Source organism: Pseudophryne corroboree, chromosome 3, assembly GCF_028390025.1.
Source record: "Pseudophryne corroboree isolate aPseCor3 chromosome 3, aPseCor3.hap2, whole genome shotgun sequence".
NCBI lineage: Eukaryota > Metazoa > Chordata > Amphibia > Anura > Myobatrachidae > Pseudophryne > Pseudophryne corroboree.
In genome coordinates this window covers 613,550,087-613,838,444 of record NC_086446.1, presented here as the reverse complement: position 1 = coordinate 613,838,444, position 288,358 = coordinate 613,550,087, and the positions used below count along the sequence as shown (strand labels likewise).

General features: G+C 44.6%; 1 protein-coding gene across 14 annotated transcripts; it reads right to left on the bottom strand.

Annotated features, from left to right (window-relative positions):
- Nucleotides 1–80,408: 80,408 nt before the first annotated feature.
- LOC135056444 (ATP-dependent translocase ABCB1-like) lies at nucleotides 80,409–274,771 on the bottom strand. Of its 14 annotated transcripts, none has more exons than XM_063961625.1 (30): nucleotides 274,719–274,734; nucleotides 207,375–207,568; nucleotides 180,410–180,462; nucleotides 166,357–166,447; nucleotides 151,204–151,261; nucleotides 149,595–149,739; nucleotides 147,507–147,591; nucleotides 143,874–144,065; nucleotides 143,443–143,614; nucleotides 140,386–140,510; nucleotides 131,870–132,047; nucleotides 122,840–122,953; nucleotides 121,162–121,272; nucleotides 119,695–119,820; nucleotides 119,372–119,575; nucleotides 118,773–118,943; nucleotides 118,474–118,635; nucleotides 115,879–116,118; nucleotides 115,265–115,417; nucleotides 115,084–115,188; nucleotides 106,553–106,630; nucleotides 104,139–104,222; nucleotides 102,536–102,739; nucleotides 97,443–97,543; nucleotides 95,810–95,950; nucleotides 94,170–94,326; nucleotides 90,117–90,314; nucleotides 87,334–87,540; nucleotides 83,368–83,514; nucleotides 80,409–81,611 (listed from the first exon to the last, which is right to left on the bottom strand). In XM_063961625.1, exons 3-30 carry the CDS (start codon nucleotides 180,453–180,455, stop codon nucleotides 81,414–81,416), a joined length of 3,993 nt encoding a protein of 1,330 aa, XP_063817695.1. In that variant the 5' UTR covers nucleotides 180,456–180,462; nucleotides 207,375–207,568; nucleotides 274,719–274,734; the 3' UTR covers nucleotides 80,409–81,413. The 14 variants fall into 14 exon arrangements, with proteins under 14 accessions (XP_063817695.1, XP_063817692.1, XP_063817698.1 ...); XM_063961622.1 differs by lacking the exon at nucleotides 274,719–274,734 and adding an exon at nucleotides 270,788–270,880; XM_063961628.1 differs by lacking the exons at nucleotides 207,375–207,568; nucleotides 274,719–274,734 and adding exons at nucleotides 223,680–223,813; nucleotides 270,788–270,872.
- Between the last annotated feature and the right edge of the window lie 13,587 nt (nucleotides 274,772–288,358).

Here is a 288,358-nt window from a genome sequence, read left to right as displayed (position 1 = left end):
TAACACTAACACTACACTACACTTGCGCTGGAGATGCTGTGGAAGAGCCGCCCGAAAAGAGTATCTGGTCTCTGCTGGGGGAAGCAGCACAGGACTAACGGTAGGGAAGCTCCTCTCTGCTCCATTTTCGAGCTGGGCTGGCCGGGTGAGGCACTGATTGCCTCGTGAGTCACTCACACTGCAGGAGGAGAAGGGAAGTGGGGGGGCTTTAACAAATGATGCTTGCCAGGTGAGCCCTCTGTAACCCGGTATCCTGGGGAAGGGGAGGAGGGGGAGAAAGCAGCATTTATGATAAGCTGCCTCTATGATAAACTATGGTGGCTTATTTACTTTAATCCATTTTTATGTGAAAGAGGTGTGTGTAGATTATATATATATTTATATACTATGTTACTGTATGTGTTTGTGGTTGTGTCAGCAGTGTGTATGCATACTGTGTGTGTGTCGTCTGTGTGCATGTATGCTGCATGTTTGTGTAAGTATGGTGTGTGTGCAGGGCCGTAACTACGTGTGTGCCTGGCACACAGCGCAGTTGCCCTGAGAGCGCAATGGCCAGCGGCATGTAATGAGTCAAATTGACTCATTACATGCCGCCTCTGCTGTGTGTGCTGCGCTGGGAAGGAGAGCAGCAGCGCCGGAGGCAGCAGAGAAGGAGGAGGAGGGAGGGGGACTGGAGCCGCATGTAATTGGTAGTGGTACAACTGCAGCAGTCCCCTCTCCTTCCGTATTGGCTGCCCGGTGCTGCTGTGAATGCTGGGATGCGGTTCCTTCATCCCAGCATTCACAGCAGCGCCGGGCATCCAATACGGAAGGAGAGGGGACTGCTGCAGCAGTGCCACTACCAATTACATAGCGCTGCTGTGGCTCCAGTCCCCCTCCCTCCTCCTCCTTCTCTGCTGCCTGCACCAAGGGATCTACCAGCATGAGGAGCCTGACTGCCAGTGGGGAGAGATGGTAAGTATCTCTATCTCTCTCTCCCTCTCTCTCTCTCTCTCTCTCTCTATTTCCCTATCTATTCTGTCAGCCACAATGTGTAAAAAGGGGGACTGTCTGCCATAATGTGTAAAAAGGGGACGCTGTCTGCCATAATGTGTAAAAAGGGGGACGCTGTCTGCCGTAATGTGTAAAAAGGGGACGCTGTCTGCCATAATGTGTAAAAAGGGGGACGCTGTCTGCCGTAATGTGTAAAAAAAGGGAACGCTGTCTGCCGTAATGTGTAAAAAGGGGATGCTGTCTGCAGTAATGTGTAAAAAGGGGACTCTGTCTGATGTAATGTGTAAAAAGGGGGACGCTGTCTGCCGTAATGTGTAAAAAAGGGGACGCTGTCTGACGTAATGTGTAAAAAGGGGACTCTGTCTACCGTAATGTGTAAAAAAGGGACGCTGTCTGCCGTAATGTGTAAAAAGGGGGACGCTGTCTGCCATAATGTTTAAAAAGGGGACGCTGTCTGCCGTAATGTGTAAAAAGGGGGACGCTGTCTGCCGTAATGTGTAAAAAGGAAACTGTCTGCCGTAATGTGTATAAAAGGGGACGCTGTCTGCCGTAATGTGTAAAAAGGGGATGCTGTCTGCCGTAATGTGTAAAAAGGGGGACGCTGTCTGCCGTAATGTGTAAAAAAGGGGACGCTGTCTGCTGTAATGTGTAAAAAGGGGACTCTGTCTGCCGTAATGTGTAAAAAAAGTGGACGCTATCTGCCGTAATGTGTAAAAAGGGGGACGCTGTCTGCCGTAATGTGTAAAAAGGGGGACGCTGTCTGCCGTAATGTGTAAAAAGGGGGATGCTGTCTGTCATAATGTGTAAAAAGGGGGACTGTCTGCCGTAATGTGTAAAAAGGGGGACTCTCTGCTGTAATGTGTAAAAGGGGCTCTACCTGGTGTAGTGGTGCTACTGTGCAACGTAATTTGAATAATGGAGACTACTGTGCACCGTAGTATGAATTGGTATTATTTTGTGGCCACGCCCCTTCCCCAAGAAGCCATGCCCCTATATATTTTTTGTTCACCTGCGGCGCGCACTGCCCCTATCTTGCATGGGGGGCACCAATGCCGTTTCTTGCACACATCGCTAAAATGTCTAGTTATGGCACTGTTTCAACGTGTCACTTGATGCATGTTGTGCACATTGTGCATGTTTTGGGTATGGTTATGATGCGATGCTCGGCCCCGTGGGTCAAATGTCGCATCCTCTGATCATATGTGCAGTCAATATTATCCATCGTAATTGTATGCACATCGTACCATGTTTTATGCACTTAGGATGGAACATTCGATCAGCGTCATTTGAGTGGTATTTCCCTGGACACTTCCACCCGCCATTTTGCAGCTCCGCTGATGGCAGGAGAAGAGCGTACACACCACTGATTCAAGCCCGGAATCAAGCAGGGATTATACAGCATCTGCCAGAAAAGACTTGTTTAATTTATATATATACTGTATATATATATATATATATATATATATAAAACAAAGGGGCGTGCTAAGCCCCGAAACGTTGGTTACCCATATCGTGATTGCCAAACACTGAATTTGTTTTCAAGACCACTGGAGTGCCGCTGCCAATTTTTTTCTGTATCCACCTCAAACGAAGGGCACCCATGGCGGTTGTACATACGGAGGGGTGCTGGACATGAATATTCATATATATATATATATATATATATATGTTATATGGTTTGGTGGGTGAGTGCGGCACTCATGGCATTGAAGAAAAGAAGGTCAGGAGACCACCACAGTCTGTAGTCAATGTTTCAATCGTACACAATTGTCATCAGGATACAACGCATAAAACAAACCCGCTCACCTTTTAGCCTCATCCCTTCACCATGTGCGGCAGCCTCTGGCGCGGGAACTAGCTCAGGCCGGCACTGCTGTATGACGTCAAGGCGCATCCGCGCGATGCATGTCCACCCGGCAAGTGTGAAGGTAACCATGGAGATAACAACAATAATAATGAGGCGCTGGCAGGAGTGCTCCAAATCACTGCGGTCACATGATCATAGCCATCTCATAGTATCTCTCATAATAATACCGATATGGGTAGTAACCCATATACCCTGAGCAGTGTATCCAATGCTGCAAAATACCAATGGAGAGAAGACAAACTCTATATATAAATAAACCCAACTGATAATATCAACAGGTTATAATACAAGGCTAATCAGTCATGTGACCACAAATATCACGGGTCGCTACTCTGCGTGAACGAGACAGCCTAGTCAGGCAATTAAAAAACCAAACCAGCAATCCAATCCCATAAATTTAAAATAAATAAATAAATAAAGATAAAAAGTGATGAATAAAAATAAAGAACAAAAAGTATATAGAGTCTGTAAGTATAGTGGCATGATAAGTCAAAATTATATCACCGGGACTGAAGCTGGATGCCTCAAAATTTCCATTTATGCTTATAGCAAAGAAGACAGGGATAATTTGTAATTTAATCCCCTGGGTGAGATCACATCAGCCAAATGATCCATTCAGTCTCTCTTTTGATGAGCAGATTGTTCCTATCACCATCCCTATTAAGGGGGGCGATGTGGTCTATCAGCAGATATCTCAAACTTCAAAGATTATGGCGAGCTTCTAAGAAGTGACGTGCCACTGGCTGGTCACCGTGGCCCCTCTGTATTGCTAGTTTTATCAAAGAACGGTGTGCCACCATCCTTTCTTTGAATTTACATTGTGTCTTTCCAATGTATGAAAGTCCACATAGACATATACTGTAATCTGGTAGATAATGAAAGAACTTTTGCAGGTCAGATGGTGTTGAATGACATATCTTTTTCCACTTTGTTGGTGATGGAAAGTATCCCCACTTATCAGATATCTACAGGTGGTACATGTATACCTTGTACATCCCCTAATGTTACGGGGTACAATTTGTTTCTGACTGCTCATCTCCATACAAGAAATATCAATTTTTCATGAGAATGTCCTTTAAGTTTCTTGATCTGGTATAACACGGCATCAATTTAGTGTCCTTCAAATGTGACCTTCCATATCCCCTAGCCATAAACTTTTCAATCAATTTGTCAATCTGTTTTTCTCCTTGTATGGGATCACTGTTGATCCTCTTGACCCTCAACATTTACGAATATGGTATCCCCAATTTTAAACTTCTAGGATGACAGCTGTTATTGCGTGACAGCGTGTTTCTATCCGTACTCTTAGTATACACCGTAGTGGTTAGGTTACCGCTAAATATTCCATTGGTTACATCAAGAAAAGGTAAGGAGTCTTTACTCAAATTTATCGTCAATTTGACCAGTGATAGAGACTGGTTATGGAGCTCAATTAATTCATGAAGGAGGAAGTGGTAGGATTAATGAAGAAAAACTGTTCCTCCACTGCAAACATGTAGAGGTTGGCATAGGTTGGTGCCACAGAAGATCCCATGGCACAGCCCCCGATTTGCAAATAATAAACATTGTCAAACAAAAAAAAACAATTTGTAATAAAAATAAACTCCAATAAATTGCAAATCACTTCAACTTGTTACATTGTGGTATATCCACCATCTTCACACAAATAATGTTTGGCGGCGGCCAGTCCCTCATCTTTGGGAATCACGGTGTATAAACTGGTTACGTCCATTGAGACCAGCCAAGCACTTTCTGGTATTACACTGACATGCCCCAATTTATTGAGAAGTGAAGTCATGTCCAATAAAAAGTTTTTGTGCTTTTAGACGATAGGCTGTAGTAATGAATCTAAAAAGATGACAGTGGGTTGAAACAAGGAGTTGCGAGAGGAAATTATCAGTCATCCTACTGGTGGATTTAAACCTTTGTGCAATTTGGGGAGGCTGTATAGGATCGGAATTTTCAGAAATTCTGGTAATAGGATGGTTGCTGTCTCGTCATTAATTAAATGTACAGTACATCCACTGCTTTATTCACCAACACTCAATTCTTCCTTGTATACAGATGTTGGATCACCTTTAAGCCTCCTGTACACATGGTCATCTGCTAGCTGGTGCATAATTTCTCTATTATAAACATCCCTGTCTTGCAAGACTACACAACCTCCTTTGTCTACAGCCCGTATAATCAAACTGGGGTTCCTCGACAGACCCCGTAGAGCCTCTCTCTCTGCCGTAGTCGTATTAGGATGTGTCCCAGATGATGTTTTAACATATTCTGCCACTTCTTCCTCCAACAGTCTTCTTTTGGACAAATATATATATATATATATACTGTGTGTGCAGACTGACAAAGTTACACTGTGGACATTGCCACTTTTGAATAAACTGATTAAAATGGTTACGTAATGGCCTGGTCCACCCCTGCACTTTGAAGTAAGATGCTGCTTTGCTAAAAGGGGTAGAAGTGCTTGGCTCTGCCTCAGTGGCAGCGCAGTAGCCGGAGTCTGGCTGACTCTGCAAAGCACAGCAGCCCTCCTTGCAGAGCGGTGGCCATATTTGTTAGGGGTAGAGCCGTCGCCGCTAGAACACCCAGACTGCCCTTTAGAGGCGCCATCTGCAATGCAGCCGGTACACTCTACACCTGCCCCAGTGCTACAGCAGGCGGCTCTGCAAGAGCAGAGCCGCTGGCAGCACCGAAGAGCGGGTGCCCCACAAACCACCAATGGCATCTAGGCCTGCCCCTAGGCGAAGGCAGATGCCCTAGGCAATTGCCTATTCAACCTATGCCTGGGGCCGGCTCTACTGATGTGGTGCAAATGTGGTTTTGCTGTGCTGGCATTTTTCAAATGTGATTTAACTACTGCACCCCAAATGAATATTACCTGCTAGTGTCTTCTCGTGTTATTTCTATGTGGATTTTTCCCAAATGTGATTTTGCTACTGCAGCCCAAATGCGTATTCCTTGCTAGTGTCTTCTCATGTGGTTTTCCTATGCAGATGTGGTTCAAAGGTGATTTTTCAGATACTGCACCCCAAATCCATATTTACCGCAAGTGTGTTCACATTTGTTTTTTTGTATGCTGATGTTTTTCAAATGTGATTTTGCTAGTGCACTTCAAATGCATATTCCCTGCAAGTGTCCTCTCATGTGTTATTTCTAGAGATGAGCGGGTTCAGTTCCCTGAGAACTGAACACCCCTGAACTTGACGCTCCGAGCACAGCTTGGGACTTCCCACCAGACTCGGAAACAAGAACGAGGCAAAATGTCATTATCCCGCTGTCAGATTCTCACGGGATTTAGATCCCATATAAACAGCCATGCGTCACTGCCATTTTCACTCCGGACTTGGAGAGGGAGGGAGACAGACCTCTGTCTCTCTCTGTGGGTGGTGGCGTCGGGTGGGTTAGTGTGGGCACTGTAGGGGTGCTGCTGCAGTCACTGTGGTGTAACTTCTGTGTTAGGGGTGCTGTCCTTGCTGTCACTGGCTGTCACTAGTGTTTCATGTGCTGCAGCTGTACATGGGTGTTGCTGTCCTGGCTGTCACTGTGTTGTACAGGGTGCAGGTGCACTGTCCTCCTGTATGCTGGAAAATATAGGGGTGCTGCTGGCCCTGTATGTTGTAAAAATTCAGGGGTGCCGTCGTTAAAATTTAAAAGCACACTTCTCCTGTATTCTCTAAAATACAGGGGTGCTGCTGGCCCTGTATGTGGTAAAAATTCAGAGGTGCCGTTGTTAAAAATGAAAAGCACACTGCTGTATGCTGCAAAATATAGGGGTGTTGCTGTTCAAATAACATTACACTGGCCCTGTATGCTATAAAAATTCAGGGGTGCAGTTGTTAAAATGTAAAAGCACACTGCTCCTGTATGCTTTAAAATATAGGGGTGCTGCTGGCCCTGTATGTTGTAAAAAATCTGAGGTGCAGTTGTTAAAAATTAAAAGCACACTGCTGTATGCTGTAAAATACAGGGGTGTTGCTGTTTAAATAACATTACACTGGCCCTGTATGCTATAAAATTCAGGGGTGCAGTTATTAAAAATTAAAAGCACACTGCTCCTGTATGCTGTAAATACAGGGGTGTGGCTGATCAAATAACATTACACTGGCCCTGTATGCTATAAAAATTCAGGGGTGCAGTTGTTAAAATGTAAAAGAACACTGCTCCTGTATGCTGTTAAATATAAGGGTGCTTCAGTTCAAATAACATTACACTTGCCCTGTATGTTGTAAAAATTCAGGGGTTTAGTTTTAAAAAATTAAAAGCACACTACTGTATGCTGCAAAATATAGGGGTGTTGCTGTTCAAATAATATTACACTGGCCCTGTATGCTACAAAAATTCAGGGGTGCAGTTGTTAAAATGTAAAAGCACATTGCTGTATGCTGTAAAATATAGGGGTGTTGCTGTTCAAATAACATTACACTGGCCCTGTCTGCTACAAAAATTCTGGGGTGCAGTTGTTAAAATATAAAAGCACACTGCTCCTGTATGCTTTAAAATATAGGGGTGCTGCTGGCCCTGTATGTTATAAAAATTCAGAGGTGCCATTGTTAAAATGTAAAAGCACACTGCTCCTGTATGCTTTAAAATATAGGGGTGCTGCTGGCCCTGTATGTTGTAAAAAATCTGAGGTGCAGTTGTTAAAAATTAAAAGCACACTGCTGTATGCTGTAAAATACAGGGGTGTTGCTGTTTAAATAACATTACACTGGCCCTGTATGCTATAAAATTCAGGGGTGCAGTTATTAAAAATTAAAAGCACACTGCTCCTGTATGCTGTAAATACAGGGGTGTGGCTGATCAAATAACATTACACTGGCCCTGTATGCTATAAAAATTCAGGGGTGCAGTTGTTAAAATGTAAAAGAACACTGCTCCTGTATGCTGTTAAATATAAGGGTGCTTCAGTTCAAATAACATTACACTTGCCCTGTATGTTGTAAAAATTCAGGGGTTTAGTTTTAAAAAATTAAAAGCACACTACTGTATGCTGCAAAATATAGGGGTGTTGCTGTTCAAATAATATTACACTGGCCCTGTATGCTACAAAAATTCAGGGGTGCAGTTGTTAAAATGTAAAAGCACATTGCTGTATGCTGTAAAATATAGGGGTGTTGCTGTTCAAATAACATTATACTGGCCCTGTATGTTGTAAAAATTCAGGGATACATTTGTTAAAATTTAAAAACACACTGCTGTATGCTGTAAAATATAGGGGTATTGCTGTTCATGTAACGTTACAGTGGCCCTGTATGCTATAAAAATTCAGGGGTGCAGTTGTTAAAAATTAAAAGCACACTGCTCCTGTATGCTTTAAAATATAGGGGTGCTGCTGCCCTGTATGTTGTAAAAATTCAAAGGTGCAGTTATTAAAAATTAAAAGCACACTGCTGTATGCTATAAAATATAGTGATGTTGCTGTTCAAATACCATTACATTAGCCCTTTATGCTATAAAAATTCAGGCGTGCAGTTGTTAAAAATTAAAAGCACACTGCTGTATGCTGTAAAATGTAGGGGTGCTGCTGTGCAAATAACATTCCGCTCCCCCTGTATGCTATAAAAATTCAGGGGTGCAGTTGTTAAAAATTAAAAGCACAATTCTGTATGCTGTAAAATATAGGGATGTTACTGTTCAAATAACATTACACTAGCCCTGTATGCTATAAAAATTATGGGGTGCAGTTGTTAAAATTTAAAAGCACACTGCTCCTGTATGCTTTAAAATATAGGGGTGCTGCTGCCCTGTATGTTGTAAAAATTCAAAGGTGCAGTTATTAAAAATTAAAAGCACACTGCTGTATGCTATAAAATAAAGGGATGTTGCTGTTCAAATACCATTACACTGGCCCTGTTTGCTATAAAAATTCAGGCGTGCAGTTGTTAAAAATTAAAAGCACACTGCTGTATGCTGTAAAATGTAGGGGTGTTGCTGTTCAAATAACATTACACTGGCCTTGTATACTATAAAAATCAGGGGTGCAGTTATTAGAATTTAAAAGCACACCGCTCCTGTATGCTTTAAAATATAGGGGTGCTGCTGGCCCTGTATGTTGTAAAAATTCAGAGGTGCAGTTGTTAAAAATTAAAAGCACACTTCTGTATGCTGTAAAATATAGGGGTGCTGCTGTGCAAATAACATTACGCTCCCCCTGCATGCTATAAAAATTCAGGGGTGCAGTTGTTAAAAATTAAAAGCACACTTCTGTATGCTGTAAAATATAGGGGTGTTGCTGTTCAAATAACATTACACTAGCCCTGTATGCTATAAAAATTCTTGGGTGCAGTTGTTAAAATGTAAAAGCACACTGCTGTATGCTGTAAAATATAAGTATGCTGCAGTTCAAATAACATTACACTTGCCCTGTATGTTGTAAAAATTCAGGGGTGCAGTTGTTAAAAATTAAAAGCACATTGCTGTATGCTGTAAGATATAGGGGTGTTGCTGTTCAAATAACATTACACTGGCCCTGTATACTGTAAACATTCAGGGGTGCCGTTGTTCAAATTTAAAAGCACACTGCTGTATGCTTTCAAATATAGGGGTGTTGCTTTTCAAATAACATTACACTGGCCCTGTATGTTGTAAAAATTCAGGGGTGCAGTGAAAATCAATGTACACTGGCCCTGTCTTGTATGCTGTAATAATTCTAGGGTGCAGTGAAAATCAATGTACACTGGCCCTGTCTTGTATGCTGTAATTATTCTAGGGTGCAGTGAAAATCAATGGACACTGGCCCTGTCTTGTATGCTGTAATTATTCTAGGGTGCAGTGAAAATCAATGTATACTGGCCCTGTCTTGTATGTTGTAAAATTACAGGTGTGTTGTTAAAATACAGCGGTGCTGGCACTGTCTGCGGTTGCGATGTCTAGGCCTGACCTTCACAACACTGTATGGGAAGAGGAGGCTCCTGCCACCATTTGTACGCCCCATGCAAGTGCTGGTGGGGGCACCGCCAGTCCAGTTGCCGATATTGAGATTGAGGATGTCACTCTAGAAGTACACCAGGATGAGGAGGATATGGGTGTAGCTGGCGCAGCGGAGGAAGTTGATGATGAGGATTCTGATGGTGATGTGGTTTGTTTAAATAAGACACCAGTGGAGACAGTTGTTGGCCATGGGATGAAAAAGCCCATTGTCATGCCTGGTCAAATTACCAAAAAAGCCACCTCTTCGGTGTGGAATTATTTCTCCACAAATCCGGACAACAGGTGTCAAGTCATGTGTTGCCTTTGTCAATCTGTAATAAGTAGGGGTAAGGACGTTAACCACCTAGAAACATCCTCCTTTATACGTCACCTGCAGCGCATTCATCAGTAGTCATTGTCAAGTGACAATTAAATTAAATTAAAGTAAAGTACATTGTCAAGTACTGTATGTGCTCTTTGGGGCCTAGTTTTTAAAACTGCCATCCTGTCTGACACTTCAGTGCCACTCCTAGATGGACCAAGTGTTTGTGCCACCCACTTGTGTCGCTTAGCTTAGTCATCCAGTGACCTCAGTGCACCTCTTTTTTTCTTTGCAATATGTGTTCTTTGGGGCCTAGTTTTTAAAATTGCCATCCTGTCTGACACTGCAATGCCACTCCTAGATGGGCCAGGTGTTTGTGCCGCCCACTTGGGTCGATTAGCTTAGTCATCCAGCTACCTTGTTGCATCTCTTTTTTTTCTTTGCATTATTTTCTCTTTGGGGCCTAATTTTTAAAACTGCCATCATGTCTGACACTGCAGTGCCACTCCTACATGGGCCAGGTGTTTGTGCCGCCCACTTGTGTCGCTTAGCTTAGTCATCCAGCAACCTCGGTGCACCTCTTTTTTTTCTTTGCATTATGTGCTATTTGGTGCCTAGTTTTTAAAATTGCCATCATGTCTGACACCGCAGTGCCACTCCTAGATGGGCCAGGCGTTTGTGCCGCCCAGTTGTGTCGCTTAGCTTAGTCATCCTGCTACCTCGGTGCAACCTTTTGGCCTACAAACAGTATTGTGAGATGTGAGGTGTTTAGAATAGACTGGAAATTAATGTTATTGAAGATAATAATACTGTAGGATCAAAATTACCCCCAAATTCTTTGATTTTAGCTGTTTTTGTGGGTTTTTTTCCAAAAATCATCCAGATCCAAAACCAAAACCCAAAGGGATGGTTTTGGCAAAACCAATACAGATCCATAACACAAGCGGGGATCCAGATCCAAAACCAAAACACAAAAAGTGCCCGCTGCATATCTCTAGTTCTTTCTACGTTGATGTTTTTCAAAGGTTATTTTGCTACAGCACCCCAAATGCACATTAAACAATTGTGTCTTCTCGTGTGGTTTGGATGTGCTGATGTTTTCAAATGTTATTTTTCTACTACACCTCAAATGCATATTACACACTAGGGCTTTCTCATGGGAGCCATTTGATGCATCCCTGCGCTCACCATATATTCGCCGGGGTCCTTACAGCCAGCATACTGACAACTATTCTCCCTCTTGGTGTGTCCACGACACCCCTGAAGGGAGAATGAATAGCGTGGTGCGAGTAGTGCGCCACTGTGCCCGCAAGGGGCTCTTCTGCGCTTACCCTGCTGCCTGCATGTCGGTGGTCGTGATCCTGGCACCGGTATGCCGGGCACTGGGATACCAAGCGCCGGAATAACGTACTAGACCCCTTCTCATGTATTATTTGTATGTTGATGTTTTTCAAATGTGATTTTGCTACTGCACCCCAAATGCATATTACACACTAGTGTCTTCTCATGTGGTATTTCTATGCTGATGTGGTGCAAAGGTGATTTTGCTGCTGTACCCCAAACTAGTCATGTACATATATGTTCACTATATGCCATTAAAGTACCAAATATCGATTTAATTCACACAAAGGACACTGCTTGTTAATTTTTATTTAACATTTTTAATTTTATTTTTAAAAAGATGTCCTTTGTGTCAGTCAAATTTGTTTTGACACTCCTATAGAGAGACAATCATATACATTTACAATAATTGACACGTGTGACCATTACAACTTTATTTACAACAATGAAACTGGTGGACATTTTAAATTTGGTCAAGTAAGGCTCCCATTATTTGGAGGCTACAATTGTCTAATGCTCAGGACACCTTCACTGTTGGGGGTGGCCAGAATAATGTCCATGCAATAAAATGTCTCTCTTTTCTTTCTCGATATGTCTCTGAATCAGGAGAAAGGTTTTATCTCCGGATTTATCGACCTCTATAATACCGCTTTCAGATCGCAAATGCCGGGTCACACCCGTGAATTAGAAACGGATGCTTCCCAGGTGCGACAAGGCATTGCACCCTTTCTACTGGCTGCCCGACCCGGCAATATACCGGGTCGGGTTGCCATTGGGGGTGGGGTCATGGAGGCATGGGGGGCGGGTGCATAGGCGGTGCTGGGACATGAGATCCCCTCCGCGCCGCCTCTCTCTAAGCTGTGAACGGGTCCCAGGTAGCATCGACCAAGGTGACCCGTTCACACTGCACCTGACCCGGTAATAACCCAGGAATAACCCTTCTTTATTCCCAGGTTGAATTACCGGGTCAGGCAACCCGGGATTTCTGGATTGACCCTTTCACACCGCACAGCGATCCGTGTCAACCTGGCAATATACCAAGTCGATACTAGCAGGGATAGACTAAGGCCAAAACCGGCCCTGGCATGCGCACACATGACAGAGGTGCGCGGACACTAGTGACAGGGGCGTGCCACAAATCAAGGGGACATGCAGCCTTCCCTTTTCTCTGAATGACAGGACTGGCCCACCAGCCCATTGGCCCTTCTGGCATTTGCCAGAAGTGCCAGTTGGGCAGTCTGGCCCTGAATATCTGCTTTTTTGTGCGGTGTGAAAGGGGTATTAATCAATCTCATGAGTGCCTGTGGCTTGTGAAGTCACAGGAGTATGCAAACAAGATTAAAAGAAACCATGCCTACGAGGAGGTCGCCACTTACAGCAAGCCTTTTCCTGATCTTGTGGGTTCGGAAGAAAATCCAAAATCTCAACACTGTGTTCCTGAAGGAATATAAAAATATTGAAGAGTCCAAGAGGTCAGGAGCTGGGACTGAGGACATCTATCACACCAACCTTTGGTACTACTAACAACTATTGTTCACAGTCCAGCAGGAACCAGTCTGGAGACCTGTGTTCCTCATGGCCGAGGCTGAAGAGGGCGGTGCTGAGGAAGAGGATCTGGTTGAATCACCTGAAGCCTCATCAGTAAGTAGAGTCCCAGCAATCGCAAATGTCAAAAAATGACAATTGTTCCACAGTCCCCTCTACTTCCCCTTTACTTCATCATATGTTCTCCTCCTGCCACGGCACTGCACCATCTCCATTGAACTAGGCCATATATTCCTCTCTGACCTTTTTTGGCCAGAGCAGTCCCGGTTTCAGCCACTGGTGGTACTGCCACTGAGAGGAACTGAGCAACCTCTTCCGGATAGTCTGGGTCTTTCATCACAGCTGTGCCTACTGTTCTTTGATGGGTGGCTTTCTTGTGTAAAAAGATGTGCAGGTCACAGCATGCAGTGAAGACCCAGTCAATCTTCTCCACCTTCAAATGAATTGCTGTTGAAAGATATGGAAACGGTTACTCAGATCCCAAAGGGTTTCTCTACAATATGCCTCGCCCGAGACAGCCAGTAATTGAAGACCTGCTTTTCTTTATTGAGGGCCCATTTGCAGGAATGGCTTCATGACATGCTCGTGAAGGGCAAAGACCTCGTTGGCAACAAACACAAAGTTTTGATGCCTCTTTAGACTGCAAGTTCAGCATCTTGGTGGTGTGCCGGTTGTAGAATGCTGTGTTCTTAAATGAGCCACCGTCAAAAGCATGGCCATTCTTCCCCACATCTATGAACAAAAACTCATAGTTGGCGTTCACCATTAGAACCACGCTGAAGCACCCATTGTAATTATAGTAGAATGACCCACTATTGGCAGGTGGGGTAATACAGATATCTTTGTCATCAATAGCTACTCTGCAACGGCCAATGGCTCTGAAATTCATACCCAATGGCTATCCACTCTACCATGCTTGTAGGGAACTGTAAAAGAAACAAAAAAGGATAGATATTAATGCATGCATTTGTTTTTTTTCTTTTTTAACAGATACCTATCATTCCCAGCACCCCAGAGTTAAGCCCCTGTACAAGTCTCACCACCCCTCTGCCAAAAAAACTGCCCAAAAAAAGCAGCGCCCAAAAAAGCAGCACGCCAGGGGATAGGACCCTTTATTAAAACAGGTAAAGGATGCTTTATAGAAGCCACAGGATGACAGTGACTCATTTGCAACACATGTCGGAAATGCGCATCGAGCCATGGACACTGAACAAAGATTGTTATTTGAATGATTGAAGTCCAAGCTAATTTTTAAAGGCAACAACTGTCTCCTGACCATAGAGATAAGCTTACCATCTGACCCCGTTGATCCTCCCCCAGCTCCACTCCCCACCCATCACCCCCCTACTATTCCATGCAACCAAACCCCCAGACATACTTTGCACCAACGCCCGACTGCACCCCCCCTCCTCCTACCAACCTGGTCTCCAAATAAACTACCCCCTAGCAATGTGCTCCAACACCAACCTCCTCCTGCCAAACTGGTCTCCAAACAACCACCTCCCCAACCAGCCCCATCTTACCAACCACCTCCCCAACCAGCCCCCTCTTACCAACCACCTCCCCAACCAGCCCCCTCCAACCAACCTGCTGCTGCACCACCCACCTCTTCCAACCAATCTGCTCCACCACCCTCCCACCCCAGAGTATTTTCTGCTCTGCTGGAACCTGAGAAGAACAGTCTGGAATTGTTTGACCTGTGGGGCTGGGGCCATTGAGTTTGCCCTTGCTGCATGTGTTTTGGTTGTCCATCCTGAAATCTGTGTCAAAACCACCGAGCAGCATACTGCCCTATATTTATCAGGGATTGGGATACTTGTACATGCTATTTGCAGATCAAAAACGTTTCTTACAAAACCAGAAATGTGTCCAGTGGGCAAAGATTTACAAATTATTCATATTTTAATAATGTAACATATTTATATTCGATTTAATGAAACTTTTTCACTGAGGTTAAGATAAAAAAAAATTAATAAAACATTTTTGTGGTTTCACTATAAAACAGTGTGGTGTGTGTTTTTTTTTACTTACCTTATGATAACGGAACTGAGCTCTATAGCGACAGGGATCCATCACCACAGAGTGCAGGATAGAGCACAGGAAATACAGCAGTATAAAGCACTGTAATGTCAGGCAGAACAAAGCAATGCACAGTAGCTAGCAATATGGTGGGTAAAAAGCAAGCCTCACTAGACATAGGGGCCAATTCAGACCTGATCACTGCTGTGCGTTTTCGCACAGTGGGCGATCAGGTCTGACCTGCTCATGCACAAGCACTGCAGTGCACCGGTGAATGCCAGAGATGCGATCGGCATCTCTGCCCAGTGATCGCCTCTGCCTAATTGACAGGCAGAGGCGTTCGCTGGGTGGGAAGGGGCGGGCCAGCGGTGTTGGGCCGCCATTTTAGGGGTGCGATCCAGGCAATGCAGGCGTGGCCGGATTGTGCGCTGGGTGGGCCGCGGCGGCTGCGTGATGTCACGAGCAGCCGCTGTGACCCAGAGTGCGACAGGAAGTTCCCTGCCAGCGTGCAGGAGCTGCGCTGGTAGGGAGCTACTCTTCAGGTACAAAAGCATTGCCGCCGTGCAATGCTTTTGTACCTCTGCGGCAGGGGGAGGGCCAGACATGCCCTGTGCTGGGTGTACCCTCACATGTCAGGGTGGCTGATCGTAGCTGTGCAAAATTTAGCACAGCTACGATCAGGTCTGAATAAAACAGAAGTGCACAGAGCTAAAATGACGCCTGCTTTATATACCCTCTAGTCAAGGACAGCCCTCTATGTAAATTTGGCCCACATCTGTCAGATGGTTGTGTGTTTTTTGTGATGCATATGATGGGTCGTGAGTCGATCCATCATATGGGAGCATACAGGGCCGGCACCACTATTAGGCAGCTTTAGGCAGCTGCCTATGGGCACTGGCCACTGGAGGGCGGTGCTGCATGCTGCCGATGAATGATTCCTTCATTATTCTTTTAGCAGTGCTCCCCCTCTTCCTTAATAGACGAGGAGCAAGGATGCCATGGCCACCCATCACCTATCAGCTTTCACTCTTCCCTCTGCAATCCTCTTCGAGTCTCTACCCCTCCCCAATAGATACAGCATATTTTCCCACCCCGTACCACAATAGCACCCTGGTATATTCAGCCTCTTGCTATTTCATCCCACGTTACCGATCCCCCACCAGCTTCGAATGCATCCTGCATATTACACCTCTCTCTCTCCCTGCATTCGCATACCCTGCACTCCCCCACACTACCCTTCATGATATCACCCCCCCCCTCTCTCTCTCCACGGGTCGGATCTGAACTCTATTAATGATCAGATCCATGGTACAGAGCTCCTGGCTTCCCACTGATAGGAACTGACAACTCTCGGCATTGCAGAGCAGCGATGGGCTGCTGCTGCCTAGTAATGGACCTGCTGTCCAATAATGAGTTACGCTGCCTGCAGCCTGCGGCTCTGTGACTGGCTGGGCGTGCAGGCTGCAGGGAAGAAGGAGGCAGGATCCCTGTCAGCCTCCTAAGGTTGTGTGTTCGCCGTTCGAGGACAGTTAGAGAGGAAAGTGCAGGCTATCTCTCTCCTGATGTGTTATCACAGCCTGTCTGCCATTAGCAAAGCAAAAGTAAGACAGTCTGTGTTGTTGTTGTTGTTGTTGTTATTATTACTATTTTTTCTGTTACCAGTTAAATTTGAATTTTACGCTTTGGGGTTTATGTAGTTATATATATATATATATATATATATATATATATATACACACACACAAATAGAAAACCACAGCACTCACCACCCCAGAAGCGGGGTACAGCAATGCACTTACCACCCATAGGGTGGGGTGCACGTAACACAGCACTCGCCACCCCAGAAGTGGGTTACACAGCTGCGCTTACCACCCACAGGGTGGGGTGCATGTAGCCCATGACCACATCACTCTAATACATACAAACAGTGTGATGTTAGTGTATTAGAATGCTTAATATTTGTAGACACTCCATTACTGATCTGTGTAAGCCTGAATCTTCAGTGATGGTCCCTGGGACCAGGGGGATGCTGGGAAGTGGGTGGTCCAGTGTGCAGTGTGCCTAGAGTTGGAGGGAATAAACAGCACAGCAGTGAACTCACATGTCTCTGTGTCCTGATGACTGGATTTACAAACGTATGAACAAAACAAACAGAAAATTCAGCACTCTCCAAAGTAAGCTCTCTTATCCTCAACAATTCAATAAATAAATGATGGGGGTTTAGTTAGTGGATTGGCCAATACACAGAAGCCTGCAAACCGATCGCCAAGGTACCCCACCTTCACTTTGGTGAGTGCTGGGTTTTCTGTTTCTAGATAGATAGATAGATAGATAGATAGATAGATAGATAGATAGATAGATAGATAGATAGATAGATAGATATGGGAGGGTCGCACTCACATCGGATCAATGTCCAATGTTCCGTATATAGAAATAGAAAAAGTGCACTCACCAAAACTCAAACGTACAGTGAAAAAAGAAAATAAAAGGATGATCTTTGTTACTCAATAAGATGAACGGTCCCCGGTTGTGTCCTAAAGCGATCAGGAAACACTGGCCGATTGTCAGCACAGACCCAGTGGTCGGGAAACATTGTGCTGAACCAGCAATGATGGCATACAGATGAGGAAAAAATTTGAAATAACTCCTCATGCATCCGAACAGGACCAGAAAGGTGTCAGATATGACCTGGCTTTTGACACAAAAACCAGTTTGCTTTAAGTGCACAGGCTGTGCCACATGTCAACATATGGTGTCTGGGCCAAGTTTCCCACATCCTCAAAATGGTGATCCTATTCAAATCCGTTATAAGTTACATTGTCTTTCGGACTTTGTTTTTTACCTGCTTACTTGTCCGTGCGGACTCTCTTATGTTGGGATGACTACCTGTAAATTCAGGGAGAGGATGGCTAACCATCACATGTCGATTCGGCAAGCGCTCTCCTCTGGAGCTACTGACAAACCTGTAGCACTACATTTCCTGAAGTTGGGCCATCAACTATCGACCCTTAGATGCCGCATTTTTGACTGGGTGCCGGCCCCGGTCCACGGAGGAGATCGGACATTGCTATTGAGGAAGCTTGAGGCGCGTTGGATCTTCCACCTTGGGACAGTGGCCCCACATGGCCTTAATGAATGCAATCCGCTTAATATTTTTTTGCGATAAGATCAACATATTTTACAGGCAGTCTAGTATTTTTACGGTATGCCATTATATAGCACCGTATTGGTTGAAGTGGGGACATGCCAACAATGATATCTCCTCTTCAGTTTTTTATGGATCAACACACTCAGACTTTTTTGCTTTTTTGCTTTTTGGTTATTTAATATATGTGCACGGTTATATATGTGTTTTCTCTTATTCATTCATTGTATGTAGATTGATAATGGTTTCCTGTGCCTGTCTATTTTGGACGTGGCACAATATGTATATTAGGTTAAATCTAAAAATTTTTTTGCTTTGACCTATATGCTCTCTCTGCCTGACAGGCTCTGTTTTACCAGCCTAGAGTCCTTATATTTAATACATCTTATATATGATTCGTTCATTGTTTAGAGTTTATTTATCTTGGTGCACTATATGTGGCTAATTGGCCTTAAGTTCTATTTGACCATAATGGCTATTACTAGAGGATACGTAGTGGCCAGGACCGTGGTGCGCTCCACTTGTTTCATGTGGAGTGCACTCGCGATAATGGTTGCTAGGGACGCTCCATTAGCGGGCGGCGGAAGTAACGCAATGCGTTCCACCGGTGTTTGGTGGAACGCATGTTGGCGGACCTCGCTGTTGGCTGCACGAGTGCATTCCATTTGCTTGACTTGGAGCGCACTTGTGTTCATGTTGCTATGGACGTTCTTTTCCCGGAAGCGGAAGTGATGCCATGCGTTCCACCTGTGCTCGGTGGTACACGCGCTGATGGCTCCCGTTTTCTTCTCTATGATCGTTTTTTGGATATGTGACATAAACGATCTAAGCTACAGTATTTTACTTGACCTGTTGATTAATCTTATTGGGCACTATGATTCTATAGTCTTTATTGGCCTAAGTCTCTATTTATAACTTTGTTGTTTCAGGAAGTGATGTAAATTTCATTCTGTACACTGATTGGCTGATTTGAATTTGCCGCTCTTTTTGGGACTTCCTGGGGGTATTTTAGGGGCCTGTCAGGCAGTATTTGGTTGCTGCTGGTCTGGTTTGGACTGTGACAATATGTCGTGACGGATGTTGTTGTGTCTATCCTGATGAAGGTCCGGAGTGGACCGAAACGTTGAGATCACCAACCATGATGTTTACGTGAGGAATAAAAATTATTTTTATGAATATTCTCTGGTGAGTGCACTTTTTCTATTTTTATATATATATATATATATATATATATATATATTTACATATAGTTATATATATAGCTATACGTACGTACATATATATATATATGTATAACTAGATATATCTATATATATATTATATCTATCTATATATAGATAGGTATCTATCTATCTATCTATCTATCTATATATATATATACACATACCCCTACTACTGTCACAATCCAGGGATGTTTTATTGATTACACCTCATTCTTAAGAATTCTGTCCATTTTGTAAATTCAGTATTGTGGGGCAGTCACTAAAATGCTATCAATATTGTATGGCGGTCACAGTAATGCTCTCCATATTGTCTGGTGTTTACTTAACAGCTTTCTTTGTTGTCTGTCGGTCACTAAAATGCTCTCCATTTTGTCTGGTGGTCACTAAAATGCTCCTCATAATGTCTAGGTGTCACTGAAATGCTCTCCGTATTGTCTGACATTCACTAAAATGCTCTCTGTATTGTCTGGCAATCACTAAAATGCTCTCTGTATTGTTTGATGGTCACTAAAATGCTCTCCGTATAGTCTGTTGATCATTAAAATGCTCTCCATATTGTCTGGCGGTAACTAAAATGCTCTTAGTATTATATGGTGGCCCTGCAGACAGTGTTTTTATTACTTTTTATAGTGTTATTATTTTTATATTTATGTTGTTCATAAATCTAAAAATTAATATAATATTTAAAGAAGTCAATTATGTATGCGAGTGGCTGGGTGGAGGGTATTGGGGGGAGCGGAGGCGGTATTGTGTAGCTTTGCCTAGGGTGTCTAGAAGCCTTGCACCGGCCCTGGAAGCATACAGTGGGTTGTAAGATCGTATGCACATCAAATGTACATTATGTGTCAAAAAAAATAAAATAATCGTTTGTCCAGAAGTTGCAGGGAGGTGGAAGGGAAATCGTGTTACGAATTGCATTGGATGAGGGTCGTCCTGATTTATGGCCAAAATTAGACTAGAAAAAGAAGGTCATGAGTATTCAGTGACACAGACTCAAGTAATATTCACTATATATTTATAACAGACGATAAAATGACTCTTTCAGGAGGTCTCAGTTGCCTGTTATGATAACAATGAGGCACAGAACTCTGTAAACTGTACTTCTGTAGAGGAGACTTGACTAGGGACTTGATCCATATGACAACAACATAAGCCTCCTTTGGCATCAACAGAATACATTAAGGGACCGAACCTCGAAATAAAATTTTCCTGGTAGTAATTTTCTTCTTGTTAATCTTGTGCTCACACTTCCTGACTAACATCAAATTTTCTTGTTGAAGTTTGATATATATTTTCCATTTACTTTATATGATCTCAAGTTCCTCCTAAGAAGCATCTGTGCTGGTGTTTGCCATGTGGTAGCATGTTCAATACTTCTACATACTGTACAAAGAAATTGTCAATTATGTGTTGTAGAGTAGTTTGCTTATGACTCAAGGCTTTGAATGTTTGAACAAATCTTTCAGTTAAGGCCCTGCTGGCTAGGTGGTGCTGAAGTGAAGTCTTTTATGTTATTACTTTTCGAGAATCTCTTTAATCCTACTGAAACTAACTGACATCCTTTATCATTACAATTGTATTTCAGGGGCTGGATGTCGGCTGAACTCGAATTTTTTTTTTAAAGGGGCAATCGCTTACAAGGCATAGTTTTGCCTTGTAAGTGATTGCCCCCTTAAAAAAAATGTCCGAGTTCGGCCAGCATCCCACATGGCTGCTGAACTCGGGCCGCATTACGTCCGGCCCTAAGTCTGAAGAATATCACTCTCAAAATAGCAATAATTTTCAGAAGACATCATTAGTCATCATGCCACTTGGAATGTGCACCCACTGTAATCAGAAACATTATACATGACTGGACCTGCATAGTTCATTTTTTAACCATAATGTTACCTCAAACCCTATTTGATTCTTATTTCTTTGTAAGGATATCCTTATGTCTATCCCATGCATGTTTAAATTGCTCTACTGTCTTAGCCTAAATCACCTCTGCTGGAGGCTATTCCACTTGTCCACTTCACCCTTTCTGTGAAGTAATTTTTCCTCAAGTTTCCCCTAGACTTATTTCCTTCCAGTTTCAGTACATGCTCTCCTGCGCCCATCGCAGAAACAGGCCCTTTGTCAGTGAGGGTGTGTGGGCTGCAAGTACTACTGTGACACTAGTTCTGTGGCTGTGTCAGACTGTGAAGGGCTGTTGGGTGCAGCACTAAAGACTGTGGGCCTGATTCAGAGATGGACAGAATTGCAGAGCCACACACAAGCAGCTCTGCAATTAAAAATGCAGCAGGAGGTGTCTATATGAAATAGACATTGCATTTGTGATCCGAGTGCAGCGTCTGTAGATGCGTCATCAGATCACCACCGTGACCATCGGTTGCGATGGTTGCAGGTTTGGCCAGGCTAAATAAGCAGAGACCCTGGCCTCATCCTCCCCAAAAAATGGGGCATCACGCCTCCTGTTTCTGGGAACGCTGGCCTGGAACGAGCCCTCTCCACCTCCCAAATGCCGTAGCTTGTCAATCAAGCTGTGGCTGGAAGACACTGTGAACGGACACGCAGATGGTAGGGCTGCACATGCACAGAACACATCCTGTGCATGCGCAGTCCTCCCATCATCGGAGATGTGCACTACCCATCGGGTTAGCATACATCTCTGAATCAAGCCCAGTGTCAGTGAAGGGCTGTGGGGTGGAAGCCTTACTGCTGTGGCTGTGTAAGACTGTGAAGAGCTGTGGGCTGCAGCACTGTGAGGAACTGTGTTGTTCAGTGCAGGCACCATGTGAAAAAAACAAAAATGAAACCATCAAAAAAATAAAGTGCCAGTGTGCCACCATTACTTGAAGTGCAGTGAGTCGCAGCAGTGTGTAAAAAAAAAAAAATCTGGATTAGTCTATAAAAGAGCAAGAGCACTAACCCCGTACTAGTACTGCGGCAGCTGCTAGTCATGATAGTACCTCAACATCTACTAAAGGTGATCCAGGGGACACAAAGTTTAAAAAAGTGCACCTGAAATCTAAATGTTTCACAATATTAAAGAAAACATAACCTCTAATAATAAAGAGAATGTTTACTGTTAAAAATTTTTAAAATTGCCAACATGCCATACAACACATGCAGTTTCAAGGAAAGGCTCAGGTCATTGCATTTTTTTGCAAGTTGTGGTCCTGCTAGTACAACTGGTGTTTCACGCACTAGAACAATGCCTATTGCGGAGACCGGGCCAAACACCATCTGGCATCTTTTTCTGTAACGTCATATGATGATGATGCAACACTTTCTCGCTCTGAGTCTAATAGAGGTCTAACCTTTAAACAGACAAATCATCAATATAAAAAAAAAGAACACTATGGCTGAAGAACAAACTGTATGTTTAAAAATCCCTGAGAAGAGTCTAAGGGTGTCTATGTTAACTATGTTGATTCTGATTTTTCTGACATTGTGCTCATAGAGAAGCCCCTTCCACCATTTCTGCACTTTCTGCAAATGTGGGGATGAGCAGTACAAGTAAAGATTGGGGCATAGAAATTGAGGATGCTACTGTGAATGTGCAACAGAATGAGGGAGATAATTGTATACTACTGTATCTGATGCTAATGAGGATGTTGATGATGAGCATGTTGTTGGTGTCAAAGTACTTCATCCACCAGTGGCAGCAGTTCTTGCTTGTGATACCAACAAGGCTATTGTCATGCCTGGGCATAAGACCAAAAGAGTCACCTCCTGTGTGTGGAATAATTTATACCCAAATCCTTATAACATTTGTGAAGGCATCTGCACCATTTGTGAGGCCAAAGTTAATTAAGGTAGGGATGTTAGCCATCTAGGCACCTCCTCCTTGTAACAGTGAGTTCATGCAAGTACTTTATAAAAAAAAAATCATAATTTCTAAAATAATAACAAGCAGTCCACTACCAGCTACCAGCAGGTTGGACCTGCACATGCAATCTCTACCGCCAACACCCTTACCATTAACCTCATTAATGATCAGAGGTTGGTCTTCCAAATAATTTTTTTGTGGCAGTCTCTGTTACTGAAGGGCATGGTTTGTTAACTCTACATGTCCTTTTTAAACTAATATATGGGGGGGAGGGTGGAGAGGGGCAACTCTTCCCTGCTCCACTTGTGGACTAGATTAAGGAGGAAAAATATGGTATTATCCCTCATACACTGACTCTCTGGGGCACATCATAAATATACTACAAGGAAGGAGGGGGGGGGGGGGGGGGGTTGTATGGCCAGCAGAATTGCCTCTTAAAATACAGTATGTTAGTGTAAGTATTCATTTTCTTAGCTTCTCTTTCAACTCTTGTGGAATATGCCTATTAACATTGTAGTCTTTTATGGTCTTTTCTTGTTTGTGGTTTGCTTTATTTACATTTATTTCATTTTACAAATTAACCTATTAATTGTTTGTTTTTTCAATCAATTTTAATCAATCAATCTATGCTTTACCTGCCTGTCGCTATATACTTCCCCTCCATTTCCCTGTACTGCCCTAGGGCCTCTTCATTTGAAAACAGTCTGTATACGGGGCCATACAGTTTATTGACCACTTAATGGTGATGATTTATTTAGCTAAAAACCGCTCCGAAATTGTCATTTTTTTAATGAGTGAATTAGGTGAAGAACATGAATTTAACCCTATCCCAAATGATTTTAGTTAAAAAAAAAGAACATTTTTTTTGTATTTTTTCAATAATTTCCAAACATCGAAACATCGACTGGGAACATTGCAACCATCGGAACATCGGGAACATCGCGGCCATTGCAGCTTTCATTTTGAAAGCCGGGACAGCCTCCAGGTATACAGGGGGGATGTGGGTGTGGCTTGGTAGGGTTAATTTACACTCCCCAGCGGCTGCCATTGTCTGCAGCCACTGGAGGGGGGGATCCTGCCGTGCTGACCGATCAGCAGTGATCAGCAGCACGGCAATCAGTAGGGGAGAGCGCAGGAAGGCAGAGGGACCACTGCCGCTGCTAACACTCTCTATCTGACTAGTCGCATTCTGTGCGACCAGGTCAGATAGAGCACTTGCAGGCATGGTCGCATCTGATGCGACCATGCGAGACAATTGGTTAAACTGCCATCCAGTCTGCCACTGCTGTGCCGTTATGTTTCATAGATGTGCTATATTCTTAAAGTAACTGCCGTGTGTTTGTACTGCTGCTCTTGGCCTATAATGGTGAACAATATTGTGAACTGTGAGGTGGTCAAAATTACCTGGAAATGACTGGAAATGAATGTTAATGAGGTTAATAATGCTGTAGGAACACAAACAGGCCCAAATTGCATGATTTTAGCATTTTTTATTTCCTTCAGAAACCCAGATCCAAAGCCAAAACATGTGAGGGTGGTTTTGCCAAAACCAGAACACAAAAGCAAAGCACCAAAGGGGGCAGTTTTAGCAAAACCAAAACATGGGGGTTGGCACGCATCTGTAAAGTATATGTCCACTTTAACACTGTGCTTATAGGTAGGCTGACCATACTAGTCCTTTAAACTGGGACGCTCATGAATTACACAGGTTCTGTGGGTGGCTGACTTCAAACCTGCATGTCACCTGGTTTTAATCAGCCACAGAACCTGTGTAATTCATGAGTGTCCCAGTTTAAAGGGCTAGTATGGTCAGCCTACTTATAGGTACAGTATGCTTTCACAGTCTCCCTAAAATGCTTTTTCAAAAGTAGGCAAGTCTGGTTGTATCCTCTCCCCAGGGGTACTCTTGTGCACAGAAAATACCCCCTGCACTATGAACCTCGGGCACTGTCGTACCTGTAATAGGTGCAGCATAACTCCCAACATGACCCTCTCCAGGAGGGACAACATGCTCTGCTTCTGGACTTTTCTCTTAATTTATGATTGCTGAAACCTGCTTTGAACAGGTTAATGGATAAGAAAGGTGTTCCAGCACATGTGATGGCAATCATACATTAAGAGGGAAGTCCAGGAGCAGAGCATTCTGTCCCTCCTGGAGAGGGTCATGTTGGGAGGTATGGGTGCAGTGTGTGCAGTGCACACAGACCCCTGAGTCCCACACTGCACATGCTACACCCATTTTTTTTATTACTAACTCCTCCAGAGTCCCATGCCAACGTCCACAGCACTGTTAAGTCACTATAAAAATAGCGCAGCTGCCATTTTCATGGAGTTCTGCGCATGTGCAGTAGATAAATCACTGGGAAAATGGCCGCTGCGTCATTTTCCCGGAGATCTGCGCATGCTCAGCAAAGTTTGAGCCCTCTAGCGCTTAGACTCTCAGCACTGCCGGCAGAGAGAAAGAGGCCCAAATGGAGGAGGATGCACACGGGCCTCCCCTACTCTTAAAGCGCCCCTGACCTCAGGGAATATGTCTGTCCCCGTCAGGTATTTTCTTTTTTTCCCCTAAGCTTTAACTAGTTCTCCGGCGTTACCAGTCTGCACTGCACCTGGAGTAAACAGCCCAGAGAACCCTAATTACAGATGCAGCTGATGACTGTGACATTGCTGAAACTCTCTCCAACCTTATTCACTGCTCTGCACGTACGGGAAAGTAGACATTTGTGCATATTTGTACACAGGCTTTATTCTCTTTATGATTATGGGAAACAATAATTAGCAAAAATAATTATCTGCCATTATCTTTTGATTACCTTTGTGCTACATGGTGCATTTTTTAATTTGAATGCCGTTATCTTTTTTCATGCTATCACTCACATAAATGTATTCCGCCTAGCACACCTTTTCACCTTCATGGAACACAAAATTATTATTTTTTATTTTATATTTCTTCTCATTATTTTTTTCTTTATTCTATAAGGTTATATGTAATACCTGTTTTTCATTGTGATAAATACTTTGATTTCAAGAATTGATGTATTTTGTCACATACTTTATATATTGGGTAATTTGAACCTTTAGACAATCTATATACCTTGACTCCAATAACACAGTGAGCAAAAAGGTGAACTATGGGGGGTGATTCCGAGTTGATCGCTAAATTTTTCGTTCGCACAACATATTAGCAAAATTGCGAATACGTTGCACAATAGCGAATATCCGCCCCCAACGTATTTTTGCAATTTCGTACGCAGTAGTACACAAAGTAGGCGTATGCCAAATGACATTGCACTAATGCGAACCCATCGCAATACCACAAACCTCATCGTAAAAATCCTAACTTCTCGTAGATTTACACATTCCTCTTAAAATTGCACACGTTTTTGCTAAAAAAACGCACAGCAATGGGTTTTTTTTCTTTTAAGTTAAATAAGGCTCCACAAGCCTTCCTCAATTACGAATCCAATTAGTGTAATGATTGTTAATGGTCATGACCAATTAAGTCTTCAAATAATACCTGAAGAACACTTTGTATGCATAATTGGCCATCCACATTAAAAATAAGTAATTTAAAATATAGATGTGGTAAATGGTTTTTTTTTTTAGTGTAGAGGTGTAGTGTGTGAATAAATGTGTTAACATGTTTTTTTAATCAATAAGCTCCTAACTATTTTGTTTTTTTATTTTCGGTTTTCATTTTAAATTCAATTCTTAAGTTACATGTCTGAAATGTTTAAGCTAACCAATTTCTGCTAGCCAATCTGCAGTTCCTTTATTGCATAAATAAACACAACACCCGATTAACTTGAAACAAAAATATTTATTTGTAGTTTTTTAATAATTTTTATTTTTTTTTATAATAGAAAAAAAAAATGTAAACAAATTTTTGCAGCAAATCAACATTTTCCAGCAAATTTATAAGTTGCTGGCGCATGTTTGCCAGAATTCCTGCCAAACTTATGGGATCTCCAACCGCAACATCTGAAATTAAGATGCAAAATAAACATTACTAACTTCCTCACATTACCTATTATACAAACAAGGCACAAAGCACACTTTAATGCAGGCATGTCCAAACTGCGGCCCTCCAGCTGTCTGGAAAATACATATACCAGCATGCCTTGACCCAGTTTTGCTGTCAGAGAATGCAGAAGCTGTGTCTGGCCATGCTGGGATGTGTAGTTTCTCAACAGCTGGAGGTCCGTAGTTTGGGCAGGCCTGCTTTAATGGCCAAGTAACTACATCATGGATGTTTTAATGAGAAAACTTTAGCAGAACAACACACAAGCCTGCTCAGCAAGGTTTTGGTTTTTTTTTTTTAAACAAAGTGTACAACACCATGGGGTACATACAGTAATAGGGGAGTTATATTTTAGATGGGACGTTACCCATAGCAACCAATCAAATTCAACATATTATCTTGTAGAAGGTGCAAAATAAATGAAAAGTATGATCTGCTTGGTTGCTATGGGCAACATCCCAACTTAAATAGTAATACCATCTTAGTAAATGTAGCCTCATGCAGGGATTCATTCACATCTGGAGTGAAAACTAAAAGCATATAACATATAAAAATATATCACAAGGAAACGCATATATATATTGTGTTTGATTAAAAAATTATTACGTTTTTTATTTAATTATAAATTTTCTTAATAATGCACAGCATAATATATAAACTTTAAAATACACCAAATACTGCAGTACAAAAGTCCAGTAAACTGTGACGTTATTAGTATTACCGTCCAAGTAACCATATACCGCTGGAGCTCCAATAAGGATATTCTTTAAGCACACATAGTGCTATTTATGTAACTCCCCGGTGAAGGACTGGTTGATTTGTAATATAATACGTTGTTACTTTGTATCCATAAGCCAGAGGAATATACTTTGTAGGAACTACAAGCGTTCACAATGTGCCTGCATACAAATACCTGCAGGCGGTCCGGAACCCCTCTATGCCAGAGGACACCTCGGAGGAATCACCTGAAATCAGCTTTGAGAGTGTGCTCGCTCTCCCCGTGGACGCTGCTGTTACCGCCGCTCCCGCCTGAGAACTTCGGCACTAGCCGTTCAAGATCTAGCCGCATTGAGGCTCCAACATACGGCTGTGGTGAGCATTAATCATTGGCGGTGGGAGAGAAGGGGACACTAGCTGTTGTGCGGCAGGCACATTGTGAACGCTTGTAGTTCCTACAAAGTATGTTCCTCTGGCTTATGGATACAAAGTAACAACGTATTATATTACAAATCAACCAGTCCTTCACCGGGGAGTTACATAAATAGCACTATGTGTGCTTAAATAATATCCTTATTGGAGCTCCAGCGGTATATGGTTACTTGGACGGTAATACTAATAACGTCACAGTTTACTGGACTTTTGTACTGCAGTATTTGGTGTGTTTTAAAGTTTATATATTATGCTGTGCATTATTAAGAAAATTTATAATTAAATAAAAAACGTAATAATTTTTTAATCAAACACAATATATATATGCGCTTCCTTGTGATATATTTTTATATGTTATATGCTTTTAGTGTTTATTTTTGAGTACGGTAGAATACTCTATTGGGAGCTGCAAATATGATATAAAATTGGTACCAATCTGAGGAAAGTTAGTTCTAGTGCGCTTGATTTCTACACAGGTTTTACAGTTGAAACCATTAGTGGCTAAACAGTCAAAACTGTGTGGTTTTGGGTTTTTTTTACATCTGGAGTGAAGCAGTCTTTTCTTTGTTGTTTTTAGTCCTGCATCATCACACTGCATATCCACATCTTCAGAAGGACCACATATCCTAGCATGCCCACCCTCCATAAAAGCCTACCTTACAACATAAGGTCTAACAGCTTTCATAAAGTAAAATGCCTAAATAGTAGGAGTGTAACTTTCAAAACGCAAATCACTGTGTCCTTAGCCTGTCTAACAAAGTGACTCCTGCGACTTTAATGTGCAAATATTGCAATAACCAGGCACAATTGTAAAAGTAAAGCCACACAAAAAGTACCACTCAGGTCTAAATGTTTGGCATATAATGTTTCACATACAAACTAGAGATGAGCGCCGGAAATTTTTCGGGTTTTGTGTTTTGGTTTTGGGTTCGGTTCCGCGGCCGTGTTTTGGGTTCGACCGCGTTTTGGCAAAACCTCACCGAATTTTTTTTGTCGGATTCGGGTGTGTTTTGGATTCGGGTGTTTTTTTCAAAAAACCCTAAAAAACAGCTTAAATCATAGAATTTGGGGGTAATTTTGATCTCAAAGTATTATTAACCTCAAAAAACATAATTTACACTCATTTTCAGCCTATTCTGAACACATCACACCTCACAATATTATTATTAGTCCTAAAATTTGCACCGAGGTCGCTGTGTGAGTAAGATAAGCGACCCTAGTGGCCGACACAAACACCGGGCCCATCTAGGAGTGGCACTGCAGTGTCACGCAGGATGTCCCTTCCAAAAAACCCTCCCCAAACAGCACATGACGCAAAGAAAAAAAGAGGCGCAATGAGGTAGCTGTGTGAGTAAGATTAGCGACCCTAGTGGCCGACACAAACACCGGGCCCATCTAGGAGTGGCACTGCAGTGTCACGCAGGATGTCCCTTCCAAAAAACCCTCCCCAAACAGCACATGACGCAAAGAAAAAAAGAGGCGCAATGAGGTAGCTGACTGTGTGAGAAAGATAAGCGACCCTAGTGGCCGACACAAACACCGGGCCCATCTAGGAGTGGCACTGCAGTGTCACGCAGGATGTCCCTTCCAAAAAACCCTCCCCAAACAGCACATGACGCAAAGAAAAAAAGAGGCGCAATGAGGTAGCTGACTGTGTGAGAAAGATAAGCGACCCTAGTGGCCGACACAAACACCGGGCCCATCTAGGAGTGGCACTGCAGTGTCACGCAGGATGTCCCTTCCAAAAAACCCTCCCCAAACAGCACATGACGCAAAGAAAAAAAGAGGCGCAATGAGGTAGCTGTGTGAGAAAGATAAGCGACCCTAGTGGCCGACACAAACACCGGGCCCATCTAGGAGTGGCACTGCAGTGTCACGCAGGATGTCCCTTCCAAAAAACCCTCCCCAAACAGCACATGACGCAAAGAAAAAAAGAGGCGCAATGAGGTAGCTGTGTGAGAAAGATAAGCGACCCTAGTGGCCGACACAAACACCGGGCCCATCTAGGAGTGGCACTGCAGTGTCACGCAGGATGTCCCTTCCAAAAAACCCTCCCCAAACAGCACATGACGCAAAGAAAAAAAGAGGCGCAATGAGGTAGCTGTGTGAGTAAGATTAGCGACCCTAGTGGCCGACACAAACACCGGGCCCATCTAGGAGTGGCACTGCAGTGTCACGCAGGATGGCCCTTCCAAAAAACCCTCCCCAAACAGCACATGACGCAAAGAAAAAAAGAGGCGCAATGAGGTAGCTGACTGTGTGAGTAAGATTAGCGACCCTAGTGGCCGACACAAACACCGGGCACATCTAGGAGTGGCACTGCAGTGTCACGCAGGATGTCCCTTCCAAAAAACCCTCCCCAAACAGCACATGACGCAAAGAAAAAAAGAGGCGCAATGAGGTAGCTGTGTGAGTAAGATTAGCGACCCTAGTGGCCGACACAAACACCGGGCCCATCTAGGAGTGGCACTGCAGTGTCACGCAGGATGTCCCTTCCAAAAAACCCTCCCCAATCAGCACATGATGCAAAGAAAAAGAAAAGAAAAAAGAGGTGCAAGATGGAATTATCCTTGGGCCCTCCCACCCACCCTTATGTTGTATAAACAAAACAGGACATGCACACTTTAACCAACCCATCATTTCAGTGACAGGGTCTGCCACACGACTGTGACTGATATGACGGGTTGGTTTGGACCCCCCCCAAAAAAGAAGCAATTAATCTCTCCTTGCACAAACTGGCTCTACAGAGGCAAGATGTCCACCTCATCTTCACCCTCCGATATATCACCGTGTACATCCCCCTCCTCACAGATTATCAATTCGTCCCCACTGGAATCCACCATCTCAGCTCCCTGTGTACTTTGTGGAGGCAATTGCTGCTGGTCAATGTCTCCGCGGAGGAATTGATTATAATTCATTTTAATGAACATCATCTTCTCCACATTTTCTGGATGTAACCTCGTACGCCGATTGCTGACAAGGTGAGCGGCGGCACTAAACACTCTTTCGGAGTACACACTTGTGGGAGGGCAACTTAGGTAGAATAAAGCCAGTTTGTGCAAGGGCCTCCAAATTGCCTCTTTTTCCTGCCAGTATAAGTACGGACTGTGTGACGTGCCTACTTGGATGCGGTCACTCATATAATCCTCCACCATTCTATCAATGTTGAGAGAATCATATGCAGTGACAGTAGACGACATGTCCGTAATCGTTGTCAGGTCCTTCAGTCCGGACCAGATGTCAGCATCAGCAGTCGCTCCAGACTGCCCTGCATCACCGCCAGCGGGTGGGCTCGGAATTCTGAGCCTTTTCCTCGCACCCCCAGTTGCGGGAGAATGTGAAGGAGGAGATGTTGACAGGTCGCGTTCCGCTTGACTTGACAATTTTGTCACCAGCAGGTCTTTCAACCCCAGCAGACCTGTGTCTGCCGGAAAGAGAGATCCAAGGTAGGCTTTAAATCTAGGATCGAGCACGGTGGCCAAAATGTAGTGCTCTGATTTCAACAGATTGACCACCCGTGAATCCTTGTTAAGCGAATTAAGGGCTGCATCCACAAGTCCCACATGCCTAGCGGAATCGCTCCGTGTTAGCTCCTTCTTCAATGCCTCCAGCTTCTTCTGCAAAAGCCTGATGAGGGGAATGACCTGACTCAGGCTGGCAGTGTCTGAACTGACTTCACGTGTGGCAAGTTCAAAGGGCATCAGAACCTTGCACAACGTTGAAATCATTCTCCACTGCACTTGAGACAGGTGCATTCCATCTCCTATATCGTGCTCAATTGTATAGGCTTGAATGGCCTTTTGCTGCTCCTCCAACCTCTGAAGCATATAGAGGGTTGAATTCCACCTCGTTACCACTTCTTGCTTCAGATGATGGCAGGGCAGGTTCAGTAGTTTTTGGTGGTGCTCCAGTCTTCTGTACGTGGTGCCTGTACGCCGAAAGTGTCCCGCAATTTTTCTGGCCACCGACAGCATCTCTTGCACGCCCCTGTCGTTTTTAAAAAAATTCTGCACCACCAAATTCAAGGTATGTGCAAAACATGGGACGTGCTGGAATTTGCCCATATTTAATGCACACACAATATTGCTGGCGTTGTCCGATGCCACAAATCCACAGGAGAGTCCAATTGGGGTAAGCCATTCCGCGATGATCTTCCTCAGTTGCCGTAAGAGGTTTTCAGCTGTGTGCGTATTCTGGAAAGCGGTGATACAAAGCGTAGCCTGCCTAGGAAAGAGTTGGCGTTTGCGAGATGCTGCTACTGGTGCCGCCGCTGCTGTTCTTGCGGCGGGAGTCCATACATCTACCCAGTGGGCTGTCACAGTCATATAGTCCTGACCCTGCCCTGCTCCACTTGTCCACATGTCCGTGGTTAAGTGGACATTGGGTACAACTGCATTTTTTAGGACACTGGTGAGTCTTTTTCTGACGTCCGTGTACATTCTCGGTATCGCCTGCCTAGAGAAGTGGAACCTAGATGGTATTTGGTAACGGGGGCACACTGCCTCAATAAATTGTCTAGTTCCCTGTGAACTAACGGCGGATACCGGACGCACGTCTAACACCAACATAGTTGTCAAGGACTCAGTTATCCGCTTTGCAGTAGGATGACTGCTGTGATATTTCATCTTCCTCGCAAAGGACTGTTGAACAGTCAATTGCTTACTGGAAGTAGTACAAGTGGGCTTACGACTTCCCCTCTGGGATGACCATCGACTCCCAGCGGCAACAACAGCAGCGCCAGCAGCAGTAGGCGTTACACGCAAGGATGCATCGGAGGAATCCCAGGCAGGAGAGGACTCGTCAGACTTGCCAGTGACATGGCCTGCAGGACTATTGGCATTCCTGGGGAAGGAGGAAATTGACACTGAGGGAGTTGGTGGGGTGGTTTGCGTGAGCTTGGTTACAAGAGGAAGGGATTTACTGGTCAGTGGACTGCTTCCGCTGTCACCCAAAGTTTTTGAACTTGTCACTGACTTATTATGAATGCGCTGCAGGTGACGTATAAGGGAGGATGTTCCGAGGTGGTTAACGTCCTTACCCCTACTTATTACAGCTTGACAAAGGGAACACAAGGCTTGACACCTGTTGTCCGCATTTCTGGTGAAATACCTCCACACCGAAGAGCTGATTTTTTTGGTATTTTCACCTGGCATGTCAACGGCCATATTCCTCCCACGGACAACAGGTGTCTCCCCGGGTGCCTGACTTAAACAAACCACCTCACCATCAGAATCCTCCTGGTCAATTTCCTCCCCAGCGCCAGCAACACCCATATCCTCCTCATCCTGGTGTACTTCAACACTGACATCTTCAATCTGACTATCAGGAACTGGACTGCGGGTGCTCCTTCCAGCACTTGCAGGGGGCATGCAAATAGTGGAAGGCGCATGCTCTTCACGTCCAGTGTTGGGAAGGTCAGGCATCGCAAACGACACAATTGGACTCTCCTTGTGGATTTGGGATTTCAAAGAACGCACAGTTCTTTGCGGTGCTTTTGCCAGCTTGAGTCTTTTCAGTTTTCTAGCGAGAGGCTGAGTGCTTCCATCCTCATGTGAAGCTGAACCACTAGCCATGAACATAGGCCAGGGCCTCAGCCGTTCCTTGCCACTCCGTGTGGTAAATGGCATATTGGCAAGTTTACGCTTCTCCTCCGACAATTTTATTTTAGGTTTTGGAGTCCTTTTTTTTCTGATATTTGGTGTTTTGGATTTGACATGCTCTGTACTATGACATTGGGCATCGGCCTTGGCAGACGACGTTTCTGGCATTTCATCGTCTCGGCCATGACTAGTGGCAGCAGCTTCAGCACGAGGTGGAAGTGGATCTTGATCTTTCCCTAATTTTGGAACCTCAACTTTTTTGTTCTCCATATTTTATAGGCAGAACTAAAAGGCACCTCAGGTAAACAATGGAGATGGATGGATTGGATACTAGTATACAATTATGGACGGACTGCCACGGTTAGGTGGTATAAAAAAACCACGGTTAGGTGGTATATATTATAATAATAATACAATTATGGATGGACGGACTGCCTGCCGACTGCCGACACAGAGGTAGCCACAGCCGTGAACTACCGCACTGTACACTGGTTGATAAAGAGATAGTAGTATACTCGTAACAACTAGTATGACACTATGACGACGGTATAAAGAAAGAAAAAAAAATACCACAGTTAGGTGGTATATATTATAATAATAATACAATTATGGATGGACGGACTGCCTGCCGACTGCCGACACAGAGGTAGCCACAGCCGTGAACTACCGCACTGTACACTGGTTGATAAAGAGATAGTAGTATACTCGTAACAACTAGTATGACACTATGACGACGGTATAAAGAATGAAAAAAAAACCACGGTTAGGTGGTATATATTATAATAATAATACAATTATGGATGGACGGACTGCCTGCCGACTGCCGACACAGAGGTAGCCACAGCCGTGAACTACCGCACTGTACACTGGTTGATAAAGAGATAGTAGTATACTCGTAACAACTAGTATGACACTATGACGACGGTATAAAGAAAGAAAAAAAAATACCACAGTTAGGTGGTATATATTATAATAATAATACAATTATGGATGGACGGACTGCCTGCCGACTGCCGACACAGAGGTAGCCACAGCCGTGAACTACCGCACTGTACACTGGTTGATAAAGAGATAGTAGTATACTCGTAACAACTAGTATGACACTATGACGACGGTATAAAGAATGAAAAAAAAACCACGGTTAGGTGGTATATATTATAATAATAATACAATTATGGATGGACGGACTGCCTGCCGACTGCCGACACAGAGGTAGCCACAGCCGTGAACTACCGCACTGTACACTGGTTGATAAAGAGATAGTAGTATACTCGTAACAACTAGTATGACACTATGACGACGGTATAAAGAAAGAAAAAAAAATACCACAGTTAGGTGGTATATATTATAATAATAATACAATTATGGATGGACGGACTGCCTGCCGACTGCCGACACAGAGGTAGCCACAGCCGTGAACTACCGCACTGTACACTGGTTGATAAAGAGATAGTAGTATACTCGTAACAACTAGTATGACACTATGACGACGGTATAAAGAATGAAAAAAAAACCACGGTTAGGTGGTATATATTATAATAATAATACAATTATGGATGGACGGACTGCCTGCCGACTGCCGACACAGAGGTAGCCACAGCCGTGAACTACCGCACTGTACACTGGTTGATAAAGAGATAGTAGTATACTCGTAACAACTAGTATGACACTATGACGACGGTATAAAGAATGAAAAAAAAACCACGGTTAGGTGGTATATATTATAATAATAATACAATTATGGATGGACGGACTGCCTGCCGACTGCCGACACAGAGGTAGCCACAGCCGTGAACTACCGCACTGTACACTGGTTGATAAAGAGATAGTAGTATACTCGTAACAACTAGTATGACACTATGACGACGGTATAAAGAAAGAAAAAAAAATACCACAGTTAGGTGGTATATATTATAATAATAATACAATTATGGATGGACGGACTGCCTGCCGACTGCCGACACAGAGGTAGCCACAGCCGTGAACTACCGCACTGTACACTGGTTGATAAAGAGATAGTAGTATACTCGTAACAACTAGTATGACACTATGACGGTATAAAGAATGAAAAAAAAAACCACGGTTAGGTGGTATATATTATAATAATAATACAATTATGGATGGACGGACTGCCTGCCGACTGCCGACACAGAGGTAGCCACAGCCGTGAACTACCGCACTGTACACTGGTTGATAAAGAGATAGTAGTATACTCGTAACAACTAGTATGACACTATGACGACGGTATAAAGAAAGAAAAAAAAATACCACGGTTAGGTGGTATATATTGTAATACAATTATGGATGGACGGACTGCCTGCCGAGTTCCGACTGCCGACACAGAGGTAGCCACAGCCGTGAACTACCGCACTGTACTGTGTCTGCTACTAATATAGACTGGTTGATAAAGAGATAGTATACAATACATACAACAATATACTACTATACTGGTGGTCAGGCACTGGTCACCACTAGTCACACTGGCAGTGGCACTCCTGCAGCAAAAGTGTGCACTGTTTAATTTTAAATTAATATAATATTATGTACTCCTGGGGGCTCCTGCTATAACAACCTGCAGTGCTCCCCAGTCTCCCCCACAATTATTATAAGCTTTGCCTTTTATACATTGATGTGCAGCACACTGGGCTGAGCTGAGTGCACACAGACTGAGTCACACTGTGTGACTGGCTGCTGCTGTGTATCGTTTTTTTTCAGGCAGAGAACGGATATAGCAGAGAACGGATATATTATATTAAAATAAATAAAAGTTAACTAACAACAACTGCACTGGTCACTGTGGTAAACTCTGTCTGACTCTGCACAATCTCTCTCTCTCTTCTAATCTAATTTCTAATGGAGAGGACGCCAGCCACGTCCTCTCCCTATCAATCTCAATGCACGTGTGAAAATGGCGGCGACGCGCGGCTCCTTATATAGAATCCGAGTCTCGCGAGAATCCGACAGCGTCATGATGACGTTCGGGCGCGCTCGGGTTAACCGAGCAAGGCGGGAGGATCCGAGTCTGCTCGGACCCGTGAAAAAAACATGAAGTTCGTGCGGGTTCGGTTTCAGAGAAACCGAACCCGCTCATCTCTAATACAAACCCTGTTGTGCAGGCAAACCTGTCGACATAGTGATTGGCGACCCAGAGTGGGCATCCTCAACATTGCAGATGTAGACACTGTACATATAATGTTCCTCACACAAATGTAAATGCATCATCCATACCATGATGAAGAAGACAAGCATTTAACCTTGACAAAAGATTGGCCACAGTACAACACTGCATTTATTTGAATGTGTCGTAAAATACTTTAAAAAAAATAAAAACAATGTGTGTGAACTTACTCTCCTCTGCCACTTGCCCACCTCCCTCAAGTGGCTCTGGGGCCTCTACTGCCCATTCTGATGGCGGCGAAGGTGGCTGGCTGGGGGATGGAGACTGGATGGGTGAGGTTGGCTGGATGGGAGATGGAGGCTGGATGGGGGAAGGAGGCAGGATGGGGGAAGGAGGGTCGATTTGTGAAAGAGGATGGAAGGGGGAGGACCTTACAGAGGGTGGTTGAGATTGATAGGGTGAGGGTGGTGGAGAGGTGGTTTGGGACACAGACGGGGAGGGGGGCAGAGCGGGGAACTGGGAAAGAGAGGGGTATTGGGCTGGAGAGGGCGATTGGGCCGGAGAGGGGGATTGGGAAAGAGAGGGGGATTGGGCCGGAGAGGGGGATTGGGAAAGAGAGGGGGAGTGGGCCGGAGAGGGGGAGTGGGCCGGAGAGGGGGAGGTGGCCGGAGAGGGGGAGTGGGCTGGAGAGGGGGAGGGGGCCTGAGAATGGGCCTAGGAAGAAGAGGGGGATGGGGAGACAGAAGGGGAGGGGGCCTGAGAAGGGGCCTGGGAAGAAGAGGGGGATGGGGCAACAGAAGGAGAGGGGGCCTGAGAAGGGGCCTGGGAAGAAGAGGGGGATGGGGCAACAGAAGGGGAGGGGGCCTGAGAAGGGGCCTGGGAAGGAGAGGCAGATGAGGATACAGAAGGGGAGGGGGCCTGAGAAGGGGACTGATGTGGGCTCCCAGCAGCAGCAGCTTGCCGTTGTGCTCGCCCTAGAATGACATATGTAATATTTAGGTTGTAGCATATAAATTTATAACATCAGCATATTCCCATTACTGTGTTCTGTCCCATGTTAAAGAGACAGGAGTAACATTAATAAGTTTTTTTAATGTTAAAACTGGTGATGTTGCCCATAGCAACCAATCAGATTATATGTAACATTTATTAAGCTGCTTCTATCAGATAATGTATAGAATCTGATTGTTTGATATAGGCAACATCACCAGTTCAAAAAACCTCCCACATTATAAAATTAAACCCACTGAGCAAGTTATTGGGTTAAGTTGACAGGCTGTGTAGCAACTCTGCACAACAACATTCACTTTTGCAGAAGCACCTTGCTACACAGTCAGTACTGCTTGCCCTACCCACACACACTATGTCATGTTTATTCTACAATAGTTTATTGTAATTGTGCAAATTTTCACACTCTCACTTAGTGAAAGTAGGCAAAGTTTATACTAAAATTCTCAGTGTTATTTACTGTAATATTTTACTTACTGCGCCTACGTATGTCACGGATTTGTTGGCGGAGCTCCGCCAACAGGTCCAGCGTGCGCCTGCGGAGGTCGCTCCAGCGCCTCTCCAATTGAATGATGGTCCTCCTGCTGCGGGTGCGGGTTCTCAGTAAGCGGCGGACCTCCGCGTAGGCCTCGCGCTTTACCCTATTTGGGATAAAGGGCCCTGCGCGGCCTACGCGACGGTCCATTACTGCTACCAGAACGCGCAGCTCGCGGCGGGTAAAAGCTGCTGCACGCATGATGGCAATGGCGTTTTCCATATATGGGCTTATATTTATAGTGTGTGGTGGCATGTGATTGGTTGTAATTGCATGGTATCATCTGTAATATACTTTATTGATATGTGTACATTAATGTGCAGGACAGTTTGTACAGTTCTCATGGGCGGATATTCGCACCCGCGGACACACACACACACACACACACACACACACACACACACATCGGAGATTCGCACCCGCGGACGCACACACACACACATCATTGAGATATGGCTTCAAATCATACACATATTAGTCTTCACACATATATATACATATATATTTTATTAAAAAAACACACACACATTGTTTTTGCCCTATTTTTGTCCTTAGAAAAAACACAACTAAGTGTAACAATCTGTTTACTCACCACATTTTGCAGGAACAAACAGCTACACAAAGTCACAAATTTGTGTTTTTTTAGGATCAGATGGTGTGGAATTTTTATGGTAAACAGATGCACAAGCCTTACAGAAAATTACACAAAAATAAAAATAAATTGTTGTTTACATTCAAAACTACAAAAGTCATTTTTAATAAAAAAAAATAAAAAAACATTGTATACAACAATCTTACACAACATACATGAAAAGGAGAACATTACATAGAAAAACTGTACTGAAACAATATAAAATACTCGCAAAACTCACTCAGAAATGTGCTCACTCAGAAATGTCCACCTTGCTTCAGTAATTTTCAGCATACACCCACACACACACAGTCTGCATGCAGGGCGTTTATATAGCCAGTGCAACAATTACTGGCCCAATTTGCATAATATAAACCTGCGCGGATTTCCGCACCAGAAACCACACGCAGCTATAAATAGCTAAACACTCGTGCATACACACATGCCACCAGCAACATGGCTACTCGTGAGCAGATGTCAGCAGAGATGGACGAGGTGCAGCAGCAGATGGCAGCTTTAGCACATAGACGCAAAGCACTGCGGAGGCAGATGCTTGACTTTGGCAATGCTGAGTTAGAAATAGCAGGACCCAGTACTAGACAAACTCCATCTTCTGATACCCAGGAGTTAGGAGTGAATCCCCTGCCAGACATAGCTAGTGGGGAAACTGAGGGTGATTCCGGACTAGCAGCTCAAACACAAACTACACAAGCAGCTAGTGAAGAGGAAGATGGTGAGGAAGGTGAGGACGACAGCTCACAGGCTACTTCCAAAAAAAGAAAAGACAGCCCGCCTTTACTAAGAGGGAGTTACGGGTTTTGGTCACACAGGCCATGCAAAAAATACATCGAGGACCCAAAAACATGGGTGCTGCAACCAAAGACAGAATTTGGAGGGACATCACTGATTCTGTTAATGAAGTCGGCTCAATGGTCCGTACCTCGCAGGAAGTTCGAAGACGGTAAGTGTATATTGCCAGTCCATTTTCTGTGCCAAGTATTCTTAAAAAGTTACTTAGATGTGATGTTGCCTATAGCAACCAAATGCATAACATGTGTACTATATATTAAAGCAGGTTTTCATAATTTAACACTACCTTGCCCCTATTTTTCACCACATATGTAGTTGGGCCGACTTCAAATCCCGCCTGAAGGGCAAGAGGTCTGCAGAGTGGAATGCCTCGAGGGCAACAGGGGGAGGTCCTGTTGCCACTGTGGAAAACACAGATCTTGAGGAGATGGCGATGGACTGTGTGAGCTACGAGGAGGGGGTTGGGGTGTCTCATATGGACACGGACTGCCTGAAATACTCCATGCACATGACTTGCCAGGTAAGTTTACACACATATTTGTAATGTAAATTTTTTTGGGATCCAAAAGTCTCATATTGTTTTTTTCTACTCTTTTTTCACTCATTCTCCTATTTGCTTTGAACATAACACAGCACAGGTGGGTGAGCAGGTATAGTCACAGGAGGGTTATGTGGCTGAGGCTGAGGTGGAGGAACCTAGTGTCTCTGGCACTGTGAAACCACAAATCCCACCCATCAAGAGTCCAACTGCCCCCCCCCCCCCCCCACCCAACCCTCTGCTATCCCGGAAATCCTGACTGAAATAGCCAGGTATGGTGAGAGCCTGAATGCTTTTCAGGACAGGATGCTCCGGGAGGTAAGCCAGATACCTACAGAAAACAAATGTGAATGGAACAAAGAATAGCGCTTGGTGGAGACTGAAGCAGCCTGGGTGTATTCTGGTGACTCCCAATCACCTAAATGGCTAATGGACAACAGATATTTGCTGAGTACACCGTTGGCGCTCCCACCCTTTGAACAAAAGTCACATCGAAATCTTGATAAATAGTCCCAAAATAAGTCCTATGTTTCACTTGTAGGATTCTTCTTTCTAAATGTTCTTCTCCAGAAATTAATTCAAGATTTTTCTTGTATGAAGATATTCGTCATAGAGAGAAGAAATACCACATATAGTGTAGTAATTTGAATAAAAAGTGGGTTTATTAAAGTGCATAAAATTCTCATATCCAATAAAAGTGGCAAATTCACATTATAATAAAATTGGAACCGTACCGTGTCGGGTTCCCAGCATGGAGCAATGAAAAGAGTAAAATTGGAAGGTTCCGGAATTCTTCCCTCCTCCCTTCACGCAAAACACCGGCCGCAGGACCTGGTAGGGTTCTCCTATTATTCAAAATGCAGGTAGATGGATCATTCAGTGCCGCCAACGCGTTTTGAGTTGTATGTAACTCTTCCTCAGGGCAGAATGATCCCTACCTGCACATGTCCTCTTTTTATACTGCATTTGACCTGGAAGTAAAAGCATACTTCCTGTTGATTACCAATCAATTGCTAATTAAAAATTGCTCTCATCACTTATTTCTTATTTCTTAATGCCTACAACATTTAAAATGCAGTGCTCCCATTATAAAATAAACATGTCAATAAAAAATGAGTCCCCATCTACTTCCTGTGTAATATCAATTCAGTCATATATTCTTTTTAAAACACAATACTTAATATGGTGATTGTCACATCCATTAATAAACAAGTAGTGGATTCACCAACTAAACAGTTTAAAAATGAGAAAAGGTCTTTATCTATGAAATATTTCGTTAGGAACGCTTTGCGTTCCATTTACGGCCGCACCCGGAAGTGCCATGCATTCCACCGCCGCCGGAAATGCATACGCACTTCCGGGAGCGGCGCGAGTGGTCTGCATTTCAGCTCTCTGTGTTACAGAGATATGGGTCAGCTTCCTGTTGCCTAGAATTGGCTCCCTGGTGTAGCGGCCATACCACAATAGGATCCTACCAATGTATATATCCACATTTAAAGTGCACATATGTATAACAATAAATATATGTGTAACAATAAAACATATTGAGAAACCAGCAGATGTAGATACAAAAAAGGTCATATATCCACATTTAAGTAAATACATATGCATAATAATAAATATATGTATAACAATAAAACATATTATTGTTATACATATATTTATTATTATGCATATGTATTTACTTAAATGTGGATATATGACCTTTTTTGTATCTACATCTGCTGGTTTCTCAATATGTTTTATTGTTACACATATATTTATTGTTATACATATGTGCACTTTAAATGTGGATATATACATTGGTAGGATCCTATTGTGGTATGGCCGCATGGCACTTCCGGGTGCGGCCGTAAATGGAACGCAAAGCGTTCCTAACGAAATATTTCATAGATAAAGACCTTTTCTCATTTTTAAACTGTTTAGTTGGTGAATCCACTACTTGTTTATTAATGGATGTGACAATCACCATATTAAGTATTGTGTTTTAAAAAGAATATATGACTGAATTGATATTACACAGGAAGTAGATGGGGACTCATTTTTTATTGACATGTTTATTTTATAATGGGAGCACTGCATTTTAAATGTTGTAGGCATTAAGAAATAAGAAATAAGTGATGAGAGCAATTTTTAATTAGCAATTGATTGGTAATCAACAGGAAGTATGCTTTTACTTCCAGGTCAAATGCAGTATAAAAAGAGGACATGTGCAGGTAGGGATCATTCTGCCCTGAGGAAGAGTTACATACAACTCGAAACGCGTTGGCGGCACTGAATGATCCATCTACCTGCATTTTGAATAATAGGAGAACCCTACCAGGTCCTGCGGCCGGTGTTTTGCGTGAAGGGAGGAGGGAAGAATTCCGGAACCTTCCAATTTTACTCTTTTCATTGCTCCATGCTGGGAGCCCGACACGGTACGGTTCCAATTTTATTATAATGTGAATTTGCCACTTTTATTGGATACGAGAATTTTATGCACTTTAATAAACCCACTTTTTATTCAAATTACTACACTATATGTGGTATTTCTTCTCTCTATGACGAATATCTCCATACAAGAAAAATCTTGAATTAATTTCTGGAGAAGAACATTTAGAAAGAAGAATCCTACAAGTGAAACATAGGACTTATTTTGGGACTATTTATCAAGATTTCGACGTGACTTTTGTTCAAAGGGTGGGAGCGCCAACGGTGTACTCAGCAAATATCTGTTGTCCGTAAGCCAGATACCTGTCCGGCTCACTGAGCACAGAACCAGTGTGGAGCAAGGTGTAGCTCAACTCTGCCAAGGTCTGGCAGAGATCAGGCAGGGCCAAGATCAACTCGCCTCCTCCTTCCAAGAACTTGGCAATTCGATTCGGCAAGGGCTCCAGGACATCGCTGTCTCCCTTGCCCACAGTGGCAGAGAGCCAGCCACATCGGCTCCCTCCCCTCCCCCTGCCCAGGAAGAACATCCCACTGGGAAGGGCCCTCGAAGGTCGCTCCGCAGACCAAGCCAAGAAGAACTACATCAGGCGGGGAAAAAAAAGAGAAAGTGATGTCTCTCCAGATGGGCAGCACCCATGTTTTACATGTTGCCTCGATGTATTTTTTTATTTTGGCTTGTGTGGCCAGAATGTAGAACTCCCTCAAAGTGAAAGGTTTTCTTTAAATTGTAGCCTGTGAGTTATTTGGGCCTACACCTGAGCCATCTTCCTCTTCCTAGCGTGCTGTGTATGTTTGTGTTTGTGTGTTGGTTCCGGAATCTACCTCAGTTCCCCTAAAAGTTTAGTCTAGCTGGGGGTTCACTTACTTAATTTAAAACATCATATTTTGTCAGAAGATGGGGTTACCATAGTACTGGGTTCTGCTATGTGCATTTTGCCACTGCCATCTGCTTGCTGCTATGTCCATCTCTCTATGTGATGCTCATTTGTAGCCATGTTGTGTTGGTGATTTTGTTCTTTTTTTGAAGTAAAAAAAAATTACTTTACAATTATTTGTGTGTTTTATTAAAGGTTATGCACTCAGGAAAACTGTGCACTGTAAACTTGAACATGGCATATTGACATTTGTGGAACAAGGGAACAATCAGAATATTAAGACAAACATTGCATAGTGTAATTTAAAATCTGTATGCCTTGCACAACACTTAATTGGCCATATAAAAAAAAAAGGAACTTGGGTTACTAGGGGCAACATGCCATAGTATTAGATAAGGACACATATTCCCCCCAAAAAACTAACACAAACATATTAAGTCACATTAAATGTAGGCTGCATTATGGTGCTCATGTTATTTGGTATGTACAAAGGAATATGTCTATGTCGAGAAGATTTAGCTGATGTAGTTTATATGTTTGTTTAGTCACATTTGAGATTATTAAACAAATAATTAAAACATGCATTTAACATCAGTTAATTTTTATTTGTCCAAAAAATACAGTGCATTATTTGTGAGTGTGTCAGATTTATTTGTGGTAACAATACAAATATTAAGTGGCCATATAATTGCTGCTTGTATTATTTTGTAAGAGCAGTGTTTGGCGAGTAATTGCTCAACTGGTGAATTCAGTTGCTAATTAATTGCTAATTAGAGCAGACACACACTTGTAACAGTACTTCGCAAGTGCTGAGTAGCTGCAGACTTACTCTTCGGCTGCGTCAAGATAGCGAACATTTGTTATGTACTTTTACCATAGGATACGCATTTTTGCCAAAAACACGCCTACTGCTGGATGCATACTCCCACACTAGCCGCCCACTTTCACGCCCATTTCGTAGGATTGCGAAGCCGTGCCTCTGCCACGCCTCCGTCACTCCCTGTTTTCGTTTGTGTATTACGAGCAGATTTTCGTATAGGAATTCTGCACAAGTGTCGTATCACTAGCTTTGCGCATGCGTATTTCCGCTTTTGCGCATGCGCAGTTTGAGATTTTTTTGCCGTTTGCGATGCGATGATCTGCTGCGAACAACTCGGAATGAGGGCCCATATACTTAATTGCTCATGTTCTTATCTCATAGTTGTCTACCCTCCTGCATTCTGCAGGAGACTCCCTGAAATAGCAGCAATCTCCCTGACTCCCTGAAAAGTCCATCAATCTCCCTTATTGCACCTTACCCCATTATATAGCTGTTACATTCTTGGGGGGAAAAATAAATAAGAGTTACATACATCCAAATGGGATCATCAGTGCCATTTCCCTGTATTCGTTATAAGGCACAATGGTACAGATGTATTAACCTGGAGAAGACATAAGGAAGTGATAAACCAGTAAAATGTGCAGGGTGATAAAGGCACCAGCCAATCAGACCATAACTGTAAATTTACATATTGGAACTGATTGGCTGGGGCATTTATCACCTTACACATATCACTGGTTTATCACTTCCTTATGCCTTCAATAGGTTAATACATCTGCCCCAATGATCCCTATGGCTACATGACTTTTAAATAAGGTTTTTCATGGCCACTTACAGTATATGGAACCTCTTGTAAAACACAATACATGGACAGGACGCTGTTAATTTCCGGAATGTCGGGATCCCGGTGTTCAAAATACCAACGCCGGAATCCCAACACCTGTTGCAATGTCCCAACACCCGATGAAAGGACGCCGGAATCCCACCACCCGAGGGGGAATAGATTAGTGTGGCGACCAAAGGGTCCACTGGACCCATAGTGCGTGGAGCACAGCAAGCCCGCAAGGGGACACTGTGCTTGAGGTCAGGATTCCGGCATTGGTATTTCGACCATCTGGATCAATATAGTTTGGATTTCATATCGAATACACACGAACAAATCCTGAAAAATATCAGTGTCTTTTCTTCATCAAGTAGATCTTACTAACATTGGGGTCATTTACATTTGGATGTAAGTCATTTTTATGACACGCCTCTCCAGGGCCAGTGCAAGGTTTCTCGGCACCCTAGGCAAATCTTAAACCTACCCCCCCCCCCTAATTCAGGTTATGTCACACAGTAGTGCCCCTTATTCACAGTAGAGACCACTTACGCTAAACCACACAGTAGAGCCCATTCACATTCTGGTAGAGCCCATTCATGTCTTGACACACAGTGGGGCTGCCCCTTATAACATTATATGTTGTACAGTAATGCCCTTATAACATTTTGCCACACAATAGTAATGCCCTTATGCAAGAGGGTGAAGGCGGTGCGTGTAGTGCCTGCTGCCGTGCAGGTGTAGGTTCACCACTTACCAGGCGCCGCACTCTCTCACCTTCAGGTACCGGTACCTTCAACGGACCTGGAATCCTTCAGTCGGACCCGGACACGATGACCTAGGAGGAAGGAGATTGCTGAGTGCCGTCCTCCTGACTGTGGACCGAAACGCCCTCCGGAACCGAGAAAAATAACGCTTTCGGGCTAGGTGAGGGTCATCCCAGGCGTACGCCTCAGAGCCCGAATTTCACCTATTGGCACTCTCGCACCAGGTGGAATTTCTACCTTGCACCGGCGTGCAAGGCTCACCGTTCGCCCTGAAGGAAGGGAGACAGATAGGGACAAACACAGAAGGAACACACAGACAGATGTTACTCACCGTCCTACGTCTTGTACTCCGATCTTCTCCACTTACAGGTCCCTGTAAGGAGGCAAAGAGAGAAACAGCCGTGCAGGGCCTAACTCTAACCTAGTGTGCATCCGCTACACTGGCTACATAAACAAAGCCCTCAAACTGGCTCAAGTGTGTGTGGTGCAACACAAACTATGCACAAACTCTAAAACAACATTTTGCCCTGCACGGTAACTACACACATATCAGAGTACAACATCAAACGGTGCTGTTCCTTTAAATCCATACCTGCACTCTGGGGGGTGGATGCCGCACGGCCTACCCACCTCCTGTACCCTCCCTTATGTGGGGCTCAGGCCAAGCGAGCCTGCCTATCTATACACCTTGATGTGGCCTGGGCCTAGCGCCCAGTGCCACCTTTATTCACCTTGGGGGCGCTTATTTACTGGGCCTAGCGCCCCTAAATACACAAGCCAGAGGCCTGACTTTATCCCTCGGGCCTAGCGCCCGCGTAACTGGTCGCCCGTTGGGTGACCTGGGCCTAATGCCCTGGGTCACGTTATATCCCTAACCTTCAAAATACACTAGGGCCTAATGCCCTCTAATGTCCCACAGGCCTATTGCCTGAATTGCCCCTCGGGCCTAATGCCCGCCTATCTTGCACCCCAGGCCTGTGGCCTGACTATTCCTATGGGCCTAGTGCCCAAACTGCGCCCTCAGGCCTAGTGCCTGCCTATCAGGGCCACGGGCTTAGTGCCCGGTTGACAGGGCCATGGGCCGGGGGGGCCCGACTACATGTGCCCACGGGCCAGGAGGGCCTGACTAAACGTTCCCATGGGCCAGGAGGGCCCGACTAAGTGCCCACAGGCCGGAAGGGCCTGACTGTGCCCACGGGCCTAATGCCCGAACAGCCGGTGGTCTAGGGAGGAGCGGGTACAGGGGCACCTGAGAAGGGCCTACCTGACCCGCTGGGAGAGGCACCAGGGGGGAGCTTCGTCAGCTCTCCTCCTTTCCACCCCTGGTGACCTCTCCGGCGCTCCTTTTTCAATCTTCGGCCGCTGGCCCATCCTGGCCAGAGGCGCCTCCGTCGCCTCGCCGCATCCAGCCGCCGCTGGACATCTTCTTTCCGGAGCCTGGAGTCTTCTGGCCTCTTCCGCGGCCACCCGAGCTCATCAGCGCTCTTCAGCGCGCCCTCCGTCTTCGGCTCCCCCCCGGCGTCTGACGTCAGATGCCGGAGGCGGGGCCGATTGGCTCGCCACGACCGCCTCTGATTGGCCGGTGCCCCGCGAGCCGCGATTTGCTCGCGGACGGCGCCGGGTTTGAAAAGACGCTGGCGGCGCTTCTCATTGGCGGCCCCAGTGGCGCCAAGTTTGAAACACCGCCGCCCGTCGCCGCCGACAGTACGGTGCAGGGAAATATCTGGTCCCTGCACCGGACACCCGCCGCTGCAGCACTCCCAGCGCTGGGGACAGACAAGCTGCCCCAGGCTGTCCACAGCAAGAAACTGCAGGGGACGCAGATCCCCTGCACACTGTTGTGGTGATGGGCCCTGGGACACAGGGCACATCTCCACACTTACACATTATGCCACATCAAAATTGTCTGCCGGTCCGTGAGCTCCGATTGGCCCGCGGATGGCTCCAGATTCAAAATGAAGGAGTCACTGTCTCTCACATGGCTGAGAGGCCGTATGCCAGCTGTAATCATCTCTACAGAAGTCCGCAATGGACAAACAGCAGTAGATCAGCACACCACCTCTTAGAGAAGTAGAAAAAAAGAGCATTCTTTAATTTGCAACGGTGCAATAACCGAAACGGGCTGTAGGGATGGCCATCTGCCAATATGCTGACTGCATCCATGATATTCGGATGAGTATAAATGCTGCTATGTTTTTTTGAAGGCCTGAAGCTATTTACAAATTAAAGAATGTTATTTTTTTCTACTTTTCTAATGGGCCCTACACACTGCGTGATCCACCACCGAGCTGCCCGACAGTGGATACAGCTGACGGGCGACCCGGCGGCGGGGGGGCAGTGAAGTTTCTTCACTCCCCCCGTCACCCGGCTCCATAGCAGTGCAGGCAAATATGCCCGAGATCGTCCATATTGGCCTGCATGCACAGCCGACGGGGCACCAGCGATGAACGAGCGCGGGGCCGCGCATCATTCATCGCTGGTGACTCCACACTGAAAGATATGAACGGTATCTTGTTCATTAATGAACGAGATCGTTCATATCTTTCATTAATATTGCGCAGTGTGTAGGGCCCATAAGAGGTGGTGTGCTGGTCTACTGCTGTTTGTCTATTGCAGACTTCTGTAGAGATGATTACTGGATGTATTTGACTGAGCACCCAAGGATTCATTCACCCTAAGTGGGTGCGAACTTGTACTTTATATAAATACACCATTATTTCACATATTTTCAAGTATCCAGAGTGCTGCCTTATTACAAAATGGATATATACAGTGGTCGAAGTGGAAATTTTGAAGTGGGGGCATGCAAAAGTCAAGGACGGCATGCGCGCTCCAGAAAAGGGGGCTTGGTCACCCCAAAAGTAGGCGTGGTCACCCAAAAGGGGGCATGTCCAGTGTAGTAGAACCTCTTATACTATCTAGTACTGGTGCCCCTTTCACCCTATAGCACACAGTACGAGCCAAAATTCACATTGTAGCACACTGAATGAGACTAAATTCACATTGTAGCACACTGAATGTGCTGAAATTCACCTTATAGCACACGGTACGAGCCGAAATTCACATTGTAGCACATGGTACGAGACAAAATTTACATTGTAGCACACAGTACGAGCCAAAATTCACATTGTAGCACACAGTACGAGCCAAAATTCACATTGTAGCACACTGAATGAGCCGAAATTCACATTGTAGCTGTTAGGCGCTGTGGTCCGCGACGTCCTTGCGGCCCGGCGCCTAGCAACTAGTGACGCCAGGCGTGCGAGCTGCCGGGTCCCTAGCAACGCTGGGACGCTGTGCGCGCTTAGCCGCCGGCTCCCTTGTAACACTGAGCTGCCTGGACCCTAGCAACGGGGACGCCACGGGTGGACCGCGCTCCCCGTTGCAGGGTCAATCTAATCAAGTTTTAACTTTCACATCTGTCTTCTGCTCGTGCAGCAAGCCAGCTGCACGGCATCTTGTTAATCAGGCTCCAAGCTTCTGATTGGAGGACTCCCTGCTAAATACCTGCTCAGTGCTGCACACAGACGCCGGTAATAGCTTCCTGCATGCTACCTTGGTTTGCTGAACGTCTGTTCCTGTCCTGCTGTATCCGGTCATTCCTGTCCTCAGAAGTTTTGTATCTTGGAGTTGTCATCTCATCCCAAGAAGTCGTTTGGTCCCCTGTTGTCCTCAACGATCACCAGAGAATATCGTGTGGTGTTCGTGAGTTACGGCTCTGCCGTATGTTGCGGCTCAGCTGCTTTATCTTTATATTCTGTTTCGGAGCATTTGCGGAGTGTTCCGCTTCCACAAGTCCTCTCCGGAACTCGGCGGTGCCGGGTAGGAGAGTGGACAAGTGGATATTTTGGTTGTCCTTTTCCCTGGCGGTTTTTCCGCACATATTCTAGTTTTAGTTTCTTGTAGCCCCTGGCCTGGTTGTTTAGTCAGAGGGCCCCTTGTTATCACCCTGTCTCGGATTTCCCTTTGTCTCCCATTAAGACCTGAGGGGGCATCGGAGTTGGGCAGACATAATCCGCCCTTCAAACGCGGCTGCCATGGGCTCAAGCAACCATAGTCTCGCAGGGGATTTCTGACAGCACGGGCGAGACAACGGAGTTAGGGCGCCAGGGGCTATTTTCCATTCCCGCTCCCTTCCCCAGCATTACGTTCCAGTGCTCCGGTCCTCGCAATAAGATCTCCTCAGACCAGAGTGCTGGAATCATAACATTATTACCGGCCATACCAAAAACTAAAATTAAACAGGGTTTAATTTTTTCTCATTCAGTTTATGTTAAAGTTTTTTGGCCTCATGAATCCGACAGGTTTAGGGCCAAATCCTGGCCAGCTCTTAATCAATCAGATTCAAGAACTTACTCAGATGGTTCAGGATCTTTCTCTTCGGGTGAGGTCGCAGGAAGATCTTTTGCGAGCCTCCCCAAAGGTAGTCCCTGAACCAAAGATGCATTTGCCCGACCGTTTTTCTGGTGATAGAAAAGAATTTTTTAATTTTAAAGAGTCCTGTAAACTTTATTTTCGTTTAAGACCTACTTCCTCTGGTACTGAATCTCACCGGGTAGGGATTATTATTTCTTTACTCCAGGGGGATCCTCAGACCTGGGCATTTGGTTTAAGAGCAGAGGATCCTGCGTTGTTGTCAGTAGACGCTTTCTTTAAGTCTTTAGGGCTCTTGTATGATGACCCAGATAGAGAGGCGTCCGCTGAAAGTCAGCTGCGCGCTCTCAAACAAGGTAGAAATCCTGCAGAGGTTTATTGTACCGAGTTTCGCCGTTGGTCGAACGACTGTGGCTGGAATGACCCAGCCCTGCGCAGACAGTTTCGCCTCGGTTTATCAGAGTTTATTAAAGACAGTCTCCTCCAGTACCCCGCTCCTGAGACTCTCGATAAACTCATGGAGCTTTCTATTAAGATTGATCGTCGTCTCAGAGAGCGGAGGGCTGAAAGAGGAAAAACTGTAAGGTCTAGTCCTTGTGTTTATTCCATTCCTGAGGACATTGAAGAGCCCATGCAGATGGGTCTCTCCCGGCTGTCTCCTGAGGAAAAAACCAGAAGGCAAAATTCCGGTCTTTGTTTGTACTGTGGTGGTAAGGGACATTTTGCTCGTAATTGTCCGAACAAGTCGGGAAACGCCTTGACCAGGTGAATTGTGAGGGGGGTTCACTTAGGTCTGCAGCTTATCTCCTCGAATAACTCTCTTTTAGTTCCAGTTAAGGTTTCCTTTGGCAGCCTCAGTTCTTTGGTGTCGGCTTTTGTTGACAGTGGAGCTGCAGGAAACTTTATGGATTTAACTTGGGCTAAGGCCTTAGGCATTCCACAGTTACCATTGGATAGGTGTATCACCATGCACGGCTTAGATGGGAGTCCGCTTTCCAATGGGGTTATTACTCACCGTACACCTCCCGTAGTACTTACAGTAGGAGCCTTACATTCTGAAAATATTGAATTCTTCCTAACAAATTGCCCAGCAGTTCCAGTTGTTCTGGGTCACCCTTGGCTGGCCTTTCATAATCCCACCATTGATTGGCGGTCCGGGGAGATTTCCCAATGGGGTACATTTTGTGCTAAGGAATGTATTTCGTATCCAGTCAGAGTGGCAGCTATCATTCCAGAGCTCATTCCTGTGGAATACCAGGAGTTTGCCGATGTATTCTCCAAAGGCAATGCGGACATTCTGCCTCCCCATCGGCCTTATGATTGTGCTATTGAGCTAGTTCCAGGTGCCACATTGCCAAAGGGGAGATTATATGCATTGTCCGGGCCAGAAACATCGGCCATGAATGATTATGTTCAGGAGAGCTTAGAGAAAGGATTTATTAGACCATCAAAATCTCCTTTAAGTGCAGGTTTTTTCTTTGTGGAGAAAAAGGATGGCTCACTTAGACCATGCATTGATTTTAGAGCCCTGAATAAGATCTCAGTAAAAAACACCTATCCTTTGCCGTTAATTTCTGTACTTTTTGATCAGTTACGTTCTGCTGTGATTTTTTCTAAAATTGACCTTAGAGGAGCTTACAACCTCATCCGAATTAAATCTGGAGATGAGTGGAAGACGGCTTTCAGCACTCAGTCGGTCACTACGAATACCTGGTGATGCCGTTCGGCCTGTCTAATGCTCCAGCAGTTTTTCAAGACCTCATTAAAGATGTGCTCCGTGATTTCCTAGGGAAATTCATGGTCGTTTATTTAGACGACATCTTGATTTATTCTGAATCAATGGATCAACATGTTACCCAGGTTCGTCTGGTTCTTCAAAAGTTACGTGAGAATCATTTATATGCCAAGCTGGAGAAGTGTGATTTTCACGTCAGGGAAGTATCTTTTTTAGGGTACATAATTTCCCCTCAGGGATTTTCCATGGAACCAAATAAGCTCCAGGCCATCCTTAATTGGGCGCAACCCACCAATTTAAAAGCAATTCAGCGCTTTTTAGGGTTTGTGAATTATTATAGGAGGTTCATTCATTCTTTTTCTGACCTGGTTGCTCCTATAGTAGCTCTGACAAAGAAAGGAGCGGATCCTACCAACTGGTCGCATGAAGCTGAATTGTCCTTCCGGGCCTTGAAACAAGCCTTTGTCTCGGCTCCAGTTCTCAAACATCCTAATCCGGAGTTGCCCTTTGTTGTGGAGGTTGATGCCTCAGAGGTTGGAGTGGGGGCTGTCCTTTCTCAAAAGGATCTGGAGTCTCTGGAGTTACATCCTTGTGCCTTTATGTCCAGGAAATTCTCCTCCGCTGAATCCAACTATGACGTTGGTAATCGGGAGTTACTGGCGGTAAAGTGGGCTTTCGAGGAGTGGAGGCATTGGCTGGAGGGAGCAAAACATACTATTTCGGTTTTGACTAACCATAAGAACCTGCAATACATTGAATCAGCTAAACGGCTTAATGCCCGGCAGGCACGTTGGGCATTATTTTTTACTCGTTTCAAATTTATAATCACTTTCAGGCCTGGTTCCAAGAATACTAAAGCTGATGCCCTGTCACGTAGCTTTCTTCCGGTTCACAATAGCAATCCTGTTGTTACCCCCATACTTCCATCTTCGGTCATCCGGGCAGGCCTCACACAGGATTTATTTACCCAGTTAAACCAGCTTCAACACCAAGCTCCTAGATTTACTCCTGCTGGTCGTCTTTACGTCCCTGAATTTTTGAGAGCCACTGTTTTAACTGAATTTCATGACAACAAAGTTTCAGGGCATCCGGGAATCACTAAGACATTGGAGTTAGTCTCTCGCTCAGTATGGTGGCCTAGTCTTTCTAAAGACGTTAAGGAATTTGTTTATTCATGTCAGGTTTGTGCACAGCATAAGGTTCCCCGTTCCTTGCCTATCGGGCAACTTATGCCGTTAACTGTTCCTCTCAGGCCATGGTCTCATATTTCCATGGATTTTGTGGTTGACCTTCCCCTTTCAGCCGGATTCCGAGTCATATGGGTGGTAGTGGACCGTTTTAGTAAAATGGCTCATTTTATTGCTCTTCCTCGATTGCCTTCTGCTCAAGGGTTGGCAGTTTTGTTCCTCCGCCATGTGTTCAGGCTTCATGGGTTGCCCACTGATATTGTTTCTGATCGGGGTCCACAATTCATCGCACAATTCTGGAAATGTTTTTGTGCCTCATTAAAGATGAAACTGTCGTTAACATCCGGTTACCACCCACAGTCCAACGGGCAAACCGAACGAGTCAACCAGTCATTAAAACAATATTTGTGCTTGTATTCAGCCAAACTCCAGAATGATTGGTCCGAGTTTCTCCCTTTGGCTGAATTTGCTTACAATAATTCTTGTCATTCCTCCACTAAAGAGTCTCCATTCTTCTCAGTTTTTGGTTTTCACCCCAGAGCCAATTCTTTTTTTCATCATTCTCCAGTCTCCTCGCTAACCTCCCATCTCAGAACAATTTGGAAAAAAGTGCACCTTGCTCTCAGAAAAGCGGCCTTCCGAGAGAAGAAATTTTCTGACAGGCTCCGACGTCCTTGCACTTTTAAGGTGGGAGATAAGGTGTGGTTGTCAACTCGCAACATCAGGCTTCGACAATCCTCGGCTAGATTGGGACCCAAATTTATTGGACCGTTTCTTATTATTAAGAAGGTCAACCCAGTTGCCTTTCGGCTACGTTTACCAAGATCCCTTAAGTTTGGAAATACTTTTCATTGTTCCCTGTTGAAACAATACGTTTCTTCCAGTAAATTTCCTCGGAGGATCTCTCAGGGTAGATCTCTAGTAGATGTACAGGGACAACAGGAATTCTTGGTATAGAAAGTTCTTGACTCTAAATTGTCCCGGGGTCGGCTTTATTTTTTAGTGCACTGGAAAGGCTATGGTCCGGGGGAAAGGTCTTGGGTCCTGGACAAGGATCTTCATGCCCCGAGACTCAAGAAAGCATTTTTTCGAGAATTTCCTCAGAAACCTGGCTCTAGGGGTTCGTTGACCCCTCCTCAAGGGGGGGGGGTACTGTTAGGCGCCGTGGTCCGCGACGTCCTTGCGGCCCGGTGCCTAGCAACTAGTGACGCCAGGCGTGCGAGCCGCCGGGTCCCTAGCAACGCTGGGACGCCGTGCGCGCTTAGCCGCCGGCTCCCTAGTAACACTGAGCCGCCTGGACTCTAGCAACGGGGACGCCACGGGCGGACCGCGCTCCCCATTGCAGGGTCAATCTAATCAAGTTTTAACTTTCACATCTGTCTTCTGCTCGTGCAGCAAGCCAGCTGCACGGCATCTTGTTAATCAGGCTCCAAGCTTCTGATTGGAGGACTCCCTGCTAAATACCTGCTCAGTGCTGCACACAGACGCCGGTAATAGCTTCCTGCATGCTACCTTGGTTTGCTGAACGTCTGTTCCTGTCCTGCTGTATCCGGTCATTCCTGTCCTCAGAAGTTTTGTATCTTGGAGTTGTCATCTCATCCCAAGAAGTCGTTTGGTCCCCTGTTGTCCTCAACGATCACCAGAGAATATCGTGTGGTGTTCGTGAGTTACGGCTCTGCCGTATGTTGCGGCTCAGCTGCTTTATCTTTATATTCTGTTTCGGAGCATTTGCGGAGTGTTCCGCTTCCACAAGTCCTCTCCGGAACTCGGCGGTGCCGGGTAGGAGAGTGGACAAGTGGATATTTTGGTTGTCCTTTTCCCTGGCGGTTTTTCCGCACATATTCTAGTTTTAGTTTCTTGTAGCCCCTGGCCTGGTTGTTTAGTCAGAGGGCCCCTTGTTATCACCCTGTCTCGGATTTCCCTTTGTCTCCCATTAAGACCTGAGGGGGCATCGGAGTTGGGCAGACATAATCTGCCCTTCAAACGCGGCTGCCATGGGCTCAAGCAACCATAGTCTCGCAGGGGATTTCTGACAGCACGGGCGAGACAACGGAGTTAGGGCGCCAGGGGCTATTTTCCATTCCCGCTCCCTTCCCCAGCATTATGTTCCAGTGCTCCGGTCCTCGCAATAAGATCTCCTCAGACCAGAGTGCTGGAATCATAACAGTAGCACACTGAATGAGCCGAAATTCACATTGTAGCACACTGAATGAGCCGAAATTCACATTGTAGCACACTGAATGAGCCAAAATTCACATTGTAGCACACTGAATGAGCCGGAATTCACATTGTAGCACACTGAATGAGCCGAAATTCATATTGTAGCACACTGAATGAGCCGAAATTCACATTGTAGCACACTGAATGAGCCGAAATTCATATTGTAGCACACTAAATGAGCCGAAATTCACATTGTAGCACACTGAATGAGCTGAAATTCACATTGTAGCACACTGAATGAGCCGAAATTCACATTGTAGCACACTGAATGAGCCGAAATTCATATTGTAGCACACTGAATGAGCCGAAATTCACATTGTAGCACACTGAATGAGCCGAAATTCACATTGTAGCACACTGAATGAGCTGAAATTCACATTGTAGCACACTGAATGAGCCGAAATTCACATTGTAGCACACTGAATGAGCCGAAATTCACATTATAGCACACTGAATGAGCTGAAATTGTGACAGCAGGGACAGCCAGAGTGACGACGGGGGGAGAGAGAGTGACGACAGTGACGACAGGGAGAGAGAGTGACGACAGGGAGAGAGTGACAACAGTGAGAGAGTGACGACAGTGACGATGGAGAGAGAGTGGCGACAGGGAGAGAGAGTGACGACAGGGAGAGAGAGTGACGACAGGGAGAGAGAGTGACGACAGTGACGACGGGAAGAGAGAGTGACGACGGGGAGAGAGAGGGATGACATGGAGAGTGACGACAGGGAGAGAGAGTGTGATGACAGGGAGAGAGAGTGTGACGACAGGGAGAGAGAGTGATGACAGGGAGAGTGACGACAGGAAGAGAGTGACGACAGTGACGATGGAGAGAGAGTGGCAACAGGGAGAGAGAGTGATGACAGGGAAGACAAGGAGAGAGAGTGACGACAGGGAGAGAGAGTGACGACAGGGAGAGAGAGCGACGACAGTGACGACGGGGAGAGAGAGTGACGACGGGGAGAGAGAGTGACGACAGGGAGAGAGAGTGTGACGACAGGGAGAGAGAGTGTGACGACAGGGAGAGAGAGTGACGACAGGGACGACAGGGACAGAGAGTGACGACAGGGACAGACAGTGACGACAGGGAGAGAGAGTGACGACAGGGAGAGAGAGTGACGACAGAGAGAGAGTGACGACAGTGACGACGGAGAGAGAGTGACGTTAGAGAGAGTGACGACAGTGACGACAGGGAGTGAGAGAGTGACGACAGGGAGAGAGAGGAGACGACAGTGACGACCGGGAGAGAGAGTGACAACAGGGAGAGAGAGTATTTTAGGTCAAGTTGCTTCCAGGAAAATTGTGTCCCAAAAGAGACTCCCCCCACAGTGCAGGGCTGCTTTTAAGGGCATTAATGATTAATGTTCTCTTCAGCAGTCTCCTATCCACACGTGTGCAGGCCTCCCTCATATTGTGCTATCATTCCGGAGGCCCGTCAGCTGTCCTGTGGTGATGAGATGCACTCCCTGAGCTATTGCCCGTGTAGCTGCAGAGGGGAAGGGGAGCCGCTCGCAGCTATTTCTGCTGGCCCGGGCGGTTGTTTCCGGGAGCGGTCAGCAAGGATGAGGGGAGGGGAGGGGGGCTGGGGGAGGAACGCAGCAAACCCTTCACATAGGCGGCCCTGACTGGGGGTGAAGATGACTGATAATGGTGGTTGCGGCTGGCCAGACCTGCGCCGCGACCACCGCTAGGCTAGCATAAATAAATGTTTTAAGTAAATCTTATTCAGCAGGAGTGTACCGCCCTCTAGTGGCTGCCGCCCATAGGCAGCTGCCTAATGGTAGCGCCGGCCCTGCGCCTCTCTGATGTAGAAGTGCTGCACATAGTGTTACAGTGCAGTATCCGGCTCCTGTCATTGAGCAGGAGTCAGCACTTTGGCGTCACCCCTTAGTGACGCCACTGCTGACTATTCTGTCTTGTTGTAATTATACTATTGGTACAGTAGCTTACATTCAACAACATACATTATCTTTTGTGCAAGAAGCCCCCTATTGCGCTAACCTCTCACACCAGTATACAGAACAGTATATAGACCATTCCCTGATGCAGGGTCGGACTGGCCCACAGGGATACAGGGCAGTGGCGTGCGGTGAGGTCAGTGGCTGGTGAGGCACTGCAGCCTTAATCTCTGTGGAGTCCCGACGAGGTCATCTTCTGCCGCCGTGCCAATGCCCACTACTGCCGCCACTAATGGGTGCCGACCCTGCCAATTGCCTACAAAATCGCCGCCATCAACTGCCTGACCCCCAGCCGCTAATCTGCATCTCAGTCTGATGCCGCCAGTGCATGCAGCCTTCCTGCTCATCAAACTTGTGATGAGCAGGTGGCTAATACATTGTCAATTTTTATAAATTTATGAGAGACAGAGAGGTGGAATATGGGGAGATGGGAGAGAGAAGAGAAATATGAAGACAGGAGGGATAGACAAGGGAGTAGGCACAGGGGAAGATGGCAGAGAGAGAGGAATAGGGTGAGAAGGAAGAGAGACGGAATAGGGGGCAGAAGGAAGATAGAGAAGGAATAGAGGAGATGGCAAAGAGAGAGGAGAAATAGGGGTATACGGGAAAGAGGAGAGTGAGAGGAATAGAGGGAGATGGGAGAGGAGGAATAGAGGAGATGGCAAAGAGAGAGGAGAAATAGGGGTATATGGGAAAGAGGAGAGTGAGAGGAATAGAGGGAGATGACAGAGAGAGAGAGAGGAGGAGCAGGCTGGCAGACTGGGAGTAATAGTGGTGGAGAGCAGGGGGCAGGATTGGAGTAACAGTAGTGCAGAATAGGGGGACAGGCAGGGAGTAATAGAAGGGGGGGCAGGATGGGAGTAGTGGTGGGAAAAAGTGGGCAGTATGGGATCTCACCTCCTCTAATGCAGCTCCCGGGTCCCAGCCACCGTTGCTCCTTCCATGCAAGCTCACACAGGACGGACAGACAGCCTCAGTAGAAGTTATGGGTTCCGCTCCTCTGGTGTTCTCCGCGTAGTCCAGGGGAACATGGGCGTGGCCTGCGATCGGGTTGGGGGTGGGGCAGGGCTGCACCTCCGCACCAGGTGTACATAAGGCTCTTTGTTTTCTGGCTGCCCGCAGCTGTGCCCTCCTCATCACTGGAGCTGTCTGTCCGAGTTCTCTTTGTGACAGTCCAGGGGCAAATGCAGGATTTTTAGGGGGGAGGGGGGGTTCCAGATATGAGAGAGAGGGAGAGAGATAGAAATAGAAGAGAGTGCACATACATAGAAACCTCCAACCCGTGTGTGTGTGATATATAAACACAGAACCAAGGAGACATTGGGAGTGAGGGGGACATGGGGGGGGGGGGGGGGGGAAGAAAGAGGGAGTGAGACACAGACATGTTGAAAGAGAGACTTACATGCTGAGAGACAGTTCTGGAAAGAGAGTAACTTGGGTGGGAGAAAGACAGGGACAAAGAGACACAAACATGGAAAGAGAAACGGACATGGGGAGAGAGAGACAGACATGAGGTTGGACACACACATGGAGAGACACAGACACAGGGAAAGAGAGACAGACACAAGGAGGGATAAGACATGGAGAAAGAGACAGACATGGGGAGGGAGAGAGAGTGAAACACACACACACACATGGGGAGGGAGCAGACATGGAGAAAGAGACACACAGGGAGAGATATACAGAGACGTGGAGACAGACACAGGGAGAGAGACAGACATACGGAGAGAGAGAGAGAGAGACGAACAGAGAGAGGAAGAAAGAGGAGTGACATGGGGAGGGAGGAGATATGGAGAGACAGACACAGTGACCAAGAGAGACAGACATGGGGAGGTAGAGATACAGGAAGAGAGAGAGAGAGAGAGACACGCACACACACACATTGGGAGGTAGGAGGAGACATGGAGAGAGATACAGACACAAGGAGAGAGAGACAGACAGACATGTGGAGAAAGAGACCGAGACAGGGAGAGACAGACACAGGGAGGGAGAGAGAGACTGAGGAAAATGGTATGTTAACCCAGTGGTTCTCAAACTGTCCTCAGGACCCCACACGGTTCACATTTTCCATGTCACCCAGCAGCTGCACTGTGTGTCACCAACTGTCACCATTTTAAAAAGCTACAGGTGACCTGCAAAACATGAACCGTGTGGGGTCCTGAGGACCGAGTATGAGAATCTGTGCCCCTATTCCAGGTGCTACAAGGGCAGCGTTTCCACAGCAGCTGTTAATACGTAGAGGTTAGTTACGTCCTGAAACAAAATACATGATGAAACAGCGACCAACAGAATAATATAAAAGAGATGGCATGGTTAATATATTAAAACACTTTCATATGGCAAATATCCCATGTATATCACAGAAATAGTAAAGTGACAATCAGCTTGCAATTAGCATTAAAATCACATATGTTTAAAAAGTAAATGAAGTAATATGTAACAATGTATGCCCCTGTTCCAATAATACAGAATACTTTTCAATATACCTGTTCCTAGTATAGTCCCTGAGGGGTGATAGGCAGTCTATTGATGAGCACAAAATCAGCAGCAGTGAATAGTTACCGCAGCTGATGGTAGGGTCACAATGGACAAGGTCGCATTCTGGCGGCCGGGATCCCGACGTCGGTATGCTGACTGCCAGGATCCCGGCCGCCAGTCAACCATACCCAATGCATTTGAATGATTTCTTCTACCTGGTGTAGGATTGTGACCCTACCATCAGCTGCAGTAACTATTCAATGCTGCTGATTTTGTGCTCATCAATAGACTGCCTATCACCCCCCCAGGGACTATACTAGGAACAGGTATACTGAAATGTATTCTGTATTATTGGAACAGGGGCATAAACTGTAACATATTACTTCATGTACTTTTTAAACATATGTGATTTTAGCTCAGATTGAAAGCTGATTGTCACTTTACTATTTCTGTGATATACATGGGATATTTGCCAAATGAAAGTGTTTTAATATATTAACCATGCCAACTTTTATATTATTATAGGTTATTCCAGTGCCGAATTAAGAGGGAACCCAGGGGGTAAGTACCCCGGGCCCTCCAGGTCTAAGCTGCTGTCCACTGACAATTCTACTGTCTACAGGTTCCACCGCCAGCAACAGCACTCCCAGCAGCAGCGGCAGCTGCTGGGAGAGCTGTGCCCGTGTCGGAGCCTGGAGAGAATAGAATAATCCCCTACGGCTACACCCTTGATGTTTCTACTGGAGGGCGGGTGACACGTGGAAACGCCCGGGATGCCCGCTGCCAGCAATACAGTCCCTTACAAGGCTGCGTGCCGTGGCCGATGTCTAAGCCCCTGTCCCAGTACACAGGATTCATTAGAGTGGAGGAGGAGGCGAGGATTGACAGAAGTGTGCCCGCCTCCTCACTGCCCTGCGATCTGTCTCTGTCCCAAACTCCCATTGCAGCATCGGCTCCAGCTCGTGGTGTTAGGTGAGGGACTCTGAGGAGCAACAGCAGGTTAGATTAGAGTGGACTGATGGGGGAGAGTGCTGGGCACAGGCTGTACTGCACACACCCAGCTCAGACACTAACAAGTGCTTCGTTTAGTGTTTGGGACACTGGCTGCAATGTGCCAATGTGGCTGTGTGCATTTGCGTGTGTGTGCATATGTGAAAGTGGCTGTGTGCATTTGCGTGTGTGTGCATATGTGAATGTGGATGTGTGTGGCTACGTTCTTTGCAGTTGGACCACACCTCTTTGTTGGTGTACTACATTTTTCAGTTATTTAAGGGGGGGTTACTATTCGCACTGGGTATGTCTTGTAACAGCACTGCCCCTGAGTCTGTGCCCACAGGCTTGATCGTCTCCCCTCCGTCTGCAGCGTTAGTGTCGAGTAGACGTGCTGCACAAAAGACAACTGGGGGTGGAGACATCCTCCAAGAAGGCACTGAGGAGCGGGAATCTGAAGGGGAATCATTAAACATATTTTATGAGGTGGGGGTAAGAGAAGGTTATTAAATCCTGACATCAGGGAAGGGGGGCCCCTGTTTTCAGTGCCCCAGGACCCCTGAAGGCTTAATCCAGTTATTCTATTGTGTGCTCTTTCATCATTTTTGGTAGGGGAGAGAGATAGAGACTGACATATGGAGGGAGAGAGGCATGGAGAGACAGACACCAGGAGAGACAGAAACAGGGAGAGACAGACATGCAGAGAGAGAGAGAGAGAAAGAAAGACACACAGACATGAAGAGAGTGATATGGGGAGGGAGAGGGAGACTGGTTTGGGAAGGGACTCAGAGAGAGGGACACAGAGAGAGGGAGAGAAACAGCTAGACACATGGAGAGAGAAACAGGCATGAGGAGAAAAGACAGGGACTACTTACCCGATCAGCCATCCCCCCTCCAGCATGCAAGACACGGACCTGCTGCAGAAACACTTCCTCACCCGACCTCTGAACTCTCACAGGCCCATGGGAACTACCTGAGAGGAGCTGGCCGGGTGAAGTGACTCTGCAGCTCCCCCTACAGTTCAGTCAGCCCAGCCTCCACATACGTATAATGAGGCTGTGCTGCAGCTGCATGCACATTACAGTGAGTGAGTGAGCCTGCTCTGCTGCCTTGAAGTCCTCCGTCTCCGGTAAACTTCGGGGGGGGGGGGGGGACACGATCGGCATCCCTTGGTGTAAGATCGGGAGGGGGGTGGACATTGTTTGCGGCAGTCAGCCCGGGAAGGGGGGTGGATTGGTAGTCTGACAGTACAATCCACCCCTGCTGCCACTGCCCAATCATTCAGTGACAGGGGCGTGCTCTCATATCTGAAAGCACGCCCCTTGTCAAAGCGGCACTCCTAGAGGTGCCGCTTGCAGGGCTTTTTGTAATGGGCTTTTACTGCCCGATGCCTGGCCCCGCCCCCCGCTTCCGGCCCTCTCATATAGCCAGCGGGAGGCACCGAAAGCGGTGCCTCCGATTCATAAGTAAAACCGTTTTTTTTTTTATATAAAAAGATGATTAAAATAATATAAAGTCTAAGCACATACTTATGACATCATATGTGTCATAAGTATATTCTTTCTATTATTTTAATCATTTATGACAGGGGAGGCACTGCCTCCCCTGCCTCCCCTGACTGCACGTCCCTGATACAGGGGAAATCCTGGTGAGCCTCACCCCCTCTAGGGATCAGGTTCCAGACTGTGCACATGAATTATACATTATGCATGTGTTGCATCATACCAAACTTACCGACATTTCTGATCTCCTTTCCGGAAAGGAGAAGCAGGTGGGCAGTGATGAGGGTCGAGCCAATTGCATAATTATTCGCCACCCACTCACCAGAAAAAGTATGCAATTGGGCAATATTTGCATAGAGGCAGAGCTATAATGATGTGATTAGCATATAATTGCATCATTAGGCTAAGCCCCTCAATTTTGTCGTATTTTCCTCCCCACTTCACTAGGAAGTGGGTAGAATGCGGGAGGGGTGCCCACTCTTCCGGGGCTGCAGGGGTCTACCCTAGAAACCGGGTGTCTCCCGTAGAATCCAGGAGGAGTAGGTAAGTATGCATCATAATGCACAGGAATATGGTGTATTTTTAATAGTGATGAGCGGGTTCGGTTCCTCGGAAACCGAACCCCCCCGAACTTCACCCATTTTACACGGGTCCGAGGCATACTCGGATTCTCCTGTATGGCTCGGTTAACCCGAGCGCGCCTGAACGTCATCATCCCGCTGTCGGATTCTCGCGAGATTCGGATTCTATATAAGCAGCCGCGCGTCGCCGCCATTTTCACTCGTGCATTGGAAATGTTAGGGAGAGGACGTGGCTGGCGTCCTCTCCGTTTATTGTTGAACTTGATTGTGCTTTATTGCTTAATTGTGGGGAGGACTGGGGAGCAGCTGTATAATATAGGAGGAATACAGTGCAGAGTTTTGCGGATCAGTGACCACCAGTTTTATCCATTCTCTGCCTGAAAAAAAACGCTCCTTATCTGTGCTCAGTGTGCTGCATATATCTGTGCTCACACTACTTAATTGTGGGGACTGGGGAGCAGCTGTATTATATAGGAGGAGTACAGTGCAGAGTTTTGCTGACAGTGACCACCAGTATACGTTGTCTGCCTGAAAAACACTCCATATCTGTGCTCAGTGTGCTGCATATATCTGTGCTCACACTGCTTTATTGTGGGCACTGGGGACCACCAGTATATTATATAGGAGGAGTACAGTGCAGAGTTTTGCTGACCAGTGACTGCCAGTATACGTTGTCTGCCTGAAAAACACTCCATATCTGTGCTGCATTGTAGTATATAGTAGGAGTACAGTGCATAATTTTGCTGACCACCAGTATATAATATATAGGAGTACGGTACAGAAGGCCACTGCTGTACCTACCTCTGTGTCGTCAAGTATACTATCCATCCATACCTGTGGTGCATTTCAGTTTTGCACAGTTTGCTGACCACCAGTATATAATATATATAGCAGTACGGTACAGTAGGCCACTGCTGTACCTACCTCTGTGTCGTCAAGTATACTATCCATCCATACCTGTGGTGCATTTCAGTTTTGCACAGTTTGCTGACCACCAGTATACAATATATATAGCAGTACGGTACAGTAGGCCACTGCTGTACCTACCTCTGTGTCGTCAAGTATACTATCCATCCATACCTGTGGTGCATCTCATTTTTGCACAGCTTGCTGACCACCAGTATATAATATATAGCAGTACGGTACAGTAGGCCACTGCTCTACCTACCTCTGTGTCGTCAAGTATACTTTCCATCCATACCTGTGGTGCATTTCAGTTGTGTGCAGTATATATAGTAGTAGGCCATTGCTATTGATACTGGCATATAATTCCACACATTAAAAAATGGAGAACAAAAATGTGGAGGTTAAAATAGGGAAAGATCAAGATCCACTTCCACCTCGTGCTGAAGCTGCTGCCACTAGTCATGGCCGAGACGATGAAATGCCATCAACGTTGTCTGCCAAGGCCGATGCCCAAAGTCATAATAGAGAGCATGTAAAATCCAAAAAACAAAAGTTCAGTAAAATGACCCAAAAATCAAAATTGAAAGCGTCTGATGAGAAGCGTAAACTTGCCAATATGCCATTTACGACACGGAGTGGCAAGGAACGGCTGATGCCCTGGCCTATGTTCATGGCTAGTGGTTCAGATTCACATGAGGATGGAAGCACTCATCCTCTCGCTAGAAAAATGAAAAGACTTATGCTGGCAAAAGCACAGCAAAGAACTGTGCGTTCTTCTAAATCTCAAATCCCCAAGGAGAGTCCAATTGTGTCGGTTGCGATGCCTGACCTTCCCAACACTGGACGGGAAGAGCTTGAGCCTTCCACCATTTGCATGCCCCCTGCAAGTGCTGGAATGAGCACCCGCAGTCCAGTTCCTGATAGTCAAATTGAAGATGTCACTGTTGAAGTACACCAGGATGAGGATTTGGGTGTTGCTGGCGCTGGGGAGGAAATTGACAAGGAGGATTCTGATGGTGAGGTGGTTTGTTTAAGTCAGGCACCCGGGGAGACACCTGTTGTCCGTGGGACGAATATGGCCATTGACATGCCTGGTCAAAATACAAAAAAAATGAGCTCTTCGGTGTGGAATTATTTCAACACAAATGCGGACAACAGGTGTCAAGCCGTGTGTTGCCTTTGTCAAGCTGTAATAAGTAGGGGTAAGGACGTTAACCACCTAGGAACATCCTCCCTTATGCATCACCTGGACCGCATTCATCAGAAGTCAGTGACAAGTTCAAAAACTTTGGGTGACAGCGGAAGGAGTCCACTGACAACTAAATCCCTTCCTCTTGTAACCAAGCTCCTGCAAACCACACCACCAACTCCCTCAGTGTCAATTTCCTCCTTACCCAGGAAAGCCAATAGTCCTGCAGGCCATGTCACTGGCAAGTCTGATGAGTCCTCTCCTGCCTGGGATTCCTCCGATGCATCCTTGAGTGTAACGCCTACTGCTGCTGGCGCTGCTGTTGTTGCTGCTGGGAGTCGATCGTCATCCCAGAGGGGAAGTCGGAAGACCACTTGTACTACTTCCAGTAAGCAATTGACTGTCCAACAGTCCTTTGCGAGGAAGATGAAATATCACAGCAGTCATCCTGCTGCAAAGCAGATAACTCAGGCCTTGGCAGCCTGGGCGGTGAGAAACGTGGTTCCGGTATCCACCGTTAATTCAGAGGCAACTAGAGACTTGATTGAGGTACTGTGTCCCCGGTACCAAATACCATCTAGGTTCCATTTCTCTAGGCAGGCGATACCGAAAATGTACACAGACCTCAGAAAAAGAGTCACCAGTGTCCTAAAAAATGCAGTTGTACCCAATGTCCACTTAACCACGGACATGTGGACAAGTGAAGCAGGGCAGACTCAGGACTATATGACTGTGACAGCCCACTGGGTAGATGTATTGCCTCCCGCAGCTAGAACAGCAGCGGCGGCACCAGTAGCAGCATCTCGCAAACGCCAACTCGTTCCTAGGCAGGCTACGCTTTGTATCACCGCTTTCCAGAAGAGGCACACAGCTGACAACCTCTTACGGAAACTGAGGAAGATCATCGCAGAATGGCTTACCCCAATTGGACTCTCCTGGGGATTTGTGACATCGGACAACGCCAGCAATATTGTGCGTGCATTACATCTGGGCAAATTCCAGCACGTCCCATGTTTTGCACATACATTGAATTTGGTGGTGCAGAATTATTTAAAAAACGACAGGGGCGTGCAAGAGATGCTGTCGGTGGCCCGAAGAATTGCGGGCCACTTTCGGCATTCAGCCACCGCGTGCCGAAGACTGGAGCACCACCAAACATTCCTGAACCTGCCCTGCCATCATCTGAAGCAAGAGGTGGTAACGAGGTGGAATTCAACCCTCTATATGCTTCAGAGGATGGAGGAGCAGCAAAAGGCCATTCAAGCCTATACATCTGCCCACGATATAGGCAAAGGAGGGGGAATGCACCTGACTCATGCGCAGTGGAGAATGATTTCAACGTTGTGCAAGGTTCTGCAACCCTTTGAACTTGCCACACGTGAAGTCAGTTCAGACACTGCCAGCCTGAGTCAGGTCATACCCCTCATCAGGCTTTTGCAGAAGAAGCTGGAGACATTGAAGGAGGAGCTAAAACAGAGCGATTCCGCTAGGCATGTGGGACTTGTGGATGGAGCCCTTAATTCGCTTAACCAGGATTCACGGGTGGTCAATCTGTTGAAATCAGAGCACTACATTTTGGCCACCGTGCTCGATCCTAGATTTAAAACCTACGTTGTATCTCTCTTTCCGGCAGACACAAGTCTGCAGAGGTTCAAAGACCTGCTGGTGAGAAAATTGTCAAGTCAAGCGCAACGTGACCCGTCAACATCTCCTCCTTCACATTCTCCCGCAACTGGGGGTGCGAGGAAAAGGCTAAGAATTCCGAGCCCACCCACTGGCGGTGATGCAGGGCAGTCAGGAGCGAGTGCTGACATCTGGTCCGGACTAAAGGACCTGCCAACGATTACTGTCATGTCGTCTACTGTCACTGCATATGATTCTCTCACCATTGAAAGAATGGTGGAGGATTATATGAGTGACCGCATCCAAGTAGGCACGTCAGACAGTCCGTACGTATACTGGCAGGAAAAAGAGGCAATTTGGAGGCCCTTGCACAAACTGGCTTTATTCTACCTAAGTTGCCCTCCCTCCAGTGTGTACTCCGAAAGAGTGTTTAGTGCAGCCGCTCACCTTGTCAGCAATCGGCGTATGAGGTTACTTCCAGAAAATGTGGAGAAGATGATGTTCATCAAAATGAATTATAATCAATTCCTCCGTGGAGACATTCACCAGCAGCAATTGCCTCCAGAAAGTACACAGGGACCTGAGATGGTGGATTCCAGTGGGGACGAATTAATAATCTGTGAGGAGGGGGATGTACTGTTAGGATCTCCTGCTCTGTGCTGCCACGTCGCCATGGCAACCGGGAGGCAAGTGTTAGCGAAGTAACCTGAGCGCAGCTGATACTCCGGTCCGGGTTTTTACTGTGTAGTGGTTACAGGCTCTGTGCACGGCAGGGAATCCGGCGCTGGTTTTGTGCTCACAGTCTGTGAGGTCTGAGTGGGGCGTGGACAGCACCTGCTATATAAACCATCCTCTCAGGCTAGGCAAATGCTGCTGAATCTTTGTTTGTTAGTCAGTTCCAGAGAGTTAGCTAGTACTGTGTGACTTTGTATTTACTTGTTGCTTACTGCGAATAGGCCTTGGGATTCGGTACTTCTTTCTGCCAATCCGGACCTAGCAGTAAGACTGGAGTCAGTTGTTTGACCTGCTGGGGTTCTTTTGCTATTCTGTGAACCCAGCAGGTTTGCGGCTGTACTCTCAGACCTGCTTGCTTAATCCTCCCTCACTGTGCAGGGCGTCCAGGTGTCAGTTTAGTGGCAGTAAGCTGAACCTGTGCCCTGCAAGTGGGGGTTAGGATTGTGGATACTCTCCTTGTGTCTATATTTCTATCTCTGACCAAGGAGTTTATTCCCACACCCGTTGGTAACCCTTTGGGGTTTTTTCTGTTGCTCTTAGCAACATCATTTCAGGTGCCCCACATGTGAAATCACTACACATCGCTTCATTGTCCGCTCTATTCCATCTGAGCATTCCTGACACTAGGGAGACACCAAATTCCTGAGCCTTTGGGCTTCTCCGTTCACTTTGTGGTTATTAGTTATTCCATCACCTCCTGTGTATGTTATGTTATACTGTCTGTGAGTTCGTTTGCTTTGCTTCCCTCTCTGTTCATACACCGGTATACTCCTGTTAGCACTGGTGTGCGTAACATATTCAGCAGCCCTACTCCTGTTGAAATTTTGTGGGAATATGGAGCATACCCCTCAAAATACTTTGCAACAGGTGGTCGATCAGGTGCAGGTCCTGACTCGACAATTTAATGAGATGTCCATTAAAATGAACACCCCGCAGGCCGCTAGCGGAGCTCCCGCAGCAGCAGCGGCAAGTTCAGGGGTTAAGGAGCCGAAAGTAAATCTCCCGGATCGTTTTTCTGGAGATCGCTCGCAGTTCTTTTGTTTCAAGGAGAGCTGTAAGCTATATTTCAGGCTTAGGCCCCAGTCTTCTGGGTCGGAGATTCAGCGGGTGGGCATGGTGATTTCCTTGCTACAAGGAGACCCACAGGTCTGGGCATATGGGTTACAGCCTGACTGTCCGTCACTTAAAAGTGTTGATGCTTTTTTTACGGCACTGGGCATTTTGTATGATGACCCTGACAAGATGGCTTCAGCCGAGGCTCAGATTACGGTTCTTAAGCAAGGGCGACGGCCAGCTGAGGTTTATAGTACGGAGTTTCGGAGGTTGGCTCATGATACCCAGTGGAATGACCCAGCCTTGAGAAACCAGTACCGAAGGGGCCTTTCTGACCAGATAAAGGACCAACTGGTACAATATCCCTCGCCTGATAGCTTAGATCAGCTCATGCAGTTATCCATCCGGGTGGATAGACGACTGAGAGAGCGTAGGCTTGAAAGGGAGACCGCAGTTTCCTTTTTTCCCAAGGGAACCTCAGACTCTGAGGAATATTCCGAGGAGCCTATGCAGATTGGGGCTACCCGCCTCTCCTCGCGTGAGAAGACGCGGAGGAGACAGCAGGGTTTGTGTTTGTACTGTGGGAATAAAGGTCATGTTGTAGTATCATGCCCAGAAAAACCGGAAAACTTCAGGGCCTGAGGGTGATGGGAAATATCCTGTCAGGCCAGAAGTCAGAATTTCCCAAAAAGACTTTTCTCATTCCGGTGACTTTGGAGATCCTCGGTCAAACTGTCAAGACTGAGGCCTTTGTTGACAGTGGGGCCGATGGGGTTTTCATGGACCGTCAATTTGCCCTGGAACACTCTGTTCCCTCAGTACCTTTGGCATCAGAGATTGAGATCTGTGGGTTAAACGGGGAACCATTGTCCCAGGGTAAAATTACCTCCTGCACCAGCCAAATTCCTTTGTTTATTGGAGCCACACACTCTGAAAAAATGTCTTTTTATGTGACTGTCTGTTCTTTTGCCCCATTGGTTTTGGGGTTACCCTGGTTAAGGGCCCATAAGCCTCAATTTGACTGGGTCTCTGGGGAGATTCTTAGTTGGGGTAGTGATTGTTTCAGGAGTTGCTTGAGCCTTCCAGTCAGGCTCTCGCAGCTAAGTTTGCCAGGATTGCCAGGATGTTATGCAGATTTTGCGGATGTGTTCTCCAAAAAAGTTGCGGAGGTACTACCTCCCCATCGCCCCTATGACTGTGCCATTGATTTGTTGCCGGATGCTAAGCTTCCCAAGAGCAGGCTGTACTCCCTGTCACGTCCTGAGACTCAGGCTATGGCAGAGTACATTCAGGAGAACTTGGCTAAGGGATTTATCAGACCCTCACAGTCCCCAGTTGGGTCGGGGTTCTTTTTCTTGGGTAAAAAGGACGGTTCATTGCGACCCAGCATCGACTTCAGGGAATTGAACCGTATCACGATTAAAAACTGCCTCTCATTTCGGTTTTGTTTGACCAGCTTCGTACTGCCACCATTTTTTCTAAGATTGACCTACACGGTGCTTACAATCTAATCCGAATAAGAGAGGGGGATGAATGGAAGACTGCCTTTAATACCCACTCAGGGCATTATGAATATTTGGTGATGCCTTTTGGGCTCTCTAATGCCCCGGCAGTCTTCCAGGAATTCATGAACGATGTGCTCAGGGAATATTTGGATAGATTCTTAGTTGTTTATCTAGATGACATCCTAATCTTCTCTCATTCCCTGGAGGAACATCGGAAGCATGTACGCTTAGTCCTCCAGAAACTCAGAGACCACCAGCTTGGGGCGAAGCTGGAGAAGTGCGAGTTTGAAGTCCAGCAAATCGCATTTCTAGGGTATATTATCTCCTCAGAAGGTTTCCAAATGGAGGGTTCTAAGGTACAGGCAGTCCTGGATTGGGTGCAGCCCACTAGTTTGAAGGCGCTTCAGCGTTTTCTGGGCTTTGCGAATTTTTATAGACGGTTTACCGCTGGATTTTCGTCTATAGTGGCCCCCTTGGTGGCACTCACTAAGAAAGGGGCGGATGTTGCTCACTGGTCTTGTGAGGCCAAAGCGGCCTTTGCCCGTCTCAAAAGGGCATTTGTCTCGGCCAAGGTGCTGCGACACCCAGATCCAGAGTGTCCTTTTGTGGTAGAAGTGGATGCCTCTGAGATAGGTATTGGGGCGTGCTCTCTCAGATGGGGGTGTCTGATAATCGCCTTCATCCCTGTGCTTACTTTTCCCGTAAATTTTCGTCTGCCGAGATGAATTATGATGTGGGTAACCGGGAATTGTTGGCTATAAAGGATGCACTCTGGGAGTGGAGACACTGGCTTGAGGGGGCTAAGTTTGTGGTCTCAATTCTCACCGACCATAAGAATCTGGCATATTTAGAGTCAGCGAAGCGGCTCAATGCCAGGCAGGCACGATGGGCTTTGTTTTTTGCTCGCTTTAATTTTTTGATAACATATCGCCCTGGGTCAAAAAACATCAAGGCTGATGCGCTCTCGCGGAGTTTTGCTCCAGTTCAAGAGACCACCGAGGAGCCATTGCCCATTGTGTCCCCATCATGTATTAAAGTGGGCATTACCCAGGACCTCTTGTCATTAGTCCTTAGAGCACAGGAGCAGGCTCCTCCAGACCTTCCGGTAGGTCTCTTGTTTGTGCCTCCTAGGTTAAGACAGCGAGTGTTCCTGGAATTCCATGCCAAGAGGTCGGAAGGGCATCCGGGTATTGCCAGAACTCGGGAGTTGCTGTCTAGGGCGGTGTGGTGGCCCTCGGTGGCTAGGGATGTGGATCAGTGGGTTCGGGCATGTGACGTTTGTGCCCAAAATAAAACTCCTAGAGGGGTTCCTGTCGGCCCATTACATCCACTCTCTATTCCGTCTAAGCCATGGACCCACATTTCCATGGATTTTGTGGTGGACTTGCCCAAATCCTCGGGGATAACAGCCATTTGGGTTGTCGTTGACAGGTTTTCGAAGATGGCGCATTTCGTTCCACTGGTTGGGTTGCCATCGGCCAGACGCCTGTCTGAGTTATTTATGCAGCATGTTGTGCGCCTCCACGGGTTGCCACTTGATGTGGTCTCTGACCGTGGATCCCAGTTTGTGGCCAAATTCTGGAGGGCATTTTGTTCTGATCTCCAGATTTCTGTGAGCTTGTCGTCAGGCTACCATCCACAGTCTAATGGGCAGACTGAGAGGGTGAACCAGTCCTTGGAGCAGTTCCTCAGGTGTTATGTCTCCAAGTGTCATACTGGCTGGGTTGCTCATCTGTCCATGGCGGAGTTTGCCTAAAACAACGCGGCTCACTCTGCTACAGGGATCTCTCCCTTCCTTTGTGTGTATGGGCATCATCCTAAGGCCAATTCTTTTGACCCCCTGGATTCCACGCCTGGTGGTTCCTCTGTTGTTTCGGTCCTTAGGGGTATTTGGAGGAAAGTGAAGAAAGCCCTTGTGTCTGTGTCATTAGTGACCAAAAGGGTTTTTGATAAGCGGAGAAGACCCTGCAGCTTCAAATTAGGAGACTTAGTCTGGTTGTCCACCAAGAATTTGAAGTTGAGACAGCCATCTCATAAGTTAGGCCCCCGGTTCATAGGCCCTTATAAGATCACCAGGGTTATCAATCCGGTGGCATTTCAGTTAGATCTGCCCCGTTCATTGGGTATCAATAAAACATTTCATTGTTCCCTTTTAAAACTGGCGGTTAGTAATCCGTCTTCCAGTGGAAGACCTTCTCCTCTTCTGATATGGGGTCAGAGGGAGTTTGTGGTTGAAAGGGTTCTTGATTCCAAGATGGTTCGGGGTCGGCTGTCATTTTTGGTGCACTGGAAGGGGTATGGCCCGGAGGAGCGGTCGTGGGTGCGCAGTTGTGATCTTCATGCCCCCAGACTGATACGCTCTTTCTTCTCGCAGTTCCCCGATAAACCCGGTGGTAGGGGTTCTTTGACCCCACGTCAGAGGGGGGGTACTGTTAGGATCTCCTGCTCTGTGCTGCCACGTCGCCATGGCAACCGGGAGACAAGTGTTAGCGAAGTAACCTGAGCGCAGCTGATACTCCGGTCCGGGTTTTAACTGTGTAGTGGTTACAGGCTCTGTGCACGGCAGGGAATCCGGCGCTGGTTTTGTGCTCACAGTCTGTGAGGTCTGAGTGGGGCGTGGACAGCACCTGCTATATAAACCATCCTCTCAGGCTAGGCAAATGCTGCTGAATCTTTGTTTGTTAGTCAGTTCCAGAGAGTTAGCTAGTACTGTGTGACTTTGTATTTACTTGTTGCTTACTGCGAATAGGCCTTGGGATTCGGTACTTCTTTCTGCCAATCCGGACCTAGCAGTAAGACTGGAGTCAGTTGTTTGACCTGCTGGGGTTCTTTTGCTATTCTGTGAACCCAGCAGGTTTGCGGCTGTACTCTCAGACCTGCTTGCTTAATCCTCCCTCACTGTGCAGGGCGTCCAGGTGTCAGTTTAGTGGCAGTAAGCTGAACCTGTGCCCTGCAAGTGGGGGTTAGGATTGTGGATACTCTCCTTGTGTCTATATTTCTATCTCTGACCAAGGAGTTTATTCCCACACCCGTTGGTAACCCTTTGGGGTTTTTTCTGTTGCTCTTAGCAACATCATTTCAGGTGCCCCACATGTGAAAGCACTACACATCGCTTCATTGTCCGCTCTATTCCATCTGAGCATTCCTGACACTAGGGAGACACCCAATTCCTGAGCCTTTGGGCTTCTCCGTTCACTTTGTGGTTATTAGTTATTCCATCACCTCTGTCACGATCCGGGTATCTGGACGCCATTTCTTACCTATCAGATGCCTCCTAAGGCTGGCTCAGCGCTCCAGGACCGGATCCCATCTGTTATCCTGATGTGCACATTCCCGCATCCTCTCCTGTCTCTCTGGACGCAGTCACAGTAACGCCTTATACATCTGGCATGGCGTCTCCCGCGGCCTCCGCCGCCGTCCCTGAGCTTCTGCATTCAGAGTGGCGATTACGTCAGCCGCGGCCTCCGCTGTGTCCGCGTGGTCGGATGTGCATCTGTCAGCCTGGCGTCTCCTGTCTCCGGTGGCCGGCGCCGCCATTACTGTTTTCCAGACCACATGGATTACAATCCAAACTTCCCTCCAAGTGTCTGCATGGGCGCAGCCATCTTGGATTCTGTCAGCTGATCTTTCCTACCAATCCGTTGTCAGTATTATTAATTTGCATAATTGCCTAGCCAATGCCTTCCTTGCTGCAGGTATAAATAGGTTGTGCCTGAGCAAGGAAGGCGTCAGTGCTTTGGTTGTCAAACCTAGTTCCAGTTTGTCTCTCTCCTGTGATTGTCTTCCAGGTTCCAGCTCCTGTCTCCAGACTTCTGCTATAGAGACCCGCACCAGCATTCCATCTGCGGTGTAGCCTGACTCTCCGATCCATTCTGGACTCACCTGTTTCCAGCTACAACATCACCTGCTTCCAGCTCAGCTTCCAGCAGTGTACAGCTTCTCTTAAAGGGCCGGTGTCCTTTCTGCAGTTTACCACTCTCCACCGGTATTATTATTTCTCCGCTCTCAAATTCTACATTTCATCTATATTGCATCGCTCTCAAGCTTTATTTATTATTTAACTGGTTCCAGCCAGTATCCACTCCGTGCCAACACCTGTCTGGTTCTAACCAGTACCCACAGCAGCATTTTATCTACAGCAGTCCAGCTTTCCCTGGAACACCAGCTGGTACGACCCTGGGCTTTCCTCATTGCTACAGTTGAGCCTGGTAAGGACTTTCCAACTTGCAGATAATAAGAACTGTCTCATACCACCAGAGCTCTGTGGCCCCTGCCACCCTGTAGTACCCAGGAACTGTATTATTATTTCTCTGCTGATTTTTATGTTTCTTTTTACTGCTACTGTGATGCATGGAGTTTGTCATAAATAAATATCATTGACTTTTACTCAAGTTGTCGTGGTCACGCCTTCGGGCGGTTTCTCTTCATGTTACTTACATGTCCAGGGGTCTGATACAACCTCCCAGGTTCCGGTACATCTCAGCCCCTACAACTGAGGCTGCCTTCCGTCAGCTCAGGCCCTCAGTTGTGACAACCTCCTGTGTATGTTATGTTATACTGTCTGTGAGTTCGTTTGCTTCGCTTCCCTCTCTGTTCATACACCGGTATACTCCTGTTAGCACTGGTGTGTGTAACATGTACACAGTGAAAGGGGTGAGGAATCGGAGGATGATGATGATGAGGTGGATATCTTGCCTCTGTAGAGCCAGTTTGTGCAAGGAGAGATTGATTGCTTCTTTTTTTGGTGGGGGCCCAAACCAACCAGTCATTTCAGTCACAGTCGTGTGGCAGACCCTGTCGCTGAAATGATGGGTTGGTTAAAGTGTGCATGTCCTGTTTATACAACATAAGGGTGGGTGGGAGGGCCCAAGGACAATTCCATCTTGCACCTCTTTTTTCTTTCATTTTTCTTTGCATCATGTGCTGTTTGGGGACAATTTTTTTGAAGTGCAATCCTGCCTGACACTGCAGTGCCACTCCTAGATGGGCCAGGTGTTTGTGTCGGTCGCTTAGCTTAGTCACACAGCGACCTTGGTGCGCCTCTTTTTTTCTTTGCATCATGTGCTGTTTGGGGACAATTTTTTTGAAGTGCCATCCTGCCTGACACTGCAGTGCCACTCCTAGATGGGCCAGGTGTTTGTGTCGGCCACTGGGGTCGCTTACCTTAGCCATCCAGTGATCTCGGTGCAAATTTTAGGACTAAAAATAATATTGAGGTGTGAGGTGTTCAGAATAGACTGAAAATGAGTGGAAATTATGGTTATTGAGGTTAATAATACTATGGGATCAAAATGACCCCCAAATTCTATGATTTAAGCTGTTTTTGAGAGTTTTTTGTAAAAAAAAAAAACGAATCCAAAACACACCCGAATTCGACAAAAAAATTTCAGTGAGGTTTTGCCAAAACGCGTCCGAATCCAAAACACGGCCGCAAAACCGAAACCAAAACCAAAACCCGAAAAATGTCCGGTGCACATCACTAATTTTTAACAGTGCATTGCTGTTATTAATCTGGTAAATTATCATGCATGCAGAAGCAGTATTTACCATTAATATATAATTATCAAGGGGCACAGTCCATGCACTAATGGTTAGCCAAGCCTCAAAACATGGGCCCTTACCACTGCATTTCCCCAGTGTGCCCTTCGTGACCCAATCCAACACTGATGGCAGTTGTTAAATGACCTAGCTCCCACTTAAAGTGTGGTGGTGGTGGTGGTGGTGGGGGGGGTTATTCAATCAGCTGCGGTAATGTACTGTGGCCTAACTGATCTCCTGTTGCTATTCAGTTAGTCCCCGCCAACACCACTTATTGGAGATTTTGCAGAAATCCATAAACTTTTCACGGATTCTGTGTGCCAACGCCCATTAACCCATGTTAACGCCTGTTAACACATTAATTTAAAGGGCGTTTAACAGGGTCTTGGGTGAAAATGAGAATGCAATTGAATAGATATGGGCAATAAAGCCCAAGACCATCTCCCTTTTTCACCCCAGTTTTTTTAATGTGGGCAATTGAATTACCCTGTGAGCCTGTTACATTGGCTGGAAGCAGGTTATCACTGAAAGGAAACTGGAAACAATGCTTTAACCCAGAGGTTCTCAAACTGTGTGCCGTGGCTCCCTGGGGTGCCTCGGGACACTTGCAGGGGTGCCCTGGGTTGGCGGTCCAGGACCAATTCAAATTATTCATGGTCAATATAATAGGCAAAACCAGTGCTGGTGTCTGGCAATCATAAAATATGTGGCCAAACAGAAGCAAATCTTGTCCCTCACCAGAGGCAGAACTCTTGGAGGCAATGGAGTCATCTGCCGCCGGGCTCTTGCTCTGAAGGGGGACTCTTCTCCCCCCATTCTGTGACACCATTGAACTAAGTTAATTGATGGCTGCCGCCAGTGCCGTAACTAGGCATTTTAGCGCTGTGTGCAAGAAACGGCATTGTCGCCCCCAATGCAAGATAGGGGCATTGCGCGCCGTAGGCGCACGGAAAATATATAGGGGCGTGGCTTCATGGGGAATGGGCGTGGCCACAAAATAATACCAATCCATACTACGGTGCACAGTAGTCTCCATTATTCAAATTACGCTGCACAGTAGCGCCAATACACCAGGTAGAGCCCATTTTACACATTACAGCAGACAGTCCCCCTTTTTACACATTACAGCAGACAGCGTCCCCCTTTTTACACATTACGGCAGACAGCGTCCCCCTTTTTACACATTACGGCAGATAGCGTCCACTTTTTTTACACATTACGGCAGACAGAGTCCCCTTTTTACACATTACGACAGACAGCGTCCCTTTTTACACATTACGGCAGACAGCGTCCCCTTTTTACACATTACGGCAGGCACAGTCCCCCTTTTTACCCATAACGGCAGACAGCGTCCCTTTTTACACATTGCGGCAGCCAGTCCCCCTTTTTACACATTGCGGCAGGCACAGTCCCCCCTTTTACACGTAACGGCAGCCAGTCCCCCTTTTTACACATTGCGGTAGACAGTCCCCCTTTTTACACATTGCGACAGCCAGTCCCCCTTTTTACACATTGCGACAGCCAGTCCCCCTTTTTACACATAACTGCAGCCAGTACCCCTTTTTACCCATTGCGGCAGGCACAGTACCCCTTTTTACACATAAAGGCAGACAAGATAGAGAGAGACAGAGAGAGAAAGACAGAGAGAGAGAGAGAGAGAGAGAGAGAGAGAGAGAGAGAGAGAGAGAGAGAGAGAGAGATACTTACCATCTCACCCGCTGGCAGTCAGGCTCCTCGTGCTCGCAGCTCCGGAGGCAGGGGAGAAGGAGGAGGAGGGAGGGGGACTGGAGCCACAGCAGCGCTATTTCATTGGTTGTAAGCGTCGCGGCAGCTATCCCTTCTCCTTCCGTATTGGCTGCCCGGCGCCGCTGTGGATGCTGGGATGAAGGAACCGCATCCCAGCATCCACAGCAGCGCCGGGCAGCCAATACGGAAGGAAAGGAGACTGCTGCAGCGGCGCTTACTACCAATTACATTGTGCTGCTGCAGCTTCAGTCCCCCTCCCTCCTCCTCCTTCTCCGCTGCCCGGCGCTGCTCTCTCCTCCACAGCACGGCAGCGGCGCACACAGCAGAGGCGGCATGTAATGAGTCAATTTGACTCATTACATGTCGCTGGACGTTGCACCCTCAGGGCAATTGCGCTGTGTGCCAGGCACACCTGGCACACAGGTAGTTATGGCCCTGGCTGCCGCTATCTTTTAACTATATGAAGTTACTTCTCTGACAAATACACATAACTTCATATAGTTACAATTCTCATGCTTCCTGTACTGGAGCAAATAACTCCATCAGTAAAGTGTCTGCTGTCAGTGGGTTCTAATCCTGGGTATGACCACTAAGAAATGTGTGATTTAAAATAAAAGACAAAAAAATGTATATATACACAGTATATAAAAAAAATTCAGAACGCTCCATACACACACACACTTACATATATGCACACATACATACATACATACATACATATATTTATCTAAATATAGGGGGGGGGGCAACTGGTATGAACTTGCCTCCGGGCAACTGTGACGAACTTACGCCACTGTCCCTCACCACACAACTGACCCGAAGGATGACATATAAATGCGATCTGCTTAATGTAATATTTCTTTCTAAATTTCTCAATAAGAAATTTTGGGCCTAGGGGTGCCGTGAAAAAAATTCTGATATTCTAGGGCGCAGTGATTCAAAAAAGTTTGGAATCCACTGCTTTAACCAATACTAGTATAAGCTAGGGGTGTGGATCATTGGGTCGACCAAAAATATGTTGAAAGTCAATAGGTCGACCCCATATGGTTGACATACACTAGTCATCTCTAGATGTTGCAAGCCTATAGTTGCCTGTGGCTCTATATCGTAAATTTTAACTAAGAAGGATCACTCTCTATCGCCTCCTGGTGACACATGTACCAGCTGATGGGGGTATGGGTCGTTGGGTCGATACTCATTGGGTCCACCACTGAAGGTCGACATTGCCATTAGGTCGCTAAGCATTAGGTCGACATGGGTGTTAGGTCAAGATGTACTAGGTCGACAGGTCAAAAGGTCGACATGAGTTTATTTTACTGTTTTTGGTGTCGTTTTCTCCGTAAAGTGGCGGGGAACCCAAATTAGGGCACCGTGTCCCCTTGCATGGCTCACTTGACTCGCCATGCTTCAGGTAAGGTGCCTCGCTTCGCTCGGCACAGGTTACCGTTACAATCGTAGTCCACGTGGGTCGTTAAGTATGAAAAAATCCAAAAAATTAAGACAAAAAAATGTAAAAAACTCATGTCGACCTTTGGATCTGTCGACCTAGTACATGTCGATCTGGCGGCCATGTCGACCTAATGCATGTTGATCTAATGGCAATGTCGACCTTCAGTGGTCGACCTAATGAGTGTCGACCTAAGTTGGGTCGACCTAACGACCGTATCCCAGCCGTACATGCGCATTGACTGTGAGTGACCTGAACCAGTAAGTAGTGCGACTCTGCTTCTAGCACGTTGCTGGGATGATAACTTAGGGAGCCCATCTCCTGGCAAGAGCTTAATTGTAAATTTGCATGAAATAAAATATTAATTTTAATGTTGCAAATGTACACAAATAAATATGAATCCACATTAAAAATGCAGATTGTGATAAATATGCCTATTGTCTTAGTGTCTGAAGTGTCCTACTGCATCTGGATTTTGGATTGTGCCTTGCGTACTCAGTCACAGGAGTGTAGCACATTTTAATGTATTTGGAAAGTAGAGTGTGCATACCAGTCCTCCTTGAGTTGTATATATATATGCCATGGAAAATATATATAAATATGTATATAAATAAATGTGCACACATACATACTTTATATACACCCCCTAAGTAGAGATGAGCGAATTTGGGGGGGTCATTCCGAGTTGATCGTAGCTGTGCAAAATTTTGCACAACTATGATCATCTTTCTTAACATGCAGGGGGACGCCCAGCACAGGGCTAGTCCGCCCCGCATGTCAGTCCGGCCCCCCTCGCAGAAGTGCAAAGGCATCGCACAGCGGCGATGCCTTTGCACTTCAGGAGTAACTCCCGGCCAGCGCAGCTTTAGCGTGCTGGCCGGGAGCTACTCCTTGCTCCCTGGCCCGCAGCGGCTGTGTATGACGTCACGCAGCCGCTGCGGCCTGCCCCCCGTTTGATCCGGCCACGTCTGCGTTGGCCGGACCGTGCCTACGAAATGGCGGCCAAATGCCGCTGTTTCGCCCCCTCCCGCCCATTGACAGGCAGACGCGATCGCTATCCTGCTACTGCCTTCGGCCGTCCCGCATGCGCCGGCGCACTACGGCACCGGCGCATGCGCAGCAGGGACCCGTTCGCTCTGCTGCGTTAAAACGCAGCGAGGGTCGGAATGACCCTCTTGGTTTTACTCGGATTCACTCGGTTCTCAAAATGGCATCTTATTGGCTCGGATGTCTCTTGTTTTGGATAGCCAATATGAACCCAGTAAATTCGAGTAAAACCCGAACCCGCTCATCTCTAACCCTAAGTATGAAAAGACACATAGATAAATTTAAGATTACAAGCAACAAAATGTTTTATTGTTTAACATAGTTTTCTGGCATTTACAAAAACAACATTTAATAGCTATATTCAAAATATATACATTGAAATGCCAAGTTAAGAATTAAAATAGTCCTATTCCACAAACAGGGTATATTATACTGTCTATTATATAATGCAAATACTTTTAGTTTCCAAAACAGATAATATTCTGTAGGCTCCATCTTGGTTTTGGACCCACTGAGCCGCAATCACATGTTCGCCGAGATTACAGCTGCCCATTTCCAGTTGAAAAAACATCAAACACATAAAAATAATATAAAAAACAATGAAAATATAGGTATAACCATGACAGATGCTCATCTGCTTGACAGTATCCCTTCATAAAGGTGCTGAAAAGTTGCAGCGAGAGATGAGGCAGAAATATGATAGAAAAGACACATAGCGATGGGATAGACTACAAACACACATAAATATAATATATATATATATTTACATGCTATGCAAAAATCCATATACAATTCTGTAACATATTATATTTTATAAACACACAAGACGCATATATACATATAATGGTAAGTTGAATATATAGAGCAGGTAAGGACCGGATGTATTGCTGCGACTGGCCAAACTATCAGTAACAAAAAAAAGATTTGACCTTACAACCTTTGCCTAATTATGCCTAGACAAGTCATGTAATAAATAGGCAGTGTTAGATATATTATATTTGGTCTTTCTGAAGGAATAAGTGACAGTACTCACATCATCATATGGTAATTAATGTATCACAACAACAACAAGAACATTGCACAAAAACGTAGAAGACATCTTCATTTGTACGATGTTCACTGTATGATCAGTTACTGATCAAACACCATTTTTCCAGCCATGATACCAGGATGACCTGCGCTCCAGGTACTGAAGTATTCCCCGCTGGTAGATGGCAAAGGGCTTCATGGGCCAGGGTTCCATCTTACCCCATAATCTAGCCCTGAAAATATTTAATATAAATGTCCTTGTATCAGTTAGTGACTTGTGAATTTACAAGAGCGTAATATGCGCCTTGCTTTGACAGCAGCTGGGGGTGAGTCCCTTGCTCAATCACCCTCCCGTTTTGAATTACAGCGATGATGTCTGCATTTTGCACCGTTGTCAATCGATGAGCAATAACCACACATGTCCTGCCCTGCCTGGCATCGTCCAAAGCCTTCTGGACAACCTGCAAATAATTAAAATAATTAAGAACTTATTCTAGATCATTGTGCACCAAAAGATAAGAGGGTGTGAAAAATCCAAATTCTAAAAAAAACCCTCATGTAATAGGTTTTAAAATGTGGATGTACTGGTATAGAATGGTACTTTTTACTCTTTGTGAATGTAATACGAAGTTAGAACAAACAAAAAAACTAAGTTGCTTTTGAGTTGAATATAAAGAGTGAGTTAAAAAAAATACAATTCACTACCTTGCACAGTTTTGGAAAGAGGTTATACCAGCGGCGTTTCTAGAGAGGAGGGGACCCGTGTACAGACTCCTTGTGTGGGCACCCTCCTCTCCTGTAGCTGTCACCGCCGCTGCTAGCGCTCTCAGCGCTGAGACTCTGGCACAGTGCCAGAGTCTACAGCACATGCGCAGGACTCCGAAAAATGGCCGCTGCGCCATTTTTCCGAAGTCCTGCACATGCACTGTAGACTCTGGCACTGCGTCAGAGTCTCAGCGCTCAGTGAGCTATCAGCGGCGGTGACGGCTACGGCAGAGGAGGGGGCCCACACACAGTCACCGATGGACGCCGGAGAGGTAAGTATAGAAGAAATGGGTGCAGTGTGTGCGGTGTGGGCCCCCTCTGGACCCAGGGGCCCGTGTGCACCGCACACACTGCACCCATTATAGATACGCCAGTGGGTTATACCTTAAGTACACTGTATTACATAACCCTTCGAAATGTACTGTGAACATAAAATGTAAAGGTATTTGTATATTTCATGGTATTTTATTTAGCATACCTCCCAACATACGAGATTTCAAATAAGGGACTCCTTGAGCATGCCAAAAAAGGAATGTGGTCTTGTGGGGCACTCTGGGGGCATGGCCAGGGTTGAACTGGCCCACAGGGATACAGAGGAACCCCCGGTTGGCCCCACTGCATGCCCCCCCTCCCCCCTCCTTTAGGGATCAGGTTACAGACTATGTTCTTGAATTATATATTATACATATGTTACCTAATACTGCACAGGACTATGGGTAATTGTATACAGTGCGTTGCTATTTTTAATTTGCTACATTATCATATATGCACTAACAATATTTACTAAATATATTTATCAAAGGGCCCAGCACATGCATTCTCTAATGGTTAGGAAAACTAATGTGGTGGCTGGCCACACCTGCTCAGGAGACTGGCCACACCGCTAAATATGGGCCCCTGCCACGGAGTTCCCCCGGTGGGCCCTTCATGCCCCAGTCCGACACTGGGCATGGCCATCACTCCCATAGATGCTGGGCTTACCCCAGGCTCTCCGACGCACTGTTTAGATGCAATGCATATGTGTTGAGATTGTGTACCCCCCTTCCTCAGAGGGACACATAATTCAGTATTAGGATATAAAACCAAATAGGAGTCTTCAGAGTGGACCTGCTGCGCTGCCTACAACGTGAGGCCTACACAGCTGTACTGATGTAATAATCAAGTAGCAACTAATTTGGAGCCATGTCTATGAAATGAGTCAGTCATGTCATAGTGTGATGTTAGTTAAAATGGAAGCTGTTCAATCAAATTAGGAATGTCTCTTAAATGCTGAAAGGGAAGGGTTGTTCTGGAAACTTACCATACCTTTGCAAATGTATGCAACTGAGATCTCTATATTATTAACTAGCATGTCATTTTTAAAATCTTATTGTTTTTGCCTCTTGGTGTGCCAGGGAAAATCTGTTTTGTTATCTCCATAGTGTGATGTTCGCAGTGTGACCACAGCCTTACCTTTTCACTTTCTGTATCAAGAGCAGACGTCGCTTCATCCAGCAGCAGCACTTTTGGCTTTCTAATTAAGGCACGGGCAATTGCAATTCTCTGCTTCTGTCCTCCTGAAAGCTGGGCTCCTTTATCTCCAACCCGTGTGGAATATTTCTAAGTATTTGAATAAAAATTAAAGATAAGCTATAATTATATCTTGTTTTTTTTATTTTCTCTGCTTGTAACACGCTCACTGCTCATCATACACTCTTTTCTTTCATCATACACAGTATTCTTACTACTACTACTGTCCCCTACTACTTTTGCCATACTACTGTTTTACATTGAGTGAGTGGCAGATCCAGTCTGCATACGGGGTAAGTGAACAGCAGTGGGGCTCATGCAGAATTGGGTGCCCCATACATAAACAGGTAAAGCATACCTCCCAACTGTCCCGATTTTGGCGGGACAGTCACGTTTTTCACTGTCTGTCGCATTGTCTCACCCGCGGGTTGCAGTGTTCCGCGGGGGGGGGGGGGGGGGCAGTTAGGAGATCCACCCTGTCACTCTGAGCAGTGAATACATGCTGTGCGCATGCAGAGAGGGACAGGGGGCAGGGCCAGCAGCTCTCTCAGCGCTGATCATGCTCCCATAATGATGAAAATGGGGGCGTGGCTTGCGATTGTGGCACTTGTCGTGAGGCCACGCCCCCTTTCCAATAACTCAAGCCCCTTTGGCACACGATGATGTCCCTCCCTGCTTCAGAGCAAAGTTGGGAGGTATGGGTAAAGACATGGGCAGATGTACTTAGCCTTGGAAAGTGATAAAGTGGAGAGAGATAAACTACCAACTAATCATATGTATGAAAGAGTGCAGTTACGTGCATAGATTTGGTCGGACACCTCTCATGGCGAGTCTAGCTATACAACACTAGCACATGCGCCATATTTACATCAGGCAAGACTAGAGATGTAACCTGTCAGTGTAAGTGGCAAACGCCAAAATCGTATCTACCATACAAGTATGATTAAATAAACACAAATTAAATACAAACATATCTTGTTTTACCCCTTTAGAAATACTGTAAAATGGATATTTCCTTTCCTTCCGTAGCACAGATGTAACTATCAATTAAGGAATACAGATAGCTGCAACTTAATTTGCTACAGCAGCCACGCTAATTAATTAAGTACTATCAGTCGGAAAGGCCAATTTGCAATCTGCCAATCAGAAGCGGGCAGATACTGCTGCTAATAATTATTATTGGTATTGTTGCAGCAACCATCCAGCACCTGTAAGAGATACACCTCAATAAGGTGTATATATGCATGTACCTCAGTTACAGTTCTGTGACTACTGTATATCGTATGTCACTCTATCTACAATTCACTCTCCTGTAAGGAGTCGCAGGAGTAAACTGAAAGCAAATCTGTATACAGACTTAAGCATGCACATTTTTGGTGCGCACTTGTGACATAGAAAATTAGAAATGCGTAAATAGAACACAACAAAATTGTACATAGGGCGCAAACACCATATCTCTCAATAATCATACCTTGCTGCTGTATGTGTAAAATATAGATCTAAAATATCTATATTTTACATATAACAAGGTTTTATTATTGAGTGGTACGGTGTTTGTGCTCTAGGTATAATCTCATTGTAAACTTTGAAAATACAACACGGAAAGTGTCGTTTTGGTACAGGCAGCATCATTATCGCTTAGGTATATAACTCCCCTCGCCACTACTTGGGATCTATAGTAGGGAGCGCATGCAAAGACTCTTACCTTTGGCAATAAAAAGCATGTACTGTATGTCCAACTCCATACCCTCCAACATTTGACACACAAAAATTGGTACAAATTAGAAAAAAAAAGGCGTGGTCACAGGTAAATGGGGTGTGGCCACACACCCTTTTCTATACTTTCAATGGAAGTTTGGAGAGCCAAAAATTGGTACAGACAATAAAAAAAAAGGTACTGTACCTGGTAAAAAGGTACAGTTGGAGGGTATGCAACTCTACAAAAGTCCCTATGTGCTTTGTTGGTGCTAGGCTGCAGCTTACTGGCATAGGGGCAGCATCTGTGGTGTCACCAACAGGCGCACGTCAGTAAAGTGGTGGCATTCAGTAGGATCGCCCAGGCGTAAGTTATGATATGACAAGTTGGGGTCAGCACAAGCTCAGCTTTATCCGGCCTGTGTATCATGGTTTGCTTTACGTTATTGTCTTTAATGGACAGTACTATTATATGTACAACTGCGCCAGTGCCGTAACTAGGCATTTTAGCGCTGTGTGCAAGAAAGCGCCCCCCCCCCATGCAAGTTAGGGGCATTGCGCGGCGATGGCGCGCGGAAAATACATAGGGCGTGGCTTCATGGGGATGGGGCGTGGCCACAAAATAATAGCAATAATAGCAATTCATACTACGGTGCACAGTAGTCTCCATTATTCAAATTACTCTGCACAGTAGCGCCACTACACCAGGTAGAGACCCTTTTATACATTACAGCAGACAGTCCCCCTTTTTACACATTACAGCAGACAGCATCCCCTTTTTACACATTACGGCAGACAGCATCCCCTTTTTTACACATTACGGCAGACAGCGTCCCCGTTTTTACACAGTACAGCAGACAGCATCCCCCTTTTTACACATTACGGCAGACAGCGTCCCCTTTTTACACATTACAGCAGACAGCGTCCCCGTTTTTACACAGTACGGCAGACAGCATCCCCCTTTTTACACATTACGGCAGACAGTGTCCCCCTTTATACACATTTCAGCAGCCAGCGCCCCCCTTTTTACACATTGCAGCAGCCAGTCCCCCTTTTTACACATTACGGCAGACTGTGTCCCCCTTTTTATACATTGTGGCAGCCAGTCCCCCTTTTTACACATTACGGCAGAAGGTGTCCCCCTGAGAGAGAGAGAGATACTTACCATCTCCCCGCTGACAGTCAGGCTCCTCGTGCTGGCAGCTCCCTTGGTGCAGGCATCGGACAAGGAGGAGGAGGGAGGGGGACTGGAGCCGCAGCAGCGCTATGTCATTGGTAGTAAGCGCCGCTGCAGCAGTCCCCTCTCCTTCCGTATAGGCTGCCAGGCGCCGCTGTGAATGCTGGGATGGAGGAACCGCATCCCAGCATTCACAGCAGCGCCAGGCAGCCTATACGGAAGGAGAGAGGACTGCTGCAGCGGCGCTTACTACCAATGATATAGCGCTGCTGCGGCTCCAGTCCCCCTCCCTCCTCCTCCGCTGCCCGGCGCGGCTGCTGCTCTCCTACACAGCGCGGCGCACGGCACACAGCAGTGGCGGCATGTAATAAGTCAATTTGACTCATTACATGCCGCTGGCCGTTACGCCCTCAGGGCAACTGCGCTGTGTGCCAGGTACACCTTGCACACACGTAGTTACGGCCCTGAACTGCGCAGACACACTACGCCAATGAAATGTTGCAAAACATTCCTGAAGGATCATAATAAGTTTTTGTATGGGGTAGTCCTATCAGGATCTGGTCTTTAGGTCGACTGCACTTAAGTCGACACTCAGTAGGTCGACCTTTATTGGTCGACATGCATTGGGTAGACGTGGTCTATAGGTCGACATGTACAAGGGCGACATGGAAAAAGGTCGACATGAGTTTTCAATTTTTTCATACTTTACGATCCACGTGGACTACGATTAGGAATAGTAACCTGTGCCGAGCGGAGCGAGGTACCTTGCCCGAAGCATGGCGAGCGAAGCGAGACATGCGAGGGGACGTGGTGCACTAATTGGGGTTCCCCGTCACTTTACAAAGATAACGACATCACTTAAAAAACCAAACAAACTCATGTCGACCTAATGACTGCGTTGACCTATTTCAGGTGTCGACCTAGTCACTGTTGACCAATAGTGGTTGACCTAATGACTGTCGACCTAGTTACAGTCGACATATTGTGTGAGAAAGAAAAAAAACATTTAGGTTTTTTGTTTTTTTTCTTTTACTTACGTTAGGCAGACTTTCAATAAAGGTGTGGATATTGGCAGCTTTTGCAGCTTCTACAATTTCTTCATCAGTCACTGTTCTGTCAAGAGCTCCGTACTGAATATTTTCTGCTATGCTGCAGTCAAACAGCATAGGCTCCTGGGACACAATTCCCATTTGGGACCTCAGCCACTTCAAATTCAATGACTTTGTATCTATTCCATCTGCAAGCTGTAATTGGAGAAATACAATGCCCAATTAGAACAAAGAAATCATTATACAATGTACACAATTTACATTTTGCTTCAATCTACATTAGACATGAATTATTATTATATACTACAAAACTTTCAAATGTGCAAACATGTGGCCTCTGTCTCTTCTGCATATATTGTATACTATACATATATTTTAATCAGCAGAAGCTGCTTGTGCATCCTAGTCACATAGTAATGCAAATAAGACACATTTTAGTCAAAAAAAGGTGCCTGATGTTAGCAGAGCTGCCAGCTGCCTCACTCCAGGTATCTCCTGCTGCATGGCGTATAGAGGCAAGATGTATGATGACTCATCTGTATCCAAGAAGAGGCAGATATCACAGTGTTAGCGGCTATGTGAGTGCTATGTGCAGGTGGTTTGGATGTGCAATAGTGTTCTGCACATGTGTAAGGGGCATTATGTATGTCATGTGTATAAATGCATTAATAATGTGCAGCATGTGTGTTAGGGGCACTATGTGTGTCATTGTGTATAAGTGCACTAATAATGTGTGGCATATGTGAAAGGGACATTATTTGTGTCATGTGTATAAAGGGCATTAATAATGTATGGCATATGTGTAAAGGACATTATGTGTATAAGGGCATTAATAAAGATTGGCATAATGTGTAAGGTGCATTATGTTTATAAAGTGCATTAATAATGTGTCATATGTGTAAGGGGCATTACTATGTGGTATTACGTGTATAAATGAATTACTAATGTGTGGCATTATGTGTATAAGGTGCTCTACTGTGTGGTGCAACATATAGAAAGGTCACTACTGTGTGGTCTAATGTGAATAAAAAGCAATATGGTGTGGTGTAATGTGAATGAGGAGCACTGCTGTGAGGAGTAACGTATATAAAGTAACATGGTACTACTGTGTGATGTAACGTGAATAAGGAACATTATGACATGATAAAATGTGAATAAGGTTGCACTACTGTGTGGTGTAATTTGAATTGGGGGTACTATTGTGTTGCCATACCCCTTCCCAGCAAGAACACACCCCTTTTTTAGCTGTGCACTAAATGTGCGCACCGTTCCTATTTAAAATATAGGGGGTAGGAGCACCAAAATGAAGACTGCTATGGGTGAGGGGTGATGGTGCTGGGATAGGGGAGCAGGGTCAGAGGTGGAACTAGTGTTGGTGCTAGGGGGGCACAAGCCAAAATCTTGCCTAGGACATCATATTGGTAAGGGGCGGCTCTGTGGCTAGGCATGCTTGTGCCTAGCCATGTTGCATGTTTAGCCACTCCCATTCACGCAAAAGGGGCGCATGTGTCATTCCGAGTGGTCAGAAATGCCCACATCATTAAAAATATCATGCCATATGTAGACACCTTAACAGTCCAGGTTTTCGTGATAGTCATGCTTGTACACAGATGGTTTCATCAAAATAAGGGGTCAAACGTGGATGGAGATAAAGTACCAGCCAATCATCTCCTAACTGCCATGTCACAGACTGGGGGGCAGATGTATTAAGCCTGGAGAAGTGATAAAGCAGTGATAAAGAAGTGATAAGTGGAAGGTGATAGCGCACCAGCCAACCACTACGGGTTTGAAAAATGACAGTTAGGAGCTGATTGGCTGGTACGTTATCACCTTCCATTTATCACTGCTTTATCACTTCTCCGGGCTTAATACATCTGCCCCTGGGTTTTAAAAATGACAGTTAAGAGCAGATTGGCTGGAACTTTATCTCCATCCACTTTATCTCCATCCAAGGCTTATGAGTCTATTCATGAAGCAGTGAAAAGTATGGAGAAGTGAGCCTGTGGAGAAGTTGCCCATGGCAACCTATCAGCATTGAAGTAACATTTCTAATTTGCATACTATAAAATGATACAGAGCAGTTGATTGGTTGTCATGGGCAACTTCTTCTCTGGCTCACTTCTCCACTCTTTTCACTGCTTCATGAATAGACCCCTTAGTAAATAGACCTCTTGGTGAGGTACTAATTAAGTCACCTGTGCTCAAGTATGGCTATCCTTAAAACCTGAACTGTTAGTGTGTCTTGAGAACAGTGGTTGGAAACCCCTGCCTAGAGGATGATACATGGTAAGAATTGCATCTAAAATGGAGAACAAGATGATTTTTTTGCTTATGGTTAATGTTGAAAATACAACAGCTCGGGGCTATACAGAGAAATTAGGGGCAGTTGATGAATATGAGCTCCTAGGACAAAAGTTTCTGCCAAATACATTCACAATGTAGAATTCCTCACAAATTTGCATATTCAAATTCAGTAGAATGGGCCTATATAATAATAATAATAATAATAATAATAATAGGTCTGTTTAAGAACTATTATCGCATGTCTTTAAATGTGTTTTTTCGGACTTCGTGGCATCCAAAAACTAAGAATATTAGATGACTATGGTCATTGTGTATTCCAAATGTGCCTTTAAGGTGTACCCATTACAATACTAAAATGGCAGCTGCCGGACACACAGTATTCAGGGATGAAAGAAAGTCAGTTTGATGCAAATATACCTTTAAAGTGAATAATAATGTTTCTAGTAAATATATTTTCTATATCTTACCACTCTTCCATCCACTGGATCATAAAACCTCTCCAGTAACTGAACAGAGGTACTTTTCCCACAACCGCTGCTCCCCACCAGGGCCAGAGTTTGTCCTTTGGAAACTTTAACACTTAGCCCCTGAAGAACCTGGACTTTAGCTCTTGTTGGGTACACAAATTTGATATCTCTGAACTCAAGGTTTCCTTCAAATGCACTCTGCAATATAAGAAATTATGTTTCTGGTTAAGTCATAATGAAGATACCTAATAAGACATTTCAAACATTAGGGCAATTTTCTAACATTCCACTGTTCTTTCATTGTCTATCTCTGCGCAAATCTAATTGCATTTATTTTAAGTACATAATTTGAACTTTACCAAAGCAACCAGACAACAATGTTGATAAACAAGACGTACTGTCTCGCAATGGGTAACAGGCAGACTGAAGTCCCCAGGATCTACAGCAAAGAATAAGGGGTCTATTCATGAAGCAGTGAAAAGTGTGGAGAAGTGAGCCAGTGGAGAAGTTGCCCATAGAAACCAATCAGCATTGAAGTAACATTTATAATTTGCATATTATATAATTGTAAGGAGCAGCTGATTGGTTGCCATGGGTAACTTCTCTACAGGCTCACTTTTCGATTGTTTTCACTGCTTCATGAACAGACCCCCAAAAGTGATGCAAGCAGCCGGTTCTGCATCATGTGACCTTCTCTGCATATTGCATATGTAATCAGAGGAGGAGGAAGGAGTACAGTGTACTCTGCACCACATGGTTTCAAGAATGTGTGGACATCTTGGGAAACATGGATGGGTCTCAAAGCAATATGTGGGCATTTTGGGATGAGTTATGGAGTCATGAGCTCATATTTGGACTGGGCAACATATTGTCCATATCGGACATTATAACTGATATGGGCAATATGTTACCCTTTTTGAAGATTGAAGGATTGCCTATGTGGCCCTTGAAGTGTACCAGACTGAATATCACTAGTCTGTCTACTATTATGGGCCATGACCTACCAATCTATGGAAGATCTCCTGTGGGTGCAGCTGCCATGGGGCCCAGAGGTGAGGGGGCTTCAATACCTGTCCTTCTAAGAGGCACCCACAGTACTCAAGAGAGAAAAGCGCGCATGCATTGTAGGTACACGCACTGGACCACGTATGCTCAGGAGATGGCTGCTCTCTGCTCTTTACTTATATAGATTTTGCTGTGGGACCTGGTGATTCACTTTTCCACATAAGTTACTGACCTCAACAAAACTGTCAGACTGCTTGTACGTAATTAATACATACTGCAGATCGACTCACTAATCATTTAACTTGTGGTTAAAAATATCATAAAATACAATTAGATGTGAAAGGTAATTCCAGTTATCAAGCCCATAGATAGCTCCAATCCACATTATCACTAACTGGACCGGGATCGCAGCCATGAAACTGGGGGCAGATCAGCACCGGCAGTGACATCAGAGTGCACTCCTGGTCATCAGCCGGCCACAGCAAGAGGTGAGTGAGGTGAGTTAAGGTCATGGCTACATGGGTGAGTGAGTGGTAATGCCACACACCCCTAAAGAAGACCCTGCACACACTTATGGCTGCAGTGCCTAGTTGGTGAACAATGGAAGGGTGTATTTTCCAGTAACAATGTTTGTATATATACAGTATCAGAGTGGCATTTCATGACCAAATGCTGCTAGTAGAACACTAATGATTAACTATCTATTACACAATAAAACTATAAAAGTGTTGCCTGTATGTTTAATGCTAAAATACTTTATCAATCCATATAGTGTTTCCAGTAACAGAAGTGTCGGCGCTCACCTATGGGCTGCTAGACTGTAGATTACCCTCATCCCCCGCCCCGGTAAAATCCTCCACCCAGCTAGTGTCAGTGAAGCCAGTTGCAGTCCGTAACTGCACTGACATCACTGTGACTTCTTATTGGAAGTCCAATCTGCCAGTCACAGACATACAAGGCAGTCGATATTGGTTAGGTGTTTTCTCTCTCTGGGACTGTCAGACCGGGCTGTAATAAGCAGAGAGCTAGCTTCCTATCCATAGTGCAGTGCCAGGACCTGGGGCTGGCAGCTGGCTGTCTCCTCTTCCCGGCACAGGGGTAGTGGAAGCCCTCCCACCAGGGGCATAGCCAGAAATGTGTGGGCCCCATAGCAACATTTTGAAGTGGCCCCTGTCCCAATTCTTCTGGAGAGACACCTCCCCACAGCAGTTGTTCATGTTAACAACTGCCCTAATAGTGGCCTAGTTCATTTTCTGAACCACAGTAGTGCCTTATTTAATGTTAGACGCCATAGTAATGCCCTAGTTCATTTTATGAACCACATTAGCGCTCTAGTTCCCATTATGTCACATTGTAGGGTTACCAGTATACATTATGCCACACAGTACCCCCAATTCACATTATGACATATTATACAGTGTTTCCATCTCATATTCTGCAACATTACAGTGCCAAAGTTCATATTATGTAACATTATAATACCCAAAGTTTCATTTTATACCACATTACAATGAGCAGGTCCGGGGGCATATCTAGATATATTGCAGGCCCCAGGGCAAAAGTTTATAAGAATCACCCAATGGTGAAAAATGTATAAAACACATGTAACTGACAGGGGAGAAGGGCCCCTTTCAGCTCTGAGCCCTATAGCAGTTGCACTCCCTGCACCTATGGTAGCTATGCCCTTGCCTTCCACTAAACGTAAGTAAGAGCTGCTGCTGATAAGTAGTAGAGTTACGAGTATAACTGTCTGTGCAGCTTTGCACCTCCACTTATCACACTATACTCTGACTGACACTCACCAGACAAAGCGTGACAGGGCATCAAGGGAGAGGGTATGAGCTAAACTAGAGAATGTCCGCGTTTCTATAATGGGTGCGGTGCACATGGGCCCCTGGGTCCAGGGAGGGGCCCACACCGCACCCATTGCATTCATTTTAATACTTACTTTTCCGGAGTCCAACGCTGGGAGCTGTGATCACGCCGGAAATCGCAGCCAAAATGTCCGCCGCGCATGCGCGGTAGCCAAATTGGTCTACGGATCATGGCGGGGACAACGCCGGAGTCTACAGCGCCGTGCAGAGGAGGAGGCACACTCGAAGGTGCACACGGGACCCCTCCTCTGTAGAAACGCCCCTATTAGAGAATGAAGCTTTACAGCAAAATCTGCAAAGTCTTCGGTTCTTGGCCCTCATTCCGAGTTGTTCGCTCGCAAGCTGCTTTTAGCAGCTTTGCACACGCTAAGCCGCCGCCTACTGGGAGTGAATCTTAGCATAGTAGATTTGCGAACGAAAGATTAGCAGATTTGCGAATAGACAGTTCTTAGCAGTTTCTGAGTAGCTCGAGACTTACTCTGCCACTGCGATCAGTTCAGTCAGTTTCGTTCCTGGTTTGACGTCACAAACACACCCAGCGTTCACCCAGACACTCCCCCGTTTCTTCAGACACTCCCGCGTTTTTCCCAGAAACGGCAGCGTTTTTTCGCACACACCTATAAAACGGCCTGTTTCCGCCCAGAAACACCCACTTCCTGTCAATCACACTACGATCACCAGAACGAAGAAAAAACCTCGTAATGCCGTGAGTAAAATACCTAACTTAATAGCAAATTTACTTGGCGCAGTCGCACTGCGAACATTGCGCATGCGCATTAGCGACTAATCGCTCCGTTGCGAAAAAAAAATAACGAGCTAACAACTCGGAATGGCCACCCTTATTGAGAGTTTTACCACTTGATGTAAGGTATAATAGTGAGTAAGAATAAGATTTAAAAAAAAGGATGTAAATTAATTCAAACAAAGGAGTGTCTGGGAATGGCATAGGAGTAATTTAATGGCAGTGCAGTTTGACTGAATGCTTTTTGTATAATTTTACCAGATTTATTTTTTTATAAGATAAATCCTTAGTTTTAAATAATTAACATACAACTCAAAAACCAAATCAGTGGTTATTGAAATTAGAACACAATATAAAATTAATGCAACAAGATAGTTTAAAACTATTTGGAAATTGAAAAAAACATGACGTGTAAAGTGTGATTTGTTGTACCAGTTTTTCGCCATCCTCATTGTAGCTATCTATCGCTGGCTTTCTGTCCAGGAGCTTCATAATGCGTTGGGCTGATATGGTGGCTTTTCCAAAGTCAGGCGCAAGAGACGTGGACTGTCCGACATTCATAGCAGCAAAAATAATTGCAGAGAAAACGCTATAGGAAAACATAAAATGATGAATGCAGATCAGGTATAAAATGATAGTTGCTAATTAGTTTTACTATTAAAAAGCATCTCTCTGTCATTGTGTCTGTTTCTGCTCCTGAGTGACTTTTTATCTAGTATAGTGGGGTTCACACTATGGTATGCCGGCGGTCAGGCTCCCGGCGACCAGCATACCGGCGCCAGGAGCCCGACCGCCGGCTTACCGACAGTGTGGCGAGCTCAAATGAGCCCCTTGCAAGATCGCTGCGCTCGCCACGCTACGGGCACGGTGGCTCGCGCCACGCTATTTTATTCTCCCTCCAGGGGGGTCGTGGACCCCCACGAGGGAAAATAGTGTCGGTATGCCGGCTGTCGGGATCCCGGCGCCTGTATACTGGTGCTCTAGTGGTGTCTTACCTTCTCCCAGCGGCTACGGCAACTCCAGTGTCTTCTTTTGGGCCTTGGTCACATGTGGAGCAGTTTTGGTGTCAACGTGTCTAATTTCCCCACCATCCCTACTCCTATTTCCTATCCCAAAGCCCCACCCACCCTGCAGCCTAACCCTAACCTCCCCCCTTAAAGCCTATCCCTATTATTCAACCCCCCATAGTCTAACCGTAACCTAATTGGCTTCTTTTCTTTGCATTTTATTTCGGAGATCTTTGTGAAACTGAGCACAATGCAGTATACACTATACGGGTGGTCTTCAGTATGCCGACTGACGGGATCCCGGCGCACAGTATACCGGCTGCGGGATCCCGACAGCCAGCATACCGACACTATTCTCCCTCGTGGGGGTCCACGACCCCCCTGGAGGGAGAATAAAACAGCGTGGCCGTGCCCGTAGCGTGGCGAGCGCAGCGAGGCCGCAAGGGGCTCATTTGTGCTCGCCACACTGTCGGTAAGCCGGCAGTCGGGCTCCCGGCGCCGGTATGCTGGTCGCCGGGAGCCCGACCGCCGGCATATCATAGTGAACCCCAGTCAACATATCAGGTCAACATATTATCAGTGTAGTCATGATGAGTTTCGACACTGTCAACAAGTTACCAACAGTTTGACCATGCCAGTATTCTCATGTAGACCTCATGACTGTATACAGGATAACCGACAACAAATCATACCACACCTGTATGTAATGACTGGTATTTAATAAAAAAGGGGTTGGTCCATTCTAGTAGCCAGTCTGGAAATGTACAAGTATTGAAGCTGTGCATCTATTGAAGTGTACAGTAAATGGCTCTAGGTACCAGTAATAATTGGCTACCGGATTCCTGTGATTAAATGAATGCTGTTCAGGTTATTTACAGAAAGGGACCCACTACATATAATGCTGTAGATTCATATTTATTGGTAATACTGTATGTCCTACAAATATAGTAGAATCATTTCCACCCACTCCAGCTATTGCTATATTATATCTCTTACAAAGCCGAGCCATCTGCAGCCAAGGAAAAAATAACGAAGTTCATTGTTTCATAGGAGTTCAGTACTTACATGAACACATTCTCGAATGCTGTGTAGCAGTGTGCAATCAGCCAGGCTCCAAACCGAAATACAGCTGCGTTCACAAAGTAGTTCATTGACTGGGAAACAGCATAAGTGATGCCATAGAGCGGAGCTTTAGCCAAAGAGTCCCTAATGCAGGATAGCAACAACAAAACATTATGTCAGACGTCAGTCATGCAATTTTGAGCTTTCTTAAAAGCATATTTTATCATTTCCACATCCAGATATTACATATGTTTTAGGTAAGAAATTCTCCCAATATAGTACACGCTTTTATATTATTACTGAAAGCAGAACTACTTAAGTTACATATTGGAACCATATATTAGTTTGAAAAACTGCATCTAGCTGGCAGATACCAGGAGACACCATGAATAGTTCCAGGACCTGGTACTTCTACGGGGACAATGCCAATCATGCTGCATATTTCCCCAGTGGGGATTTGATGCTGCTGCTGAGTGGCAGAGCAATGCAAATGCCACATACAAATGGAGGCGTGGCTTAGAATGTGCCCACCTCCTTGGCACCTCTGCAAATACCTTTGGTCACTGTTGCAGCTAGCAATAAAAGTGATTATCTTAAGAAACTGATACATGTCAGAAGATGAAAAAGAATGTGCATGCACCAACACACAGTGGAGGGCAGACGTTTGGCCAGTTTATCCAGTAGCAACTAATGATGTAACTGAGGGACTATGGGGTAAATGTACTATAGCGCCACTTATCGTGGTGAAGCAGGAAGCAGTACCAGTGAGAGCCACAGCTGATGCACTGTGTCTTACCTCCTGGCTGGCTCCACTGCACATGTGCAAGATCTCGCAACCAGCAGTGACTGTAGTGCCTACCACATAGTGCAGGGGGGGAACCACTTAGCACATATAAACATACATGTTATCATGTATGTAAAATACGTGCTGGCTGTATTCCCTGGGGATAGGCAGTACTGTGTGCTGTGCAGTACCTGGGACTTACACATTCCTCCTAAGCCTGTCCCCAGAATCCCATTGGCTAGTTTCACTGGAGTCTGTGGGCAGGATTTGGAGGAGTGTGTAATGCATTATGCTAATCCCAGGTGCTCACAACCATTGCAAGATCTCCCATGTGCAGCCTGGACCCAAGTAGACATCACAGGCCAGCACACATACTGCCAGCTAACACCTGCTGATGTGTGGGGAAAAAATAACCAGCAAATGTGCGCTTATCATTTTTTAATAACTCTGGATGTCTTTCTGTTGCCATACAATTGTATAAAGATGACAAAACCTTTAAATGTTTGCAGATACCGTAGAGAAAAGTGATTTCTCTCCACGTTATCTGCTTTCATACATACCGGGTCCGGACGGGAGCTCATTGTAAATGTTAACTAGCACTAGCTCTAGCACATTTGACACATACTGTACAACCTCTTCTTACATCTCCCCCTATATGAAGCCTCTTATTTTAAGTGAATCAATAAGCTGCATTCACGTAGGTAATGCATCAGCTAACAAAATGGCTGTTTTAACAGTATACATGACAGGTGATGGGTACTACACATTAACCAACTATGAAACCTAGTTTAGAAATAAGAAACTTCACAGAGCTACAAAATTAGCTGTTTAACATAAAACCATATGACTTACTTGTAAGGGCCTGATAAACTTTCATTATATCGGTTGTAAAATGCCTCTTCCCTTGTCAGTGATACCACTGTTCTTATATTTTCAACTGCCTCAGTTGAGATCTGCATGAAAAAAAATATTAGGTTCAACAACATATTTAAATAGCGTTTTGAAGCAAGTAACAAAATATACTGTATTGCACTCTCCTTTTATACACACATACATATATATATATATATATATATATATATACACACACACACACACACACACATTTTCTGACAAAATGGTAGCTGCAAGTTGAATCAGTAGGTACAGTATGTAAATATCTTAGAAGAACAGGAAGTGAACCTTAACACCAATGAGGGCGCAGATGTGAGTTACAGATAACGTAATGCCCACTAAAGCATGCCTGTTTGGGTAAATTATAGGTAAATTAATTAATATGTCCAAAAGTCAGTGACTTGAAGCTGATAAATTTGCAATATCCAAATTCCTTATGATTTCCATGAAAGCCACTTTGCTAGTGTAGCTGGCTATGATTATTGTGGGTGCGTACCCAGCCTCGTAAAAAACAAGCCTGGAGAAATTGCTGTTATGCAGTACAAGTAATTGAACATGCAGTGGAGGCACAGAATAGCTCCCAATCCAACAATACTGCCCTATGCTCAACCCTGCTAATCACAGTCATACTTAATATGCACAAGCTGAGTAAGTGCTGGGAGAGGGAGGGAGAGCGCTACTCGTAGCTGGCAGTGGGCTCATGCTATGCTCAACCTCACTACTCCCGCTTATAAATATAAATATACTGTATTCCTTTCCAATATCATTCTATATACATCTTTTCTGACAAAATAGCTGCAAGCTGAATCAGCAGGTATAAATATTTTGGAAGTGAGTAATATCCATGTGAGGAGAGTGTTGGTGTCAGCTTCAATTGGCATACAATAAAGTGCTGGCGTTTAAAGCTTCTTTTTTTATGTGTTGTGTTTTTTCTTTTTGGTATCACACATTGAGTAGTTTAAAAAGTGAAATGTGACAAAATAAACGTGGTCAATCCACACACAAATGATCATGAAGCCAGGTTGAATGCATTTTTATGTAGTCAAAAGGTGGACAATAAAACAATTCATAATGTCAACCGCTATGATGTTGACATTGTTAAAATGTTGATGGGCAACTTGTCAATATTCTCATTCTCAGAATTGCGACAGGTGAAATGTTGACATTGTCAGAATGTTGACATTATGATTAGGCTACAGGTGGAAGGGTTAGGCTAAGGGGGGGGTTAGGGGTAGGGATAAGGGAGAAATACTGTACTAACCCAGGCACCAGAGGCACACAGCTCTGATCCACAAGTGACGGTCGCATGGCTGCCAAAACCCGTAAGACCCCGCTAGGAGGAGGTAAGTCACCACTGGGCCACCAGGGACTATATGTATCACTGCCTACGTGATGAGTGTCAATATGGTCAATGTCAGAATTATGACATATTGTTCCCTATCCCTTTTTATATTTAGAGTGTCAGTGCCTGTTGTATCTTATTTTTGCCAGTAGCGCCATATACAGTATTAGCCATGTTTTTCAGGTAAGTGGAAGTCTAATTTAGATTAATGAACACAGACTTGTTAAATGCTTTAAATGTACAGATGGCTTTGAAGAGGATTAGAAGTGTTTTCACAGACCAAACTAATGGAGTCCTTAATACACACTTCAGTACACCTTACATTGTACAAAGAATAGGATTTTGCGGTTATACTAGCCACCAGTGCCCAGAAGCCAGCAAAACAGAGCACTGACGTTTATACTAGCCACCAGAATGTCTGTGACTCTTCAGTGCAAAGAAGCCAGCAGAATAGGGCTTTATGGTTCTGTAGTTTATACAGAATGGAGAATGGAGATGACATACCAGCTTTCGGGATGCCGGCTGTCAGTATACCGACAGCGGCATCCCATCTGCCGGTATACTGTCAGCGAGTCCCCTCACGGGCTAATTGTGCTCACCACGCTTCGAGCACGGTGGTGAGCTATGCTCAGCACAGGTTCTATTCCCACTTGGTTGGTGGCGTGGACCCACCAATGGGGTGGAAATTATGGGTGGGTGGGTGTCAGCATTTCAAATGCCAGTAATATGTCAGCTGTCCGGATTCTTGCATTGGGCTCCTGAACACTGGGATGCCGACAGCCAGCATTATAACTGCACCCCGTCTATACAGCCATGGCCAAAAGTTTTCAGAATGTCACTATTGGTTTTCACAAAGTTTGCTGCTTCAGTGTTTTTAGACCTTTTTGTCAGTTGTTACTATGGTATACTGGAGTAAAACTACAAGAATTTCATAAGTGTCAAAGGCGTTTATTGACAATTACATTAAGTTTATGCAAAGAGTCAATATTTGCAGTGTTGACCCTTCTTTTTCAAGACCTCTGCAACTCGCCCTGCCATGCTGTAAATCAACTTTTGGGCCACATACTGACTGATGGCCACCTATTCTTGCCTAATCAATCCTTGGAGTTTGTCAGAATTTGTAAGGGTTTTTTTTGTCCACCTGCCTATTGAACATTGACCACAAGTTCTCAATGGGATTAAGGTCTGGGGAGTTTCCTGGCCATGGACCCAAAATGTCAATGTTTTGTTCCCCTAGCCACTTAGTTATCACTTATGCCTTATGACAAGGTGCTCCATCATGCTGGAAAAGGCATTGTCCATCACCAAACTGTTCTTGGATAGTTGGGAAAAGCTGCTCTTGGAGGATGTCTTAGTACCATTCTTTATCCATGGCAGTGTTCTTAGGCAAAATTATGAGTGAGCCCACGCTCTTGGCTGAGAAGCAACCCCACACATAAATGGTTTCAGGATGCTCTACTGTTGACATGACACAGGACTGATGGTGTCGCTCACCTTTCCTTCTCCGGACAAGCATTTTTCCAGATGCCCCAAACAATCTGAAAAGGGATTCATCATAAAAAAATGACTTAACCCCAGTCCTCAGCAGTCTAATCCCTGTACCTTTTGCAAAATATCAGTTTGTCCCTGATGTTTTTTTTGGAGAGAAGTGGCTTCTTTGCTGCCCTTCTTGACACCAGGCCATCCTCCAAAAGTCAGATACACTGCGGCCATTCCTGAGCAAGCTCTGCACTGGTGGTGCCCAATCCTGCAACTTTAGAAGACGGTCCTGGTGCCCTGAAGACTTCTTCACAACTATTGGACCTCTCTCCTTGAACTTCTTGATGATCCCATAAATTATTGACGCAATCTTACTAGCAGCAATATCCTTGCCTGTGAAGCCCTTTTTATGCAAAGCAAAAATGATTGCTCGAGTTTCCTTGCAGGTAACTATGGTTAACAGGGGAAGAACAATGATTTAAAGCACCACCCTTCTTTTAAAGCTTCCAGTCTTTTATTCTAACTCAATCAGTATTACATAGCGATCTCCAGCCTTGTCCTCGTCAACATTCTCACCTGTGTTAACGAGAGAATCACTGACATGATGTCAGCTAGTCCTTTTGTGGCAGGGCTGAAATGCAGTGGAAATGTGGTTTTTGGGATTAAGTTCATGGTCATGGCAAAGAGGGAGTTTTCAATTAATTGCAATTAATCTGATCACTCTTCATGACATTCTGGAGTACAGTATGTGCAAATTGCTATCATACTGTAAAACCTGAGGCAGCAGACTTTGTGAAAAATTAATATTTGTGTAATTCTCAAAACTTTTGGCAATGGCTGCATTAGCCACCACAATGTGGCTCTTCAGTAGACAGAAGCAAGGTATGACATTCTACACAAGCAAAAGTATGTTTTTCCATTTTATTAACAAGAATGGGAGTTGCTTATTGCTACCTCCATAGAGATCTACAAGTAAATGTCCCCACCAACACCCCCCCCCCCCCCCCCTTCTCCCATAGACTCCAAAAAAGCAATGAAAATTTCATGAAACACTGTGAAATTCTCATTTTATTCTACCAACTGGGAATAAAACCTGCTCCATGGACACAAAGAGATTGAAAAAATCCCCAATGAGCCCCAATGTCTGATGCCCTCATCTCTAACCAATGTCATAATACCTGGCCTCTTCCACGATTCCTATATCAACTCCTTATCACAATTCCTGGCTTCCTGCACTCAGTTTTGAATCTAGATAACACTGTAAAAAATACACTACTCTGTTTTAATTTTTTTGTTCACAAGGGCTATTTATTTTTATTATTAACAGTTTTTAATATATAGCACAAACATATTATGCAGCACTTCTCAGGGAATATTTAGCTATACTTACCTATTTTCAGAAGTCCTTCTCCAGGAGGCGAGAGCCGAGTCAGTGCAGCAAGTGGGTGGATCAGGGGGCGTGTTGCAGAACAGGGGGCACTTTGGGGGCGTGGTGCAGTATAGAAAGCTGTACAGGGGGCACGGTAGCGTGTTCATGTCATCGTAGCCATGCCCCCCCACTATGTTGAGATTACCTGCATTGTACAGCAGGGGGCATGGCTACAATGACACGACTCAGCACAAACATGTCATCTACTGTCTGGCGGATAGGAGAATTCAGGTGGCTGAGGACAGTCTGGCGGATAGGGGCAGATAGAGGCTGGATCTGGGAGACTTGCCCACTGTCTTGGGTGGCCAGGAGCGCGACCCATTTTTGGGAGCCTCCCAGCCATTCTGGGAGAGTAGGCAATTATGTAGATGGCTCTACACATCAGACTCTGCCCCTGGAAAGCTACAGTCCCTACCACACAGACATTCACACTAGGGTTCATTTTGTCCAAGGAAAATTTAACCTACAGTAACAGTATGTTTTTGGGTTGTGGGATAAAATTAGAGTACATGGAGGAAGCCCTCGCAAACATGGGAAGAACATGCAAACTCCACACCTATAAGTCTATAGTCAGAATCAAATCTAAAATATGCATATTTAAGGTTTATCATGAACAGCCATCATATTCTGACTGGTGCTGGAAGGCAGCAATGCTAACCACCGTGCCACTGTTCTATATTATGACTTTTATACATTGCTATTTTAAACTCTCAATTCCCTAGAAATAAAATAGAATTATTGATAGCAGTATGAGCCATTTAAAGCCTTTTCGATCACATTTTGACAATTAAGCTGACTTACCCTTCCAGCTTCCTCTAAAGCTTTCTGATCCTTTGATGCATGACCAGACATGGATTTCATTCTAATGAAATTTGCACCAATCAGAAATGGTACGCACGCCAAAATAAGCAGTGTTAGCTGCCAGCCATACACAAACGCAATTATGATTGCTGTCAGGAGAGTGCACACCGTCATAGTGATCAAACCGATCCGAGTGCCAGTAGCCTGGAGATCGGAAAATTAAGCAAAATTAGTATTAATAAAACACCAGTCCATTTTGAAGGCACCTTTTGTTTTTTTCTCATTTGTTTTTCTCAAAGACACATGGTTGAAAGAAAAAAGTGTATTAAATATTATTTTTGTGATGTAGTAGTTTTTTTGCTTCCTTACACTGTGAAAATGGCCTTTTTTTGTAGAACAGATCTATTGCCCTCATTTATCAATGAGTGATAAATTTCACTGTGAGTGATAAATTGCACCAGCCAATCAGCTCCTACCTGCCATGTTACAGACTGTGTTTGAAAAATGACGGTTAGGAGCGGATTGGCTGGTGCAATTTATCACTCACAGTGAAATGTATCACTCATTGATAAATAAGGGCATACATACTCTGGAAATAATTTATGGCAGATTCTTTGTTCAGTACCTGCTACCATATTTCTAAGAATGTCCATCAAACATCCCAAGTCATGGAGTAAAAGAAAAACAGCCTTGTTTGCAGGCATGTGAGGCAGAGTACATTGTGGGGCAGTTGTGTGATGCCACTGAAGCCAGATATACAAGTTTATACTAATGCAGGTTCCCAAGGGGCTAATGTGAAGATCCACACAGATTAAAACTGGAAGCTGCACGGCCCACAGCTGTAACCATTATTATTGATATCAGTACTTGTACCAGCCCATGCTAAGTAGAAGAATTCCCTCTGAAACAGGCTTCCCTTCACTGTATGCACGACTCAAAATAGCATGGGACTCTAGCTGCACCACCACAAGACAAAACAGTTCCATGTGCTCACATGGTCACCGCCCAGTTCACGATACAACCAAGATCTGTTCAACTCAGAATAGTACTGCATACAAAGACAAGGTTGCAAATGCACCATTCTATTAATAATAATCATTGCAATAAAATTTAGCATTTTGAGGGAGGTTCTTCGCATAGTTATGGCCATAAGTAACAGCTTGCCCACTGCGTCCGGGTGACCTCATTAGTCAGGCAAGTGAGGTCACCTGGATGTGGTGGGCAAGCCGTTACTTATGGCCATAACTATGCGAAGAACCTCCCTCAAAATGCTAAATTTTATTGCAATGATTATTAATAATAAATTGGCAGTGTTTGAATTGTGAACCTGCAACCTTTGTCTTTGTATGCAGTTCTACTGAAAGGTCTCCGCAGGGTTGCACTTCTCATCACTGGTGTACACCCCAGGACCCCTACCCTGTACAACTCAGAATAGTATGTAGATATGCAAAAATTTGTAAATTTGCTTCTGTACATGCGATGCAAAAGCTAAAAATTGCCATTTGTGTCTGTGACTGACACAGAATCAGAGGTAAGAGATGCACATTAATCTAATAGAAAATTGACACTCTTTGATGGATTAAAGAGTGTAATTTATACACACCCCTTTTACTTGTGATGCATCTGTAGCGAGTCTGGTCAGTAAAACACCAACTGCATTTGCATGATCATCAAAGAATCCGATTTCCTGTAACAAAATAAGTATATAGTATATAAGGTTTATCATGAACAGCTGTCATATTTTGACAGTCTTTAAATTAATGCTTTCTTACAAAAAATATATTATAAAAAGGAATGTTATATTTGTTTAATGTTTTGTAATAATTAAACAGTAGTAACCAAATACAACAAATTCCATTTAGAGCAAAACAATAGTTTAGGAGAAAAGTCACACATTTGCATTAAAAGTACATTAGTGTAGGCCAGATACCATTAGTAAAGTATCATTACTTCATATAGCATCACCATCAAATAGGATTACTAAATGGAATATAAAGATTGTCAAGTGAAGAGACACTCAAAATATCTCAGATCTAGGGATAGATTTACTAAAGCTTCTATAACTCAAAAGTGGTGGTGTTGCCATAGCAACCAATTCGATTATAAGAAAACTTTTATCTCTCTATTGCATCCCAGAGAACAATAAAACCTGCTTAGTTGCTATTGGCAACACCTCCACTCGTCTGTTTTGGAAGCTTTAGTAAATCAATCTACCCACTATTGTGCTAAATGGGATTATAGAAGATTCAGTGACAGTGCAGTGAAGACCACAATGTTCATAGTTAGCAAACAGCACTGAAAATGCTTAAGTTGTGAAACCTGTTATAGAATTATGTAGCCAGAATGAAGCATTCTATTGATTTTACTGTGTTGGGGTCTCTTCTAATATTACAGTTTTAGGGGTCTTTTCAATATCAATGCCCTGCACAATTTAGGGTATCTGATGCACAGCAAGGTGCAGTGGACAATCTTTAAAGGCCACAGCGATTCAATACTGCTACTGTGTGGGGATAGATACTCCAAAAAGTAGCTGTCCCCATGAGCTCTTAAGGTGCATACACACGGAGAGATATAACTGAGCGATTTTGACTATATAGTCAAAATCGCTCAGAAAGTTAGTGCATATTATATATTTATTTATTTATTAACAGTTTCTTATATAGCGCAGCATATTCCGTTGCGCTTTACAATTAGAACAACAGTAATAGAACAAAACTGGGTAAAAACAGACAGACAGAGGTATCCCTCCATGTGTACACAGCCAGCAATAGCGATGCGTGTCCCCGCCAGGTCGCTATCGCTGCTAAAAATAGACTGTGCAGGCAAGTCAATTTTGGCTAGGTCGCTGGAAAAGAAAAAGCATCCCCTTGCTTAAATGAGTTAGCCAAAATCGCCCATAGCCAAAATAGCTGGAAAAGTTAGTCAAAATCTCTGGTAAAGTAAGTCAAAATCTCCTACAGCCAGTTCAAGGGAAAACGCTCAGTCAGAATCTCTCACAGTTAAAATCTCTCCATGTGTATGCACCTTAACACTGCTGATCAGTGGTCTAAGTGGGGCGGTATGTGATATGGGAATTCAAAAACCAGAAAGGGCGGGTGCATTAGGGCACGCTCAGACCAATCAGCAGCGCTATCCTGTGCTGTCAGTCATGCTCCAGCAGCAGTGGAAGGGGAAGAGACCAACAGGAATGTGTTTTCCTGGCTCCTGCCCTCCCCTCCGCCTCTGCTCTGCACAGGATATCTGATTCTGTTTAGCCTGCTGTGCGGTACCCGATGTTGAATATGTTTACCATCGATTGGGGAGATGCCAAATGGTTTCCCGCCATCAATGGTATAGAACCACCCGATGGTTCTGGGTTTTTTTTTATACAAGGTGCTGGGACACTGAGCATAGGTCCATCTCTGATACCTATGAAGCCCCGCCCCCAGGTCCTAATTGGCTAGCAGCCCAGGAAACAGTAAAGCAGGGATGACCATCGGTTCTGATGTCGGAATGAATGCTCGTCGCTCCATTGTGTACCCAGCTTAACTGTACATTTGGGCAAACCGTGTTGCAATGCAAGGGATGCAAATATTTATTTATTTGCATGCAGCCCACATATGCTGGGCAGTTTTATTTTCAATGTAATTTTGAGTTTGGACACATCATCTCAAATCCAAATCTCTCTGCACATTTTAAATCTGTCCCACCTGCACATGGTTTTGCCACTGCGTAAAGTTAATTTTTTATTTTTCTTTACTCTCATCTCTGCACAAGTCTTTTAGTGGTCCGTGCAGTCTATTGAAACATATAAACGTAAATGTTTTATTGCAAATGGCACCCAAAGGATGTGATGAGGGTACATTTACAAAATGGGGAAAAGATCGAGGCACATGAGTAGGAGTAACTGGATTATGTTATGTGTATAACACAAGAGTTCATCATAATAGACACCCATTATTTCCCCAGTGGGCTATCACAGCATATAGCTGTGCAAAACAAACATGTATATTTAATCCAATAAACAATCTGCAGTACCTGGCGGAGTAGTGCCTTAAATGATAAAGACCTTAGTCTCATGGTTAAATTTTCTCCCGAGATTCCAAAAGCAAAGCCCTGAAAGAAAAAAAAGGAAATGCATTTTTCACGATGTAGTTCTTTCTTAGGTGTTCATAAGTATTGTAAAGTTGTCCTTGTGCCAATCCCCACAGGACTCTGGAGAGCTGCACAAGTGTGGCTTTACTAACTGCAGTCATGCTGAACAATGGCTGCAGAGGCACTTCCTGTATAGCATACCCTTTCTGTATAACAAGTGGATAGCAATGATGCAACTTCTGCTATCCACATAGAGCATACATCTTCATATGGGTGGCACTCGATATACCGGCTTTCGGGATCACGGTGCTCAGCATACCAACGCCGGAATCCCGACTGCGTGTATACCGACAAGTTTAAAACAAAGAGTGTGTGGGACTCAAACAGTTACAGGCGCTATAATATTAGCATGATTTATACTTCACAATACGTTCCTCAGATGAATTCCATTCTACTGAGTAGATAGAGTTCTGATTCTCTTCAACAAGGCCTTCCTTCCTCTAGTGTGGATGTTACCATGAAAACAAAGGATTGTATAAATGTGTAATAAAGTTTTTAACAGTACATGAGTTTCTCTTGTTGCTATACACTTTCAAGCAGTGAAGAAGGTGATTGTGACACTGTGTTTAAACAATATCCATCTAGTAGTGAGCCCACTTTGCAACAAGAGAGAAAGGCATACCTCACTCACACAAGACAATGCTGATGAAAGCACATAAAGGTTTCTTTTTATATTTAGTGGATGAATGTCAGGCGTACCCTACTCACAGAAGAGATGATTATGTGCAAGCTCATCTGGGTTTCTTTAGGAGACTGACTGAGGTAAAAAAGAGAGTTCCCGTCTCCGTATGTGATGTCCCCACCGTGGTGGCGGGTTACTCAGAATTTTTTTTTCTCAACCACAATGGATCCACATGAAAAAAACATGATTTTTATTGTTAAAAAATACCCCACACAATTGGGGAAATATATACAACTGACAGAAACAATTCTTTAAAAACAGAGTCTGAAAAGAATTATAGCAGCAAGACTCTAACATAAAATGAATCCAAAAAAAGTATCCAAAAAACATACAATAAAATTTGTATACACAGAAAAAATTCCTTGAAAAAATACTTGATTCCTATGTAGTATATTCGAATAGATCCACACTCCCAGCTGGTCGACATGTTTCGGCCTGTAGTAGGCCTTTACCAAGACATGCTGAGAGAGTGGAATGACCTGATGTTTATGTGTGGACCCTCCAATCAGCAATAATCAATTACTGACATCATCATTAGGTAACAGTTTTTTACTTTGAAAAGAACTATTGAACAAAATACAGAAATCCAACCACGTATGGTCTTTTTATCATGTTAAACAAAGTTGTGAACTATATAGCATTAACAATGAGTTGTTTCAAACATTATTATATGAGGTCTCCATGGCAACCGTGACTCACAAACACCAATCCATTTCTACTACTTGTGATCCAGATATGTAAATCTAGCGCCTCCCAGGTTAGAGTGAAGTGAGTAATTTACTTTCCCTAATGTGACTCCATAATTAGTCTTTTACCCCCAATACAGCATGGAGAGTGACTTTTTTAATACAAAAACCGATCCGCGCCGTTTTCATGACAACGCGGCTTATCTTCAGGAAGTGCTGGTGTGCGTCACTGGAACGCATGGTGAACCGCACACGAGACAGGAAAGCCAGCCCCGCTGGTTGTAGCGCTTATTATGCGTCGTTGTTATGACGACGCGGCCTCAGCCAGGAAAGCGGTCACCCGTCATTGACCCGCACGGTGGAGCGCACAATGTCGAGACTTCCGGTACCTGAACAGGAAGTCACTGGCGCTGCTTAAAGCAATTGTTTTTATATACTACAATCGTTATTATTCAGAACTTGTGAAAAAAGGTGACACATTAGTGTATACTATTCCTATGTCCTTTTCTATCCAAGGACAACAGGGAAAAAATATAATCAATATCGTGAAAAATTATCGATACAAGGGCAGCCATTATTAAAATGGTCAAAAATTGCCCATGAGTGAAAATACTTTTAATAGTGGTCTAACTTAAAATTATATAGATTGTGTTTCCATATAGTGCATATATCTACTAGTGCCGTGATTTTTCAAGGTTACCATGGTGATTCCCCACCCTATTATGACATAAAATAACACATTCTTAATGGCGTGCCTCCGGCCATTTTTCTTTAATCTTGAATTGTCCAGATACAATTGTGAACCTAGAAAAACTAGAGAACAATGATCAGGATGAGCAAAAACAAACTTCACCAAAATTTCGAGCCTAAAACATACATTATAGGAACCATTTAAGTTCAAAATCATTGTTTAACCCCCCTGGAGCCAAAGTATGACAATTGAAAATCATGTTAATTTCCATTTTTGCCAAAAGTTTGGAACTATCTTTATTCCTGATGTTCCCTTTGACGGCTTTAATCCCACAAAAGGATGATACACCTGAAGTAGAGCAACCACGTACCTGTTTAAAGTGAGCCGAGAGAGCATGGGTCTCTAGCCCCTTTTTAATATTCCGTATATGTTCCCCTAACCTCACCTTTAATGGCCGTGAGGTTCTACCTATATATACTTTATCACAACTGCATCTTATTGCATATATTACGTTCTTAACGTTGCAAGTGATAAATTCCTTAATTTGTATACTGTTCTCATTAATGGTAATCTCATCAACTTTATTGCCACCTGTATTTTTTATGTTTTTACATGCCACACATGACCCGCAACGGTAAAAACCAGTTGATGTTATGGTTGATAGAGAGGGTGGTGGAGGTAGGGCACTTGATACGAGTTTGGATTTTAGGTTAGGGGCTCTACGATAAATCACTTTCGGTTTACTGGGTAATAATGGTCCCAACACTGTATCTTTTTGTAATAGAGACCAGTGTTTTTTAATTATCTTCTCTACTGTTTTGTGTTCTTTTGTGTAGTTGGTGACAAAAGAAAAATTAAAGTCACACTTTTCCTTTGACATGATTTTCTTCGAAAATAAATCTTTTCGTTCTAAATTTTTTGTTTTCTCAATTTCCTGGTCCACCCTTTTTTCATTGTAGCCACAGGCCTTAAATTTTTTTCCCATAATATGTGCCTGATCAGATAACACTTTTTCATTCGTGCAAATTCTTCTAAGTCTTTGAAATTGGCCACTGGGAATTGCATTTATCCAGTTGTCATGATGGCAACTACTTGCCAGAAGATAGGACCCTGAATCTGTAGGTTTAGTATATATTTTAGAGCAGATTTCCCCCCCCCTCTATATAAACTGTCACATCCAGAAAATTAATGCTCTTCTCTTGAATGTCAAAGGTAAGTACAATGTTTTTCACATTAGAATTCAATACAGTACAGAATTGGGTGAGACTGGTTCTATCACCCCCCCAACAAAAATATATTGTCTATGTATCTTGCATAGGACACCAGGTTCGTCCCGAGTTCTTGGCTCGACCAGATCGTGTCGTCCTCCCATGCCCCCATAAATAGGTTGGCATAACTCGGGGAGAACCTGGTGCCCATAGCAGTGCCCGTTTTCTGTAAATAGAGCTCATCCTTAAACAAAAAGAAATTGTTAAGTAGAATGAATTCCATTCCCTCAAGCAAAAAGTTTTTTTAGACTGATTGACAATGAAGATGATTCCAATGAACAACGAGCAGCTTCCAGGCATCCTTGTGGTCGATGATGGTATAAAGAGCGCTTACATCAGGTGTTACTAGGAGATAATTTTCTTCCCAGGCAATAGTGTTTAATAAATGCAGAAAACTAGTGGTATCCTTAAGATGTGATCTGTTAAGCCTAACTAAAGGTTGCAAATAATAATCGATATAATTCGACAGGTTCGCGGTAATAGACTCTACCCCTGATATAATTGGTCTACCGGGGGGGTTTTCCAAATTCTTATGAATTTTAGGCACTGACGGGTCATTATTAATAATGAATTTTGCTTCTTTATCTGTAATCGTTCCTTTTGATACAGCTTTATCAACCATTTGTATTAGTTTTTGTTGTACAGATTCATGGTCCTATCTTCTGGCAAGTAGTTGCCATCATGACAACTGGATAAATGCAATTCCCAGTGGCCAATTTAAAAGACTTAGAAGAATTTTCACGAATGAAAAAGTGTTTTCTGATCAGGCACATATTATGGGGAAAAAAATGTAAGGCCTGTGGCTACAATGAAAAAAGGGTGGACCAGTAAATTGATAAAACAAAAAATTTAGAACGAAAAGATTTATTAACAAAGAAAATCATGTCAAAGGAAAAGTGTGACTTTAATTTTTCTTTTGTCACCAACTACACAAAAGAACACAAAACAGTAGAGAAGATAATTAAAAAACACTGGTCTCTATTACAAAAAGATACAGTGTTGGGACCGTTATTACCCAGTAAACCGAAAGTGATTTATCGTAGAGCCCCTAACCTAAAATCCAAACTGGTATCAAGTGTCCTACCTCCACCACCCTCTATATCAACCATAACATCAACTGGTTTTTACCGTTGCGGGTCATGTGTGGCATGTTAAAACATAAAAAATACAGGTGGCAATAAAGTTGATGAGATTACCATTAATGGGAACAGTATACAAATTAAGGAATTTATCACTTGCAACGTTAAGAACGTAATATATGCAATAAGATGCAGTTGTGATAAAGTATATATAGGTAGAACCTCACGGCCATTTAAGGTGAGGTTAGGGGAACATATACGGAATATTAAAAAGGGGCTAGAGACCCATGCTCTCTCGGCTCACTTCAAACAGGTACGTGGTTGCTCTACTTCAGGTGTATCATCCTTTTGTGGGATTAAAGCCGTCAAAGGGAACATCAGGAATAAAGATAGTTCCAAACTTTTGGCGAAAATGGAAATTAACATGATTTTCAATTGTCATACTTTGGCTCCAGGGGGGTTAAACAATGATTTTGAACTTAAATGGTTCCTATAATGTATGTTTTAGGCTCGAAATTTTGGTGAAGTTTGTTTTTCCTCATCCTGATCATTGTTCTCTAGTTTTTCTAGGTTCACAATTGTATCTGGACAATTCAAGATTGAAGAAAAATGGCCGGAGGCACGCCATTAAGAATGTGTTATGTTATGCCATAATAGGGTGGGGAATCACCATGGTAACCTTGAAAAATCACGGCACTAGTAGATATATGCACTATATGGAAACACAATCTATATAATTTTAAGTTAGACCACTATTAAAAGTATTTTCACTCATGGGCAATTTTTGACCATTTTAATAATGGCTGCCCTTGTATCGATAATTTATCACGATATTGATTATATTTTTTCCCTGTTGTCCTTGGATAGAAAAGGACATAGGAATAGTATACACTAATGTGTCACCTTTTTTCACAAGTTCTGAATAATAACGATTGTAGTATATAAAAACAATTGTTTTAAGCAGCGCCAGTGACTTCCTGTTCAGGTACCGGAAGTCTTGACTTTGTGCGCTCCACCGTGCGGGTCAATGACGGGTGACTACTTTCTTGGCTGAGGCCGCGTCATCATAACAACGACGCATAATAAGCGCTACAACCAGCGGGGCTGGCTTTCCTGTCTCGTGTGCAATTCACCATGCGTTCCAGTGACGCACACCAGCACTTCCTGAAGATGAGCCGCGTTGTCATGACAATGGCGCGGATCGGTTTTTGTATTAAAAAAGTCACTCTCCATGCTGTATTGGGGGTAAAAGACTCATTAAGGAGTCACATTAGGGAAAGTAAATTACTCACTTCACTCTAACCTGGGAGGCGCTAGATTTACATATCTGGATTACAAGTAGTAGAAATGGATTGGTGTTTGTGAGTCACGGTTGCCATGGAGACCTCATATAATAATGTTTGAAACAACTCATTGTTAATGCTATATATTTCACAACTTTGTTTAACATGATAAAAAGACCATACGCGGTTGGATTTCTGTATTTTGTTCAATAGTTCTTTTCTAACTATCAATTAAGGTTAGAGATAAAAAAAAAAGGGTGCAGACTAGATGGTCCAAGTGGTTCTTATCTGCCGACAAATTCTATGTTTCTATGTTTCTATGTAACTAAAAAACTGTCACCTAATGATGATGTCAGTAATTGATTATTGCTGATTGGAGGGTCCACACATAAATAATCAGGTCATTCCACTCTCAGCATGTCTTGATAAAGGCCTACTAGAGGCCAAAACATGTCGACCAGCTGAGAGTGTGGATCTATTCGAATATACTACATAGGTATGAATCAGGTACTTTTTCAAGTAATTTTTTCTGTGTATACAAATTTTATTGTATAATTTTTGGATACTTTTTTGAATTCATTTTATGTTAGAGTCTTGCTGCTATAATTCTTTTCAGACTCTGTTTTTAAAGAATTGTTTCTGTCAGTTGTATATATTTCCCCAATTGTGTGGGGTATTTTTTAACAATAAAAATCGTGTTTTTTTCATGTGGATCCATTGTGGTTGAGAAAAAAAAATTCTGAGTAACCCGCCACCACGGTGGAGACATCACATACGGAGACAAGAACTCTCTTTTTTACCTCAGTCAGTCTCCTAAAGAAACCCAGATGAGCTTGCACATAATCATCTCTTCTGTGAGTAGGGTACGCCTGACATTCATCCACTAAATATAAAAAGAAACCTTTATGTGCTTTCATCAGCATTGTCTTGTGTGAGTGAGGTACGCCTTTCTCTCTTGTTGCAAAGTGGGCTCACTACTAGATGGATATTGTTTAAACACAGTGGTGGACTAAAAAGATACCTTTACGGGTGTTTCTCCTTTATATAAAGAGTGAGTCAAGGTACACCCCCTCTGGAGAGGGATTACTATCCTCCTATGTGCAAATGTATACAATAATGAGAGAGAATACGGTGTAGTTGAAAAGAAACAGTACTACACATAAATATATATATATATATATATATATATATATATAGAAGGTAACAAAGCAGGCGGCACTCCAAGGCTGTGGTAGATTAAAGTGTATTTACACACAAAACATAGTCCAACGTTTCGGGGTCCAAGCGCCCCTTTGTCAAGGTGAACTTGACAAAGGGGCGCTTGGACCCCGAAACGTTGGACTATGTTTTGTGTGTAAATACACTTTAATCTACCACAGCCTTGGAGTGCCGCCTGCTTTGTTACCTTCTATCCAATTCCCACCTGGGAGGGCACCCAAGCATGTAATCCGGGAAGAGGAGTGCCAGTCCTTTCTTTGCTTATATATATATATATATATATATATATATATATGTTTTTTCCCCATGGTGATATCTACACGAGAGGAAAAAAAGCACCCCGATTGAAGGAAATAGAGAAATATTCTTGAAAAGAAACCGCTATATGTTTGAACCTGCCTCCTTTTCTGTAAGTGAGGTATGCATATGCTTCTTTGCTAAAAAGAGTTCATCAAATTGCTTTGTTGGATACAGTGGTGGACGAAAGATACCTTTATAGGCTTACACCTTTTATGTGAAAAGTGAGTCAGGGTACGCTTTCCCAGTGAAGGAGAAATAATTGATGTATGTGTGAATGTTTACAGCAATTAAGAAGATTGATATGTAGTTGAAAACGATATCACACATATATATACATATTTTTATTTCACGGTGACACCCATATGAGAGGAAAAGACATTGGGCTAGAAGAAATAGGGAACTATCAACAAAAGAAACCTTGATACGTTTGAGGCAGCCTCCTTTTATTGTGAGTGAGGTATGCTTATCTTTCCTGGCTAAAAGGGTTCAGCACGAGAGTGAGTCTGTTAAACACAGTGGTGGATAAAAGATACCTTTATGAGTTTAACCTTTCCTTTGGAAAAGTGAGTTGGGGTACGCCTCTTCGGTGAAACAATCACCTTCTTCACTGCTTTAAAGTGTATAACAACAAGAGAAACTCATGTACTGTTAAAAACTTTATTACACATTTATACAATCCTTTCTTTTCATGGTAACATCCACACGAGAGGCAGGAAGGCCTTGTTGAAGAGAATCAGAACTCTATTTACTCAGTAGAATGGAATTCATCTGAGGAACGTATTGAGAAGTACAAATCATGCTAATATTACAGTGCCTGTAACTGTTTGAGTCCCACACACTCTTTGTTTTAAATCTGTGTAAATTTAAAATTTTTGGTGAGATTCAATTGTGGTGAATCACACTACGGGCAGCTTCCAGGGCGCCATTTACAGGGGTTCACAAATTTATATTTTTCTATACCGACAAGAATTCTCCCTCTTGGGGTGTCCACGACACCCTTGGAGGGAGAATAAAACGCCACCGTGCCCGCAAGGGGCTCTTTTGCGCTCGCCCCGCTGCCAGCATTCTGGCGGTCAGGATCCCGGCGCTGGGATCCCAAGTGCCGGCAATTCATACCACACCCCTTCATATATATATGTATATATGTGTAAAGTTTCATAAAATAAAAGTAATTCTAAAGGCTAATAAACATAAAAAGCATACATACCATGACAATGTATACTATTAGACTGATCACTCCCAGCGCAAGAAACATAAGGGAAAGCAAGACAGTCTTTTGACTTTTTTCTACTTCATCTGTGATGCTGAATGACTAAAATGATAAAAGAAAAAGGTATAAAAGACGTCTCAGAGCAACATGTATTTTGTGCACTTGGATAAAATCTTACCCCAATAATTTTCCCAAACATGACTGCAAAAGTTGGGTATATGCCTCCAGATATGGCTGCAGCAATCACACCAATGACTATATAGAACATTTCAGGTTTGTTGAGTGCTAGTATCCTACGAAGAGAGAAATTGGGAAGTTCCTCTTCCACAACCTGTTTGGAAGAAATTATAATATTATTATTTATTTCTTATAGAAAATTAAAATATTTCAAATGTGCTGCTATCTCGCCAAACAGCCTCCCTTGACACACCAGGTCCCCCTGCGACTTTGCTCACACTAAGCATCTGTTTTACGTCATTTTAGCCCAGAAATGTGTCTTATTTGCAATGCCATGTGATTGAAGCGAAATCTGTATACAAAAGTACTACAATGCAGCAACCGCAACCTTTTACACACCGAGTAAACACTGCTTCGCATCACATTACAACTAAGACACATTTTTTGGCGAAAAAGATGCCCAATACTAGCAGAGTCGTACAGGACCTGTCGGCTCAGTCACGCTGCATGGCATATTGAGGCTAGGTATATGAGGACATCTGTAGTAAGGATGACTAGCTGTGGTCCAGTTCTGTTGCTAAAGTATAGTAATATGTACTCGGTTATGTGTTTTACCCCATTTGCTTTGGCGGTAGACTTTTTGGACTTGGATTTCCTTCTAGAAGATCTTCTACTTTTCCTCTTGCTGGAATGCCTGTGCAAGTTATCTCTGCTTATGATGTCCAAGCCATTAGCAATAATTTCTGGAACATCTTCAGTGACTTTATCCTCATATTCAAATAGTTCTCCTTCTTCCTCGTCTTCTGTTTCCATGTCATCATCATCTTCTGTTTCCTCTTCATTTTTTTCATAATTCTGTGATTTAAAAAAAAAAATGAATGGAAACAAACAGAGTGAGCCTGAATGAGGTAGGCTGTCGTCAGAGCCGGCCCTAACCAATATGATGCCCTAGGCAAGATTTTTAGGCTGGTGCCCCCTAGCACCACCGCTGGTTCCGCCTCTGACCTTGCACCTCTTTCCCAGCACCATCATCCCTCACCCATAGCAGTCCTTATTTTGGTGTTTGTACCCCCTATATTTTAAATAGGAACAGTTGCACATTTGGCGCACAGCCCAAAAAGGGGTGTGTTTTTGTTGGCAAGGGGCATGGCCACACAATAGTAACCCCAATTCCAATTATGCCACACAGTATTGCAACTTCATTCACATTTGATCATGCGATAGTGTTCATAATTCATATTACATCCCACAGTAGTATCACTTTACCTTATATACGTTACTCCTCACAGTAGAGCCCCTTATTCACATTACATCACACTCTATTGCTCTTTATTCAAATTAGACGACACAGTAGTGCCCTTTCTATATGCAACGCCACATAGTAGAGCACCTTATACACATAATGCCACACATTAGTAATGCATTTATACATATAATTCCACACAGTAATGCCCCTTACACATATGAGACTCATTAATAATGTCCTTATAAACATAATGCGCCTTACACATTATGACAACCTTTATTAATGCCCTTTTACACATAATGTCCCTTACACATAAGCTGCACATTATTAATGCCCTTATACACATAATGACACACATAGTGCCCCCTACACATTTGCTGCACATTAGTGCCTCTATACACATAATGACACACATACAGTAGTACCCTTTAATGCATTTTTACATGACACACATAATGCTCCTTACACATATTCCGAACACTACTGCACAACCAACCCACTCACATGCACACAGCACTCACACTGCCACTAACACTGTGACCTCTGCCTCTACTTGGATACAGATGTGTCCTCATAAATATTGCCTCAATGCTAACATCTGGCACCTTTTTTTTTAATGAAAATGCATCTTATTTGCATTGCTATGTGGCTGGGATGCACAAGCAGCTTCTGCTGATTAAAATGATATGTGGCATGCCTATATACTTTGTGCGACTGTGGCTGTATCTGCATATGAAATGCAACACACAGAATATAGGCATGCCGCATATCATTTTAATCAGCAGAAGCTGCTGATGCCCCTAGGCATATCAAATGCCCTAGGCAATTGCCTAGTTTGCCTATGCCTAAGGCCGGCTCTGGCTGTCGTATTGTGGCCTAATCTAGACGGAATATTACTGCCATCAATTTTGCAGCCTTAGGTGGGTTTTTATTTAAATATACAGTATCTGTACAGATTACTGCCATATACAGTATCTGTACAGATGACTGCCATATTAAATAAATGTAGGTGTTCTCACGTAACCTAAAATAAGTAAACAGCACTATTACTATCACAAGGGGTGGTTACCAACTTACCACTAAAGCAGGAGGATATCGAGCATGGGTCGCTTTGCAACCAACCAGCACCAGGTTACACCAGGCTGATGTGGCCATATTAAAGTAGGGAAACCCTGGTAAAATGTGTACCCAGTCCCAGACTATGACCTAGTAAGTCTTCCCAAAGAATTCACTAAGAAAATCAGGAAAGCAACAAAAGAAGACACTCCCAGGGCAAATCTCATGCTCAATAGCTCGGAGGCACATCCTGACAACCTTTGGCCAATGGGTGTCACTGTCAGGGTAATAATTGTTAGTCAATGTCGATTAAGTGTTGGTGTGGAACATACTCCCCTTTCAGAATTTTAAACCATTTGCAGCCTGGTCAAAAAATACGTGCCCCTCACCCGCCCTTCGAGCAAACAAGCCCCATGCTGAAGAACACTGCAGCTCATTCTTGCAACCCAGTGTATGGGTCAGGGTAATAGAAAAAATTCAATAGACAAAAGAACATCAAGTTCTGTCAAACTACAAAGGCCTGCTGGAGCAAAGAGAAATAGGAGTTTATAAATCCATATTCAAATCAAAGAAGTTGGGGGAAAATTAGGTTTTCCTTAACTACAGACAAAAGCCATACAACCACAAGTGGGATTGGGTTCTGTTTGTATAAAGACTGAGCTGTGGACATCAGGGCTGGTCACTAGCAACTCCCTCCATGTCACTATTTTAGAGCTTGTACACTTAACCACTGATCCATACTTTTTAATCAATTTTAAGACTTTTCATAAAGAAAAATTGAATTTTTTTCTAACAGTGCTGTTTACAGCTTTTTTTTCTAATTTTGCATATATACTTCTTAAATGAGTGACAAAAAACAAGAATATTTTATATACAAATGTACCCCGAAAAATAAATAAAAACAATACCTGCAGCATTACAAGAGAATAGTACACCCCTTTCTTCGTCATCAGCTCTTCATGGGATCCTTGTTCCACCACAACGCCATTGTGAAATCCAGCAATGACATCAGCCGTACGGATGGTGGATAGCCGGTGAGCTATCACAATTGTGGTGCGGCCAGCTCTAGCCTTATGGAGAAAGAGAATATATATCAGAAATATCACATTTGTTATACTGCACACAAAACACCCAACATATAGGACAAAAACAAACATCTTCAGGGATTAATGTAATAGAAGAATTAAATAATGTGGCCTGTGTGTACCTTATCTAGAGCATTCTGCACAATACTTTCACTCTGTGTATCCAGAGCTGATGTCGCCTCATCCAGCAGCAGGATTTTGGGATTACGTACAAGAGCCCGAGAAATAGCTATTCGTTGCTTCTGGCCTCCACTGAGCTGGGCTCCTCTTTCCCCCACCATTGTGTCTAACCCCTGGAAAGAAAAATATTAAATAAATCAACACATAATTCTCTTGCAGAAATTATCTGGGTATATAAAATACAACTGTAGGTTATAAAGAAATAATTTCAATGCTATATAGCCATGATGAGTAACCTGTGGCTCTGCTGGTGAGCAATAAAAAACAGTTTGCAATGATTCAGTCCTAATTCACCAGCAGCTGGATAACCCCAGGTGGCACTAGGGGTTACTAAACCTAAAATTCTAGTTGGCTTATATAAAAGAGCTGAAAAAAACATTCACAATTATATGTAGAGGTTTTAAATAGATCAAGATATCTAGGTATTAAAATTAAATGATATATTTTTGTGACACCTGCCAGACAATGATACATTAAGACTAATGAAGCACATCTGTTCTTGAATAGGATGATGCAGTTCATATAAGCAATGTTATCTTACATCTGGAAGCTTAGATATAAAGTCATAGGCGTTGGCTTCTTTGGTAGCTTGATCTATCTCAGCGTCTGTAACATCCTCTCTACCATAGCGAATATTTTCTCTGATTGTCGTTCCAAACAAAACAGGCTCCTGGCTGACAACGCCAATATTTTCTCGTAACCACTGCACATTGAGTGTCCGTATGTCATGTCCATCAACCGTCACCTAGGATCAGTAAGCACACATTTCACCACATAGTGTCCCAGCTCTGACTTCAGAGGTCCATTGATGAAACAAAAATCTATCATTAATATTAGCGGGGGGCTTATGAAACAAACACTTACCTCCCCTATCGCAGGGTCGTAGAATCTCTGCAACAGCTGAATTGTGGTGCTTTTTCCACAACCACTAGACCCAACGAGAGCAACAGTCTTTCCAGCTTGAACTTGGAGGTTCAGGCCCTTTAAAATCTAACATAATAATAAAAAATAAAAAAATAAAAAAAAATAAAAAACTTGTCATCATTATTATTTTCTGTCAGTTTTGTTTAGTTGATGATCAGTTGTACAATATCATATCATATACTGTGCAGGTTTCTGATGTATATTTAATTTGCATGGGAGTAAAGCACTATATAAGAATTGTTGTTATTATTTTGAAAGCAGACTAAGAAAAAGCAGCCTCTCTACATTCCTTTTGTGTTAATATTTGAATTGTTCTATTTTACAACTTAACTTTTTTTTCGGAGAGCAACATGACTTTGTGATCTGCAACCATACTGGATTTCACGTTATTACGAAAAAGTAATGTTGTGTAAGGACAAAAAATGGCTGGTGCAAGAACAGGCCATATAAATAGATAATAATCATATGATAAGCAGACATTCATTGTACAGAAGATCTATAAAGAACACATGCAAACAAGTGAGTCTAGCCTGCACCATATGTACACAGTTTGTTAGGAATTTAAGAATCATGTTTGGTCGATGTCACATTTTTCAGAGATAAAGCAGCAATTTTGCTAATCAGGAATTTACTAATGACCAATTCATAGACCAAATCACAGCAAATGACCATCAAACCAAACATGGTTAAAATAACATTGGTACCAATGCAAATCACAAATATACTAAGAATTGTATTTGCCAAAACGATCAAATTTGCACCAAAATCACAACACATTTCAGGAAAACAATGTGTTTGTTTTAAAAATCATGTTTGCATGTGAAAACCATTTAATTAATAAAATCTATATCAGGATGATATAAAATGCCACCAAGTCAGCTGCAGCTCTCTCTTTCTGCTCACAAGCATGGCTGAGGATATTTAGTCCTGTGCACACGCCTGCCAACACAAACGCCACCAACGTATGTGTTATTGGTGGTTTGGGGGCATTTTTATAATAACTTGGTGATGCCACTGTAACGTGCAAATTCTGAACAATCAGAATATGTTTGCAAATTTCACTGATTTACTTAGAATTCAGGTGCGAGATTGAGTTTAGCAAATTGACATTCAAGTTCCACTGTATCCACGATTTCAGTTGCAAAAAACAACCAATACGACGGATCTCACACACACCATTACATGACTAGTAACACCATCAAATGTGCGTTTTGCAGTGCAAAACATTCTGACGATAAGGTGTAATAACAGATCACAGCCCAATGTGATTGTTAGTAAATTTCCCCTTAAAAAAGATGCCCCTATTTTGTACTTGACAGTCTGCTCCTACAGTATATACAGTAACCCCTAGTATCAAAACAGGTCTAGACATATGCATTGTTCTACTTTGAAATTATTAATACTCACTTGTATATCAGGTCTACTTGGGTAGGAGAAATGGATATTCTTAAACTCAATGTGTCCTATCAATTTATCTGGCTTGTGTCCTTCTTTAGAACTACTGTCTATTGGTCGATGCTGGAAACAAAAAAAGAATGCAGTAAAACGCCAAGAACCAGTAACAAAACTTTAATAAAATATTACCAAAAAACATATGACATGTTCAAGACCATACAGAATAAATATGGATGTGAAAACATTTTGGCTCTGTATATTTTATTAACAATGTTCTTGCTTTAAAAATCTACAGTATGCTTCAATATTATAATGTAAATATTAAATAAAAGTAAATAAAGCTACTGCACAACTATGTGTTAATTGTTCTTCTTTTCGTTTTTTGTCACCGTTACATCTAGAGAGTGAGATACTGTTAACGCATACACACACACATATAAACACAAGTTATACATACTGTATCTGCCTCGCATTTGTGGGCTACTTTAGACCCAGGAGGGAACCAGGGCAGGTACGTTTGTTTGACTTGCATTATATTATACATATAATATATATATATATATATATTATACATACACACACGCAGAGATATATATATATATATATATATATATATATATATATGGTGCAGAAATGGTGGCACTCACGGGTCTTGCAGTCAAAGGTAAAACGGACACAGTGGTCTCAAGTCTGGATCAACGTTTCGTTAATTTAATAACGTCATCAGGATCCTGATGACGTTATTAAATTAATGAAACGTTGATCCAAACTTGAGACCACTGTGTCCGTTTTACCTTTGACTGCAAGACCCGTGAGTGCCACCATTTCTGCACTGTGTATTTGGTTGAAAGACCTACTTGGGAGGCACCGGGGCACTGAGATTTTTAAGGTGGGAGTGCCGGCCATTCGATTTATATATATATATATAAATATATATATAATTATGATTTATAGGAAATAGTTATTTTTTTATGTTGTATTGTTCTGTGCAAATTATACCTTTTGATTGGTCTTTCTCGTCCATACGTGATTTTGTAGTGTATCCTATCCAACATATGCAGTTTTATTTGTTAAATGTGTTAAATGTATGTAGAACCTTCTGTGTAATGCAGGCTTACTAGAAAATCAGAAGACATGCCTGGGGCTTTTATGTGAAAACCAACATATACTGTAGATGTGTTCTCCCTCATCGTTGCTGCAGTCACATTAAATTGCCCTTCTAGTTGCACCTAGTCGTGACCGAGTTTTCTAATGACTAACATTGGCCAAGTCAAAGGGGTGTAGTATGATTTGCCGGCGCTTGTGATCCCGGTGCCCAGCCTACCTGTGCCGGGATCCCGACCACCGGAATGCCGGCAGTGGTGTGAGCGCAAAAGAGCCCCTTGCGGGCACGGTGGCGTGCGCCACGTTATTTATTCTCCCTCCAGGGGTGTTGTAGACACCCCAAGAGGGAGAACAGTTGTTGGTATACCAGCGGTCGGGATTCCTTCGCCGGTATGCAGAGCGTCGGACTCCCGACAGCCGGTGTATCAAGTGCCACCCAAGTCAAAGAGATGCCCAGCGCTGGCCAAGTCACACAGGAGTTGGCGGCTCTCATGCGCCCTGTGTGCTGTGACTCACAGCGTACGGTGGCTAGATCAGGAAGGACACATCTGCATAAAGCCTTTTTAAAGTGTGTGATTCACTTTACCTTATTGATTACTTTGTAGACTTCATAGGCAGCTCCACGTGCATTGGCAATACTCTCTACGTTAGGAGCTGCTTGACCGAGGGAAAAAGTTCCAATGAGCACTGAAAAAAATACCTGTTGAGATGAAGAAATATGATCATGGACTATGTACATATGACACAAGATTTAGGTCCCTCAGAGTGACTGATATCTCCCTGGTCATACATTGATAGATACTAGGGCGGCCATTGCTCCAGAAAAGTTCACTGCCTCCCCCAATATCGTAGATAAATTCAATTCAGTTTTGAAATGGAAGCTATGGGCATGCCCTACTCAACCTTGCCGTCCTCACCCATGCTGCTATGGTTCCAGTGACATCAATAGGTCACTGATGGCACTGGAGCTTCAGCCCAGCATCTCTATCTCTCACTGAGGGATCAATGTATGCTTCCCCCAATGTATGACAGCCGCAGTATGTGCCCATAGCGCACCTGTCATTACCGGCACTGCTATCTATAAGATAGCACACCTATATTGTGGGGCAATGTATGAACAGTCAGCAGCACAGACCTTTCTGACACCTGCAGCTATCGATTTCAATAGCTGCAGGTGTCGATGCCCTATCTCCACAGCAGGGACAGAGTTGTCCCTGGTTGTGGCGGGTGCTGACTCCGTGCTGCATGTGAGATCTCATGTGAGTAGCGAGAGCTTGCACATGCGCATTGGAGCCGGCCGGGCAGGGAGACACAGCACATCAGCACTAAGCTAATGCACTATGTGCTCAGACAGGCATCGCTCCAGCAGTAAAGATGATCATACATCTTGGAGTGGCCTCAGTAATGAGGTGAAGCAGGAAGTGTTATAGCAGCACGGATTCCCCCCTGAGTTACCTTCATTGTCTCAATCCCAACATATAAAATAACTTGTTATGTATTAACTGAGGGGTAAATGTATTACCCTCCGTTATGGGAGAGAAGTGGAATCAGCACACGTTATATGCACTGATACCGCATCTCCCCCATATATTACAGGGATGGTGTGAGCAAGGTGATAGGGGCACTGCTATCTCCCCCTCTCTGGCATCCAAGATCTCGACACTAGTCCTTTCTACTTCACCTCGGTAAAGAGGCGAAGCAGGAAGATCGATACCAGCACTATGTGTCCCGGAATCATACAGTTACCACTGAGTTCTCTATATTCTCTGTATTTCAGTGAGCTGAGTCTTCACCATTTTTAACCTCTTCCCCTATTTTGCTTCTGTACCCATTTGCCCTTTTCTTTTCTGTACCTCCTATTATCTAATCAAAATGATTAAGTAAATCAAAAAATTACAAAGGAAAATAAACTGAACACTAGGGTCCAAATATAACATCCCGTGTGGGAGGCAGCGTGATTTCGTTGAGATAGTCACTAGATTTAAAGCGCCATTTAATTTAAAGGCAAACCAGGTCAATTTTGCCTTCACAAATTGGGAATTCAAATCTACTCACTATCTCTCTGGAATTGCGCCGACTTAGGCATATCACTGACTATTACATTTGGCTCTAGGTGGCTGTATGCCAAGGCATAGAGTATACAAAAGGACAGGGAAGAGTGAGTCATACTTCCCGATATTCTGGCTGCCCTGTGTGGGAGGGGGCAGCCAGGTCAGCAGAGGGAGGGGCGTGTGTTACGGTCTCCTGCTCTGTGCTGCCACGTCGTCATGGCAACCGGGAGACAAGTGCTAGCGGAGTTACCTGAGCGTAGCTGATACTCCAGTTCGGGTCTTTTGCTGTGCAGTGGTTACAGGCTCTGTGCACGGCAGGGGATCCGGTGCTGGTTTTTGTGCTCACAGTCTGTGAGGTCTGAGTGGGGCGTGGACAGCACCTGCTATATAAACCCTCAGGTTAGGCAGATGCTGCTGAATCTTTGTTGGTTAGTCAGTTCCTGAAAGCTAGCTAGTACTGTGTAAACTTTGTATTTGTTTGTTGCTTACTGCAAATAGGCCTTGGGATTTGGTATTACACTGTGCCAATCCAGACCTAGCAGTAAGACTGGAGTCAGTCGTTTAACCTGCTGGGGTTCTTTTGCTAATCTGTGAACCTAGCAAGTTTGCGGCTGTATTCTCAGACTTGCCTGGCAAAATCCTTTCTCACTGTGCAAGGTGTTCAGGTGTCAGTTTAGTGGCAGTAAGCTGAACCAGTGCACTGCAAGTGAGGACTAGGATTGTGGAGACTCTCCTTGTGTCTATTATTCCATCTCTGACCAAGGAGTTTACTGCCACACCCGTTGGTAACCCTTTAGGGTTTTGCTGTTGCCCTTAGCAACAGCATTTCGGGTTCTCTACGTATTAAATCACTACATCTCGCTTCTTTCCATCTGAGCATTCCTAATACTAGGGAGACACCCAGTTTCTTAGCCTTTGGGCTTCTCTGTTCACTTTGTGTTTATTTTGTTACCCTATCACCTTCTGTGTATGTAATGTCATATTCCCCAGTCTGTCTGTGAGTTCATTTGTTTTGCATCCCTCACCGTTCAGACACCAGTACATTCCTGCTGGCACCGGTGTGCATAACATATTCAGCAGCCTAATACTCCTGTTGAAATTTTGTGGGAATATGGAGCATACCCCTCAAAATACTTTGCAACAGGTGGTCGATCAGGTGCAGGTCCTGACTCGACAATTTAATGATTTGTCCATTAAAATGCACACCTCGCAGGCCGCTGGCGGAGCTCCCGCAGCAGCAGTACCTTCAGGGGTTAAGGAGCCGAAAGTAAACCTCCCGGATCGTTTTTCTGGAGATCGCTCGCAGTTCTTTTGTTTCAAGGAGAGCTGCAAGCTATATTTCCAGCTTAGGCCTCAGTCTTCTGGGTCGGAGATTCAGCGGGTGGGCATAGTGATTTCCTTGCTACAAGGAGACCCACAGGTCTGGGCATATGGGTTGCAGCCTGACTATCCGTCGCTTAAAAGTGTTGATGCTTTTTTTACGGCACTGGGCATGTTGTATGATGACCCTGACAAGACGGCCTCAGCCGAGGCTCAGATTTCGATCCTTAAGCAAGGGCGAAGGCCAGTTGAGGTTTATTGTACGGAGTTTCGGAGGTTGGCCCATGATACCCAGTGGAATGACCCAGCCCTGAGACACCAGTACCGAAAAGGTCTTTCTAACCAGTTAAAAGACCAACTGGTACAATATCCCTTGCCTGATAGCTTGGATCAGCTCATGCAGTTATCCATTCGGGTGGATAGACGGCTGAGAGAGCGCAGGCTTGAAAGGGAGACCGAGGTTTCCTTCTTTCCCAAGGGAACCTCAGACTCTGAGGAATTTTCTGAGGAGCCTATGCAGATTGGGGCTACCCGCCTCTCCTCGCGTGAGAAGACGCGGAGGAGACAGCAGGGGTTATGTTTGTACTGTGGGAATAAAGGTCATGTGGTAGTATCATGCCCAGAAAAGACAGAAAACTTCAGGGCCTGAGGGTGATGGGAAATATCCTGTCAGGTCAGAAGTCGGAATTACCCAAGAAGACTTTTATCATTCCGGTGACCTTAAAGATCCTCGGTCAAACTGTCAAGACTGAGGCCTTTGTGGACAGTGGGGCCGACGGGGTTTTTATGGACCGCCAATTCGCCCAGAAACACTCTGTTCCCTTCGTACCCTTGGCATTGGAAATTGAGATTTGTGGGTTAAACGGGGAACCATTATCCCAGGGTAAAATTACCTCTTGCACTAGCCAGATTTCTTTGTTTATTGGAGCCACACACTCTGAAAAATTATCCTTTTATGTGACTGTCTGTACTTTTGCCCCATTGGTGTTGGGGTTACCCTGGTTAAGGGCCCACAATCCTCAATTTGACTGGGTCTCTGGGGAGATTCTTAGTTGGGGTACTGATTGTTTCAGGAGTTGCTTGAGCCTTCCAGTCAGGCTTTCGCAGCTAAGTTTGCCAGGATTGCCAGGATGTTATGCAGATTTTGCGGACGTGTTCTCCAAAAGAGTTGCAGAGGTACTACCTCCCCATCGCCCCTATGACTGTGCCATTGATTTGTTGCCGAATGCTAAGCTTCTCAAGAGCAGGTTGTACTCCCTGTCACGTCCTGAGACTTAGGCTATGGCAGAGTACATTCAGGAGAACTTGGCTAAGGAATTTATCAGACCTTCACAGTCTCCAGTTGGGTCGGGGTTCTTCTTCGTGGGTAAAAGGGACGGTTTGTTGCGACCTTGCATCGACTTCAGGGAATTGAACCGTATCACGATTAAAAACTCATACCCACTGCCTCTCATTTCGGTCTTGTTTGACCAGCTTCGTACTGCCACCATTTTTTCTAAGATTGACCTACGCGGTGCGTACAATCTAATCCGAATAAGAGAGGGGGATGAATGGAAGACTGCCTTTAATACCCACTCAGGGCATTATGAATATTTGGTGATGCCTTTTGGGCTCTGTAATGCCCCGGCAGTCTTCCAGGACTTCATGAACGATGTGCTCAGGGAATATTTGGATAGATTCTTAGTTGTATACTTAGATGACATCCTAATCTTCTCCCATTCCCTGGAGGAACATCGGAAGCATGTACGCTTAGTCCTCCAGAAACTCAGAGACCACCGGCTTGGGGCGAAGCTGGAGAAGTGCGAATTTGAACTTCAGCAAATCGCATTTCTAGGATATATTATCTCCCCAGAAGGTTTCCAAATGGAGGGTTCCAAGGTACAGGCAGTCCTGGATTGGGTGCAGCCCACTAGTTTGAAGGCGCTTCAGCGTTTTCTGGGCTTTGCGAATTTTTATAGACGATTTATCGCTGGATTTCCGTCTATAGTGGCGCCCTTGGTGGCACTCACTAAGAAAGGGGCGGATGTTGCTCACTGGTCTTGTGAGGCCAAAGCGGCTTTTGCCCGTCTCAAAAGGGCATTTGTCTCGGCCAAGGTGCTGCGACACCCAGATATAGAGCGTCCTTTTGTGGTGGAGGTGGATGCCTCTGAGATGGGTATTCGGGCAGTGCTCTCTCAGATGGGGGTGTCTGATAATCGCCTTCATCCCTGTGCTTACTTTTCCCGTAAATTTTCGCCTGCCGAGATGAATTATGACGTGGGTAACCGGGAATTGTTGGCTATTAAGGATGCACTCGAGGAGTGGAGACACTGGCTTGAGGGGGCTAAGTTTGTGGTCTCAATTCTCACCGACCATAAGAATTTGGCATATTTAGAGTCAGCGAAGCGCCTCAATGCCAGGCAGGCACGATGGGCTTTGTTTTTTGCTCGCTTTAATTTTTTGATAACATATCGCCCTGGGTCAAAAAACATCAAGGCTGATGCGCTCTCGTGGAGTTTTGCAACAATCCAGGAGACTACCGAGGAGCCATTGCCCATTGTGTCCCCATCATGTATTAAAGTGGGCATTACCCAGGACCTCTTGTCATTAGTCCTTAGAGCACAGGAGCAGGCTCCTCCAGACCTTCCGGTAGGTCTTTTGTTTGTGCCTCCTAGGTTAAGACAGCGAGTGTTCCTGGAATTCCATGCCAAGAAGTCGGCAGGTCACCCGGGTATTGCCAGAACTCGGGAGTTGCTATCTAGGGCGGTGTGGTGGCCCTCGGTGGCTAGGGATGTGGATCAGTGGGTTCGGGCATGTGACATCTGTGCCCGAACTAAGACTCCTAGAGGGGTTCCTGTTGGCCCATTACATCCACTCTCTATTCCATCTAAGCCATGGACCCACATTTCAATGGATTTTGTGGTGGACTTGCCCAAATCCTCGGGGATGACAGCCATCTGGGTTGTCGTTGACAGGTTTTCGAAGATGGCGCACTTCGTTCCATTGGTTGGGCTGCCATCGGCCAGACGCCTGTCTGAATTTTTTATGCTGCATGTTGTGCGCCTCCACGGGTTGCCACTTGATGTGGTCTCTGACCGCGGATCCCAGTTTGTGGCCAAATTCTGGAGGGCATTTTGTTCCGATCTCCAGATTTCTGTCAGCTTGTCGTCAGGCTACCATCCGCAGTCTAATGGGCAGACTGAAAGGGTGAACCAGTCCTTGGAGCAGTTCCTCAGGTGTTATGTCTCCAAGTGTCAGACTGACTGGGTGGCTCATCTGTCCATGGCGGAGTTTGCCTATAACAAGGCGGCTCACTCTGCTACAGGGATCTCTCCCTTCCTTTGTGTGTATGGGCATCATCCTAAGGCCAATTCTTTTGACCCCCTGGACTCCACGCCTGGTGGTTCCTCTGTGGTTTCGGTCCTTAGAGGTATTTGGAGGAAAGTGAAGAAAGCCCTTGTGTCTGTCATTAGTGACCAAAAGGGTTTTTGATAAGCGGAAAAGACCCTGCAGTTTCAAATTAGGAGACTTCGTCTGGTTGTCTACCAAGAATTTGAAGTTGAGACAGCCATCTCATAAGTTAGGCCCCCGGTTCATCGGTCCTTATAAGATCACTAGGGTTATCAATCCGGTGGCATTTCAGTTAGATCTACCCCGTTCTTTGGGTATCAATAAAACATTTCATTGTTCCCTTTTAAAACGGGCGATTAGTAATCCTTCTTCCAGTGGAAGACCTTCCCCTCTTCTGATACGTGGCCAGAGGGAGTTTGTTGTTGAAAGGATTCTTGACTACAAGATGGTTCGGGGTCGGCTGTCATTTTTGGTGCACTGGAAGGGGTATGGCCCGGAGGAGCGGTCGTGGGTGGGCAGTTGTGATCTTCATGCCCCCAGACTGTTACGCTCTTTCTTCTCGCAGTTCCCCGATAAACCCGGTGGTAGGGGTTCTTTACCCCTCGTCAGAGGGGGGTACTGTTAGGGTCTCCTGCTCTGTGCTGCCACGTTGTCGTGGCAACCGGGAGACAAGTGCTAGCGGAGTAACCTGAGCGTAGCTGATACTCCGGTTCGGGTCTTTTGCTGTGCAGTGGTTACAGGCTCTGTGCACGGCAGGGGATCCGGTGCTGGTTTTTGTGCTCACAGTCTGTGAGGTCTGAGTGGGGCGTGGACAGCACCTGCTATATAAACCCTCTTCTCAGGTTAGGCAGATGCTGCTGAATCTTTGTTGGTTAGTCAGTTCCTGAAAGCTAGCTAGTACTGTGTAAACTTTGTATTTGTTTGTTGCTTACTGCAAATAGGCCTTGGGATTTGGTATTACACTCTGCCAATCCAGACCTAGCAGTAAGACTGGAGTCAGTCATTTAACTTGCTGGGGTTCTTTTGCTACTCTGTGAACCTAGCAAGTTTGCGGCTGTATTCTCAGACTTGCCTGCCAAAATCCTTTCTCACTGTGCAAGGTGTTCAGGTGTCAGTTTAGTAGCAGTAAACTGAACCAGTGCACTGCAAGTGAGGACTAGGATAGTGGAGACTCTCCTTGTGTCTATTATTCCATCTCTGACCAAGGAGTTTACTGCCACACCCGTTGGTAACCCTTTAGGGTTTTGCTGTTGCCCTTAGCAACAGCATTTCGGGTTCTCTACGTATTAAATCACTACATCTCGCTTCTTTCCATCTGAGCATTCCTAATACTAGGGAGACACCCAGTTTCTTAGCCTTTGGGCTTCTCTGTTCACTTTGTGTTTATTTTGTTACCCTATCACCTTCTGTGTATGTAATGTCATATTCCCCAGTCTGTCTGTGAGTTCATTTGTTTTGCATCCCTCACCGTTCAGACACCAGTACGTACATTCCTGCTGGCACCGGTGTGCATAACAGCGTGGCATGGTATCAGGGGGAGTAGTGGGGGTGAATGATGTGACTCAAGTGATTGCGTCATCATGGCCCCACCCCTGCAACACAATGTTGAGATTATTGCCATTGAGAGGCAGAGTCATGATGGTGCGATTGTGTCATCTGCAGCCAGTGCAGAAAATGAGGGGGAAGATGTACTTTTTTTAAATTAAGTATTGTAACACCTAGCAGCTTTCAGACGGCACGGTTGCCATCAATATCCACTGACTAGGACGGATGCTGTTGTGTGTGAAAGTCACTGACCATGGGCAAAAAAACGGATGTCTTTTTGCCGTCCGGGGAAAACCGGCTAGTGTGAAATAGCCCTTATTGTGCTAATCACAGTCCGGACTGGTAGTCCCACAGGGGGGAGGAGTTTTCTCCCTTGAGACTCCAGCCCTGTGTAAGCAGCAGGCAGGGCTTCCAATACAAAGCCACTGCACCAGTAACAACTCCTCGTCAGGCACACGGAGAGACAGTCTCCTGCTCCCTGTTGTGCCAGTCCTGCACCAAGGAGAGAGAGAATGAAGACACAGGATAGGGATCGGTCTCACAGGAGAGAAAGGGGGTGCAGGGGGACCCGAGCTCACTAAGGATGGTAGAGCAGTGGTGGATTTTTACTGGGAGGGGGGCTCCAGTCCCACAGCCCCTAGGTAGAATCAGTGATAGTGCAGTACTAATGATTACACAGCCCAGCAATTAAAAGAATTGTTTAGTTGCAAAGGATACTTCGAGTTTAGGGCATTTTGGGGTTGCTGAATTCAAAAATTCATGTAGGTTTTTCAAATTGGCTCTAGCTCTTGGGATAATGGATATTCTCAATTACTAGGGAACTTGGCCAAAATGAGTGTATATGGGATTCTACCGGAACATTCTAGAAGGTAAGACACGTGAATATTGTAGGTGTTCCCATCACAATCATTCTACAATATTCGTCCTCCATATATAAGTGATCAGCCACTGGCAGTTGAGCAGTGTGCATGGTCTATTCTGTTTTTCTTGTGTCTCGTCCGTGTATCTCAAAAAACAGAGCCAATCTACCAAAACCAATGTCAGATTCAGAATCAGCACCACAAAATTACCCCATAATCGATCTAATATAATTGACACTAAAATCAGTGTTGATCAGTGTTATCCATCAGAGTTAGGTTCCTACTGTACTTGTCTGAGAGACTAATATTTATTATACGCAAGCACTAGTATATAATAATATGTAGATGCTTTATAAATAATTGTTAATCATAATTTATAGAACTTCTTAGTTCTTACCACATTGCATTTGTACATACATTTATAAATGTAATATGTTTTGAATCATAAATATTAGCAAAAATTAAGTCTAATTAATAATCCTTAAAAATGAAGTAAAAGGTGCCACTTACAATGAGAACTTTCCCAATGCTGTATGTTTCTGGCTCATCCACTGTTAGTTTGGTTCCATACCAGAAAGCTAAGGCGTATGCTCCAAAGATGAGGAACTGAGTGAGCCCCATTGATACATTAGTAGTGATTGTCTTTTTTATTCCCACTTCTCTTGCATTTCTCAAATTGGCTCTATACCTGCCAGGAAAACAAATATACATAAATGTAGAATGTTCCAAAGAACAAAGTCACAAACAAGTCAAAATATACGTTATGGTAAGAACTTACCGTTGATAACGTGATTTCTCTTATGTCCACAGGTATCCACAGGACAACATTGGGATATTGTCGAGCGACAGCGAAAATGGCACCAACACGGTCACGAGCTTTCTGGCCTCCCATGATGCATTGGGGCCTCCACTATATAGTCCCGCCCACTGACTCAGTCAGATCAGTTCTTTCCACAGCGATTTTAGGCAGGAACATCAGGCAGAGACCTGTTTAGGCGATAAGAACACACATGCACACCCTTCCATACAAGAAGGAAGAGGTTTTAGTGATTGTCTAGATCCTCAAATCAGATGCGTCAGGGTGGGATCCCTGTGGATACCTGTGGACATAAGAGAAATCACGTTATCAATGGTAAGTTCTTACCATAACGTATATTTCTCTGGCTGGATCCACAGGATAACATTGGGATTCCCAAAGCCATTTTAGTGGTGGGGACGCTCCTGATTGCACAGGAGGACCTTTCGCCCGAAGTCTGCGTCATGAGAGGCAAAAGTATCCAAGGCATAATGTCTAATGAATGTGTTTATGGAAGACCATGTGGCTGCCTTACATATCTGTTCTGCTGAAGCACCCTGTTGTGCTGCCCAAGAAGGACCTACCTTACGTGTAGAGTGTGCAGAGACATTAGCCGGAATAGGGAGATCTGCATGAGAATAAGCTTCTGATATTACCATTCGGAGCCATCTCGCCAGCGTCTGTTTACTAGCAGGCCATCCTCTTCTATGGAATCCGTAGAGGATGAAGAGAGAATCTGTTTTCCTGATCGCACTAGTACGATCTATGTAGATTCTTAAAGCCCGGACCACGTCCAGCGACGCTTCTCCCGCAGATAGTCCCGATACCTGAAAAGCTGGGACTACAATCTCTTCATTCAGGTGAAACTTTGATACCACCTTTGGAAGATAGCTAGATCTCGTTCTGAGAACTGCTCTGTCTGGAAAAAACTTAGGAAAGGAGACTTACACGATAATGCTCCTAAATCTGACACTCTTCTGGCTGACGCCATTGCCAGTAAAAAAAGAACTTTAACCGTTAACCACTTAAGATCTGCTCTCTCAAGTGGTTCAAACAAAGGATCCTGGAGAAATTTAAGAACTAAATTCAAATCCCAGGGAGCTGCAGGAGGAACAAATGGAGGTTGAATATGTATTACTCCTTGAAAAAACATACGTACATCCTGTAAATCAGCAATCCTCTGCTGAAACCATACAGTTAACGCTGAAACTTGGACCCTCAAGGAAGCAACTTTCAACCCTTTATCCAATCCTGCCTGAAGGAAATCCAAAATCCTAGCTACTTTAAAAGATCTCGGATTGAAATTTTTTCCAGTACACCAATGAATATAGGCTTGCCATATTCTATGATACACATGGGCCGAAGAAGGCTTTCTTGCTCTAAGCATAGTTTGGATTACTTGTTTCGAAAATCCTTTAGCCTCTAAGATAGAGGTTTCAACCACCACGCCGTCAAAAACAGGCGATCCAGATTACTGTGACAACAAGGACCCTGCATTAGCAGATCTGGACGTTGAGGGAGCAGTATCGGTGCTTCCACGGACATTCTCAACAGATCTGTGTACCAATGCCTTCTTGGCCAAGCTGGAGCTATTAGAATGATCACTCCTTTTGCCTGTTTTATCTCTCTCACTACTCTGGGTAACAGAGATATTGGAGGGAACAGATATGCCAGCTGAAACCTCCATTCTACTGACAGTGCATCTACAAGGACCGCTCCTGGGTCCCTTGTTCTCGATCCGTACTTCGGAACTTTGTTGTTTAGACGCGACGCCATAAGGTCTATCTCCGGTAGACCCCATCTGTTCACCAGCGTCTGAAACACTTCTGGGTGTAGTGCCCATTCGGTTTCCTGAATGGTGTGCCGACTGAGAAAATCCGCTTCCCAGTTTAGTACACCCGGGACAAATACTGCTGACAATGCTGGGAGATGGAGTTCTGCCCATTTTAGGACGGGAGTTACTTTCTCCATCAAACTCTTGCTGAGAGTTCCTCCTTGATGATTGAGGTATGCTACTGCCGTCGCATTGTCTGAGCGGATCTGGACCGATCTTCCTTGCAGACTGTCCTTTGCCCGAACCAGAGCCAAGTAAATGGCCCTTATTTCCAACAGATTTATCGGCAGACGACTTTCCCTTGCGGTCCATTTTCCCTGGAACCATAGGCTTCCGAGTACCGCCCCCCAGCCTTGCAGGCTGGCATCTGTTGTCAGGACTTGCCACTCTTTTATCCAAAAGGGTCTCCCCTTGTTTAAATGGTCTGTCTGTAGCCACCACGCTAGAGACTTTTTTACATTTACTGGATTCTTTATCATCTGCTTCTTTATCGTCTGATGATTTCCGTTCCATTTGGTCGGAATAAGGTGCTTCAACGGTCTGGAGTGGAATTGCGCATATTCCACCATGTCGAAGGTTGATACCATCAGACCCAACAGTCGCATTGCTGCATGGACTGACATTGTCTGGGCTTGCAACGCTTCCTGAGCCATGACCTGCACCTTGACTATCTTTTTCTCTGGTAAGAGAACTCTCTGTAGGTCTGAATCCAATATGGCCCACAAATGAACCATCCACCGTGACGGATTCAGGGACGACTTTTCCCAATTTATGAGCCACCCGTGTCTCTGTAAACAAACTATCGTCTGTTGAAGATGGCTCAACAGTAAATCTTGCGACTGTGCTAAGATTAACAGGTCGTCGAGGTATGGGAATATTCTTATCCCTTGTTTGCGCAGACAAGCTGCCATAACCACCATGATCTTGGTAAACACCCTTGGTGCTGTAGCTAGCCCGAACGGCAGAGCTTGGAACTGGAAATGTTCCTGGAGGATGGCAAACCTGAGGTAACACTGATGTGATAGTGCTATAGGCACATGTAGGTAAGCATCCCATACATCCAGAGATACCATGTAATCTCCCGGTTCCATAGCCAACATTATGGAGCGTAACGTCTCCATGTGGAACTTCGGGATCCATATGTATTTGTTCAACATTTTCAGATTTAGAATTGGTCGGTATGACCCAATTGGTTTCTTGATTAGAAATAGATTGGAGTAAAACCCCTGTCCCCTTTGTGATGGAGGTACTGGGACAATCACACCTGACTGCAGTAATTTTTGGACTGCTTCTTGCAGGGCATTGGCCTTCGACTCTATACGAGACGGGCTGGTGCAAAAAATCTTTGAGGAGGCAGCCTCCTGAATGGGAACCCATACCCCTGAGATACTACCTTCTGCACCGAAGAATCTGCTGTTGACTGTTGCCATATGTGTGCAAAAAGAAGGAGTCGGCCCCCAACCCTGGAATCCTCCAGGCGGAGGCCCGTCTCTTCAGGCTGACGGTTTCTGTTCAGGTTTGGAAGCTGGCTTTTTGCTAGCCCACTGCTTCCTACCCCTGGATTTAAACTGGGGTTGCTTAGGCTCCTCTTTAGCTTTTGCTTTGCTTTGCCAACGAAATGAGCAAAATTTTAAACCCTTGGACTTAGGGTTATCAGCAGCCGGAAATCTGACCTTTTTCGATTCAGCCTCTGATTCTAGGATATCCGATAAAGATTTTCCAAATAATATATTACAGACAAAAGGCAATGCTTCCAATTCTTTCTTGGACTCTGCATCTGCCTTCCAGGTCCGTAGCCAAACTGCTCTGCGAGTGACTACTGTCAAGGCTGAAGCTTTAGAAGCAACTGTGCCTACATCAATTGCTGCTTCTTCCAAATACTGGGCAGATTGTCTTAACCGGCAAAAACGATCCTCTTGCTCCCTAGTAGGAGAAGGGATGTCATTCTCTAGTTCCTCTATCCATTCGCCCATTGCCTTTGCTACCCAGGCCGAAGCCATAGCAGGTCTTACCACTGCTCCTGCTAGAGAAAAAATATTTTTCAACAGACTCTCTACCCTTCTGTCTGTGACATCATTCAATGAGGTAGATGACAGTGGTAAAGCAGATTTATGCACGTGTCGCAGAACATGTGCATCTACTTTTGGAGGAACTTCTCTTTTCGAACAATCCACAGCAGGAAATGGATAATAAGAATCCCACCTCTTAGGAATCTTATACTTTTTACTGGGTGCTGCCCAAGACTCATCCATCATTTCCGTCAGCTCATCCGACGCTGGGAATTCAGCTTTCACTGATTTTTTTCGTTTAAATACAGGTGCTTCAGCTTTTAACACTGTGTTGGCTGGCTCTTCCAACGAGAGAACAGCCTTCACAGCATTAATAAGTTCAGCTACATCTTCTGAACTTAAGCTCTGCGACTGATCATCATACGGAGTTGAATCTATTGTATCATCATCATCTGATGTATCATCTTGTGTAGTCTGCCACACAGACGTATCTGTCTTAATCTTACCTGCCCCTTGGTTGCTTGTAGAGGCTACTGGAACCAAACCATAAGAAGGGAGCTGCATGTATGGGTTCATAGTGTAACCTAACCCTTGATGTGGTGCTACCGGAGCTAACCTGTCCGCTATTGAAGACAGAGTCTTTGTGAACATATTCCATGGTGGCTCTGTTGGTGGTTGAACCAACTCCTGTTTCTTACTTCGCTGAAAAGCGAAACACAAACCCTCATAAGTGACCAATTGATTCATATCAATTACCCCTGACTTACAAGATAAGCATGTTAGGGCTGTAGGAGTGCTTGATAAATTCTCCTCATCACTTTTGCCGCTCACAGACATGGTATTAACCTGTTATTGACTACACAATTTGTGACTGAAAATCACCCTATATGTCAGTATATAGAGATGAGATCAATCTGACCACAGTGCACCTGATTTGAGGGTCAGAACAGGACTGACATTACACTGAAAAGTCAGCACACATACTAGCAGTCAGTCACATGTTAAAGCATTAGACATTGCCATATGAGAATACAACCTCCATAACAACTTATACATAAGTAGGAAAATTGTACTTCTGTTTTAAACTGGTTCTTTTTTCAACACAGCATGTAGAAAACACAGTAATATACAGGTCTCATATGCAAAAGGTACTAAAAATTAACAATGCATACTAAGAAGTAGAGAGAATTTTTAGTACTGTATATCCTGCCTCCGTAGAGCGGGATACAGGGAGACTCACCACACTTCCATATCCAAGCAAATATGCTTGTAAGACGCTGAGTGGATTCAGACGCTACTGGTGTACACTGCCGCTCTTGATAACGGATAACGGACATGGACGCTCACAAACGGACACGGACGCTGAGCGACTTCCACGTGTATGCAGACGTTAAGGCCTGCGACTCGGTCTGGGCGGGTTTTATCTCCAGTGTACACAACCGCAGCGTCTAAGATGCAACCGAGTACCCTCGTAGTAGCGTCTGAGCCGGAAGTGAGGTCATTTAGTTCATGAAACGAGAAACACGCGGGAACTGGCCATGAACTCGGAGGAGGGACGGCCAGGAGAGCGTCTGAATCCCCCTGTTGACTTAAACTCCCAGGATCGCGGCCTCTACCTAGTCCTTGCGCTTATGATCCCCGGAGCGTAGCGCTGTCGCACTCTAGATGTTCGGCGCATCAACACACTGTTTGTAGTCTCCACCAAAATCAGTGTAGCTGTGTCCTGACCCCTCTAGTAAGAGGAAGTCCATAGACTCACCGTCTCCCCATGCTCCGGCCACAGCCTGGTTACGTCTGCTGGACCTGCTAGAACATCCAACACAGACGCCCGTCGAGACGGCACTGATACCCGAAGGTAAGCGTTGTTGCGACCCGGTGGGGAGTTGTTGGAGCGACTCTTTCTAGTATGCGTTTAAGACGCTGTTAAGAGAAGTCGCTCAAAAAACAATATAGTAAGTCTATAAAAATAAAATAATAAAGGCTTGAGGCTGCTCTCACAGCAGCCCTGTGACCATGCGGCTTCCTGCCGCACCAAGCAAAAAACTGATCTGACTGAGTCAGTGGGCGGGACTATATAGTGGAGGCCCCAATGCATCGTGGGAGGCCAGAAAGCTCGTGACCATGTTGGTGCCATTTTCGCTGTCGCTCGACAATATCCCAATGTTATCCTGTGGATAATCTTGTGGACCCAGCCAGAGAAAAAAAGTGAAATCCGACAAGTTTAGCTTAAAAAAAAAAGAAATCAGTTATTTTTAGACATGGGGCAGATGTATTAAGCCTGGAGAAAAAGCAGATAAAGCAGTGATAAGTGCAAGTTGATAATGCACCAGCAAATCAGGATAGATAGATAGATAGATAGATAGATAGATAGATAGATAGATAGATAGATAGATAGATAGATAGATTCCACATATCAGGTGTGCTTTGATGCCCAAAACTATTGCTGAAATAAGGAATCTTTTTCAGGGGAATGTACTAAAGTAGAGTACCCATGATGGATTCAGTATGATATCCCGGCTGTTGGGATGCTGGCGGTCAGGAGACTGGCGCCAGGATCCCGACAGCCAGAATACCAGCGGCAAGCGCAGCACTTCCCCTCGTGGGCTCACTGTGCTCGTCACACTTTGGGTCCGGTGGTGACCTTAGGTGGCCACAGGGTTATAGTCCCTAACGGGTGGAGGTCCAGGGATTCTGGGCAGTGGTTGGGATTCCGACAGTCGGTATTTCACCGGGTGTCGGGATTCCGGCATTGGTATCCTGACACACAGGATCCTGGCAGCCAGTAACTTGAATGCTTCCTTAGGACAGGGTGCTCTGATAAGAGCCTGTTCCCGTGATCACCAAAAAGTACGTTGATTGCTTATATAATTACTTCCTCGTTGGGACCCAGCTGTGTTACTGCATATGTGGCCAAGTGCAAGCAGATATTAGCAGAATATTAATCTCTGGAAATGTTTGCAGTAATGTAGCCCACTGTCTATTATAGCCAAGCTTTGGAAAGCTATGCCTTCTGCACCTTTGTACACTTCATATTTTAGTAGCATCAATAGAAACCTATGTGGGCTGCTTTTGCGAACAATAATGAATAACTCCAATATCTGCTGCACTCTCCCCTTCTTACATTCTGGGGATACTTAGTTTTTGTGGATACGAGATGTTTTCTGAGGATTTCCTGCAAATTATACTTAATAAACATGTCCCAAAATTTTATATACTGTAGTGGTTTAGCTTAAATGGAATATGTAATGGTATTAATAAAACATTTTGAATGTGCTTTTGTGCAGAGAATATACCTTGTGGCAAGCATAGATCGTGTTGAATGGAAGTGATGTAAAGAGTTGGTACCACCATAGCTGGATTCAGGAGGGTGATTGTGGGGGGTGCCAAAATGTACATCCGCTTACCAAAAATATTACGCTCGGGATGGCCCTACGTCACCCTCTCCATTTCCCTGGCATCATCTTTTGACTCTCCCTGTCACTTACTCTCTCTCCCCATCACCTTCTCCGTCACCCACTACCTCTCCCCATCACCCACTGCTTCTCCATCTCCCACTGTCTCTCCCCATCACATCTCTCTCTCGTCACCCTCTCCTTGTAACCCAGTGCCTCTTCTCTTCCTCTACATCACCCACTGCCTCCCCATGTCACCCATTTCCTGGCATCACCCACTGCCTCTCCCTGTCACCCATTTCCTGGCGTCACCCACTGCATTATTGTCTTCAGAAAAGAAGTCTGAGATTGCGTCGAGGAGCTGAGCAATGCTATGAGCTGGAAAAGGGGCCAGGAGGGGGAAGAGAGTACCGTCACTCGGAAGGAAGAGCATTGAAAGAGGAGCCTGGCTGTGACTGCTGAGGGGAGTGGGAGAGGACTGAGGAAGCAAAGGTTGGCATGAGCTGGGGAGAGGGGGAGGAGGCTGGCATATACAGCAAGAGTAGTGGGTGCAGAAGATTGATAAAAATGAGTGTGTGGCTCGTGGATATTGCATTCTCTTTGAGGCCATGCCCTCTGTTGTGAGGCCACACCCACTAGGCACATGCCAAAAACCCCTCCTCTTCTCCTGTCATGGTGCTGCCCCCCCCCCCCTTCCCCCACACTGTCATTTTGTTCTGGATCTGCCCATGGGTACCACTGTGCATATTTAAGCATCAATTGGAAGGCACACACGTAACAAAAACACAAAATCACCCCCCCCCCCCACCACCACAAAATAAATTACTTTACAAACATTATTAATCATTACTGCTATATTAGTGTTAAGCAGAGTATACAGGAAAAACATTTCCAACAGGGTGAGGCTTAGTATTGCTTTGCAAGTACATTTCATATTTAGCCACTCAGTTAATGGAGGATTCTGCAATAGAAAAAAAATGCTTGATATAGCATACTTAGTCAATGCCTGCTCCTGTCCGTTAAAAGCAACAACTGTCCGTATCGCTGTAATGATCTCCTCTGCCACTGCTCCAGCGCTTGCATAAGCGGATAATTCCTCCATTGTAAAGGTTGCAAGAAGCTGTGATACAAAACACAAAAAAACATAAATTATTCCATCTGCTTATGTGATTATTGGAGTCCTCATTTTGATAAAACCATTCTAGGAAAAAAGAATCCATACATATGATACAATTGTAAGGGTTGTGTTTGTACATAACAATTTATTTCAGAAATCTACTTTTAGGGACTGTTTATGAACTACTGTATGGAGACATAAAAAAAATGTTTGGAATTTTTGTCTGTTTGTTCGTTCCGGCATCATGCAAAAACTACGCATTTTCACTATTGTATAGCTAAGTGACCTAGAAAGAAACTGAGGTACTGTATGTATGTTTTCGATGTGCATCAGGGAGAGGCGCAATAAAGGAAAAAACAGACACTTGACACTCATTGCACTGAAAGTTGGTGTTCCAATCAAGCTTCTGTGGAACTTGACTCCGCCCTAGTTTTGCAACGGCACCCGACTTAAAGTGACTGCTCTGCAGAGGAACATAATTGAGTCAGAGATTCTAAAAGGATGTAGTCCAGGCGAGGCTGTGTTTATCCCCTGTATACTCCTTATCCCCAACAATTTTCCTTTTCAATTCAAGAGCCTGCAGTTTCCTGTAAGCATCTGCTTCGCTATGCGAATCAACATATCATGCGCAAAATGCCCAGGGCTGCAGACGTAGATCTCAGAACAAGCTGCTTCTCCCATGGCAGCTTTGCTCACGAGTTAGTAGCCCCAAGCATCTTTTTTGTTTTTATCCCTGAAGGAAAAACTGCAAATATTGTTTACAAAGAAATTTAGTGATTAAAGTTGTACAAAGTTTTTAAAAGGAGGGAATTAGAACATTCAACAGCCCCACCTGCTGGTCTTCAGTTTTCTTTCAGTTTCATTTCTACATCCACAGCAGGATTAAGGTTTGTGGCGGCCCCAGGGCAACTAATGTGTGGGGCCCCGCCAATAAAATTGTCAATATGATATGCTGGCGATGTCATTAAAAAGTATAATGTGAACATACTGCCAGCACCACAAGTGACTTAAACACACAATAGTCACACCTCCCAACTGTCCCGATTTTGGCGGGACAGTCCCGTTTTTCACGTTCTGTCCCACCCGCGGGTCGCAATGTCCCGCGGTGGATGGGGTGGGGGGGGCGGCAGTCGGGAGATCCCCCTGTCACTCGCTGCTCTGAGCAGAGCAGTGGTGAATAGATGCTGTGCGCATGCGCTGTGAAGCCACGCCCCTTTAAGATAGACCACGCCCCCTTATTTCACGATAATGTACCGCCCTGGCTCAGCACAAAGTTGGGAGGTATGCAATAGTGCCTCCAGTTCACATTATGCCTCACAGAAATCCCAGTTCACATATGCCACATTGCGCTCCATGCTGGTAATGTAGCAATGTTTGAGGGGCCCTTGGCAACATCCTGCTCTCCCTGTTAATCCAGCGCTGTCTATATCCTATGAAGCCATTCAGTAATTAGGGGCTTATTTACGAAGCAGTGATAAGAGTGGAGAAGTGAGCCAGTGGAGAAGTTGCCCATGGCAACCAATTAGCATTGAAGTAACATTTATAATTTGCATGCTATAAAATTGTTGATTTGTTGCCATGGGCAACTTCTTCACAGGTTCACTTCTCCCCTCTTTTCACTGCTTCATGAATAGATCCCTTAGAAACATATGCTGCTCGCAACATCTATGCAGTAAAAGGGGTTTTCCAAGAGCTAACATTTTGCATGGAAATCCCATAAATCGGTGTGCAACAGTCATTGTGAATGCAGGATCCTAAGGGGTTTCCTACGCACATCTACAGTGGGCTACAGTCCTGCAGTGGGTTATCATTGTCATTTAACATTGAAATACTGGGTTAGAATTGATTCACGAGAATGCATACATAATGCTCCTAGACAGACAGGGTTGTACTATATAATCACCAATGTTGCTATGTTTTAATTCTAAAAACATCTCAGAACCCACAACTATGCTCCTCACATGCATATTAAACCTATATAATAATTGTCAATGGTCTGTCCTATCTATGTGATGCGCAGTGGGTGCCGGGAAGCACGCCATACAGAAGAACCGGTTGTCAGCAGCAGTCCACGTCTGGGAATGGCAATTGTGGATGATGTCAATGGCTGGGGGTGAGAGTGACACTGTGGGGGTTTATAAGTACTGAGAGGGAGGGTAGGTAGGAGGGAGGGAGGGAGGGAATGAGGGAGGGAGAGAAGGTGGTCTGAAACAAATATCTGCATTGACCACCGCGATAGGTAGAAACTAGCGACCTAGCAAATGACGGGTCAAAGATAATAGTAACCAATAAAAGATGGAAGTTACTAATTTTTTTATATAATGGTGTTGGTGTAACTCAAAACACATAAAATGAGAATAATACATATTTAAAAAAAAATCTGAATTAAGAATTAAAGTAGACAAAAATAATGACTATATGGGATACTTCTCCTGCAATTATAGGGAACAACCCTGAGAATATATTCTACATGATTATACAATGAATGGTTAAAAAAAACAAGTAACAAACCCCAAAACATAAAGCAGTGTATTTAATAAATGGTTCAGGAGCACAAGTTCAGTTAAAATGGTCAATGGTTTAGCCTACAGTACACCTACAGTATTACATTGGCCATAAATAATTTCAAATAGTCATGTCTCACCAACCCAGGTCACCACTGCAAGTGCCATGAGGCACCCCGGAGTACCACGACACCCAGTTTGGGAACCACTGACTTGACGTATCAAGTTGTGAAAAGAGTGGATAAGAGGACCAGTGAAGAAGTTGCCCATTGCAACCAATCAGTTTCCAAGTAGCATTTCTTAAGTATATTTTATAAAATGATAGATAGTAGCTGGTTGCTATGGGCAACTTTTCCACTGGTCCACTTCTTCACTGTTTTCTCTTCTTGATATATAAACCCATTAATTAGGCAAATAATTAAATCACTTACTTTGGTCCAGAGTGCTGCAGATACACCAAGAATAGGGCTTACTGACAGGATGACCAGTGTCAGTTTCCAGCCATTCACAAATCCAATAATGATGCCAGCTATAAAGGTGGACAAGAATTGGATGAATATGGAAATCTTGTCCCCAAGTCCTTCATGAATAGTGTTAATATCCCTAGAAAATAAAAGAGCCATCGTTAATCTTGTGCAACTTAATAACATCAATTATTATGGCTACATTTGCCCAGTTAATGATTCAAATTAAATTTACTGTTTAAAATCTGAAGAATTTCTTGTAACATAATATTAAATATGCACTTTATTTGCCACATGGTGACGTCACACACCAAATAGGGACTACATGAGTTGTGCCACAGTCACTTTAATTATAGTATCTTTCAGTTGTTAATTTTACGAATATTAGATTTTCTTACTCTGTAAGTCTGGTGTTCAGCGTCCCAATCTGGTTTGAGTCAAACCAAGCCATTTCCTGATGAAGGACAGCTTTGAAGAATCTCTGGCGGATCCTGTGAGTCTGTCTCGCAGCGGATAACAAGAAGGTCCAAACTTGGAAAAAGCTTAGTACAAAGACACCACAGCCAATCCCAACATAGTAGTATGAATATCTATGGAAAACAGATCATAATATATTATGCAGGCTTTCAATAAAGGGTATGAGTCAGAATGTTAACATTCAGAATGTCAACATATATACACATACAGTACATAATGTTAACATTATATAAGTGTCGACATTGAATATCCACATTCTGTACACGGCATCATTTATAATGTCAACAATGAAACCATGCCAACATTTTGACGTAGACAGTCTGAATGTTAATATACCAAACTATATAGTTTTCAGATACACACTACTCTACATTATACCACCTTTTATTATAAACCATTTACCTCTGTTGTAGGAATCTAGAAACACCAATTTCACACTGCCGCTTTATCTCAGATTATTGACGGGTTATCACGGGTTGGTGTTTGGTGTGAAAGGGTCCCAAAAAAAAAATTACCTGACCTGGGTTGGACATAGGAACAACCCGGGTTAAGGAGCAGTGTGTACAGGTAACCTAGGTCATCCGGCCAAGGCCCCATTTACAGTATTGGGAGAACCATATTCCCAGGACTTGGAGATGATGTCAATTCAAGTAGAGAAACAAGTATGGTGCTTAGCTGGAGCCACAGTTACAAGGGATAAAGAGCGGATGCTAAAAATTGTGAAGGCATTAAGAAAACACATGTGGGGGGATATCATTGTCCTCCTAGGGACAAATAACCTGGCTAATGCTGAAGTCATGGCCGTAAAAGATGAATTTAGGAAGTTAGGGAATGCTCTAAAGCAGGTGGCAACCACTAACTTTTTCAGGAGTAGTGCCAGTACACAGAGAAAAAGACATAAATCATTATATAGGAAACTGTTGCTCATAAGGAAATGTTGCTGTGCATTTTTTTTTATTTTAATGGAGATAAATAAAAATGTACTTTAACTGTAAACAATGATTGCACCAACCAAAAGTGTTTTATTTTCCTCTAGTGCCATTTACCCCAGTAAGTACAGTATCCCTGATGTTTGCACCCTAACTACGGCAACCTGTAGAGGGCACAGTGTAGCAGCAGCTGCTGCAGGCCGGCATATTTATAAATATATAAGGGGACAATACATAGAACTTGCAGGGGATCTGTTTTTGGTAAGATCAACTCAGAGGACACATGGACATCCACTTAGGTTAGAAGAGAAGAGATTTTGCACACAGAGGCAAAAAGGTTTCTTCACAGTATAGACTATACGTGTTTGGAATTCCCTGCCAGACAGAGTAGTAATAGCAGACTCGGTCAATACTTTTAAGAATGGGCTAGATAAATTCCTAATGGGTTATGGTGTGTAGATTATTCCTTTTTTTTTTTTTTTACTATAGTGCGTAAACAAAACGGCCGACTTTCTCAAACAATGTAACTATATATGTAACTATGTATATTAAGAATCATGGGTTTGCCATAAACAGTTAAAGGTTCCGCCCCTTTACCATTTTTTTTTAAATTTGGTATTGAGAAAGAACTATTTTTCCTATGGCAAAGATTTTTTATGCAAAACACAATGACAGCCATGGGCTTTAACCTGACATCTTACACCAATTTGAATATGCATCATTATAAAAATACATGTGTATTACCGTTATTCAGGTCTAAGATTTTGTACTACAGGTGTTTTCATTGATTTATTTTTTATATGGAGCAACACAGAAATTGAGTTTGTTGAGATGGTTGAGTATCTCATCACTCTGGATAACCCTTTACATTTTACATATCAAATTGATCAAAATTCTATGAATTTTTGGGATGTGACAATTTATTGTAAGAATCATCGGCTATGTTCAACTTTGTTTTTTAGAACGAAATGGATTGTTATACTATACTGCGTGAAGCAAGCCATCATCCCAGCAGCCTAAATGAGAGTTTGCCTATCTCCCAATTTATGCACGTATAAAGAAACAATACTTCATATTGGGGTGATCTACAGACCACCAGGTCAAGAAGTGTAACTGGACAGGAACCTATTGCAGGATATCACTAAATCATGGGAGACTTTAATCTACCTGATGTAAACTGAGGTGTCTTGCAAGTTCCACTGGATGTAGGGACATGCCGAATTCCTTGCAGGGAGCATCCCTCCAGCAATTGGTCAGGGAGCCCACTCATAAAAATGCAACATTGGACTAACTACTGTACTTACAAATGGTGATAGAATATCTGACGTAAATGTAGGTGAAAATTTGGGATCCAGTGACCATCATGCAATATATTTTAGAATAAAGACAGAGACTGACTCATCCCACAACAAAGGTGTTAGATTTTAAGAAGGCTGACTTTGTAGAGATCGGAAAATGTGGAGGAAATTGAAAGGAGTGCAAGAGAGATGGGAAAAATTAAAAAGTACAATGCTAAAGGCAGTAGATCTTTTTATCAAAAGAGTTATGAAAAGCACAAGAAAAAGGAAGCCAGTGTGGTTTGCAAAAGAAGTAGCAAGCATTTTGTAAGCAAAACAGATGGCCATTAGGAAATATAAGAAGGCACAGAATAATGAAGACAGAAGGAGGCTAATAAGGTAATCAGATGTGCAAAGGCACAGGCTGAGGAGAAAATGGCCCAGTCAGCAGGCAAAGAGGGCAAGACTTTTTTTATAGGTATATAAGTGAAAGGATAAAAACTAAAGAAGGAATAATAAGACTAAAGACGGAGAGAAGGTCCTAACAGAACTCTCAAAACCAGGGCTATTTTTTGTCCGGAGCGCTGTTCATGAAGGTCTTGTGAAAAATGACGTCACCAGGAATGGAGTTCCAGAACGTCCTGGCCGCCAGCACCAACAAAGTTGTTTTTTTAATTTAAGGGGGGCAGGTGTTGCATAACAATAGCCCTCGCAGCACCCATAGCAGCTTGGGAGCACAGAGGGCTGCAGGTGCCCCTTGGCGGCTAACAGGAAACCCCTTAGCAATGAGCATGAAACCCTTGGTATCGAGCATGAGACTCCTGGCATCAAGCAGTGAAGCCCCTGGCAATGAGCATGGAACCCAGAGCATGAAACACCTGACAACAGAAATGGAACCCTTGGCAATGAGCATGAGACCCCCGACAATGAGCAGTTAATTAAAAAGTAATTAGAAGCCTTACTGTGGGGCATAATTTGTAAGGGGCATTATTGTGTGTGGGGCATAACTGTGTGTGACATATTGTGCAATAGGCACTACAGTGTGTGGCAAGATGTATAATGGGCATTACAGTATGTGGCATATTGTGTAAAGGGCTATATGGTGGGTAGCATATTGGGTAATGAGCTATACGGTGTGTAGTATATTGTGTAATGGGCAATACGGTGTGTGGTAAATTTTGTAATGGGCATTACAGTGTGTGACACAATGTTTAATGGGTATTACAGTGTGTGGCATAATGTGTAATTGGCATTATGGTGTGTGGCAAATTGTGTAAGGGGCATTACTATAAGGATGAAAAATGTAAAACAAAAATTAAACTTGAATAATTTCCTAAAATGTCCCTACCTTGTCATTTCACTTTCTATGTCAAAAGTTCCAATGTACTTTGCAGTACATGTTCCATTTGCACTGGTAGTGTTTAATTTTGTTGCTATATGGAAAGAGAGAAAAAAAAAAGAGTAAAAAAACAAGAACATAAACAATTGTCTTATATACAGAGCCTTCATTTAATGTAATATTATCTATCTATCTATCTATCATGAAGTATGTGCAAGCTAGCTGACAGCAAGTAATTATAGTTTACTCCCCGCTATGTCTATACTGCGCTAACCTACTCTATGGGCTGTCCCTTCATATGTTATTATAGACAGTAAATCGGAACATAATTCACTGTCAAAAAGAACCAAAGTAATTTTCTTATGGTTTGTATAATTTTACTAAATACTGATGAGTATTTGTTGAGCAGCTGACAGAAGTGTAGTAGTGTAGATGTAAAAGGAAAATACACCAAACTATCTAGGGATGAAATAACTTTAGTTACATCGGTATGTAGTTGGCATCCCGACTTCCAGGATCCTGGCGCTCAGAATGCCAGTGCCGGAATCCCGACAGCTGTCAGAATGCAGACGCCGGAATCCCAAATGTAAGTATACTGGGGAGGCTTAGGGTTAAGGCTGTGTGTGGGGGGGGGGGGGGGTTAGGTTTAGTTTAGGCTGCAAGGAGGGAGGCTTAGGAATAGGCTGCAAGGGGGGGGGTTAGGGTTAGGTTAAAGCTGCGGAAGGAGAGGGTTAGGCTGCAGGAAGGGAGAGTTAGGGTTGGGGGGTGGTTAGGATAAGGGTTCCCTAACCTCAGTGCACCTGTCGGGATTTCAAGCAGTCGGGATGCCAGTGTCGATCTCCCATACCCAACCTGTTACAACTCTTTTCTCTTTGGTCCCGTTCTTTCTCACTGGCCTCTAAAGCTGACATTCTCACTGCTTCAGGATTAGAATTAAATATAACATGCAAAAACAATGAGTTTCAATGTATAAATGGTCAAAGTCTAGTCAATTCCCAGAAACAGAATATTTCCAGGAATAAAGCTTTATAACCTGGACTTGCTCATAGAAGTTAGGGACAGTTGGCAACTATAAAACAGTACATCCTATTTTGGGGTCTACAGTCAATAGGTCGATAATCAAAAGGTTGACAGGATCAAAAGATCGACATAGATGTGTACTCTTACATCCTTGCTGCAGTCACACTAAACAGCCCTTAAAGTCGAGCCACAATGTGACGTAACTCGGTATCGCCGGGCGTCTTTTTTTCCACGAAAATGTATCTTAGGCGCAATGTAATGCAATAGGATGGACAAACAGCTTTCGCTGATTAAAATAATATGCAGCCTATATTCTATGTGTAATTGTGGCTCTATCTGCATCCGAAATGCCACGTTCGTGTTTTCCAGTAACACACTGTACAGTAGCATAGCATTTTGTATGCTAATACAGTCGCAGTCACACACAGAATATAGGCATGCTGCTTATTCTTTTAATCAGCAGAAGCTGCTTGTGTGTCCTATTACATTACTTTGCATCTAAGACGCATTTTCATGGAAAAAAACGCAAAAAAAAACGTTCTGCGTTAACGAGTCACACGGCACTCACGCGTTATGTGTAATGCTACTTATAGCGCACAGAGCAAAGATGTAAGAGAACACATCTGTAGGTAGACAGTAGAAAAGGCTGACAGGGTCAAAAAGGTCGACACACAGAAAGGTTGACACAAATGGTGATTTATTTTTTTTTTTTTTTTGGGGGGGGGGTTTGTAACTTATCTGCCACAAAAAAAGCCCCATTAGTGTACCGCGTCTCCTCACATGCCACCGATGCACTCGGCACAGGTTACTGTTTCCAATCGTAGTCCACATGGTTGGTAAAGTATGAAAAGGTTGAAAAGATGGAAATTAAATGACAGAACTTGTGTCGACCATTTGAACCTGTCAACCTTTTGTACTGTCTACCTTTTACATGTCAACCATTAGTGGTCGACCTATTGAATATCGACCTTTTGGCTGTCTACCTATAGACCGGAGACCTCTTTTTTAACAGACATTAGTGCAGCAAGCAAAACTGTTTTCAATAGAGTTCTTCATTAAAGAGAACATAATACTTACTATTTAGAGTAGTACCACTTTGAACAAAAGCATCGGTCATCTGCCCAAAGACTATGATCATTAGAGGAAGTCCAGTGCCACAGGCGAGAGAAGACAGCAAACCGACGACCATCAATATTATATCAAAAGAATCAGCATAGCACAGCTGCAAGGAGAAACTCAGTCATTTGTGCTCTTCATGTATAGTGCATTCACAGATTCATTTACATGTTATCTCCCCAGACGGGTACAGTAATGCAAACACATATTTACACAAAGTCTTTTCCCTGCATAATTCTATTCATTTTAAGGCCTACTTATCAAGTTAGTCATAAAAACTGAAAACCTATTGTTCTCATTCGCGGCGAGATTCAGTAAGAATGGGATTTGGGGATATTTATCATGTTGAGACAGATGTTCCTGGTGAAGCCTAAAACTAGACTGCTAATAGTAGTGGGGAAAGGTTATAAAGCCAGGTCCCATTCCAGCAGTGTTACTACGCATGCACAAAATTAGTGCCTTGAAACATATGGTGGCGGGAGGAGGCAGAAACATCCAGTTCCTCGTTCCCATAGGTTGAGGCCAGCTAATGGTATCTGAAGTTGGCGTTCGTTCCCGTAGTAAAGCTCTGAAAACTGGCAGTTTTTGAGCTTGATAAATAGCACATGTACAGTATGAGGACTGCGGTATGCTCCGATAAGCAGGAGACATCTATGATATTGCCTTATTGCCTGTGTTAGAGACCTATTAGAAGCCACTGTACTTAATTTAGTGGTAATCATCTGGAAACTGCTGGAGTAAATACTAGGATTGATAAATAGGCGCTTAAGCATTCCTCCCAACTGTCCCAATTTTTGCGGGACAGTCCCTTTTTTGGGGACTGTCCCACCTGCGGGGGGACAGTTGGGAGGCTCCTGTCACGCGCTGCTCTTCCTAGCAAAGCAGTGGTGAATAAACGGCACACTGGCTATTCACGGGAGACAGAGGGGCTGGGGGCATGCCAGCAGCTCAAAAGACCGCTGGCCATGCCCCAATAGTGATGGAAAATGGGGGCGTGGCTGGCGATCGTGGCACTCCCATGAGACCATGGCTTTGCCGTGCCAGAGAGTCCCGCTTCCCCGTCTCCTGATGTTGGGAGGTATGGCTTAAGTGTGTGTCCACCTAATTGTTTTGAAGTGCTAAGGCAAAATATAGTCCTATTCTCGGTTCTAACTATTTTCCAAATTATAAACATTCTGTTATGAACAACTGATATAATAGCGGCATGTCACTACCAGTCAAGCCACATGTTTGGGCTATGTGTTACATACCTCCCAACTTCGCAGTTGGGGGGGAGGGAGGGGGATGTGTGCCCCAAAAAGGGGCATGGCCCAGGTGAAGTATGGTGTGGCCTCACACCACTAACCCGTTGTCCGGCATTTAGGGGGCATGCCAATCGCTCCCAGAGTAGCTGGCCATCCCCCTACTCACCTCCCAGCACTGAATAGAATCCGCATCTATTCAGAGATAACTTGCTGCTTTGCAGAGCAGAACAGTGGATAATCAAAGCAGTTTTTAAAATAAATAAGAAAATGTAGTTGTATGTATCAATTATTGTGAATAAAGTTGGTTGGCGAATGAACATACTTACCAGCTCAAAAAATCCCACCATAGATGCTTTAGGAGCATTTTTTTCCCCTTTCTTCTTTCTGTCAATGAAACACAAAATAAATGTAATTTGTCATTGGGCGGGATGTGCTATTGCTCACCGCCACGTTATGTCTTTATTGCCACATCCTTTGACTTTTTTTGGGAATGCACTAATGAAGATAAAAAAAATAACTCTTCTCCTTCCACATTTTCATACTGCCGTGAGAGAACCGCACAGTTAGCCCTACCAATTGCTGGCTATTGGGTTCCCGGACTGGCCATATGTAATAGTTTTCAGTGCCAGCTGTGCCTGCTTCACAACCCCAACTTTGGCTGGCAAAATCAGGGTCTTTGAGCCTGCTCTCTATTATTTAAACTTTCTAAACTGACTTTTTATTGATTAAGGTGAACATAATATAGTAGTTTTTTTTTTAATTAATATTATCCAAATAAAGTTTTGTGATTTATATTATTGATTTGATTAATGTATCCTATGCAAAGTAAAATGTGTGTGTGTATATATATATATATATATATATATATATATATATATATACACATATACACATAATATATATATATATATATATATATATATATATACACACACACACACACACACACACACATATATACATACACACACACACACACACACCCATCCATACATACATACATACATACACTCAGTTATTTATATGCACTATACATATCTAAAACATTGTACACAGTGGCAGTTTTAGGTTGCTTGCTGGCGGGGCGGGCTAGCAAGGTGGCCGCGATCGCAGTCACCCCACAGGCACCTGTATGCACCCCACCCAATAACAATGGCTGCAGCAGGTGCTGGGGGCTGCGTGGGTGCCCGCCTGCAGCCAAGGAGACAGACACTAGATCCTACTTGACCTCTAGCATCTAACAGTGAACAGCGTGCATATCATTACCCAGAAGTACCAGGAATGCTGGCACCACAGGGAGAAGATTCAGAAATGCCCCTGACAATGAGGAAGAAACCCCTGGCAATGAGCATGGAACCTAGAGAATGAAACCCCTGACAGCGAGCATGAAACCCCTGGCTTTGGGCATGATTACCCTGGCAATGAGCTGGAAACCTCTGTCAGCAAACATGAGACCCCTGGCAATGAGTATGTCATTTAAAAGTAATTAGAAGCCTTACTTTGGGGGATAATTTGCAAGGGACATTATTGTGTATGGAGCATAAAATTGTGTCAGGGGCATAACTGTATGTGGCATAATGTGTAATGGGCATTACAGTGTCTGGCATGTGTGGCATAATATGTAGTGGTCATTATGGTGTGTAGCATAATAGGCATACAATGTGCGGCATAATGTGTAATGGGCATTACAGTGTGTGGCATAGTGTATAATGGGCATTACGATGTGTGGAATAATGTGTAATGGGCATTATGGTGTGTGGCATAATGTGTAAGGTGCATTACTTTGAGGAGGAAAAATGACAAATAATGTAAAGGGCATGAATCAGGTCTTTTTTTTCCTTATGTTTTTGTTTTTCATATGTTGTATAAGGGGCTATAGCTGGTGTAAATGTGTATAAGGGTCTCTATCTGGCATAATGTATATAAAGGGGCTCTGCTCTACTGTGGTGTAATGTGCATAAGAAGCTGTAACATAGCAAAATGTGTATAACGGGTACTAATGTGTAGTGTACAGTAATGTGACTGACAGACACTACTGTGTGATGTAATGTGAATTGCTACTATTCTGTGGACATGGCCCTTCCCCATGAAGCCACGCCCCCAGAGCCGGCCTTAGGCATAGGCAAACTAGGCAAATGCCTAGGGCATTTAATATGCTTAGGGGCACCATCAGCTTCTGCTGATTAAAATGATATGCGGCATGCCTATATTCTGTGTGTGACTGCGGCTGTATCTGCATACGAAATGCTATGTTGCAGTGTATTCCTGGAAGTCACTGTAATGTAGCATTTCGTATGCAGATACAGCTGCAGTCGCACACAGAATATAGGCATGCTGCATATCATTTTAATCAGCAGAAACTGCCTAGCCACATAGTAATGCAAATAAGATGCATTTTCATAAACAAAAGGCGCCCGACTTTAGCAGGGCTGCCAGCTGACTCATGCCAGGCATCTCCTGCAGAACTAGCGGTGGTGCTAGGGGGCACCAGCCAAAATCTTGCCTAGGGCATCATATTGGTTAGGGCCGGCTCTGCACGCCCCTATTTTTTGCCTAGGACGAAATCCCGGACCTCCAGCAACTCGCACCCTATTTATCCCTAGATGTTAATATAAAGCTTTGAAACTGTTTTTGAAACAGATCTATAATCTGATTTTTTTTCTGATGGTTGCTGTAATTTTCATTTCTACCATATCTTCCAGTTTTTCTACTGTATTTGAAAAACAAAATAATAACAAAGTTTAAAAGATAAAATATTTTTTTTAATCTAATAAAGGCAAATGTCTATTGAATCATTAATTATTTATTGGTTCAAGACAATGACGTAACCTTTGATGCGGCCTTTCACAGAAATAAGATAGCTCCCAGAGAATCTGGATGATTTTTAGAGTGAATATTGAATCCAGCTGGGTATACAATTTTCATTGGGGTGCAGGCTTAATTGTTCAGCCTACATGTAATGTTCATATTTATAAAATGGGTTACACTCGTAACAGCACTGTACATGGCTGACTCACCTTTTGCTTAGAAAAGTTATCTGTTATCTGCGCACTAACAATTTTACAAGCTATACATTAAACTAAGCCCAACGAACAGAATATAAATGATAATAAAACATAATTGTCCGTTAAACTCATATACTTTATTGCACATATATAATGCCTTTATATTTGCTATTATACCAAGTGGAGCATTAAGCGTGGCTGAACACCAGCTAATAAGTACAATTACACCTACTTCCATCGCAATTAACTTTGAAAGCAAAAGAAAAAAGCAAGATAGGCAGCAGTATCTGAGGCTAATGTGCAGAAACTCAGCATCACACACTGTGCGTGTGATTATTTTAATGCTATATATACACACACAAGGGTTGTGGGAACAGAACTGATGAGGAGGGAGATCATTCTTGGGAATCAAATTCTAATATTTTAATTTTTTTCTGGAATAGCGTCTATGATAGTGGGATAACAAATAATGATTCAGTTGGCAATATTTCTATTTTAGCCATTATTTTTTGAATGTCCTAATATTGTACACCAGTTGACATGTATAAAACTTTCTACAAGGAATTGTGAAGAAGTTTTTAAAACAGCAATCATTTACATGGCCAAACTAGGTTGGTTTTGCCTTGTAAAAAGATTGCCGCTTTTAAAAAATAGGAGAACTCGCACAAAGTCTAGCACTTCCTGCTTCTTGCAGACTGTTACATCCCCTTCTTGGTGTTGCCCATATCAACAAGCAGGATCCGTTCAATTTGCTGGCTGTTGGGATCACGGCGGTCAGGATACCGATGCCGGAATCCTGACAGTCAGCAATGCCACCAGTCAGAATCCCGGCAAAACAGGACTATTCCCACTCGTGAGCCTGCAAGGGGACTCTTCGCACCCTCTCCCCACTTGCCAGCATTCTGGCTGGCGGGATGCTGCTGTCGGGGATATGAACAACCGGCATCTCGCCCACTGGTAAATCGTATATATTCCCAATAAGCTATTCAGTATTTTATTTTTTAAGAAATAAAGAGAACAATTTTTTCCATTCACCAACTCTATTGGATCCTCATTTAAAGATACCTTTATGTGCAAAGATCTCGACTAACACGTGAGTGGGGTACGCTGTGCCTATATCAACAGTTGCGATATCACTAGAAAAGATACCTTTATGTGTATTTTTCCATCTTTTGTTATGCGAGTCTTGGTACGCTCTATTCTATATTTGGATCGGTGGTGAGACCCTATCCTTCCTCCTATCAAGTCTAATCGCACACCAGGGCTCTATTTCTGGATAACACGAAACAGTCATTCATTTTATACAATCCCACACATTGGATTTTTTCTTTTCTTTTTGCTTATTTGCTGTGGGCATTTGGACTAAAACGGACCAAAGGACTCTTTTTGGAAAACCAGACCATATTGTAAAATTTATTTTATTTATTCCAATTTTTCATCACATTCACACCGTCTCTTGACCATTTGGCGCCTTTGATCATTTCCTTTTTTTGTTGCATTCATATTCATTCATACCTGTTTTGGGCAGGTATCAGGGGTTTTGATTGTGCTGACCTCACCTAGTGCGCCAGAGTTCACCCATGTATTTTATTTTATACCCGCTTTCCCTTTCTGGCATACATCATTGCCTCAAAACAAACTGATGTTATTAACTTGGTGTGTAAACTTTGTATAGAGGAAAGAGCACATTCTAGCTAGAGATGAGCGCCTGAAATTTTTCGGGTTTTGTGTTTTGGTTTTGGGTTCGGTTCCGCGGCCGTGTTTTGGGTTCGACCGCGTTTTGGCAAAACCTCACCGAATTTTTTTTGTCGGATTCGGGTGTGTTTTGGATTCGGGTGTTTTTTTAAAAAAACACTAAAAAACAGCTTAAATCATAGAATTTGGGGGTCATTTTGATCCCATATTATTATTAACCTCAAAAACCATAATTTCCACTCATTTTCAGTCTATTCTGAATACCTCACACCTCACAATATTATTTTTAGTACTAAAATTTGCACCAAGGTCGCTGGATGACTAAGCTAAGCGACACTAGTGGCCGACACAAACACCTGGCCCATCTAGGAGTGGCACTGCAGTGTCACGCAGGATGTCCCTTCCAAAAAACCCTCCCCAATCAGCACATGACGCAAAGAAAAAAAGAGGCGCAATGAGGTAGCTGACTGTGTGAGTAAGATTAGCGACCCTAGTGGCCGACACAAACACCGGGCCCATTTAGGAGTGGCACTGCAGTGTCACGCAGGATGTCCCTTCCAAAAAACCCTCCCCAATCAGCACGACGCAAAGAAAAAAAGAGGCGCAATGAGGTCGCTGACTGTGTGAGTAAGATTAGCGACCCTAGTGGCCGACACAAACACCGGGCCCATTTAGGAGTGGCACTGCAGTGTCACGCAGGATGTCCCTTCCAAAAAACCCTCCCCAATCAGCACATGACGCAAAGAAAAAAAGAGGCGCAATGAGGTAGCTGACTGTGTGAGTAAGATTAGCGACCCTAGTGGCCGACACAAACACCGGGCCCATTTAGGAGTGGCACTGCAGTGTCACGCAGGATGTCCCTTCCAAAAAACCCTCCCCAATCAGCACATGATGCAAAGAAAAAAAGAGGCGCAATGAGGTAGCTGACTGTGTGAGTAAGATTAGCGACCCTAGTGGCCGACACAAACACCGGGCCCATTTAGGAGTGGCACTGCAGTGTCACGCAGGATGTCCCTTCCAAAAAACCCTCCCCAAACAGCACATGACGCAAAGAAAAATAAAAGAAAAAAGAGGTGCAAGATGGAATTGTCCTTGGGCCCTCCCACCCACCCTTATGTTGTATAAACAAAACAGGACATGCACACTTTAACCAACCCATCATTTCAGTGACAGGGTCTGCCACACGACTGTGACTGATATGACGGGTTGGTTTGGACCCCCCCCAAAAAAGAAGCAATTAATCTCTCCTTGCACAAACTGGCTCTACAGAGGCAAGATGTCCACCTCATCATCACCCTCCGATATATCACCGTGTACATCCCCCTCCTCACAGATTATCAATTCGTCCCCACTGGAATCCACCATCTCAGCTCCCTGTGTACTTTGTGGAGGCAATTGCTGCTGGTCAATGTCTCCGCGGAGGAATTGATTATAATTCATTTTAATGAACACCATCTTCTCCACATTTTCTGGATGTAACCTCGTACGCCGATTGCTGACAAGGTGAGCGGCGGCACTAAACACTCTTTCGGAGTACACACTTGTGGGAGGGCAACTTAGGTAGAATAAAGCCAGTTTGTGCAATGGCCTCCAAATTGCCTCTTTTTCCTGCCAGTATAAGTATGGACTGTGTGACGTGCCTACTTGGATGCGGTCACTCATATAATCCTCCACCATTCTTTCAATGGTGAGAGAATCATATGCAGTGACAGTAGACGACATGTCCGTAATCGTTGTCAGGTCCTTCAGTCCGGACCAGATGTCAGCATCAGCAGTCGCTCCAGACTGCCCTGCATCACCGCCAGCGGGTGGGCTCGGAATTCTGAGCCTTTTCCTCGCACCCCCAGTTGCGGGAGAATGTGAAGGAGGAGATGTTGACAGGTCGCGTTCCGCTTGACTTGACAATTTTCTCACCAGCAGGTCTTTCAACCCCAGCAGACTTGTGTCTGCCAGAAAGAGAGATCCAAGGTAGGCTTTAAATCTAGGATCGAGCACGGTGGCCAAAATGTAGTGCTCTGATTTCAACAGATTGACCACCCGTGAATCCTTGTTAAGCGAATTAAGGGCTCCATCCACAAGTCCCACATGCCTAGCGGAATCGCTCCGTGTTAGCTCCTCCTTCAATGTCTCCAGCTTCTTCTGCAAAAGCCTGATGAGGGGAATGACCTGACTCAGGCTGGCAGTGTCTGAACTGACTTCACGTGTGGCAAGTTCAAAGGGCATCAGAACCTTGCACAACGTTGAAATCATTCTCCACTGCGCTTGAGACAGGTGCATTCCACCTCCTATATCGTGCTCAATTGTATAGGCTTGAATGGCCTTTTGCTGCTCCTCCAACCTCTGAAGCATATAGAGGGTTGAATTCCACCTCGTTACCACTTCTTGCTTCAGATGATGGCAGGGCAGGTTCAGGCGTTTTTGGTGGTGCTCCAGTCTTCTGTACGTGGTGCCTGCACGCCAAAAGTGTCCCGCAATTTTTCTGGCCACCGACAGCATCTCTTGCACGCCCCTGTCGTTTTTTAAATAATTCTGCACCACCAAATTCAAGGTATGTGCAAAACATGGGACGTGCTGGAATTTGCCCATATTTAATGCACACAATATTGCTGGCGTTGTCCGATGCCACAAATCCACAGGAGAGTCCAATTGGGGTAAGCCATTCCGCGATGATCTTCCTCAGTTGCCGTAAGAGGTTTTCAGCGGTGTGCGTATTCTGGAAACCGGTGATACAAAGCGTAGCCTGCCTAGGAAAGAGTTGGCGTTTGCGAGATGCTGCTACTGGTGCCGCCGCTGCTGTTCTTGCGGCGGGAGTCCATACATCTACCCAGTGGGCTGTCACAGTCATATAGTCCTGACCCTGCCCTGCTCCACTTGTCCGTGGTTAAGTGGACATTGGGTACAACTGCATTTTTCAGGACACTGTTGAGTCTTTTTCTGACGTCCGTGTACATTCTCGGTATCGCCTGCCTAGAGAAGTGGAACCTAGATGGTATTTGGTAACGGGGGCACACTGCCTCAATAAATTGTCTAGTTCCCTGTGAACTAACGGCGGATACCGGACGCACGTCTAACACCAACATAGTTGTCAAGGCATCAGTTATCCGCTTTGCAGCAGGATGACTGCTGTGATATTTCATCTTCCTCGCAAAGGACTGTTGAACAGTCAATTGCTTACTGGAAGTAGTACAAGTGGGCTTATGACTTCCCCTCTGGGATGACCATCGACTCCCAGCAGCAACAACAGCAGCGCCAGCAGCAGTAGGCGTTACACGCAAGGATGCATCGGAGGAATCCCAGGCAGGAGAGGACTCGTCAGAATTGCCAGTGACATTGCCTGCAGGACTATTGGCATTCCTGGGGAAGGAGGAAATTGACACTGAGGGAGTTGGTGGGGTGGTTTGCGTGAGCTTGGTTACAAGAGGAAGGGATTTACTGGTCAGTGGACTGCTTCCGCTGTCACCCAAAGTTTTTGAACTTGTCACTGACTTATTATGAATGCGCTGCAGGTGACGTATAAGGGAGGATGTTCCGAGGTGGTTAACGTCCTTACCCCTACTTATTACAGCTTGACAAAGGGAACACACGGCTTGACACCTGTTGTCCGCATTTCTGTTGAAATAGTTCCACACCGAAGAGCTGATTTTTTTGGTATTTTCACCAGGCATGTCAACGGCCATATTCCTCCCACGGACAACAGGTGTCTCCCCGGGTGCCTGACTTAAACAAACCACCTCACCATCAGAATCCTCCTGGTCAATTTCCTCCCCAGCGCCAGCAACACCCATATCCTCCTCATCCTGGTGTACTTCAACACTGACATCTTCAATCTGACTATCAGGAACTGGACTGCGGGTGCTCCTTCCAGCACTTGCAGGGGGCGTGCAAATGGTGGAAGGCGCATGCTCTTCACGTCCAGTGTTGGGAAGGTCAGGCATCGCAACCGACACAATTGGACTCTCCTTGTGGATTTGGGATTTCGAAGAACGCACAGTTCTTTGCGGTGCTACTGCTTTTGCCAGCTTGAGTCTTTTCATTTTTCTAGCGAGAGGCTGAGTGCCTCCATCCTCATGTGAAGCTGAACCACTAGCCATGAACATAGGCCAGGGCCTCAGCCGTTCCTTGCCACTCCGTGTGGTAAATGGCATATTGGCAAGTTTACGCTTCTCCTCCGACAATTTTATTTTAGGTTTTGGAGTCCTTTTTTTACTGATATTTGGTGTTTTGGATTTGACATGCTCTGTACTATGACATTGGGCATCGGCCTTGGCAGACGACGTTGCTGGCATTTCATCGTCTCGGCCATGACTAGTGGCAGCAGCCTCAGCACGAGGTGGAAGTGGATCTTGATCTTTCCCTAATTTTGGAACCTCAACATTTTTGTTCTCCATATTTTAATAGGCACAACTAAAAGGCACCTCAGGTAAACAATGGAGATGGATGGATACTAGTATACAATTATGGACGGACTGCCGAGTGCCGACACAGAGGTAGCTACAGCCGTGAACTACCGTACTGTGTCTGCTGCTAATATAGACTGGTTGATAAAGAGATGTCGTAGTATGTATGTATGAAGAAGAAAGAAAAAAAAACCACGGTTAGGTGGTATACAATTATGGACGGACTGCCGAGTGCCGACACAGAGGTAGCCACAGCCGTGAACTACCGTACTGTACTGTGTCTGCTGCTAATATAGACTGGTTGATAAAGAGATGTCGTAGTATGTATGTATGAAGAAGAAAGAAAAAAAAACCACGGGTAGGTGGTATACAATTATGGACGGACTGCCGAGTGCCGACACAGAGGTAGCCACAGCCGTGAACTACCGTACTGTACTGTGTCTGCTGCTAATATAGACTGGTTGATAAAGAGATGTCGTAGTATGTATGTATGAAGAAGAAAGAAAAAAAAACCACGGGTAGGTGGTATACAATTATGGACGGACTGCCGAGTGCCGACACAGAGGTAGCCACAGCCGTGAACTACCGTACTGTACTGTGTCTGCTGCTAATATAGACTGGTTGATAAAGAGATGTCGTAGTATGTATGTATGAAGAAGAAAGAAAAAAAAACCACGGTTAGGTGGTATACAATTATGGACAGACTGCCGAGTGCCGACACAGAGGTAGCCACAGCCGTGAACTACCGTACTGTACTGTGTCTGCTGCTAATATAGACTGGTTGATAAAGAGATGTCGTAGTATGTATGTATGTATGAAGAAGAAAAAAAAACCACGGTTAGGTGGTATACAATTATGGACGGACTGCCGAGTGCCGACACAGAGGTAGCCACAGCCGTGAACTACCGTACTGTACTGTGTCTGCTGCTAATATAGACTGGTTGATAAAGAGATGTCGTAGTATGTATGTATAAAGAAGAAAGAAAAAAAAACCATGGTTAGGTGGTATACAATTATGGACGGACTGCCGAGTGCCGACACAGAGGTAGCCACAGCCGTGAACTACCGTACTGTACTGTGTCTGCTGCTAATATAGACTGGTTGATAAAGAGATGTAGTAGTATGTATGTATAAAGAAGAAAGAAAAAAAAAACACGGGTAGGTGGTATACAATTATGGATGGACTGCCGAGTGCCGACACAGAGGTAGCTACAGCCGTGAACTACCGTACTGTGTCTGCTGCGACTGGATGATAAATAATGATATAAAAAATATATATATATCACTACTGCAGCCGGACAGGTATATATATTATATAATGACGGACCTGCTGGACACTGTCTGTCAGCAGAATGAGTTTTTTATAGAATAAAAAAAAAAAAACACCACACAAGTGAAGTCACACGACGAGTGTTTAACTTTTTCAGGCAATCACAATATAGTATACTACTAACTATACTGGTGGTCAGTGTGGTCAGGTCACTGGTCAGTCACACTGGCAGTGGCACTCCTGCAGCAAAAGTGTGCACTGTTTAATTTTAATATAATATGTACTCCTGGCTCCTGCTATAACCTATAACTGGCACTGCAGTGCTCCCCAGTCTCCCCCACAATTATAAGCTGTGTGAGCTGAGCACAGTCAGATATATAATATATACATAGATGATGCAGCACACTGGGCTGAGCAGTGCACACAGATATGGTATGTGACTGTCTTGTACTCCTGGCTCCTGCTATAACCTATAACTGGCACTGCAGTGCTCCCCAGTCTCCCCCACAATTATAAGCTGTGTGAGCTGAGCACAGTCAGATATATAATATATACATAGATGATGCAGGCATGCAGCACACTGGGCTGAGCAGTGCACACAGATATGGTATGTGACTGAGTCACTGTGTGTACCGTTTTTTTCAGGCAGAGAACGGATATATTAAATAAAACAACTGCACTGCTGGTGGTCACTGTGGTCAGTCACTAAACTCTGCACTCTCTTCTACAGTATCAGCCTCAGGTCAATCTCTCTCTCTCTCTCCTAATCTAAATGGAGAGGACGCCAGCCACGTCCTCTCCCTATCAATCTCAATGCACGTGTGAAAATGGCGGCGACGCGCGGCTCCTTATATAGAATCCGAGTCTCGCGAGAATCCGACAGCGTCATGATGACGTTCGGGCGCGCTCGGGTTAACCGAGCAAGGCGGGAAGATCCGAGTCGCTCGGACCCGTGAAAAAAAACATGAAGTTCGTGCGGGTTCGGATTCAGAGAAACCGAACCCGCTCATCTCTAATTCTAGCTCAATTTTAAATAAAGATTCTGGTATTTTAATATTAAATTGTGTTTATGAGACCCTAAAAGGTTATTTATTATTATTCTATTTTGTTGTGTTCTTTTTAATATATTTAAATAAAACATTTTTTTAATTAAACGCAACTATACTAAAAAAGTAAGGACATAAATGTATTAACTATTCATAAGCCAGATCTGCACAACAATAGGTTTGTCTGAATGCATAAAAAAAAAATGGTAGCAGGGGAAAAAAAGAAAGACAACAGTTAAACCACCTACAGCGTTACTCAAATGAAAATTGTACCCTGTACTGGGCTAAGTAACACTAGTGACAAAAAGAAAAGCTGTCATTTATACAGACGTGTTGAACTGGAGAAAAAGACATCTCTGCTGGGCTTTCAGGAGTAAAATAACTAAGGGAAGAATGAGCTACATATAAGCAGCAAAGTGATTGAGAACACAAGATATTGCAATAAACTGCTGTCGGGTAAAGAAAGACTAACAAGATTTCTCCTTATAATAAGCAGCCTTGGTGCGTAATTGTCTTCTACTTGAACACTTTCTGAAATGTCAGCCCATGAACCACCATGTTGAGTTAGGTGACTCATGAGCAAACTTGACTGACTTAATTCTATACAGCTTTAAAATGTATTTATTTTAGAAATAATGAATACTGGAACAAGAAATATACTAACTATATATATATATATATATATATATATATATATATATATATATATATATATATCTCACTCAATCTACAGTATATGTTTGTATGACCAGATATATATCTCAGCATATGTCTGTGGTTCCCAAACTGGGTGCCGTGGCCAATGTGATAGGCAAAACCAATGCCTATGGCTTCCAATAAGGAAATATGTGGACAAGCAGAAGCAAATCCTGTCCCTCACCACATAACTAAACCAAAAGAGTACATATAAACACAATTTACATAATGCCATGACTCAAAAAAGTTTAGGAACTACTGGCATATACTGTACGTAATCTATTGATTTTATAAATATGTGGAGGTACAACGTAAGTTTTAATTATTTTTTATTGCGCGTTCAACTTATTATTCACGTTTCACAACAAGGTGTGCCTTTGAACGGGAATTAGCAGGACATCGACACAGAGACCATCTTTGCTGAATGTGGTCTAGTCGCAGTAATGTGTCTAGGACTGGCTCCTAGCCTACTAGCCACCCCCAACCCCCACCACCCTTCCCCCCTCAATATCGGTCTGGGAAAGCAGGAGCGGATCCAGAATATTATAACAAGGGGCTCCATGACAGGGGAAAAGGGTGGGGTAATATTTGCGCGCAAGCTCCTGGAAAAGTAAACGTTAGCAAGGGTGTGGCCTCGCAAAAAAAAAAAAAAAAAACAAGTGGACGTGAACAAGATTGTGGCTTTGCAAAAAATAATGTGGCCTCAATGGGAATGCTGTATCTGTATGACAAGGAGATGGTGATGCCTTGCAGAGGGTGACGTGAGAGGGTGATGGGGTGATACAGACACAGGGGAGAGGCAGAGAGTGAGGCATTGGGTTGCTGATGTCATGACTGCATGGGATTTATTTTATTGTTGGGGAGGAGCAAGTATTGACTTAATATTATATGTCCCATAGTACTAGACAGCTACTATTTAAAAAAAAATCTTTAAAATATCCCTTTAGTAAAAATAATAATAAAAAAAAACAAAACAAAACACTGCATCCTCAAAATTACAGGGATGACTCTGGAGCCTGGATTTGTAATGGGGGATCATTCCGACCCATTCGCACGCGCGGTTTTTCGCTGCTGTGCGAATGGGTACGGAATGCCCATGCACGGCGGGCGCAGGGCGCGTGCGTGACGTTGCCCGGCGACAGGGGTCGCCGGGTTATGTCGCGGCTACCGTCGGGAGCGGTCGCAGTGGCGACCGCTAAGAAGATTGACAGCAAGGAGGCGTGGAGGGGTGGATCCGGACCGTTGGAGAGCGTTTTCGGGGAGTGGTAAGTATAACGCAGGTGTGTCCAGGACAACGGAGGGCGGAGGAGTGACGTCAAAGCCAGGCCCATCATCGCTTGATCCATCGCACAGGGTAAGTATGTCCAGGGCTAGTCTTCTTCTGCTTGAATTTTGTTTAGCTTAGCAGGGCTGCACAAGTGATTGCAGCCCTGTAAGCTAAAATACACTCCCCCATAGGCGTGGACGGGTTCACTACGATATGCCGGCGGCCGGGCTCCCGGCGACCAGCATACCGGCGCCGGGAGCCCGACCGCCGGCTTACCGACAGTGTGGCGAGCGCAAATGAGCCCCTTGCGGGCACGCTGCGGGCACGGTGGCGCGCTACGCGCGCCACACTATTTTATTCTCCCTCCAGGGGGCTCGTGGACCCCCACGAGGGAGAATAAGTGTCGGTATGCCGGCGCCGGTATGCTGGTCGCCGGGAGCCCGACCGCCGGCATACTGAAGACCACCCGGCGTGGACTATTGATCGCAGCAGCAGCTAAATGTTGCTAGCTGCGATCAATTCGGAATGACCACTATTGTCTTCACTTAACTACGGATGATCAGATTGTTCACATGAAGTTCATGAATTAGTTTCTCTAACCACTGGAAATGACAATTTTCATCAATATTTTCAAAGTGAAGCTTAATAACCTATTTAAAACAGACTCCGTAAAATCTGAACCCAGAATTTCCTAAATATCTAAACGTTGCTGGATTCCTGGTAATGTCACATCAGAAGCACCTGTGTCTGCAGCATTACAGCATTGAGGATTTTGGTTTTATTTTTCAGCAACCTGGTTGTATTTGTGGGGTGGAGTCTGCAGGACCAACATACTCCATATAAGCACCCCCTGGTTACTCAAAGATAAAGCATAAAAAAAAAAAAAAAAAGTTGCAATGTGATGAAGAGAATACACATAAACAAACAAGATACTCAGTATAAAATACAATAATTGCTTTTAGAATGTACTGTAAGCAGTATATTCTGAGCACAGCTGTGCTACTTCTGGCATAAATAAAAGTACTGTGGTCTTGTTGCTCCCATAAGCTTACCTGAAGCCAACAGCCCACCCACCGCCAGCTGGAGTCAGCAGCGCAGCACCTGGAAATGTGTGACCTCACTCTTTGAAAGCCCACCCACAATGCTGCCTGATTGGATCCCAGGGTGGCTGTCACTCTCTCAGTCAGTGTAGTGGGCAGGAGGCAGCAGCTAGGAGGCGGGCGGCCAGCTAAATACTTTAGCAGGCAGAGGGAGGAGGGAATATGGTGTCGGAAAATCGGCCCACCCACTAAGGTTGCGGCCGCTCAGGTGAAACTTGCCTGGAGCCAGCCCTGAATGTGTCCAATTCCACACAGATGCAAATACAAGATTTTGTTTTATATGAAAATACTGTATATTTCAAACAGGGTTCCAGGATAGAGATCCTAGTTTTGTGGATATGCCAGAACTACCTAATTTACTGCTGCCAGACCATCTTTAAGTCTTATATAGGCACATTTATAGGGGGTGGGAGTATTTTCATACATACATATGCCACTGTAAATATACAGTAACAGGCACATTTGCAGTGAGGCATGTGAAATATAGTCCTGATGTTCCCATAAACTCATCACTTATTTAGGACATAAACAAAGCTTCAACAACCAATATTTTAGGAGTAAAAATGCAAGGTTGTACAGGGGGTGATCAAAACTTGATCATATAGTAGGCTGTACTGTGGCGTGATGTATAAAACTTTGCAAACCTACAAGATTTCACACTGGACAAACATTTAAAAGTACAAAAAATGTGCTTTAGAATTTATGGCACTAGGAATGTACATTTTGTGTGTTTGTAAAGGAACCCAAATCTCCCCCCCCCCCACTCCCCCCCCTCGTTGACTTTTTTTTTAAATAGCAAAGCAAGCAATTGCACTATGGTATTGTAACATACAGAATATACTCCTTGATTTAATACAATTATTGCTGCAATTTAATTAACAAACTGTGGACATAAGCAGGACAACAGGTCATTTCACATCACACTGCCTAAATAAACATTATACAATGAGTCAGACTGGCCATCAGCTGTGAAAAAATTTGATAGAGGAAGAATGTCCCTTACTTGTCACTCTTTTCCTTTTTCACTCCATTACTTGCTTGCTTTTCATCTTGTTGAAAGGTTGGGTTGTCATAAGTATGATCGGGAAAGCCATCTACAACAAGGCAATGTCACAAATTTACCAATGGGAAAATAAATATATTATATATATATATATATATATATATATATATATATATATATATATATATATATATATATATATATATAAAGATGTCTGCACACACAATCCATAAGTCAGCTTGCTGGGGTGTCACTGAATCTTCATGTTTTAGGAGAATATTATTTGGCATGAATACGTATAGTGATTATTAGACGTGCACTCACCAGTCCATTTTAGAGTCAACAAGGTTTATTGTAGCAGCATAGACACAATCATCATTCCGAGGTTTCGGTCCCCCCTAGGACCTTTATCAAGGTTCAGGTGCTATACAAAAACTGCATTCATATATGCACCCTCCCCTCATAGAAAATACAGCAACATTAAAGACATGGTATACATAAAAACACGCTAACATCAAAAGACATAGACATACTTATCCCATATGCCAGGCACATTTCCAGCTCTTATCAAACGCTCCATGGTTACACCGCACTCAGGAGCGGCTGCTGTGCCCCATATTCCGTGTGTGCATAAATGTGTGAAAAACCCACCTGGCCGGCCGATTATATCGGCCAGGGTGTCATTGTTTCAATCGGTAGCACGCTATTTAGATATATATTTACAACCAGGGTGGTCATTCCAAGTTGTTCGCTCGTTGCAGATTTTTGCTATATTGCGGTTAGTCGCTTAATGCGCAAGGTTCGCAGAGCGCATGCGCTTAGTTATTTTACACAAAAGTTAGGTATTTTACTCACGGCATAACGAGGAATTATCATCGTTCTGGTGATCGTACTGTGATTGACAGGAAGTGGGTGTTTCTGGGCGAAAACTGACCGTTTTCTGGGCGTGTGCGAAAAAACGCTGGCGTTTCTGTGAAAAACGCGGGAGTGTCTGAAGAAACTGGGGAATGTCTGGGCGAACGCTGGGTGTGTTTGTGACGTCAAACCAGGAATGAAACTGACTGAACTGATCGCAATGGCTGAGTAAGTCTGGAGCTACTCAGAAGCTGCTAAGAAATTTCTATTGGCAATTGTGCTAATCTTTCGTTCGCAATTCTGCTAAGCTAAGACACACTCCCAGAGGGCGGCGGCTTAGCGTGTGCAATGCTGCTAAAAGCAGCTAGCGAGCGAACAACTCAGAATGAGGGCCCATGTGTAAAAACTAGAGATGTGCACTTGAAATTTTTCGGGTTTTGTGTTTTGGTTTTGGGTTCGGTTCCGCGGCCGTGTTTTGGGTTCGACCGCGTTTTGGCAAAACCTCACCGAATTTTTTTTGTCGGATTCGGGTGTGTTTTGGATTCGGGTGTTTTTTTCAAAAAACACTAAAAAACAGCTTAAATCGTAGAATTTGGGGGTCATTTTGATCCCAAAGTATTATTAACCTCAAAAACCATAATTTCCACTCATTTTCAGTCTATTCTGAATACCTCACACCTCACAATATTATTTTTAGTCCTAAAATTTGCACCGAGGTCGCTGGATGACTAAGCTAAGCGACCCTAGTGGCACCTGGCCCATCTAGGAGTGGCACTGCAGTGTCACGCAGGATGGCCCTTCCAAAAAACACTCCCCAAACAGCACATGACGCAAAGAAAAAAAGAGGCGCAATGAGGTAGCTGTGTGAGTAAGATAAGCGACCCTAGTGGCCGACACAAACACCTGGCCCATCTAGGAGTGGCACTGCAGTGTCACGCAGGATGGCCCTTCCAAAAAACACTCCCCAAACAGCACATGACGCAAAGAAAAAAAGAGGCGCAATGAGGTAGCTGTGTGAGTAAGATAAGCGACCCTAGTGGCCGACACAAACACCTGGCCCATCTAGGAGTGGCACTGCAGTGTCACGCAGGATGGCCCTTCCAAAAAACACTCCCCAAACAGCACATGACGCAAAGAAGAAAAAAAGAGGCGCAATGAGGTAGCTGTGTGAGTAAGCTAAGCGACCCTAGTGGCCGACACAAACACCTGGCCCATCTAGGAGTGGCACTGCAGTGTCACGCAGGATGGCCCTTCCAAAAAACACTCCCCAAACAGCACATGACGCAAATAAAAATGAAAGAAAAAAGGAGGTGCAAGATGGAATTGTCCTTGGGCCCTCCCACCCACCCTTATGTTGTATAAACAGGACATGCACACTTTAACCAACCCATCATTTCAGTGACAGGGTCTGCCACACGACTGTGACTGAAATGACGGGTTGGTTTGGACCCCCACCGAAAAAGAAGCAATTAATCTCTCCTTGCACAAACTGGCTCTACAGAGGCAAGATGTCCACCTCATCATCATCCTCCGATATATCACCGTGTACATCCCGCTCCTCACAGATTATCAATTCGTCCCCACTGGAATCCACCATCTCAGCTCCCTGTGTACTACTTTGTGGAGGCAATTGCTGCTGGTCAATGTCTCCACGGAGGAATTGATTATAATTCATTTTAATGAACATCATCTTCTCCACATTTTCTGGAAGTAACCTCGTACGCCGATTGCTGACAAGGTGAGCGGCGGCACTAAACACTCTTTCGGAGTACACACTTGTGGGAGGGCAACTTAGGTAGAATAAAGCCAGTTTGTGCAAGGGCCTCCAAATTGCCTCTTTTTCCTGCCAGTATAAGTACGGACTGTCTGACGTGCCTACTTGGATGCGGTCACTCATATAATCCTCCACCATTCTTTCAATGGGGAGAGAATCATATGCAGTGACAGTAGACGACATGTCCGTAATCGTGGTCAGGTCCTTCGGTCCGGACCAGATGTCAGCATCAGCAGTCGCTCCAGACTGCCCTGCATCACCGCCAGCGGGTGGGCTCGGAATTCTGAGCCTTTTCCTCGCACCCCCAGTTGCGGGAGAATGTGAAGGAGGAGATGTTGACAGGTCGCGTTCCGCTTGACTTGACAATTTTGTCACCAGCAGGTCTTTGAACCCCAGCAGACTTGTGTCTGCCGGAAAGAGAGATCCAAGGTAGGTTTTAAATCTAGGATCGAGCACGGTGGCCAAAATGTAGTGCTCTGATTTCAACAGATTGACCACCCGTGAATCCTTGTTAAGCGAATTAAGGGCTCCATCCACAAGTCCCACATGCCTAGCGGAATCGCTCCCTTTTAGCTCCTCCTTCAATGCCTCCAGCTTCTTCTGCAAAAGCCTGATGAGGGGAATGACCTGACTCAGGCTGGCAGTGTCTGAACTGACTTCACGTGTGGCAAGTTCAAAAGGTTGCAGAACCTTGCACAACGTTGAAATCATTCTCCACTGCGCTTGAGACAGGTACATTCCACCTCCTATATCGTGCTCAATTGTATAGGCTTGAATGGCCTTTTGCTGCTCCTCCAACCTCTGAAGCATATATAGGGTTGAATTCCACCTCGTTACCACTTCTTGCTTCAGATGATGGCAGGGCAGGTTCAGGCGTTTTTGGTGGTGCTCCAGTCTTCTGTACGTGGTGCCTGTCCCTTGAAAGTGTCCCGCAATTCTTCTGGCCACCGACAGCATCTCTTGCACGCCCCTGTCGTTTTTTAAAAAATTCTGCACCACCAAATTCAAGGTATGTGCAAAACATGGGACGTGCTGGAATTTGCCCATATTTAATGCACACACAATATTGCTGGCGTTGTCCGATGCCACAAATCCACAGGAGAGTCCAATTGGGGTAAGCCATTCCGCGATGATCTTCCTCAGTTGCCGTAAGAGGTTTTCAGCTGTGTGCGTATTCTGGAAACCGGTGATACAAAGCGTAGCCTGCCTAGGAAAGAGTTGGCGTTTGCGAGATGCTGCTACTGGTGCCGCCGCTGCTGTTCTTGCGGCGGGAGTCCATACATCTACCCAGTGGGCTGTCACAGTCATATAGTCCTGACCCTGCCCTGCTCCACTTGTCCACATGTCCGTGGTTAAGTGGACATTGGGTACAACTGCATTTTTTAGGACACTGTTGAGTCTTTTTCTGACGTCCGTGTACATTCTCGGTATCGCCTGCCTAGAGAAGTGGAACCTAGATGGTATTTGGTAACGGGGGCACACTGCCTCAATAAATTGTCTAGTTCCCTGTGAACTAACGGCGGATACCGGACGCACGTCTAACACCAACATAGTTGTCAAGGCCTCAGTTATCCGCTTTGCAACAGGATGACTGCTGTGATATTTCATCTTCCTCGCAAAGGACTGTTGGACAGTCAATTGCTTGGTGGAAGTAGTAAAAGTGGGCTTACGACTTCCCCTCTGGGATGACCATCGACTCCCAGCAGCAACAACAGCAGCGCCAGCAGCAGTAGGCGTTACACGCAAGGATGCATCGGAGGAATCCCAGGCAGGAGAGGACTCGTCAGAATTGCCAGTGACATGGCCTGCAGGACTATTGGCATTCCTGGGGAAGGAGGAAATTGACACTGAGGGAGTTGGTGGGGTGGTTTGCGTGAGCTTGGTTACAAGAGGAAGGGATTTACTGGTCAGTGGACTGCTTCCGCTGTCGCCCAAAGTTTTTGAACTTGTCACTGACTTATTATGAATGCGCTGCAGGTGACGTATAAGGGAGGATGTTCCGAGGTGGTTAACGTCCTTACCCCTACTTATTACAGCTTGACAAAGGCAACACACGGCTTGACAAATGTTGTCCGCATTTCTGTTGAAATACTTCCACACCGAAGAGCTGATTTTTTTTGGTATTTTCACCAGGCATGTCAATGGCCCTATTCCTCCCACGGACAACAGGTGTCTCCCCGGGTGCCTGACTTAAACAAACCACCTCACCATCAGAATCCTCCTGGTCAATTTCCTCCCCAGCGCCAGCAACACCCATATCCTCCTCATCCTGGTGTACTTCAACACTGACATCTTCAATCTGACTATCAGGAACTGGACTGCGGGTGCTCCTTCCAGCACTTGCAGGGGGCGTGCAAATGGTGGAAGGCGCATGCTCTTCACGTCCAGTGTTGGGAAGGTCAGACATCGCAAACGACACAATTGGACTCTACTTGTGGATTTGGGATTTCGAAGAACGCACAGTTCTTTGCGGTGCTTTTGCCAGCTTGAGTCTTTTCATTTTTCTAGCGAGAGGCTGAGTGCTTCCATCCTCATGTGAAGCTGAACCACTAGCCATGAACATAGGCCAGGGCCTCAGCCGTTCCTTGCCACTCCGTGTGGTAAATGGCATATTGGCAAGTTTACGCTTCTCCTCCGACAATTTTATTTTAGATTTTGGAGTCCTTTTTTTACTGATATTTGGTGTTTTGGATTTGACATGCTCTGTACTATGACATTGGGCATCGGCCTTGGCAGACGACGTTGCTGGCATTTCATCGTCTCGGCCATGACTAGTGGCAGCAGCTTCAGCACGAGGTGGAAGTGGATCTTGATCTTTCCCTAATTTTGGAACCTCAACATTTTTGTTCTCCATATTTTAATAGGCACAACTAAAAGGCACCTCAGGTAAACAATGGAGATGGATGGATACTAGTATACTTATGGATGGACCAGCGACTGCCGACACAGAGGTAGCTACAGCCGTGGACTACCGTACTGTGTCTGCTGCTAATATAGACTGGATGATAATGAGATGAAATTAATATATATATATATATATATATATATATATATATATATATATATATAATATCACTAGTACTGCAGCCGGACAGGTATATATATTTATTATGTAATGACTGATGACGGACCTGCTGGACACTGTCAGCTCAGCAGCACCGCAGACTGCTACAGTAAGCTACTATAGTAGTATGTATAAAGAAGAAGAAAGAAAAGAAAAAAACGGGTAGGTGGTATACAATATTATATATATATTATATACAATTATATATATATATATATATATATATATATTAAACTGGTGGTGATTATTAAACTGGTGGTCAGGTCACTGGTCACACTATCAGCAACTTGCAAGTAGTACTCCTAAGCAGACAATCACAATATATATTATACTGGTGGTCAGTGTGGTCACAATGGCAGTGTGGCACTCTGGCAGCAAAAGTGTGCACTGTACGTTATATGTACTCCTGAGTCCTGCTCTCAGACTCTAACTGCTCCCCACTGTCAGTGTCTCCCCCACAAGTCAGATATACATTATACAGTCACACTATCTATCTATCACTTCAGCAAGTAGTAGTACTCCTCCTAATGCTCCCCAAAATTACTACTGTGTCTCTCTCTACTCTAGTCTCACTCTCTTCTCTATAAACGGAGAGGACGCCAGCCACGTCCTCTCCCTATGAATCTCAATGCACGTGTGAAAATGGCGGCGACGCGCGGCTCCTTATATAGAATCCGAGTCTCACGATAGAATCCGAGCCTCGCGAGAATCCGACAGCGGGATGATGACGTTCGGGCGCGCTCGGGTTAACCGAGCAAGGCGGGAAGATCCGAGTCGCTCGGACCCGTGTAAAAAAACATGAAGTTCGGGCGGGTTCGGATTCCGAGGAACCGAACCCGCTCATCTCTAGTAAAAACTATACAAAGTTACATTAAAGATATGGGTGAATTGATTAAGGACATTAGGTCTCTGGATATTGATGTGGAGACGCATCAACTTGTAACAATGGATGTGTCTTCACTTTATACAATGATACCACATGAGGCTGTTATTGCAGCCATTAGGAAAGCTCTCCTGATAAATCATCAACAACGACCACCCATAGATTTTCTGCTGGAACTACTGGAGATAACTCATGTGTGTAATTACTTTAAGTTTGGTGACCGGTACTACCTCCAAACTTCCGGGACCACTATGGGGAGTAACATAGCCCCGGCATATGCTAATCTATATATGGATGAATATGAACTGAACTATATATTCCCGGAGTTTGGGGGTAGTATCGGTTATTATAAACGCTACATCGATGACATATTCGTTTTTTGGTCAGGAGATAGGGCCTCAGTAGAGAATATGGTAGCAAGCTTGAATCAATTGGTTACACCTATTCGCTTCACGATGGAATGTGACTGTAAACAAATTAATTTTCTTGATTTGACTGTGTTCTATGAGGGGAGGGGGTATATATTGATGCAGTTTTTGCATAGCACCTGAACCTTGACAAAGGTCCCAGGGGGGACCGAAACTTCGGAATGATGATTTTGTCTGTGCTGCTACAACAAACCTTGTTGACTCTAAAACGGACTGGTGAGCGCGCTTCCAATAATCACTATATATATATATTATGTATATATACACACACATACACACTCACTCAGGTGCAGCACTCCCAGCCACAAAGGATGATCACATGTACAAGCGGCAGGTATCAAGTTGATACCTGCCACTTGTACATGTGATCATTTTTTGTGTCTGGGAGTGCCGCACCTGAGTACCTGTATTGCGCATATTACGTGAGGGCACCCGGATCGATAACTGCAGTACGAGAAGAGCCGGACCAGACGTGGAGATATATATATATATATATATATATACACACATATTATATATATATATATATACACACACACACACACACACACACATACATACATACATACACGATGATAATAATAAAATAATTTTTAGATATAGATAGATAGATAGCGATAGAATGCAAACGGCTGGCACTCGTGGAGACTTATAATGACCACTTGACACAGTTATTAATGTCAACATTTTAGGGCCAATGCCCTTTTATCAAGACAAACACTTTTTTTTGTCTTGATAAAAGGGCACTGGCCCTGAAACGTTGACATCTATTAACTGTGTCAAGTGGTTATTATAAGTCTCCACGAGTGTCAGCCATTTGTCTTTTGTATTTCACGTTTAAAAGCAAGGCTCCAGAGCAAGCTGCTGTGTTGGACTACAACAGTACCAAAACCATCAGAATATTATATATATATATATATATATATATATATATATATATATATATATATATATATATATATCTATCTATCAAGAAAGGAAATATTCGGCACTCCGATATAGGTTAACGTCACAGCTTGCTCCGGTGCCCTGCTAGCGATAGAGCATATAACGGACAGAAATAGCCGGCACTCACAGAGACTTGTTAAATAAATTGACACAGCACAGCAGCTAGAGTCAACGTTTCAGGATAGACTCCTTTTATCAAGACCAACTGCAATAGTGAACAAAAAACATTTATACACATTACCAACACCTCATGTGCACGGCTTCCTCCACTCTCCGGGACTCACAGTGACGTCATGGGAGCGCACCAGCGCCGGCGACCCTGCATCCCCGGGGGGGCGGAGACAATGCAAAGTGAGACCCATCACCATGGCAACGCGGCTGTACATAACAAACACGGGGGACGCGTTAGAAATATGCATATATTGACAAATGCAGTGTACAAAAGATTAAGCACACATAAGCAAGGACAAAAGGGACTAAGGGGGCATGTACTCTATAAATAAATGTTGTTAGGGTACCCGTCGCTAGAGGAATAGAGGAACAATACTGGCTGCTAAGCCAGACCTCATCCTTGGTGAGAGGAAGTAACGCAGTCATGGAAGACCGGGAATCGCTTTGTAGAGCTACCCACAGCGGACAATTGTTTCACTCTATAGCGCACCTCAAAGCAATAAACATGATAAATATAGGGTAAAACTAAGGTAAAGGGAATGGGATAGTGTTAGTCACAGGGAATTTAAAGAAAACAAGCATAAGATAAAATGTCATTAAGGCCCAGCGGTTTGACAGTTTGTAAGGTATAGATCCAGCGTGCTTCTTTTTGTAGTAGGGTTTTACCCCGATCTCCACCTCTTTTAGATTCTGGGACCCCATCTATGATTTCATATCGAATGGATGCCAGATTGTGGTGAAAATCTTTAAAGTGGCGGGCCACCGGTTAGTCAGAGCCCTTCCCTTCTAATGCTGCTCTAATACTAGAGCGGTGGAGGGCGATCCTCTCTTTAAATTGACGAATAGTTTTTCCGATGTAAAGGAGTCCGCAGGGACACTTGATATAGTAGATGACAAAGCGACTAGAGCAGGTATATGAAGATTTAATACAAAATTTCTTCCCTGATCTCGGATGATAAAAGTATTGTCCTGTTTCAAGGCAACTGCATGTAGTGCAACCCAAACACCTGTAGTTGCCAGGCTTCCGTGTGAGGAAATGTGCATAAGTCGTTTTGCTGAAGCTGGAAATATCATTGTGTACAAGAAAGTCCTTGATGTTCTTGCCCCTGCGAAATGCTGGAAGAATGGCAGAGTCTTTAAATGTAGGTAAGGTTTTATCTTTCGCTACAATCGTCCAAATCCGTTTCGCTGAGCCAACCGTCTGGGCACTGTTCGTTGAAAAAATCCTGTGGCCACACTATCCGGTCTCTAGATTCACTAGGCTTAGTCTTTCGTAATAAATCATTCCGGTTTTTGGGGAGCACCCTCTCTTTGGCTTTCTTCAAATACTTTAATTTGTACCCTCTAACCAAGAACTTGCGTATCATCTTGTCAATCTGATTGCTAGCATCCATACTGTCACTGCAGATGCGGTAAATCCTTAAAAATTGGGAGTAAGGTAACCCCCATTTTAAGGCAGGGGGATGGTGGCTATTAGCGTGTAAGGTAGTGTTCCTATCGGTCTCTTTTACATATAAAGTGGTGTGCAGAAGATGATTGTGATCCTGGATGACCATAACATCCAAGTAATGGATTCTCTCAAAGCTGCAAGAGTATGTGAATTTAATGGAGGTATCCAGTGCATTCACATGGCTTATGGCATTGTGAAAATCCTCTTCCGTGCCAGACCACAAAATGAAAATATCGTCGATGTAACGATAATATGCCCTAATCTTACTGGACATCATGGGGTTAGTAAGGAACAGATCCTTTTCTACCTCACACATAAACAAATTGGCCAGGCTTGGAGCTACACAAGAACCCATAGCACACCCTGACTGTTGTTGGTAAATTTTGCCATCGAAAATGAAGTAGTTGCGCTTCAACGTGAGCTCGAGCAGCTGTATGAAAAAGTTGACATCTGGCCCTGTATAGCTCATGTTGCCTGTAATACAACGTCTAATAGCTTCAATACCCCGATGGTGGGGTATGTTGGTATATAGGCTCACGACATCTATTGTACACATAAGGTGTTTATCCGGCAGTGGAGTCAAAGCCAGAACTTTGTTCAAATAGGCTGTGGTATCCTTAAGGCAGGTAGCCTGGTCACTCACAATGGGCTGCAAAAACATATCTAAGTATTGTGAAATAGTGTAATATAGAGATTCACGGGCCACAATGATGGGCCGACCTGGGGGGCATATAGGGTTCTTGTGTAGCTTTGGAATAGTGTATAGCACTAGAACAACCGGCCACTCTTGGGATAATACCTCTTGAATCTTAGCGTCTATCACATTGGTGACTGTTGCTTCCCTCAGCACTGTGTCTGGCTTTGACTCCACTGCCGGATAAACACCTTATGTGTACAATAGATGTCGTGAGCCTATATACCAACATACCCCACCATCGGATAGTGTGGCCACAGGACTTTTCAACGAACAGTGCTCAGACGGTTGGCTCAGTGAAACGGATCTGGCCGATTGTAGCGAAAGATAAAACCTTACCTACATTTAAAGACTCTGCCATTCTTCCAGCATTTCGCAGGGGCAAGAACATCAAGGACTTTCTTGTACACAATGATATTTCCAGCTTCAGCAAAACGACTTATGCACATTTCCTCAAACGGAAGCCTGGCAACTACAGGTGTTTGGGTTGCACTACATGTAGTTGCCTTGAAACAGAACAATATTTTCATCATTCGAGATCAGGGAAGAAATTTTGTATTAAATCTTCATATACCTGCTCTAGTCGCTTTGTCATCTACTATATCAAGTGTCCCTGCGGACTCTTTTACATCGGAAAAACTATTCGTCAATTTAAAGAGAGGATCACCCTCCACCGCTCTAGTATTAGAGCAGCATTAGAAGGGAAGGGCTTCGACCAACCGGTGGCCCGCCACTTTAAAGATTTTCACCACAATCTGGCATCCATTCGATATAAAATCATAGATGGGGTCCCAGAATCTAAAAGAGGTGGAGATCGGGGTAAAACCCTACTACAAAAAGAAGCACGCTGGATCTATACCTTACAAACTGTCAAACCGCTGGGCCTTAATGACATTTTATCTTATGCTTGTTTTCTTTAAATTCCCTGTGACTAACACTATCCCATTCCCTTTACCTTAGTTTTACCCTATATTTATCATGTTTATTGCTTTGAGGTGCGCTATAGAGTGAAAAAATTGTCCGCTGTGGGTAGCTCTACAAAGCGATTCCTGGTCTTCCATGACTGCGTTACTTCCTCTCACCCAGGATGAGGTCTGGCTTAGCAGCCAGTATTGTTTATATTCCTCTAGCGACTGGTACCCTAACAACATTTATTTATAGAGTACATGCCCCCTTATTCCCTTTTGTCCTTATGTGTGCTTAATCTTTTGTACACTGCATTTGTCAATATATGCATATTTCTAACGCGTCCCCCTTGTTTGTTATGTACAGCCGCGTTGCCATGGTGGATGGGTCTCACTTTGCATTGTCTCTGCCCCCCCGTGGATGCAGGGTCGCCGGCGCTGGCGCGCTCCCATGACGTCACTGTGAGTCCCGGAGAGTGGAGGAAGCCGTGCACATGAGGTGTTGGTAATGTGTATAGTATTTGTATTCCGCACTCATGAAATCAAAATCACAGTCAGCTTGCCCGGTGCCCTCTAAATCAACTTTGCAGGTTGAAGATATAAGCACAATGAAGCGGCACTCCAGGATAATATATATATATATATATATATATATATATATATGTATAGCAGATAGATGGGCGGCACTCAGAAATAATATCAGGCAACAAGCAGGGTAAGGCAACGTTTCGAAGTGTTTACTTCTTCATCAGGACAATATAAACAGTGAAACACCAACCTTATAAATGCTCACCACAGCGTGTCAGAACAGCTCCGGCGCGGGACGCGAGTGCACTGCAGACGCCCACAGATGACGTCATCACCGCTTGACGCGTAACCGGGGCAACTGTAAGAAACACTCCACAGTTTCAGACAAGATCACCAGAGTACCGATCTATGTGTAACAGATACAGACAATAACATACAAATATAAACAGTCAGTAATTACATTTAAAAACATACTGCAGCGGTTTGGAACAGGGAAACCGGTACCCGGCCGTACTATTGGATGGCAAATTTAAAGATAAGATCAATGTTAAAACAGAGCATACCAAGGGCATAAACGGCACACCAATGATGTTACATAAAGTACAATTTAAAGAAAACATTGTAGTCCCAGGGTTTCGTTAAGTCCCCGGGGAGCGAGTGTTTGTAACTCGTGAATCCATCTGGATTCTTTCCGTAGCAATCTGAGCGATCTGTCACCGCCACGCTGTCTCAATGGTTCATGATCAATTATCATGTATTTTAAACAGGCAACGCTATGTTTTGCCTGTAAGAAATGACGCGCAACTGGTTGGTCTAGATGTCTCAATTGCACTACTTGCAGAGCTCTCACCATTTGGTAAATTCTTTTGCAACCCCTTTAGTGGTAGAAAATACTTTATCCAGCATAGGGTTACATGTAGAACTAAATTTATCATTTATATGACCACCTGCCCATGTGGCCTCAACTATGTTGGCAAATCTGACCACACGCGAGAGGATTGCCAATCATAGATTGGCCATCAGGAATGCTTTAGCAACTGGTCGGAGCGACCAACCAGTTGCGCGTCATTTCTTACAGGCAAAACATAGCGTTGCCTGTTTAAAATACATGATAATTGATCATGAACCATTGAGACAGCGTGGCGGTGACAGATCGCTCAGATTACTACGGAAAGAATCCAGATGGATTCACGAGTTACAAACACTCACTCCCCGGGGACTTAACGAAACCCTGGGACTACATTATTTTCTTTAAATTGTACTTTATGTAACATCATTGGTGTGCCGTTTATGCCCTTGATATGCTCCGTTTTAACACTGATCTTATCTTTAAATTTGCCATCCAATAGTACGGCCGGGTACCGGTTTCCCTGTTCCAAACCGCTGCAGTATGTTTTTAAATGTAATTACTGACTGTTTATATTTGTATGTTATTGTGTTATTGTCTGTATCTGTTACACATAGATCGGTACTCTGCTGATCTTGTCCGAAACTGTGGAGTGTTTCTTACAGTTGCCCCGGTTACGCGTCGAGCGGTAATGACGTCATCTGTGTGCGTCTGCACTCGCGTCCCGCGCCGGAGCTGTTCTGACACGCTGTGGTGAGCATTTATAAGGTTGGTGTTTCACTGTTTATATTGTCCTGATGAAGAAGTAAACACTTCGAAACGTTGCCTTACCCTGCTTGTTGCCTGATATTATTTCTGAGTGCCGCCCATCTATCTGCTATTTTGGACCTTAAGCCATTGAGGTACCTAGGAGGGCACCAGGCAAGTAATTGTTGTTACTTTGGAGTGCTGCCACAATTGATATATATATATATATATATATATATGCACAATGAAGCGGCACTCCAGGACTTAATTCAAATAAGCAGGTCCATCCAGTCTCCCGATTTTGATGTGCACATCAAAGTCGGGAGACTGGACCCGTTTATTTGAATTAAATCCTGGATTGCCGCTTCATTGTGCATATTATATATATATATATATATATATATATAAAACATCCTTGAACTCAAACTATACATTCATGCACTAGGGGGGAGTTCAATTACTGGCGATGTGCTGCTTGGTGGCACATTTTATTTGAGTGAGATGAGTGAGACGCGGATAAAGAGGGATGACATATGGTAGAGAGACACAAATATTGGGAATACAAATGAGAGAGAGAGAGAGAGAGAGAGAGAGAGAGAGAGACAGACGAGAAGGAATAAAGATGAAAGAGAGACAGATGGGGGAGGAGGAGGTTGTAAACGAGAGACATCAATGAGAGGGGAAGAGAGAGGACAAAGATAACAGCAGACTAGTCCGTCGTCTATACAGACAGCAATGGATGTAAAGCTAGTGACTTACCTATGATGGTTTTGTCTTTCTTGGGTATATGTGTGTCTTCTCTCATATTGCCTCTGAAACATTAAGAAATTCACATGAGATAAACATTAAAATTAAAAGTATTTGTAGATGCTGTATTATATTATGGGACTAAAACTAAGTTTCATCATTCTGCATAGGAAACATAATCCTATTGTTTGCCCAAGTTGCTATGTGCAGACAGATACAGTCAACAAACCAGCCCATCCTTAAATATGCATCATTTATTTAGACGTAACACTATCAGCTAATTAGGAACAAATTGAATGTAACATTGCCTTTACATTTATTGGGAAGTGCAGCATTGATAAGAATGAACCTAGAGGAAAGGGACTATTCATTCTATAAACTAAACCATTTACAAACAAATATAAAATAGAGTAAATCATTATTTGCATATTTTCATTATATTTAATGGAGAATTGCATTATAGTATTCAAAATGTATTTTGAAAATGAACCCTTTAAATCACATAGAAATATACTTTCAAATCAAGCCAGACCCTCTTACTGTTGGGACCATGGACTTTAGGCTGCTTTCAGGTTACAGCTAAAGCCACAGCTACCACCAACAGTACATATTCCTGCAGAGAAACCCAATTCCAGGTAAACAAACAAACAAACATTAATGTATTATTGGATGCTATAACAAAATCATTTTGCGATGCAAAAAATAAAGCAATCTTTGAAAAATTTGATGGCTGTGGGAAACCAGAGATGTCAACATGACCCATTTATCCAGGAGATGTTTGCCTGTTGTCATAGTTACAATAAGGCAGTAATTATTCCAAATCATTTCAACTCCTACTTCGCCCTCTTACCCTAGTTAAGCGTAGAAATAAGGTTCTGCAGGTGGATGTGAGCATGAACAGTCATGAGTAGCCTGGTTAATCAGTTTGCTATAACTAATGCTCTTCTTACAAACTGATTTATTCTGGGATATTTTGGGTTTAGCGCTAAATTTATACCTGGGCTCAAAAAAATTAATTATTAAAAGCATTGTACATCAATTAATTAATATAGCTTGGGTTAAAGCAGTATGAAAATAAAGGGTACAGATTTATATGTACTACGAGAAATGATTCAGGTTTTATAGCTTTCAAATAGCTTCAGAAATTTTCCACTATGTTAATGAAACAAATTATATGTGAAGTAAATGGCTACGTATTTGCATTTCTCTCTTTAGTGATCCGAGGCAGCTAGTGCCAAAAGCAATGAAGTTGTTAAGGCTCTAGCAATCTCCGTCAGTTTTCCCATACTTTTCTCCTTTAGCAGAATTATGCAATGCTGTAAATATTGTAATACTGTTGGCATAACAAAACTGTTTGCTAAAAAGGCGACACATAATCTTGAGGGTCATTTGTTAAAGTCAAATAACTGGTTAGTTGCCACAGTAAACTGAGCACAGCTAATGCAAATTTTTCTGTATATGGTAAAATATTACAAGAGCACAATCAAATAGGGTCCTGTTCTTGATCTCTGTTCACATTTTCTAAAACCACTTTGTAGGGTTAAAACATATTTGGAGGAAGTATTATAAAACCTTCTGAAGAGGTGTCACCCACGACAACCAATAAGATTCAAAGTATCGTTTAGTTAAATGTACTAGATAAGGGACAGCAAGAATTTGATTGGTTGCCACTTGAAGCCTTCATAAACCTCCTTCTTGGTCTGATAATCATTTAGGGGTCTATTCATGTAGAAAACGAAAACATAATTGCTACTTATCACTATACATCGCATCTCTTCGATGCGATGTATAGCTGTGATAAGTAGCAATTCATGTATACTCACCCTTCCGACGATGCGCTGCGGTGTCTGGGGCTCCTGCGGTGAGGTCTTCTCCAGCGGTCCCTCCTGCGATGCGCGGAGTCCAGCGGCGGGTCCCTTTGCGCATGCGCAGCTTGATGACCTCCCGGCAGGCCGCAGTGGTTGCTGGGAGGTCGGGGGGCGGAGCCTGCACGAGGTGCCGAGCAGCGATCAGGGAAGCATTGAGCTTCCCTGACGTCTCCGCACTACAGTTCAGGTTACGCCGTCCTCAGATGGCGAACCTGAACTCCATGGAGAAGCGGAAAGCAGAGCTTTCCGCACCTTCATGAATTGCACTCACCATACAAAGGTATGGTGATGCGATTCAGGCACAGAGCGGGGGTACCGCTGGAGAAGTCAGAGACTTCTCCACGGTAACCGGCTCTGTGAATTGTGGTAAGCAGAGAAAAGCCCTGTTTAACGCAAAACAGGGCTTTTCACTGCTGCATGAATAGACCCCTTAGTACCTCTAGTAATCTCTGCAAAATATTAAAGAGGGTATAAAGCAGTGAAACAGTAGCATACCCTCAGCCTTATGCAGCGGACATTTACACAGGGGCACTGAGAGAGGGAGGGAAGGTAGGGGCTTAGTAAGGCATAACCACACCCCTCTGATACCACAACAATGCACCCGGATGTGCACAATAGGATCTACACCACAACAGGGCATGACCAAATACCCTTCAGTGGCTACACCCTCCAGTACTTGGGCCACATAAAGGATCTAAACAAAGCAGAGGTAGCCATGAGTTTTGGGGTAATTAAACTAAAACCAAAAGTCTGTTGATGTCAAACATTGAAAAAACGTATCAGTTACCAGCCTGTGATGTAAGGCTGATTAACTTGCTTCCAGCTATTGCAAAATGTGCACTGGAGGTATTTGTATAGCGACAGCCTCTATGTACCTGAACTAATCTGTGAGTCACTCATTAAAAACTGAACACACTGTCTCCCTCCCAATTACTAATTCTATTATTTATTTTTTTATATTTCCCATTTTGTTCTCATATAATGATCACCAGTTATTTACATGTTCACTTCCGTAATTTTCAGTATACTGCTGGGAGCCTGTATACTAAAGATGAGTCATCCAGAGTTACTTGGTTATGTTCAGATCATAAAAACTGCTTCTTATTGGCAATCTGGCTCTCCTGTGTTTTTGGATAGTCAACAGCAGCAGCTCCTGCCTCAATGGAAGATTGGGGGCTGCCGCTTGCCGTGTTGCTGGGGTCCTGCTGCTTTGTCCCTGCTGCCTGCTCCCACCGCCGGCTCTGTCCCGGCACCCGTACAATGTAGCTGACAGGTGCTGGGACCAGCACATGCACTGTAGTGGTGGCGGTACTGCACATGTGCAAAACCCAGTCTTCTACGGACTGCATCAGCTGAGGTAGGGAGTGGCTTCCTACAGGATGCAAGCTCTCTGCTAATCAAAGGCCAAGTTTGGCAGTACTGGACGGAGGAAACACCTCCCAATAGGACTGCCTGTCCTGAGGAAGACTGGCAGGTTGGACTTCCAATAGGAAGTCACTGCCAGTCACAGTGTACCTAGTGCAGTGTCATGGACTGCATCTGGCTTCACTGACACGGATTAGGTGACTGCTTTTACCTGAGGGGCTACAGTCTTGCAGCAAATAGGTAAAATCTGCTAATAAGATAAATCAAAACTTTGGCTAGTTTGCCGGAAAGATCTGAGTAAATCCGAACTGCTCATCTCTGCTGTATACTAACTTGTACTGGTGTCCTGACCCTGTTTTCATCACAAAAAAAGTTTTAGAACTCATACTGCCAAGATTTTTCAATGGCATGGAAATACACATTTTTAAAATGTTCTTCTAAAAGTGTTGCAGTAAAGTAATGTCTGTGAAAGTTCACAGGAAGAAATAATAATAATAATAATAATAATACATGCTTTTAATAAATTGTAAAATATATAGTATGCTAGTAAAAAGAAAAAAAATCTATGTGGCAAAAAATAAATGCTATAACTGTATTCCTTTATGTTCCACCACAACTTTTAAAGTAGTGCAATGCATGCCAATGAGTCTGACAATGGAATCCATTGGTTACTTTCAATACCAGCATGCACACTTGTGATTTTTTTCTTACGCTCAGTTACATTGTAGCATGGTTTTCCAAATACATGTTGTTTCAGTCAATGAGCTTAATACAAGCTAAATGCATTGAAGTAATAATTGACCTCCAATGACTTCCTGAATGCAGGTAAAGCTCTAGTTTATAATTACATGTCCGGAGTGCTTTAAACTTTCTATTGTGTTTTAAAATGCAGGTCTGACACAAATGGATACACAGCCACTAATCAGACATTCTTCAGTTATAGCAAGAGCAAAAGGTACAGTATATATTTCTGAGCTTCAATAGGTGCTTTAACTTTTGAGTATGATTACCAGATCAGACATACTATATAACAGACATACTGCCAGTAACTGATATACTGTATACGCTGCATGACTTCTCCATGATAGAATGAGCAATCATGCATGTTTGCCAATTGCATTTAAGTCATAAATAATAATAGCAAACCAATAAAAAAAAAAGTGAATGAATATATATACAGGTTGAGTATCCCATATCCAAATATTCCGAAATACGGAATATTCCGAAATACGGACTTTTTTGAGTGAGAGTGAGATAGTGAAACCTTTGTTTTTTGATGGCTCAATGTACACAAACTTTGTTTAATACACAGTTATTAAAAATAATGTATTAAATGACCTTCAGGCTGTGTATATAAGGTGTATATGAAACATAAATGAATTGTGTGAATGCAGACACACACTTTGTTAATGCACAAATTTATAAAAAATATTGGCTAAAATGACCTTCAGGCTGTGTGTATAAGGTGTATGTGTAACATAAATTCATTCTGTGCTTAGATTTAGGCCCCATCACCATTATATCTCATTATGGTATGCAATTATTCCAAAATACGGAAAAATCCAATATCCAAAATATATCTGGTCCCAAGCATTTTGGATAAGGGATACTCAACCTATATATATATATATATATATATATATATATATATATATATATATATATATACATACATATATATATATACATACACACACACACACACACATACAAACACACACACACACACACACACACACACACCCTTCCCTTGTATTACCAAAATAAATGACAACACTAATATTTATTTTCAGACATTTGCAAAACACCTCTTCTATTAAAAGTTAGTTCATTGTTAAATCAGGTTACTTTGATTTAACATTGAGCATTTTGATTTTGTCAGTATAAATTTGTCTTTTAATCAGGCCAAACAATGTCCTACATAACAACATATCAACATCAGTTGGAGATGTACAATTTGGACTATTATCCCTCTGTCTTTAAATTGTAAATATAATCAACATTCTAATGCCAAAACATTCTCTTATTTAATCATGGTTTTGGTTTTACTTATTACATTATTTTAACCTTGGTGGATCACAAAAAGAGATAAAATATCTTAATCATATAGGTTATGTGTCACCAACAAACATTTGGCATCCAATGTTTATAATGGTATCTGGTTGCTAGATAGACAGTGTCTAGTTAGACAGTCAATAGACAGACACCATATATCAAAAGGTCAACATGAAAATGGTCAACATAAAAATGATAGACAACTGTTTTTTCTCTTACGTCCTAGAGGATGCTGGGGACTCCGTAAGGACCATGGGGTATAGACGGGCTCTGCAGGAGACATGGGCACTATAAAGAACTTTAGAATGGGTGTGCACTGGCTCCTCCCTCTATGCCCCTCCTCCAGACCTCAGTTAGATCCTGTGCCCAGAGGAGACTGGGTGCATTACAGGGGAGCTCTCCAGAGTTTCTCTGTAAAAATAATTTTGTTAGGTTTTTTATTTTCAGGGAGCACTGCTGGCAACAGGCTCCCTGCATCGTGGGACTGAGGGGAGAGAAGCAGACCTACTTAAGTGATAGGCTCTGCTTAGGCTACTGGACACCATTAGCTCCAGATGGTCGGAACGCAGGTCTCACCCTCGCCGTTCGTCCCGGAGCCGCGCCGCCGTCCTCCTCACAGAGCCGGAAGATAGAAGCCGGGTGAGTAGAAGAAGAAAGAAGACTTCAAAAGGCGGCAGAAGACTTCAGTTCTTCAGCGAGGTAACGTGCAGCGGTAAAGCTGCGCGCCATTGCTCCCACACACACACACACACACACACACACACACACACACACACACACACACACACACACACACACAACAGCGGGCACTGTAAGGGTGCAGGGCGCAGGGGGGGCACCCTGGGCAGCAATTAATAGCCTCAAGGGACACTGGCAGATGTAAATATACTGCGGAGGCAGTATATTATTAACCCCCGCCAGTTTTTTTATTATTTGAGCGGGACTGAAGCCCGCCGCTGAGGGGGCGGGGCTTGATCCTCCAGCACTAACCAGCGCCATTTTCTCCACAGCACATGCAGAGAAGCTGGCTCCCCGGACTCTCCCCTGCTGAACACTGTCACAGAGGGCAAAAAAGAGGGGGGGGGGCACTTTTTATTGACGCAGTGAGTATATATTTATATGAAAGCGCTTTTTGTCTGGGAATTTGGCTTCCAGTGTCAGTTGGCGCTGGGTGTGTGCTGGCATACTCTCTCTCTGTCTGTCCAAAGGGCCTTATTGGGGAACTGTCTCCATATAGATATATCCCCGAGTGTGTGTGGGTGTCGGTACGCGTGTGTCGGCATGTCTGAAGCGGAAGGCTCATCTAAGGAGAAGGTGGAGCAGATGATTGTGGTGTCTCCGTCGGCAACGCCGACACATGATTGGATGGATATGCTGAATGTTTTAAATGCAAATGTGGCTTTGTTACATAAGAGATTGGACAAAGCAGAGTCCAGGGATAAAGCAGGGAGTCAATCCATGGCTTTGACTGTGTCACAGGGCCCTTCTTGGTCTCCGAAACGACCACTGTCCCAAGTAGCAGACACTGATACCGATACGGATTCTGACTCCAGTGTCGACTACGATGATGCGAGGTTACACCCAAGGGTGGCCAAAAGTATTCATTATATGATTATTGCAATAAAAGATGTTTTACATATCACAGATGACCCCTCTGTCCCTGACACGAGGGTACACATGTTTAAGGAAAAGAAACCTGAGAACTTTTCCCCCATCTCATGAGCTGAATGAGTTATTTGAAAAAGCTTAGGAAACTCCAGACAAGAAACTGCAGATTCCCCAGAGAATTCTTATGGCGTATCCTTTCCCGGCAAAGGACAGGGTATGGTGGGTATCCTCGCCCAGGGTGGACAAAGCTTTAACGCGCTTGTCCAAAAAGGTGGCGCTGCCGTCTCCAGACACGGCAGCCCTCAGGGATCCTGCTGATCGCAGGCAGGAAACTACCTTGAAGTCAATTTATACACATACGGGTGCCTTGCTCAGACCGGCAATAGCGTCGGCTTGGGTTTGTAGCGCTGTGGCGGCTTGGACGGATACCTTGTCAGCCGACATTGATACCCTGGATAGGGATACCATGTTATTGACCTTGGGTCACATTAAGGACGCAGTCCTATATATGAGAGATTCTCAGAGAGACGTTAGCCTGCTGGGTTCGAGAGCCAACGCCATGGCGATTTCTTCTAGGCGAGCCCTGTGGACCCACCAATGGACGGGTGATGCCGACTCAAAGAGGCATATGGAGGTTTTGCCTTACAAAGGTGAGGACTTATTTGGGGAGGGTCTCACGGACCTGGTTTCCACAGCTACGGCAGGTAAATCTACTATTTTGCCTTATGTTTCCTCACAGCAAAAGAAAACGCCACAATATCAGATGCAGTCCTTTCGGTCGCATAAGTCCAGAAGAGGTCGGGGCTCTTCCTTCCTCGCCAGAGGTAAGGGTAGAGGGAAAAAACTGCCGGCTACGGCTAGTTCCCAGGAGCAGAAGTCCTCCCCGGCTTCTACTAAATCCACCGCATGATGCTGGGGCTCCGGGAAAGGAGTCCGCTCTGGTGGGGGCACGTCTTCGACTCTTCAGCCACGTCTGTGCTCAATCAGAAATTGTATCCCAGGGTTACAAGCTGGAATTCGAAGACGTGCCTCCTCGCCGGTTTTTCAAATCGGCTTTACCAGCTTCTTCCCCAGAAAGGGAGATAGTTTTAGCGGCAATTAAAAAACTGTGTGTGTCAACAACAAGTGGTTGTCGAGGTTCCCCTAGTTCAACAGGGGAAGGGGTACTATTCAACCCTATTTGTGGTCCCGAAACCGGATGGCTCGGTCAGACCCATTCTAAATTTAAAATCCCTAAACCTGTACTTGAAAAAGTTCAATTTCAAGATGGAATCGCTCAGGGCGGTTATCTCCAGCCTGGAAGGTAGGGATTTTATGGTCTCACTAGACATAAAGGATGCATACCTTCATGTCCCCATATATCCTCCTCATCAGGCGTACCTGAGGTTCGCTGTACAGGACTGTCATTACCAGTTTCAGACGTTGCCGTTTGGGCTTTCCACGGCCCCGAGGATTTTCCCAAAGGTAATGGCGGAAATGATGGTGCTCCTGCGCAGGCAGGGAGTCACAATTATCCCGTACTTGGACGATCTCCTGATAAAAGCGAGATCAAGAGAACAGTTGCTACAATGCGTGTCGCTCTCCCTAAGAGTGCTGCAGCAACACGGCTGGATTGTCAATCTACCAAAGTCGCAGTTGGTTCCAACGACCTGGTTGACTTTCTTGGGCATAATTCTGGACACGGAACAAATGAGGGTTTTTCTCCTGATGGAAAAAGCCCAGGAACTCCAGAACATGGTCAGAGACCTGTTGAAACCGAAAAGTGTGTCGGTCCATCAATGCACTCGAGTACTGGGAAAAATGGTGGCGTCCTATGAGGCCATTCCCTTCGGCAGGTTTCATGCGAGGACTTTTCAGTGGGACCTTCTGGACAAGTGGTCCGGGTCCCATCTGCACATTCATCAAAAAATCAGCCTGTCCCCCAGGGCCAGGGTGTCTCTCCTGTGGTGGCTGCAGAGTGCTCACCTTCTAGAGGGTCGCAGGTTCGGCAATCAGGACAGGGTTCTGGTGACCACGGATGCGAGCCTCCGAGGATGGGGAGCAGTCACACAAGGAAGAAACTTCCAGGGACTATGGTCAAGCCAGGAGGCTTGTCTACACATCAACGTACTGGAATTGAGGGCCATATACAACGGCCTGCATCAAGCGGAGACTCTTCTTCGCGACCTACCAGTTCTGATTCAGTCAGACAACGTCACATCCGTGGCTCATGTAAACAGACAAGGCGGAACAAGGAGCAGAGTGGTGATGGCGGAAGCCACCAGGATTCTTCGCTGGGTGGAAAATCATGTACAGTGGGGATTGAAAGTTTGAGCACCCCAGGCAAAAATTCATTTTAATGTGCAAAAAGAAGCCAAGGAAAGATGGAAAAATCTCCAAAAGTCATCAAATTACAGATTAGACATTCTTATAACATGTAAAAAAAAAGTTTGATTTTATTTCCATCATTTACACTTTCAAAAGAACAGAAAACAAAAAAATGGCGTCTGCAAAAGTTTGGGCACCCTGCAGAGTTAATACCTTGTACTGCACCCTTGGCAAGTATCGCAGCTTGAAAACGCTTTTTGTAGCCAGCCAAGAGTCTTTCAATTCTTGTTTGAGGTATCTTCGCCCATTCTTCCTTACAAAAGTCTTCCAGTTCTTTGAGATTCCTGGGCTGTCAGTGACGCACTGGTCTTTTAAGGTCTATCCATAGATTTTCAATTATGTTGAGGTCAGGAGATTGTGAAGGCCATGGCAAAACCTTCAGTTTACGCCTCTTGATGTAATCCACCGTGGATTTTGAGGTGTGTTTAGGATCATTATTCATTTGTAGAAGCCAGCCTCTCTTTAACTTCAGCTTTTTCACAGATGGCATCAAGTTAGCGTCAAAAATTTGCTGGAATCTTATTGAATCCATTTTTCCTTCTACTCGTGAAATGTTCCCTGTGCCACTGGCTGCAATACAACCCCAAAGCATGATTGATCCACCCCCATGCTTAACAGTTGGACAGAGGTTCTTTTCATTAAATTCTGTGCCCTTCCTTCTCCAAACGTACCTTTGCTCATTCCGGCCAAAAAGTTCTATTTTAACCTCATCGGTCCACAGAACTTTATTCCAAAATGCATCAGGCTTGTCTATATGTTCATTTGCAAACTTCAAACACTGATTTTTGTGGTGAGGACGTAGAAGAGGTTTTCTTCTGAGGACTCTTCCATGAAGACCATATTTGTACAAGTATCTCTTTATATTGGAATAGTGTACCACAACTCCAGTGTTTGCCAGATCTTCCTGGAGGGATTGTGCAGTCAAATGTGAATTTTGACTTGCTTTTCTCACAATCCTGCGAGCTGTTCTGTCTGATATTTTTCTTGGTCTTCCAGATCTTGCTTTAACTTCCACTGTTCCTGATGACTGCCATTTCTTAATTACATTCCGAACAGAGGATATGGGCATCTGTTAACGCTTTGCTATCTTCTTATAGCCTTCTCCTGCTTTGTGAGCATCAACTATTCTCAGTTTCAGTGTTCTACACAACTGCTTAGAGGAACCCATGGTGCTGATTGTTGGAGCAAGGTCAGATGAGTCTGGGCTTTTAAAACCTTTGAGATTGACATCACCTGGTCTTTCCAGACGATGATTGAGAACAATCCATGACACTGCCAGGTCTCAGCTGTCCAAAGGGGGCAGTACAAGGTATTAACTCTGCAGGGTGCCCAAACTTTTGCAGACACCATTTTTTGTTTTCTGTTCTTTTGAAAGTGTAAATGATGGAAATAAAATCAAACTTTTTTTGACATGTTAAAAGAATGTCTAATCTGTAATTTGATGCCTTTTGGAGATTTTTCCATCTTTTCTTGGCTTCTTTTTGCACATTAAAATGAATTTTTGCCTGGGGTGCCCAAACTTTCAATCTCCACTGTAAGCGCTTTGACAGCAGTCTTCATTCCGGGAATAGACAACTGGGAAGCAGACTTCCTCAGCAGACACGATCTCCATCTGGGGGAGTGGGGACTTCATCAAGAAGTTTTTGCAGAGATAACAAGTCATTGGGGACTTCCTCAAATAGACATGATGGCGTCACGCCTCAACAAGAAGCTTCGGAGGTATTGTGCCAGGTCAAGGGACCCTCAGGCAGTAGCAGTGGATGCCCTGGTGACACCGTGGGTGTTTCAGTCGGTCTATGTGTTCCCTCCTCTTCTGCTCATCTCAAAAATATTGAGAATCATAAGACGATAAAGAGTGCAAACAATACTCATTGTTCCAGATTGGCCTCGCAGGGCCTGGTATTCAGATCTTCAGGAAATGCTCACAGAAGATCCGTGGCCTCTTCCTCTCAGAGAGGACCTGTTGCAACAGGGGCCCGGTCTGTTCCAAGACTTACCGCGGTTGCGTTTGACGCCATGGCGGTTGAACGCCGAATCCTAGCTGGTAAAGGCATTCCGGAAGTAGTCATCCCTACTCTGATAAGGGCTAGGAAGGAGGTGACGGCGAAGCATTATCACTGTATCTGGAGAAAGTATGTATCTTGGTGTGAAGCCAAGAATGCTCCTGCAGAAGATTTCCATCTGGGCCGTTTTCTTCACTTTCTACAGACAGGAGTGGATGTGGGCCTAAAATTAGGCTCCATTAAGGTACAGATTTCGGCTCTATCGATTTCTTTCAGAAGGAATTGGCTTCTCTCCCAGAAGTCCAGACTTTTGTAAAGGGAGTGCTGCACATCCAGCCTCCTTTTGTGCCTCCAGTGGCACCATGGAACCTTAACGTGGTGTTACAGTTCCTGAAATATCACTGGTTTGAGCCTCTTCAAACGGTGGAATTAAAATTTCTCACTTGGAAGGTGGTCATGTTGTTGGCCTTGGCATCTGCAAGGCGGGTGTCTGAATTGGCAGCTTTGTCTCACAAAAGTCCCTATCTGATTTTCCCTGTGGATAGAGCAGAATTGCGGACTCGTCCTCAATTTTTGCCTAAGGTGGTTTCATCGTTTCATATGAACCAACCTATTGTGGTGCCTGTGTCTACAGGGGACTTGGAGGATTCCAAGTCCCTTGATGTAGTCAGGGCCTTAAAAATTTATGTAGCCAGGACGGCTCGGGTTAGGAAAACAGAGGCTCTGTTTGTCCTGTATGCAGCCAACAAGGTTGGCGCTCCTGCTTCTAAGCAGACTATTGCTCGCTGGATCTGTAACACGATTCAGCAGGCTCATTCTACGGCTGGATTGCCGTTACCAAATTCGGTTAAGGCCCATTCCACTAGGAAGGTGGGCTCTTCTTGGGCGGCTGCCCGAGGCATCTCGGCGTTACAGCTTTGCCGAGCAGCGACTTGGTCGGGGTCAAACACTTTTGCAAAGTTCTACAAGTTTGATACCCTGGCTGATGAGGACCTACTGTTTACTCAATCGGTACTGCAGAGTCATCCGCACTCTCCCGCCCGGTCTGGAGCTTTGGTATAATTCCCATGGTCCTTACGGAGTCCCCAGCATCCTCTAGGACGTAAGAGAAAATAAGATTTTAAACCTACCGGTAAATCTTTTTCTCATAGTCCGTAGAGGATGCTGGGCGCCCGTCCCAGTGCGGACAAATTTCTGCAAGACTTATATATAGTTTTTGCTTACATAAGGGTTATGTTACAGTTTTGATCAGTCTCTGGATGATGCTGTTTTGTTTCATGCTGTTAACTGGTTCATATTTTCCATGTTATACGGTGTGGATGGTGTGGGCTGGTATGAATCTTGCCCTTAGGTTAACAAAATCCTTTCCTCGTACTGGCCGTCTCCTCTGGGCACAGTTTCTCTAACTGAGGTCTGGAGGAGGGGCATAGAGGGAGGAGCCAGTGCACACCCATTCTAAAGTTCTTAATAGTGCCCATGTCTCCTGCGGAGCCCATCTATACCCCATGGTCCTTACGGAGTCCCCAGCATCCTCTACGGCAGGCATTCCCAACCACGGTCCTCAAGGCACACTAACAGTCCTGGTTTTAGTGATATCCAGTCTTCAGCACAGGTGACTTAATTAGTAGCTGAGTTATTTTGATTTAACCATCTGTGCTGCAGCCTGGTTATCAGTAAAACCTGCACTGTTGGTGTGCCTTGAGGACCGTGGTTGGGAATGCCTGCTCTACGGACTAGGAGAAAAAGATTTACCGGCAGGTTTAAAATCTTATGTTTTTTTAAATTTAATATGTTTTTGGACTATTTCATACCTTCCCTATCCATTTCGGCATAGAGTCGGATATAAACCTTGTGGCGAGCGCAGCGAGCCACCAAGCTCGAAGCGTGGCGAGCGAAGTGAGCCCCACGAGGGTATGCCTTTCTACAATTGGGGGTCTCAGATGACAAAACTATCCACACAAACCACAAAAAAAAAACAACCATGGTGCCTACCTTTTTTATGTCGACCATTTTCATGTCGACCTTTTGACCCTGTCGACCCTTTTTATTTTCTACCTTTTTCATGTCAACCATTTGAACCTGTCGACCTAATGTCTGTCTAACATGTGGTGTCTATTGACTGTCTAACTAGACATTGTCTGTCTATCTTTTATACCACACCCGTTTATAAGAATACCAGTGAAGGACAGTGATGCAAAACTTTCCCATTACAGAGTTTACAAATAGCGAACACACATTATGCACCTAACTACTTGCTGATGTACCAAACAGGAATATTTGCATATGCCAATTATAACATTATATCATAATTAGATGCTGGCAATACTACAAAGTACTTCTACTGAATATTACAACTAGCAACCAACTCTTCTTAGTGATAGTGGTACAGAACACACAGTATGCATAACACTTCTAATCCATATAATGTGCTTTATGTGGTATCAGTTACCATCAGGCCCAGGTGTATCAAGCCTTGGAGAGTGATAAATAGCACGGTGATAAAGTACCAGCCAACCAGCTCCTAACTATCATTTTTCAAAAGCAGCCTGTGACATGAAAGTTAGGAGCTGATTTGGTTGATATTTCATCACCACACTATTTGTCACTCCCCAAGGCTTTGTAAATGGGGGCCACAGTGTCTTTTTCTCCTGTATAATCCCATAACTACTTGGGGTCTTCAATGTACAATGGTAAAAGATCTAAAATTGCACAAACTTGCTGGATGCAGCCTGTGGTGCAGAAAATACAGAGCCTTCACCAAAACTCAGAAAATACCAATTGTAATTACACAGAACTGCCACACAATGGCGCCACCAACAATAGGGATAAAATACAAATTTCTTACACTTTAAAAGAAATTTCCAGTAGAGCAAGTACTTTGGTTTGCTTGATGCTGAAACTCAAGAAAATAAGACATAGTGCAATATTGCTTTAAAAGGAACGTTTCAACTGCCGCAGTCTGATGGTGTCCCACCGGACATCAGACTGCGGCAGTTGAAACGTGTCCTGGGCTGCAGTGTGGCTATTGAGGTGCTTAAAATACTATTTTTTTCAATATTTTATTCTAAGGGTACATGACCACACCTCCTGTGATTAGGCCACGCCCCTTGAAAAGTACCCGGCTCTCGACTGCCCTGAGTTGAGCAGTAGCATATGTTATACTGTATTTATGTATGTAATAAGTAATGCAGAGCTGACAACCACAACCTTAGTGGTGACAGAGGATTATAAAACTTGGAGGAGGAGAGAGAGTGAGAGACTCTTAATATGCTACAGCACATGGTAATAATAAATCTCATTATCATATGTGCCTTAGCTCTACCCTGACTCCTCCCTGAACGCACTCTCCAGCAGACGGCTGCGTAAAGTGGTAGAGAGGAGGCAAATATACTGTATTACAAAGAGTGGAAATGCTTTTTTTTTTTTTTTTAACATATTTACCTTAAAACATTAACCACTGTGTATATGATACATACAGAGCAAACACAACACTATTAAATCTGTGCAAGTTGTGAGCCAGACCCTTCTCCAAAGCCTTCATATGCAAAAAAAACAAACCTTATTTCAGAAGCTGCACACGTAAAATATTCTTCAACACTTCCATAGGCACCATAGTGAACAGTGCTTGTCCCTAGAACGTTGTTTTTGCTCGATATCCTTATTAAAAAATACCTGGATCAGAGCGAATTACAGATAATGTGCAGTATTTGAAAAGTGAATAAATGCGTATACATGCTCCAACACCTGTCTTTTTCCACAGTATTAGTTTCCACTCACTAACACAGACTGACAGATTTTTACTTTCCACTCTGACCGGCTGAAATGATGTGGCAATGCTATATGTTAAGGACAATATACATTCTATATAGTTTGCTTAAATATTGGATCACTCAGAGCACCGATCACAGTAATTTACTCTACACATCAGACATTAGGATAAGTATTATGAACCATGCTAATTTAACTTATTAAACCTTATTCATTTAACAATCAGATAATACATCGTTTATATTAAACATAATACAGCAAAACATCAGTAGCAACTTTTTAAAATATTAAAATTAATTCTTTACTGTTCCTATAACATTATACAGAACCTTGCTTCACAGGTGCATCCTTATATGAATGCATCACAAGTTTAAAGCGTGTTCTCAACAGTCTAAGCAGTATTAACAACCAATATTGAGACCATATAGCAATACTGATAAGCCTTATCTGACATTCTTCTTATCTAAAATGGAACTCAATAGCAGCTAAAATTAATCCACGTTTGAATAAGGATAAGAAATGACTGCCTTTCTTATTGTCTGATCAAAACTAATGTTTGTAAATCAAATACAACTGGAATAAATCTTCAGTGCATGCTCATTATAACAAATTATATAATCAACCATTATTCTGCTCATTTTAAATTAAGATTTTTTTTTTCCCCAGATACTTTTATCTGTACTGGAGAAATTTTTATAAAAAGTCTTTAAAACTACGATAAAAAAAAAAAAAAAAAAGAAGGTCAGATTGTAAAATGCGTGGACAATTTGTCTAAAGTTTCCCAAATGTATAATAGTGACATTCTTAATTGTTTTTTATAGTAGTTGAACAAAATTTACTATAGTGTAAATAGCTATTAAGATATATATATATATATATATATATTTTAAATCTGTGTTGCACTTCAGCGTACATTACCCAATTCATGATCTTACCATATGACTAGAGACTTGAGAGATTATATCCTGTGCTCCTGATGCTTAGGACTCTCCTTGTATAATATCCTCCACTCTTATATATAGCTGAGACTGTACTTGTCTGACCTGTTTGCTGGGAATCAGACTCTGAATCAGGTGAAAAGCCATAACCCTGCGTTAAACACCTCATCCTGAGCCTCACCTCTTCCTCTTACCAGACTGGTTTGAAGTAACCACTAACAGCAGGAGACCATTTCAGTTTACATTCCTTCGTTTTGCTATGTCACTGCTAATGTACGTACAGCACTTTTTTCTTTTTTTATGGCTAAAAGGCAACTGAGTTCATTTATGAAGATTAGATAATGTAGTATGGCTTCACCAGGATTTTTGAAGCAATTAGGAGTCTAATATAATGTTTCTATAAATATGGTTTCACACTAAATTATGTGTTGCTTGCTACCCTAGTTATTCAATGTTCTATTTGGAAATATTTAATTTTTATATTTTACATTATATTAAAGAGCACTTATTGCCTGTTCATACTATGGAGCCATACTGTACGCTGAACCAATAATCAGTTCATTACCAGGTCCAAAGAGTGTCAGTGATTTTTCATATACTGTACATAGAATGTGGAGGGCCCTGGATACAGATTAATATAGAGAAAGATACCCAATCCATCAATAAACACCATAAAATATGTAAATACACAAACACATATGACATCTAGAGATCTAATAATTGCCTGAACAGAGTGCTCTGCTGGACAGATCTATTGGCGAAGTGGTTCCTCGTACATTTCTTAATGTCCAGCACCCCCCACATTGTGAGAATCTGACCTCAGCATCACCAGCCTGGCAGTGACAAAGATCTGGAAGGTGCACTTGGATGACTTTGTAGTGTGACACAAATTCTGATTAATTCTTCAAAATATATTCTATGTACTTATATTAACGAATTATTATACATACATACATTATATTTGGTGCCATAATTTATTTTTGCTTTCTTTAGTAAATATATATATATATATATATATATATATATATATATATATGTCATTAAATGCAGCAGTGAGATCACTTGTTCCTATTCAGCCACATTCTCATAATACTGGCTCAGGCTGAAACAGTTTGCAAGCAACAGCGTAAACCTTCTAGCGGATGAAGTGTGACGTGTGTGCAAATCCCTTAAAAGAATTAAAAAATATGGAGGTGTAGGTTTGGCAAACAATTTGTTATCTTATTTATATTTAATTAAGGGAAAGTATAGTGGCATGAAAGGGCAGCCAAAAGCAGCTCAATCTACAATGACCAATCAGAACCAACAACATGCATTGCAGGCGGCCACCACCCAAGGTGCACAAACACAACTACAATCCCCTATAAAGATAATGGTATTATTCAACTTTCTAGCTTGACTACCCACCCGTTTGGGTGATGACACTGCCCCTGTTAGGGTGGAACAGCCAACTACCAGTCAAACTAAATAACTGCAGCAGGACTGGCGATTTACCATTCTTTTCCACTACAAAATAGCTCAACCTAAACCACTAACATGCTCAAAGGGAAGGGGGGCTGGGAAGATTTTGTCCTATAGCAGCAGTCCCTTAAATAAACCTCCACAAAAAACGAGAGGCACTCGATATACCGGCTGTAAGGGTCCCGACAGCCAGTATACCAACAACTATTCTCCCTGTTGGGGTGTCCATGAGGGAGAATAAATAGCGTGGTGCATGTAGCGTGCCCACAGTGGGGCTCTTTTGCGCTTGCCCCGCTGCCGGCATTCCGGCACCGGTATGCTGGGTGCCGGGATCCCGACCGCCGGTCAATCATAGTAGACCCACAAAAAACTAGTGATGAGCGGATTCGGTTTTACTCGGTTTTACTCGGTTCTCAAAACCAAATCTTATTGGCTATCCAAAACAAGTGACATCAGTGAGTCAATAAGATTCGGTTTTGAGAACCGAGTAAAACAGAATCCGCTCATCACTACAAAAAACACGTCCCTTACACTACCATACGCTACCAAGAAGATTGCACCCATGCCATCCCCATTCTAGAGGTTTAAAAACCTCATTTATTACAGTATGTCACTCATTTTTTAAAAATTTATTTTTATCCAGAAATTCTTTGACAGGAGTATTAGTTAAGGTAGCAAGGTGCATTTTAGCTTATGTTCTCTCTCATAAAATATATATATATATATATATATATATATATATATATATATATATATACACACACACACACACACACACACACACACACACACACACATACATACATACACATACATACATACATACATACACACACACACACACACACACACACAAACACACAGCGGATGGAGGCGCCACTCAGAGTCTTTTAAGCAAATAACTTTAGTGAAGATTTATTGCATCTACGTTTCGGGGCTTAAGCCCCGACGTCAGGATGCACCGAAACGTAGATGCAATAAATCTTCACTAAAGTTATTTGCTGTACAGTATATGTTGGGGCTGCATGTCTCTGAGGAGGGCACCATGAGCATTTGATTCTACAGCTGCGGATCTGTGTGAGTGCCGGATCTCTCAGTTTATTTATTTTATATATATATATATATATATATATATATATATATATATATATACATATACATACATACATACACATTATATATATACACACACATATATTATATATATATATACATACATACATATACATACACACACACACTGATTGATTGATTGATTGATATATATATATATATATATCTATCAAACAAATACTCTCCCTGTGCGCTAATTTGTAAAATCTGTCACCCTGAATAAATACGTACGTAAACTATTTGGTATAGGCAGCCTGATTCAACTAAGTCCCCTGTTAGAAGGGACTGGAAATAAGGAATATACAACAATAGAAGAATTGGCGCCAGGGGGTCGCATCCCCCTGGCGCCAATTCTTCTATTGTTGTGTATATATATATATATATATATATATATATATACACATACATATATATATATACACACACATTATGTATTATGCATTTTTATTAAGGAACAATTATTTTTAGTTCTGATAAGATTTTTTACAATTGTAGAGATACCCCTGATGAAGTCTTTTGTATAAGACGAAACGCGTTGGGTTGTCTGTGTTGTGAAGCTATCTCCGAACCAACTATAAGGAGAAGGAGGAGATTGTTGTGATTCTTCAACATTTGTATTCAGCGCTAAGAGTCATACATCTTAAAGTGTGGAATAATATATCTCCTCTGTATTAATTTGAATAGGTTTTTAATAAATGTTTTATGATGGAACATGTTATTATTTTAAAAAAAAAGTATTAACCAATTAGGGGTTGGAATAGTGGGAGTTGATGTGACCCCCTGGCGCCAATTCTTCTATTGTTGTATATTCCTTATTTCCAGTCCCTTCTAACAGGGGACTTAGTTGAATCAGGCTGCCTATACCAAATAGTTTACGTACGTATTTATTCAGGGTGACAGGTTTTACAAATTAGCGCAAAGGGAGAGTATTTGTTTGATATATATATATATATATATATATATATATATATAGAAATAAACCAGCGGCACTCAAGATCTTATGAAGCAGTAGAATTGTATTAAGACATCAATGAGAAGGACATCAACGTTTCGGGGAGTTAAACCCCTTTATCAAGATGTGAGGTAGATAAAGGGGTTTAACTCCCCGAAACGTTGATGTCCTTCTCATTGATGTCTTAATACAATTCTACTGCTTCATAAGACCTTGAGTGCCGCTGGTTTATTTCCCTATATCCTGATCCAATACTGAGGGCACCTGGGCAACCATCACCCACATCAAAAGGAGTGCCGGGCTGCATTTACACGATATATATTATATATATATACATACATACATACATACACGCACAAGCCCTCACTCACCCACCGACTAACTGATCACCTTTTACTTCCAGATATGTTAGGAAGCTGAAATTTAACATAGGTTTTCTTCATGTGGGAAACAGGAAAACTACGTAATTAGAATTTTAATGAACCTCCCCTAAGGGGAGGGAAAGGTGGTTGACACAATGACGTCATTACCAATGCGTGGCTTTCATTGTGTGAATGATAATGCCCAAACAGACAATCGGATCTAAATTTGGATTGCACCTCCAGTGTGTAGAATTTAATAAACTACCCATATCTGCTATGGGTGCTCATCAGGTAACGCCAAGAACCATGAACTAATATTTGCTTACATTAAGACATCTCAAATTTACATCTCTATAGATTTATAAATTTTTTTAACACATTTATATTTAGAACCGTGAAAATCAGAAACTCCTGTGCAAAGAACGGGCAAAATAGGTAGTAAGTATATATCAAGAAAACAAAAAAAACAGTTCGGAGGGCGCTTATATATAAGGTACTATTCAATACAACAATTTTAAAACATACACTTTTCAATTTACATGTAGTAAAATGTAATCATAAAAATATAAAATAAAACATAATGCGTAGTGAATTACAGATGACGTCTTCACAAATGACTGTTTTTACATTCAATTTTCTCATGTATTTCTTTGTTAAAACAGACAAAACGATACAGATGTAGAAGAAAAGACCACCAACGCGTTTCGTCCCTATTGGGACTTCATCAGGGTTACTTAAGAATGCTCAAACATTAATATGGAGTGAATCTACTGAAGTGAGTGAACCTCTTATTCAAACCAAGTTACATGGACATGATACCAGATTTATAACTAGTAAGGCAAACCTCAACAAGAGGTAGCTTCCAAATTAGAAAAAAAAGTCCATACAATGGTATGGGGTATCTCAACGATGGTCTAGCCATGACCAATAAGGGATGCAAAGAACTACCACTGAACCATAGTGGATGTGGGGCGACCTTCTGCATATATAATAACCTCTTATTCAGACCGAGTTATATAGGCATGATACCAGACATAGCTAGTATGGCAATTCTCAACAAGAGGTAGCTCCAATTTTTGAAAAACAAACAAACCATACAATAGTATGGGGTAACCAAACGATGGTCTGGCCGTGACCAATAAAGGGATGCAAAACATCTGTTAATGAACCTTAGTAGATGTGGAACGGCCTTCTGCACATAGGATGAAGGGGAGGTGGTCTCCAAAATGACGATTGCACTAAATACACGTTCATGTTGATTTGAAAGCCTGTGAGTGCCGTCTCGTTTTTCCTTGCATATTGTGGGGTGATTCCCCTGTGGAAGGCACCACAACAAGACGATTCCTGTGGTGAACAATCCGAGTGCCACTGGAGAATCTATAAAGGCTGCAGTGTGTGCAGTAGGAAAATCACTGCTAAAATGGCCACTGCGCCAAGTTCCCAGAGACCTGGGTCAGAGATAAAGTCTCCGAGTGACCCTAGTTGCCAGAGACTATTGCTCTGCTTGCTAGAAAGGAGGGGCCCTGATGGAGGTTGCACCCGGGCCTCCTCCTCTCTTGATGTGCCCCCTGGCCCAGATTGTTTTGGGGGGGCCCACTGGTGTCTGAATCAGGGAGAGAGGGAGCCACCTGACTGCTGTGGGGGGCTGTCCACACTCACCAGGACCCATCAGCAGTGACATGCGAGACAGGCAGCCTAGCAGCGAATCAGATAGGCTGCCTTTCATGACAGTGTGAAGGCTACCCGGACCTATCAGGCTGCACATCAGTGTGATGAGCAGGGAAGCTCTTAGTTTAGCAGCTAATCTCCAGAGACTAGGAGCTTTCTTAGTTCCCTGCTCTACAAAATGATGTACAGTACAGACTCCATAGCAGAGTAATAGCAACATGCTGTGCAGCACTATAATGCACACTTACTTACTCTTTCTATTGGATCGGGAGATGCCCGATTTTTCAGATCGTCATTAGGATCCTCGGAAGAGTGACAGGATCTCCCACATTCCACCCGAATTCCTAATGAAGTGGGCAGAATGGGGAGATAATGGAATTGCTGGTCCGTATAGAGGCGTGGGGCATATAGGATGCAAATTATGTAATTTTGGTCCAACTTCTTTTCTTACATTCATGATTATGCCATAATGGGGGCAGGGTTTAATGACAGAAAGCACCCGCCCCGTCCCTTCACTGACCAGCTGCACCTCCTCTTCAGGTTTCTCCCAGAGAGGAGTTAGAAAAAGTAGGTAAGTAGGCTATGTTGTAATGACAGGTAGTCAGTCTGATTTGCTGCTAGACTACCTATCACACTTCACTTTTGCATGGGCGGGTGAGTATGGACAGCCACCCCAACACTGTCTGTGCGTATGCAGCTCTTTGACCCACACACACATACCCCACCAGGTGTGTCTGTCAAAGGCGCTCTCTACCACCTCCCCATGTGTGCCTCTGCCCACCCCACATATGTCCCTCTGCCAGTCCCCGCAGGGCACTTTGAAGGATGACACAACCATAGATAAAACCAGTGGTGTTGGCTGACAATCATAACATAGGTGGACAACCCTGTCCCAACATAAGGATGAAAAGTAAAACACAATTTACTTCAGTTACTAATTTTAATGAATTTCTCAATCAGTAACTTTTGGCCTGGGGTGGTGGGAATCATGCCAAAAAAAAAAAAATTGCTGATACTTTTGGGCGCCGTGATTTAAGAATGTCTGGCAACCACTGCTCTAGTCTGATTAAGAAATAAGAGTAGATCCTATATTTTTTTTACTAAGCATTTTATTATTTAGGTGTAAGAAAGAGTACATTGAATCCATAAAACATGAAATTCATGTAGTGTGCTGTCCCGGTTTATTTATGTAATACGTAAGAATCTCTACAAATGAAAGGACGGTTTTACATTAGCATCTGTATAGCAGTTGGTTGCTGCTATCATAGTAACATAGTAGGTGAGTTTGAAAAAAAGACTAGTAGTCCATTGAGTTCAACCTGAATTGAATTGCATTGCCTATTCTATTTAGGATAAAGGCTATATCCTCGTACAGGTTGAGCAGGGCCGAAACTAGGATTTTTGTCACCCGGGGCAAGGTAGTCATTTGACACCCCCGCCCCCCCCCCCCCCCCCCGCAAAAAAAAAAAAATTCTTTAACAATAAATAAAAATAATAATAATAAAAAAAAATGAATAAAAATATTATATATATATATATATATATATATATATATATATATATATCTCTCTCTTTCAGAACTTTTTTACCTGAAAAATTGCCTTTTCTAACATAAATTTCATATCCAGGAAAAAGTGTCCCCATTTTACACAGTACGACAGGCAAGTGTCCCCATTCCCCATTTTACACATTGCGGCAGACAGGTGACCCCATTTTACACATTGCGGCAGACAGGTGTCCCCATTTTACACATTGCGGCAGGAAAAAGTGTCCCCATTTTACACATTGCGGCAGGCACGTGTCCCCATTTTACACAGTACGCTGGCAAGTGTCCCCATTTTACACATTGCGGCAGGAAAAAGTGTCCCCATTTTACACATTGCGGCAGCACGTGTCCCCATTTTACACAGTACGCTGGCAAGTGTCCCCATTTTACACATTGCGGCAGGAAAAAGTGTCCCCATTTTACACATTGCGGCAGGAAAAAGTGTCACCATTTTACACATTGCGGCAGGAAAAAGTGTCCCCATTTTACACATTGCGGCAGGCACAGGTCCCCATTTTACACAGTACGCTGGCAAGTGTCCCCATTTTACACATTGCGGCAGGCACAGGTCCCCATTTTACACATTGCGGCAGGCACAGGTCCCCATTTTACACAGTACGCTGGCAAGTGTCCCCATTTTACACATTGCGGCAGGAAAAAGTGTCCCCATTTTACACATTGCGGCAGGTGGTGGAGGGAGAGAGAGAGAGAGAGGGCGGGATGTACTAAGGTGTTACCCTGCGCTAATAGCCCTCTTACAGCTTCGAAGCATGTTAAAATCATCCTCAGCCTCCCGACGCTGTCATTCTTTCTAAGCAGTTTCTGCATCATGTTTCGATAGTGCATACAGTGCCTGCGGAGGACCAGTACAGCCAATGGAGTCAGGAAACAATACGAAGGTATCACGTGATGCAGAAACTGCTTGGAAAGAATGACAGCGCCGGGAGGCTGAGGAGGATTTTAACATGCTTCAGAGCGGTAAGAGGGTTATTAGCGCAGCGTAACATCTTAGTACATCCCGCCCAGAGAGAGGAAGGGAGAGGGGCTGACTTACATTTGAAGCGGTTCTCGCCGCTCTTCAGCCGCCTCTCCCTCCTCGTCTGCGTGGCTCCCCCTTCTCCCTCCTCCGGCGGGGTTTCGTGGAATGACGCGTTTGCGCCGTGACGTCACGACGCAATCGCGTCATTCCGCGAAACCCCGCCCCCCGAGCTGGGCACTCGGGAGAAGGGGGTTTCAAAGTCTAAAAGTGCCGCGGCGGGTGTTAGGGGGTCTCGACGCCCCCCTCCAATCCGGCGCCCAGGTCGCCTGCCCTCCTAGCCCCCCCCTAGTTTCGGCCCTGGGTTGAGTATCCCATATACAAATATTCCAAGATACGGAATATTCTGAAATACGGAATTTTTTGAGTGAGAGTGAGATAGTGAAACTTTTGTTTTCTGATGGCTCAATGTACACAAACTTTGTTAATTACACAAAGTTATTAAAAATATTGTATTAAATGACCTTCAGGCTGTGTGTATACGGTGTATATGAAACATAATTGAATTGTGTGAATGTACACACACTTTGTTTAATGCGCAAAGTTATTAAAAATATTGGCTAAAATTACCTTCAGGCTGTGTATATAAGGCGTATATGAAACATAAATGTATTCTGTGCTTAGACTTAGGCCCCATCGCCATGATCTCTCATTATGGTATGCAATTATTCCAAAATACAGAAAATACATGCGCAGTTCCGACACGCTCGCACCGCAGCGATGAACCGCTGCGTGCGAACGGGTCGGAATGACCCTCATTGCCCCTTTACATATTTAAAACACTCAGCTGAATTTTGAATGCAGTAAAACATTTGTTGTATACATGTTAATGGATTTGACAATAGAAATCATTGATTTTAGTGTTACTATATACATTTAAATTTTACTTGTGCTGTATTGCTTTAGTGTTTTTGTAACATTATGGGCTCATGCAGTGTTTGTTAGAAAAGTGGGTATAGGTCACGCCAGTAAAAAAGTGCACAGAAATATAGTGTATTCCTGCATATAGCTGTACCTATCAGCAGCTTATTGTATGTGCTACAGTGCTTTACTACGTGTTTGGTTTTGCCAAAACCGTCCTCACTGGTTTTGGTTCTGTATTTTTTCCCCAAAAATATAAAAACTAGCCTTTTTTGTTCATATGGCATTATTAACCTCAGTAACATTCATTTTCAGTCATTTCCACTCAATTTTGACCACCTCACAATATTTTTTCATACAGTTTAGGCAAAAAGGTTGCACTAGGTTAGCTGCCTGATTAAGCGAAGCGACAGCAGTGGCCCGCACAAATAGGTTCAACTTCAAACATGGCAGATATAGGAAACAGAGTGGCAGTTTAATGAACTGTACGACCCTATAGAAAAGTGAAACCAAGAAAGTTTTCATTAATCAAGAACTAGACCAGGAGGAAGGAAAGAAGGAAGGATTGATTTGGAAGTTAATTTAATTCTTTAATTTCAAAAATTTTAATCAAGGGGGGCACTGGGAACGGTAATGGCCGAACATTCTTCTTTCATCACCTTTTCTCTTTAGAATTATATTTCTTATCTGAAATTAAATTAGAATTTAATGACATATAATAACCACTTGGCCCATCTATTGCAAACTCTATGGTTAATTCTTTTGTGGTTAGCAATCCATCAATCAGTATGTATTTGGAGTGTTGGATGAAGCACCTGCAGAAAAACCCCACGCAATCAAGGGAAGAATACACAAATTCCACACAGTAAGGACCAGAGCTGTGAGGCAGTAATGCTAACCATTAAACCACCAATACTGTCCTGGTTCCTGTAAAAGAAAGAAAGAAGCATGGATTGATTGATTGATTGATTGATTTATTGATTGATTGGCCAGTTCATTTAATTGATTGACTAAGAAAATGTATGAAGGGGGTGGGGGGTAGAATGTCCAGCATGTTATGAATGCAACTTACTTTAATGGTGTCCCTGCTACCAGATTCCATCTTTATTCAATTTACCACAAAATCAATTCCTTGCCTGTATCTGGCTGTTGAACAAAAAACAAACCACTAATTCTTGGTCTACAAAATGCCGTTGTGGGCCTAATTCAAGGTTGATCGCAAAAGCAAAATCTTCCTCTAATGGGCAAAACCATGTGCACTGCAGATGGGGCAGATATAACATGTGCAGAGAGAGTTAGATTTGGGTGGGGTGTGTTCAAACTGAAATCTAAAAATTGCAGTGTAAAAATAAAGCAGCCAGTATTTACCCTGCACAGAAACAATATAACCCACCCAAATCTAACTCTCTCTGCACATGTTATATCTACCCGACCTACAGTGCACATGGTTTTGCCCATTAAAAGGAAGATTTTGCTTTTGCAATCAACCTTTCATATGAATGCAGTTGGGTATGGCCTACTGAGTCATAGTGCAGCACTACTATTTGGCAGACTAATTAGACTAGTAATAATTCCTGCATTAGAAAAAAAACCCATAACAATGATTTGCTATCAGCCTTTACTATAAATCTAACTCTGATTTGGCACAAGGCTTAGATGGGTATAAAAAAAACCTTGTGTATCTCTCGCCTAATTTTGGATTACTGTGGGTATGTACACTTCTGAGACCTGTGGTACCCAACAAAAAAACAAAAAACAAAAAAAAAGTGGTTGCAGGGTTTTCAGTGCTGAAAAAAAAAAAATGATACTTACCTCTCTGGTAGTCTCTGAGGCTCTTAGTGATCTCCACTCCATCTACCCAACTGGGGAGGGTGATGCTGGGAGAAAATGGTTCTACCAGGTGCTGCCTCCAGGGGGGGTCACACACACACACACACACACACACACACACACACACACACACACACTATACACCCCTACAACACTCACATACACTACATACTCACCGCTGCTGTAGAAGACCCAGGTTCCGACATTGGATGCAAATTACACCGCTTCTGAAGGGGAGTAATCACTGACTAAGCTTTTGGAAATTTCCATTTGCTTAATTAGTCTTCAGACGGGGTGCCGCCAGGTTTCCAGAGCAAGTCCCAGTGATTTTTCCTAATATTATCAAATTTAGGAAAAATTCAGCCATGATCTGGAAATGCAAGAAATAAAATAAAAAAAGACATGACAATTTCTAAATACTGTAAATCACTGCGTCCCATTTTCAGTCCTGCAATTGAATAGCTAAACTCTGCTCTGCAGGGTTTTTCAAATAAATTCAACTGTAAGGGGAATGGACTGAACAGATACAGGTATGTCAGGTCAGCTCAGCAATTGGATTGGATGGACACAGCACAGCAGTAGCCAATGGAGAGGATGGACAGTACAGCCACTTGAGTGGATGGACACAGGCAGTTAATGGACACAGCAGCAGCCACTGGACACAGGGAGTGAATGGACACAGCACAGCAGCAGCCACTGCAGTGGATGAAGACAGCCCATCACAGCAGCGTGGACTGGACTTAGTGTAAAATGGCGCCCAAATCACAGTGGGAGGGAATTACATAGAATCCAAAACCCGAAAGAATCAGATGTTGGGATGATGATATTTTGCCTCTATTAGCAGTCCAAGCAAGGAGAGAAAAACCCGAGCCGCCTCTCTGATTCACTAAGAACCGGAAGTTCAGGTGAGCTTGGTTCTCTGAAAACCGAGCCCGCTCATCTCTACTTCTTACTTGCCATATTACATGGCTCGCTTTTGCATGAATGCCTTTATTTAATGTTGACTACATCTGAATGTCCATCCTCACTCTCATTCTAACTCTCCGTGTAAAAGGTTGGATGTGTGCGAACTACATGCAGGTCTACATAGCAGCATGTGCATCAGACTCTAGTAAGAAGTACAACACAAGCAAAAATGCAAATAAAAAATGATGGAAATGTCTTTATCTTATAGGATTTTTAATAGCACTGACAAATTGCATCTACAGTAGGCTGTGGGACCACTGTAATCTTCTCTTCTTACCGCTCCCTGCCCCTTTGCAAGCAAACTGAATGTTAAACCTTTCGGAATGAAGTCACATGAATGCACAGACTTTCCCTTTTCCTTTCCCAGCTTTATCGTATATCAGCGCACAGATATCAGGTGTTCCATGTGCAGAGACAGTGGATTTGGTATTAAAAGTGTATGTACTGCTTTCTCTTTAACACCTGTCATTTCCCTTGCTGCATTAAATAAGAATTCTACATTTATAAATGAGAGCAAAGTATTAATTTATGCATAGAATAAAGACAGTCCATATCTTAATTTTCCTTTCAGATTGCAGCATTAGTGATGGTGGCAGGTTCTAATTATCAACATCTTAGCAAGTGCAGAAATCAGAATATTCACCAAGCTATAACCCAAGGCATCTCCTGAACTGCACATGAACTATAGTTACACAAATCCAGCGTACTTGCCGTTTCCATTTAATGTTTCGTTATTGAGTGTTTTTCATTTTTAAGAGATCAGCAAGGCATATGCCTCTGTAGTATATGAAAAGATATGTCCAGTGTAGCCATTTCTTCCTTGGCCAAAGTGTCATTTTATCACAAACCTGATGCATTGTCGGTCAAATAGATCACTGGTGAATTAGAAGGAGGTGTTATATTATTGTAACTAGAGATGACCGGGTTAGGTTCCCACCCCCCCCAACTTTGCAATCAGAGCCGGGATCCAAGCCCAGCTCACCTTTCCCTGCCCACCTCGATAACGTCATTGAGGCAAAACGTCATCATCCCACTGTCGGATTCTCCTGGGTTTTGGATTCTATATAAGTCCCCGTGCATTGGCGACTGTACTGGACGGACGTATCAATCTCAGTACTGCATGGTGTGGCGTGCTGTGCAGTGGGTGGCGGTGCCCAGTGTGCTGTATCTGAAAGGGGTGCTCTCTCTGTCAGCTGTATGTGAAAAAGGGGTGCTCTGTCTGCTGTATCTGAAAGGGGTGTTCTCTGTCTGCTGTATCTGAAAAAGGGGTGTTCTCTGTCTGCTGTATCTGAAAGGCGTGCTCTGTCAGCTGTATGTGAAAAAGGGGTGCACTGTCTGCTGTATCTGTCCGTCCATCCAGGCGTTCTGCCCCAATGTAAAATTAAAATAAAAGTATATATATATATATATATATATATATATATATATATATATATATATATATATATATTTGTTTGTGCTGTACCCCAGTGTACTACACAGTTTTTATTTTATTTTCATCATAAGTACTGTGACACTGTCGGGTGGTATATTATTTCCTACTCATACACGTATTGTGCAATGCCGTCGGTGAAGTCTGCTGCAGTGTGTAATTATTATATACACTTCTGACTCATTTGTGTAACGTTGTCGGTGAAGGTCAACCCCACTTTGTGTTGATAGAAATGGACATTGCAAGTCCATCAATGTCATCTGCTAAGGCAGATGCCCAGGGTCATAGAGGGCTTAAGTCAGGTGTGTAAAATCATTTAATTTTAAAGTGGTAAAGAAAAAGGAAAGTTAGCTGTAGAGGCAGTAAGAAAAACTGTGCATTCAGAATCAGACATTCTTGTGGAACGTTTAGGGGTGTCCATGTCAGCTGACATTTCTCACACTGTCCTCATAGAGAAGCCTCTTTCACCTCCTTCCACCATTTCTGAACCATCTGAACATGTGGGGAGCAGAGCAAGTAAAGATGGTAATGAATCTGATGAGGCGGATGATGATGATGAATCGGATGAGGAGGACATAACACAAATTGAGGATTCGTGTGTGGAAGTGGGACAGTATGAGGGGGATGTGTGTGTACTATCTGACAGTGAAGATGTTGATTATGATGTTGTTTGTGCAAGTCAGTCACCAGTGGCTGCAGTTGGTGACCGTGATAAAAAGAAAGCCATTGCAATGCCTGGGCATAAGACTAAAAAAGCCATCTCTTGGGTGTGGGATTATTTTAACCCCAACCCTGACAATGTTTATGAAAGCTTCTGCTCCATTTGTGAGGCCAAATTTAATAGAGGCAAGCATGTTAGCCCTCTAGGCACCTCCGCCATGTGACGTAATTTGCGGCGTAGACATAAAATTTATTGTACAAGATTATAATGTAATTAACACCTCATCATCAACATCCTCAGAGTAATTACTTAATGGAGGAAGTCCTTCTAAAAAATAGTTTTGTTGGGGCCCAAAGAAACCAATCATTTCAGCCACAAGTGACTGCCCATGTTGCTGAAATTATTGATTTGTTAAACTGTGCATGTCCTGTTTAACATATACAACATAAGGGGAAGGGGGGGGGGGGGGGGGCTCAAGAACAATTTCTTATTTCTTTGCATTATGTGCTCTTTGGAGCATTTTTTGGGCATAGTTTACAAAACTGCCATCCTGTCTGCCACTGCAATGCCACTCCTAGATGTGCCACCCACTTCTGTTGCTTAGCTAAGTCATTCAGCTACCTTGGTGCAACCTTTTGGCCTAAACTGGATTAAAACAATATTGTGAGCTGTGAGGTGTTCAAAGTAGACTGTAAATGAGTGGAAATAAATGTTATTGAGGTTAATAATACTGTAGGAACAAAAACACCCCCAAATTCTGGGACATTAGCTGTTTTTATGATTTTTTAAAATTAGAACCAAAACACACAAGGACGCGCCAGAAAAGGGGGCATGGCCAGTGTAGTAGAACCCCTTATGCCATCTAGTACTGGTGCCCCTTTCACCTTATAGCACACGGTACGAGCCGAAATTCACATTATAGCACACTGAATAAGCCAAAATTCACATTATAGCACACGTTATGATCCACAATTCACATTATGACACACGGTATGATCCACAATTATGGGAGAGGGAGAGTGACAGCAGGGACATAGGGACAGTGACAGAGAGAATGACAGCGAGACCCCTACCTATCCCCTATTGATTATAGGCACATTGCCCCAGGGAGAGGTTGGAGTGACCTGGGCCTTGCGCCCAGATCACCCTTAATCACATGAGGGGGGTACTTATTAACTGGGCCTAGTGTCCCCCAACTGCGCACAGGCCAGAGGCCTGACTTCACCCACGGGCCTAGCACTCGCCTAACATGGGGCCAGTTGGGTGACCTTGGCCTAATGCCCAGGGTCACCTTATTTACCTAAAGGGCACTCTGAACTAGGGACTTATGCTCTCTACATGGGGACAGGCCTAATGCCTGAATTAACCCCACGGGCCTAGTGCCCACCTACTGCGCCACAGGCCTATAGCCCGATTGTGCCCACGGGTCTAGTGCCCGAACCCTGATGGTCTAGGGAGGGGAGGGGGTGTGTGTGTGACAGGTGCCCTACCTGTCCTGGTGGGAGAGGCACCATGGGGGAGATTCATTAGCTCTTTTCCTTTCCACCCCTGGTGGCCTCTCCGGTCCTCAGCTTCTGTCTTCTGCCGCTGGCCTGTCCTGGCCAGAGGCGCCAACTTTTCTTCCTCCGCGGCCACCGGACCTCTTTGCCGCTCTTCCGCGCAGCCTCCTCTCTTCTCCTCATCCCAGCGGCATTTGACGTCAGATGCCAGGGGCGGAGCCTTTGACGCAGCGTGCGCCGATTAGCTCACCGCGGCCACCTGTGATTGGCCGCCGATCCGTGAGCCGTGATTAGCTCACAGATGGCGCCAATCTTTAAATGCCTCCGCAGCCTCATCAGCGCTGGGATCAGACACTTGATCCCAGCGCTGTCCGCCGCCATCTCCTGCTGGTCCACCAGCGCTGTGGACAGACACTGCCCCAGCGCTGTCTGCTGCAGCGTCATGTAGGGGACGCATGTCCCCTGCATGCTGCTGCAATTTTTAAAAAAAAGCTTCCGGGGCTGTGGGGAAGTGGCGGTATACCATACCGCCGTATACCGCCCCACTTCGACCACTGCAATGAACCATATGCCACATGGCTTTGTGGGTAAAATTCCATCAGAATGCAAGTGCACAGGACATAGAAAAACACAGATGAAGCAAGTGTGATTAATAATAATCTTTCTAATGTTAAAGATTCCACTGTGCTTAGATTCCATTATTGTTCAATTATCTGGTTTCCTTTGGTTTGTCTTCTCCTATACAGCAGGGGTATTCAATATGTGGACCTCCAGCTGCTGTGAAACTACACATCCCAGCATGCCCTGCCACAGTTTTAGCATGCCCTAATAGCAAAAGTGTTGCAGGGCATGCTGGGACAGTTGCTTGAAGGCCACATGATGAATAGCCCTGTTATAAAATAGGGTTATGTTCTAAAATGATTTACTTATTTTAGTGTAGGGACAACAACTGCCACATAAATGATAAACATCAATCTCCATTGGGAGGAACATATACCTTACTTACTACAAATTTATAAACACCATTATTTTAATACATATGTACTAAAAAAAAATCTCTACATTAGATAATCCATACAATGCCATTTAATTTCTATTTAAACATATTTTAGAGATGAGCGGGTTCGGTTTCTCTGAATCCGAACCCGCCAGAACTTCATGTTTTTTTTCACGGGTCCGAGCGACTCGGATCTTCCCGCCTTGCTCGGTTAACCCGAGCGCGCCCGAACGTCATCATCACGCTGTCGGATTCTCGCGAGGCTCGGATTCTATCGCGAGACTCGGATTCTATATAAGGAGCCGCGCGTCGCCGCCATTTTCACACGTGCATTGAGATTGATAGGGAGAGGACGTGGCTGGTGTCCTCTCCATTTAGATTATAAGAGACTGAGAGAGATTTACTGGAGCTGACTAGGAGGAGTACTGTTACTGTAGAAGTGTAGAGACTGAGTGGAGAGAGTTTACTAGTGAGGACAGTGCAGTTTACTTTATAATCCGTTCTCTGCCTGAAAAAAGCGATACACAGCACACAGTGACTCAGTCACATACCATATCTGTGTGCACTGCTCAGGCTCAGGCCAGTGTGCTGCATCATCTATTATCTATATATAATATTATATATATCTGTCTGACTGCTCAGCTCACACAGCTTATAATTGTGGGGGAGACTGGGGAGCACTACTGCAGTGCCAGTTATAGGTTATAGCAGGAGCCAGGAGTACATAATATATTATATAGTGAGTGACCACCAGACACACAGTGCAGTTTATTTAATATATCCGTTCTCTGCCTGAAAAAAGCGATACACACAGTGACTCAGTCAGTCACATACCATATCTGTGTGCACTGCTCAGGCTCAGGCCAGTGTGCTGCATCATCTATTATCTATATATAATATTATATATATCTGTCTGACTGCTCAGCTCACACAGCTTATAATTGTGGGGGAGACTGGGGAGCACTACTGCAGTGCCAGTTATAGGTTATAGCAGGAGCCAGGAGTACATAATATATTATATAGTGAGTGACCACCAGACACACAGTGCAGTTTATTTAATATATCCGTTCTCTGCCTGAAAAAAGCGATACACACAGTGACTCAGTCAGTCACATACCATATCTGTGTGCACTGCTCAGGCTCAGGCCAGTGTGCTGCATCATCTATTATCTATATATAATATTATATATATCTGTCTGACTGCTCAGCTCACACAGCTTATAATTGTGGGGGAGACTGGGGAGCACTACTGCAGTGCCAGTTATAGGTTATAGCAGGAGCCAGGAGTACATAATATATTATATAGTGAGTGACCACCAGACACACAGTGCAGTTTATTTAATATATCCGTTCTCTGCCTGAAAAAAGCGATACACACAGTGACTCAGTCAGTCACATACCATATCTGTGTGCACTGCTCAGGCTCAGGCCAGTGTGCTGCATCATCTATTATCTATATATAATATTATATATATCTGTCTGACTGCTCAGCTCACACAGCTTATAATTGTGGGGGAGACTGGGGAGCACTACTGCAGTGCCAGTTATAGGTTATAGCAGGAGCCAGGAGTACATATTATATTAAAATTAAACAGTGCACACTTTTGCTGCAGGAGTGCCACTGCCAGTGTGACTGACCAGTGACCTGACCACACTGACCACCAGTATAGTTAGTAGTATACTTATATTGTGATTGCCTGAAAAAGTTAAACACTCGTCGTGTGACTTCACTTGTGTGTTTTTTTTTTTTTTATTCTATAAAAATAAAACTCATTCTGCTGACAGACAGTGTCCAGCAGGTCCGTCATTATATAATATATAATATATACCTGTCCGGCTGCAGTAGTGATATATATATATTTTTTATATCATTTATCATCCAGTCGCAGCAGACACAGTACGGTAGTTCACGGCTGTGGCTACCTCTGTGTCTCTGCACTCGGCAGGCAGTCCGTCCATAATTGTAATACCACCTAACCGTGGATTTTTTTCATTCTTCTTTATACATACATAGTTACATAGACATCTTCTCTTTATCAACCAGTCTATATTAGCTGCAGACACAGTACAGTACGGTAGTTCACGGCTGTGGCTACCTCTGTGTCTGCACTCGGCAGGCAGTCCGTCCATAATTGTATACCACCTAACCGTGGTTTTTTTTCATTCTTCTTTATACATACATAGTTACATAGACATCTTCTCTTTATCAACCAGTCTATATTAGCTGCAGACACAGTACAGTACGGTAGTTCACGGCTGTGGCTACCTCTGTGTCTGCACTCGGCAGGCAGTCCGTCCATAATTGTATACCACCTAACCGTGGATTTTTTTTCATTCTTCTTTATACATACATAGTTACATAGACATCTTCTCTTTATCAACCAGTCTATATTAGCTGCAGACACAGTACAGTACGGTAGTTCACGGCTGTGGCTACCTCTGTGTCTGCACTCGGCAGGCAGTCCGTCCATAATTGTATACCACCTAACCGTGGATTTTTTTCAGTCTTCTTTATACATACATAGTTACATAGACATCTTCTCTTTATCAACCAGTCTATATTAGCTGCAGACACAGTACAGTACGGTAGTTCACGGCTGTGGCTACCTCTGTGTCTGCAGTCGGCAGGCAGTCCATAATTGTATACTAGTATCCATCTCCATTGTTTACCTGAGGTGCCTTTTAGTTGTGCCTATTAAAATATGGAGAACAAAAATGTTGAGGTTCCAAAATTAGGGAAAGATCAAGATCCACTTCCACCTCGTGCTGAAGCTGCTGCCACTAGTCATGGCCGAGACGATGAAATGCCAGCAACGTCGTCTGCCAAGGCCGATGCCCAATGTCATAGTACAGAGCATGTCAAATCCAAAACACCAAATATCAGAAAAAAAAGGACTCCAAAACCTAAAATAAAATTGTCGGAGGAGAAGCGTAAACTTGCCAATATGCCATTTACCACACGGAGTGGCAAGGAACGGCTGAGGCCCTGGCCTATGTTCATGGCTAGTGGTTCAGCTTCACATGAGGATGGAAGCACTCAGCCTCTCGCTAGAAAAATGAAAAGACTCAAGCTGGCAAAAGCAGCACAGCAAAGAACTGTGCATTCTTCGAAATCCCAAATCCACAAGGAGAGTCCAATTGTGTCGGTTGCGATGCCTGACCTTCCCAACACTGGACGTGAAGAGCATGCGCCTTCCACCATTTGCACGCCCCCTGCAAGTGCTGGAAGGAGCACCCGCAGTCCAGTTCCTGATAGTGAGATTGAAGATGTCAGTGTTGAAGTACACCAGGATGAGGAGGATATGGGTGTTGCTGGCGCTGGGGAGGAAATTGACCAGGAGGATTCTGATGGTGAGGTGGTTTGTTTAAGTCAGGCACCCGGGGAGACACCTGTTGTCCGTGGGAGGAATATGGCCGTTGACATGCCAGGTGAAAATACCAAAAAAATCAGCTCTTCGGTGTGGAGGTATTTCACCAGAAATGCGGACAACAGGTGTCAAGCCGTGTGTTCCCTTTGTCAAGCTGTAATAAGTAGGGGTAAGGACGTTAACCACCTCGGAACATCCTCCCTTATTCGTCACCTGCAGCGCATTCATAATAAGTCAGTGACAAGTTCAAAAACTTTGGGTGACAGCGGAAGCAGTCCACTGACCAGTAAATCCCTTCCTCTTGTAACCAAGCTCACGCAAACCACCCCACCAACTCCCTCAGTGTCAATTTCCTCCTTCCCCAGGAATGCCAATAGTCCTGCAGGCCATGTCACTGGCAATTCTGACGAGTCCTCTCCTGCCTGGGATTCCTCCGATGCATCCTTGCGTGTAACGCCTACTGCTGCTGGCGCTGCTGTTGTTGCCGCTGGGAGTCGATGGTCATCCCAGAGGGGAAGTCGTAAGCCCACTTGTACTACTTCCAGTAAGCAATTGACTGTTCAACAGTCCTTTGCGAGGAAGATGAAATATCACAGCAGTCATCCTACTGCAAAGCGGATAACTGAGGCCTTGACAACTATGTTGGTGTTAGACGTGCGTCCGGTATCCGCCGTTAGTTCACAGGGAACTAGACAATTTATTGAGGCAGTGTGCCCCCGTTACCAAATACCATCTAGGTTCCACTTCTCTAGGCAGGCGATACCGAGAATGTACACGGACGTCAGAAAAAGACTCACCAGTGTCCTAAAAAATGCAGTTGTACCCAATGTCCACTTAACCACGGACATGTGGACAAGTGGAGCAGGGCAGGGTCAGGACTATATGACTGTGACAGCCCACTGGGTAGATGTATGGACTCCCGCCGCAAGAACAGCAGCGGCGGCACCAGTAGCAGCATCTCGCAAACGCCAACTCTTTCCTAGGCAGGCTACGCTTTGTATCACCGCTTTCCAGAATACGCACACAGCTGAAAACCTCTTACGGCAACTGAGGAAGATCATCGCGGAATGGCTTACCCCAATTGGACTCTCCTGTGGATTTGTGGCATCGGACAACGCCAGCAATATTGTGTGTGCATTAAATATGGGCAAATTCCAGCACGTCCCATGTTTTGCACATACCTTGAATTTGGTGGTGCAGAATTTTTTAAAAAACGACAGGGGCATGCAAGAGATGCTGTCGGTGGCCAGAAAAATTGCGGGACACTTTCGGCGTACAGGCACCACGTACAGAAGACTGGAGCACCACCAAAAACTACTGAACCTGCCCTGCCATCATCTGAAGCAAGAAGTGGTAACGAGGTGGAATTCAACCCTCTATATGCTTCAGAGGTTGGAGGAGCAGCAAAAGGCCATTCAAGCCTATACAATTGAGCACGATATAGGAGGTGGAATGCACCTGTCTCAAGTGCAGTGGAGAATGATTTCAACGTTGTGCAAGGTTCTGATGCCCTTTGAACTTGCCACACGTGAAGTCAGTTCAGACACTGCCAGCCTGAGTCAGGTCATTCCCCTCATCAGGCTTTTGCAGAAGAAGCTGGAGGCATTGAAGAAGGAGCTAAAAGGGAGCGATTCCGCTAGGCATGTGGGACTTGTGGATGCAGCCCTTAATTCGCTTAACAAGGATTCACGGGTGGTCAATCTGTTGAAATCAGAGCACTACATTTTGGCCACCGTGCTCGATCCTAGATTTAAAGCCTACCTTGGATCTCTCTTTCCGGCAGACACAGGTCTGCTGGGGTTGAAAGACCTGCTGGTGACAAAATTGTCAAGTCAAGCGGAACGCGACCTGTCAACATCTCCTCCTTCACATTCTCCCGCAACTGGGGGTGCGAGGAAAAGGCTCAGAATTCCGAGCCCACCCGCTGGCGGTGATGCAGGGCAGTCTGGAGCGACTGCTGATGCTGACATCTGGTCCGGACTGAAGGACCTGACAACGATTACGGACATGTCGTCTACTGTCACTGCATATGATTCTCTCAACATTGATAGAATGGTGGAGGATTATATGAGTGACCGCATCCAAGTAGGCACGTCACACAGTCCGTACTTATACTGGCAGGAAAAAGAGGCAATTTGGAGGCCCTTGCACAAACTGGCTTTATTCTACCTAAGTTGCCCTCCCACAAGTGTGTACTCCGAAAGAGTGTTTAGTGCCGCCGCTCACCTTGTCAGCAATCGGCGTACGAGGTTACATCCAGAAAATGTGGAGAAGATGATGTTCATTAAAATGAATTATAATCAATTCCTCCGCGGAGACATTGACCAGCAGCAATTGCCTCCACAAAGTACACAGGGAGCTGAGATGGTGGATTCCAGTGGGGACGAATTGATAATCTGTGAGGAGGGGGATGTACACGGTGATATATCGGAGGGTGAAGATGAGGTGGACATCTTGCCTCTGTAGAGCCAGTTTGTGCAAGGAGAGATTAATTGCTTCTTTTTTGGGGGGGGTCCAAACCAACCCGTCATATCAGTCACAGTCGTGTGGCAGACCCTGTCACTGAAATGATGGGTTGGTTAAAGTGTGCATGTCCTGTTTTGTTTATACAACATAAGGGTGGGTGGGAGGGCCCAAGGACAATTCCATCTTGCACCTCTTTTTTCTTTTCTTTTTCTTTGCATCATGTGCTGATTGGGGAGGGTTTTTTGGAAGGGACATCCTGCGTGACACTGCAGTGCCACTCCTAGATGGGCCCGGTGTTTGTGTCGGCCACTAGGGTCGCTAATCTTACTCACACAGCTACCTCATTGCGCCTCTTTTTTTCTTTGCGTCATGTGCTGTTTGGGGAGGGTTTTTTGGAAGGGACATCCTGCGTGACACTGCAGTGCCACTCCTAGATGGGCCCGGTGTTTGTGTCGGCCACTAGGGTCGCTAATCTTACTCACACAGCTACCTCATTGCGCCTCTTTTTTTCTTTGCGTCATGTGCTGTTTGGGGAGGGTTTTTTGGAAGGGACATCCTGCGTGACACTGCAGTGCCACTCCTAGATGGGCCCGGTGTTTGTGTCGGCCACTAGGGTCGCTTATCTTACTCACACAGCGACCTCGGTGCAAATTTTAGGACTAAAAATAATATTGTGAGGTGTGAGGTATTCAGAATAGACTGAAAATGAGTGTAAATTATGGTTTTTGAGGTTAATAATACTTTGGGATCAAAATGACCCCCAAATTCTATGATTTAAGCTGTTTTTTTGTGTTTTTTGAAAAAAACACCCGAATCCAAAACACACCCGAATCCGACAAAAAAAATTCGGTGAGGTTTTGCCAAAACGCGTTCGAACCCAAAACACGGCCGCGGAACCGAACCCAAAACCAAAACACAAAACCCGAAAAATTTCAGGCGCTCATCTCTAATTTTTAATGTAAAAAACGATCCCTACTGTGTGAAAGTGCTTCAGTAAAATGCTCAGTTTTCCTTCTGCTTACAGTATATGACCTTCTAAAGGGTTTTCTTCCCTATTGTACTGCATGCAACCTTTACACCGAATGAGCAATGGAAGCTGACAGGTGACTTCAGTTCATCTCACTCCTTATATGTCGACTTTGGCAGACACTACTATAATATTGCCCGCTGGATAAACCAGATTCCTATCTAGAAATCGAGATAGCGATCAGAATATAATTAGCAGGGCATGTTTTAGGTTCTTAGAACTCATAATTCTCCATTCTTGATCCAAAGTCAGGGAAATAATTTTTTTTAAAAGAATGCAGTTTCAGTCTATTTTAGTAGGTTGGCTATGGAAACCTTTAGAAATGCAGTTGTAACATGGCAGGGTACATTGTGCTGTCAGTAACCTAGAAACAACTACAGACAATAGATATTGTTTAGAAAAATTAACTTTCCTCAAAAATGACTTCTGCTGCAAACAAATGGAATTGTAGGTGAAAGAAATACGTAACAATCACAACTTACATATTAATCAATCAGATATATCCTAATGTGAATCTGAAACAAAAACTGGGGCAGCATCTGCGACTTTATGCTAATACCGGAACAAGCCCTTCCCTGGTGTACAGTTGTACTTCTGAATGTGCAAGAACTGAGACACCCATTTTGAGCATCTTTAAATGCTGTAATCCCGCTTGGTGCACCTTTTGCAGGATTGCAGCCCCCCAGGTAAAATCTACCACCCCGTTCAGTGTCAGTGAGCCAGAAGCAGTCCGTGACTTCACTGTGACTAGCAGTGACTTCCTATTGTCACACCTGTCAGTCACTACAGGCAGTCCCATTGGAAGGTGTTTCTTCCCTCCGGGACCGCCAGATCGGGCAGCGATAAGCAAAGAGCTGGCTTCCTGTTTCCTTCATCCCTAGCAGACTTCTATGGGAGCAGGGTGTGAGATGGGGGAGTGAGAGGTGCATGGGGTGAGACGGGGGAGCGAGAGGTGCGAGTGAGAGAGGAGCAGGCGGTGAGATGGGGGAGTGAGGTGCGAGTGAGAGGAGCAGGCAGTGAAAGGAACAGGGGGGGGAGATGGGGGAGTGAGAGGAACAGAGGGTGAGATAGGGAGGGAGTGAGAGGTGCAGGGGGTGAGATGGAAGAGTGAGGTACAGGGAGCGAGAGGTGTAGGGGGTAAGTAAAGGAGAGAGAGATTCAGATGATCAGACACAAAGGACCGCATATAGGGAGTAAGGGATACCTAGGCTGAAGATATGGACTCATGAGGAGAGTGACAAAGGAAACAAGAAAGCAGAAGGGATACAGGGAAGACATAAGAAAGGTGAGCAAAGGTGAGTTACGTCATTTGCGGTGAGTTTATGGAATTTATTTGCAAAAAATATAATAAATTGTTGTAATTAACACCCTAATCATCAGCCTCCTCATTAATGATCGGAGGTAGTCCTTCCAAAAAATTGGTTTGTGGAGGCCCAAACAAACCAAGCACTTCAGCCACAAAAGTGGCAGTCCCTGTCACTGATGTGCTTGGTTAGTTAAACTGTGCATGTCCTAGATTTTAATATGCAACATAAACATAGGTGGGAAGGCCCAAGGACTATTCCATCTTGTACAACTTTGCTTAATGGACTGTATTTTGGGGGTGCATTGGGGATGATTGCCTGCCACTGACATAACCACAGAGCTCTGTGCATCGAAACAGCCATAGCGGTAGTGAGGCCATTTATCTTACATAACTTCTTAATAGCCTCACTCATAAAATTTGCAGCATCCTGTATATGTTGCAGCAGAGTAATTACCTCATCCCGGGGCAGCGAGTCTAAACCATCAAGAACATTAACTGACCACTTGGCTATTGCCCTGGAAATCTACCCACAAACAATTGTGGGGCATTGTGCTGCGCCTGTGCCATATATATTGCCTTGAGTGTGGTCTCAATTTTACGGTCAGCTGGCTCTTTTAGGGATATAGCCCCTGGCACTTGCAGTACCAATTTCTTAGACAGTTTGGATACAGACGTATCAACTGATGGGGGATTTTCCCATACCTTCCTATCCTCAGCTTGGAGGGGAAAAAGTAGTTAAAACCCTCTGAGGAATTTTACATTTTTTATCAAGGTTTAACCATGCTTCCTTGGACAGGGAGTTTAACTCTTTAGACACAGGAAAAGTTGCTAAAGTCTTGGGTCTAACATTAAAATACAACTCCTCATCTGGCTCTGACTCCTGATCCAGAATGTGAAGAGCCTCTCTCACAGCAAATATGAGGGCCTCCACCCCTGGAGACAGAGCGCTGTCCTCATCCATATCATCATCATCATCTACATCATCTACATCAGGCTGATCAGAATCAGACTGGAGCACCTGTGGCAGTGAGCGTTTATGTGAAGCCACTAGAGGGGGCTGAGAAGCCTTCTTGGTATCTGCTGCTTTGGCCACACATTAACACCTGTCTCTTTTCTAGCTGCAGATAATCCTGAATTAACATTCTGAATCATGCTTTTAAAACTATCTAGCCAGGCAGGTGCCTGTGAACTGTGACCTTGTGGAGATAAGGAACATTGTTCACACATGAGTGACCCCGCTGAAGACGGGGTTGAGTTACAAGCAGGACACATTACCATGTCCACAGACATCTTACACAACTGTAAAAACAACGCAGCCCACTGACCAACACCTTCACACAGACCCTAGAGAGCCCCTGGAGTGACACTGAGGAGCGGACACCAGCACACAGCAACACAGCAGTACAATGTGTAACTAAGTGTATGACCTGACAGTAGTGCAGCGGTGCTACCACTGGCGGGCTCCCCCCTTTCTATGAACCCTGGCACCAGCACAGAGTCCTGTAGCAGCGTGGGTCTCTGGAGGAGCAGCGTGCAGGCAGTCTTGATCCGCAGCAGCACGAAATGGCGCCTTCCCGCCTCAGGTCCCACTCTGGGAAGCCCAGCCCCCTGTAATGGCAGTCCCTGATCATTAGTGTATACTGGCTATGTTAGAAATAACATAATATGCATACAGTACACACAAAGCCTTTTGTGACAGTGAGGACGGAGAGGCATCAGCCCTTAGCCAGTTTGTCCACGGTGGGCATAAAAGCTATGGGCCCGTGACCGCCACATGACTTGCTGCCAAAACTGCACTGGGGACCCGCTAACCGGGACCCCGGTGTAACACTCACCGCACCTTGTACTTAGGCATCTGTTAGAGGGTGGTAGCTAGCTGCTGGTGTGGGCACACATACTAACGATGTGTGATCAGTACCCTGTCAGCTGGGATTACGAACCATTAACCATCAGGAGGTTGGTTCGGTACCCCCTCTAAGTCCCACAAAGCAGGTAGCCTGGTTGCCAACCAGGGCTACCTGAAAATAGTAACTAAAATAAAAACAAAGGAAACTCTCTGGAGCTCCAGAAAAATGCACCCGGCTCCTTGGGCACATTTTTCTAAACAGAGTCTGGTAGGAGGGGCATAGAGGGGAGGGGCCAGCACATACATACACACACTAAAGATTTTTAAAGTGCCAGGCTCCAGTGGACCCAATCTATATCCCATTGTACTAAAGTACAAGACCCAGTATCCACTAGGACGTAAGAGAAATATAAAATTGGCAACACTGAAATCCACAATTACAGAAGTCCCTGTACTTTGTTGCATTGGGTGGCTAAGGTCTTCCTCATAGAATTTGTACTTAATTTTTAGAGTCTTTTTCCACATTTCATTATTTACTATTTCAAATGGGGGGTTTTCCAGTAGCTTGCATAAAGCAGCGAGTATTCTCCAGTTTGCTGAAGTAAGGTACATTCCCCCTCATCTCCCTATGTTATAGGTTCATGTGCAGGTTTTGTTGGCTTGCTGCTATTCCTTCATTTGCTGAAGCATATAAAGCAGTGTTTCCCAACTACGGTCCTCAAGGCACACTAACAGTCCTGGTTTTAGTGATATCCAGGCTTGAACACAGGTGACTTAATTAGTACCTCAGTTATTTTGATTTAACCATCTTTGCTGAAGCCTGGATATTACTAAAACCTGCACTGTTGGTGTGCCTTGAGGACTGTGGTTGGGAATGCCTGATATCAAGGGTGCAATTCCACCTGGTCACTACCTCTTGCTTCAGTTGGTGGCATGGGAAATGGATTGGTTCTTGCAGACGGTACAATCTTCTACATGCAGTTGCTGAGTGAATGCTGAAAATGTCAAGCATTTATTTGGGCCACAGACAGCATCTCCTTCACGTCCCTGTCATTTAAAAAAAAAAAATTCTGAACCACCAAGTTTATCATGTGGAGAAAACATGGGACAGTTCAAATTCAGCCAGTTGTAGTACTGTTACAATGTAAAATACATTATTGGAAATTACTAATCTTCAGAAGAGTTTAAGCCATCTTGCTATGACATCCCTGAGATTTTCTAACAGTTTGACACTGGTATGCTAACTAATCAACTCTACTTTCTTTTACAGCAACTAGGGCAGTATGGATAGTGTAATGGTTAGCAATATTGCCTCACAACTCTGAGGTCATGGGTTCGATCTCCACCATGGCCCTAGCCAAGTGTGTATTCTCTCTGTGCTTGCGTGGGATTCCTTTGTGCTCCAGTTCCATTTTATCCCACAATCCAAAAACATACTGGTAGGTTGGTTGCTCACAACAAATAAAACAAAAGTGTGTGTGTGTGTGTGTGTGTGTGTGTGTACGCATTAGATGGGCCAATGGTTCTTATCTGCCATCAAATTCTAAGCTAATCCTTCTCTCTCTCTTTCTTTTACAGCAACTCAGAAGAGAAAAGGTGATAAAAGAAAATGTTTGATCATTACCATCTCCAATGCCCCCTTGATTAACATTGTTTTTGAATTAAAGAATTAAATTAACTTACAAATCAATCCTTCCCTCTGATCTAGTTCTTAATTAAAACATTCATGGTTACTTTCAATGGGCTCGTACAGTTTATTAAATTGCAGTCTTGTCTGCCACTGTACTGCCACTGTTTCCTAGATCTGCTATGTTTGAAGTTGAACTGCCACATGTTTGTGCCGCCCTCTGCCGTCGCCTAGCTAAGGGGTCTATTTACTAAGCCTTAGATGGAGATAAAGTGCACGGAAATAAAGTACCAGCCAGCCAGCTCATTACTGTCATTTTTCAAATGCAGCCTGTGACAAGGCAGTTAGGAGCTGATTGGCTGGTACTTTATCTACATTCAAGGCTTAGTAAATAGACCCCTAAGTCTGCCAGCTAGCTTGGTGCAACCTTTTGGCCTAAACTGGATGAAACAATATTTTGAGCTGTCAGGTTTTTTAAAATTGAGTGGAAAGGGCTAAAAATGAATGTTATTGAGGCCAATAATGCTGTAGGAATAAACAAAGGCACAATTGATGTGATTTCAGTAGTTGTTATAATTTTTTGAAAGCCATGAGGGTGTTTTTGGCAAAACCAAAATGTGAAGCTTATACAGATCCAAAACTAGAACACAGGGGTCGGCGCAGATCTCTAATATATATTTTGGTCTTATAGTTATTTGATTCTGCCTTTGAGCATAAGTTGTCATCAGTTGCTCCATCACTCTGAGCATCCCTAGCAATATACAGTATCTTAGATACACTCAAAGTGCTGAACAGCCAACATCTCAAGTATAGATTTGGGTGTAGTATGGAAGGTCGACAGTGTCTAGGTCGACCACTATTGGTCGACAGTAACTAGGTCGACAGGGTTTCTAGGTCAACATGTCGACATGGTTTTTTTTTTTTTTAAATGGTGTAATTTTCTCAGTAGAGTGCCCAGGAACCCCAATAAGTGCACCGTGTCCACTCGCTTTGCTCGCCATGCTTCGCGCAAGATGCCTCGGTCTGCTAGCGCTGCACTCGGCACAGGTTACTTACTATTCCCAACCGTAGTCCACGTGGATCGTTAAGTATGAAAAAGTTCCAAAAAAGAAAAAAAATTGTGAAAATCGCATGTCGATCTTTTGACCTGTTGACCTAGAACATGTCGACCTAGAAACCCCGTCGACCTAGTTACTGTCGACCAATAGTGGTCGACCTAGAGACCGGATACCATAGACATCACATGGAGGAGATTTCATGATGGCAAGACCACACTCTGCACTGTTGTATAGGCTTTTGGCGTTCAGATCCGAGAGGTGCACTTGTCACCTTCATTTATTTAAATGTTGAGGCCATTCAACCTTGACAATAACACAATATCAATATGTCCTCCAGTGTCCCCTATGGATGAATGAGAAAAATAGAAAACCATTTGTTTCACAGTGTCTATTTTTATATGCTGGGATGTATGATAATACATATTCACATTGCCAGTTTCTAAATTATTGTTATTCATACTGTACTATTTTGCACAACTGGTTCCTGTACTTTCGGACAACAAGCTTTACACGCTACCCTATGGTTACTTGTTAATAAAATAGATATTGGTTAACCAAAACAGGGGATTACAACACTAGCGGCAGGATGAAATGCAGTCCGAGATCGCCGGAGATGTGGGATGCCGGCCGATCTCGTACATTTTTTTAAAGGGGAAATCACTTACAAGGCAAAACCATGCTTCGTAAGGGACTGAACTTTCAAAAGACATCCGAGAGCATCTGGCATCCCGCACCCAGAGCCGGATTATGGGAGGGGCGACATGGGCGGCCATCCCGGGGACCCCACACATTAAGGGCCTCCACAGACCCCTGCTTCTTAAATTGAAACAGTCTCCCGTGGCCGGCGAGAGCTCCGGATACAGCACACGCCGGTGGCAGCCGCTGAGGAGCTCTGTATTCAGCACACGCCGACGGCTTAATCAGTGTCCCTGGGATTTCCCTTCTCTATCCCGTAAGACACTGACTGACTGAGTCGCCGGCGTGTGCTGCTGTCACCGGCCAGGCTGAGGCGCGTCCTGGGTGAGTGAGTGTTTGTGTGTGTGTTGGGGGGGGGGGGGAATCTGTGGCAGGAATTGGTGTGTGTGTGTACGTGCTTGTGGGGGGCATTGTTTACCCATGGGGGTGGGGGGTCTCCCACCAGCAATTTTAGTAGTGGGGGGGTGGTGTCCCAGAAATTTTAGCAGTGGGGCCCCCACACGTTTGTTGCCCGGGGCCCCCACCTCCCTTAATCCGGCCCTGCCCGCACCTTAGGTGATCTCAGACTCCATTTCATCCCGCCCAGGGGGGTGGTGGGTGCTGGCCGAGAATTATATGTTATGCATAAATACATGTATAATTTTTCTTAGGGTAGTCTTTTAATTAAAGAAAAAATTCCAATATTCTCTATTACGAACAATGCCAAGACTGACCTTGAGATTAGAGTGTTGACAAATATGCATTGAGACTTACCTTGTTTGCCCTATTTGCCAACAGATACAAAACGGTTACTTTTGCAAATAACTGAACATAAAAATGTAAACGCACCTAGGGCCTCATTCAGATGTGGTTGGAGGTGCGGTACATAGCAAAGTACAAAACATTTTGGTGGAGTGCTGAGGCCAGGATCTTCATCAGAAGACAGAAATCTCCTGGCCACTTTGTAGGAACTGCAGCAGTCGGCCGATGCAGGTGATCGAATGCTGCACCCGGGATCACTAATACAAGCCGGAGGTTTCTACTTATACCAGACGCCTCCTACTGCATTGCCATACTAGTGCATTGTTCCTGCTCAAGGCCAGATTAACAATGGGGTGGATGGAGCTCCAGCTCCAGGCCTTTACATAAAAATAGGCCCAATATCTTGGTAGCATGATGATCAAAAGCCACTAGCTGGCCACATGTACGCCCATACATCATAACTATTAAGATTGCATTTCTATTTTTCTCACCAAATTATGTATTTTTTATAGTTATATATTTAGGGAGACATTGGAGCTGATAGTGTAGGGGATGTAAACTCCCACATGGCTCTGGCTACACCTACACAGCACTGATCACACCTCCCCCATTTCTCACAATAGGCCCTTGAATATTTTCAGCCCCAGGTCCATGTGGCCTTTAATCCGGCCCTGTTCCTGCTACCAAGTAAGCAGCAGCGATAGCACCTCCAACCGTCTGAATTAGGCCCCTAGCTAGTACATGGAGATTGCATTTGTTTTCTTGTATTTGGACTTAAAATTTAAAATGAAAGCATTTTCAGAAAAAACAATTGTTGTCTTGCATATATTGCTTGTAAGTGTTTTGATGTATACACCAGAAAAGTATTATCTATTTATCTATATTTATTATTAATGTAATCACCCAGTTATTAAACAGGTCGATCTAAACTATGAAAAAGTAATTGAAGTTTATTATGCTGTAGTATGCTAGATCTGATTAGCATGTTAATAAGGCATTGTGCTGGTACATTGTGGTAAGATCTGCCAGCTAGGTCTTTTAAGTTGATGGGTGACTTCAGTTCATCTGTGATGAAGAACATGGTTGTTACAGGGTGTTTTCACTAGAGATGTGCGGCGGGCACTTTTCGGGTTTTGGCTTGGTTTTGCCAAAACCACCCTTTCGTGTTTTGGATCTGGATGATATTTGAAAAAAAAAACAAAAAAAAAAAAACATAAAACAGCTAAAATCACAAAAATTTGGGGGTAATTTTGCTCCTACGGTATTATTAACCTCATTAACATTCAATTCCAGTCTATTGTGAACACCTCAAAATATTGTTTTTAGGCCAAAAGGTTGCACCGAGGTGGCTGTTTGACTAAGCTAAGCGACACAAGTGTGCGGCACAAACACCTGGCCGATCTAGGAGTGGCACTACAGTGTCAGACAGGAGGGCAGATATAAAAAAAGGCCCCAAAGAGCACATCATGCAAAGAGGAAAAAGAGGTGCAATGAGGTAGCTGTATGACTAAAGGTGGGTACACACTGAAAGATATATCTGCCGATCTATATACGGATCGGGCAGTGTGTTGAGCATACACACTGCCCGATCAGTCGGGGACTGACGTCATGAACTGGGCGGGCGTGTACACACGCCCGCCCCGTTCAGCTGTCAATCACCGCCGGCCGCCGCAGCATGTGACGACCGCGGTACACACACAGTGACGCGCCAATATATCGGTAGATATATTGTCCGTCGGCTGTGCCGCGAGGCCGATGCGACACGTCTGTGAACGACGGACCCGCGATATATCGGCCGTTCAAGAGAATGGCCGATATATCGGCCAGTGTGTACGGGCCTGAAGTTAAGCGACAAACAATACGGCAGTACCGCTGGACATATACGGCAGCACAGGGACACCACCACTGGACTGATGCAGGACAACACAGCACCACTGCAATGGACTGAACTTATACAGCAGCACTGGACATATGGCAGCAGAGGACACAACCACTGTGACTGGACAGATGCAGCACAAGACACAGACACTGAGGACGGAGACACGTCCTCGCTCTACACTCTCCAATGCTGGAGTGAAAAAGGCGGGGACGCGCGGCTCCTTATATGGAATCCAAACCCCACGAGAATCAGACAGCGGGATGATGACGTTTCCGAGTCAGGTGGGAAAATCCGAGCCTGACTCAGATCCGGACTGGTGGTGAAGTCCGGTAGGGTTCGGTTCTCTGAGAACCGAACCCGCTCATCTCTAGTTTTCACATTAGCAATGTTTAATGATGGCATATCAAGAAAATTGCAGACTATGCACAGTTGTGCAAAGAAACGTAAATATAGTGATTTCCAGGTGGCTCTTTAGCAGCAAGGAGAGAGCTGTTACAAGTGCACAATGATAATGATGTTGACAAGAATGTTTAAAGGAGAGATGGGGTCCCACGTGCAGCCTCCGTTGCAGGTCTCTGGGAACATGGTTTCCGCGCCTTGTTCCAGGGAACATCTCTAGTGCACATGTACAAATCACTCGGAAATGGCAGTGGCATTTCCGAGTTATTTGTGCCCAAACTGCAGAGCCGCCGCAGGACTCTGGAGAGGTAAGTGTGTTATATGGTTGTAGTGTGGCCCCCCCCCCGGACCTAGGGGCCCATGTGCACCACACACACTGCACCCATTATAGAAACACCTATGGATGTTGGGTATGAAACCAATGGATTTGGGTGATTAGGCTGCAGGAAGTATTCTGCATACAGGGCGAATATTTTGTTGTGTACACGCAATGCAGGAACAATTACGGCTGACTTACGTCCATCAGCCCCTATGTGCCTCCATATTAGTCCTTTAAACAACCCTAAAATAGTAGCTATACGCTCATTGTAAATCAGTACTGAAAAATCCAGCATGTACAGTAATTAAGCAAACCCATATCCCTTGCATCATACACCATATGTAAAGGCTTCTCAGGCCCCAAAATGCCATGTGCCATAAAAGCATAGAAACATTGCAGTGATTTATGGTGTCCTATAAATGGCTGTAAACTTGCAGGATATTCCAGTGAAAAAATCAGATTCCCAAGGCGCAAACACACTTATGCAGCCACCGGAAAATGAAAGGGGCCACCTTACCCCTATTAAATACAATAGCAAAAAAATATAATAATCCAGCAAAAGGCGCTCAGTGCAATTTCATACAGAGTATACTTATTTGTCCATAGATGTCAAAAAACTTGCTTCTATGTAACTCCTCCTGCAGTATTGAGAGTCAATATTCCACTCCACCAGTTATTTCACGAAGATATGTAAAAAAACATGGATAAAACACATCATAGTGTAATATGTCCCATAAAGTCTATATCAGGCTTAAAACAAATCCACTGAAAATGGATGGCGTACCCCACTCACAATCAATGCAATCGATTTCCACATATAAAGGTATCTTTATCTATACACACAAAGAGCTGTATGAATGGTGATGCGTACCATACTTACTGATAGTAAAGCATGGATCCTCCCATAACGGTTTCTTTGGAAATAGATACCGATTCAGTCGTCTTTTTATGTCCAGAAATGATGCAGAATAGTAATGAATAAAATGTGTTTTATTTGCTAAAAAGGTTATGGAATGGTAATATGTACAAAACTCAAGAGAGGAATAGCATTACTGGTATGGCCGTCGGCCGAAAACGGCACTGACCAGTGGATGGTATCACACAATTCTCTTGAGGTTGGAATTGTGTGATACCATCCACTGGTCAGTGCCGTTTTCCAAAGAAACCGTTATGGGAGGATCCATGCTTTACTATCAGTAAGTATGGTACGCATCACCATTCATACAGCTCTTTGTGTGTATAGATAAAGATACCTTTATATGTGGAAATCGATTGCATTGATTGTGAGTGGGGTACGCCATCCATTTTCAGTAGATTTGTTTTAAGCCTGATATAGACTTTATGGGACATATTACACTATGATGTGTTTTATCCTTGCAGGATATTCCCTCCAACCCAAAGTATTGCATCAGCGCAGATTGGTGGATTGTGAAATCTTCATAGCTGGGAAAAAAAATCTCAGAATCTGCTAAAAAACAAATTTGTGATTACTGATTTATGGGGGCCTTATCACCCCAAGTTTTAGTGATATCCATTCTTGAGCACAGATGGTTAAATCAAAATAACTGAGGTACTAATTAAGTAATCTGTAGTCATGTATTACTATCCTTAATAAACCCTGTACTGTTAGTGTGCCTTGAGGACCGTGGTCAGAAACCCCTGTGCTGCAATGACTAAAAGCACCCCCATATATCAGCAATCAATTGAAGCAATTTGCTGTTTTGCAGATGATTGTGCAAATAAATCTGCAATGTATGGGGTTCACAGATCGCAGATTCCAACCGAAAAAGGATTGTGATTGGTAAATCAGGCTGTCCAAAAATGTTGGATTTCACAGATCAGTTGGGGTTGTAGATTGGTAGTGTATGGTAATAATCAGCAGGGGCAAACGCAGGGTTTAGCAAGGGGGGTTTCTGTAGGTGTGTATGTATATGTACATGTATGTATACTTTCTCTCTCTCATAAATATGTACATATGCAATCAACATCGCTGTGATGGGCGGCAATCTATATTAATACATCCCGCCCAGTATCTCCACACAGCAGCTCCGGTGCCCTCCTGAGTTAACTTAGGTAAGTACTGCGGTCGAGGTGGCACTCATCGGATTTGTAAAAGAAATTACACACTGTACAGTACTGTACAGTGGTGGTACAGTGTGTGATTTGTTTACAAGTCCGATGAGTGCCGCCTCAACTGAGAATAAAAAAAAAAAAAAAAAAAAAAAAAAAAAAATTATATATATATATATATATATATATAAGAATCCAATTTACGTCCAGCACTCCAAAGGTTAATATAGTGTATGCTCCGGTGCCCTGCTCAAATAAATAATTCAATAGATCCAAGGAAAGCTGGCACTCGTGGAGGCTTAACAAACCCGCAGACACAGTAATGTAATCAACGTTTCAGGGCTTCTTCCCTTTTATCAAGACCCACATCCTAGATCTGAATGAATGAAATATTCTTATTAAATACTTTGTTCTTTACATAGTTTAATGTGCTGACAACAAAATCACACAAAAATTATCAATGGAAATCAAATTTATTAACCCATGGAGGTCTGGATTTGGAGTCACCCTCAAAATTAAAGTGGAAAAACACACTACAGGCTGATCCAACTTTGATGTAATGTACTTAAAACAAGTCAAAATGAGGCTCAGTAGTGTGTGTGGCCTCTACTGACAAGAACCCCCTGTGCAGTGAATCAGCAAAAACAGGGAATTCAAGAGGTATATGGTGACTAAAAATCACAGAGAAAAATACACACTGAGTATATCCTGTGAACTACCTATATTAATGAGAAACCTGACACACTTAGCCCCCTCAGGTTATAGAATATAGGGATAGCAATCTGAGCGAGATACACGAAATGGAGGTCACACACACATAGTCACATTGTACAATGCAGAAATTATGACATGCAATAAAACTGCACTGTACTAGCAATACAGAGTAGTACTGGATGTATATCACCGGGTACTTGTACTATATAACCCTGTCTAAATGCACTGTTTCTTAACTAACACTGTCAGCAGACATGTAGAATACTTAAGTGTCCTGTAAAATGCACAGCGCTGACATGCAGGCGGCTTTACAGAGGAGGATTTGCCCAAACATTCCCAGGATCAGATCAGCTTGTCCTAATGGCGCCCAAACGCTGACAGGGAGTGAGGGAGAGAGAGATATGCAGCTACAGGGTGGGAACATTTATTCTAAAGGGCACCCTGGGGCTGGGGCTACAGGTCAAAGCCTTATCTCACTGCTGGACTTCACCACCGGGTACTGTGGGCTTACATAAACGGTTTATGAGAGAAAACCGACCTGTGCCCTTGCCCTGGTGGTCTAGTGGGGTCCCTGTACTGCCACAGTGTCCACACCAGCGCGCGCGGCCTGCCTCCCACCGGCCGAGCGGGATTGCGATTTACAACGGGTCCCGCCAGGGGGACCCACTTACCTCCTCCCTGAGTGCGGCCACGCGATCCAGGAGAACATCAGTCGTGTGTGTGACTAACTGGAAGAAAACCGGAACCTCCGCTGTAGGTACCTGGCAACTAGTGATGAGCGGGTTCGGATCCTCGGGATCCGAACTTCACCTTTTTTTTCACGTGTCCGAGCAACTCGGATCCTCCCGCCTTGCTCGGTTAACCTGAGCGCGCCCGAACGTCATCATCCCGACGTCGGATTCTCGCGAGATTCGTATTCTATATAAGGAGCCGCGCGTCGCCGCCATTTTTCACTCGTGCATTGGAGATGATCGTGAGAGGACGTGGCTGGCGTCCTCTCAGTTTCTATTTTCAGTTGGCTGCAAATATCTGTGCTCAGTGTGCTGCAAATATCTGTGCTCAGTGTGCTGCAAGTGCAAATATCTACGTTCTCTGCCTGAAAAACGTTCCATATCTGACTGTGCTCAGTGTGCTGCAAATATCTGTGCTCAGTGTGCTAATTGCTTTATTGTGGGGACTGGGGACCAGCAGTATTATATAGTAGGAGGACAGTGCAGAGTTTTGCTGACCAGTGACCACCAGTATTATACGTTCTCTGTCTGAAAAATGCTCCATATCTGTGCTTCATTGTAGTATATAGTAGGAGGACAGTGCAGAATTTTGCTGACCACCAGTATAACTATATATATATATATAGCAGTACGGTACAGTAGTCCACTGCTCTACCTACCTCTGTGTCATCAAGTATACTATCCATCCATACCTGTGGTGCATTTCAGTTTTGCACAGTTTGCTGACCACCACTATATACAATATAGCAGTACGGTACAGTAGGCCACTGCTCTACCTACTTCTGTGTCGTCAAGTATACTATCCATCCATACCTGTGGTGCATTTCAGTTTTGCACAGTTTGCTGTCCACCAGTATATAATATATAGCAGTACGGTACAGTAGGCCACTGCTCTACCTACCTCTGTGTCGTCAAGTATACTATCCATCCATACCTGTGGTGCATTTCAGTTGTGCGCAGTATATATAGTAGTAGGCCATTGCTAATATTACTGGCATATAATTCCACACATTAAAAAATGGAGAACAAAAATGTGGAGGGTAAAATAGGAAAAGATCAAGATCCACTTCCACCTCGTGCTGAAGCTGCTGCCACTAGTCATGGCCGAGACGATGAAATGCCATCAACGTCGTCTGCCAAGGCCGATGCCCAATGTCATAGTAGAGAGCATGTAAAATCCAAAAAAATAAAGCTCAGTAAAATGACCCAAAAATCTAAATCAAAATCGTCTGAGGAGAAGCGTAAACTTGCCAATGTGCCATTTACGACACGGAGTGGCAAGGAACGGCTGAGTGCCTGGCCTATGTTCAAGGCTAGTGGTTCAGCTTCACCTGAGGATGGAAGCACTCATCCTCCTGCTAGAAAACTTAATAGAGTTAAGATGGCAAAAGCATAGCAAAGAACTGTGCGTTCTTCTAAATCACAAATCCCCAAGGAGAGTCCAATTGTGTCGGTCGCGATGCCTAACCTTCCCAACACTGGACGGGAAGAGGTTGCGCCTTCCACCATTTGCACGCCCCCTGCAAGTGCTGGAAGGAGCACCGCAGTCCAGTTCCTGATAGTCAAATTGAAGATGTCACTGTTGAAGTACACCAGGATGAGGATATGGGTGTTGTTGGCACTGGGGAGGAAATTGACAAGGAGGATTCTGATGGTGAGGTGGTTTGTTTAAGTCAGGCACCCGGGGAGACACCTGTTGTCCGTGGGACGAATATGTCCATTGACATGCCTGGTCAAAATACAAAAAAAAAAAAAAATACAGAAAAAAATAAAAAAAAATAAAAAAAAAAAATCACCTTTTCGGTGTGGAAATATTTCGACAGAAATTCGGACAACTGGTGTCAAGCAGTGTGTTGCCTTTGTCAAGCTGTAATAAGTAGGAGTAAGGACGTTAACACTGCAGTGCCACTCCTAGATGGTCCAGGTGTTTGTGTCGGCCACTTGGGTTGCTTAGCTTAGTCATCCAGCGACCTCGGTGCAAATTTTAGGACTAAATATAATATTGTGAGGTGTTCGAATCCGACAAAAAAATTTCAGGGAGGTTTTGCCAAAACGCGTCCGAATCCAAAACACGGCCTTGGAACCGAATCCAAAACCCGAAAAATTTCCGGTGCACATCACTACTGGCAACCAGGGCGCTGGAGTGTACAGTGCCGCTGGGGGAGGTGATGGAGCTGCAGCAGGAGATGTCTGACTCAGATCTAACACAGTCAGTGTCTCTGCTGCAGCCCTTGAAGTCTTAATTCTTCTTTAAAAGCTTCTTCTCAGGGCTGCTGGAGCAGCCCCCCTGTTGTATGCCTGCTTACCGGCAGGCGATGGCGGCGGACAGCGCTGGGATAAAGTGTCTGATCCCAGCGCTGATGAGGCTGCAGCGGTGGAGGCATTTAAAGATTGGCGTCATCTGTGCGCAAATCTCGGCTCACGAATCAGCGAGCAATCACAGGCGGCCGCGGCGAGCCAATCAGCACTCGGCGCGTCATAGGCCCCGCCATCTGACGTCAGATACCGCTGGGACGAGGAGAAGTGAGGAGGCCGCGCAGAAGAGCGGCGAAGAGGTCCGGTGGCCACGGAAGAGGCCAGAAGACGCACTCCAGGAGGAAGAAAAGTCGTCGCTGCTGGCCAGGACAGGCCAGCGGCAGAAGACAGAAGAGGCGGCGCCGCTGGCCAGGACGGGCCAGCGGCAGAAGACAGAAGCTGAGGACCGGAGAGGCCACCAGGGGTGGAAATGAAAAGAGCTAACGAAGCTCCCCCCCTGGTGCCTCTCTCACCAGGACAGGTAGGGCACCTGTCACACCCCCCCCCCCCTCCCATCCCTAGACCATCAGGGTTCGGGCACTAGGCCTGTGGCGCAGTAGGTGGGCACTAGGCCCGTGGGGTTAATTCAGGCATTAGGCCTGTCCCCATGTAGAAGGCATAAGGCCCTAGTTCAGAGTGCCCTTTAGGTAAATAAGGTGACCCTGGGCATTAGGCCCAGCTCACCCAACTGGCCCCATGTTAGGCGGGTGCTAGGCCCGTGGGTGAAGTCAGGCCTCTGGCCTGTGCGCAGTTAGGGGGTGCTAGGCCCAGTTAATAAGTACCCCCCTCAGGTGATTAAGGGTGATCTGGGCACAAGGCCCAGGTCACTCCAACCTGTCAATGTTCCTATAATCAATAGGGGATAGGTAGGGGTCTCACTGTCACTGCTGTCACTCTCTCTGTCACTGTCCCTATGTCCCTGCTGTCACTCTCCCTCTCCCATAATTGTGGATCATACCGTGTGTCATAATGTGAATTGTGGATCATACCGTGTGCTATAATGTGAATTTTGGCTCATTCAGTGTGCTATAATGTGAATTTTGGCTCTTTCAGTGTGCTATAATGTGAATTTCAGCTTTCAGTGTGCTATATAGGGATGAGCGGGTTCGGTTCCTCGGAATCCGAACCCGCCCGAACTTCATGTTTTTTTACACGGGGCCGAGCGACTTGGATCTTCCCGCCTTGCTCGGTTAACCCGAGCGCGCCCGAACGTCATCATCCCGCTGTCGGATTCTCGCGAGACTCGGATTCTATATAAGGAGCCGCGCGTCACCGCCATTTTCACACGTGCATTGAGATTCATAGGGAGAGGACGTGGCTGGCGTCCTCTCCCTTTATAGAGAAGAGAGTGAGACAGTAGAGAGAGACACAGTAGTAATTTTGGGGAGCATTAGGAGGAGTACTAGTTACTTGCTGAAGTGATAGATAGTGTGACTGTATATTATCTGACTTGTGGGGGAGACACTGACAGTGGGGAGCAGTTAGAGTCTGAGAGCAGGACTCAGGAGTACATATAACGTACAGTGCACACTTTTGCTGCCAGAGTGCCACACTGCCATTGTGACCACACTGACCACCAGTATAATATATATTGTGATTGTCTGCTTAGGAGTACTACTTGCAAGTTGCTGATAGTGTGACCAGTGACCTGACCACCAGTTTAATATATTATATATATATATATATATATATATATATATATATATATATATATATATATATATATATAAATAATATTGTATACCACCTACCCGTGGTTTTTTTTTTTTCTTCTTTATACATACTACTATAGTAGCTTACTGTAGCAGTCTGCGGTGCTGCTGAGCTGACAGTGTCCAGCAGGTCCGTCATCAGTCATTACATAATAAATATATATACCTGTCCGGCTGCAGTACTAGTGATATTATATATATATATATATATATATATATATATATATATATATATATATATATATGATTTCATCTCCTTATCATCCAGTCTATATTAGCAGCAGACACAGTACGGTAGTCCACGGCTGTAGCTACCTCTGTGTCGGCAGTCGCTCGTCCATCCATAATTGTATACCACCTACCCGTGGTTTTTTTTTTTCTTTCTTCTTTATACATACTACTATAGTAGCTTACTGTAGCAGTCTGCGGTGCTGCTGAGCTGACAGTGTCCAGCAGGTCCGTCATCAGTCATTACATAATAAATATATCTACCTGTCCGGCTGCAGTACTAGTGTGATATAATATATATTGATTTCATCTCATTATCATCCAGTCTATATTAGCAGCAGACACAGTACGGTAGTCCACGGCTGTAGCTACCTCTGTGTCGGCAGTCGCTCGTCCATCCATAAGTATACTAGTATCCATCCATCTCCATTGTTTACCTGAGGTGCCTTTTAGTTGTGCCTATTAAAATATGGAGAACAAAAATGTTGAGGTTCCAAAATTAGGGAAAGATCAAGATCCACTTCCACCTCGTGCTGAAGCTGCTGCCACTAGTCATGGCCGAGACGATGAAATGCCAGCAACGTCGTCTGCCAAGGCCGATGCCCAATGTCATAGTACAGAGCATGTAAAATCCAAAACACCAAATATCAGTAAAAAAAGGACTCCAAAATCTAAACTAAAATTGTCGGAGGAGAAGCGTAAACTTGCCAATATGCCATTTACCACACGGAGTGGCAAGGAACGGCTGAGGCCCTGGCCTATGTTCATGGCTAGTGGTTCAGCTTCACATGAGGATGGAAGCACTCAGCCTCTCGCTAGAAAACTGAAAAGACTCAAGCTGGCAAAAGCACCGCAAAGAACTGTGCGTTCTTCGAAATCCCAAATCCACAAGGAGAGTCCAATTGTGTCGGTTGCGATGCCTGACCTTCCCAACACTGGACTTGAAGTACACCAGGATGAGGAGGATATGGGTGTTGCTGGCGCTGGGGAGGAAATTGACAAGGAGGATTCTGATGGTGAGGTGGTTTGTTTAAGTCAGGCACCCGGGGAGACACCTGTTGTCCGTGGGAGGAATAGGGCCGTTGACCTGCCTGGTGAAAATACCCAAAAAATCAGCTCTTCGGTGTGGAAGTATTTCACCAGAAATGCGGACAACATTTGTCAAGCCGTGTGTTGCCTTTGTCAAGCTGTAATAAGTAGGGGTAAGGACGTTAACCACCTCGGAACATCCTCCCTTATACGTCACCTGCAGCGCATTCATAATAAGTCAGTGACAAGTTCAAAAACTTTGGGCGACAGCGGAAGCAGTCCACTGACCAGTAAAGCCCACTTTTACTACTTCCACCAAGCAATTGACTGTCCAACAGTCCTTTGCGAGGAAGATGAAATATCACAGCAGTCATCCTGTTGCAAAGCGGATAACTGAGGCCTTGACAACTATGTTGGTGTTAGACGTGGTTCCGGTATCCGCCGTTAGTTCACAGGGAACTAGACAATTTCTTGAGGCAGTGTGCCCCCGTTACCAAATACCATCTAGGTTCCACTTCTCTAGGCAGGCGATACCGAGAATGTACACGGACGTCAGAAAAAGACTCACCAGTGTCCTAAAAAATGCAGTTGTACCCAATGTCCACTTAACCACGGACATGTGGACAAGTGGAGCAGGGCAGGGTCAGGACTATATGACTGTGACAGCCCACTGGGTAGATGTATGGACTCCCGCCGCAAGAACAGCAGCGGCGGCACCAGTAGCAGCATCTCGCAAACGCCAACTCTTTCCTAGGCAGGCTACGCTTTGTATCACCGCTTTCCAGAATACGCACACAGCTGAAAACCTCTTACGGCAACTGAGGAAGATCATCGCGGAATGGCTTACCCCAATTGGACTCTCCTGTGGATTTGTGGCATCGGACAACGCCAGCAATATTGTGTGTGCATTAAATATGGGCAAATTCCAGCACGTCCCATGTTTTGCACATACCTTGAATTTGGTGGTGCAGAATTTTTTAAAAAACGACGGGCGTGCAAGAGATGCTGTCGGTGGCCAGAAGAATTGCGGGACACTTTCGGCGTACAGGCACCACGTACAGAAGACTGGAGCACCACCAAAAACGCCTGAACCTGCCCTGCCATCATCTGAAGCAAGAAGTGGTAACGAGGTGGAATTCAACCCTCTATATGCTTCAGAGGTTGGAGGAGCAGCAAAAGGCCATTCAAGCCTATACAATTGAGCACGATATAGGAGGTGGAATGTACCTGTCTCAAGCGCAGTGGAGAATGATTTCAACGTTGTGCAAGGTTCTGCAACCTTTTGAACTTGCCACACGTGAAGTCAGTTCAGACACTGCCAGCCTGAGTCAGGTCATTCCCCTCATCAGGCTTTTGCAGAAGAAGCTGGAGGCATTGAAGAGGAGCTAAAAGGGAGCGATTCCGCTAGGCATGTGGGACTTGTGGATGGAGCCCTTAATTCGCTTAACAAGGATTCACGGGTGGTCAATCTGTTGAAATCAGAGCACTACATTTTGGCCACCGTGCTCGATCCTAGATTTAAAACCTACCTTGGATCTCTCTTTCCGGCAGACACAAGTCTTCTGGGGTTCAAAGAACTGCTGGTGGCAAAATTGTCAAGTCAAGCGGAACGCGACCCGTCAACATCTCCTCCTTCACATTCTCCCGCACAGGGCCGTTTCTAGACAATTTGGCTCCCAGTGCGAGATTTCAAAATGCGCCCCCCCCCCCCCCCCCATTGCTATAAAAAAAAATTGCGTGCCCCCCCCCCCCATATAGCCAGAAAAAAAGCATGCGCGCGCCGGAGGCGCGCGCGCTCCCGACAAGGCTGTGTGGCCTGATTGAAATGGGCGTGGTCTCATTACAGTGGGCGTGGCCTCGTCTGATATCACGCCCACCACAGGGGGAAAAAATAAAAATAAAAAAGTCCCCTTTTTACACATTACACCAGGCAAGTGTCCCCATATTACACAGCGCGGCAGGCAGGTGTCCCCATTTTACAAAGCGCGGCAGGCAGGTGTCCCCATTTTACAAAGTGCGGCAGGCAGGTGTCCCCATTTTACAAAGTGCGGCAGGCAGGTGTCCCCATTTTACAAAGTGCGGCAGGCAGGTGTCCCCATTTTACACAGTACGCAGGCAGGTGTCCCCATTTTACACAGTACGCAGGCAGGTGTCCCCATTTTACACAGTACGCAGGCAGGTGTCCCCATTTTACACATTACGCTGGCAGGTGTCCCCATTTTACACAGTACGCAGGCACGTGCCCCCATTTTACACAGTACGCAGGCAGGTGTCCCCATTTTACACAGTGCGGCAGGTATCCCCATTTTACACAGTGCGGCAGGTGCCCCCATTTTACACAGTGCGGCAGGTATCCCCATTTTACACAGTGCGGCAGGTGCCCCCATTTTACACAGTGCGGCAGGTGCCCCCATTTTACACAGTGCGGCAGGTATCCCCATTTACACAGTGCGGCAGGTGCCCCCATTTTACACAGTGCGGCAGGTATCCCCATTTTACACAGTGCGGCAGGTATCCCCATTTTGCAGAGTGCAGCAGGTATCCCCATTTTACACAGTGCGGCAGGTGTCAAGTGGGGGGAGGGAGGGGGAGAGAGAGAGAGAGAGAGAGAGAGAGAGAGAGAAAAAGAATACTTACAACTTGCCGCTCTTCGGGTCCCGCGCGCCGGCCGCCTCCTCTGTAGATGGTTATCTCCAGTCCTCCTCTCCTCCCCCCGAGCGCTCCTGCTCGGGGGGCGGGGCTTCGCGGAATGACGCGTTTGCGTCGTGACGTCACGACGCAAACGCGTCATTCCGCGAAGCCCCGCCCCCCGAGCAGGAGCGCTCGGGGGGAGAGAGAGGGAGGAGAGCAGTGGTCGCAAAGTGCCGCGGCGGGCGCCCCGTGCGGTTGCACGGCTCGCCCGCCGCTAGAAACGGCACTGCTCCCGCAACTGGGGGTGCGAGGAAAAGGCTCAGAATTCCGAGCCCACCCGCTGGCGGTTATGCAGGGCAGTCTGGAGCGACTGCTGATGCTGACATCTGGTCCGGACTGAAGGACCTGACAACGATTACGGACATGTCGTCTACTGTCACTGCATATGATTCTCTCACCATTGAAAGAATGGTGGAGGATTATATGAGTGACCGCATCCAAGTAGGCACGTCAGACAGTCCGTACTTATACTGGCAGGAAAAAGAGGCAATTTGGAGGCCCTTGCACAAACTGGCTTTATTCTACCTAAGTTGCCCTCCCACAAGTGTGTACTCCGAAAGAGTGTTTAGTGCCGCCGCTCACCTTGTCAGCAATCTGCGTACGAGGTTACTTCCAGAAAATGTGGAGAAGATGATGTTCATTAAAATGAATTATAATCAATTCCTCCGTGGAGACATTGACCAGCAGCAATTGCCTTCACAAAGTACACAGGGAGCTGAGATGGTGGATTCCAGTGGGGACGAATTGATAATCTGTGAGGAGCGGGATGTACACGGTGATATATCGGAGGATGATGATGAGGTGGACATCTTGCCTCTGTAGAGCCAGTTTGTGCAAGGAGAGATTAATTGCTTCTTTTTCGGTGGGGGTCCAAACCAACCCGTCATTTCAGTCACAGTCGTGTGGCAGACCCTGTCACTGAAATGATGGGTTGGTTAAAGTGTGCATGTCCTGTTTATACAACATAAGGGTGGGTGGGAGGGCCCAAGGACAATTCCATCTTGCACCTCTTTTTTCTTTCATTTTTATTTGCGTCATGTGCTGTTTGGGGAGTGTTTTTTGGAAGGGCCATCCTGCGTGACACTGCAGTGCCACTCCTAGATGGGCCAGGTGTTTGTGTCGGCCACTAGGGTCGCTTAGCTTAGTCATCCAGCGACCTCGGTGCAAATTTTAGGACTAAAAATAATATTGTGAGGTGTGAGGTATTCAGAATAGACTGAAAATGAGTGGAAATTATGGTTTTTGAGGTTAATAATACTTTGGGATCAAAATGACCCCCAAATTCTATGATTTAAGCTGTTTTTTAGGGTTTTTTGAAAAAAACACCCGAATCCAAAACACACCCGAATCCGACAAAAAAATTTCGGTGAGGTTTTGCCAAAACGCGGTCGAACCCAAAACACGGCCGCGGAACCGAACCCAAAACCAAAACCCGAAAAATTTCAAGTGCACATCCCTAGTGCTATAATGTGAATTTCGGCTCGTACAGTGTGCTATAATGTGAATTTCAGCTCGTACCGTGTGCTATAATGTGAATATAGCACACGGTACGAGCCGAAATTCACATTATTGCACACGGTACGAGCTGAAAATGTGAATTTCCGTGTGCTATAAGGTGAAAGGGGCACCAGTACTAGATAGTATAAGGGGTTCTACTACACTGGCCACGTCCCCTTTTGAGTGGCCACGCCCCCTTTTCTGGAGCGCGCGCATAATTGTATCCTTTACTTTTGCATACCCCCACTTAAAAATTTCCACTTCGACCACTGTGTGTGTGTGTATATTATATATATATATATATATATATATATATATATATATACATACATATACATACATACATACATACATACACACATACATAAACACACACATCATACAGGCACGTGGAGGCCACACACACTACTGAGCCTCATTTTGACTCGTTTTACGGACATTACATCAAAAGTTGGATCAGCCTGTAGTGTGTTTTTCCACTTTAATTTTGAAGGTGGCTCCAAATCCAGACCTCCATGGGTAAATACATTTGATTTCCATTGATCATTTTTGTGTGATTTTGTTGTCAGCACATTCAACTATGTAAAGAACAAAGTATTTAATACGAATATTTCATTCATTCAAATCTAGGATGTGTTATTTTAGTGTTCCCTTTATTTGTTTGAGCAGTGTACATACACACACACACACACACACACACACACACACACACACACATATACTTGGAGACAAAAACAAAGCTGTCCCCGTCTCAAAATAGAAAACTCGGCTCATCAGGGGGGTTTCCAGGTACTAGGAACCCCACCTGTGCGCCACTGATCAGCTGATTTGCAGACCATTTCTAGTAAACTGATGAGCCTTTCAAGATTGGTCTGCAAATCACTGAAAAATATCTAATGTATGGGCACAGATTGGTGGATTGGGAAATTTTTAAATCTGGGAAAAAATCTCAGAATCTGCAATTTATTTATTTTTTGTGATTGCTGATGTATGGGAGCTTTAAGACATTGGCTTTTCAGATCAAGCTCGAGGAAGCTTATCTTTTTGGATTTTTTTTAGCCTCCATAGAAAACTACGGGAGTCTTTTTTTTTTTTTTTGTAAATGAAAAATCAGGGGGACCACAGCACATACTGTATCTTGTTCATACAGTGTCAGACTGAGGCATGAAGGGCCTATCAGAGTAATGCAGTGACCAGCCATTGGTGTGGTCCACTGGTGGAACTTGTGAGTGGTGCAAAAATATGCTTTGAGTCCCCCTGCCCCACTTCAAGTTCATAATGTGAGATACATGCCACTGGGTGACAGGAAGTGACAGGGAGAGGCAGAGGTACAATCAGTCCTACATGGTGCAAAGAACAGGTGCAGAGTGTACCTTGGTGGGTAGGGAACACAGCAGTCTCTACTTTGTCTGTGGTTTCCTCAGTTCGCCACTTGGTCAGAAAATTTCTGTCAGCACCATTTACAACGGCTGTGAGCTGCCTTTATTTCGCAAACAGCTGTGAATCAGGAAGAATTCACTACTGTCTGAATTAGGGGCAGTACACCGCTGTGATCATTAGCTGTTAGTCGACGGACTCCTATATTAGTCTGGCTCGGATGGCAGATTGAAACAGCTGCACATGCACAAGGTCAGCCCCACCTCTATAAGGTAAGGGGCAAGTTCCTCAGGCAGTGGGGCAAACATTGCTCCCGGTGCCATCTGACATTGCTCAAACTAGTTGGACAGCAAGCCAAGGGAAAAATGTATTGCTGGTCTGGGTAGCAGTGGACACTTAGTCCCCAGGGGCCCTGGTGCTATGCACCTGCTGCATCACTGGTAGTTCCACCCCTGGGGTGCTCAGCAACAAGGAAGGGCATGGTCTGTGTAGGAAAGGAATGGGGCATGAAGGCCCAGTGGGGAACAATGCTGGAGCCACACAAACACAATAAAATGTGTCCCACAAAGTGGCAGCGCTAAAGGGAAAGAGGCTGTGGAAGGTCAGCCATGCTTGCAGGGCTGTTTCTGGCCAATTTGGCTCCCAGTGCGAGATTTCAAAATGCGCCCACCCCCATTGACCTAATAAAAATAAATGCCGCCCCCATAGATATAACCCCCCCCCCAAATAGATATAAAAATGAAAAAGCATGCACGCGCTCCCGGCCTCATTAAAATGTGCGTGGCCTCATCTGAAAATACTACCTTACACCAGCAGATCACGGCCACCGCAGGAAGAAAATACATACATACTAGTGATGAGCACCGGAAATTTTCCGGGTTTTGTGTTTTGGTTTTGGTTCCGCGGCCGTGTTTTGGGTTCGAACGCGTTTTGGCAAAACCTCACCGAATTTTTTTGTCGGATTCGGGTGTGTTTTGGATTCGGGTGTTTTTTTCAAAAAACAGCTTAAATCATAGAATTTGGGGGTCATTTTGATTCCAAAGTATTATTAACTTCAAAAACCATAATTTCCACTCATTTTCAGTCTATTCTGAACACCTCACACCTCACAATATTATTTTTAGTCCTAAAATTTGCACCGAGGTCGCTGGATTGCTAAGCTAAGCGACCCTAGTGGCCGACACAAACACCTGGCCCATCTAGGAGTGGCACTGCAGTGTCACGCAGGATGGCCCTTCCAAAAAACACCCTCCAAACAGCACATGACGCAAAGAAAAATGAAAGAAAAAAGAGGTGCAAGATGGAATTGTCCTTGGGCCCTCCCACCCACCCTTATGTTGTATAAACAGGACATGCACACTTTAACCAACCCATCATTTCAGTGACAGGGTCTGCCACACGACTGTGACTGAAATGACGGGTTGGCTTGGACACCCACCAAAAAAGAAGCAATTAATCTCACCTTGCACAAACTGGCTCTACAGAGGCAAGATGTCCACCTCATCATCATCCTCCGATATATCACCGTGTACATCCCGCTCCTCACAGATTATCAATTCGTCCCCACTGGAATCCACCATCTCAGCTCCCTGTGTACTTTGTGGAGGCAATTGCTGCTGGTCAATGTCTCCACGGAGGAATTGATTATAATTCATTTTAATGAACAGCATCTTCTCCACATTTTCTGGATGTAACCTCGTACGCCGATTGCTGACAAGGTGAGGGGCGGCACTAAACACTCTTTCGGAGTACACACTTGTGGGAGGGCAACTTAGGTAGAATAAAGCCAGTTTGTGCAAGGGCCTCCAAATTGCTTCTTTTTCCTGCCAGTATAAGTACGGACTGTCTGACGTGCCTACTTGGATGCGGTCACTCATATAATCCTCCACCATTCTTTCAATGGGGAGAGAATCATATGCAGTGACAGTAGACGACATGTCCGTAATCGTTGTCAGGTCCTTCAGTCCGGACCAGATGTCAGCATCAGCAGTCGCTCCAGACTGCCCTGCATAACCGCCAGCGGGTGGGCTCGGAATTCTGAGCCTTTTCCTCGCACCCCCAGTTGCGGGAGAATGTGAAGGAGGAGATGTTGACAGGTCGCGTTCCGCTTGACTTGACAATTTTGCCACCAGCAGTTCTTTGAACCCCAGAAGACTTGTGTCTGCCGGAAAGAGAGATCCAAGGTAGGTTTTAAATCTAGGATCGAGCACGGTGGCCAAAATGTAGTGCTCTGATTTCAACAGATTGACCACCCGTGAATCCTTGTTAAGCGAATTAAGGGCTCCATCCACAAGTCCCACATGCCTAGCGGAATCGCTCTGTGTTAGCTCCTCCTTCATTGTCTCCAGCTTCTTCTGCAAAAGCCTGATGAGGGGAATGACCTGACTCAGGCTGGCAGTGTCTGAACTGACTTCACGTGTGGCAAGTTCAAAAGGTTGCAGAACCTTGCACAACGTTGAAATCATTCTCCACTGCGCTTGAGACAGGTGCATTCCACCTCCTATATCGTGCTCAGTTGTATAGGCTTGAATGGCCTTTTGCTGCTCCTCCAACCTCTGAAGCATATAGAGGGTTGAATTCCACCTCGTTACCACTTCTTGCTTCAGATGATGGCAGGGCAGGTTCAGGCGTTTTTGGTGGTGCTCCAGTCTTCTGTACGTGGTGCCTGTACGCCAAAAGTGTCCCGCAATTCTTCTGGCCACCGACAGCATCTCTTGCACGCCCCTCTCGTTTTTTAAATAATTCTGCACCACCAAATTCAAGGTATGTGCAAAACATGGGACGTGCTGGAATTTGCCCATATTTAATGCACACACAATATTGCTGGCGTTGTCCGATGCCACAAATCCACAGGAGAGTCCAATTGGGGTAAGCCATTCTGCGATGATCTTCCTCAGTTGCCGTAAGAGGTTTTTAGCTGTGTGCGTATTCTGGAAAGCGGTGATACAAAGCGTAGCCTGCCTAGGAAAGAGTTGGCGTTTGCGAGATGCTGCTACTGGTGCCGCCGCTGCTGTTCTTGCGGCGGGAGTCCATACATCTACCCAGTGGGCTGTCACAGTAATATAGTCCTGAGCCTGCCCTGCTCCACTTGTCCACATGTCCGTGGTTAAGTGGACATTGGGTACAACTGCATTTTTTAGGACACTGGTGAGTCTTTTTCTGAGGTCTGTGTACATTTTCGGTATCGCCTGCCTAGAGAAATGGAACCTAGATGGTATTTGGTACCGGGGACACAGTACCTCCAACAAGTCTCTAGTTGCCTCTGCAGTAATGATGGATACCGGAACCACGTTTCTCACCGCCCAGGATGCCAAGGCCTCAGTTATCCGCTTTGCAGCAGGATGACTGCTGTGATATTTCATCTTCCTCGCAAAGGACTGTTGGACAGTCAATTGCTTGGTGGAAGTAGTAAAAGTGGTCTTACGAGTACGACTTCCCCTCTGGGATGACCATCGACTCCCAGCAGCAACAACAGCAGCGCCAGCAGCAGTAGGCGTTACACGCAAGGATGCATCGGAGGAATCCCAGGCAGGAGAGGACTCGTCAGAATTGCCAGTGACATGGCCTGCAGGACTATTGGCATTCCTGGGGAAGGAGGAAATTGACACTGAGGGAGTTGGTGGGGTGGTTTGCGTGAGCTTGGTTACAAGAGGAAGGGATTTACTGGTCAGTGGACTGCTTCCGCTGTCGCCCAAAGTTTTTGAACTTGTCACTGACTTATGATGAATGCGCTGCAGGTGACGTATAAGGGAGGATGTTCCGAGGTGGTTAACGTCCTTACCCCTACTTATTACAGCTTGACAAAGGCAACACACGGCTTGACAAATGTTGTCCGCATTTCTGTTGAAATACTTCCACACCGAAGAGCTGATTTTTTTGGTATTTTCACCAGGCATGTCAATGGCCCTATTCCTCCCACGGACAACAGGTGTCTTCCCGGGTGCCTGACTTAAACAAACCACCTCACCATCAGAATCCTCCTGGTCAATTTCCTCCCCAGTGCCAGCAACACCCATATCCTCCTCATCCTGGTGTACTTCAACACTGACATCTTCAATCTGACTATCAGGAACTGGACTGCGGGTGCTCCTTCCAGCACTTGCAGGGGGCGTGCAAATGGAGGAAGGCGCATGCTCTTCACGTCCAGTGTTGGGAAGGTCAGGCATCGCAAACGACACAATTGGACTCTCCTTGTGGATTTGTGATTTCGAAGAACGCACAGTTCTTTGCTGTGCTTTTGCCAGCTTGAGTCTTTTCATTTTTCTAGCGAGAGGCTGAGTGCTTCCATCCTCATGTGAAGCTGAACCACTAGCCATGAACATAGGCCAGGGCCTCAGCCGTTCCTTGCCACTCCGTGTGGTAAATGGCATATTGGCAAGTTTACGCTTCTCCTCTGACAATTTTATTTTAGATTTTTGAGTCCTTTTTTTACTGATATTTGGTGTTTTGGATTTTACATGCTCTGTACTATGACATTGGGCATCGGCCTTGGCAGACGACGTTGCTGGCATTTCATCGTCTCGGCCATGACTAGTGGCAGCAGCTTCAGCACGAGGTGGAAGTCGATCTTGATCTTTCCCTATTTTTGGAACCTCAACATTTTTGTTCTCCATATTTTAATAGGCACAACTAAAAGGCACCTCAGGTAAACAATGGAGATGGATGGATACTAGTATACTTATGGATGGACGAGCGACTGCCGACACAGAGGTAGCTACAGCCGTGGACTACCGTACTGCGTCTGCTGCTAATATAGACCGGATGATAATGATATAAAAAAATATATATATATCCCTACTGCAGCCGGACAGGTATATATTATATAATTAATGACGGACCTGCTGGACACTATCAGCAGAATGCGTTTATAGAATAAAAACACCACACGGCGAGTGTTTAACTTTTTCAGGCAGACAATCACAATATACTGGTGGTCAGACAGTGGTCACTGGTCAGTCACACTGGCAGTGGCACTCTGGCAGCAAAAGTGTGCACTGTTAAATAATATGTACTCCTGCTATAACTGCTCCCCAGTCTCCCCCACAATTAAGCTGTGTGAGCACTGAGCACTCAGCACAGTCAGATATACATAGATGATGCAGCACACTGAGGCTGAGCACAGATATGGTATACTGTTACTGTGTATCGTTTTTTTTTCAGGCAGAGAACGGATTATTTTAAATAATAATATAATAAAAAAACTGCACTGGTGGTCACTGGTCAGTCACTAGTAAACTCTGCACTCTCTGAGTACTCCTAAGCTCCAGTAAATCAAGTGTCTCACTCTCACTCTTCTAATCTAAATGGAGAGGACGCCAGCCACGTCCTCTCCCTATGAATCTCAATGCACGTGTGAAAATGGCGGCGACGCGCGGCTCCTTATATAGAATCCGAGTCTTGCGATAGAATCCGAGCCTCGCGAGAATCCGACAGCGGGATGATGACGTTCGGGCGCGCTCGGGTTAGCCGAGCAAGGCGGGAAGATCCGAGTCTGCCTCGGATCCGTGTAAAAAGGCTGAAGTTCGGGGGGGTTCGGATTCCGAGGAACCGAACCCGCTCATCACTAATATATATATATATATATATATTATATACATACACACACATATATATATATATATATATATATATATATATATATATATATATTATATATATATATATATATACACACACACACACACATATATATATATATATATATATATATATATATACATATATACACATATATATATTATATATATATATATATATACACACATATACATACATATATATATATATAGGAAAGGAAAGCAGCGGCACTCTCAGGTTTTCGATTCAAAGTAAACTGGACACAGTGGTCTCTGGTTCAAATTTCAACGTTTCGATACTTTACTATCGTCATCAGGATAAGAACATAGTGAACAAAAAACATTTAAATAGCCACTCACCCCACCTCGTGTAGACGGACCATCATCGCGGGCACCGGGTCCAGTGACGACACTGCATAGCGCCGCGCACTTCCTGTGCGCCCGGCCGCACAGACGGTCTCCTAGCAACCAAATTAACAAATAAACAATGAGCATATGCGTGTGTTAAAACATCAGAAATAAGTCAACCCACAGCGGATACAGCAATAGTACATAGCAGACTGTAACAGATATAGGCTTGGTACAAAAAGCGCTAAACATAAAAAGAACTATCGTGATCGGCAGGAATTAAATGAACAACCCACATCAAAATTAGTAAATGTGACTAGTGGGCAACACATATCTAGATTATCCGCGGATGGTAAGAGTAATATCTCAAAAAGCATAACCTGACACATATACTTCATAGGAAGCAATTTAAGGGAAGATACTCGTTAAGACCTTTAGGTGCTATGGTACTTAAACGATGTATCCATCTTGCCTCTCTTTGTAGAAGAGCTTTACTCCTATCCCCCCCTCTCAATCGCTTCGGCTCAGCATCAATGATTTTATATCTCAAAGTGGCCAGACTATGATTTAATAATTTGAAGTGTCTAGCCACCGGTTGATTCATGGCATCCTTTCCACCCTCTAAGGCATGTCGAATGGCTGACCTGTGGAGCGACATGCGCTCTTTGAACTGTCTAGTGGTCTTCCCTACATAGAGAAGACCACACGGACAGCGGATGATGTACACCACAAAGGTGCTACTACATGTCAGCACCTGCCGAATGGCTATCCGCTCCCCCGAATGTGGGTGGGAGAAGGAATTGCCATGCTCCAGGTAGCTGCACGTAATGCACCCTGTACACCGGTAGCATCCAGCCTTTCTGGTCAGAAAGGTGGTAGGGCCCACTGCTTTTCTCTCAGAAATGTCATTTTTTACCAGCCAGTCCTTCAAATTACGATTCCTGGTATAACTGGCCATCACTTTGGAGTTTTTCAGCATAGAAAGATCAGGGTCCGAGGTGACTATTGGCCACAGGTTCTTCACTGACTTCGAGATGGTAGGGCTGGCAGTGTTAAACTGTTGGACAAACGGTACAATGTCCCTTTTCTGTTTCCTTGCAGCAACTGTACCAGTCAATGTCTCTGTCCGAGGAATGGCCAATACCTTGTCCTTTGCGGCAACCAGGCTCTCATAGTTGTATCCTCTGGCCAAAAACGGTCTGATCATAATGTCTATTTCTTTCACCGTTTCACTGGGATCATCGGAAATACGGTGAATCCGTAGAAATTGAGAGAAGGGTAACCCCTTCTTTGTAGAGACAGGATGTTGGCTGCTGTAGTGTAGAATGGTGTTTCTATCCGTCTCTTTTTTGTAGAGAGCGGTCTTGATTTTGCCATTGGACAAAGAAATTTTGACATCCAAGTAGTTAACATACTGCGTGCTCATTTGGTACGTGAACTTAATCGTGCTCTCGGTAGAATTAATGGAAGTCATCAATTCTACAAATTCTAGTTCCGAGCCTGTCCATATTAATAGTAAATCATCAATATAGCGTGTGTAGAATGGTATTTTACTGGCAATCTTTTCATCACTGAAGAAGGCTTGTTTTTCCATCTCGAACATATAGCTGTTCGCAAATGCCGGGGCCACGCAAGACCCCATGGCACAGCCTTGCTGTTGTACATACCAGCGGCATCAAACAAAAAATAATTTCTCTTGAGGGTTAGCTCTAGAAGTTTAATGAAAAACATCAAATCCGGGCCAGAGTATAGTGGACTAGCAACAAGCAGTCGAAAGACAGCCTCCAACCCCCCAGAGTGTGGGATATTGGTGTATAGACTGACAATGTCTAGTGTGCATAAAAATGCATTATCGGGCAACCTCGGTAAGTCCTGTAGTAGCATGATGAGTGTCGTGGTGTCCTTAAGATAGGTCTTCTGTGCCTGGACAACTGGCTGAAGGAACATGTCCAAATATTGTGAAATTTTGTGATAAATGAAGTCTCTCGCAGAGATAATCGGGCGACCAGGTGGTGTCCTGGGATTTTTATGCATTTTTGGCAGTGTATATAACACTGGCGCCACCGGTTTATCTTGAAATAATGTATGCATCACTGGCCGTGTGATGTGCCCATTTAACACTGCTTCCTCCAAAACACTTTTAAGCTCGGTGTTAAATCTTGTTGTTGGATCTATTGGCAATTCTTGATATACCATAGTATCTGCCAACTGTCGGTAAATTTCATTTCTGTACATTTGTATATCTTGTATCACAATGCCGCCCCCCTTGTCGGCAGGGCGGATAATGATACTCTCATCTTGACTTAAATTCTTCAAAGCAGTCCAATCAGTTTTGGACATATTGGATTTGACAGGTTTGAATGATTTGACCACATCCTTTACTGCCAGGTCCAAGGACCGATTGAAACATCTCAATGAGGGATTCATGCTCATTGGGTCAAATGTTGAAGTACTCTGTATTTTCTGTAAAGGATTCACACGTATGGGTTTAACCTCGCTACGCTCCCCGAAGTGCTCACGCAATCTTAGTTTGCGGTTAAACCGATAGGAGTCCAGTTTCCATTGAAAGTCATTAAAGTTGCTAGTCGGCACAAATGAAAGGCCTTTAGTTAACAACATTTTTTCTTCAGTTGTTAACACCTTGTTCGACAAATTAAAAATTATTTCCGTTTTGCCGCTTTGTTCTTGCGTTTTGAGGACCCTTTGCCATTGTCGTCCTCTTCGGGTAAACGGTCTCCCGTGGCTTCTCGCTGGGCGCGAGTACTTACCCCTAAAGGGGGCTTACCGGTGTTAGATCTGGCTGATGCTTCCCCCTCACTTTGTGACGACCGCCCGCCACTGGAGGTTTCAGTATCACCGGCAAATTTCCTGAATCGTCTCTGGCGTGGTCTATATTCCCTTTTATATCCAGGGAACACTGCCCAAGGATAAACTCTGCCTTCTGTGTAGTCTTTCTGAACCAAAGTGAGTTTGTTCCGTTTACATTTCACAAGGTCATTGCGGTATGACTCCACTTGTGTCGTGAGCTTAGCAAGCCAGTCAGTGCTAGAGTCCTGTTTGAGGGTAGCAAGATGTTTAGTTTCAAATTCTGCTTTTTTGGTTTTAATTTCTTTTAATTCTCTGGCAGATTCCGCTATTACTAACAGAATAAGGTCTAGACTGCACTTATTCAATATAGCAGCCCATTTTCGGCAAAATTCTGCATTGAATTTTCCTATAGTCGGCGAATTTCTCACCCGGAATCCTCTGGGAATCTGTCCACTGCGGTGGTAATCAGAAAGGGTCACCCCATGTAGATAATAATCTATCTCTTTCTTGGATAGCCTTAATAGTTGTACATATAGTTGTTCAGTGGATTCCTTGTTTTCCGACTGTTCAAAGTGATCAGAAAATCGTATGCTTTCCGCATCAGCGTCGGAGAAACTCCAAGTCTCTCCTGTGGGTAATGAGATATTTCTGATGCCAGTGTTGTCCTGCATCACAGCAGGATAATTAAAAACAAACGAACCGTGCTGATCCTGCACGGGGTGAACAGATGAGATAAATACTTGAATTCTCAGGCGGTGCCTTGCCAAAAATGCACAAATGAAAACAATCTGTACAAAAGACGTCTTGCAGTCAGTGTGCAATGTGGTATATGGATGTGGACAGCCGGCACTCACTCCAACCACATGAATAAACACCTAGGTGCCTTCTGTATAGGTTTGGCAACCAAATGTAGGAAAGGAAAGCAGCGGCACTCTCAGGTTTTCGATTCAAAGTAAACTGGACACAGTGGTCTCTGGTTCAAATTTCAACGTTTCGATACTTTACTATCGTCATCAGGATAAGAACATAGTGAACAAAAAACATTTAAATAGCCACTCACCCCACCTCGTGTAGACGGACCATCATCGCGGGCACCGGGTCCAGTGACGACACTGCATAGCGCCGCGCACTTCCTGTGCGCCCGGCCGCACAGACGGTCTCCTAGCAACCAAATTAACAAATAAACAATGAGCATATGCGTGTGTTAAAACATCAGAAATAAGTCAACCCACAGCGGATACAGCAATAGTACATAGCAGACTGTAACAGATATAGGCTTGGTACAAAAAGCGCTAAACATAAAAAGAACTATCGTGCCGATCACGATAGTTCTTTTTATGTTTAGCGCTTTTTGTACCAAGCCTATATCTGTTACAGTCTGCTATGTACTATTGCTGTATCCGCTGTGGGTTGACTTATTTCTGATGTTTTAACACACGCATATGCTCATTGTTTATTTGTTAATTTGGTTGCTAGGAGACCGTCTGTGCGGCCGGGCGCACAGGAAGTGCGCGGCGCTATGCAGTGTCGTCACTGGACCCGGTGCCCGCGATGATGGTCCGTCTACACGAGGTGGGGTGAGTGGCTATTTAAATGTTTTTTGTTCACTATGTTCTTATCCTGATGACGATAGTAAAGTATCGAAACGTTGAAATTTGAACCAGAGACCACTGTGTCCAGTTTACTTTGAATCGAAAACCTGAGAGTGCCGCTGCTTTCCTTTCCTACATTTGGTTGCCAAACCTATACAGAAGGCACCTAGGTGTTTATTCATGTGGTTGGAGTGAGTGCCGGCTGTCCACATACATACATATATATATATATATATATATATATATATATATATATATATATATATATATATATATATATATATATATATATATATATATATATATATATATATATATATATATACACACATACATACATATTAGATCCCATTACCAATAACCAGTAGGGTCTTCTATTTTTCAACCGTCAACTTATGTAGGGGCCTATTTGGCGCATATTTGTATTATATATAAGTGTTCCATACCACCCTTTTAAACAGACATACTGTCGAATTACACAGGTTCTGAGGCTGATTAAAACCGGGTGAAATGCAGGTATGAAGTCAGCCAGCCACGGAACCAGTATAATTCATTAGTGTCCTGGTTTAAAGGGATAGCATGGGAAGCGCACTTAAATATGTATTGTGCCATGTATTAAAGTACTTAACACAAGAGATATTGCACAAATCTCCTGCATCAGTGCGGCATTGTGTGCACAGTGTGAGTCCCGTATCCACAGTGGGAATTGCAGTGTACTACAATTTGTCAAGGTCCAAAAATGTTTTTTGAACTCTATAGCTACACTAGACTTTATACATGATCCATTTAATCTGGAACACCTATGATTTACACAGGTCCTGTGCAGAGCTGGATTAAGGCTTTGGGGGGCCCAGGGTACTTAAAACAGGGGGGCCCTAAGGTCTAAAATTATATATATATATATATATATATATATATATATATATATATATATATATATATATATATATTTGGATATAGTTATGTAACCGCGGTCACAATACCGACCCGGACATCCCACCCCACTCACAATCCCGACAGTCGGCATGCCGACTAACAGGGACTATTCCGAATCCCCCCCCGCCCCTGCCAGCAAGCAATCTGCTTCGGGGTGCTCACCGCCGATATCAACCCTTTATATATACATGGTCGAGTTACATTATTATGACCATCTCCTCCTGCCAGCCTTCTGCAGGCTTCCCACTGACAAAAGCTAAGGCTGAAATGCGTTTGGGGAGAGACACAGGCAAAGTGACCTCTATGTTACAGTGCTTAGCAGGGGAGAATCAGAAGTCGAAAGCTGGGAACCAGGAGCCGGAAGTCGAGCGCAAGAGATGCAGGCTGTGTAAAGAGCTGGATGTGTGCCGGGAGAAGCCCACTGCCACTGCAACTAATGACGGAGTCTAACCCACTGTGCCTTGGATGACTAACCTCCATTGTGATATTCCCATTTTAACTTTTTATGTGTACGTGCAAAATTGAAGTAAAGCCGTATGTGTGTTAAAAGATACTATACTATCTGTGCCACCCTATTTATTTATGTTTTTTAGGTCTATCAATTACCCTTGAGGAAGGGTGTGTAGGGGAGAAGCGACAGCTGCAGCAAGTTTGAAGTTCTAAACATAATGGACTAAGATTTGCACATGAATATTGTTATGCTACAGAGATAGATATATATATATATATATATATATATATATATATATATAATCCCTGCACCAGACATTATGGGGCCCAGTATAAATTAAATAGAAATATCCCCCTCCCACCCCCATCCTGTATACGCACACATACACAAATATAAAATAGAAATATATAATTATTAACAATGGAAATTGTGCTTACCCGCCAACCTTAAGATAATTTAAGTGGCGCTGTACACAGTCTTATTCTGTTGGTCTTTGCCACTTCTGATGTCAGACGCACACAAGGAGGTAGCAAAGCTACAGATGGGGAAGGGCAGACGCACACATAGAGGGGGGTAGGGGCAAATGGAGATGGCAGCAGAGGCATAGAGGGGGAAAGTATCAGAAGCACATATAGAGGGGACAAAGGCCCTAGTGAAAAATGTGGCAAAGGTGCAGATGGCAGAGTTGGCAAAGCACAGATGGCAAAGGAGCATAGAAGGGGGAGATGAAAATGCTCGGGGGGGGGGGGGGCAGATACTCAGCTGATATAGCTGACAGAAGCACACATGGGGTGGAGGGCAGAGGCACACATGGAGAGGGTGAAAGGAAGAGACACAGATGGAGTGGGGGGGTAGAGACACACATGGGGTGGGGGGGGCACAGACACACACACGGAGTGGAAGGGGGCAGAGACACACACAGAGTGGGAGGGGGCAGATACACACATGGAGTGAGACAGAAGCAGAGACACACATGGGGTGGAAGAGACACACATGGGGTGGGGTGAGGCAGACACACATCGAGTGGGACGGATGCAGAGACACATGGGGTGGGAGGCAGGCAGAGACACACATGGGGTGCGGTGGTGATCAGAGACACACATGGGATGGAGTGGAGGGGGCAGAGACACACTTGGGGTGGGAGGCAGGCAGAGACACACATGGGGTGGTGGGGTGGGGATCAGAGACACACATGGGGTGGAGTGGATGGGGTCAGAGACGCAATTGGGGTGGGAGGCAGGCAGAGACACACATGGGGTGGTGGGGTGGAGAGCAGAGACACACATGGGGTGAGGGTGGGGATCAGAGACACACATGGGGTTGGGGGGAGCAGAGACACACATGGGGTGAGGGGGTGGGGAGCAGAAACACACATGGGGTGGGGAGCAGAAACACACATGGGGAGGCTTGGAGAAGAGGCACAGCTTAGGAACTGTTTTCATCAGAGTGCCTCTGAGTGACTAACACAGGCAGGGAAGCAGGGAGAGGAGAAGGGAGGAGCTACAGGAGAGCTGGGGGCTGAATAACTCGTGGAGGAATCAGGACTGTAGGAGACCAAGGAAGCTGAACTAGTCTGGGCTGAAGTGCTTTTGAGCATGAGAGAGGGAGCACACAAGCTCTATATTAAACCTAGCTCCGATGTGCACAGGCAGCCATGTGACAATGAGTGAGAAACAGGCACCAGCCACGATTACCAGCACCAGCGGGTTCCTCTGGTACGTCCTGTACCCAGTATACTCCCCTGATTCTTCCAGTAGCTCTTGTAAGCTCCACCCGCCACCCACCACATCAGTCAGCCTGGCCTCTAAGCACTCACCGCACGTCCCTGCTAAGCACAGTCGGCTGACTGTGTGAGTACACTGTGCAGCCCCCTCAGCTCCGTCCAGCGGCAGCTTGTCAGTCAGCCTTGCCCCTTAGCCCCTGCAAATATGTGCCTGGCCTCAGGGTCACGCTTCAAGTTCTCACTATCGCCGCTCGCCTATCACGTAAGGCTGACCGGCCCCGCAGTACACCCTCCAGTTGCCCTGCCCTCCTGTACTGCTGTGCAGCGCCGGCGTTTTCCAGGCCAGAGCCGGGGCTTCAACATTGCAGATTGGATCGGTAAGAGAGATTCAATCTGCTGCTGGTGGAGGGGGCCCCTTTTAGAAAGGGGGCCCGGGGTACATACCCACAGGGCCCCCCCCCTTAATCCGGCTCTGGTCCTGTGGCTGGCTAAGCCTGTATTTCACCTGTTTTTAATCAGCCACAGAACCTATGTAAATCATAGATGCCCGAATTAAAGGAATATTATGGCAAACCTACTGTATCAACATCATATGGCTTAGCAGGCCCTTTTGCAGAGACTGCAGGCTAAATAGCGACCTGTTCTCAACCCTTCCCTTTCTGCAGCTTCTCCCTTCCAGTCTCCCCTAACAGATCCAAGACTCTAGTACTCAGAGCTTGTCAGATACATACTGTATGCATACCTCCCAACATAACTCCCTCTTAATGTATGATTGCCATCACCTGTGCTGTAACACCTTTCTTATCCATTAACCTGTTCAACACAGGTGCTGCCAATCATACATTAAGAGAAAAGTCCAGGAGCAGAGCATTGTGTCCCTCCTGGAGAGGGTCATGTTGGGAGGTATGTGTATGTATGATAATATACATACTTTATTGCTTTATATTGTTCCACCAGTAATGACTTTTAACAATACATTTTTGCACAGTAAATTAATTCAGCCTCAATAATCTGACATAAAAAAATTAAACAGCAGTCATTCTAATTAATCAGACTCTTTCCACTAGAAATTTTAACTCAAGGCATGCTGTACAAGATGCTAAAACTGTCAAGGGAGTGACACATTGCCACAAAGTGCCCTGGTACAGGATCGGTATGAAATACCTCCAATCAAAATCTCGACGGTCGAAATCCTGACAGCAATTAACAGACGGTCAAAATCCCGACAAGGTCAAAATACCGACATGTAAAATGCCGACAGGTCAAAATACCGACATGCGTTTTTTCATTGTTTGTTGTGTATATGTCGACATAGGTCACCATATAAGTGTACTGCGGCGCTCACCATGCTTCAGGCACGGTGCCTCTCTGCGCTCGCCATACTATTATATTCCCCCTCCAGGTCCACTGGGATGGTAAACTATGAACAAGTCGGTTTCAAAAATCATGAAAAACTCATGTCAGCATTTTGACCTGTCTGCATTTTACATGTCGGTATTTTGACCATGTTGATTTTTTAAATGTTGGTATTTTGTCCATGTTGGGATTTTGACCTTGTCGTGATTTTGACCGTCGGTCAATTGCTGTCGGGATTTCAACTGGAGGTAAATTGACTGCATCCCCCCTGATACATAGTATGCACATTAAGATGCCCCCAATACACTTTATGCTTCATTAGGATGGCCCTGGTTCATCTTATGTTACATTGTAGTGCCCCTGGTACACATTATGCCAAACAGGTACATTTTCAAATAACTAACTCACTGCATGTGGGGAGCAAACAGACAAAAGCAGACTTACCAGAAAGTTTAGGAGTTGTGCAGTTTTTCCAACTCCATTACTCAAGGAACCCTAGCACTGCATTTTTTCTGTGTCTCATAACAAAATAATTAGTACCGCCTGTGGATCTTTAACATGTGACTGACTGACTAGAAGCCTGCATTTCGCCTGGTTTTAAGCAGCCACAGAACCTGTGCAATTCATGAGTGTCCCAGGTTAAAAGGGATAATATGGTCAGCCTAGCATATGTTAAATATCAAATATGTATTTTAAACTTCAAATAACGTCAGCCCAGATTCTGTACATGGGGAATAAGTGGGAAAAGCAGAAGCATCTACATCAGAGGATTTTGGCATGTAGCTTATAGGGCAGGGCTGGCCAAACCAGTCCTCAAGATCTACCAACAGTTCACATTTTCCAGACCACCTAGCTGGTGCACAGGTGCAGTCATTACTAATTAGGATGTGCTGCATTCATTCCTAACTGACAATTCTACAGATCTCCAGGAGGCCTGGAAAACATGTACTGTTGGTAGATCTCGAGGACCGGTTTGGCCAGCCCTGTTATAGGGGTTAAAAAATGAACAGCAGGCTCTGTACTAATAATGTGACGTAGTCAATGGAGAGGCTATGCTTGTGATTGCAAAAACAGAACGCAATATTTATTGAGAAAATAATCTCTGGAACCTTAAATGCTATTCATATATCTGCTGTAATAGTTCCAAGTAACTGACAGATTTGTGTGGCGGGAGTCAGAATAAAACTGTAAAAGCTCATCCATGTACTATATGCACCACTAGGGCTACTACTTCTGCCGTTACTGCTAGAATGAGTACAGGATATAGAGCTTTCCCCCTTTATCAGATAGGGGCCTTTGGAGCTGTGTGTCTTCATCTGCTCCTCTATCCCGGTGTAGTGACGTGAGCAGATGAGGATATGCTGGGGGTAATTCCAAGTTGATCGCAGCAGGAAATTTTTTAGCAGTTGGGCAAAACCATGTGCACTGCAGGTGGGGCAGATATAACATGTGCAGAGAGTTAGATTTGGGTGGGTTATTTTGTTTCTGTGCAGGGTAAATACTAGCTGCTTTATTTTTACACTGCAATTTAGATTGCAGATTGAACTCACCACACCCAAATCTAACTCTCTCTACACATGTTATATCTGCCCCCCCCCCCCTGCAGTGCACATGGTTTTGCCCAACTGCTAAAAAATTTCCTGCTGCGATCAACTTGGAATTACCCCCCCCCCGCTGTTCCTATGACAAAGCAAGTGATGAGCATGAAGGGAGGGATAAATCAGCCCTGCCTACACTGATTTACACATGCGCAGGATAAAGATATTCCTGTCAGAGACTGTAGCCTTTACATCCATATGAGAAAACCCTCACGGGGTGATAGAGGCAGGTTGAGAAGGATTTAGGTTGAATAGAAATGCAACCAAGATATCTCTTAGGGTGTGTACACACGGTGAGATCCTTGCTATGCCCGATTTTTACTTGCGATTTCCCTTGAACTCCCCGGAGCCCAGATAGCACAGATTTTGACTAACTTTTCTTGAGATATGGACTATGTGTGCTTACGATTTTGGCTTATGTGAGATTTTGGCTTATGTGAGATGTCATTGACATGTGAGATGAACTAGATAGTACACCGATCTAGCAAGGATTGACTTACCTGCACAGTCTATCTTTTCTTGCGATGCCGATCCCGATCTAATCGGGATCGCAAGGTGACTTTCACCTTGCGATCTGCACTAACTTTTCTTGCGATTTTGACTATATAGTCAAAATCGAAAGAAAATATCTCACCGTGTGTACACACCCTTAGTGTTTTTAAACTAAAAATTGTAAAATCAGTCAACCAGGACTGCCGGTAAGTTCGGTAACGTCACTTATTCTAAATAAGGGCCTTATTTAGAGATGTACGCAAACCAGGTGTTGTGGAGGGTGAACCGTGCATGTGCGGCCCCCGTGTGGGACAGTGGGACAGTCCAACTATTTGCAGGGAGATGAGCCTGGGGGCTAGAATCGGGATAGTTGGGAGGCATGTATAAGGGACTCACAGAAGTACCAGAGCCATTTCTTGCGGCAGGCGTGGCGTGCCTTTGCACGGGGTGCCCGCTGCGGCTCTCTCTGGTGCTCCCCCTTCTCCCCATCATTAATACTCCGCTCGGGGGGGCAGAGTTTCGCGTAATGAAGTTTTTGTGTCATGACGTCACAACGCAAACACGTCATTATGTGAAACTCCGCCCCCCAGCAAAGTACTATGGACGGGGTGGAGGGGGAGCCAGGACACAGCAACAGGCGGGCTGGCTGGAGAATGGGCAGGCTGGCTGCAATTCAAATTCACAATTTGCCTATGTGCGCACCCTCTAGGATCTCAGGAATTCAATATTGTCCTCTTATAGTTCCAAAAATTCTTTGCAGGAAGCCTCAATTCATCAAACGGCAATCGGAATTGTACTCCTGCTCCCGTATTCTCCCTGGTGGTGATAAGTGTCTGTACTCCTCCGTATCAACCAGATACAGTGGGGTGTCAAGAAGTGCCCACCCTATAGCGCATGTGATGTCAATCAGGAACCTCCTGGGTTATAAGCACTGTTTCATCACTGGATGTGCAACTCCAATTGGTTCTGGATACTGGTCTGCTACAGTCTGTCTGATCAGTACACCAACGCGTTTCTGCTCACTAGGAGCCTTTATCAAAGTGTGGGCTGGCTGGCAAACGAGCGGGCAGGGGGAGGAGGTGGGAGATGCGGGCGCTGTAAACACCCTAAAGAGCACTACACAGTCCTGGCAACTAGCATTACGCAGCCCTGGCAACTGACATTACACAGCCCTGGCAACGATCATGACACCTGTCTCAGAGCATGAAACCCCTGGCAACCAGCATGGATCCCAGAGCATGAAACCCCTGGCAACCAGCATGACATCCAGCGCGTGAAACCCTTGGCAACAATCAGGTAATTTAAAAGTTATTAGAAGCTTTGCTGTAGGACATAATGTATCAAGGGCATTAATGTGTGGGGCTTAAAATGGTGGATTTTTTTTTTCCCCCTGTGGTGGCTGTGATCTGTTAGTGCAGGGTCAAAAACTGGTGTGTAAGGTAGTCTTCTCATGTGAGACCATGCCCATTTTAGCAAGGCCATGCCCCCTCACCAGAAGGCGCATGCATATTCATACTTTTAATATCTTTTTTATGTCAATGTGTGTGTGTGTGTGTGTGTGTGTGTGTGTGTGTGTGTGTGTGGGGGGGGGGGGGGGGTGCATTTTTTAATTTCACCCTGGAAGCCAAGTTGGCTAGAAACAGCCCTATAAGTACCTGTTGTTGCAAACTGAAATACCACATCTTAAATGCAATTCAGAAAACTACTTCCCATAGAGAATATCAACATATATTTGAAATGGCAGAAGTGACCCTTTTTTCAGTAGTAAACTGTCTTTGAAATTATGGATTGCCATAAAATATGCAATTAGGCTCAATTTGCTTTTACCAATTTTCCCTAAAGTATCTATTTATTTTTAACAATAGATTTTACACACTAATGCCACTGTAATTTACTGTGTTATAAAGTTTATATGCACCTAGCCCAGCATATTTGTTTTATTAGGATTTAGAAAGTGAAAAAAGGTTACTAAAGATTATACAGTATGAATTATAGAGGAAGTTCATAAACAAAATGTACTGAGTTTTTATATTGAATTATTTATTAGCTATGATTTCTGTAATTCTGTTTTAATATTCTGATCAATTTTGTCAAAATGAAAATCATTGCATATTCAGAAAAAATGTGTTTTTATAGATTGCTTGTCAGTAATTTTATGTGTTTGGAAGACTGGCATTATAGCTACATTTTACTGTATCTACTGTTCATTTATTTCATTGGTAGTCCAAATGTTTCTAGACTAGGAAAAAGTAATTTATGCTTGTTGTGCTGTTCTATGCTAGATCTGAATAACATGTTAATATTAAATTGTTCAGGTAGACTCGGGGGAGACCTGCCTGCTTGTGGAAAGATCTAAATACCTTGGGGTTCTGTATATTTTCTAATGTCGACATTCATTATGTCAGCACTAAATTGTTGGCATGGTGACAGGGCCGGCTCTACCATTAGGCAGCTCTAGGCAGCTGCCTAGGGTGTGGGGATCTGGTGGGTGCCACTGAGCCTGCCTATCACAAAATTAAGGATGTCTCTGTAAGAAACATCCTTGTTGTACTTAATGCAAGTGGAGGCTATGTAACTTATAAGTCACACTTTCATCTGAAGGGCTGGGAAGTGGGTATTGGTGATGGTTGGGGGCCGTAGGCTGAAGTTTTTCCTTGGATGCCAAGAAACCTTGCACCGGCCCTGCATGGTGATAATGTCGACAGAAAACAATTTAGAAAAAGTTTTTCAACATAAAAATGTGAGTGAAGGGGAAGTTGTCAGAGGAGATGACATCAGTGGCAAGCAGGTAGCCAACCTTTTCAAACTGAATATAGCACCTAAGGAGGAACAAGTGAAACAACTTTTTTCTTGAGATTTCATTAGGTGTCAATGTCCAAGAAACTGACCGCCCACTAGGAATAATTCAGGTGTGGTTAGAGTGAGCATCGCTACTGCTTCCCTGTAAGCGATGTTCACAATAGCAATGCAGCAGGAGGCATCTGGTATAAGTAGGATGCAGCAGTGGATCACCTGCGACATGGGGTCCCGCAACAATAAGGCTGACTGTGTGTTAGCTGCTGACTGACAGATGAGTTTAGCTAGTGTCAAGTCAGTAAAGCAGGTCACAGCCAGTGGCCCCGCCCCACACAGTTCACCACACAGACGCTGACAGTGACTTTTGAATTAAACTGTAGAGCTGCCTGACTCGGGCCCACAATTCATATCTCAGCAATCGATGGTAAAACTATTTGACATCGACATGCAACCATCAATGTTTTTTGAATCATCGATGGTCGATGACCATCCCTATTTTCATCTACCACAGTAGACTATACAGCATGACTGACCAGCTGCTGAAGAAATGCAGCATCAGCAACAGCCTTCTAATCTGCCAACCAGATCATCACAAGGTGCATCTGGTTCCAGCATCTAAGAGTGCTTGCTTCAACTCTGTAGGCTGTGTTAGACCCAGGCATATCTTGATATAAAGCAGAGGATGTGGATTGGCTGGATTGGGTACAGGATCCCAACAGGATGCCAGCAGTCAGAATACCGACAGTGGCATCCCGATGGTCAACTTCCTGAAACATTTCTCCTAACGTTCTTCTAAACCTCCCACTAAACCTCCATACCTGCAGCCTAAACCTAACCTTCCCCTCCCGCAGCCTAACCCTAATCCTCCCCCCTAGTGCCTAGCCTTAACCTCCCCACCCTCAGCCTAACCTCCCCCTCATAAACGGGCAGTACGGATGGTGTAATGGTTAGCATTACTGCCTCACAACACTGAGGTCATGGGTTCAATTCCCACCATGGCTCTACTGTGCAGAGTTTGTATATTCTCCCCGTACTTGCGTGGGTTTCCTCCGGGTACTCCGGTTTCTCCCCACAATCCAAAAAAATGAGATTTATGGTAAGAACTTACCTTTGTTAAATCTCTTTCTGCGAGGTACACTGGGCTCCACAAGGATAGACATTGGGGTGTAGAGTAGGATCTTGATCCGAGGCACCAACAGGCTCAAAGCTTTGACTGTTCCCAGAATGCACAGTGCCGCCTCCTCTATAACCCCGCCTCCCTGCACAGGAGCTCAGTTTTTAGTTAACCAGCCCAATGCAGTAGCAGGAAAATAGACGACAACGGTTAGTAGCCACATACATTACACTCTCACGACAGGAGAAGTGTCCGCAGCTAATGCCATACCAACCCATAGAAGCTAAGTGCGTCAGGGTGGGCGCCTTGTGGAGCCCAGTGTACCTCGCAGAAAGAGATTTAACAAAGGTAAGTTCTTACCATAAATCTCGTTTTCTGCTGCGGGGTACACTGGGTTCCACAAGGCTAGACATTGGGGATGTCCTAAAGCAGTTCCTTATAGGAGGGGATGCACTGTAGCGGGCACAAGAACCCGGCGTCCAAAGGAAGCATCCTGGGAAGCGGCAGTATCGAAGCATAGAACCTTATGAACGTGTTCACTGAGGACCACGTAGCCGCCTTGCACAATTGTTCAAGGGTCGCACCACGGCGGGCCGCCCAAGAAGGTCCAACAGACCAAGTAGAATGGGCCATAATGTGAGCAGGAGCCAACAGACCAGCCCTCACATAAGCATGTGCAATCACCATTCTAATCCATCTGGCCAAAGTCTGCTTGTGAGCAGGCCAGCCCCGTTTGTGAAATCCAAACAGTACAAAGAGAGAATCAGATTTCCTAATGGAAGCAGTTCTCTTCACATAGATACAGAGAGCCCGTACCACATCCAAAGACTTCTCTTTGGGAAACAGATCAGGAGAAACAAGTGCCGGAACCACAATCTCCTGGTTAAGGTGGAACGAGGAAACCACCTTAGGTAAATATCCGGGACGAGCCCTAAGAACCGCCTGGTCACGGTAACATATCAGATATGGGGAACTACAGGACAAGGCACCCAAATCCGACACTCTTCTAGCTGAAGCAATAGCCAGCAGAAACACCACCTTGAGGGAAAGCCACTTAAGATCAGCTGAACCAAGAGGTTCAAACGGAGACTCTTGTAATGCCTCCAAAACCACCAAGTCCCAAGGAGCCACAGGTGGGACATAGGGAGGTTGGATACGCAACACACCCTGAGTAAAGGTATGCACATCAGGTAAGGTCGCAATTTTTCTCTGAACCCACACCGACAAGGCAGAAATATGAACCTTGAGGGAGGCCAGACGTAGGCCTAAGTCCAGGCCCTGCTGAAGAAAAGCCAACAACTTGGCTATACTAAACTTGGAAGCGTCATAACCGTTAGATGCGCATCAAACAAAGTAAGAATGCCAGACCCTATAGTAAATCCGAGCCGAAGCCGGTTTCCGGGCCCGCAACATAGTTTGAATGACCGCCTCAGAAAACCATTTAGCCCTTAAGACGGAAGCTAGAATTGGACGCTCTGACGATAGGCCTTGCAGGTCTGAGAACCAGTGCCGTCTGGGCCACGCTGGAGCTATGAGAAGCAGAATTCCTTTTTCTTGCTTGAACTTCCGAATTACCCTGGGCAGGAGTGACACCGGAGGGAACACGTACGGCAGCAGAAACCTCCACGGCACCGCCAGCGCATCCACGAATGCTGCTTGAGGATCCCTTGTCCTTGCTCCGAAGACCGGAACCTTGTGATTGTGTCGAGACGCCATCAGATCTACGTCTGGAAGACCCCACTTTTCCACTAGGAGTTGAAACACTTCTGGATGGCGGCCCCACTCACCAGCATGTACGTCCTGACGACTGAGAAAGTCCACTTCCCAATTCAGGACTCCCGGAATGAAGATTGCCGATATGGCCGGTAGATGGCGTTCCGCCCAATGTAGAATCCGTGTGACTTCCTTCATTGCCAGACGGCTTCGAGTGCCGCCTTGATGATTTATGTAAGCCACTGTGGTGGCGTTGTCCGACTGCACTTGAACAGGACGGTTCTGAATTAAATGCTGGGCTAGGTTCAATGCATTGAAGTCCGCCCGCAATTCCTGAATGTTGATTGAGAGGAGGGACTCCTCCTTGGTCCACCGACCCTGAAGGGAGTGTTGCTCCAGCACCGCGCCCCAACCTCTTAGACTGGCATCTGTCATCAACAGGACCCAGTTGGATATCCAGAAGGGACGGCGCCTGCACAATTGTTGGTCCTGGAGCCACCAGAGCAGCAACAGACGGACCTCCGGAGTCAATGAGATCATTTGAGACCTGATCCGGTGAGGCAGGCCGTCCCACTTGGCTAGAATGGAATTGAGCATACTCCACCATGTCGAATGCTGAAACCATGAGGCCCAGCACCTGCATCGCCAAATGTATCGACACCTGCGGACGAGAAAGGAAGCAACGAATACTGTCCTGAAGCTTCAGGACTTTCTCCTGACACAAGAACAACCGCTGGTTGTGAGTGTCCAATAGCGCTCCCAGATGCACCATGCTCTGAGCAGGGATCAGGGAGGATTTGTTCCAGTTGATGATCCACCCGTGGGCTTGTAGAAACTGGACCGTCATATCTAGATGACGTAGGAGAAGTTCTGGGGAATTTGCCAGGATTAACATGTCGACCAGATACGGCAGTATCCTGACGCCTTGACGGCGGAGTACCACCGTCATCACCGCCATAACTTTGGTGAAGACTCGCCGAGCCGTTAAATCAAAAGGTAACGCCCGAAACTGGTAATGGAGGTTACCAATAGCAAACCTCAGGTATTGCTGATGTGACGCTGCTATAGGAATATGCAGGTAAGCATCCTGTATGTCCAGGGAGACCATGTAGTCCCCAGGTTCCAAGGCCAGAACTATAGAGCGAAGGGTTTCCATACGGAACTTGGAAACCTTCACAAACCTTTTCAATGCCTTGAGGTTGAGAATGGGCCGGGAGGACCCATTCGGTTTCGGGACTAGAAACAGAGGAGAATAGTACCTCCGGACCCTCTGCACAAGAGGCACCTGTACTACGACTCCTGTATCCAGGAGGGTCTGTACCACCGAATGCAGAGTGTTTGCCTTTGTCTGGTCCGACGGGACGTCTGTCTGGCAAAATCGATGAGGGGGTCGGTTTTTGAAGGCTATGGCGTAACCTCGAGTGACGACTTCCCATACCCAGGCATCTGAAGTGGTCTTCAACCATTCCTGGGTATACCCTAGAAGCCGGCGCCCCACCTTGGGATCCCCCAGGGGGAGGCCCACCCCGTCATGCGGCAGGCTTATCGGCCTTGGAAGCTGGCTGATGGGCCGCCCAGGCTCTTTTTGGCTTTGGCTTACCAGGTTTGGAAGTGCGGGCCTGCTTGTTGTACGCCTGACCTTTTGTTTTACCTGAAGGACGAAAGGGGCGAAAGGAAGTACCTTTAGCCTTCGACACAGAAGGAGCGGTACTTGGCAGACAGGCAGTTTTGGCAGTAGCCAAGTCAGCCACTATCTTTTTTAAGTCCTCCCCAAACAGAATATCTCCCTTGAAAGGGAGTACCTCCAGGGTTTTTCTAGAGTCCAGATCCACAGACCAGGATCTCAGCCACAATATCTGGTGAGCCAGGACTGATGTAGTAGAGGCCTTGGCTGCTTAGATACCGGCACCAGAAGCCACCTCTTTAATATAGTGAGAAGCTGTGACAATATATGACAAGCATTGTCTATCATGGTCAGAAGAGATTTCAGCTTCTAACTCCAAGGCCCATGCTTCAATAGCCTCTGCAGCTCATGTTGCTGCAATAGTGGGCCTTTGTGCAGCACCCGTGAGGGTGTAAATCGCTTTAAGACAACCCTCCACACGTTTATCTGTAGGCTCTTTTAGAGCCGTGACGGTAGTGACAGGTAGAGCTGAGGAAACCACCATCCTAGCCACATGTGAGTCTACTGGAGGAGGCGTTTCCCAATTCTTAGACAGCTCTGGTGCGAGGGGATAGCGAGTCAGCATCTTCTTTTGAGGCACAAACTTCGTACCCGGGTTTTCCCAGGGTTCCTGCCGTATATCCACTAGGTGATCAGAGTGAGGTAAAACTTGTTTAACCACCTTCTGACGCTTGAACCTATCTGGTTTCTTAGGAGGGACGGATGGCTCGGGATCATCCGTAATCTGTACAATTAACTTAATAGTCTCCAAAAGATCAGGAACATCCACACGTGAATTACCCTCCCCATCAGCAGAATCTGAGTCAGAACCTGTGGGGTCAGTGTAAGTGCCGTCTTCATCAGACGAGGTGTCAGTGACAGCAGGGGATTGTAAGGAGACAAGCGCTCGCTTAGAGGACCCCTGGGGCTTAGGCGAGCAATGGTCAGACTTTTTAGTAGTCAGGGACTGGTTCAACTTCTTCCATTGAGCAGATAAATCATCCGCCCACAGCGGGTTAGCTGCAGGGACCACATACGGTTGTACCGGCATTGGGTGTCCCATAGGGGGTGTTAGTTTATTAACAAGCGTATGTAGAAGCGTGGAAAAAGCGGCCCACGGTGGGTCATTATGTACCTCCATGGCCACAGTCCCACTGGGGGGCAAGGAGCCCCCAGAACCAAAGCCCACAACTGCTATATTCTCCTCATAGGGATCTGTGGCTTCAGCAACACCGGCAGTGTGTTCAGCCCCAGAACCGTTACCCTCAGAAGCAGACATGATATAACTTGCAGTATCAGGTAACACAGTACAATTGGCAGCAGCACAATACCTCTTACCCAAACCCCTGCGCAGTGTAGTCAGCACTAGCAGAGATAAAGGAGAAAAATACGTATTAAAGTATATCTTTGTGAAAATCATATATCAATATAAAACCTGACGCACCAAGCCCCCTCAGGTTATAGAATATAGGGATAGCAAGTTGAGTGAAAGACACGAAATGGACACCACTCAGCTATCTAATGCACACACAGATAGTCACAGTTTGTACAATGCAGAAGTTATTACTAACAATAATACTGCACTGGACTAGCTTATATATATAGCTATATAGTCAATAGATATAACACTGCACAGTAAGAACTGGATGTATATCACAGGGTAATTGTACTAGAAAACCCTGACTAAATGCACTCTTTCTTAACTAGCACTCTCTAAAAAGGCAGGTAGAATACTTAAGTGTCATGTAAAGTCACAGCACTGACAACCAGGCGGCTTTACACAGGAGGATTTGCCCAAGCAGTCCCAGGAACAGTGAAGCTGAGAGATAATGGCGCCCAGACACTGACAGGGAGTGAGGGAGAGACAGATATGCAGCTCCAGGGTGGGAACATTTGCGGGAAATGGCGCCCTGGGGCTGGGGGAGGGGCTTCAGGTCTAAGCCTTATCCTCCTGCTGGCAAAACCACCGGGTACTGTGGGCTACTGAAAATGGTTTAGAGAGAAAACCTGACCTGCACCTATGCCCTGGTGATCTAGTGGGATCGCCTGTACTGCCACAGTGTCCACCGCCAGCGCGCGCGGCCCGCCTCCCACTGACCGTGCCGGATCGCGATAAAGACCGGGTCCCGCAAGCGGGACCCACTCACCACCTCCCGAAGCGCGGCCACGCGATCCCGGAGAGCCCCCGTCGTGTGTGCCTGACGTGAAGAAAACCGGAGCTTCCTGCAGTAGTTACCTGGCAACCAGGGCTCGGGAGTGTACAGCGACGCTGGGGAGTGCTGGAGCTGCAGCAGTGAATGTCTTCTGACATTTACCACCGCTGCTGCCCTTGAAGTCTTCACTTTTTTCTTTAAAAAAAAGCTCTTCTTAGGGCTGCCTGGAGCAGCCCCTCTGTTATGTGCCTGCTTACTGCAGCACCAACTACAAAACTGAGCTCCTGTGCAGGGAGGCGGGGTTATAGAGGAGGCAGCGCTGTGCATTCTGGGAACAGTCAAAGCTTTGAGCCTGTTGGTGCCTCGGATCAAGATCCTACTCTACACCCCAATGTCTATCCTTGTGGAGCCCAGTGTACCCCGCAGCAGAAAAATATATACTGGTAGGTCAATTGGATCCCAACACAAATTAACCCTAGCATGAATGTGTGCTCATGTACATGTGGTAGGGAATATAGAGTGTAAGCTCCACTGGGGCAGGGACCGATTTGAATGGCCAAATATTCTCTGTAAAGTACTGCGGAATATGTGTGCGCTATATAAATAACTGGTAATAAATAATAAATAAATAATACTTACAACTGGGCTGTCTTTGCACTGTGGCTGTCCTCTCATAGCGCTGCTCTCGCCCCCTGCTCATCCCGGTTCCTCTGACTTCCCCAACTCCCAACTGTCACAGTCTCACACGGCTCCAGAGGCTTCGGTGACATGCACCTGCCCTCAGCTCCACATGCTCCTCCATGCAATCGACGGTCTGAATGAGGCCGTCGAACTTAATGTGATAATATAATGAACAATTATCTTAGATTAAATATTCCCCTTTTGAACCATCGTTTCTTAGATAATTAGATTCACTTACTTTAGGTTATATTATCTCCTGTTTCTGGCGAAAGCTAATTCTATTCTATTTTGCTTGTTATATGTATCCCTTAATTTTTTAAATTTTTATTATTATTATTATTATTATTATTTTTTATTATTATTATTTTTTATATCTTAGCAATACAATATTGTCATTTTCAGAGGGTTACCACCTGCGCACTGAGGCAATGCTACCTATTGAATTTGGCGAGCTGCTAATGTTTGTAGGTGATCTATCCTACTAGGTAAATTGCAGAGTATGTATAACACAGCGCTCAGCCCCTGATATCTGACCGTAAAGGGTGTCAGTGTTAACCTTGTATATGCAGTCTTGATTTTAATATGTCACAGGTGTGAATCATAAATTTCATTGATTTGTGTCAAACATATAAGTCACAAATTGAGGTATTAATTGAATTTTTAATTAGGAGTCACAGTGCTCCTCCCAGACAATTTGTTATTACTTTAAGTTATCCTTAAACTACTAAGAGTTAATTCTGACCATCCAAATTGCGTGAATTTTTCTCCTGTAAAATGACTTTAATAGTCTCTGATCACTATCATAGTCCCGAAAAGTTAGTGCACCCAAATGATCCAATTTAACGAAGTATAGGTTAAAATGCTGATCGCAAAATGTACTTATTAAAGGTGGTGTTTCGCCCTATACAGAGCCGTCCTTAGTACTGCTAACCGCAGCAGAAACTTAAATATAAATAGAAAATGCAGGTATGCGGTGGGGGATATATGTTCTGGGGGTGCGGCGTCCCGTAACCCTCAGGTGCATATACTTACCCTTCTTCTTCTGATCGTCCTTGTCTTTCGTCCCCCGCTGTGCTTGCTTCTCCCTCCGTCTCGGTCCCCGGTCGGTGTAAACCTTCTGTGTGCAAGCCTGCTCACCGATGTATGGACCTCCGGGACGACGAGACCACCGGCGGCTACGGCACTTCTGGGTACTGTTAGCCTGTTGTAGGCATTCAGTACCCGGCGCGCTGCAGCACTGACAGCGGCTCCACTTCACTAGCCAGTGAAGGAGACTGTAGGAGCAGAAAGCGGTCGATGCTGTCAGCGGTTCTTTGAAGATAATATATGTTAGATCGTGTCTTGTTCCTCCAACGCGTTTCAGCCTTAATTGGCCTTCCTCAATTTGTGACTTATATGTTTGACACAAATCAATGAAATTTATGATTCACACCTGTGACATATTAAAATCAAGACTGCATATACAAGGTTAACACTGACACCCTTTACGGTCAGATATCAGGGGCTGAGCGCTGTGTTATACATACTATACAATATTGTCATGTTAATTAATCCATTTAGGATCGTTCAATAGGGTTGCAGTCATGTGACCCCGTTTTCCATGCAGAATATACAACCGGTATCATGATAATGGAGCTCATTCATTCGGAATTTTATCTCTGTCCTTCTATTGCTGGTTACATCTTAATCATTATGTGGGCTTTTTACATATTATCTTAGTAAGATGCCCGATATAGTGTAGCTATATTATGACTAATTTAAATAAGTCTTCTAAGTTATTATTTCTAGTTACGGTCACATGATTCTGATTCCTATACAGATTAAGTCCATTATACTTTGGATCCGATCATGTGACCGGGGTCTCACCAATGAGGGCAGAAGTATAGTAATACCAGTGAGGGCGGAAGTGCTTAGCGCCGCCCGTAGATGATTCCTTACACATAACTGTTTGCCGTCGGAGGGCGGAAATAACTCCCGCGGTGACCGCCTTGAGATCACTTCCTCTACACAAGTGGGCGCCGCCGGGGCTCCGGTCATGTGACGCAATAATGGTCACGTGATCGGGACTCCGATGACGTGCTATTGGGAGTACAAATACTGTGCCACTCGCAACTCTGTCCCTAGCCAATAATACTGCAGAAAACTGTGATACTATAGTGACACTAGCTCCAACAAAGTTAATGATTGGTTACCAATACAGTTATGCTTCCTGTTCATCTTAGCTGCTAAAGTTATGTAAATTATCATATCACAATAAAAACTGTATTTTGTCTACATTTATTCCATCTTATGAGAGGTAGGTCTGTCTTCTATGTAATTTTGTTATATTTATATGCATATTGCTCAGTAATTATGCAACAATGTTACCAGGTGATAATTAGCCACCATATTGAAAGGGATATATAAACCCCACACTTTCAAACCAGTGATACCTTTGAAAAAGCTGCTAGCTGATTGCAGCGAAACGCGTCAGATGCACAGGGACCCCCGCCAGGATCCCATTATTGGAGGACTGGACCATCCCCTATATAATCCAGATCATCTATTTGCACATGGAGGACTTTCAATAGCAAACTGAACCGATGAACTGTACCTACCGCATTGCATGAGGAGCCCACCATCCACTATTTCGGAGCATACCATCCTCTAGAGAGGTAAATTGCCATCACATTGGACACTGCTTACCTCCCATTAATCTGCTTATGCTGGACTTTACAATTATTGGGGAACAATTGTGGAACGGACCTCCTATTTCTAAATCCTCTTCAAATTCCTGGCTGCTTGGGTAACCCAAAAATTACTTACTGTACCATTTGTGTTTTTTTTTTTTTCATCATAAGATTTTTATTTTATGTTAGAAACATACAAATCAACCGTCGATATGCAAACGGTGAACAAGGGATTGCAACAACAGAGTGATCATTATAAAAACAAAACGTGTATATAACCTTCTGTAAGAGAACGGTAGAAAAGTGTGGTATGGTTGATAGAGAGAAGAACTGGAAGCCGAAGATTCCAGAGCTATGAGGGGAGGGAGAAGGCGAGGGAATAGAACAGCGTCTTTAATGGGGCGTGAGTTCAGAGGATAGGAGGGAGAAGAGAAAAAAAAAAGAAAAAAGGAAAAAAAAATGGGGAAGAGAGAGGAGAGGGAAGAGAAAGAAGCAAAGTAAAATAAAAAAAAACAAAAAAAAAAAAAAACATTTATAGCGGGGGAGAGGATATAGGAGGAGGGGTTGTGGTTACTAGGCGGGGTCTTTCATTAGTTAAGTCCTGGGAGGGGGCGGTCGTGAAGCCTGTACCATGGGAGCCAGGTGGAGTGGAACTTTTTAACTGTGTTATGTCGAAGGCTAGTAATGTATTCCATGTTTGCCACAAACCAGATTCTGTTCGTGAGAGCTTGGTAGCTGGGGGTTTCGGGATTCTTCCAATTACTTGCAATTTGGTATTTTGCTGCGCAAGATATGAAGAGAACTAGGTTTTTAGATTCTTTGGAGATGTGATCGGGCGGAGAGCAGAGGAGAAGGTTCGCAGGCGATAAGGGACCATTTGTGTTTTTTAACTTTTTATTATTGATGCATGCATTCTTATGATGTATTTATTTTTAAAATCTAAGTATATTAATTCCATTTAAATAAACAGTGTAATTATTAGATACATCATTACTGTTGTTACAACTGATTAATTTTAGCGCAGCCTCCATTCTGCTTTTTGTTTACAAATTAACCCTAGCATGAATGTGTGCTCATGTACATGTGGTAGGGAATATAGAGTGTAAGCTCCACTGGGGCAGGGACCGATTTGAATGGCCAAATATTCTCTGTAAAGCGCTGCGGAATATGTGTGCGCTATATATATAACTGGTAATAAATAATAAATAAATAATACTTACAACTGGGCTGTCTTTACACTGTGGCTGTCCTCTCATAGCGCTGCTCTCGCCCCCTGCTCATCCCGGTTCCTCTGACTTCCCCAACTCCCAACTGTCACAGTCTCACACGGCTCCAGAGGCGTCGGTGACATGCACCTGCCCTCAGCTCCACATGCTCCTCCATGCAATCGACGTAACTGAAGCAGGGTACAAACAACCTGGCAGCACGACAGACAGAACTAGACATTTTGGTGCCCTGTGCATCAGTGCCCCGTGCATCAGTGCCCCAAAGTGAATCTAATCATGCTCTGGTCAGAAATCCCCCAGTGGCACCCACGACTAATTGAAAAAAAGTTTATTCTTTTTTGGATATGCAGATTCCCTGGCTGCATATTCCGGCCAAGGACAGTGCTGGAGTGGGGCAACGACAGCTGGAGATGTCAAAATCAACATATATATCTAGTTGCACATCACCGCACAATGGAGCACCGATAATGAAAGGTGCCATCGTCGTGCACACTTCACAATAATACAATGGGGAGGAGCGGTATCTGCAACACATAAAATGCGCAGATTAGAGATGTGTGGCGGGCACTTTTCGGGTTTTGGTTTTGGATCTGGATGATTTTTGAAAAAAACACAAAAACTGCTAAAATCACAGAATTTGGGGGTAATTTTGATCCTACGGTATTATTAACCTCAATAACATTAATTTCCACTAATTTCCAGTCTATTCTGAACACCTCACAATATTGTTTTTAAGCCAAAAGCTTGCACTGAGGTCGCTGGATGACAAACAGCACATGATGCAAAGAAGAAAAAGAGGTGCAATGAGGTAGCTGGATGGCTAAGCTAAGCGACACAAGTGTGTGGCACAAACACCTGGCCCATCTAGGGGTGGCACTGCATTGGCAGACAGGATAACAGATTTAAAAAAACTAGTCCCCAAACAGCACATGATGCAAAGAAGAAAAAGAGGTGCAATGAGGTAGCTGGATGGCTAAGCTAAGCAACACAAGTGTGAGGCACAGGGCCCTCTTAACAGCAGTGTGGGCCCCTGGGCACAGCAATGCACTGGGCCCCCTACCCATCCTCCAGTGAGAGGGTTGGGGGGTGCTATCAGCGGCAGCTCTGATGTTCTGTGGGCAGTAGGGGGTGTTCTATCTTCTGTTCAGCATGTAGGACCTGGAGCAGTAATTTCTGCTAATTATTACTCCTTTACTGCACAGATGGGGAAAACTATAGAAGGGGGCATTGGGCTGAATGAAGGGGCCCCAGTACATGACTTCCAAGGTGGTAGGGGGTGTTTAATACGCAGGGGAGGGGTGGATAGTGGAGTGGGCTTAATATTAATCATTTTCCAGTGGGAGGGCAGCTTCTCTAACTGCACATATCTCCAGTTCCTGAAAATATATTTCTTAGCTTTGAATGGAATAATAAACTAGAGTGTCCCACCTTTCATAAGGTACTGAGGACTTGGGGATCAGAGTTCAGGAGCCAGAGCAATTCACCAACGAAAATCTAAAACTGCATACCAGGCGTGTGGAGCTGGAGCAGGGACCAGCTGCTTGAAGGCTGATATCTTTGGTTCTGTGCACAGTAGAGAGAAGCTGCCAGTGTCCAGTGAGAGGGGAGAGTCACAGCTTTTGGAGGATACCCTCAGTAAAACTCTACATCAGACAGAACTGGAGATATCTGGCTGGGAAGAGCAATTAACAGGCTCAAATGTGGACCATTGCTTTCAAGTCGGATATCTCTGGTTCCCCAGGGCCGATTTTCAAAAATCTGGTACCCCTGGAAAGAGGGGACCCTCAGCTATCAGCCTAGGGCCCTTATACTCCTGGGGCCCTTGGGCAAGAGCCCATTGAGCCCATACGAAAAGACGGCCCTGGTGAGGCACAAACACCTAGCCCATCATCTAGGAGTTGCACTGCAGTGTCAGACAGGATGGCACTTAAAAAAACTAGTCTCCAAACAGCACATGATGCAAAGAAGAAAAGAGGTGCACCGAGGTTGCTGTATGACTAAGCTAAGTGACACAAATGTGAGGCACAAAAACCTGGCCCATCTAGGAGTGGCACTGCATTGTCAGACAGGATGGCATTTGAAAAACTAGTCTCCAAACAGCACATGATGCAAAGAAGAAAAAGAGGTGCACCGAGGTTGCTCTATGACTAAGCTAAGCGACACAAGTGTGAGGCACAAACACCTGCCCATATAGGAGTGGCACTGCAGTGTCAGACAGGATGGCATTTAAAAAAACTAGTCCTCAAGCAGCACATGATGCATAGAAGAAAAAGAGGTGCACCGAGGTTGCTGTATGACTAAGCTAAGTGACACAAATGTGAGGCACAAAAACCTGGCCCATCTAGGAGTGGCACTGCATTGTCAGACAGGATGGCATTTGAAAAACTAGTCTCCAAACAGCACATGATGCAAAGAAGAAAAAGAGGTGCACCGAGGTTGCTCTATGACTAAGCTAAGCGACACAAGTGTGAGGCACAAACACCTGCCCATATAGGAGTGGCACTGCAGTGTCAGACAGGATGGCATTTAAAAAAACTAGTCCTCAAGCAGCACATGATGCATAGAAGAAAAAGAGGTGCACCGAGGTTGCTGTATGACTAAGCTAAGCGACACATGTGCGGCACAAACACCTGGCCCATGTAGGAGTGGCACTGTAGTGTCAGACAGGATGGCACTTAAAAAAACTAGTCCCTAAACAGCACATGATGCAAAGAAGAAAAAGAGGTGCACCGAGGTTGCTGTATGACTAAGCTCAGCGACACAAGTGTGCGGCACAAACACCTGGCCCATATAGGAGTGGCACTGCAGTGGCTGAATGTCAAAGGTGGCCCACAATTTTTTTGGCCACCGACAGCATTTCCTGCACGTCAAGGTCATGTCTCAAAAAATTCTGCACACCAAATTAATAGTATGTGCAAAACATGGGACGTGCTGTAATTTGCCCAGATGTAATACACGCACAATATTGGTGGCATAGGAGAGTGTACCCCTAAACCACAAACACACAGCAAAGCCTGAAAAAATAATTTGGATAATAATAACCCGTTTATTTGGACGGAGTTATATAACAATGGCCCTCATTCCGAGTTGTTCGCTCGTTGCTGATTTTCGCTATGCTGCGATTTGTTGCTAAATGCGCATGTGCAAGACACGCAGGGCGCATGCGCTTAGTTATTTAACTAAAAACTTAGTAGATTCGCTGTGAATTCTGCGGCACTTTTCAGTCGCTCTGCTGATCGGTGAGTGATTGACAGGAAAGGGGCGTTTCTGGGTGGTAACTGAGCGTTTTCCGGGAGTGTGCTAAAAAACGCAGGCATGTCAGGGAAAAACGTGGGAGTGTCTGGAGAAACGGGGGAGTGGCTGGCCGAACGCAGGGCGTGTTTGTGACATCAAACCAGGACCTAAACGGACTGAGGTGATCGGAATCTAGGAGTAGGTCTGGAGCTACTCAGAAACTGCAAAGAATTATTTAGTAGCAATTCTGCTAATCTTTCGTTCGCTATTCTGCTAAGCTAAGATACACTCCCAGAGGGCGGCGGCCTAGCGTGTGCAATGCTGCTAAAAGCAGCTTGCGAGCGAACAACTCGGAATGAGGGCCAATATGCGGCACAGAAGGGCGTACCCCTAAACAACACAGGGCAAACCCTGTAAAAATGATTTGGATTAAATATTAATAACCTCTTCATTTGGAGTAAATAATATACAGCACAGAACAGCACCACTGGACTTATACGGCAGTACCCCTGAACCTTTACAGCTGCACCACTGGACTGGACTTATACGGCAGTACCACTGGACTTATACAGCATTACCACTGGACTTATACGGCAGTACCACTGGACTTATATGGCAGTACCACTGGACTTATACGGCTGCACCACTGTACTAGACTTATACGGCAGTACCACTGAACTATATGGCAGTAGCCCCTAAACTTATATGGCAGTACCACTGGACTTATATGGCAGTACCACAGGACTTATACGGCTGCACCACTGTACTAGACTTATACAGCAGTACCACTGAACTATACGGCAGTAGCCCTGAACTTACATGGCAGCACCACTGGACTGGACTCATACGGCAGTACCCCTGAACTTATATGGCAGCACCACTGAACTTAAACAGAAGTGCCACTGAACTTATACGGCAGTACCCCTGAACTTATATGGCAGCACCACTGGACTTATACAGAAGTACCAATGGACTTATACGGAAGTACCCCTGAACTTATACGGCTGCACCACTGGACTGGACTTAGACGGCAGTACCAATGGAATTATACGGCAGTACCACTGGACTTATTCGGCAGTACCCCTGAATTTATATGTCTGCACCACTGGACTGGACTTATACACCAGTACCCCTGAACTTATACGGCAGTACCACTGGACTTATACGGAAGTACCCCATAACTGATATGGCAGTTTCACCGGACATATACGGCAGTACCACTAGACTTATACGGCAGTACCCCTGAACTTATACGGCAGTACCCCTGAACTTATACGGCGTACCACTGGACTTATACGGCAGTACCAATGGACTTATATGGCTGCTCCACTTGACTAGACTTATACGGCAGTACCCCTGAACTTATACGGCTGCACCACTGGACTGGACTTATACGGCAGTATCCCTGAACTTATACAGCAGTACCAGTGGACTTATACGGCAGTACCCCTGTACTTATACGGCTGCACCACTGGACTGGACTTATACGGCAGTACCACTGGACTGGACTTATACGGAAGTACCACTGGACTTATACGGCAGTACCCCTGGACTTATACGGCTGCACCACTGGACTGGACTTATACGGCAGTACCCCTGAACTATTACGACAGTACCACTGGATTTATACAACAGTATCCCTGAATTTATACGGCAGTACCACTGGACTTATACGGCAGTACACCTGAACTTATATGGCTGCACCACAGGACTGGACTAATATCAGTACCCCTGAACTTATACGGCAGTATCACTGGACTTATACGGCAGTACCCCTGGACTTATACGGCAGTACCACTGGACTTATATGGCTGCACCACTGGACTGGACTTATACGGCAGTACCCCTGAACTTATACAGCTGCACCGCTGGACTGGACTTATACGGCAGTATCCCTGAATTTATACTGCAGTACCACTGGACTTATACGGCAGTACCCCTGTACTTATATGGCTGCACCACTGGACAGGACTTATACGGCAGTACCACTGGACTGGACTTGTATGGAAGTACCACTGGACTTATATGGCAGTACCCCTGAACTTATATGGCAGTACCCCTGGACTTATGGCAGCACAGGACACCACCACTGTGACTGGACTGATGCAGCACAAGACACCACCACTGGACTGATGCAGCACAAGACAGCACCACTGGAGTGGACTTATACAGCAGCAGCACTGGAATTATGGCAGCACAGGACACCACCACTGTACTTATGGCAGCACAGAACATCACCACTGCACTGATGCAGTGCAAGACAGCACCACTGGACTGGACTTATACAGCAGCACTGACTTATGGCAGCACAGGACACCACCACTGTGACTGGACTGATGCAGCACTAGATTCCACCACTGGACTGATGTAGCACAAGACAACAGTGGAATGACACATAACAACAGGTTGCAACCTCACGCACCACACCACTTTCCCGCACAGACACTGAGGAGACACGTCCTCTCGCTACACTCTCCGGGACTGGAGTGAAAATGTCAGCGACGCACGGCTCCCTATATGGAATCCAACACTTGAGAGAATCCAACAGCGGGATGATGACGTTTTACCTCGTTCTGGTTTCCAAGTCTGGCAGGAAGTCCGGAGCCGGGCTTGGATCCAGGCTTGGATCCGGGCTCGGAACGTGGTGTTCGGTAAGGTTTGGTTCTCAGGGAACCGAAACCGCTCATCCGTAGCGCAGATACCACTAAACCCCATAGTGCAGCACAGGGGCTGGCTGGCAACTTTCAGCCTGGGGGGCAGACTCAAGCAAACAGCCCAGCTTTTCAAAGGGAATCTGCAGTCAGGTGGCCCTGGAACACCTAACTTGCACTGGCCCGGGGGGCAGATGGTACCCTGCCCTGCCAGCCCCTGGTGCAGCATAGTACATCTAGTCATCTACCCCAATGTATTATATTTAGAGATGAGTGGGTTCGGTTCCCTGAGAACCGAACAGTCTCGAACGCCACTACCTGAGCCCGGCTCGGGTTTTCCCGCCTGACTCAGAAACCAGAATGAGGCAAAACGTCATCATCCCGGTGTCGGATTTTTGCGGGCTTTGGATTCCATATAAGGAGTTGCGCATCGCCGCCATTTTCACTCCAGTCCCATAGAGTGTAACGAGAGGACGTGTCTCCATCCTCAGTGTCTATGCGGGAGAGAAATTGGAATGGCTAATCCAGTGCTGTCTTGTGCTGCTCAGTCCAGTGTAGTGTCTTACACTGCATCAGTCCAGTCACAGTGGGGGTGTCCTCTGCTGCCATATGTCCAGTGTAGGTGTATAAGTCCAGTGCAGTGGTGCTTTGTTGTCCTGCATCAGTACAGTGGTAGTGTCTTGTGCTGCATCAGTCCAGTCACAGTGGTGGTGTCCTCTGCTGCCATATATGTCCAGTGCTGCTGTATAAGTCCAGTCCAGTGGTGTTGTGTTGTGCTGCATCAGTCCAGTGGTGGTGTCCCTGTGCTGCTGTATAAGTCCAGTGGTACTGCCGTATAAGTCCAGTGGTACTACCGTATATGTCCAGCCGTACTGCCATATAATTCCAGTGATACTGCCGTATATGTCCAGTGGTACTGCCGTATAAATCCAGTGGTACTGGGGTATAAATCCAGTCCAGTGGTACTGCCGTATAAATCCAGTGGTACTGCCGTATATGTCCAGTGATACTGCCGTATATGTCCAGTGATACTGCAGTATAAATCCAGTCCAGTGATACTGCCATATATGTCCATTGGTACTGCCTTATAATTCCAGTGATACTGCTGTACATGTCCAGTGGTACTGGCGTATAAATCCAGTTCAGTGATACTGCCGTATAAGTCCAGTGGTACTGCCGTATAATTCCAGTGATACTGCCGTATATGTCCAGTGGTACAGCCATATAATTCCATTGATACTGCCGTATATGTCCAGTGGTACTGCTGTATAAATCCAGTGATACTGCCATAAAAATCCAGTCCAGTGGTACTGCCATATAATTCCAGTGATACTGCCGTATAAGTCCAGTGATACTGCCGTATAATTCCAGTGATACTGCAATATATAAAAAAGTCCAATGGTACTGCCGTATAAGTCCAGTGGTAAACCTGTATAATTCCAGTGATACTGCCGTATAATTCCAGTGGTTCTGCCATATAAATCCAGTCCATTGGTACTGCCGTATAAGTCCAGTGGTACTGCCGTATAATTCCACTGATACTGCTGTATAATTACAGTGGCACTGGCGTATAAGTTCAATGATACTGCCATATAAATCCAGTCCAGTGGTGCGGTCTTGTGCTGCATAAGTCCAGTGGTGGTGTCCTGTGCTGTATATTATTTATTCCAAATAAAAGGGTTATATACATTACTTATCCAAATTAATTTTACCGGTGTGTGCGGTTTAGTGGTATGCTCTCCTGTGCCACCAATATTGTGCATGTATTACATCTGAGCAAATTCCAGTATGTCCCATGTTGTTTGTGCCGCACACTTGTGTCGCTTAGCTTAGTCATACAGCTACCTCATTGCACCTCTTTTTCTTCTTTGCATGATGTGCTGTTTGGGGCCTAGTTTTTTTAAGTGCCATCCTGTCTGCCATTGCAGTGCCACTCCTAGATGGGCCAGGTGTTTGTGCCGCACACTTGTGTCGCTTAACTTAGTCATACAGCTACCTCATTGCACCTCTTTTTCTTCTTTGCATGATGTTCTGTTTGGGGCCTAGTTTTTTAAAGTGCCATCTTGTCTGCCGCTGCAGTGCCACTCCTAGATGGGCCAGGTGTTTGTGCCGCACACCTGTGTCGCTTAGCTTAGCCATCCAGCTACCTCATTGCACCTCTTTTTCTGCTTTGCATCATGTGCTGTTTGGGGCCTATTTTTTTGATCTGCCCTCCTGCTTGACACTGCAGTGCCACTCCTACATGGGCAAGGTGTTTTTGCCGCTCACTTAGTGATACAGCCACCTTGGTGAAACCTTTTGGCCTAAAAACAATATTGTGAGGTGTGAGCTGTTCTGAATTGTCAGGTCCGGGTGTTTTTGTGAATCCGTTAACCCGGGACCAACCACAGGTGTAGGTGCTGGGGTATGAAGAAAGCAGGGAGGACGAAGAAAGTTCCATTCCATATATTTATTGAAATTAACAATTCCAGTAAAGAGTTAAATGACAAGTTGTTAATCATCATATCATACTGAAGTATTGCAGGAATGGCAGAAATAATATGCAGGATAAATCTCAAAGACAAATAAAAGAAATGTTCATGGTACTGTATATAAAACAAGCTGATGAATAAATGTTGAATTGTCCAAATATAAACAAGCTTTGATGCTGAACTGCAGAATGTGATTAACTGGATAATGCAGACATGAAGAAATAACTAAGGATTTGCAATGGAGTTTTGAGAGTTAACTGAGAGACTGTGAAGAATTATCCTTGTTATGACAACATAGCAAATATAAAGTACTGAATAGGGTTACTTGCGGGTTCCGGAGATCACTGTGAAACTGTAGTAGATGACAAGGTGAAGAATGGGTTAAATGCAGAGTTGAACAAACGAACAGCTGAGGGAAATGGAATCCTCCAAACTTTGAATGGTAGGCCGACAAGGTAACCTCATGCAAGACTCTGGGAATTCAACTGTTTCCAGTAGGTGAGCAATTAACTGACAGCACAGCGGAGAGCCGGTGGATCTTTCAGCAGTGAAGGCTGCAGACGGACCTCTGGGAACGGAGGCGATATCTGGACCACGGGAATCACACAGGAATGCACGGAGAGAGCTCAGAGCTAGAGCACAGCGTTGATACAACAAAGCACTGGCCCAGAGTAACATAATCCCAGCCTACTTAAAGGCAGCACAAGCACGGGATTGGCTTACACCTGCCCACAGGTGTTTTCACAAGTGCTCTGTATTACCTATTTGGTCTCCAACATGGCCACCTCCTATACAGCAGACACACCGCAGTGCCTTAGGCCATTTGGTCCCCGCACTCACAGTTCCCAGATTCTGCATTACCTGTGCCACCGATCACGCCGCGTCCCCACACGGGCGCACAGCACCGCGAGCAACCGCACTGGCAACGGATGAACCCCAGAACCCGCAAAGGTAAGAGACCGGTTCGTGACAGTACCCCCTCTTCTACGGGTGGTCTCCGAACACCTTTGAACCTTATCAGGATTTTTGGAGAAGTATTTCTGTACCAGTCTTGGAGCATGAACATCTTCAGAGAAAACCCAGGATCTCTCCTCCGGACCGTAACCCTTCCAGTCGACCAGAAACTGTAAACGTCCATATCGGGAACGTGAGTCCACAATCTCTTTAACTTCAAATTCCTCATTCTGCAAAGAGTGAACTTTAGGAGATTTGGACTGGGTAGTACGGAACTTATTGAGAATCAAAGGCTTCAGTAAAGATGTATGAAAGGCGTTAGGAATTCTCAAAGACGGTGGCAACTTGACTTTGTATGACACAGGGTTGAGTACTTTTACAATGGGAAATGGACCAATAAACTTGGGAGCAAATTTCTTAGAAGGAACTTTGAACCTGAGATTGCGCGTAGAAATCCAAACTTGGTCTCCCACCTTGTAATTCGGTACAGCTTTACGTTTTCTATCTGCAAAAGATTTATAACGAGCGGAAGTTTTGACCAACGACTTACGCACACAACTCCAGATTCTGGATAGACGTTGAAGCTCTTGATCTGCTGCTGGAACCTCTAGGGCTGGCAATGGATGGAACTCTGGCACACGAGGATGAAAGCCGAAGTTAATATAAAAGGGCGTAGATTCTGAAGACGAATGGAAGAGATTATTATGAGCAAATTCTGCCAATGGAAGGTAGTCAACCCAGTCATCCTGTGAGGACGATATATATAGCCGGAGAAATGTTTCAAGGTCTTGGTTTACTCTCTCAGTTTGTCCATCTGTCTGAGGATGATATGCAGAAGAAAAGTTCAACTTGACATTTAAAGATGAACAAAGCGACCTCCAAAACATGGCCACAAACTGTGTTCCCCGATCAGAGATGATCTCTCGAGGAAGGCCATGTAACTTGAAGATTTCAGAGATGAACAATCTGGCTAATAAAGGGGCTGATGGTAACCCAGTTAATGGAATGAAATGTGCCATTTTCGAAAATCGATCCACTATCACCCAAATGGTATTTCGCCCTTTTGATGGAGGTAGATCGGTCACAAAATCCATTGAGATATGAGTCCATGGTTGTTTGGGTATGGATAATGGATGTAATAAACCTGGTGGAGAACTTCTTGGTCTCTTATGTTGGGCACATTTAGGACATGCTGCTATAAACTCTTGGACATCGGCTTTGAGACGTGGCCACCAATAAGACTGTTGAATAAACTTGAGAGTCTTTAGAACCCCAGGATGACCCATGAAGGCAGAGAAGTGAGCCCAGGTAAGCAGCCGTTTTCGAAAACTTGTGGCGACAAAGGTCTTGCCAGGCGGAGGAACTGGAGAGGTTCGAGTCATTAAAAAGGACGTAGGATTCACAATGGCTTGATTCGTGGTAGCATCATTTAATTCAGAAGAAGCAAAGGACCGGGAAAGGGCATCTGCCTTTTTGTTCTGAGACCCTGGACGATAGGTGAGCTAGAAATCAAATCGTGTGAAGAAAAGCGCCCATCGAGCTTGTCGTGGATTCAAACACTGAGCTGACTGCAGATACAGAAGATTCTTATGATCAGTATAAACTGTAATGCGATGTTGTGCTCCTTCTAGAAGGTATCTCCACTCCTCAAATGCCAACTTGATGGCAAGTAATTCTTGCTCACCGATTGCATAATTACGTTCTGCCGGGAGGAACTTACGGGAGAAATATCCGCAGGGATGGACCTTTTTATCTTCAAAGACTTGTGACAACACAGCTCCTACTGCTTCTGTAGATGCATCCACCTCTAGTAGAAAGGGACGATTCAAATCAGGCTGTCGAAGAATGGGGGCTGACACAAAGGCTTGCTTTAAATCAGAGAAGGCTTTGATTGCTTCTGAAGACCAGTTCGTAGGATTTGCTCCCTTGCGAGTTAGGGCTGTGATGGGAGCAGCTAGCGTAGAATAATTCTTAATGAATCTCCTATAGAAATTAGCAAAGCCGAGAAATCGCTGAATCCCCTTGAGAGTTGTAGGAGTGGACCAATCTCGGATAGCTTGTACCTTACCGGGATCCATACATAGCTCTGATCCAGAAATGATGTAACCAAGGAACGGTATGGAAGATACTTCAAAAGTGCACTTCTCTAACTTACAATAAAGTTGATTTTTCCTCAGACGTGTCAGTACCTCTTTAACTTGGTGACGGTGAGACTTTATATCCCTAGAGAATATTAGGATATCATCCAGGTACACTACTAGACACTTGTAGAGAAGATCACGAAAAAGTTCATTCACATAGCTTTGAAAAACTGCAGGTGCATTACAAAGACCAAAAGGCATTACAAGGTATTCGTAATGCCCATCCTGGGTATTAAAAGCAGTCTTCCACTCGTCCCCTGCCCGGATGCGGATTAAATTGTAGGCCCCTCGGAGATCCAGTTTTGTAAACACAGTAGCTCCTTTTACCCGGTCAAATAATTCTGGAATTAAGGGTAATGGATACTTGTTTTTCACAGTGATCTCATTGAGTCCACGGTAATCTATGCATGGTCGTAACCCACCGTCCTTCTTCTTAACGAAAAAGAATCCGGCTCCTGCAGGTGAAGAAGATGGTCTGATAAATCCTTTGGTTAGATTTTCCTGTATATAATCAGACATAGCTTGCGTCTCTGGGATGGATAGCGGATAAATTCGTCCCCTAGGAGGTGTTTTACCCGGAACCAGGACAATTGGGCAGTCCCATTCGCGATGAGGAGGTAGAGAGTCTGCTGCTTGTTTACTAAAAACATCCGCAAAGGATTGATAAACCGGAGGTAGGTCGGGAAGGCTAATTGACCGGAGAGGTACAATTGAGGCTAAACAGTCCTTGGTACAAGATTTACCCCATGAAAGGACTTCCATGGTTTGCCAATTAAGTTGAGGATTATGTTTCTGCAGCCAAGGTAAACCAAGTATCACATCTTGAGAGGCTTTGGGAATCACGTAGAAGGAGAGGTATTCGGAATGGAGCACACCAACTTTCATCTTGAGACATACGGTTCGATGAGTAATTATACCATCTGGAATTCGACTTCCATCCACTGCTGTAACGGCAACTGCTGCTTCCAGAGGCATGGTTTGAACTTTAGACCGTATGACAAAGGCTGAGGAGATGAAGTTCTCGGCTGCCCCGGAATCTAGGAGAGCTGAAACTTTCACTGTAGAACTTGGAACTTCTAATTGAATAGACAAGGTCGGCTCTTTCCCAGAACGTGATTCTAAAGTAACTCCTAGCTTAACCTCCCTTGAATAAGCTAGGAGCGAGAGTTTTCCAGGCCGGAGTTTGCAGGATTTAACCAAATGTTCGGAGGACCCACAGTACATGCAGAGGTTACCCTGTCGACGACGAAGTCGTTCTTCCTCTGTGGGGCGAGAGCGCCCAATCTGCATAGGTTCTTCTGTTGTTACCGGCGACTGTGATGAAGAATCTTGTCGAGGCCTAGGATGATAACGTGGACTGGATCGCTCTGTCCTGGATTTCTCTAAACATCGCTCTCTGTAGCGTAGATCAAGTTTGTTACAGAGAGAAATCAATTCATCCAGTTTAGTAGGCACATCCCGGATGGTTAAATCATCCTTGATTTTCTCTGAAAGTCCATTCCAAAACGCGGCGATCAGGGCCTCCTCATTCCAATTTAACTCTGAAGACAACGTGCGAAACTGAATAATATATTGACTGACAGGACGTAAACCTTGACGTAGACGGAGAATCTCCAAAGATGCTGAGGTGGTTCTGCCTGGTTCGTCAAAGATTCTCCGGAAGGATGATACGAACTCCTTGTAATTAGAGAGAATAGGATCACCTCTTTCCCATAATGGTGATGCCCACTCCAGAGCCTGACCGGAGAGGAGGGCAATAATATATGCAACCTTAGCACGAGCTGATGGGAAACTGGCGGACAACAGTTCGAACTGGATCTCGCATTGATTCAGGAATCCTCTGCAAAGTTTTGGAGTTCCGTCAAACTTACTCGGAGAGGGTAACTGCAAGCGGGACGTAGGCAACGTCACAGGAGAAACTGTAGTGGTAACTGGGACAACCGGAGTTGGAATCTGGACTTGAGACATTTTAATAGCCGTATGAAGAGTCTCTAAACGGTCTGCCATAGTTTGCATAAACTGCACTATTTGTGTCTGTATAGACTCCTGGTTTTCCAGACGGGAAAGGATATCTGACGTAGCACCGCCTCCTGCGAATTGGTCACTTGACGGATCCATGTGGCCAGTGCTTACTGTCAGGTCCGGGTGTTTTTGTGAATCCGTTAACCCGGGACCAACCACAG

Bases quoted from the DNA above. Each gene is read 5' to 3' on its own strand.
- LOC135056444 (XM_063961619.1), bottom strand. From the start codon at position 249,791: ATGATGGTCCGTCTACACGAGGTGGG. The intron at 149,740-151,203 runs GTAAGTATGTTC...TTCTCCTTGCAG, and splicing joins TGGTGGGATTTTTTGAGCTG to CTGTGCTATGCTGATTCTTT. The intron at 119,576-119,694 runs GTAAGTGTTTGT...TACTGATCCTAG, and splicing joins ACGACCCTGCGATAGGGGAG to GTGACGGTTGATGGACATGA.